Raw genomic sequence first — 210934 nt, 5'->3', positions numbered from 1 at the left:
GAGCGGGAAGGCAGGCAGAGCAGGAAGGACTCAGGAAAGTTTGGTTGAAGTAGCCCCAGACCTCCTCTCGCTGCCGGCCCCCGGCCAAGCCGAGCGCGGCGGCAGCAGGGAGCCTTGGCAGCCTCGCCCGGGGGACGGCGCGGAGCACGCTGACGTCAGCCTGCAGATGTGCCCTGGCCCGGCGGCGCGGCCGCGCATGCGCCCCACGTCACGTGGCGGCGGGGGGGCAGGGGTACAGTCGGGGTAACGAAAAACGGCGGGGGGGCGGGGAGGCCGCGCGCACCTCGCGGCGGAGGGGGCGGGGGGGGGATGGGGGTAACGTCCCCTGCGCCGCCCACCGCCCGGTGCGGCGGGGCGAGGCGAGGCGGGAGCCGCGCCACCGGCGGGGAGCCCGGCTCGGCCGCAGGGAGGTGCCGGGACGGCTGGGCCACCGCTGCCGCAGCCCCGGTGTGCGGACGGCTGGCGGCCGGCAGGGACGCTGCCGGTGGGCGGTGGGCCGGGGCGGCCCCCTGCTCCCATACCCCTGCCCCTCCCTTCCCCGCCGGCGGGGCCCGGGTCGCGCCCCATAACGGGCCTTAATAAAAGAAAAAAATTGAAATAACGCCATTTCCAGCAGAGGGGAGGCGGTGCCTGAAGCCCTCGCAGCGAGCGGCAGCTGGGCGACCACCGCAGCGGGGCCTGGGCCCGGCCCTGCCGCCGCAGCAGCCCCGCGCAAAGCGCCTTCGCTTATATCTGCGGCGGGGAACCGGGTGGCACCGGGCGGGGGCGGCGGGGCCGCTCGGGGGCGGTGGCCGCCCCGCGGCATCGCCAGCCCCGTCTGGAAGCGGGAGGAAGGTGGCCACGGCGGAGGGCGGCTGGCGGTCTGCGGGATCGCTTGTCTTCCGTGAGGCTGGCGGTGGCGGGGGGAGGATGGAATCTGAGACTTGCTCTCCTAACCGCCAAGTTAATTTCCGATAGCCAAAAAAAGCGGAAAAAAAGAAGCCCTTCCTGAATCTGGGTTCTAAGGTTTCGAGCTTCTGCTAACAGTATTTCCCGAATGGTGCGCGTTCTCCTGCTGAGCCGGAGGTGGTAGGTGTAATTCTCCTGGTGAATCTGTAATAGCCGGCTGGCCTGTGGAAGGATTCGCCGGGAAGGGTCCGAGGGCGCAGCCAGTGCGGGACTTCCCCGGGGACCGGCCTGCCGACCCGGCAGTCCACGCGGTCACCCTCGGGGTGGCCGGGGGCTGGCTGCGAGCCCTGTGAGGTGGAGTGGTCAGACCTGTGGCTGGCATTCGCCGTTTCAAATAAACGCTGCACACTTGTCCTTGAAGACGAAGCGGTGCTACAGTGGAATTAGAGTCTACGTATAAGTATGTGAAATTTCTTTTAACAGTAGCTCTGGCGAAGTAGGCGCAAACCCCTAAAAAGGTAGTCGCGTTTGCCATCACGCGCACTGAAACTTCGCACCGAATACAATAAACGCTTATTTGTGAGATCCTTTTACAGTCGCTGGGCAAAATGAACGTTGCAGCGGTTGGGGCAGTAGCGGGACAGACCAGCGCGTTGAAAACGGCAGCTGTGAAAACAAGGCTCCCTCGGAACGCGGGCGCTGGGCGAGAGGAGCGCTCTGCCCCGGCCCCGCGTCGCCAGCCCGCTCCCCCCGCCGGATTGCTCCCCCGCCGGATTGCTCCCCCGCCGCACTGCTCCCCCGCCGCATTGCTCCCCCGCCGGATTGCTCGTGCCGAGGGCGCCATCCTGCGTCGGCGAGCGGTGCGGGAGCGCGGGGTGCGCCCGGGGCTGCGGGCTGCCCGGGGGTGCCCGCCTTCCCCCGCTTCACCCTGTGCGTGCGTGGGTGATCGCTGCCTTGGTGGGTATGTCTGTCTACTTAGTTAAAACAGGTATTTCTGCGGTTGAGATGAGTATTCTTTGTTAATATTCCAAAGTTCCTGCTTCTGCAGAAAATCAATGTATAAGATGATCGCATGGATAAACCACGCTCACCGAGCAAGCTCTGCGACAGATGCAGCCAGGTGTGCCTTAGCCGCATCGTCTGTCTCCATGGTCAGACATTGTGACAGGTTCTGCTCAGCGTTCTCTGCATACTCAGTGGTATATAGGGAGAACTGGGGGACTCTATCCTTTTGAAAGGACAGATTGCGAAGAGAGAGTTTTTTCCTCATTCTGCATCAGGACCAAAAATAACCTTTTGAACAGACAGACACATATCACAGCCAATTGCCTCATGCTTGTGGTATCCTCATGGGATTTGGGAGATCCTGCCCAAATCAGACTCGGGAATGCTCACGTTGCTGTCTGACGGCTATGCTGGGGACTATTCTGTTGTGGAAGACTGGCCTCTCCGTGGCTGGAGCTGCTCTGCTGTGTATAACTGATTAAATACTCGTCAAGCTAAAAAGAAAGACAGCTTATCACTGTCTGGTTAGGGCCCTCACATGGGTTCAATTCCCTGCTCTAAATCAAGCAAAGCAAAGCAAAGATACGGGCTCTCTAAAACCCAGCTGCTTGCTCAGACCAACAAGTTACTTATTCCCTGTCCCAGACAACTACATTTTCTTGCCTACACCCACTGCTGGCGCTGAGAAAATGTTTCCAATAGCAATTTTCAAAATTGGTCAAAACTGGTATATTACCAGGAAAAGCTTTGGCTCCAGTTAAAAAATTCCTGACCATCTGTGATTAGAATTTTTAATAGGATTCCCAACACAGTTTGACTTACCTGTTTTGCTTTGTTGCATAAAATCATTTTTCAGAGTCAACCTCATTCAGCTAAAAATAGTGACCTTATTTGATGACTTTTATTTTTGTTTCATCAGCCCAAATAATATCTATACACATTTTCATGTGATCTGCAGCTTTTTAGAAAAGAAACTTGCATGGAAAGTAGATTCTCAGCATAAATTTTTCTTTGCTGCAAGTAGAAGTCTTTGTAGCAGGGGTAGGAATTCTGCTGTGAATTCTTATATGTGTATAAACCATTTGGGCAAGCATGTCTCAGAAGCTGTGGACAGGATTACACATTTATTGAGCACAGAGCATATTACTCCATGTCTTAACCAGTTTGTTAGTCTTTGCTGACTATGGAAGTAGTTAGCTAAAGCACTCCTGACTTTACTTTAGGCCTTTGAATCCTTTAGCATGTCAGTCAACAACTGATAAGATTGGCAAAGCACACTTGTTTAAATAAATATTTATATTAAACTTCAGTTTAACGTTGCTAGATATATTTGGAGGTATTTGGGATTGATTCCAGGAATCTTGCTTTTAACTGAAGAAAACATAGAAGAGAAAGCTTTGGTGAGCAGTGTATTTCTGTAAGATGAGATTCTTGATACCTGTACATTTGGATGGACATGCTTGAAAGTATGGGGTTTTCCCAGGATATATTTTTACCTGGTCAGTGAAGACCTGAGGTTAATAACCTGTCATATTTAGAAATATCCCAGCAGTGTCTGGGGAGAGAATAATCATTTTTAAAAGTTAAATATAAAATTATGTTATAAATTACATTATATATGCTAAAATACTTTGGTTGACCATATTGTTGGAAAAAAAACCCCGTGATAACCTTGCATTTATATGTGCTATAGGTTCTATGCTTATGGAGAGAAAAGCTCTTGATGTGTGTAAGGGCTTCATTTGTAGTCCCCTGATCTAAAAGATTCCAGGGGTGCTTGAAGGTAACGGTGCTATTGGGATCCAGTGTCGTTCACTGACACTGTTTCCTTGTAAATAGCCTGAATTCAGATTGCTTGCAAATCTCATCTCTTTCAGGAACAGATCTAAAAACATCTATAGAAATGTCCCTGGGCCACGTGTTCAGCCTAACACCAACCACTTGCCATCAGAAGTAGAAGCTATTGTGCCAGGCACATTGTATTTCAGAGAAAGAATGCATATCAAAGTATACTTTCAATTGGAAAATGCACTCCTTTTGAGTTGAGCTGTCCTTGATGGCCCTCTAAAACAAATTCACAGTGATGCATTTGGCTTCAGGTATGGCTTTGAAGCTACTTTTCCCCAGCAATGCGGATATTGCCAAGAATGTCTTCATTTAAATACGAAGAGCCTTATCAAAGGCAGGATGGTAGACTATCCTTTTCTAGGATGCTCCCTGCAAGCAGCTGTGTGTGTTATGCTGATGCGGGGCTTATCATCACCCAAGCCTCCTTGTTTCTGCAAGACCCTGTGAACCTGACCAACCCGATTATTTTAGTATAAGATTTGGAAATAAAACTGGAAAACTTCATGTAAGCTTGGCATCCTCCACCATGTCCTGGCCAGTTTCCTCCCTGGTGGAACACAGATGAGGCAGGGCAGAGAGAAGATCAGAGAATATGAATGTGGTGAGAATAACACTCACGAGCTTGCTCAAAACGAGGGAGGGGTGGACAGTGGGAGGGGTAAGATTAAATATGCGCCTAGTGAACCTGAGATGGGCAATCTTAGACTACTGAAGCTAATTAGGGAATCCCTATAGCAGAATGGATGTTGGCCTCAAATTTTGCAGGCGAGTAAGATGGAACTGATCCTATCCTCATTAATATTAAAGTAGAAAGTATAGAAAAAAACAATACAGTTCCACACAAAACCAAGAATAGTAGTAAGCAGAAAAGAAGAGGTAACTCAGATGAGGGAGTTGTTTTTTTTCAGAGTATTTTTTCCCGCTTTGTCTATTTCCAGCTTTCCAAGTCAGGAGATAGATACCAGAAAGAAGATTAGGTCAGTAAGCATAACAACTTCTTTAAAGGGAGCATTTTCCAGCTATATGTACTATAGTTTTTCTGTGTATTCCTGTTTTGTTATTTTCCTATTTTCAGAGTAAGTTGTTCATAAGATCTCAACAATCTGTAAGACTTACGGAGAATAAAGCTGAGACAAATTGCACAATATGTGGAAAATGTGTATGGAAAATCTCTATGGAAAAATCTGGCAAATGCTATTCCTCAAAGATTAGTGTACACAGAAGCATATAAAAGCTATGCAGAAAATCTTAGCAAATACATAAGAATTCAGTTATTTTGATTTTAGAATAAAAAATCTGGAATTAACTCACAGGAAGACTTGGCTATTACCATGCAGAGCACTGCAGCATTTTGCAGTCTGGCACTCAGCTCTAGGAATGACACTCCCAGTGCAGAATTAGGCACCTCGGTCTCAGGTGCCTGAGTGACTTGTTTAGTTTCTGAATTGAAGGAGAATTACGGGAGTCATACTGATGAGCATCACAGACTGCTCATTTAGCATCTGCTGAACTATGTGGTGATTCCCCTTTTCTTGGTGTGCTTTATATAAAAGCATGAGCACATACACTAATGTCAGAGATTGTAAAATTGGATCATGAAATGAGCACAGATTTATTTTGAATGGAAAGAATTGGACTTTCCTTTACATATTCCTGGACTGTATAGCTGGAAAAGATTTATTAAAGACTCTAGAGCATATGGTGCATACTGCTTTGGACACAGATTACAACTGTGTCTAATTTAGATGGTTTTCTGGCATTCTTTCTACCACAGTGCCTTGCAACAGTTTATAAATGGAACTATCTTTAATTAAGCCAATGGTTTGAAGAAGTAAAAAAAATTATAATGCTCACCTCTCCCTTTGTAACTTTTGGGTATGCCTCTGAAATGCAAAGACTTATTGTGAATGCAGTAAGGTGTTATGTGAATGTGGTTAGTAAATACATTTCTTTCCTCTTCTCTCACAAGTAACTTCATTCTTCATTTTCTTAGAGGATTATCACAGCATTAACACTTCCTTGTTTAGGGAAGACAGTGTTCTGCTTTGAAGGTATTTATTAAGGCCCCTTTAAAAAGTCCAGCATTTCCCTTTTCCAACTTATTTAGGATTGGCTGGTTTGGGTGTACTGCTGTTTGTACAGCAGTAAGGGCTCTGACCCTCACGTATGTCCCTAACCTGGAACTGGTTAGGCGCTGGAGACTGGAGAGTAGAAAGGGCAACTGCCATATATGCTTGCCCTGTTCTTTGCCCAGTTAACCCTGGTTATCCTCCTGTAGCCACTCTTGCAGACAAAATCCAGGGCCAGATGAATCTTGCAGCTGTTTTTATGTTAAGAGCAATCTTCTTCAGCTTCTTCAGTACAAATTTTAAGTGGCTTAACTTAAAAGCACTTCCCACTTCCCACTAATTCCCACTGTAATCCACTGGCATCCACATGAGTCCACTACGCTGTTGGATTTCACACTGAGGCAGCTCAGGAGCATCCATATATTGCATTTAGCTGCTCTGCTGTGAGAGCAGTGATCTCCCATGAAAGAACAGTAATAAAAAGAAGTCTCAAAAAAGAACAGTTACTGTTCCCCTAGTAATGATTGCAGCTATTTGTCAAATGAACCTCTCAAAGCCCTCTGCCGCTTACACAAAGCCTGGGAGCAAAAGCAAATACCATGACGGTTGAAATTTATATAACTCTTTCATAGGACTTAGTCCTATGAATCTTCTGTTACTCCACTAAATATTCTTGAAATACATTCAGTCTTGCATATATTTTTGTTTATTGTTTGTTAAAAGGGTACTGTTATAGTCTAAAGATAAAACTAAAATAAAGAACTTCCAATAAAAGATCAAAGGTCACAACATAAGTTTTCCAGCATTGAAAATGTCTTTTTCACATTTTGCTGAAAAGTCAGCTGTGCATTAAAATCACAACAACTTTTTGTTTCTAAGGAGTCAAGAGATTACATTTCTTAGTTACAGGCCTATATTCTGGGCACAATCTGTGAATTGAAATATGAACTGGGTTTAGCATACTTCTGTTCCTGCTATAGCCATTAAGTGATTATTTGCATCAATAGGCAAGTTATACTGGAAAAGGATAAGATTCCATTTTTCTCAAAAACTTTCAGCTTAATATTATGGTTCAACAGACTTGTACAGTATATGCCATCAGTTCTGCATTCTAACATGAAATAACCATAAAACCATCCAGGGATAGGAAGATGATGGTGTGTGGCTGTTCACAGATGTTTGAGGGAAAAAGAGGAGGGAAAAGCAACTTGTTCCTGTGTTTGTACTTACGCGATGAGCCAAGATCAAAAGAGGCCTCATCCTCCATGTGGTCATCGCTGGAAACTCTGATACAGATTCAAGCTGATTCTAGCAGCAACCTTCTGAGCTTCTGAAAGACTAACTTCTTCTAATTTCAGTTTTTCTTTTTTTTTTTTTAAATAAAACTGCTCTCTGTATTCCCACCATGCCTGAAACTCAACTAGTGGTAATAACTTCTATTTATCCTTTTTGTAAACTTCATAATTAATAGTATATCAAGAGATTTGTCAGCCAAAATAAAAGTACTCAAAGCAAATGGAGTAACAGCTAAAGAAATCTACAGGCTTGCAGAAAATGCTGGACATCATTGATTTTTAGGTCATTGCATCCACAATTGCAGCCACCTATAAATCTAGATGAGATTTCATCCACAGATTAGGTTATCCGGCAATAAATAGACTAAGCTCCTATATAAATTATTGCATGAACAATTTTCTGCATAGATTTAATTATAAACATCACACAATTCTTTCAGTACTGCCACTCTGTATAAAGTTTAGCTAACAGTAAGTACCTACAGCCATCTTGATTTAACAGTGTAAGAAGTACAAACACAGACGGAGTTATCCCACCTGCAAGTCTGTACCTACAGTGAATTTTTTCTGCTGTCTTTAAAAGAAGGACTTAAAGGCTTGCCTGTTTCCTACGCCAGTTAATGCTCATCCTGAGTAGTGCAGAAGTTGAAAGTTTAGGTTTGCATTTTACCAGATATGGTTGGTATTTGCTAAGAAATCAAATGGGACTACAAGGGACCTAGGTGTAATTAAGTATTAATTACTTCCTAATTCAAGGATCTGCATAACTCAAATAGTTTAAATTTGTGCAACGTCACACCTTCAGTTCAGCTGGTACAAATTTTAAATTAGGCCCAAGTACATTTTAGTAATTACAAAAATGAGGTATTTTACAGCTACTTCCACCACTGCAAGACTGCTTATTCCCCTAGCCTAGGGTCATACCTCTTCTAAAGTATCATTAATTTTATGCGTCACCTGTGGATATAGCCTGTCATTTCTATTTAAAGTCTAGACACAGAGCATTTTTATTTCTCATTTTCGAATAGCTGTCCCTGGGCCATTCTCTTTCTCTGTCCCCAGATACAATGTCTGACTTTCAGAGGTGAGAAACAGAATTGGGATTCTCTCTGAATAGGCTTGGGGGAGGGTGCAGGGGTAACCTTTGCTCTTGTTCTGCCCCAGATTTTCGGCTTTGCACATGAATGGATACTCTTCTATTGGAGGCTTTCTTTTGGGGGATGAAACGCATTAACTGCAACAGAATACCAGGGAATTCACTTTGTGCACCATCTCTGCAAGTTTTTTTCTGAGACTCCATGGAAAAAGGAAATTCAGAAGCTTGAAATGCCTGATGCAAAACTTTCAGAATAGGCAGGGCAGCCCAGCGTTCCTCACGCACTGCTCTACAGTAAAACTACATGCAAGTCTCTTACCGCCTACATGGTTTCTTACCAAAGATGGAATGTAAAATACATTACTATAATTGCTCTGAAGTCCAACTGTAGTTTTGAAGATAAAAAGTTTTGTGGTTGGTTGTTTAATCGCCGCTCTCTAACTGAAAGGACAGAGGCTAGGTGCTTTTTTTTATCTTTAGTTCAAATATTTGCGGAATTTGATGAAATAGATGTGCAGAAAAGTATTTTTTCATCTTGAGAACAGAACTCTGGGTGACAAAATGCCCACACTCTCTATAAAGTATGGTTAGATATTACAACTGTTTTTCTCAAAAAAACCTCATTATGCTTGTGCTATTAAACATGACTTTTGTCCTAATAAATGTGCCCGGGTGGATGCATTGCTACCAAAGTGTCTTCTGCCCCTTGCTAACATTTAGGTCTTTAAGTATCTCAGAAGTTCTTCCAGTTGTATTTTATGTACGCATTTTACGTGGAACACAGGAACGAATCTTGTATGACTCAATATGAAAAAGTTGTAGAAAAAGATGACCATCGCTACTTTTTGTGTTTTCTCAATTATGAAGCACTTAAGTATGTAATATACATTTATTGAATCTTACGATGTTTTCAGGTGAGACAATGGCACTGTTATCAACAATAATGAATGCTGTGCTTTGTCCATCAACAACAAACTACCATCAGCAGTGGGATCAACCATGTATCAGGGCTATCCTAATTCTGTCTCCCTGTTTGACCCTCTTCAGGGAGAAAGTGAATTCTGCCCCTGGCCTCTGAGATGCATTAAGAATATGAACAGTAAGTATGCGCAGTATTAATGACAAGTGTGTGCAATCCAGTGGTCATTACCTCTTAGCTTATTAAACAACTTTTCACAAATGAGAAACAGTTTACTGTAAATTAGTTGGCAAGGTCACACAGGCTTAGTGACTTCAAAGCATATTTAAAAATTTAAACTATTTTATTCAGGTTTATTTATATAGATTTAAATATAGATCTGTTTCATAAAATAGTATGTAAAATGTGCATATGCTGGTATTGGGAGGGTGAGCAGGGCTACTATTTAAATTAATTCTTTATCATTTCCATAAAATAATGCTTTGCTATTAAAAAAAAAACAAACTGGTCTTGTCTTATGGTTAGAGTACTGTGTTTAAACTCAGATTCCTAGCTTTTCTCATCTTTGTTTTTGAATAAGCATTTTCTGAAATATTCAGATAGTTCGATAGTTGCGAACTTATAAGCACCACAGATTTACAATCAAGAAGCTTTTATAGCTGAGAATGGGGAAAGGGCTTTCCTGTTGCTGATTATCATCTGGTTTAGATTCAGCTTTTCAGACAGGTGTACAGGCCCTCGCAGCAAGTAGTTCCGCTTTTGAGGCTGAATAAAAGTAGCCTAGATTACCCAAATGATTTTTTTTAAACACAGTCAAATTTAACTTGGACTAATTAACTGTACAGTTAGAAGGTAATTTGCTTGATTAACAAACACTGCTTTTTACCCTTTGGGAAAAAATAAAAGTAATTAAAAGGAATTCCAATTTTAAAATACAGTTTATTTTGGATATACTTCTTATCCATCTTTCTTCCTGTTATTTTACTAAAATAAACATATTTAACTGGTTTTTCCTAATACTGGTAACAAGATCAGAATCTCCCTACAAATATTACGGCTCTGTCAGAGTAGGTAATTTGCATTTCCCAACTTCACACTTGGTCATCAGGCAATCGTCCCACATCAGGCAGCATAATACTTTACACCTCTGAGCTATAGAGTCATAGACTGGCCAGCTGGAAGCAAAATAGGTTTCCCCTTACCCATTGCCAATGTGCTGGACTCAACCAATTCCCTGAAGAAAAATGACTATATACTTGGCACACAGCAGCTACTAAATTTAAATTCCTCCTGCCCCTATATACTAAGCTTTCTATCTGGTTCAACACTGAACTCCTATGATTTGGCCAGCTTGGATTCAAAAAGGGATTTAAGCCATCAATAAATTTACTGAAAATGATGCTTTGCTTTCCTTTCCTTCATGGTACTAAAAGGAAGGTCCAGTGAGATGGAAAAAGTGGCAGATACAGCCAGCCTAACATGCCATCAACAATCATTTTGGCTCTATTACCTGCGCCAGTCCACATCCGATTGCACTACTTCATTTCTCTCATGAATTACTGTCATCTGTAGCAATGTGCATGTCTAACCAGCAAATCTGAACTGAATGCAGATTTTCTAGAAAGGAATGGAAGAGGAAAATAATCTGAATAGTCACTTTCACTTAATGAAAACAAATTTTAGTTAGGGTTCTCAACTGTTCCTGGGACTACATAAGATTCATCCAACATCGTATGGAAGAATCATTGTATCCCTCTCTTGTGATTGTTTAAAGTAAGTGCCGCTAAAATGAACAAATGTTGGCTGTGTGACTCAGCAGACATTTATTTAACCCACATGTTTATGAGTTCTCTGATGTCCATTTATTGAGAAAACTTAACTGCAGAATTTGTATCTTCGTCTCAAATTAGATTATGTTATAAACTAGCCATGTGTGTTATAATCCTGATGGATACTGGATAGGAGATGAATAAATACCTACAACTTTGGCTTAAGAGATCAATACTAAAATGCAAATATTACACAAGCAGACGCATGATTCCCTGATTTTGTAAACAATGAACTCAAGGTAATTTTGTTTGGTTTCAATGAAAGCAGGATTGGCTTCTTTATTTTTACTAATCTAATTTTGCAACTCTTTGCAACAGTTTTTTAAAAACAAGTAAGGATAGATAACAGTAATAAATAAACAGCAAATGGAAATGTAGTACCCAGCATGCGCTTGATCTTTGATCCACAGTTTTTCTGGTATACAAAGTGTCATGGAAGCTCTAGACATTCAACATGCTTAAAAATCTGGTCACTTAGGCTAAAGACTAAATTCAGAGCTAAGTGTGCAGCACCAATTTATAAATGCTGTTTGTCAACCTCTTCCAACAAAATGTTATTTGGTTTTGCAATTCCAATTCTTTTTTCCACCTTCCCAGTTTTGTGTGTGGCAGAGTTTGCCTCATACCAAAATCTATTGTTGAGAAAATTTTCCTTTTCTGACAGAAATAAATTCTTATGTTCTGGGAACAAAGGACTGGAAGGTCCAATAAAAACTATGACCTGGATCCCTATGGCCTGTTTGCACAACCTTTTTTTAAAATACTTTCACTCCCAGTGGCTTGGCATCAAGCAGTAGCCTAGTAGGAAGGAAAGCATAACAGAGTCCGAGGCCACCTGGAAGAGAGATCCACAGCTTTCTTCTGTGGGAATAATTTTTGTAGTACTTTAGCGTTTTCCAGCTGGACCTGGCATGCAGGTTCACTCACACCACTTTCAGACTTCCCTCTTAGGGTCCAGATTCCTGTACGCTGTGCAGGTACACAATATCCACGGTCAGTTGTCCCTCATCTTTTTTGATTTTGATATAGGAACTCAGGGCAGATTTTCTGTGTAATACTAAATATCTTCTGGGCTATCAGTTTTATGTGCTAATCTTCTGACAACTGTTCCACTGAAGATGGGAGAGGGACAGCTGTATGATTCACAGAGCTAACCAAAGTATTTGCATCTCATCTCCATCCACAACTCCTCTTTGTCACTTTAACAGCTCAGATGTGTATCCCTCACAGGAAGTTTGATATCTGTGATGATGACTTGCTTATCTGGAGTTAGCACCAAGTGACAGGTGAATAGCCTTACGAATTACCTCCCCAGGAGATATTGGTATGGTGTCCGGATCAAAAATTTTACGGACTTTGTAGCTGCAACTGTTTTTTCCTCCATAAGGGGACTTACCAGGTCCTCTGGGTTTCCTGGAAGCTGGAAATGGAAGGGGGGGGGGGTGCATCTACCCTTCTCTGAAAGTATTTGTCTCCTTGTTTTTTGCAGCAGCATACTGATCAGGTAAAGGTTGGCTGCCCAGGATGAGAAGGCACCTGAAGGATAATTCCCAGTAGCTGATGGTCTGTTACAAGGCTGACACCTTTCTCACTGGTTAAGACATGACAATGAGCTGCTGGAGGACAATCCTCTTCCCATATACCTTCTAATGTGTTGGGAAGGACCTAGACTTTTGTGTTTTTATTTTTCATACCAGGGCTTTTCCTTCTAACATGATTCAGTGTGATTCTGCAAATTTTCTTTCACAGTTTTATAACATAATGGGTTACTCACACTTTTATTACTGAGAAATAGTATATGCACTAATAATCCCATGTTTATAGGGAAGTTCTTGGAAAAGTCTAAAAAGGAAAAACATGTCCTGAACTGAGAATTTTTCATTAATTTGAATGAAGAACAACTGCAGGCAGTGTCCTGCTCACAAAGCAGCTAAAACTCTGCATCTGGTAACCTTCTTGATGGGAAGGGGACCATTTTTTGCCCCTTAGCTTCCTCTGGACACTTTTGTAAGAAAAAAGAGCTGCACCCCTCAGAATTGCCTCAGAAGCCAAATGAAAACATTTTTTGAATGTATTAGCTTTGAAGGGAAAATCTTCAGGGAAAGCTGTGCCACAAAGAAAGCAACTGGATAGAAGCTCAGAGCCAAAGATAGGTCTGTGTTGAGTTACAATACGGTTAGGGAACACCTTGTTGTCAATACTGCTTGACCTAGAAGGTACTGATTTTGGAAGGAGAAATGGGAGAAGAAAGGAAACAGAAAACATAAAAGAGAAAGTTGAGAACAAAATATAAAGAAAGTGTCCCGGTTTCGGCTGGGATAGGGTTAAATTTCTTCCTAGTGCTGTGTTTTGGATTCAGTATGAGGAGAATGTTGATAACGCACTGATGTTTTCAGTTGTTGCTAAGTGCCCTCCTAGTCCAAGGACAGCTCCCGCGCCTACTGACTGAGCTAGGTACACAAGATGGGAGGGAACATAATCAGGACAGCCAGCCCAGCTGGCCAATGGGGTATTCCATACCATGTGATGTCATGCTCAGTATATGAAGGGTAGGCGTGATCCAGGAAGTGCCGATCGCTACTTGGTTATCGGTCAGCGCGGGTGGTGAGCAACTGCGTTGTGCATCACTCATTTTGTATATTCTATCATTATTTATTATCATTATTTTCCCTTTTCTGTTCTATTAAACTGTCTTTATCTCAACCCACGAGTTTTTCTCACTCTTACCCTTCCGATTCTCTCCCCGTCCCGCTGGGAGGGGCGGGGAGAGTGAGTGAGCGGCTGCGTAGTATTTGGCTGCCTGCCAGGTTAAACCACGACAGAAAGAAAACTTAAAATGTCTATGGAGGAAGATGGAAAAGAAATAGACACAAAATCTCTCAAGAAAATCTATTGTATGATCTTTTTTAATGGTATGAACTAATGGTGTGAAAATGATAGAAGCAAAAAAAGAAATGTCACTTTTTTCCAAAATAAAATAGTAATTCTTACTCTAGAATTACTCTATGTGCAATACATGTACTGAGATTTTAACATCATAGCATATAACTTAACAACTTTTTTTTTTTACTTTAGGCTCCTAAAGGATACATAAGTGCTTCATATATTGAGTAGTATGTAAAACAATAGCATGCTATTTGTACTTCATTATGTATCACTATGCCAGAATGGGAAATCAACTTTCTAAAACTGATCACATCTTGTCTTATCCTTTAATTATCAAATGTTTTGAAAAGAATAGTGATTATAAACAAAAAAAATTCTATTTTAATATCTAGCTGCCATATAGAGTATTAATAAACCATTGCAATGATTACTGCTTAAGTTTAGTTGAAACATACTGTTAATCAACAATGACATTTTGAACACTATTACTATTGTCTGTAGATTTATGCAAAGGATTTCCTTAACCATGCAAAAAGCAGGCATAAATCTTTGAAATAAAACATTTTCATGGGAAAATATAACACTCTAATTAATATATTCCATTTGGTCTGATTCAGACTGATTTGCTGCTTACGGGCAATTGTGTAGTTTGCTAATAATTTGCTAAACACCCATATCTGATAATGTTTTTTCACATAAGCCTGATCCCTGCCATACATATGCATGTTTATTGGAAAACCACATACTAATATTACTTGGATATTATTTACTTGTTAAATTGAGTTCTGAACTGCTACCACAAATGAGATGTTTGAAAATGAAACACGGTTTGATTATTTCAGTCTCTGATTTTTTCTAGGTACTCCTGCTTTTTAAAATTGGCACTGGGTTTGCGTCCCCCTGCAGAATTACGTGAATGTTGACTACCTTCCAGATTGCATTTTTTAATAATAGCAGCTTGAAAACAACCTTGCTAAAATGTTGCAAAGACAACTTTATTCAACAATCATGACAATGCTTCTTTGCAAATATTGATGCTGCAGTAATCCAGTGGGACAGTTTCATCCTTGGTGTAGCCCCACGGACAGTCCTATCTCTAGTGGAAAAGAACTGCAGCAGGAATAAATTTGGCTGAGTGAAATAACTCTCTCTTGATTTAAAGTGAAGGTTTACATCTGACTCCTTATAGGTCTATATAGAGTTAGCTGGTTTGTTTTAGGATGTTTCTGGCATGGTATGGGAGACTTCTCATTGTAAGTACTATTCCTATCATACATCCTACTGGGGTTCCGTCTGTCCTCTCCCAATTTCATTTGGTTTACGTGACTCTTGGCTCTCTAAAAAGTGCTGCTTCTCTTGCAGTAATTCACAGTTGATGTAGAGATGTAATATTTCATAAAATTAGTATCTGTGTTACATTATAAAACTTGAACGCTGCTGCAGCTACACTTTTCTTGAGGTACAACAGTCACTGTTTGACTAACTCAGTCAAGACACAGCTGTTATTCTCAGCTTCAGTGTTCCTGAACTGTAACCCATATGTAAGAGCTTGCTTTCTGAGTTAATCATCTCAAAGTTAGCGTCCAGAGACTTGGAAATGTTTTTTAAATTCAGTTTTGTTGTTACTGCCCACGTCAGTCCTAGCTGTAGGAGGAAAGTTACATTCGAATTTGTGTGTTGTTCTTAGCAGAATTCTGCTGAGACCCTCACGTGTACAGTTATGGTATTTTTATACTTTTGCCAGTTCTTCAATATTTCATCTTCCCAAATAATAGACTACATGCAGTGTTGCCAGAATCCTGTCATATACAAGGGACTTTGATCAGGTTACACTATTTTTGTCAAGCTTGCGCACAGTCAGTCTGTGCTGCTGCTGATTGAGAAGCCTTAGCCTTCATATGCAAAGAGCATCAAAACTAAGCTCCTGTTTGCAGTCAGGGGTTGCCCTGCAAAGTTAGAGCCATCTGGGAACTACCTGATAAAGTCTCGTTGGATTTTTAATTTGCAAAACAGGCAGGAGGACTATTCTGAACAGACTGACTAACTTTAAATTCAGCTCAGTTGAACAGTTTCACCTTTCCATGATGAAACACAGATCTGCTCCCTTTCTATTAAACAACTTCATTCGCATTGACCTCGGACTTTGGATTCTTCACTTAAATACAACAAATTAATTACCTAGTTTTCTAGTGTTGCAGTTCAGTATTGCAGGACTATAACGAACATGTTCCTGGATCTAATCAAAATACAACTTTCAATGCAATGACTTTCATAAAACAAAACCCTCTAATAGTGAAATAGACACAAGTCCAAAAAGGAATGATGCTGAAATAAAACCATGCTACACATTAAAATAAAAACCTAGATGCAACCGCATCAGGTTATGCATACACAGTAGTGTTGTAAGCTAACACTTGCTCTTTGGCAACATTTATTAATATAGATTAATAATTTAACCATAAGAGCTTTACAGTCAGTGCAAATAGACATAAAATTGAACAGTTCTGTTAGATAAAAGCAGAAGAAGTATCAAAGATGAACTGTTACAAAAGATACCGATTTTAAGCACTGTAATTTGTTTCTGTGGATAATTTAATGTTCTGGCAAAGGTGTCTCTAGATCATAACACCAAGATTGACTTGTCACCAATCAAAATTCCGCAGTGTTAAACAAAATAAAAGCACTTTATAATCTTAAGGAAATTTGAGCAACTGATTGTCCTGGAAATGTTTTATCATGTATAGTAAAGTACTGGTTATTTATCAAGTAAACGGCAAGATTAATCTAGTTTAATTTATATTTTAAGTCTTTCTGCCTGAAGCAGTCTCTCGCAACTCATTTAAATGCAACCTAAATTACAATTAGAATAGGAATACCACCAAAATTACATTTGTCTTGGCTAACTATAACCCAAAAGCTCATTTGGAAGCACCTGCAAGCAGCATTTGTTGCCAAATAGAGAAGGCAAGATTATGTTTCATTTGACACAATAAATTTTCTGAAGTACAGAATTTAAAATGTTTGCAGAACAAAGAACTTCTTGTAACCGTGGCTGATTATAATTATGAGTAGTTCAGCACTGCTGAGGTACTTTGGAATGCTCATTGTTTAACCTGGAAACAATCTGAACTAAAACATAGTGTTAGTATTGCCTGAGAATATGCACAAAAAAGAGAGTCCCTCTGGCGTAATCACTAGAATTTCACCTCTGGGAATAAGTAAAAGTATTGTGATCACAAAGTTGTTATACTAAAACCGTTTGAAGCAAAATAAATAAATAAGCAAAATAAATAAAATAAAAATCCAACAAGAAAAAAAAACAGTAGATCAAATCCAGTAAACCAAACCAAAACATTGAAAAAAACACTTTTGCTCAGAAAGTACATGGATTGGCTATCTTTTGTGAATAAATAACTCATGAAGGATGAATTGCAGACTTAAAGTAAACAGGCACAAGGTGGCAATACCTTCCCAGACTGTTCTATATGCTGTTTATTGGACTTTTCTTTTTTTTAAAGCTTCAAATACAGGATCCCACCAAATCTGAATGGCAAGTAGCGCTCCCTCAGGTTGAGATTTTCTACTGAATCAGTTACAACTGAAAGCATCGTTCTCCCAGATTTGGCCTCTGATTCAGCAGGTGATTGTTTATCCACGAATTATGCCCTGGATGGTGACAGAGTTGTGACTGACATCTTTTTCTTGACCATATTAAAGCCTCACAGCTCAATACTGGGAGAATATGATATGGGTTAGATGGAGAAGCCTCCTGCTTATCTGATGCTTAGCAGAGTCAGAGCTGTGAGGGGTTTTAAGCAGCATCAATACTCCAGACATACGGGCCTAATCAAATAAGCCCAGCCAAGTACCATACTACCTTATTCAGTAATGATCAAAGTCAAAGAAATCTGTCCTTACTGCTTGTTGCTATCATGGTATCTATCTTGATCACCACTGGTTATTATAGAAAACACAAAGATTAATTGAGGTTTACCAAGAAGCCTGATTGACACTTCTCAATATTGTCTTGTTATGATCAGCCAATTGTCTATATATTAATTTACAGACAAGGTTTCAATTAACAACTCAAGAGTCCAAGGGCAGTTATGTGTGTTAGTAAGGTTGTCTCAGCTGTGAATCTCAGTACAGTTCTCATAGCTCAGACGGATAGCAATACGATGTAAACAACCTCTAATTCAAAAACGTGACTCTCAAATGATAGAAACGAGTATTGCCATTCAGAAGTATTCAGAGTATTGCCATGGTAACATAGGGAGTGTTCAGTTTCCTTTGATCTAGGGTATTATGAAGTTTCCTCTTCTTCAGAAAAAGGAAATAAGAATTTCTGTTTACACTTCTGCTTGATCACTTGTACAGCTCCAAAGTAAATCAAAGCAACTACTTCTTTTTATAAGAGTTACTGAAGGGTGAGGTGCAAAAACTGCCATACGAGCATAAAATGAGCTATTTGCCATTGCTGACAATGTCTACTGTTCAACTGTAGTCTCTGATCATGTCCAGTGGAACCCGGGTTTCAAAAAGTCGAGTTTTAATGTGATTCATGCTCATGTCATGAAACTGCAGACTAGGCAATCAATTCTTTTAAGAATAGACAGATAAGATACTGTCCTCAGTTGGAATCCCAGACACCTTTAAATAGGTGTTTGAATTGTGACTCCTGTGGCCATGGATCAAGCATGCTAAAAATTCTTTCATTACACAGATGATCCATATGAACACTAAAGAGCTGACAATAACGGTATCAATAACCTGGATACATTCTCTTGGATCACTGTTGCCTTAATTTTAAGCTCTAAATTATTTTCAAGAGCCGCTTTTAGAAGATCTGTAGGTTATCAGCAGCCAGAGAGATTAAATTTCCCAAAAAGATGGGAAGGAATGAATATTTTCCTGAGCCACACTTCTCTCTAGCAAGACATTCCTCTAAATACAGTAAAAACTATCTGAATAAACATCACTTGTAGGTGGTGGGAAATGCTTTGGTTTTTTCCAAGATGTGTGTCAGAGCTTCAGTTCAGGACTTCAAAAAAGTGAAATCTCAAGGATTACAATGGTTACAGCAATCCACAGGTGGTTTGTTTGCCATCACTCATGTATTGGACCTCACTATAGGATGCTTTCTGGATTTTAGTTTTGTGATTACTACTGCCGTATCTGTTATGTCTAGATGGACAGAGTTTTCAAAGGCATATTTTGGTACCAGAAAGAACTTGCTTGTCTAGGCTGTTATACTTGGTTTCAGCAGTGAACCCTTTTTTGTTACTATCCCTGCCTTTTGATATTTTTCCACAATGTTTTAATGAATTGGCTTTGCTTGACTTAAGGTGTATGCATTTGTACTAATTATAATTATGGCACTAAGCATGTGAAACTGAAAATGTAATTTCTTGGTCACAGAGCTGATGCTGATGAAATTAATGTCAAAGTCAGAGACTTCAATGTGCAGCTAATTATAAACATGCTCATATCAATGGTCACAATGTTTCTTACATTTCTTCCCCTTGGAATTACAGATGTCTTATTTTGAAGTTAGGATAACTGTTAAACCTTCTTAAATTTTGGCTGAAGGACAGTAACAAATAAGAATAGCTCAAGTGCTGTATCTAACTATTCAGGTGCGGGATGAAAGAGAGCAAGAGCAATGGCTGTAGCATTTGTCAGGGATGTGTACTTTTTTGGGGCAGAAGATTTCGCTGCTATATTTGTTGATTAATGATGTAAAACAATCACGACAGACTAATTTCAGTCATTATCAATAGCCAAAGACGGGGGCAAGGAATATCTGTGTCTATACTTGCGTGGCCTCCAATTTGTTTGGGGTAGCAAGGCTCTAGAAAAAAATGTTTATGAAAGAAACAGTACTTTCTTTCTTCAAAGGTAGGATTTGAACTTATACTGATCCAGACTGAGTCTTCTTGCCATGAGCAATAAGAGGGAAAGTTTCAATGCCATCCTGACCTTTCGCTTGCACTAACGTACGAGGTGTGTATATATAGCTCTAAGAAAGGTCTATTCAAGAGTTTATGAACCTGCATACTTAAGATACAAAGGTATGTACAATGGAATCTACACCGAACGACATGCAAAATAGAATTTTTTTCCATGAATCATAGGATCATAGAATCATTGATGTTGGAAAAGACCTCTAAGATCATCGAGTCCAACCGTCAACCCAACACCACCATGCCCATTACACCATGTCCCTAAGCGCCTCATCTACACGTCTTTTGAATACTTCCAGGGATGGTGACTCCACCACTTCCCTGGGCAGCCTGTTCCAAGGCCTCACCACTCTTTCAGTAAAGAAATTTCTCCTAATGTCCAATCTAAACCCCCCTTGGCACAACTTGAGGCCATTTCCTCTCGTCCTATCGCCAGTTACTTGGGAGAACAGACCAACACCCACCTCGCTACAACCTCCCTTCAGGTAGTTGTAGAGCGCGATGAGGTCTCCCCTCAGCCTCTTCTTCTCCAGACTAAACAGTCCCAGTTCCCTCAGGCGCTCCTCATAAGGCTTGTGCTCCAGGCCCTTCACCAGCTTTGTTGCCCTTCTCTGGACACGCTCCAGCACCTCCATGTCCTTCTTGGAGTGAGGGGCCCAAAACTGAACACAGTATTCGAGGTGCGGCCTCACCAGTGCCGAGTACAGGGGCACGATCACCTCCCTGCTCCTGCTGGCCACACTATTTCTAATACAGGCCAGGATGCCGTTGGCCTTTTTGGCCACCTGGGCACACTGCCGGCTCATGTTCAGCCGGCTGTCAGCCAGCACCCCCAGGTCCTTTTCCTCCGGGCAGCTTTCCAGCCACTCTTCCCCAAGCCTGTAGCGTTGCCTGGGGTTGTTGTGCCCGAAGTGCAGGACCCGGCACTTGGCCTTGTTGAACCTCATACAGTTGGCCTCAGCCCATCGATCCAGCCTGTCCAGGTCCCTCTGCAGAGCCTTCCTACCCTCCAGCACATCAACACTCCCGCCCAACTTGGTGTCGTCTGCAAACTTACTGAGGGAGCACTCGATCCCCTCGTCCAGATTGTTGATAAAGATATTGAACAAGACCGGCCCCAGTACTGAGCCCTGGGGAACACCGCTCGTGACCGGCCGCCAACTGGATTTAACTCCCTTCACCACAACTCTCTGGGCTCGGCCATCCAGCCAGTTTTTTACCCAGCGCAGAGTGCACCTGTCTAGGCCGTGAGCCGCCAGCTTCTCTAGGAGAATGCTGTGGGAGACAGTGTCAAAGGCTTTACTGAAGTCCAGGTAGACCACATCCACAGCCTTTCCCTCATCCACCAGGCGGGTCACCTGGTCATAGAAGGAGATCAGGTTGGTCAGGCAGGACCTGCCTTCCATGAACCCGTGCTGGCTGGGCCTGATCCCCTGGTTGTCCCGGATATGGCTCGTGAGCGCACTCAAAACCAACCGCTCCATAATCTTCCCTGGCACCGAGGTCAGGCTGACCGGCCTGTAGTTCCCCGGATCCTCCTTCCGGCCCTTCTTGTAGATGGGCGTCACATTGGCAAGCCTCCAGTCGTCTGGGACCTCCCCAGTTAACCAGGGCTGCTGGTAAATGATGGAGCGCGGCTCGTCAAGCTCCTCCACCAGCTCCCTCAGCACCCTCGGGTGGATCCCATCCGGCCCCATAGACTTGTGAACGTCCAGGTGGCGTAGCAGGTCATTAACTCTTCCTCTTGGATTATGGGGGTTCACCCTGCTTGCCGTCCCTGTCTTCCAGCTCAGGGGGCTGAGTACCCTGAGGATAACTGCTCTGACTATTAAAGACTGAGGCAAAGAAGGTGTTAAGTACCTCAGCCTTCTCCTCGTCCTTGGTGGCAACGTTCCCCCCCGCATCCAACAGGGGATGGAGATTCTCCTTGGCTCTCCTTTTGTCATTAATATACTTGTAAAAGCATTTTTTGTTGTCTCTCACGAGAGCGGCCAGGTTGAATTCTAGCTGGGCTTTTGCCTTTCTAATTCCTACTCTGCACGACCTAACGAGAACCCTGTACTCTTCTTGAGTTGCCTGACCCTTCTTCCAAAGGTGATAAACTCTCCTTTTTTTTCTGAGTCCCAGCCAGAGCTCCCCGTTCAGCCAGGCCGGTCGTCTTCCCCGCCCGTTCTTCTTACAGCACATGGGGACAGCCCGCTCCTGCACGTTTAAGACTTCCTTCTTGAAGAACGTCCAGCCTTCCTGGACCCCTTTGCCCTTCAGGACTGTCTCCCAAGGGACCCTCTTGACCAGTGTCCTGAGCAGGCCAAAGTCCGCCCGCTGGAAGTCCATGGTAGCAGTTTTGCTGGTCCCCCTCCTTACTTCACTAAGTATCGAGTATTCTATCGTTTCATGGTTGCTGAGCCCAAGCCGGCCTCCGACCACCACATCTCCCACCAGTCCTTCTCTGTTTGTGAACAGCAGGTCAAGCGAGGCACCTCCCCTCATGGGCTCGCTTACCAGCTGCGTCAGGAAGTTATCTTCCACACACTCCAGCAACCTCCTGAACTGTTTCCTCTCTGCCGTGTTGTATTTCCAGCAGACCGGAAAGTTGAAGTCCCCCACGAGAACAATGGCTAGTGACTATGAGACTTCTGCCATCCGCTGGTAGAATATTTCGTCTGCCTCCTCATCCTGGCTAGGTGGTCTATAACAGACTCCCAGCAGGGTATCTGCCTTGTTGGCCTTCCCCCTCATTCTTACCCACAAGCACTCGACCTTGTCATCACTACCATTGAGCTCTAGACAGTCGAAGCACTCCCTAACATACAGGGCTACCCCACCGCCTCTCCTTCCTCGCCTGTCCCTTCTGAAGAGCTTATAGCCATCCATTGCAGCACTCCAATCGTGAGACTCATCCCACCATGTTTCCGTGATGGCGACTAAGTCATAGCTACCCCGCTGCACAATGGCTTGCAGCTCCTCCTGTTTGCTGCCCATGCTGCGTGCATTGGTGTAGATGCACTTGAGCTGGGCTGCCAATTTCTCCCCCGACATTGGCGTGCGGTCCCTAGGCTCTTCTCTAGTGAGCCTGGTTTTATCCCCTTCCCCCTTCGAACCTAGTTTAAAGCCCTCTCGATGAGCCCTGTCAACTCATACGCGAGAATCCTTTTCCCCCTGTGAGACAGCTGAACTCCGTCCGTCGCCAGCAGGCCCGGTGCCGTGTAAACCTCCCCGCGGTCAAAGCAGCCAAAATTTTGCCGATGGCACCAGCCCCTAAGCCACGTGTTGATCCGATGAGTTTTCCTGTTCCCTTCAGTATTCCCCCCTGCCACTGAAGGGATCGAGGAAAACACTGCCTGTGCTCCCCATCCTCCCACCAGTCGCCCCAGTGCCCTGAAGTCCCTTTTGATCCCTTCGGGACTTCTCCCTGCAACCTCCTCACTGCCAGCCTGTATAACCAGTAGCGGGCAGTAATCGGAGGCCTGCACGAGACTAGGGAGCTTCCTAGTAATGTCCTTCACCTGGGCCCCAGGGAGGCAGCAGACTTCCCTGTGGGATGTGTCTGGCCGGCAAATTGGGCCCTCCGTCCCCCTCAGAAGGGAATCGCCTATGACAATTACCCTCCTTTTTTTCTTAGCGGAGGCAGTCGTAATGCGTGGGGCTGGCTGCCTCGCCTCGGGCAACCCCCTTCATCTGCGTCCTCGGGGCCTTCATCTGCGTCCTCGTTTGTCTGGCCCTCAAGTTTCAGAGCCCCGTATCTGTTCTGTAAGGGCAACGGGGAAGGTTGAGGTGAGGGAGGCCGGGCGGGGGTTCGCCTGGCGCCCTGAGCAGGGACCTGTGTCCATTCCCCTCCGTCTCCTGGGTCCCCTCCTTCTGCCTGGTGGCAGGAGGGCAGGGGATCCTCCACTTCTTGTGGAGCCTCCATGTGCTGCCCTTGCCTCAGGGATGGTAGGGTGCGGCTCCACCAATCCATCTCCCTCTCACACTCCCTGATGCTCCTTAACCTCTCCACTTCCTCCTTCAGCTCTGCCACCAGGCTGAGCAGATCATCCACCTGGTCGCAGCGCACACAGGCGTTGTCCCTGCTGCCCTCCGGTACAAGGGACAGGCTCAGGCCCTCCCTGCCGCCGGAGGCCTGGACAGACGTACGTTTGCGTAGGGGCTCCCTCTGGGTCGCCACGTTTCTTCTGGCGATGGCTTTCAGCCGAGTGGGTACCATGGCCAGGTCCTCTCCTGGGAGGGCGATGACCACGAGTTGAGCGAGCCTCCGGAGCCTGGAGGGGGGCTGCGCCCTGCCCGCGCACACCGCCGCGCACACCGCCGCGCCACGCCCCTCTGGCGCGCCACGCCCTGTTTGCCCGCCCTGTTCGCCGCGCTCCGGGCCACTCGCGCTCCCTGGGAGCTCCTCTTGTACCTGAGGGGGTTTGGCCACCGTCCCTCCTGTCCCCGCCCGCGCTGAGTCAGAGCTGCCGCTCGTCAGGAGCTCGCTCCTCCGGCTCGGGGGAGGGGGGGCTGGGGCACCCTCTCGCTCCCTGCGCTTTTGCCTTCGCGGTTTTTGCCGCCGTTTTGCCGCTTCAGGAAGGGTCCCCCGGCAAATGTACTTGACATACTTATCTAAAGAAAGTAAATGCAGGTTGCTTATTGTTGGCCCTTGACTGGGACCAGGCATGAAACGATTATTGTGAAGTGACAGAGGGGTCCAGCTAATTGAACCTGCCAATATCTCTCCTCTTAAGAAAATTCATAACTATCCATGCTCACACTATCCACTAAAAGGTCACAATCAAAGAATGGATGACTGGGGGTTAGATCAAATTTTCATCTTACTGAGGCTGGTAGCTCTGAATGTTCATTGAGCTTCCCAGATTCTTTTAATGTTAGCTTTGTAGAGTTAAAAATTGACATTAAGCTAAACAAATCTTTATTTCATAGAATGCACATAGGTAGAGTCCCAATATTAGCATTTACGGAAGTGTTAATTGCAATTAAACAACTGTCAGTTGGATATGCATGGAGAAAAAAAATGGAGAAGTTACCCTACTCTGTCTTTAGATGTACTCCCCAACCTTCCTGATTGTTGATGCTACTGATGGAAAATCCTATTCCAGGCTTTTCTCATACGGAAGATCTGTTCTTCATTACTGCCTTGTACTTCTTCCATTTACTTGCCAGGATTTTTCTAGGCGCTACAGCTTCCAGCTAGCTGTTTCAGTCTGAACTAGTTTCCCTTAAAAACTGATAATGCAATTTAGGCCACAAGAGAAAATAGATTACCTCTTTCTACAGCTTTTCTTTTGCTGTAGAAAGTGACTTAATCAAGCCTAAGGAAAAAGCTCTACACTGAAGTTTTGGGTTCTGAGCATGTTCCAAGCCTAAACAGCAAGGCTTTCTGGAATGCAATAAGATACTGTGGAGCTGCAGGAGGGTCTCAAGGAATATCTATGTATATCTTCTCAGAGTCCAACAATTAGCAGGATAGGGATTTCTGAAACAGCTGACTGCCAGTTTTCTTTAGTAACCACTCATGAATCTGAATTCTATAAACTTGCATTTTTTGAAAATTTGTACTTAACCTTTACAACACATTTTATGGCAGTGAGTTCCATAATTTGATATAAAGCTTTATAAGAAGTGCTTTCTTTTAAATCTATTCTGATAATTTTCTTGGATAAGATTTGATTTTGTCTTGTGAAAAATAATGAATATTGCATCTTCTCTAGAGCACTCATTTATAGATTATCCTATCTCCTTCTCAGTGGTTTTTTTTTGGGGGGGTGGGTGGGTGGAGTTTTTTTCTTTTTAAGAGAAGCTACTTAGTGTTTAACATTTTTTCTTCAACTTACCAATGTCACCACAGAAGCAGGCATCGCGGGTCAATGAAGTATTTGAGCTTTATAGTATTACTAATAAGGTGAAAGGATAGCAGAATACGAAGTATTTAGAAACAAATGAAGAAAAAAAATCTAATGACTCTATGCTAGAAAGCAGAGCCAAGAAACTTAGCTATTTGAATAATTAATTAAAAATACTGTAAGGTAAATATGTATAGATTAGTCAGTCATTAGAGCTAGACTTTGAATAATAGAGGGCAGTTGAGCAGGCAGTATCAAACAAAAAATGTCAATGTTCATGCACAACAGCACACACTGGGATCTATACTCATGCCTAATCATCATGTGTGTAAAATGAACAGCATTCACTCAAAACCACACAAGAAGTAATGATTTTTTTGCTTAACATTTAGTAGGGCTAAAAAAGGCAGTTATGCTAGAACTTATATTGGATTGGTCCCCTCTTTCTCCCCCATGCATCCTTATATCATCTTGTAAAGTTGTCACGTGCAATACTCTGTTGAGTCCTGTACAGGTCTTCCATAGTAATTTTTAGTAGCTGCAAGACCTAACTGCAAAAAATAGCCTGATTTCAGTCATTGCGTTTAGTTTCTTTATCTAAAGATGGAGGTCATGGAGAGCCTGCCCAAAGGAGAGGCACTGCTGGACCTGTTGCTCACTAATGCAGAAGAACTTATTGGAGAGGTCAAGACTGGAGGTAGCCTGGGCTGCAGTGGTTATGCCCTGGTGGAATTCTCAATCTCGAGAGGTACAGGTTGGGTAAAAAGTAGAGTCGGGACCCCAACCCTCAGAAACACAAACTTTCAGATATTTAGGGTTCTAGTGCGTGGGATCCCTTGGGAAACTGTCCTCAGAGGCAAAGGAGCGAACAAGAGCTGGAGAGGGAGATGTTTAAAGACATTTTTCTTCAGGCACAAGAGCTCTCAATCCCAACGTGCAAGAAGTTGGGCAGGGGAGGCGGGAGGCCAGCTAAGGGAGGCTAACTCAAGACCTCTTAGCCAAACTAAAACACAAAACTAAAATGCATAGGCAGTGGAGGCAGGGATATACATCCTGGGGAGATTATAGGGATATGGCCTGGGAATCCAGGGAGGGGATCAGGAAAGCCAAGGCACAGCTGGGGCTGAACTTGGCTAGGGACGTGAAAAATAACAAGGGTTTCTTCAGGTACACAGGACAACAAAGGAAGATGAAAGAAACTGTACCCCTCCGGCTGATGAGCGAAAATGGAGACCTGGCTACAACTGACATGGAGAAAGCTGAGGTACTCAACAGCTTTTTGTCTCAGTCTTCACCAGCAAGTGCTCTAGCCATGCCGCCCAATTCACAGAAACCAAAAGCAGGGACCAGGAGAATGAAGTACTGCCCACTGTAGGAGAAGATCAGGTTTGAGACCATCTAAGGAACCTGAATGTGCACAAGTCCATGGGACCTGATGAGATGCATCTGAGCATCCTGAGGGAACTGGCAGATGACGTTGCCAAGCCACTCTCCGTCATACTTGAAAAGCTGTGGCAGACTGGTGAAGTTCCTAGTGACAGGAAAAGGGGAAACATAACCCCCATTTTTAAAAAGGAAAAAGGAAGACCCGAGGAACTACAGGCTGATCAGTCTCACCTCTATGCCCAGCAAGATCATGGAGCAGATCCTCCTGGAAACAATGCTAAGGCATATAGAAAACAGGTGATTGGTGACAGCAACATGGCTTCACTAAGGGCAAATTGTGCCTGACAAATCTGGTGGCCTTCTATGATGGGGTTACAGAGTTGATGGATAAGGGAAGAGCAACTGATGTAATCTACCTGGACTTGTGCAAAGCATGTGATACTGTCCCGCACGACATCCTTGTCTCTAAACTGGAGAGACGTGGATTTGATGGGTGGACCACTCAGTGGATAAGGAATTGGGTGGATGGTCGCACTCAATGAGTTGCGGTCAATGGCTCGATGTCCAAGTGGAGCCCAGTGATGAGTGGTGTCCCTCAGGGGTCCGTATTGGGACCAGTATTGTTTAGTATCTTCATCAATGACATAGACAGTGGGATCGAGTACACCCTCAGCAAGTTTGCAGATGACATCAAGCTGAGTGGTACAGTTGATACTCTAGAGGGAAGGGATGCCATCCAGAGGGACCTTTACAGGCTAGAAAAGTGGGCCCATGCGAACCTCATGAAGTTCAACAAGGCCAAGTGCAAGGTCTTGCACCTGGGCTGGGGCAATCCCAAACATGGATACAGGCTGGGGGATGAGTGGATTGAGAGCAGCCCTGTGGAGAACTTGGGGGTACTGCTGGATGAAAAGCTGGACTTGAGTGAGCAATGTGCGCTCGCAGCCCACAAAGCCAACCATATCCTGGGCTGCATCAAAAGCAGCGTGGCCAACTGGTCGAGGGAGGTGATTCTGCCCCTCTTCTCTGCTCTGGTGACACCCCACCTGGAGTACTGCGTCCAGCTCTGGGCCCCCCAGCATAAGAAAGAGGAGGGCCACAAAGATGATCAGGGGGCGGAAGAACCTACCCTATGAGGACAGGCTGAGGGAGTCGGGGTTGTTCAGCCTGGAGAAGAGAAGGCTCCGGGCCTTCCAGTACTTAAATGGGGCTACAGGAAAGATGGGAAGGGACTCTTTATCAGGGAGTGTAGTGATAGGACGAGCGGTAATGGTTTTAAACTGGAAGAGGGTAGATTTAAATACATATAAGGAAAAAATTCTTTACTGTGAGGGTGGTGAGGCACTGGAACAGGTTGCCCAGAGTTGTGGATGCCCCCTCCCTGGAGTGTTCAAGGCCAGGTTGGATGGGGCTTTGAGCAACCTGATCTAGTGGAAGGTGTCCCAGCCCGTAGCAGGGAGGTTGGAACTAGATGATCTATAAGGTCCTTTCCAATCCATTCTATGATTCTATACAACCCTTTATTTTCCTGTGAACTGAAAAATCATTAAAGTTCCTACCTCAATAAACTGAAATCTGGTTAATAAAAGGTGTATTTTATTTCCCAAGGTTATAGTCACTATAGATATGCAAAAGTAGCATTTCCAGCTTCAATTCTGGGGTTAATTTCAGACTATTTGTGTAAAATTGGGCAAGTTACCATTTGTGTATCCATGGACTAAAATAACAAGGGCTATAGAAAAGCAGATTAGGATGACACAATGCCAGCATTTGTTCAGATGGTAACTGTCAATTGACATAACCTAGAAACTGTAGAAATCAACAGAACAGAGATCTGTTATAAGCCTTGATGAACTAGATCTGAAAAAGCAAAGACAGATACTGTTAGGCAATATAGCATAACACAATATGAGCTGTTTAGGAAGCATGCAGTTGTAGAGTTGCACACTTAATATCTGCAGCCCTTTGCATAGAAAGATATGTCAGCTTTCCTAAGTGCTTATCTTAAAGCCAATAAATCTGTTTGCAAAAGCTCTGGAAAAAAAACCAAACACATTCTTGAGATGATACTTCACTGTTAGTTCCTGTCACGGTTTAACCCCAACTGGCAAAGAAGCTCCACACAGCCGCTCGCTCACCGCCCCCCCCGGTGGGATGGGGGAGAGAATCAGAAGGGTAAAAGTAAGAAAACTCGTGGGTTGAGATAAAGACAGTTTAACAGGTAAAGCAAAAGCCTTGCATGCAAGCAAAGCAAAACAAGGAATTGATTCACTGCCTCCCACCGGGAGGCAGGTGTTCAGTTACCTCCAGGAAAGCAGGGCTCCATCACGTGTTAACGGTTACTTGGGAAGACAAACGCCATCACTCCTAACATCCCCCCCTCCCTTCTTCCCCCAGCTTTATATACTGAGCATGATGTCATACGGTATGGAATACCCTGTTGGTCAGTTGGGTTACTGTCCTGGCTATGCTCCCTCCCAGCTTCTTGCTCACCTGGCAGAGCATAGGAAGCTGAAAAGTCCTTCAGTAGCGTAAGCACTGCTCAGCAACAACTAAAACATCAGTGTGTTATCAACATTCTTCTCGTACTAAATCCAAAACACAGCACCACACCAGCTACTAGGAAGAAAATTAACTCTATCGCAGCCGAAACCAGGACAGTTCCAAATGTCTGCAAGGTCATGTACAAGACGAGCTGAGTTGCTTCTACAGAGTGCAACAAAATACTAAAGGAAAATGAGAAGAGTTAAAGCAATCTAAGAAATTAACATAAAACAGAAAAGTAATGTATAAAGTATGATTTTTAAAGTAAAAAGGACTCTTAAACATCTTTGTTTTGTCTATTACCTGAATTTGCATCTTACTAAAGCAGCTGAAAAAACTCTCCACAACACAAATCTTGGTATCAATTGCCATAAAACTGAAAGCCAACTGTAACTGTGAGCAGTTAAAGTAGAAATTTTTGTCTGTTTTTGTGTGAAAACACTCTGACCAAATACACACTTCATTAAACAAGAAAAAGAATAATCAAATCATCCAACAAGAAGAGGTTGCTGACACAAAAAAAGTTTATCATAACACATAAGTATATCTTAGCCCGCAAGAAAGAGTAGTGGTGCTTTTGTTTTAAAGTAAACATGTAGGTCACACTACATGTGAAAGGCTTCCAGGCGTATTCTGTTTGGATCTTCTGGATGTCTCAGGGCAATTCCATATCGCAGCAGCAGCTCAATATAAGGTGGCCAAAATGAGTCAGTGATTGTTACATAGGGTTCATGTGGTGTGCTCATTAATTTGTTTACAAAAATCTGGAAGATCAAAAGGATAAGATTTAGAAAATGAACAAACCAGCTAGATTTTATCTCCTTTAACCAAATTTATACAAATGATTGTAATGAGACACTTATGTAGGCAGTATAAGAAATACAAGACTACAGGAGAAATACAAGACCTGTTCAAGGTAGAAGTAAAACAAAGAACTTCCAATTTACTTCATTACATCTTTTTTGATGTAAAAATTAGAACCAGAATTCTCCTTTTATCCAGACTAAGCTTTTCATCATCTGTCAAAAATTCTTAGTGGATTTTAGATAGTGTAATTGTAAATGCCTAACAAGTCTGAACATAAAGGTGGTAAATCCTTATATAATTAATCTTTAAATCAGTATCTGTTAATTTAACATTAAAAGCATTAAAGGAGAGGGAAAGCTAGATTTTTGAGAATCACTTGCCTCAAAATCATAAAGACTTACTGTCAACAAATCACTGTCCTTCCCTCTTTCAGTTTTTAGCAGAGAAGAATATCCGTCTTACAATTTTTCTAAATTTCATCTCACTAATATGCTAAAAAAAAAATCTGACTTCTTAAATTGGGAAGAATTCTTTTTCCTCTATTTTGTGTCTTTTTTAGGTAGTGTTAGAAATAAATAAGTTTTTACCTGTGAAAAGTTAAACATCATAGTCCTAGTTTAACTTCACTACGCTTACACATCAAATCTTTTTGCTCGTCTCATAAATGGACTATCCAAATTCTTAATATCACTTCTTGGTTGGGCATGACAAGCACCTTACAACAATTCACCTCCTCTTGATACTTCCTTACTTCTCCTTTATTCCTTATCTAAATATAGAATTAGTTATTGGATTTAAAAACAAAGAATAGTTTTGACATTTTTTTTCTGTTCTTGGAGACCACGTTTATGCTCTCATAATATTGCTCATGGGGAATATTGCAGATATTACAGATTAAATAATCTTACCCAACCCATGGTGCTTTCTCTATTCATCCCAGATATTTCATCTTTCTACCCAGAGCTTCTAAATGTTATAGCTTTCCTAATTTCAGTAGGTACAAAATATTCTGTCTGCATCTTTACTGCTAAAGAAAAACTCAAAATGCTCACTACCAGACTTTACTGTTTTTTCACCCATTGCTATTAAAAAAAAAAAACAAAACTGCTCTTCTTTTTCAGAACATTCTGAAGAATTAGTCCAGTTTATGTCTTTCATACTTATCTGCCCCAATTCTGAATATTTACTCCAAATACATTATTTCAGATGATTGTTACTTAGTCTTTTCTGACATCTGATATTCCAAAATAGCCTTTATGGCTGTAACTTTACATACATTTGTATTGTAAACAGCCTTTCAAATCTTAAATGAGTTCACTAAATTCTCCTTCAGAAAGGAATAATCCTCAAACTGTTTAAAATGAAAAGAATTACCACATTTGTAAAAAATTACAGCTCATTACTGGAATAAAAAGTAGTACAATAAAAATTCTGAGGTTTGCATGAAAAAAGAGTTTACTGCTTGCTTACTACTTACACTAATTTAATGAAGTAGGTACTGATATACCTAAATAATATAAATCTATACACTTAGCTTGTCAAAGTGAATTTATTAAAAATGTACACTTTCATTATTTAACAAAACACACAGAGATTGAGGAGAAATGGTTAGGAACACATGCACTGATTGTAACATTCTTACAACAGCAAATCCTAAATCTGTAATTATAATACAAAGATGACTTTGCATTTGTCTCTTTAAGAAACTATTATCTGTATCTAAGAAAACACTTTTGAAATTTAACAGGCACTTGAAGCTAGGACCAAGTTGCTCAACAAAAAAAAACCCCATAAAACAAAGCAAAGGGACGTTGACAGTTTATGCCAAGATAGTTAAAATTAAAAATAAGTCTGAATTTTTGGAAGTAGTATGTTCTTCCAAATGGAAATCAGACATTACTTGGATGTGTTCACATTTTGAGGAGATTAACAATGTCAGAAAAATATGAAGGGCAATTTTAAAGCATTAAAAGAGTTTTAAAATTTTAATTCCATAGGGAACGTGGCTATTTTAAATTCTGATCTGTTTTCAAGCTCTGCCTAATTTGGCATTAAAAGGCATGCTGAGATACTTGAAGCATGTAAAATGATTTTGATGATGTAAGCCCAAAGTCTGGGCTTCAAACTAAAGTACAACAATGTCATAGTGACCAGATCATAGCATCTTAATACCAGAAAGTTGTTATTCATCAAGTTTTCTCCCATGAAAAAACTCTCCCCCCGTCCCCAGGGAGGTCTTACACATAGATGCTTACAACTGCCTGAACAGTGAGGATGGAGGAGGAATAGGAAATTTCGCTTCAAATGCTACATTTAAGACAAGAAGGAACAATGCTAGTAAAAAGATTTTTAATGCTTCTTCAAAATTATGCTTAGCAATTCAAAATCATAAATTGCACTGTGATTAAAAATACACACTAAGCAATGCTGGCATACTTACAAAATTGATTAGAAATCAATTCATTGAATTGATTCAGATTCATTGATTTCTTCATGAGAAGATAATCCAGTTAATACATGAGATTACACATTAATTGGTCCTTCTATCACTGTTATTCTATTATATTGCAGAAATACTTTCATTGAAACAGTACAAAATATAGCATGAAATGGAACAATTGATATTTTTGTTAAGCATAGCATTTGTCTCCCCTAATATGAGCCATTAAGGCTCATAAAACTTCTTTAAAATAATCATTATAAAATTAAGAAATAAGGGATAATCATTCTCCAGCTCAAACTGAAGATTTAGTTATCTAAATTATTGCCACATCTCTTGTAAAAAATTGGGGTTTTAATTTGATAGGAATTAAAATATAAATCTGACATAACATTCTTAAACATTCTACTTTTCAATTAACGATCTTAACCATATGTCATATATTGTTATTTATCTTACTAATATATTATGATCAGATCTGAGTATTGGAAAATCCCCCAAATCTCTACATAACAAAACCATCTTACCTCTAAAATTTCATGCAGTGTTAACAGTTCTACAGCTGGCTCTTCAGAAGAATTCTGCAAAGATAACCACCCCCCCAGCCAAATTAACAGAAACCAAAACTAAATAGTCAGGAAAAAATATTAATTGACAAAGGAAAATAATCATACAGTTATTTGATTGCATAGTACACAACATCTAAGTAAAAGATTTAGTCATGACAAAAATACAAGGTAGTATTTAAATAATTCATCTACCGGTTCAATATTATACACTTTAAATGTAGTATTTTTAGAATTAAGTGATCATAGTATACCTACCTGGGTTTACATTTAAATAAAACAAAGTACATCATATTTATAAATGTAGCACAGTGCAAAACATTCTATGAATATGATCCGTTAGGAAAAAAAAATGTTTTTCTTGAACTTTAGAAAAGTATTTACAATGCAAATTTGACAGAGCTCAAGACTTGAGTTCATAGTGCCTTAATATTTTTTCATTATTTGTCGATGAATATTTGTTTACTTTTACTCAATTAAAAAAATTGGCCAAGCTTAAGAAATAAATCATTAAAAATATGAAGAAAAAAAAAAGTCCTTGTGAAAATATTTGTACAGCAATCCATTAGAAAATTACTTGTTTTCATTTGTAGCAAGCAAATAAGCCCATTTGCCTATAAATTGATATGGATTCCCTAGGCAGGAATGCCAACAAAACTGCTTGTCCTGTTGCACGGTGAACCTGATTCTTTTATTTTTCAATTTTACCATTTTTCCTCTTCCACTTCACATTCAACAAATTAAAGGAGATAATGTAGCACTGGTGGCTGCTTACTCAGCAATGCTGAGTCAACTTAAGTCCTAAGACATTAATGGACGTGCAGCACCTTATACAAACTCCACTTCTGGAACAGAAGAACACTACAAGCAATAAAGAAGAATTTGTGAAGGGCAAGTTCTGGCTCCTTTTTTCCAGTCACAGTTTTTAATATTCTCACCTTCAGAAAGCCACAAGGGGGACATACTGCCTGCTCCATGGAAATCTTGGAAACCATGGAGCTAGGGCTCAATAATGCCTATCTTTGTGCCTTTATCTTGACACTAGGCTGAGGAAATAAAATCTACATAAGAAGCTGCAAAAGCTTCCTTGGAGCAATCATGAAGATACTTCGTAGCCTCGGCTGTTGTATTTCCCTGGCCAAAAACATTACTTCGTAACTTAGGTAGTGGGTTCAATATTTATGTTTCAAAGTTGAAGTTAGGTTATGACTTCAGTAATTACTAAAACCGATATACAAAGAATAAAATCCTAAGAATATAGTGTAAAGAGGTTTGCACTCTCACAGAACTAGCAAACTTATTTTATTAGGGTTATAATATACATTGTGTGTATTGTTTTGTAAAATTACATTACTTACATATTTTAAGTGTCACCAATATAATAAGTACCTCTAATTAATGCTTATAAAGTCATTTTTAAGCACGATGGTCAGCATTTGTTTATTTAACCTGAAAGCACACCTTCTTCTGCCTTCCATGAGATAGATTGGCATAAAGAATATTCCTCAACATATGACTTTTCATATCTCTTATCTTGGATAAAAATGTGGTTTTTTTATCCGAGATTTAAAATGCAAGATAATTCTTACCCCAGTCACTACCTATACTAAAGGTACTGGGCCATGGCAAAAGAAGCTAACCTGGGCTGCTGTGATTCAGTCTTCCCTCCCATTCCTAATCCCAGAGGCAGGTGCCTGGTGAAAGGAGGGTGGAACCAGAACAGCGAGGCTTGGAGCAGTTCACACTACTCAGGAGCCGTACCCTACAGGTGTCAGCCCCGCACATTTGACGTCAAGCAGAACTAGTGAGAACACAATAAGCTTCCATGACATGAAGCAAAATCACTGATGCACAGAGTTAAGAATTCAGTGCTTCCAGAGTGTTGAACCAAGCTGATAATAGACGTTAATAATGTGTGCCCTTGAATCAGTGTAGCAGCAAATTTCATTGCTAATGCTGCCAATATGTATTTCTGACACAATAAAGAAAACAAAATAGGTGAAAACTGCTGTCTCTCTTGCCTTCACAGTTAATCACTTAGATGCAGATTACAGGGGACCTGCAGTTGAGCCATTGAGATTCAACTGAGTAAAAAGGTATAGAAGCAGCTATGAATTCATGAGGAGTAAAAAGAAAGGAAAAGACTTGTCAGAAAACAAACTGTGTTTAAGAGTTCTGAAAATGCATGAATAAAATTAAAACTAAGACAAGACCAGACCTTGCTTGGAAGTTTATCAAAATAAATTTTATGTTTAAGTAAAATTAAAAAAAAAGGTAGAAGGTGAGCTTCTGTGAGCAGGGGGAGGGTTGACTAATCCCAAACATCTTAGGTGATTGTTTTTTTCTTTAGATTTTAATAAGGAAAATTGCATGGAAGAAAGATGAAGGCAGGGTAGTTAATAGAAATTTCTGACAGTCAGTATTACAGAGGCTGAGAAACTTCAAGCAGTTGATTTTGCTCTGGGGCGGGAGATTTTACATTAAAATTTCCTCAGAATTCTGAAACACACACATGAATTCACTGTTCTTTATATTTAGAATACAGCTGGACAGGACCCTGAGCAACTTGAACCAACTTTGACATTGGCACTACCTTTATGATGGTGTTGGAATGGAAGATCTCCAGAGGTCACTTCCAGCCTATATTTTTCTACGACAACACATAAATGGGAGCAAATAAATTGGTGTCTCTCATTATAGGAAATAGATTTTTAAGGAAATAATGATATAGACGGGAAAAATGGACAATCACTTAAAATGCATCTGGGAAAGTCATTGGTATTTGAAGAGGCATGTCCTAGAACAATTGTAAGATGCGTAAGAACCAGCAAATAGGGAGATGACATATCAGGTTGAAATCAGGAAATATATGATTGAAAGATGACTGTTAATTAAATCCCTGAAGCTTTAATTTCTTAATGTTGGAACAAAATGTATTGTATTTAGTAATAGCAGGAAACTGGAAGGCATTGATATGCAAAAGAACTAAGATATGATAGAAGAAGATGTTTGAAGATGGTTGAATAAGACTTTGAAAATGGACACCAGTGCCTTGAAGGCTCCATTTGGTATTTTTATGTGCAAAATATGTACTTCTGTGCAAAAACAAGATATTTTTTCAGGGTTCATCAGTTAGAAATAACAGGAAGAAAAAGACAAGGGTGTAATCAGTTGCTTTTGTGGTGACTGTGAGCTAGTAGGTTTGTTTATAATATTGGTTTTTATCGGGTTCCAAAAAAGATTAATCCCAGTGGAAGCAAATATAGAAAATGGGTATTATTAGGAAAAGCCAGGGAATTGAAAAAAATTATCTTACAGGAGAAGAGCAAGAAAGCTTTGCTAGTTCAATTAGCAAAACAAAGAAAGAGAGGGTATAAGATTGCTGTCTATAAATGTATCAGGAGGAATACACACAAGAAAGAAAAAGAGCTATTCTAAGGACAATACTGGCGTGAGAGTATGTGGATCTGTGTTAGACATGAATAAATTTAGACTGGAAGTTAGGAGACAGTTTCTAAACAGAGTACTGAGGTACTAGAACAAACCCCAATAAAAACAGTAGTAACAAAAATAATTAGTTTTAAAATGGAGCTCAATGATAATATTAAAGAAATTATATTATGTGGTTGTCTGAAATAACAGGGAACTGGATTAAAGAAATCCTTCCATTTCTGTATTCTTAAGTGTGTTTGAAATCAAAATCAACCCCCGCTTTTTTGTAGATTTTTTGTAACTGTTCTTTCAAATAGTAATGGTAAAAGGTTTATTTTTACTGCAGACTTTGAATTTATTATGCAAAATACTCCCTGACTGCCTGTTTTCCCTAAAGTTTTAAGATAATTTTTGGCCTAGCTTGCCTGAACAGAAACTGATGGTTAACATTCCAAACTACATTGTAATTATAAACACTTGTCCTTATTACTGTTCCAAAAACATTACTAGACAATTAAAATTTGCTTTGCCAAGGAAAATATGAATCCACTTGCCTAGTCCAGTAAAAAAGAAAATGGAACAATTTGGAATGAACCCCTCACCATTTCCAAATTTGGCACAGCTTGTAGTTCAGTAAGAAATACAATACATTGCTATGCATCTCATTGGGTAAAGGATATATGCATTAAAAAAGAAAATATCCAGCCAGGAACAGCGTTAAATAATATAAACCAACTTGAAAAATATCAATTAAACCTAAAGGATCCGCTGTAAGAACTATACTGATTGCAAAATAAAACTGCAGATTCTATGCTAGTGACTTTAAAAAGATATTGCATTTTATTAAATAGAAATTGAACATTCCAAATTTAATAGTTATTAAGAAAATCTTACCTTCTTTTTAGCACTTCCACCATTCTCTGGAAGGGGAAAATGTTCTTCTAGGAATTCACCCAGAGCATTCAAGATTTCTTCCTTATATATCTTTATTTTCAACATTTTATTTTGCAGTTCATAAAATGCTCTAGCATTCGGACTAATAGTAAAAACATAGCAATAGAATATGAAATTCAATAAAATAAATAAAAAAGTTGTTCTTAAGTAAAAAAATCCCTTATTTTCTATTGTTATAAGTTCAACATCTTGAATCCCAGGATATAAGCAGATAGTAGCAATATTTTCCATGTTTCAAATATGGATTACTGAGTTATTATTTGATCTATTTAACAAAACAAGGAGTATGTTTTAAGAGTTTTTTTGCTCATTTGCTCTTGTTGATATTTAAATTCTTCAATATAAAAACTCAACACTGTAGAAATACCTTTGTTTGGAAAGTTGTTCAACTTGGATTTTTGTCTCTTCTTCAATTCCATTAAAAGCATCTAGTATCTGCTCCTGTTCCTCAAGCCACTGCTGTTCTCTTTGAAATATGGAAAGTAGGAAATGGCACAACAGATAAATAGTTTTCCTGGACAGTCAAAAAAAAATGTATGGTAAAAAAGCTTACAGCGTTCATAAGTCCAAATTATTATATTACCTTTTCAGATCTTCTTCCAGTTGTTTATTCTTCGACTGAACTGTTGACAGCATGACTTCAAGATCATTCTTTACTTTCTGCAACTATAAAAAAGTAAAAATAAACCTACAATTTGCAGATAGCCCAGTCTGTAGTATTTGTTCTATGTAAGGTTACATCTGTAAATCTGGTAAAGAGGGCCAAAATTATCTGTAATTTCTTAAGAAATGTGGCTATAGAGTGACACTACTTTTAAATCCAGTTGGAGCTATTTAAAATGTTACTGTCACCAGTTGCTCAGTGTCTTATTGAAGCTCTGTAAAACAACACAATCGATTTTACCTGAAGCAGATTATGGAGCACACATATGAACTGCTCATCTGATGAAAGACTGAGGAAAAAACATCTACAGCACCAGGGCTGCATTGTCTAAATCATTGCAGCTGTTTGCAAGAATGAATTCTTGCTTATTGCACCAACATAAAATGTATAGCACTCAGAAAACAAAGATGCTGCAAAGAAAGACTAATTGCATCCATGAATTAAATGGTCCTCAGTAATATGGACATATTTGGAAGAGGAAAGAGGGAGAAATAAAACTACTGCAGCCAGAGGTTATATGCGCTCCTGAAGATAGGGAACATTGGACTCTTAGTGGACTGGATCTTTCATTAGTGCATTATGTTCTAGAAAGTAGTATTTCTAACAGTTTATGTTTTTTTAATATAATAGGTTAATAAACCTATGATTTGGATGTATTTTGTCTCCTTCCATACAAACTATGAGAACTTTTATATTTAGCTCAAAGAAATAAAAATTGTGAAAATATTCTACAAAAGCAAATATGCTCTATATATGCAACATCTGAAAAAAAAATCGGAATCCTCAACAAAATAGGCCACAAAATGGGATATCAGCTCAAACATGGCATAGCAATACAGTCAAATGAAAGTGCGTAACCAAACAACTTGTTAATAGTGATTCTTAACAGCAGTTGGGTTCCCTGTTGTGAGTGATACTAGAGGGAAGGAAGCTGCTAGGAAGAAGAGGTTTTTTTTTTTTTCCTTAAAGCTATAGCCACAGGAATATTCTCAGGTTGCATACCAATGTTCAATCAATATAGTATAATGCTACCCCTAAGACATTCTTGATTTGCTCTTTCTTCCAAGGCTGGAAGAACTCAAAATATTTGTAAATTATTGCCACAGAACTCTAGATCTAAGAATACTGACTCTTTTATGTAACACATAAAGTTACATTTTTTATATCAATTATGAAATGCAATATATAAGAACTTTTTGTTGAAAGGATCATTCATTACAACTAGGAAGTTTTAGTGGCTATAATACAGGGGAAGAAACAACATTAGAACAACAACAACAACGTCTGAAGAAACATACACAATATCTTAGCAGTAGTCCACCACAGGAGTAGTCATAGGAAAATGCAGCAATTGTATATACTTTTTTTCTTTTTTTCCAATGAAATTGTATTATCTCTTAATAAACAAAAAGACTTACCTCTTCTTTTCCTAATGCTAACAGTACCTCTGGATTGGTAGAAATTACTGAAAGATAAAATGAATTGGTTTTTTTGCATTGGATGATATAGACTTGTTTATACTGAAAAGCAGCCTGGAAAGAAATTTGTGTAGCCTCTAAAAAACTAGCTTGGCTGTCAGCAGCAGTTTAACCACATTTTGTGGTGTCCTCTGGGCTAACCTACTGTCACTTTTCAGCAAGTTAAATTAGACTGAAAAAAGTGTGGTGTTAATGCTTCTGTGTTATTTTTTATACCTGAACTAGCTCAGGTACCTAATATTGAAATATGAAGTACAGTCATACTTCAAGATAAGTTAACCTGATTTTTTCAGTGGAAGTGATTCCATCAACATTACCAACGTGGGCAATCAAATTCTTCCAGTTTTCCAATTCCTTGTTAAACAGCCTCCCAAATGCTTGATCAGGACTGTAAAACCTACCAGATTTAAATAAACTTAAAAAGCATGTCACCATCCTTACTGTTCACAAGAACAGCTACATGCAGAGACATGAAAGGCCCAGCACGGCCAATATCCTAACTCCAACCCTGAGCAACAGCAGTCAGTACTGAAGGGAAAGTATGGTACTATTCAAGAATGTGGTAACGTTTCCCCAGAATGCTTCTGCAAAATGCAGTGATTTAAGGCTCATGGATTTTCTGAATAAAAAGTGAATTGTTATACTTGGTAGCCTTCAATGGACTCCAATCAATTCTCAGTTCCATGTCAACTTGCAGCCTGTGCATAAAGATATGACTTTTGAAAAAGTGAAGCATTTAAATCTATTATCAGAAGAAATGAAAGCTACTCTAACAGATTTAAATTTAATATGACGGGGATATTTTTTGTCCAAGCTTGGTCTCTATATCTCTAATCTTCAATAAAAGCTTTTCCTTTAACAAAAAGGAAACATGTTTTCTTCCACTTCCTTATTTTGCAAAGGTAAAAGTTAAATTCTATTTTTATGAGTCAAACGCTTGTTAAAAAGTTTTAATTCAGCTGATTTAGTAGCTCTAGAGCTACATAAATAGTACCAGAAACTGAGAAAGAACAAGAGACTAAAGTAAAAGCTTTGCAAAAATAAAATTTGCATTGTAGATTCAAGTCTGTTTGCCAATATTGTGCCCAAAGAAATGTAGAACTGCCAAGTTATAATCTCTGAAAATAAGGTTTAAAATTGAAATGCTGACAGGCCCTCATTTACAAGAAATGAACTGGCCATTATTAAAAGCAGAAACCAAAGTAACAAGACAGCCTGACATTCATGCTCTATTAGTAAATTGTATGAAATTAGTATTTCTGCTATTCCTATTTAGATAAATTCAGACAATGTTCTCAATTAAGTAATTCCTCCTTCAAAATAAACAGTAGGTAGAAAGGAGCCAAGATGGACAGAGAAGATGTAAGCACAGTAGACTCTTCATTTTCATACAAGCACTATAACTCTTTGCACTATAACTCTTTGCACTATAACACTTTGCACTATAACACTTTGCACTATAACACTTTGCACTATAACACTTTGCACTATAACACTTTGCACTATAACACTTTGCACTATAACACTTTGCACTATAACACTTTGCACTATAACGCAAATTCTTAGCGGCAACTTCTTTTTTCTTCCCTCAGAAAGGTAGCCAAAAAGGCAAAGCTTTGGCTGCAAAATATTAATTGCATTATAATATGCATAAATCATTTCTCCAGTACAAAATTAAGATTTCTAATAATAAATCTTATCACCTGGGAAAAAGCAAGAATGGTTGAGCAAAGGAAGTCAGCAAGCCAATAAAAATAGGTCAAGTCCCAAAAATATTTTTAAGCAAATAGCTTAAAGTTTAAAATAATTACATATTTTAGTAAAGAGACCTAACATTTCCAGGTTTTTTATCCAGATAAAAACTGTAAGTGCTTTCAATTCATTTTCTTTAAGCCAGCAGCTTATTCATGAGCAGCAGCCAAGAACCTTTATTTCCCAAATTCATTCAATATCATATTTTTGGTCTACGTACCTCTAAGAAGCATTTGAGGCTGACCATTATTAGAGACAGGCTTACAAACCACATGAACTATGAATTTATTCTAATAGAGCAACAATATCTATTTATAAGAAAGAAGAAATACTTTTTTTTTTCCAGTTCCTATTATTTGATCATAATATGCAGCAGTACATGAACTTTGAAAGAAGCTGGAGAAGTGACTTTAATGTTCATCTGAAAATGCATTCCAATTTGGCCAAATGACAAAATATTGGAAATCACCATTTGCTGTCTAAAACACATTCCTATCATTTTGTAAACACTAAAAAAGCCAAACCTCTTCTGGCATAAAAATATTCAAATGATTCAAAGTATCCATTTAAAGATTAACTAACAAGTTTTACTGGGTTGAAAGTTGCTAACGGTTCCTTGACAGGAGACATAACAGTGAGTGCTACCAGAATACTAATGATAGTGTAGTGTGAACTGTTTTACGAGTCTCCAAATGGGACATCTGAAAAACCAGATTACTCTACTCACACTTAGATTCTGAGTAGTTTTATTTTCAGTGTCTGGCCACATCAGCCTTGCAACAGAGTGAAAGCAGTCAGCACTGATGCTTATGTACAAAAAGAATTCTGAAGAACTGAGGAATTTATACCTTTTGACTAATAATGCCTAACAAATATAAGGGCTACCACTTGCCTCAGTGGTTTATGCTTCTCAGGATCAGTAAGTGATCTGGATTCCTGTGTTGTTAAAATAAACTGAAGTGTCTTTTACCACCTTTTCTTGACCTGAAATCTCTGACCCCTGTTAAATCCAAGGATTTATTACAGTGTAATGGACTTACTGCTAAAGGCTTACTTCAAAGTTTCAGCTAGTACATCATCATACAACACACTTTTGTGAAGTAGTAATAATAAAAAAAAAAATCAAAGGAGGTATGGTTAAAAATAGGTCTGGGTAAATTATTGTTAGTTTATTAGCAACACTTGCAAAGATAAAAAACATATTGGCTTCTTAAAAGACAAAATGAAAACAAAAATCTTTGCCAAAATAGTTCTGTCCTAAAAAGGAAATACAAGTGAAAGATGGAGAAGAAACAATCACAGAAAGGAGAAACCTGAAGGAGAGTAACAGCATAATGAACTTTTGTTATTCTGTTAGGAGACCTGCTAACACTTATTTTTCCATTTAACTGACTGATGAATGGTGATACGAATCATGCATTTATTTGTCCAGAATCATAAGATTATGTTATAGTAGAATTCACTTTGAATTCTAAGTTCACTTAGAACGAAAGTGCAAAAAGAATATAGAAATGAAACATACATGCTATTGTGAGAAGTATTTAATTTAATTTTTAAGTAGTCATGGTATGAAAATACAATCAACAGACATTTGATATATACACAGTTTAAGATGCCTAGATGAAAGAGGCTTTGCAGAATTTTATATAAGTATGCCTTACATGGAAGCAGTTACTTACTTTCAGGACTTCTGTTTTGCCATTGATTATATTCCGCTGTTAAAGCTTTCACTCGCATCATTAACAAGGAAATCTGTAAAACAAGAAAAGAAGCATCTCTTGAAGTGTGTTGAGTTGCACTGGAGTAAAATGAGACAGGACAAGATAGAAATTCAATTATTAAGTTTATACAGCAGAAAACAAAAGAGCATCTATGACAATAGACCACTTATTCCTTCAAAAGATTTAAAAAGCCACTTGCAGGGATCAAGAAATATTTTTATTCTGCTTTCAAAAGGGGGAAATCGGAAGTAGTAAGAGTTGGAATTTTTCCCCTAATTTCCCCTGTAATATCAGACAATGACCACAACTGAAGATGAGCCACTAGAAGTAATGACAATACTTCACATCCCCATTCCTCCTTAGGCGCATGGTTGATACACATTTAAGGTTAAATGGACTGTGCTTAATATGTGTGATGACTAAACAAAAGATTGGCTTCTTAAAAAAACGGTAGTCAAATGAATCTTCTATCAAAACCACATCTGTAGACTCCACAAAAAATGCTTTAGAACTTGTGCTCTAGCTCACTGTAATCACTAAAAATATAGGAGCAATAAGAAAAAACACCAGTTCAGAAAAGTTTATTAAAAACCCCAAACTAAAAAACCATAGATTTTAAAAAATGTACTTATTTTAATATCTTACTATGTTCTGGAAAAAGAATATATTCATTATTACTATTCCACTTCCTGAAACTGAGGACTACACCTATAATTTTTCTACGAATACACTGTAAATTACATATAGATATCATATTACAAGTAAGCTGATAAATTAAGCAGACATTTATAGAATCATAAAATCATTAAGGTTGGAAAAGACCTCTAAGATCGAGTCCAACCGTCAACCCAACACCACCATGCCCATTACACCATGTCCCTAAGCGCCACATCTGCACGTCTTTTAAATACCTCCAGGGATGGTGACTCCACCACTTCCCTGGGCAGCCTGTTCCAAGGCCTGACCACTCTTTCAGTGAAGAAATTTTTCCTCATGTCCAATCTAAACCTCCCTTGGCGCAACTTGAGGCCATTTCCTCTCGTCCTATCGCCAGTTACTTGGGAGAACAGACCAACACCCACCTCGCTACAACCTCCTTCCAGGTAGTTGTAGAGCGCGATGAGGTCTCCCCTCAGCCTCCTCTTCTCCAGACTAAACAGTCCCAGTTCCTCATAAGACTTGTTCTCCAGATCCTTCACCAGCTTCGCTGCCCTTCTCTGGACACGCTCCAGCACCTCCATGTCCTTCTTGGAGTGAGGGGCCCAAAACTGAACACAGTATTCGAGGTGCGGCCTCACCAGTGCCGAGTACAGGGGCACGATCACCTCCCTACTCCTGCTGGCCACACTATTTCTGATACAGGCCAGGATGCCGTTGGCCTTCTTGGCCACCTGGGCACACTGCCAGCTCATGTTCAGCCGGCTGTCAACCAGCACCCTCAGGTCCTTTTCCTCTGGGCAGCTTTCCAGCCACTCTTCCCCAAGCCTGTAACGTCGCATGGGGTTGTTGTGGCCTAAGTGCAGGACCCAACACTTGGCCTTGTTGAACCTCATACAGTTGGCCTCAGCCCATCGATCCAGCCTGTCCAGGTCCCTCTGCAGAGCCTTCCTACCCTCCAGCAGATCAACACTCCCGCCCAACTTGGTGTCATCTGCAAACTTACTAGGGCAGCACTCAATCCCCTCATCCAGATCATTGATAAAGATATTAAACAAGACTGGCCCCAAAACTGAGCCCTGGGGAACACCACTTGTGACCGGCCACCAACTGGATTTAACTCCATTCACCACAACTCTCTGGGCTCGGCCGTCCAGCCAGTTTTTTACCCAGCGAAGAGTGTACCTGTCTAAGCCGTGAGCTGCCAGCTTCTCTAGGAGAATGCTGTGGGAGACAGTGTCAAAGGCTTTACTGAAGTCCAGGTAGACCACATCCACAGCCTTTCCCTCATTCACTAGGCAGGTCACCTGGTCATAGAAGGAGATCAGGTTGGTCAAGCAGGACCTGCCTTTAATGAACCCTGGTGACTAGGCCTGATCCCCTGGTTGTCCTGCACATGCCTTGTGAGCGCCCTCAAGATGAACCGCTCCATAACCTTCCGCGGTACCGAGGTCAGGCTGACAGGCCTGTAGTTAGATCCTCCTTCTGGCCCTTCTTGTAGATGAGCATCACATTGGCAAGCCTCCAGTCATCTGGGACCTCCAGTCATCAGTGACCTCCAGTCATCATAACAACCTGTTAACCAGGACTGCTGACAAATGATGGAGAGTGGCTTGGCAAGCTCCTCCACCAGCTCCCTCAGTACTCTCAGGCAGATCCCATCTTGTGAATGTCCAGGTGGCGTAACAGGTCGTTAACTGCTTCCTCTTGGATTATGAGGGGTTTATCCTGCTCGCTGTCCCTGTCTTCCAGCTCAGGGGGCTGAGTACCCTAGGGATAACTGGCCTGACTATTAAAGACTAAGGCAAAGACAGCATTACGTACCTCAGCCTTTTCCTCAACCTTGGTGGCAATGTTCCCGCCCGCATCCAATAAAGATGGAGATTCTTCTTAGCCCTCTTTTTGCCATTAATATATTTGTAAAAACATTATTTGTTATGTCTTATGACAGTGGCCAGATTGAGTTCTAGCTGGATTTTTGCCTTTCTAATTTTCTCTCTGCATGACCTAACGAGATCCTTGTACTCTTCTTGAGTTGCCAATACAAAAGCTACTGCTGATATGGTCAAGGATTCCATAAAAAGCACTGCAGACTGCATTTGGCTTCACATCAACTAAAAAGAGAAAAATATGCTAAGAATCATCAGCCAAGTTCTTATAGTAAAAATATAAAGAATTGGCAAGTTAAGCTTAGCTTTTCTCTACCCAAAATAACTTTGTAAAGTGCATCTTCAAAAGACAACCTTTTAAAATAAAGGAAAAATAAAGGAAAAATAAACACAGAACAAAAGAAATTATCACCATACAAACATTTCTTATTTTGTAGATCAGGTGGTGTCATCTCTTTTGTAATGGAGCACTACTCTTGACAATACTACCTGTTTATTCTTCGTTCATTTAAACTTGACAAAAAAGGATGAAGGAAACGTTCTGGATACTCCAGTAACTGGACAAATTCAAATAAATTAACACCACCATTCAGCAACCTTAATTCAAGGACCATCTTTTCAACAGACAAATACATACAGCAAATATGTACAACATGCCCTCTCTCATGCCCTATATACATTCCTAGCAAAATATGCTGCTCAGTAAGTAATCTATTACATCATAGACCAGAATCAGTCCCTAAACTTAAAGGATAAAACAACAAAGCGTACATTTCAAGATTACAGTCTTGAGGTAATTAAGGAATGAACATTAGTGACAAGGTCAACAGCAAGGAAAAAAACCCATAGCTTCTTTGCCAGCTACAATGAAAATAGAATAGAATAGTTCCAGTCGGAAGGGACCTACAATGATCATCTAGTCCAACTGTCTGACAAATTAAGGGCTGATCAAAAGTTAAAGCGTATTATTGAGGGCATTGTTCAAACGCCTCTTGAACACTGACAAGCATGGGGCCTTGACCACCTCTCTAGAAGTCTGCTCCAATGTTTGACCACGCTCTCAGTGAAGAAATGCTTCCTAACGTCCAGCCTAAACCTCCCCTGCTGCAGCTTTGAACCATTCCCATGTGTCCCGCCACTGGATACTAGGGAGAAGAGCTCAGCACCTCCCTCTCCACTTCCCCTCTTCAGGAAGCTGTAGAGAGCAATGAGATCGCCCCTCAGACTGCTTCTCTCCAAACTAGGCAAGCCCAAAGTCCTTAGCTGCTCCTCATAGGACGTGCCTTCCAGCCTTTTCACCAGCTTTGTTGACCTCCTCTGGATGCATCTGAGTACCTTAACATCCTTCTTAAACTGTGGGGCCCAGAACTGCCCAACCACTCAAGGTGAGGCCGCACCAATGCTGAATACAGCAGGATAACCACCTCTTTTGACCAGCTGGTTATGCTGTGTTTGATGCACCCCAGGATGCGGTTTGCCCTCTCGGCTGCCAGGGCACGCTGCTGACTCATACTGAGCCTGCTGTCAACCAGCACCCCCAGATCCCTTTCTGTCGGGCTGCTCTCCAGCCACTCCTCTCCCAGTTTATACATGTGCTCAGCATTACTCTGTCCCAGATGCAGAATCCAACATTTGTTCTTGTTAAATGTCATGCCACTGATGATTGCTCAATGCTGCAATCTATCTAGCTCCCTCTGCAAGGCCTCTTGTCCCTTGAGAGTCAACAGCACCTCCCAGTTTGGTATCATTAGCAAACTTGCTAATGGCGCGTTCAATTCCTTCATCCAGATCGTTGATAAATATATTGAACAGAACTGGCTCTAGAACTGAGCCTTGTGATGGTGTGCTCCCCCTGCCCCCCACCTGACTTTTTGGCTTGCATACAAGCCATGCACCAACGAGGGCCCCATGATGTCCCACTATCTGCTACAGTAGATTTTGCAATGTTAAAACCACTGATAAGAGGAGGCCCGGCAATTCTTAAACCCTACATAGTTGCAAAACGGGATGAGATCAAAAGCGATACTGAATATAATAAAAGACAGGGCAGTAATGCTCCTAAACAACTCCCTAAATGTGCGGAATTAATGCACGGCGTTGTTAACTACAGCCATGAAATGGGCTGGGACTATGCACTGGATGAAAAACAGAACCTAAAGTCCCGGGGAGGAAATCACAAAGTAAGACCCGTGAAACATGGAAACAAATTTAAAAACCCGCAAATGGAATCTTGAGAATGGAGAAATGAATTACAGAGGAATGCATTAGCCCTAGGCATTCCCAGAGCTGCCATTCAAGGTCAGCCTACTAGCATTATCTTGAGTCTGATTAAAGCATTCCAGAAATGAGGTAACAGTGAAAGAAAGGAGCGTATTTCAACTCTTCCGCCTCCAGAGAGAAAGACAACCCCTTCCTCCCCCTTAAGGAGGAACTGCAGGGTATGAAGTCAAAAAATGAGTAGTGTCCGGAAGGCAGTTGGGCCTGCCTGTTTGAAAAGTGGAGGCTTATTAGTGGTTAAGTCATAATGGCCCATACATTTTAATTCCAGTTGGTTCTCGAGGACAATTGGTGAAGTTTTTAATGGATACCGGAGCACAAATTTCAATACTAACACAACAAGATGCCGAGAAGCTGGGTGTGCGATCTGGACAACAAAGAGTTAAAATTACTGGTGTGAAGGGAGGGAGTGTTGACTGCCAAACTGCCAAGGTCAATTTATGGCTCCCGGGGTGAGAAGTGCATGTTGACTACTCGCTTTGCAATTAAAGATCATCATGAAAATATTTTGGGTTTTGATGTTTTAAACGGATAGACCTGGTGCCTGCCGAATGGCAGTGTGTGGTCTTTCAGCTCAAACATCGATCCCGACCCCAGTAGAAGCAGGGAGGCTCCAGTGCATGCACTTCGCGCAGCCCCTGCCCTCCCCCAGTCAAAAATCACCAACGTACCGCAATACCCGATTTCTGCTGTGGCACGAAATGGAATTTCTGAAGTCATAGCTGATTTGGAGAAACGACAAATTACCTCCAGAACCCACTCCCCATATGACTCACCTATCTGGCCAGTTCGGAAACCAGACAGGAGGTGGCATTTAACAATTGATTATCAGCACCTGAATGCCAATACAGCCCTGCTAACAGCTCCTGTACCAAACATTGCAAACTTACCAGCTACTTTGCAAGCAGCTGCACACCCATGGATGGCAGCACTAGATGTAAAGGATATGTTCTTTATGGTTCCCTTGAAGGAGGAGGATAAAGAGAAGTTTGCTTTCACCTGGGCAGGAACACAACATACCTTTAACAGACTCCCACATGGGTATAAACATTCACCCACAATTGCTCATGCCGGACTTGCTGAATTTTTGCAGACAGTTTCACTCTCCCGAGATGTGAAACTGTACCAATATATAGATAATATTCTGATTGGAGGAACATCCCCTGAAAAGATGGGAGAAGCAGCAGCAGCAGTATGGCAAGCACTAAATAAAGCAGAAATTGAGATTCCACCTGGAAAATGTCAGGGACCAAGTAAAGAAGTAAAGTTTTTAGGTACTTGGTGGATAGCAGGCAGTGCAGTGATTCCTCCAGATACCTTAAGAAAAATCAAAGAGCTGCAAATGCCCCAGTCAAGGAGGGAGTTACAACAATTAACGGGAACTTTAGGATTTTGGAGGAAGCATGTACCTGGATTGTCTATCATTTCCCATCCATTATACTCACTCTTACGGAAGGGCAAACCCTGGGAGTGGAAATTAGAGCATAAAGCTGCAGTCAAAACTCTAACTGAAGAATTAAAAACATATCAGTCACTGGGACTAGTACACCCCCATGACCCTATTATAGCTGAATGGGGTTTTGCGGAACACCCTACTTACTGTAACCTGTTCCAAACTAGCCCTGATGGGCCAAAAAGACCTTTATTGTTTAGCTCAACCGCACTTAAAGGAACAGAACAACAATACTCTCAATGGGAAAAGTCCGAGCAGTTAAACAAGTTGAGAAAATACATCAGGAACAACCTGTGCAAACTAGAGGGGCATTTAATTTACTAGTAGCAATTCTAAAGGGGACTGCTCCCCCGAAGAAGTTGCACAAAAACCCACTATCAGAAAATCCTATGCCTACCTAACAGGAGTTGCAGAAAATATGCAATTAACTGAGGGACACACTAAGGTCTCCAAACTGCAGATGCCCATAAATGCCCTTTAGCACTACAACAACCTTTTAAACCTTCACCCATTCTGGATGCACCGCCCCTCACTGAGAGTACACCAACAGAAAACATATGGTTTACGTATGCTTCAGCAAAAAGGGTAAACGGTAAATGGCAATGTAAGACTGTTGCATTAGATATTACCACTGGCAAATAAGTAATAGAGGAGGGTCAAGGCAGTGCACAAGTAGGAGAAATAAGAGTAGTTGTTCTGGCAGCACAGAATGGAGCAAAAATCATATATGTAGACTCTTACGCTGTGTGGGCCGGTGCCACACAGTGGCTCTGTCAATGGGAAACCTTGAATTGGGAGAAATAAATAGATCCCCAATTTGGAGAAAAAAAAGATTGGCAATTATTACTAGATAGAGCCAGGAAAATACCTTTCAAAATGCCATGGGTAAAAGCTCATGCTAAGGATAATCAACCAGCCACCAAGTGGAATCAAAAGGTAGATTGGCTAACTAAAATTGGGAAAATCACCTTAAATCCTGAGTGGTATCGATTGAGAGAATGGTTACATCAAAACCTAGGCCACACAGGTAAAGAAGCACTTTACTTTGCTGCACAGAGTAAAAGCTGGCCTATAAACAGAAAAACTTGTGAAACTATTCTTACAGAATGTCCCCAGTCTAGATTGAAATTACAAGCAGATCATCCTGCTAAAGCACCACCTCGACATATCAATGAAGGGAAAACTTTATGGTCTACATGGCAAATTGATTATATTGGATCACTCAAATCCTCTGCAGAATATTGATACATCCTCACAGGAGTGGAAGTATTCTCAGGCTTGCTTATGGTAACTAAGTGTCGGAAAGCTAATAGTGGCGAAATAGAGGATGAGGGCTATTGTCTTGGTTCTCGAATCTACCTACTCCTGATGTTATCCAAAGTGATGATGTCTCACATTTTTTATGTAAGGAAGTACAAGATTGGGCAAAACAAGAGGGAATTAAATGGGTATTCCACACCCTATACTACCTTCAATCAAATGGCATGGTAGAAAGAGCTAATGGCTTATTGAAAAGGAATCTCAAACCACATGAGGCTCAATGTGATATGAGACTTCCCAAAGTGCTCCCCACCAATTAAATAATCGATACGGGCCTACTGGAAGCCCTGTAAGCTGAGCATTCTTTGAAAATAACTGAGCTTAGCATTCCACCTACTGGGAAAAGAGAATATCTGACAACATTACAGCCAGGACAGCCTGTGATGGTCAATCCACCGTCCACTGGCACTGTGCCTATGACTTTAACTAAACCCTGTGGCCCGCTTGCCTGGGAAGCTACCGATAGCAGTGGAGCAAAACATAGAATTAGTGCACAATGGATTTTTCCTTCTTTTTAATGGGGTAACCTGTTCGGACTCTCCCCACTGAAACAAGTCTGTATTTTTCTCTTACAGCACCCTGCAAGATGACAAACAGAAATGCTGTGTTCATGTTACTATTCCAAACCCTAACAATGCTACTTCTCCTAACCTGTGGTCAAAGAACCCTAGAGCGGCCATGCTCTCAAACTTGTCTTAAGTACACCAGGAGTATGGGAACACACTCTAGTAAAGGAGATCTAAATCTTTCCACTGGTCATGCACGGAACTAAAGTATACTTAGAAAATGAATGGAGCCGGGGTAAAGATGAAGATGATAATAAAGTTTCCCAACTTCAGGGAATGGCAAGGAAAGAAATTAAAATAAGATGCCAGATGATCAATGGGTCTACCCGTGAGAAGGCATCTCAGATTTCTGTGTACAACATTACATCAAACCCAATAGCCAAAGATAGGAAACTTTGCGCCCCTGAAAGATTGGATTGTTGGTACAATTTCACTTTAGTACAACCTGTTTTTGTAGTCTGCCTCTGGGCTTGCCATAGTGTTGGACTATCATTTTTTAAAATAGACATTACTGAGCCTAGTACAACATCCACCCCAACTGTAAAGGATAAGAAAACTCTACCTCCACAAATTTCTGAAATTGGACTGTATGTGACCAAAAATACAGGCCAACAATGAGTGTTACCTCATCCATCATGGTCTCTTAAATGAGTAGAACTACAAATGTAGATGCAAATTAATATTGCTACAATCAAACTGGCCCGTTCACCATTCCCAAGTACATCCTATGCAGGATGGTTGGCATGGTTACATGGGTGAACCCTCACCTCTCCAAGATGAACAAGGAGATAGGTGGACGGTATTATGGGGACAGAATTGGGAGTCTTATAGTGTAGATGTCAAAGTATTCGTAAATAAACTGAGCACAACAACAAGTGATTTAAACAAATTAGAACACCCATTGCAATCTTCTCTATTAGCATTGGGAACTAACCAATTGGTCTCATCTGCCAGTAGGAAAGAATTAATGAAAGGGACCATCAATTGATTGTGATTGCACTTGCTGCAGCCCAAAAAAACATTTCTCTAGCTCTCAGCTGTATCCAAGCTCAACTGTGGATGCAATCTATGGCAGCAGCAATTATAAAGGAAGGTGAAGAGGGCACCTTACCCACTGAAATTCAAAAGGTAATTTGGGATAATGCAACTAAATTTGAGAAAGAATTCCAATCCTGGTTGTATTTAGTCAATTTCACTTACGACTCCATCAATAATAAGGTAACAGCTTTTGTCTTAACCATACGCAATGCTTCACTAAATGCCACATACCAAATTATTGCGTTAGGATTAAATTGCAATGGAGCTATACTCTATCCATTAGAACATAGAGTGTGGGCCCAACAAAACGGAAACAAACGGCAAACTGTTGATGTTAATGCAGGCATTGTACGGGAACAACAAGGATTTATTTGTGAGAGTAACACCATCAAAGCCCAAGACATTTGTCTTGACACTGAATTAAATATTTGCCATTTTGAAATATACCCCAATGAAACCCCTGAAACTGTACTTGTATATATTGGAAAAGGACGTGTTTGTATGAGAACGCTTTGTGATTTTATATTTGTAGATAACATTACTGTAGATACAAGCAACTTCTCAAATATTTGTGTTTGTAACTTTACTAAAATTATGGGATGCGACTTTAATTATTCAGCTCCAGTTACACCTTATCAATAGTTACAATCTAATTTTATGTTGAGTCAAGATTTATTGCCTACCTCCATCAGAATGAATCTTACATTAGTGAAGAAACTACTACAACATGATGACCTGTGCCAACTGCTAGAACATATCCGAAACAATCGACACAAAACTCTAATCACCGTTCACCATGATACAGCGTGTCTTGGAAAGAGTGAAGAAGGACAGAGAGTACCATTGGTGCGAAACTCTTCTTGGATGGTCACCAACAGCAATGGCAGTGTTTAATCTTCTGCTTCACCCAGTTGTGATTTTACTAGTTCTAACTTTAATGTGTCTATTGCTTATAATTATATTGTATATAAAAGTTTGGTGCATGATAAAACAAATAACACAACTCCAACCACCCAAAACATACAAACTAATACATAGCACATAGCAATGTTTCACTATCTACTTGCCGTGGATCTGTAAGCGCATAAATTATCAATATACTATCTATGGCACAAAGGCAAGAGGTGACTGTACCACCACTCTGTGAGAAGGCGCATTCACCTAACCACAGTGCTGATCAATGTGTGACTCCAGCCAAGCTTGGAAGAAACTAATGTCTGCAGTTGGTTTATAAATATGACTCTGAGTCAATCATCTTACCCCCATAAATAGTGGGCAGCCCAAGAGCCCCTGGAGCTCTCCTGCACGACAGCAGGCTGTATGCCAGGATCTCCCCCTAAAGTAGGGACGCCTCTCAAGGTTACTCCTAGAGGTTGAGAGATTCCTCGCCGCAACAGATCCTCTGTAAGTGACTAATGGCATGCTAAACTTTGAAATCTTAGCTAAGTGACATAAAGGATTGATTGCACATATATAATGCTTTAGACATAAACCGTTGACCAAGTCTGGGACTAGGATTGGATCCAGCCGCACCTAGACTCCTCTCTGAGAAGGAGTTTATACAGCAAGGGGGTGCTTTCTGAACCTCATGGCTCAACGGGAGGGTCTCCCTGACAGTTTTAGAATCATTAAGGTTGGAAAAGACCTCTAAGATTATTTGTCTGACCGTGTCCTCTGTGCAATAAATAATGAAGTGTACCTTGCCATCGAATCTTGTTAACTCACTCTCTTACATCAATAAGCGCATTGCTGCTTCTCTCTTATGAGTGAAGTGCATCTCCTCTCTCACTCCATCCGCGACAGCCCTGAGGAACACTGCTGGTCGCCAGCCAGAGGTAGCCCCCTCTACACCCCCTTTGAGTCCTGACCTTCAGCCTTTGCCCAGCGCACCATGTACCTGCTCCTCACAGTGGGACAACATGTCCAGAAGGATGCTGTGAGGGACAGTATCAAAAGCCTTACTAAAATCCAGAAAAACTACATCTACCGCCCTCCCTTCATCCACTAGGCAGGTGACCTTATCGTAGAAGGATATCAAAATAGTTAGACAGGACTTTCCCCTTGTGAACCCATGTTGGCTGTGCCTGATGATTGTATTGTTCTTTAAATGTTCTTCAATAGCAGCCAGTATGATCTCCTCCATAGTTTTTCCAGGTACTGAGATTAGACTAACAAGTCTGTAGTTTCCTGGGTCAATACAAGTGCCTATGTCAGGGCTACAATAAGATCCCATGAAAGTTGCTGACAGAGGTTCTAACATGACCTTTTCCACTCCTCCCTGTTTTCTACCATGAAGTGCAATCCTAATTGAATCTTCATTTTGCAACTCTGTTTAATCATTGTTTTGCTATGACAGTTTTCAAGAAAAGTGTATCTCGAAAGTTTAAGTATTAATTACAAGGGTATGACGTGCTTCAGTAAAGCTGCAAAGAAACATAAAAACCTCAGTCTAAGGTTAAAATTATACAAAATTTATTTCTACTTATAGGATTTTATCCAGAGTCCTAAAAGGAGAAAAAGATTGTATTTTATGCATTTGAATATGCATCTTCATTTATTTATTCAGATTAAATAATAGTTTAGAACATTGTTTATTACTAGCAAGCGATTGTTAGTAATTACACAGTGATTAAACATCTGAATGTATTCAACAGATACATCTCTGAAGAAAAGTGCTCTTTTTCTTAATTATTCAGTCAAGTGTATTGAATTAACCATCTGAATACTCTTACTAAAGTCACACAAGATGGAGATTTATCAGACCTACATATTTCACCCAACCAGCCCAATGTTTAACTATTGATACTTCCCAAATTTGGGGTCCTCATATAAATTCTATTTAAAGGTTCCTATTTAGAATTTACAAACAACTAAACAGTAAGCCAGCATTGCCTTTTTGCATGTTCCCCAAAATTTGAGGGATACAGGAGCTCACGTTCACGCACTCAGCATCACTCAGTTCATTTCTAATTCAAGCACATCAGTTTCCTAATGATATCCACAAATGGGGAACAACTGTAATTTGCAAATATAAAATTCCAGGGTAAAACTAAAGGGTGTTGGGAACTAAAACTAAAGGGTGTTGGGTGCTGGCGTGTTGGGTTGACGGTTGGACACGACAATCTTAGAGGTCTCTTCCAACCTGTATGATTCTATGATTCTATGAGTCATATAGAGTTTCACAAACTACATATACACTGCTTAAGAAATAGTCCAAATGGGTATTGAAGTTACACACTCCTCCATTTTGCTGTCTATGTTAGTCATTTATCAGTTGTGTGGCAGGACTGCATGTAACCTTTTTGCTATACATAAATGCAACTTTTCAGTATTTGCTAGACACATACTTCAGAATACAGCTTCAAAGATAATAACAATAAAACTGTCAGCTTTAGCGAATAAGTGAAGATAATTTAGATTCCTCCTTTTGCAAACACACCATATCTTTACAGAAAGATAAATATAAATATTTTGTGAAGAATAAAAAAAAAAACACTCTTACCTTGACATCTGATTTTAACAGTGTTTCCGTTCCTAGAAGCGCTATCTCGCTCTGACACTTGGTAGAAGACAAAACACAAACAATGTTTTCTTACTCTTCCCTTTTGTAAGAAACACGATACTTAGAAATTCCAACAAAAGTTGTTTAATATAGAAAAAAAAGTTTTGACTTGGCTCCTACCACATCCCTCAGAGCCTGACCCAGAACAGCAAATTAAGAAATATTTCTAAATCATACCACAATAAAAAAGTAGAACTTCAATTAATTGAAAAACAGAAAAGTAGCAGCTAACAAAAGATGTATGATTTCAGGAAAAAGGCAAGTCATGAGGGAAAAGCTGATATGGGGAAAGACACTGAACAGATGAACAACATGAGAAACTTGGAAGAGAGAGTCATGGGCAAGGCTGAATAGGGAAGCTGCTGAGAAGTTAACACACTTGTTGCTACTATTCTGGCTCTCCGAACAGAGCAATCGCATTATAATACACATTTTCAGTTTTAACTCATTTAGGGCTATATACTGTACGGTTCAGAAATGGTCTAATTTTTAGAATTGCACTACATCAGCTCCAATGACTGCAATGGGATCTATATCAAGTCTGAAATTCAGGCCACCACAGATATCCAAAGCTTCAGCAGGAGACACTTGCTAAACTCTTTCTTGTTTTATAACTGTCAGCAATTTAACCCGCCCCATAACAGGGCAGGATGTATTCCACTAAGCAGTAAAACTACTAAGCAGTACTTTCGAAACTTTGCTGTTAACGTTTTGGAACCAAAACACAATACAGGATTTCTCCAATAAAAACTGTTAATGCTGACACACAATCATTGGAACATTACATCATAAACCATATAACCTAGAAGCTAATTCAATGACAATTAGTTGTTTAAACTTTTTGCTGAAACGTGTGCATCCAGGATGCCACAAAAACAAAGTAATAAAAATCCTACCGTTTTTATTAACTTCCAAAAATAACGCACATTATCACTTCCTGTATTGTTTTGGGGATGCTGGGAATGAGATACAAGATATCAAAGATTTTCAATTAAATTCTAGTTTCCTTTCTAATCTGAAAATTTCAAAGAAAGTTCACATCCTCTGAAGTGGTGCAAACAAAACTTATGTTGATAACCTATTACAGTACTTCAGAAACCTAGACACAGGATTCCCTGTCACTTTTTCAATATTAAGATACGTTTACATGTAACAACAAATAAAATCACATTAATCTTTTTAAATCTAATTCTGTAAAATTATTGCACTGTGGGTTGTCTATACTTTGTTTGACTTTAAGTTTGGAAATATTTTAACTTCAGTTTCAGATACTTTCAGTGCTTTGAATCTACCACTCGGAGCTCAAGCAAATAGCATATAAATACCACATCAAAATGAGTGAAGCAATTAAGACTCAAAATATAATCTAGAACATGACTTTTCATCAAACTCAGCAGAATCTTATAGGATGCACAGCATTCTCTCAGAACTGTTAAAAGTTTATCTTTCCTGGGATTCCAGGAAAGTAAATAAAAATAACTCGCTCTAAAATGTTATTATTAGCATATTGCACCATATATCAAGAGAGATAAGTTTTATTCTTGAGGATGTAACTGTCAGTTTGCATGAGCATACACGAACATCACCGTTCTAAGCCTCTTTCTCCTCCCATTCTCTCTCTCTTGTGAACAGCAGTTGAATCCCATCTTGTATGAGGCTAAAGAGAGAGGAATCTCAAGTCTCAGTGCGCTGATAGTACCACAACACAAGTAAATTGTTGAATTTTCCTAGTTTTAATATATAATTCCATTCTATTTAACTAAATCATAACATCAGCACTCTGTAAACAAAGTTTGACACTGCAAGGCATTCTTCACCCCTGCCACCACTTCTACCTTTGGCCTTTCTGAAGATCTTTTCTTCTTCCCCCCACTTTTTTTTCTTCTTGTTTTGTTGCGGTGGTTTCTTTGGAGCGGGTGAGGTAAGCATGCAGTGAAGGATGGGGAGATGAACAAAAAAACGCTGAGGAAAGTTTACAACAAATCTAGTCTATCACTTGTGATTTGCATACCTCTTCCATCTGCTTCCAAATACTCTCACATTCATCCAAGAGTTCTTCCTTGACATCCACAGGACAAACTGAGTCACTGGTGATTTCTGGTAAATATTCAGCCTATTAACAGACAAATAGAACAGTTATCATGTTAATCTACAATAATTATTAACAGGTTACTGAATCATACCTGTTACTTCAGGTCAAATATGTAACAGAGCAATCCCTCTGAATACAAAGCTTTCGGTTAACTCCCCTATATTTCTAGACAGCACCCAATCATTCAGTAAAATCAGCTACTATATTACTACACTAAAATTTGAAGACACTAATAATGTTTTTTAAAATTGAATCACAAGGTCCTAAATTTTCAAAACTGCTTCAATTATCTGCAATGGCGTTTTTTATTTTCTGACAACTTTAATACAGAAACAATAAGAGAATCTCACATCTACAAAGCCATGCTTTTCTTCCATATATCTGCAAAGTTCTTAAGCATAGTTACTTCTGCTCTGTCTTCCAATAAGTGTCCTAATCTATTTCTCCTTATGACAACTTGAATTCAGAATCTTTTTGATTAACAAATTAAAGTGTCCTGGAGGTTACCAGAAAAACAGACAAAAGAACCTGAAAGATACGAAGGCAACCAAGGAAAGAGGGCACCAGGACAGCCAAAACAAAAATCAATCCAAGTTAAATTAAAAAGTTTGAGAAACTGTTGGGTCAGATAGAAAACGCACAAATTCAGAAACTTAATGCTAGTTAAATCTATAAAGAGATACATGAACGACAACAGCAATTAAGAGGGAAAAACAAGAAGGGCCAAAATGGCACTCAAAGGGATTTTTTTTTTAAGGTAAAACAACCAACAGGAATTTCCTAGACCTACAAGATGCAGGAAGCCTTTAAAAATACTTAAACGGATCACTAAGACCACCAAATACTTAGAGAGTAAAAAGAGACATTAAAAAAGATAAAGATCTAAAGAAGAAATAAACATCTCTATCTTCTTAATGATGCACAAATTCCTAACTCAACCTTTTGTTCATTTTCAGAAAAAAAAAGCAGCGTCAGAGAAAATTATGTTGGAAACCCAAATAATTTAAAATGAGTGAAATATTCAACTAGTACCTCAAAGTATGCCATAGCAGAGTGGCTAAGAAAAAAATCAGAATGTCTCACTGAACACTGGAAGTATTCTAGAAAACCGAAAGGTAGCAATACTTCTATTAAGCCTTCCTAGAAAATTTGTTGCATCAATAATTAAAAACAGAACACTGGAAAATCTGGATTGCCGTGTGATCTGATAAGATCTAATAAGCACAATGTTTGCAAAGGAAAATCATTATCTTCTTAAGTCTTGAAATGTCTCCATAAAGGAGAACTAGTTCACATAATTTATTAAGACTTCTGAAATGCCTCCAGCGAAGTTGCCCACAGAAGGCTAATAAAGAAACTAAGTAGTCGTGAGATGCAATGTACTTTTCTTCTCAGACCAAAAATTGTCAAGAAGACAAAGAAACTAACAAAAAAAGCCCGAACGGATAATTTTCATCATGGCAAAAAGGCTCAGCAGCAGAGCTAAGAGGACCTGAATGAAAACGAAAAAAAAGGGGGGGGGGAGGAGAAAAAACAAAAACAAAAAGATATAACCTTTGGAAATTTGGAAGGAGTCTTGGGATGTAATAAAAAGTTCTATCCCCATGTCCCCCACAATAATACAATCCATAAATTATATGAAATACATCTGAGTACGTAGCTAAAAAAAACCCCAAATGTTTAAATAATTATAATGGTTTTATTATTGTTGACCTTCAAAATTTCCATGATTGATTTTACACAAATTTTCAAAATGTACATATTATGAGGAGATACTACAGGTCTCCGCAGTGCAAACCAAACTGACTTGTGGTCCCTAATACTGTGCTGTTAATTACCTTGTAAAGCATAACCATCAAAGTGTCATGTTCAGATATTTTTCCTTGTAGCTTGCGGTTTTCCCTATTTCTGTATGATAAAATTAGGTTTCTATTTGTACACCATACCTGAAAACTGAAGACTTGTTTTTGCGTGTCATTAATATTAATGCATTCCAGTTTCAACATGTTATTCCTTCTTACCTCATTTTAGAACTACATAATTAGGTAAAAAATACACGTAGGGATAAGAGGGCATTGTAGGCTCTAAGCGAGCCAAGCGAATAGGCAAGCTTTATGGGAAATGTTTCACGTCAACAAAAAAAACCCGACCAAATACCGAAAGAAATTCAGATATGAGAAAGGAAAGTAACAGCAGCCCTAGGAAAACTGATAGGGGGAAAAAAAAAAAACAAACCAGAAAGCCAGGAGTACACCCGAGGAAGGAGAAGAACAAAAGCAGGATACAAATAACGTCACAGAAGAGGTTAGACAGGGAGCTCCCATTCTGCCAGACATAAACCCCAGGACTACACCAGCGACAGGAAAACCGGGGAGAGGAGGTTACTCCTCTCAGGCTAGGGCTGAACGCAGCCGTTTGCCAGGCGGGCAAGGCCGCAGGGGCCAGCCCGCTCCCTGCACAGCAGCCTCGCGGTCCTAACGGCCGCGAGCCTCCGCGGCTGCTCCGCCTCACGGCCGAGGAGCGGCTCCGCTCGGTCGCCGGGATCCGGGAGCGCCCCTCGGGCCGGCGGCGGCGCTCGGGGCAGCCGGGTAGGCAGCCGGGTAGCCCGCGGGGCAGCGGCCGACAGCCGCCCCCTTCCCGCCCGTTACCATGGCGGCTCCGTGCTCCGCTCGCCTCTACCCGGCCCGCGTCCTCCTTTGCGCGCGCTCCGCGCTCACTGGCTGCGCCCCGCGGCGTCACTTCCGAAGCGCCCGGCACGGGGAGCGCCGCGGAGAAGTGACGTTGGGCAGCATGGCGTCGTCCGAGTCGGAGCGTAAGCGAAAGCAGCCCGAGGCGGCGGGCGGCAGCGAGGAGGCGGCGGCGGCGGCGGCAGACGAGGAGGATGAGGAGGAGCGCTGGGTCGGGCCGCTCCCGGGGGAGGCCGCGCAGGCGAAAAAGAGGAGAGGTAACGGGAGGAGCGGAGCTTTCGCCCGCCTGCCTCTTCTCTGGGGAGCGGCCCGGGAGGCGTCCGTGGCGCTGCCTCGGCCTGGGCCCGGAGCGGTGGGATCACCTCCGGGCCGCAGGCCTCGCCGGGAGCGGGAGCAGCCCCAGCCACGGGGTGGGGGCGCCTGGCAGCGGGGCCGCCCTCGGGCGGCTGCCCTGCGCCCTGAGGCGGGGAGGGGGCGACGGGCGGAAGCCCGTTGTCTGGAGCGGCGTCTTGTACGGGGAATAACCGGGCTGTGGAGGGGTGCAGAATTACAGACCGGGGACACCATATTTCTGCTGCTTCTGGAAGACGCCCTCAGGCTACAAGGCCCCGCTTTGCAGCGTCTGCATTGCGCTTACAGCTGAGGAGTCAGCTGTCCTCTGGGTCTGAGCTGGAGGAGCAGGAGAAGCCTCTAGGCTGTGCTTCGGCGTATGGTGTTGATGTGTCTGGCAGCTCACAGCTCTCTGGGTGTCGTTGTAAAGTAAATGTGAGTTTAACAATGTTCAACAGATGCAAACCTGCTGGTTTAGTAACAAATGCCATTGTGGGTGTTAACGGTTAGGATGTAAAAATCAGCGACAAAAGCAGAAAATCAGATTATTTTCGGTGGGTCAGTTGAACAATTAAATAGGTAGGTGCTAGCACTTAGAATTTAAGTTATGATACGTGCGTGGGACCTTGAATCTCTTAACAACAATAGGTTTGGTTTTGGAAGAAAATGAGGTGCGGATGACCTTCTGTTTTCTGGCAGTAGCTTAAAAATTGTTGTATTGATATATTTTTTTTTGGTATACATTCAGACAGCCAAGGTTGCTTTAAAGGGGGCATCTGTATGGGTTAAAGCAGAGTTTAAGTGGCTTTAGTCTACCAAGAATCCTGAGTACAAAACCATAGCAGAAACCCCTTTTATTATATTTGCACAAAATCCTACCATATTCTTGACTAAAACGGGAGTAAGCTATTCAAGGGTAAGTAAGGGAGACCAGAAGCTAGATGTACCTTTATGAAAAAAAAAATTTCCTGATTTCTCTTTTATTTTGTTTAGTTCTTGAATTTGAACACGTTTATCTTGAAAATCTGCCATGTGCTTCCATGTATGAACGCAGTTACATGCACAGAGATGTCATTACACATGTAGCATGTACTAAGTAAGTGTCTTTTTTTTCTACTGTATCTCATTGTCAGAGTTGTATTTTTGTATATGCTAGGAAGTTTTCATTGTAGAAGTTTTAATAATGGAAAGTTACTGTGTCCAGAGGTGGTATTTTAAGGTTTTTTTTGAAAACTAAGTGCAAAGGAAAGGATTTACTGAGCAGCAAGATAAAAATTGTTTAAATAGACTAAAAGAGGGTATTAAAATTCTTATTGCCATGTGCAGTATATACAGGAATAAGAGCAACTGACTGCATCTGAACAAAATACGATTCAGCAGAACTGCACAGATTGAGGAGATAGCTTTCTTCTCTTTTTTTTTTTATATATATATATATATATATGACACTTACATTAGTAAATAGTAACTACTGTGAAACCAGACCTAAAATAGGAGTAAAATTTACCTACTCAAAAGGGATAGTATTATGTATTTCAGGCCGTTGACTTTTCGTAGATTAATCCAGAGTGCATTAAATACAAGCATTAAAATACTTGTTTGCTTTTCCGGGAGTGGTAGTACCCATTCAGACAGACTGTCACAGTAATTTGTTTAAAGTTCATTCTCTACACGGTGTTAATTATAGTGCAAATTACTGCCCCAGAGTGGTGTGAAAGTGCATAATATGTGTATCCTTTTGTTTCGTTGTTTTTCTTTTGTGATTGTAGGACAGATTTTATTATAACAGCCAGTCATGATGGACATGTAAAATTCTGGAAAAAAATAGAGGAAGGGATTGAGTTTGTTAAACACTTCCGGAGTCACCTGGGTGAGAATTTGCTTTTTCTTCTCTAAAGGACCTCACTTTTTCCTCCCCCTTGCTCTTAGTGTTTGAAGAGGGAGTGCAAATAAAGACGAGAGGGGTTCTGGGATTCATTTACTGCAGTCAGGGATTAAATGATATCTGCCTGTCTTCCTTCATTCCCCTGTCCTGTTATGTTTTGCTCCCAAACTGCAGGAGGGATTGGGTGAGAATAAAACATGTGGGACTCCTCCTGCAGAGATCCCCTACATCCTTTGCATTGCCTTGTGCCCTGCCTATGGGGAGAATGCCTAGGACATGAAGAAACTATCTGTTTAAAAATAAGTGAACAAGGTACATACCAGGGTTCATAAAATCCAGAGAACTTTAAAAAGATGTTACTTTAAGTAGGGTTACCTTCATCCCGTATCCTTTTTTGTTTTTTTTTCCTCTGTAGTATGGAAAAAAATGGTTATTATAATACGGAATTATTGCAACTGTAGAGTAAATTTTGCATCATTGTCATGATTATCAACTGAATCGCAATTACGAATTAATAATTTTAACCCAATTTTCTGAGTTAGTAAGTACACATGGCTCTTCTGTACTATACTAAGCATTAAATAGGCTGGACAGAAAATGAGGTTCTCCTTGCTATTAGAAATGATGATATGCCTGATGGAAAAAACCAGTTTGATATGTAGACTGTTACAATAAGAAAAATATTTAATAATAGATATTAAAAGTACTGTTTCTTTTCAGAGTTGGAAAAAAATGTTATGATGGGTTCTTGATCTTAACTATCAGCTTCTCATTATATACAGAAACAAAATGTGAGAACGAAGGCTACCAAGCAAAAATAAGGATTGTGAAAAAATTATGGAAGACTCAATTGCAGAGTAATTTTGAGTATTATGTGTGTTAATAGCAGGACTGTAATAGTCTAATAGAGTTCTGCTGTTTTTTCTTTTTTGAGGTGCAAGCTGAAGAGCACATAACTATTTACCATAGCATAATAATGTTCTCAATTTTTTTTAAATGAACATTTTAAATGAAAGTAATTGCCATTATAATCTTTCGTTTAGGTGTATGGTAACTAATTTAGGTGTGTGGTGACTAGTTCATTATCACGTACCAATTCTAAACAGTGATGGGGTACAAAGTGTTGTTTTGTGGATTTTTTTGTTTTTGTTAAAGCCAGGTAGTTTTTTAAGTGAAAAAGGTGGAGAAACAGCTGAGAAACAGGTTTAAAGCTCTGTAGGTTTTTTTTCCTGTGGAATATTGAAATGAAGGATGTCCCTTTCCTGTGTATTAATAGTATGTTAACTTTTTAAATAGGTGTTATTGAGAGTATTGCTGTTAGTTCGGAGGGGGCATTATTCTGTTCAGTTGGAGATGACAAAGCAATGAAGGTGTTTGATGTAGTCAACTTTGATATGATCAACATGCTGAAACTTGGGTAAGTTACTCAGTTCTTGAAAATGTTTGTTTGGGATTATAAGTGGGGGTTATTTTGCGAAGAGGTAAGTCAATAATTTGGGTTTTTTGAGTTTTTTTTTCCCCTCGATCAGATGAAGTTGATGCATTATCCGAAATGCATCCAGTGGCTGGAGACTGCCTGACTGAATAGAAACGTTTATGACTCTGTATGCAACAATACATGAGTGAAGTAGGTCTGTGCCTTTCCTCACTGTGAAATATTATGCGCAAAGCTGTCGTGTTTCTCAAAATACTTAGCTAGGCATAACTTTTTTTTCTGTTGATTGGCACTGAATTTAAAAATTATAGCCAACTAATAGTTCCAGTAAAGAAGGAATTTGGCCTGTATGTATTGTCTTATTTGTTGTCATAGGGATAGAAATTTCCTTCTTCTGTTACAATGTTGTTGTTTTCCTTAGTCTTGCTATTGTAGGATTTTTGTAGTAATACAGTATCTAGCTAAAGAATCTGGGAGAAATAGGAATGGATGTTATTGGAATTATAACAGTACCAGAGAAAAACAAGCCCCACACTGTTACAAGGGTGCATTTGGAGGGTTGGAGGATCAGTGAATGCTGTGCCAAGAATGGCAGAAATACTGATTTTTCCACAAGCCTTTTAAAATTAGAAAACTTCTTCCTCATATTCTACTATTTGTTCGTTAACTGTGAAACTGACTAGAAGTATAAACTCAGGGAAAAAAAAAAAGCTTTTCAGAATGCCTTATATTATCTGTTTTTCTGGTTATAGTTTTAGTATTGTACCCCAGATAACGTACTTAGCCTATAGGAATTGATTCCCTCTTGGCTGTCTGCTGTGGCAAAATTCGAGTTAGCCTTAGTCTTTTGGTTTTGCTCGTCTTTTCTACTTAGCAGCCTTGTATTGTCACTACAAAATTGGTAAAATTATAGGGTGAAGTAAAATTAATTTAGTATTAAGAAAAACTTAATTTGATATTACAATAGAAGGTGCTTTTTTCTGTTTGAGGATTCAGGGAAAACTGGCGTAGAATTTAAATCAATTTTGCTTCAGGGATACCCTGAGAATGCTACCTATAACATTTTTCTATAGTATGTTCCCTGATTTATCTTTAAATAGTTTTTTTTCAACCTCGGTAATCAAGACCCTCCTCTCCCGTATATATTTTTTTCAGAGGTAATTGGGTTTTACCTGAAGTGAATTCTTTAAAGAAGAAGAGAACAGTATACAGCTGTAGTATAAGCATTGTCCTGAATAGCCTTTTAAAAATTGTTTGTTGCTCTATCTTCTGCATTACTGTTTATTGAGCAGATAGTTTCTGTTGACCTGCCTGAGAATTTTTTCATGGCTGTTTGCTCAGGCTTGCAATGGTTAATGTGGAATCATAAGTTCTGTGTGGTCTTTTCAGCTCACATTATGTTGCGTTGCCTGCTTTGATAGGTATATGCGGGTACTTTGGTAGGGTTGATTAGCTTTGCCTCAAATTCTTCAGATCCTTTCAGTTCTAACTAATCTATACAGTGTGGCTATCTGCAAATCCCCATGCCTTATGCTTCCATCAATGATCTGGAGAAGAGTGGCTGTTTCTACAGGAACTTTGGGTAATGATGCATAGATCAATGGGACATCATATTTATTTATTTATGTATTTTATTTGATCCTGTTCTTTCTAGTGAACCTGAGACAAATTTCCGATTATGTTTCTCTTTATGAGAATCTTTACCAGACAGGCATCGAAAATCCAAATTATTAGTTCTGTCATTTGTCAGTCTTTCAGTATCTGTTAGTTTGATTTGTGAAAGGATACTAAATATGAGTTTCCTATGGAGACTGTATAATTTCTTTGTGGTTTGTCATTTAGTTTCTGAGTTCTGGTTCTCAAAATCTTTGCTTACAGACTTTTTTAAAAACAGACATAACTTTTATTAGTGGCCATACCTCTGGCTTTTATTTGTAGAGTATGTTTTTGCTAGTAGTAAATGAGTTCCTTCCTAAATGGATTCAGAATGCTTATTGAATATAGGGTGATTGTCTTAATTTTACTTATATTGCTTTTTGGTTTTGGTTTTGGGTGTTGGGTTTTTTTTTTTTGGCAAGACGTAGTTGAACTTTTCTGTTAAGCCTATGGCAAAGATGCAGTTGTCTTCATTTCCACTGAAGCGTTAATCACTTAACAGATGGAAGAAAAATGCTATTGAGTTGCAATAGAAAAATGCAATAGAAGTTCAGTGGTAATCATTAATGCCACTTGTGCTATTTAGCTGGATTTCCATCCTTATTCTTCTTTTATACCCACCTACGTTTGCTTTCTATCACAGCCTGTTGACAAAACAATATGGGAGCAACAGAAATTGGCTGAGCCATCCACTGAACTGTGTTGCTTGCAAAAGCCTGGTTATAACACTGTTGAATTTTAGCAAGACAAATATTAGCAAGACTAGTAAATAAAGTTCAAAATTTGCTTCTGATATTTGATTTCAAGTTTATAGCATAACGATTCTTATCTAAGTAACACTAGTCCTTATTTCTTGTTTGTTTTTGTTTGTTTGTTTGTGTTTTTTGTTCTCTTCTTCCACTCTTTGTTGCAGCTACTACCCTGGCCAATGTGAGTGGGTATATTGCCCTGGAGATGCCATATCTTCTGTTGCAACATCTGAGAAGAGCACAGGAAAAATATTCATATATGATGGACGAGGAAATAACCAGCCACTTCATGTTTTTGATAAACTCCATTCATCCTCTCTTACTCAGATACGGTTGAACCCTGTCTACAAAGTAGTAGTGTCTTCTGACAAATCTGGAATGATCGAGTACTGGACTGGTACTCCTCACGAATATAAATTTCCCAAGAATGTGAACTGGGAGTATAAAACAGATACTGATCTGTATGAATTTGCTAAATGCAAGGCTTACCCATCCAGTATAAGTTTTTCACCTGATGGCAAGAAAATGGCCACTCTTGGGTCTGACAGAAAAGTTAGAATTTTCCGGTTTTTGACGGGGAAGCTCATGAGAGTCTTTGATGAATCTCTGAGTGTGAGTTTGGTCTTGCTTCTCTTTTTTTGAGGCTTTTTCTCTACTTACTTGAATTTATTATCAGCACATTCACCTAAGTTATCATCTGTTTCTAAAGCTGAGCTTCCTTGCTATGTTTTTCTTGCACAAAAGGTTTTCCGTGTTCTCTTCCTTGCCTCTTGTATTGCTTTGCCCCAAAATAAATTCTTACGGATTTATTTTAGTTACATGGTGAAACTGAGTTGTTGATTTTCATCTGTGTTTTCATACTGCTAGATTACTTTTTACTAGAAAGCTATTACGGAAAATGCCCATTTCAAATAACATCATAATAATGAATTAAATTTGTCATCTTGTAAGAAATTTGTTAGACAGCTACACACTTGTCTTTCTTTGCCTAAGCCTAGTACTACAACATGCCTATTGGGTCATTCACATAAAGAGAGTATTACTTGTATTTATTTTAATTCTTCAGTTAAGTTTGAGTGGAGTAGTCTCACTTGAATTCCGTATTTTTTAAGCATGTGGATCAGTGTTTTGCTGGATCAAAAGTTTAAAGTATGTTCATATAATAGTGATTTTTTTTTTCCTTTTTTTCTGTAGATGTTTACTGAACTTCAACAGATGAGACAGCAACTACCAGACATGGAGTTTGGCCGACGTATGGCAGTTGAGCGTGAGCTGGAGAAAGTGGATGCAGTACGATTAATTAATATAATTTTTGATGAAACTGGACACTTCGTTCTCTATGGAACAATGTTGGGCATTAAGGTCATAAATGTAGAGACTAACAGGTAAGTTCCAATGACACACATTGAGATAAATATGTTTGTTTCAAAGTCTATATTCAGTCAAATTTATAGTATATTTAAAATTGATATGACTGTGGGGATCTTTAATCTTTTGCTGTTGTTGTTATTTGGGAGCCTTACATTAGACTGTAGATGAGATAATCCCATGCTTCGTAATGAGTCATTGCAGTTTAAAGCTTAGTAAAATGAGTAGAAAACATGGCAAGCATATTTGTATGAAAAAGGTGTAATCAATTCATCTCTGGCTAACTGGATGTGATAAAATGAAGTAAATGTGGATCATTCATTGGGAATTTATTATGTAAGGAGGCTGACTTGTAAATCATGTAGCAAGTTTGGATAGGGAGCATCATAAAAACAATTAGTAAAAAATTATTTTGAGATGTTTTAGAATTTTGCTTTGAGCCTTGCAATCAGAAAGGAGACATTCTCTGACTGTGAGCTGCTAACAGTAGTTACACCTTTTTACATCTTGTACTTCAGGTGTATTCGTATCTTGGGAAAACAAGAGAACATCAGAATGATGCAACTAGCCTTGTTCCAAGGAGTAGCAAAGAAACATCGTGCTGCAATTACTATAGAGATGAAGGCGTCTGAAAATCCTGTTCTCCAGAATATCCAGGCAGATCCGACAGTAATCTGCACAGCTTTTAAAAAAAATAGGTTTTACATGGTGTGTGTGGTTTCTCTTTAAATAACTGCATTCCTATATTGATGTTTTCTCTGCATTATTTTTTATTTTTCTCCTTGCACTTTTCCAGTGTTTTTTTGTCTTGAGTATTTGTGAACACAGCTTTTCCAGAGGAGTCCCTTTAATATTGCAAGTATATTCTAGAATTTTTAGCTTGAACTAGCTATAAATTGACTAGAAACAGCTTTAATTTCTTCATTATTGTTCAAGCAGTTAAATAAACTTGGATGGTTTTGGCTGTCTAAATTATAGTTCTCAGAGAACGTTACACGCTTTTGTTCTAGTTGAAAAAAAAAATTAAATAAGAACATTTAAAAAACCTAACCAGATCGTATAGTGATAAAAAAACAATAATTAACTGTATGTATAAAATATGTAATAAAAAATAACTAAATTCAGAGCAGCATCAGGACTTGGTAGCACCAAGGACATTATGGGCAACTAAGACAGGAGTTATCTTCCTGTTTAGAATTTAGATTTTAGGTAAGACATAATGAATAAGCCAAACAGACAAACAATTCCAGAGTAGTTAGTAATTGATTTGGGATGTGATCACCATAGAGGTTAGAGATCGATCTGTCTGTTGTTACTTGTGCTTGAATTTGATCGTGTTTTCCATTGGAGCAAGACAGAATACTTTCTAAAGCTTTGTGTGGTTAATGTGTAGTATATAATGGAATATACTACTCTGAACGATTTGACAAGTGAGGAGGAAAAGTTAGACAAAATCTGGAAACATTACTCACTGTTAGAGAAAACATGACTGTATGCATGCAGAAAGATCAGTGATTGTCGTTTGTTATGTAAGTGTACTAAGGCGGATGCTTGTGTACTCGTATATTTATTCTGTGTTTTCCTGTAAGTACTATAAAAATTACATTTCTGAGATTTCTCCTGTTTTGAGTTAAATTTGCTGTTTGTCTATAGTTTTGTATTAATGCAGTATTGGAATAAGAGGATTTAGTTTGACTTTGTAGTGAAACTAAAAGTTTTGTGATTAAACCTGCCAGTTTTGTCTGAATATAACAGAACAACTTGATATTCTCCACTCTTTTTTTTTTTTTTAAAGAAAAGATGCTGAACTACTGTGGGCTTTCTGTTGAAAAGGGGAAGAAGTTTAAAGAGAACAGACTGTAAAAAGTTATTTGGATTTGCATGTAGTTTTACTGGCATTTGTGACTGTGGAAATGCTGGTAACGCACAACACTGAAATGCAAGGATATACTGTCTATGGATTCTCTTCCTACATTTCAAATCTAGTTCGGTTTTCAGCAGCTTGAATAATCACATTAACAACTTAGATGCAGAGCAGTGTGTCAGGTAATGGCAAAAAAGAGAAAACCAGTTAACCTTCTGTTCTTTTGTTCTTCAGTTTACTAAACGTGAACCAGAAGATACGAAGAGTGCAGATTCTGACAGAGATGTATTTAATGAGAAACCTTCTAAAGAAGAGGTCATGGCAGCCACTCAGGCAGAAGGTCCCAAAAGAGTTTCAGACAGTGCCATCATCCACACAAGCATGGGAGATATTCATATCAAGCTTTTTCCTGTTGAGTATGTATTTGGTAGTTTTTCTGTTATTTCGTTTTTCCTTCCTTCTGTGCTTTTTGGTGGCAGTATCCAAGACTTAGATTTCAAGCTAGGAATAATTCGTTTCTTCCCCTTTTTCTACTGTCCTTGTTTCCTGACAGTTTCTTAATGCATTAAGCTAGGAATGTGACTCTTGACAAACACAAATAAAGTAGGGTAAAAATAGGTCTAAATAACAGTTGGGGGCACAGGGGTTTTTTTTTGTGGTTTTTGCTTTTATTTAATTATTGGTTCAGGGGGTTTATTCCTTTCTTTTGTTCCTTCTCTAAACCACAGACGTGGATAGGTCATGATGCTCTTCTGTGTAAGCTACATACTATTGTAAGGCAGTGCTGTTTGATTCCGTCTTGAAAAAGAATGATGATGTTGGCAGCAGCAGCAGATTTGGCAGTAGATCTGTGTAAACCAGAGGAATAGTAGTTTGCAACTTCCAAATGTGGCCATTGTACTACATTTTATAGTACTGCAGCTTCTTCAAGAGCAACATATAATTTATACCAGCATATAATATTAATGCTGTGTATATCCAAAACCAGGCACATAACATAGTACTGCTAGGTGCTTCACTGCAATGTTTTGTATGCAATTTTAAATTAAATTAAACAGTATTGCCAGGCTTGGTTATTTTTAGGTTTGTGCTTTCTTGTTCTGGTATTTCCTCCCAGCTGAGCTTTGAATTAAAAATCTCTTTAAAATAAATGGCATTAAAAATTTAAAGAAGAGCATAGAGGATGTGGCTGTGTATGCCCTTTAAATCTTTGGCCATGTGCTCGTGGAATAAAGTTGTGAATGACAATGTACTGCTCAGCAGGAACTGGGACTATAATCTTGTCTGTTCCATTAGTTATGCGAGTTAAACGAGAGGGTTTAGAGTATCCCTAATGTTCCTTGTCACAGCTAAAGTAACTCTACAGCTATGGACTCAACTTGGCTATCTTCTCATTTGCTGGGAAAATGTGTCTGACTGTCAATGTAGATCTACCCTGGCTACTAATCCATTTCATAAAACTAGTGGAAGAGCTATCGCAAAGAATTTTCACTTTGGTAGAAAATCCCTCCGAAGTAAAAAAATCAAGTCACAAAGGTGAAGGGGTTGGTTGTTTGGTTTTTTTCCCTTTTTATTCCACCTCTTCACCTTGCTTCCAAACAATGTTTGTGAGTAGTTTCAGAGGAGGATAACTGACGCTGCTGACTGCAAGTTCTAGAATATTAAAAAATTGTATTTGTAGATTTTACTTCTCGTATGCACACTGGACACCCTAGATATATAGCTTAATAGAATTATAGAGGTAAAAGAGTGAACAACTTTCTGCTTATGGAGCATACACTCCGTAATTGATTTTGTAAATAAACTATGTAAGTAGAAAGCTGGGGAAGGAACATCTAATCAGTAGTGTCTTGGACTAGGCTGTGAGGAAATAGATTTGGTTCTGGTCTGTCATGGTTTAGCCCCAGCTGGCAACGAAGCCCCACATAGCCACTTGTGCACTCCCCCTCGGTGGGATGTAGGAGAGAATCGTAAAAGTGAGAAAATTCATGGGTTGAGATAAAGACAGTTCAATAGAGACAGCAAAAGCCGCGCACGCAAGCAAAGCAAAACAAGGAATTCATTCACTGCTTCCCATCGGCAGGCAGGTGTTCAGCCATCGCCAGGAAAGCAGGGCTCCATCACACGTAACTTGGGATGACAAACATCATAACTCTGAACATCCCCCCTTCCTTCTTCTTCCCCCAGCTTCATATGCTGAGCATGACATCATATGGTATGGAATATCCCTTTGGTCAGTTGGGGTCAGCTTTGTCCCCTCCCAACTTCTTATGCACCCCCAGCCTGCTCGCCGGTGGGGTGGGGTGAGGTGAGGAGCAGAAAAGGTCTTGACCCCGTGTAAGCACTGCTCAGTCATAACGAAAACATCCCTGTGTTATCATCATTGCTGCTGCCTTCTTGTGTAATCATACAACTTCGTACTCCTCTCAAGTTTTTTTCCTTCCAGGTTTGAGGAGGTGGGGATTTGTTTTTTTCCTTGTTTGATGAAAGCCCCTTGTGCGCTAAAACACTGTTCAGTATAACAATATCTCAGCTGAAATCTTCACAGCCTTGCCATCATACAATTAAATATTTACTGTAGCCTGTATTTTCTGTTACGCGATCTTAGGTGCCCCAAAACAGTGGAAAACTTCTGTGTGCACAGCCGAAATGGTTATTACAATGGACACATATTTCACCGTATCATCAAGGTAACTTATAAAAAGTTAATTTTTTGTTGGTTTAGATAATGTATCTTTGTGGTCAGTCCTCTCTGTTAACGCTTTCATCTCCCTTTTGCACAAAGGGTTTCTGGAATGGCTTCAGAGTTCCCTGTAAAGTCTGAACAACTCTGAGGATCTAAACAGCTTTATCACTTACTGAAGTTGTTTAATAGTTGTTCTGCAACTGACAAGGTGGAAGAAATCTGGACATTGAGAGAAAGATCAATTCAGCAATCGTGCTTGAATTAAGACTTTGTTTCATGTCAGAAGGCATTTCTTGTAAGGCTTCTTATTTCTGTTGCGCCAGAATCAAGCTGATACAGCCAGGTGCTTGCAGAAGGTACAGATAGTCAGGTTTCTGTCCTTCACTAGCAGGAACAGTGATAGGCTTTTTTCACAAGTACTCAGTTATCACTTAAGGAAACCCTGAATGCTTCGTCCCTTATCTGCAGGATTTTAACACTTACATTTTGTTGAAAGGTTTGAAGCAAGTTTGAAAAAAATGTCACCTGGCATAAACTGCTTTTGCTTATTTATTCTGTGCAATGATGTAGTAACATTTAATTTCTATGCAGGGTTTCATGATTCAGACTGGTGACCCAACTGGTACAGGAATGGGAGGTGAAAGTATTTGGGGAGGAGAATTCGAAGATGAGTTTCATTCAACTTTACGACATGACAGACCATACACGCTCAGCATGGCTAATGCAGGACCAAATACCAATGGGTCTCAGTTTTTTATAACAGTAGTGCCAACTGTAAGTAATACTAAAAGCTCAATTTAAGGCCTGAGATGCTAACCAGATAGTAAAAATATTTTTTTTCTGATGGAAAAAGGAACACACTAGTACTGTCTAAATAATATTTTCTTGTTATTTTGCAAATAAATGCTGCAGCACACAATGAAAACCGTCTGTTAAGAAATAGAAAAGCATTTTTGTCAGCTGTGATCAAGAGGCCTTTTGCCTTTAATTGGAGTAGGGGCGATACCAAATTCGTAGTAAATCAGACATGTTTGCAATTGTGTATTACTAGAGTATTTTAGTAACTTGATGGAAATCTAGCTATTGCTTAGATTGTTTGAAGTCTTTGGATATGGTGCCAGGATGACTCCTTAATATTGCCTAATTATAGCTATACAAAGAAGCCAGTATTCAGGTTTGAAGACTTCCTTTCATTTGTGTACAATTTCAGAGCCAAAAAAAAAAAATTTTGGTATATGAATCGTAACAGATACAAACCAAATCCTTAAAGGTAACACTTACAGAAACTGCATTCTTATAAGCACTTACTTCAGAGTCATGTGTCTTTTTTTAAAACGCACCCATCTACCATAATTTTGAGGTTTATTAAGTTATATTAATGCCTATATTCAGATTGCTGATTGGGCATACTGTATGACTATGACTTTGACTTAAGTAGTATTCTGGACTGACACAATTCAGCTGTGAAAATACCATGAGATAGAGAGACTGAAACAGCATTTCTGTGAACTGAGAACACGCTTTAAAATAAGTGATGAAATGCAACTGCATTGCTAGAACTTGACCTCTTTATACTAAGAAAACAATTGAAAAGGCGAGTTTAAATGCATATGAATATGTATTACCTGCACTACAATATTTACTTACATGCTAATATTTACATGGTGTTAAGTTTCATAGTCTGAACATATAAAATGTATATCCCTGTTCATTTAGAAATTCTAAGTCAGTCTCCTCCTGGTTTGGTACCTAACCTACATGCTGCTTTCTATCTTAATATGCTTTTTCTTTCTCCTCCTGTGCCCTCAAACAGCCATGGCTAGACAACAAGCACAGCGTGTTTGGACGGGTGACGAAAGGAATGGAAGTTGTTCAGAGAATCTCAAATGTAAAAGTCAATCCCAAAACTGACAAACCCTATGAGGATATCAGCATCATTAATATCACAGTGAAGTAAGCTAGCAGTTGAAGGTTTCAGCTTAAGCAGAAAAAACTCAGCACCGTGGGACCCAGAAAGGGACCTGTAAAGAACAGAAACATTTTTGATAATTCCAAGGTATAAGAAGTGCCAGGACAGAGCAATCACCAGTTCTACTATTTTTAATGTACCTAAAGTGCCCTAAGTCTGTATTTCTGGTAACGTTGTATTTTACAGTAAAAACATGTGCATGTTTCTTACAAAGTCTACTGTTTTTCTTGCATCTCTTCTATGCAAAACTGAAGATAAAAACCCGTGATGATAGTGTTTATAAAATAGGATCAGGGTATACTTTGTAACTTTTTCATGTTTATTTGCATCTTTCATATCTAGTTAATCCTTTTCACAGTATTGAAATTTTTGACAGAGGAAAATGTCAGTACTTCTAAGCTGAGTAACCTCTTCAATCGTATGTAAGTACATCGCAAATTAGATTAAGTTATACCGTGACAAGGTGTGTAATCTACCTCTGTCCTTTAAAAATGGTTATGTATGTGTCTTCTGTATCCAAGAACAATGACCAACTCTTAGAATGCCAGTGTATAAAGTCCTGGGCAACTTTTTTGGCATTGCCAATAATGTTTTTTTCTTTCAATGTTTGCTTTCTCATTATTTTAGCCTGGCTTCATTTTTACCCGAAGTACTATAAACACTACTACTTCTACTGAAATATTTAGTTTAAAATAAATGATGGCAATCATCTGAACTAAGCTCACATCAGGTGTTTCTGATACAGCCCTCAATGAAAGCTCAGACAACTACTCAGGCTGTTGTGAACCTGTTCTCTGATACAGTCCTGTTACTCTGTTGGATAGTTAAGTCTGCTGTAAATAGAGAACATTACCTTTGACTGTTTCTGTTCACATAACACCACTGCACTCATACAAGGCTCAGGAGTTTACAGTTCTGGTAACTTCATGAAATGAGATGTGATGCATGCTAATCAAATTCAGACCTTCAAAAGCTGCTACCATTAGGAAGCTTTTCTTCAGTAAGATAAATATCTTCAGGGATCAATAAAAAAAATTCTACAGTAAGTTAAATGTAGCACACCTTTATTCTGAGATGACCTTAACACAAAAAAAAGGATGGCCTTAACACAAAAAAAGGCAAGTTTATTAAAATTCACTCTCAAAGTTTCAGATACTTTTATTGAAAAGAATTCATTTTCTGGGCAACTCAAATTGCAGCAGCTCATGAATTGTTTCCACTAAAAGAGCCCTTTCTTTCAAGAAATCTTTACGTAACGTCCACACCTACTCCCAACAGTTCAGAATAAGAACTATCTCAGAATAAAACCCTCATGTACCATATAGTCCACAATAAATTTGAGGGTAGCATACAATAAGACCATGTAAAGTGATAAAACATTATTTTTCAGTTAGCCTAGACATACTGGTTTTGAATTGAGATTCTTTAAAGAAAGCCACAACACAGTCACTGGATGTTGTATTTACTCAATTTCACAATTAAGTCAAAATCCTATGAAAAGTTACTCAGTCTTTTCAAATAATCCTCACAGTTAGTAATGCTTGCGTGAGTTCTATTTGAGGAAATAGTCCAATTACGTATTGCATAAGTCTACACTAAAAACTAAAGTTCAGTAAAACTGGTGAAACAAGCTTAAATTTATAACTGAAGCAGTTTATATGTAGTATTTATAATACAAATAAACCTCTTGGTGTACCTGTTTACACTGAAGAGTTCACAGACTAATGCAACACTTTCACAGTTACTTCAAGTCATCTTAAATAAATTCCATTTAAAAACACTTTTATGGTAGCACTCCATGTGTCACAAGGAATCCTTTGTACTCAAAAATATGCATGAGTGACAATTTTTCCTCTGCCCTCAAATGTAATGTTACAAAAAATCCAAACTGGTCACCTTGAACATTTTAAAGTAGAACTAGAACTATACTGAGAGGCATGTATAACTGAAGCATAAGTCAGCTAAAATTACAGAATCAGGATTTTTCTAAAGCATGCATGCCTTCTCTGTTAAAAATATTCCAGGAAAAGGTATCTACCATGCTTAGCAGAACTTGTTCCGATTTTGAAAAGAGCAATGGAGGGACAGTCAGCCCCAACTAGGTCTGGGATTGCGCTGCAGTATGAGCTAAGCAGATGTTCAAGTCAGAGCAGCCAACTGTATATTGTGCAAGAAGTTACAGGCTAGGAAGGATGAACAATTTTTCGTTCAGTAGGTGCCAGAAAACACCTTTCACTCCGTTGTAAACCAAATTTATCAGTTTATCCGAAGAAAGAGTAAATACCCCTTCTCAGTACCTATGTACATACGTAGGCATTGAAGCTCATTTCTCAAACATTTAACTAAAGCTTAGTGTTCTTTCAGCTACTATTCAAGTCATTAGACTTGCTGAATCTGAAACTGCATTTAACACCATTTACATGAAATTTAAGTAACAAGAGAAAACTACAAATAAGTGTCATTATGAGGAAGTAGTTATCTTAACTGCTTCCTCTTAAAGAAAAGTGCAAATGTACTAAATTATTTGTTTATACATTCTTGGCTTTACCTAAGGTATGTAGTGGGAAAACATCATAAAATTGGTAATATTACAATAAAAGCCATAGCCACAGATAATGGCATACATTTTCTTTGCCAGGTGCGGTTCAGAGCTCTCACAGGTAAACATGCTTTTCAGTGTGGCAAAAATATCTACCCTCTGTGAAACAACACTGCTCACTCCCACTCTCTGGTTCTCCCGATTCACCTCTACTCCAGTAAGAAAAGTGATGATACGCAGTTTTGATCTACTGGCCATGCTCTTCATAGCTCCTCTACCACCATGAAGAGGTCCATGGCATGGCTTTTTCAACTGGCAATGGCTGTGCACTTAAAGAGGAGGGCAGAAGATTCTGGTGTGCGTACCAGACAGATAAAATTGTTAGCAGAGCTGCATGTGCAGCAGAAAAAGAGGCATCACCAAGTCGTCGCAACCTTCTCCAAATTTAAACAGCACTACCCCCATATTTCATGGGTTTGTGAATGAGTAATCTTCGAAAATAGGGGCATTGTTGACAGTTCCATGTAGAAGATACAGAAAGAATTGAAAATCTAATTATGGAAGGTTTATATCACATTTTACCATCTGTTCTTCTAAGTAAGAGTTATAATTAGTGTACACTGCTTTTACATTGTGTTATTTAATATTTTAAGGCCACTACCTTAATCTGGAAGCATGACTTCTACATAAGAGTACATAGCTGGATTGACATGACTTCTTTAAGAAGGTTTTTTTTTTTAAACTTCATTTGACTTCTCAAGGAGTAAATTTAATCTCTAAAGGCAGATGATGTCCTCAAGCACGCACAAAACACTTTCACCTCAGTATCACTATAGTCTGTCCATAAATAATTTAGCAGGTGTACAATTAACAAAAAACCCCAACTAGCCTCTCCCCCCCAACTAGAAAACGACTAGCTCAACAATGTCAGAGCCCCCTGGCCCAGCAACACTGTTCCCCATTCTCAGTTTTCTTTGCCCAGTTATGTTGCCTTCTGGTAACAAACAGGGAAGCTAATACATAATGGGGGAAACATTTTCTTTTTGTGGTGTATTTGCCTGTAATTTTCAATGTCACCTTTAGATGAATGCATTCTTTAGATATTAAAGAGTAGCAACATTTATTTCTGATTAATAGACAGAGCTAGCTAATCTAATAACTTGAGATGGATTTTGAAATAGTTTCCTGGGAAAGTATTTCTAAACCACTCAAAATTTTTCTGACACTAATTAACTACTGTAACCTTCTTATAATTATTAAATGAACTCCAATGCATGTTTTATTAGGGAAGAATTTTAAATTGTAGCAACCTAATTTCACCAAAAAGAATTTTCAGGCACCCTTGTAACGAGCCCATTCCATTACCTGTAAATGTATCAAATTTCAAAAACACTATAATAGCACAAGTTTACTGAACCAATTATCCAACCTAGGATAAAGGCTTATATTTTTCTGTAACCACCAAGTTAAAAGTCCCCTCTTCAGACAGCAGACCTGGCTACAACATCCTAAATCGTGCAAACAAAACCAAACAGTAAACTACAACCTTAAATTGCAGCTGCTGTAAAGTTAAGCCACATCCAGGACACCAGCAGCCACTAACTGCCTCGAAAGCCAGTCCAATCCTTCGTAAAGTCCCGTACCACTTCGGGCATCACAACCCTGAATATACCAGCTACGGCCACAGCAGAGTTTGTGGAGACTCAGCAGTTCTGTGATTTCTTCCACTGAAAGCGCACCTGCTACATCCTGCAACAGAATCAGATACAAAGACTCAATTATTCTTCTGTATTATGTTTGTATTTTATTTTTAACCAATGGCTTCAACTGACGCTACAGATCACATAAAAGCTTCCCAAACACAAAAGCCAGATAAAACAGTTACGCGTTTACTACTTCTTACCGTAAAACAAAAACTGGTCGCTGAATCTACTAAGCACTCTAGCACCACTTATTTTACCAGCATTAAACATAAGGAAAACAGCTCCATTTTATGCTTTCCACATTACCATTCCCTACCCATAGCAGAGACTTCAGAAAGTTGGAATTTGATACACAAACTGAGGAAAAGAGTAACAGTGAAAATAATCACAAGTACCTGTTTATTAGCAAAGATCAAGAGCAAGGCATCCCGCAATTCCTTCTCTGTTAATAATTTTGCAAGTTCACTGTGTGCTTCACTGACCCTGTCTCTGTGACTGCTATCAACAACAAACACCACCGCTATGAAAGAGAGAGAGAAATGTTTTACACACATTCAAATATAAACTCTGTAAAATTAGCTTTCAATTTACACAATTCTTTTTTTCCAGCAGTCTTCCATGTGAAGTTTATCAGCAGAATGCACCTTCAATTTCAAATCCAGGAGGACTGAGAAATGCCTTACAGACCTCCACACTTTTAACAAAACCTAAATTCATCCTAAAACAGGGAAAAAAAGTCTGAAGTTTTTTGCCTAGTCTAACATAAAGGCTGTGATTATTTTAACTAGTTAGGTCTAAAACCAGATTTACTATGTGTAGATTGAGTATCTCAGTTTAAACCATTTCTTAATCCATTTATACTCAATCAACTCCCATACAACTGTTCTAGTTTCCCTTAACTGGCTGTAAAATCTACAGGTTCAGCCAAATCGGCACAGCTTCCTTCAGCTACAGACTACACAATCCAGAGAAGATTGACATGGTCCCGACACAGCAGCAGTAGATTTTACTATCCACTACAGAGAGTAACCAAGATGCCAGAAAGATAGGACAGAATTTAAACCCATGGTTTTTGCAATGAAAAAAACCCCCAACACCAAAACTAAACAAAACTTACTGCCGGGATGCACCAGGTTAACTGCTTAGACTTTCTCTCCAACGTAAAATTCTTCAAGGCAGACATGATCCCATACTACTGGTGTTTACTTACAGTAAAACTGTAAGTTTTAAGAGGACAACAGAAATCCCAAAATAAAATTTTTGGAAGTTTGAAAAGATGAACAACGTAAAATGTTAAAGTTGGCAATGAAGGCTGAAATAATGCACAAAGTGGAACACATAAGCTGATGTTTGTCATTCCTAAGTATTTCAGATAATTCTGAATAAATGAATGAAACCCCTGTCTAAATTGGAACACAGCTATGGATGATTTACAGAAGGACAGCATGAATTTCTAAGTTGGCACCATTTAGATCAATATTTTCAGAATCAGTAAGCTAGTCTATGACCAGATATTACACTGCAATACCAAGTCAGAAGTTACAGAACTTTGTAGAATTTTTTAAATTGCCAACTAAAGGCTCCTAAAGGCTGAGTATTTTCATTTCAAGTGCTATTTAAATTTCATATCTGGCAAGTACTGCTTCTCACTATGCAAACTTTGGAACGCTGCACCTTGTCTGTTGTCAACTAGAACCAGTTTAACAGATTCTAATTTTATTTGGCTCCATTAACTGTCTGATGGATTTATGGAGAATGAACCTTTATCATGCAGCAGACACTATGACCACCTGGATTAAAATTTCTTAGCTCATGAATCTAGCAGCTGTACTTTGCATTAGATGAACAATTTTCTGCAGTTATAAATTATTCCTATTAATAGTCTTTTTCGCTTTGAAATACAAGCTAGAAGACAAAATACAGTTTAAAAGTTGTATTCGTCTCACCTTGTGTATTGAGATAATAATGTTTCCACAAGGGCCTCAATTTGTGCTTCCCTCCTACATCCCAAATAGTAAACTTCAAATTCTTGTATTCTACTGTTTCAACATTAAAACCTAGAATAAAAATATTAAAGTTTTATAGTCTTGTTCTGTATGAATATAAAATAATCAAATTCTACAGATGAGTAAGTCAACATTCAGAAAAATCATTACATTTAAATTGTTGCTACTAACCTATTGTTGGAATTGGCTGCATGAACTCATCTTGCTTTAACTTAAACAAAATAGTTGTTTTGCCAGCTCCATCTAATCCTAAAGTGACAACCCGAATTTCCATTTTTGGTCCAATATGTACCCTGTTGTCCTGGAAGAAAGAGCATACACAAAACAAGAGCAAGTTTAGGAAACTCAAATTAGAAAACCCTTATGTTTAAGATACTTACCTTGTCACTATTTGTAAAGTGATTAAATGGATGGACTCCAAAAATAGAAAGCACAATCACCTCCAGCAATAATATAAACCAAAACATCCAATAATCTCTGTAGTGAACCTGTAACTTCTGCCTGAGTTATCACATACCTTTTAGAGAGACAGCCAATCTCATGCTAGTATGTCTTACTTGATAAAATTTCAAATTCTTTCATCATTCTTGGCTCAAACCACATGAGGAGTTGTTTGTAGCAGTTACTTAGAATTCTCTGACCAGAGAACTCTCTGTTAGTTTTGTAGCTTTTCCACTATGTTTTGTAACATTATTAATGCCCCCACATACAGAACTATTTTGTTGCTGGAGGCTCCATAGCTATGCCTCTTGACCTCAAGCCACTTCCAATCCTTTCCCACATTACAACAGCAACATTATTAGCATTAAGAAGTAATCTGAAATAGTGAAGAAAAATAAACAAAAAACCCTGCAAATCTTGCTTGGAGGCGAGGAAAGAGAATCAACTTCCTATTTGTAGTTTAGACCAAGCTACCGTGAGTATTGAACGAGCTGACGCTAACAATGCGATCAAGCGGTATTACTAATATAAAGCAGAAAACTGTAAATTGCAAAATAAATAACAAAAGCTAAGATTACTACGTATCCCTGAAATATATTTTGAAGTACTTAGAAATGCTACCTTGATGAAATACCAGAGTTTCAATCATCAGAACTATGCGGCAATAGATTTGTTTTCTTGCAAAATCCAGACAGCACTGTTCTGGGCAAGCAATACACAAAAACCTGTGTCTACCCCACACAGCTTTTTATTTCTTCTTGCATTAGAAATACTATTTATTGAGTGCAAAAATGCTACAACCTTTCCTGGTACAAGACCAACATCCACTAGTGTGACCAGAGGTATAAACATCTACATCATGTGACTTGAAAGACACATACATATATACATACACACACAGAGAGGATCCATTATGTAGCTGGATATATGTCACCATGACATGCAACTCCATTCTCCTCTCTGTCACAGATGAAGTATCATACTGCCAGAATAATCAACACAGATTAATTCAATGATCTTATGCTATTGCAATCTCCAAAGAAAGTAAAAACACCTCGAGACATTGGTTCAAAAAAAAACAAAAAAAAGAAAAATTATGCAAATACCACAATGCAAAAGTCAGCAACATCACAGTTGTAAGCATAAGAGTCGGATCAAAGGTCCACCTAATCTAGCACATTGTCTGAAACTAGGTAGAGATGGATACATGTGAAAGCAAGGAACAGGGAAAGCACATAGTGATAACTCCCCTAAATACCCTCCCTGTGTCCACCAGCTTGCAGCTCGTGGACTTACTGAGCCAAAGTGTGGTTTCTGCGACTAACAGATCTTGACATATTATTCATCTATGAATCTGTCTGTTTGCTTCTTGAAACCACAGACATTTAGGGCCCAGAAGATCTTTGGCATAGAACTCCACAGGGTAACTATTTGTTGTGAAAAAATGACTTTATCTGAATCTGTACAAGCTGAGCAGTTTCAGTGCTACAGCTTTGATCCTACACAAGGCAGGTGCTCCAACACCAAAAGACTAACTGAATATTTGAGATTTGGAAAATAAAACATTGAGACTTATTTGCTTTTTAATACATTTGCTCTAAGTTCTAGATTTTTTGATTCAGAGCTGAAGTTGCCAAATTCAGTGACAACATTGCAACACAGCATGTTATCAGAAAGGATTATCTCCTGGAGAAGAAAAACCTGTGGGCAGATTCTTGACAAGCACATCAGCAGGAAAGATGCAGGCAAAGAGAAAGAACACAAAGAATTATGCAAAAGGCACTGAAGAGTCTAAAAAATGCCATGCCTCCAGCACCCTGTTCACACTCAAGCCTCAGTCCTGATTTTGTCTAAAATTTCTGGGGATGAATCTCCCCAGTTCTTCTCTGTGCCTGAAAGGAAGAAGGAACGAAAAGAGGCAGCTCTGGATAGAGCCGCTAAGTTTATAGGTTTCTTGCTGGAGGCAGCACCCTGGCTATGGCCAGACCTTGCTGACCGTGAGCCGTCGTGGCCATCCATCCTCTCAGGGCTCCACCAGAAGCACCAGTCACCTCTACAGCTCCCACAGCTGGAGGGCAGAGGCAGCGCTGGCCTGTGCAACTTAAAGCACCAGGGAAGTGGAGGACATGAATGATTCTCAAATTTAGCCATCCTGTTGCAGTTTGCTTTCTGTAAGGTTTAGAGTGAAACCAGATTGTTCTCAGTATGTTTGTACTCTCTCAGAAGAAATCAAAATGCAATCTGTGACAGACACTAAACTTCCACTTCTTGTGTGAGTAGATCTGTCACTTCAGGAAGAACCTTGCAAGAAAAGTTCCTACTCAAAAAACAAGGTGTAGCACCTGTAATATGAGTCAGAAATAATTGACTATTGATGATCACTGCTAGAAATTGACAGATAAAAAAAAAATTTGCATCAAGTATATTAGAACCTTTAATCAAAAATGTTATTTAAAATATCTGGCCAGTAAAACCCCTTAGTGTCTGCATGCCTGGCAGGTGCATAACTTGATAGCATACTTAAAAACAGGTAACCTGTGACTTCTGTTCAAGTAAAACTTGGTGTTTTCTTAAATCTCAGTATAGAAAGTGCAGAAGAAAAACCCATACAACAACTGTGATCTCTTGGTTTTTGTCCTCGTCCTTTGTCTTTGTTAAGAAATTTGTTGACGTGACAAGAGCTGTATATAGGTTTACTCAAAGTGTTAAGTGCTTTCCCTCTGATAGATTACTGTCTTCTTGGGTACTCTTGGTGTTGGTAAGGGTTAGCAGTTTCCAATACTTGCTTCAACATTGATGGATAAGTGCTCTTTACTATCCCAGGTACTGTTTTCTTAATATTTTTCCCTCTCCCCAGTACGTACAAGCAAATATTTAGGATGACCAATTGCTATTCCGGTATATAACACTCCACAGCCACTGCTTTCATTTGACCAGGACAAAAAAGCAATCTCTCTCATCAAATAACGATCACACTGCTGGATGAGGAGCCATTTCCTTGCCCACAAGCTAAATACATGAAGACATCTCAACCCTACTTGGTCAAAATCCTCATAAATACGTAGGTAAAGACGGATCCATTGGAAACAATATATTAACAAAATTTGGGAAAAAAATTATTATATACTAACATGTTTCTTGAAAGATTTTCAGCATCTTGTCCTGGAATTCTCCAAATCCTCCCTTCAGAGCTTTATATGTGGCAACCCTTGATGGTTTAGGAGGACGAAATAGCACTATATCCATGTTTTTCATGTCATCAGTGAAACAAAAAATGTGAATAAAACGTACTCACTTTCAATAGTGAAAAGGACTTCTCCCTCCCCTCCTTAAATCTCCACAACCTTCACTGGATATGGAATGTTCCTCTGATCTGTTTGAAATGCTTTTTTACTATTATAATGGATGCAGCCTTCAGCGCATGAGAGTTCCTGGGAAAGACCTTTTCAGTGATACAATAACAGTTTACAGTTTTTGATCTGAAGATTTTATTTCTTTCTAAAATCTGTTGCTAGGCACAGACCTTTCGGGTACAACAAGCCTCACTACAAGTCACAACAGCGTCCATCAGCACGGCAGTATTCTAGAAAATCATTATGTAGAAAGAGAGCTTTAAACTTTGTCAGAAGTGAAGAAACATAGAAAGTAAGAGACTGAAGTAATTATTTTCATCTTACTTTTTCACAGCTGCTGCTGTTTTTGTGAAAAATGACATTTGCTTTGGCACCTTTGAAATTCAGAATCTAAGTTTCACAAGATTTCACAAAAATACCAGTTTGTCACAGGAGAAAAACAATAGAAGCTCCATTTCTTTCTAAAGAAAGGTGGGGTATAGAGAGACACTGGAAGACTTCTGGGTCCCCCAAGCCGAGACGTATTTCAGACCTCCTATTACAGCTTAGCTGGCTGCAACCATTTTCTTTCCAAATGCTCAGAAATTCGCAATAAAAATTTTCTGAGTTCAGATTAACAGCTCCTAAAGGCAAAACCAGACATCCAAAAATGCCTCTCTGACTCAGCCCTGTGAGATGGCAGCATCAATCAACTCTGAACACACAGAATGCAACTCATCATCTGTGAAATGTGAATGCTGCTTCATTCATGGAACAATGGGGGTTTGCAGAAGAGGTCTCCCTGACCCTACTAACCCTGCTGAATAGGGAAGGGAGGGGCAGAAGTGAAAATGTTGCAGTTATTGATTTGACAAAGCAATTATTACATGGAAATTCAAATGTACTGAAGTTACAAAACAAATTATTTGGAAGAAATTGAATTTCTGACATCAACAACGACTGGGATAGAATCCCTATGGAAGCATGCATTTCCTTAGATTAAAAGCTTTAACAGCAACAGTTAAATCCTCAGTTTCATCTCAGCAACAATAGATCCTATTCCTCTTTCACCCATTCAGAACCAAAAAAAACCCATAAATCAAAGTACTTCTTGTTCTTTAGAGTTTCAAACTTATTTACTCCCTTATGTGAAAAGTATCACCATTATCAAACTCCAAATAATTTCATCTCTTTTAAAGAATAGGTGGTATTGAAATCATATTAAAGCAATAAAAAAACTACTTAGAAGATGAATTGTGGCTAAACTATCAGTGTATAAAGCAACTATAAGACAAATTATCGTTTAACGAATTGAAAGAAATACACTACTTTTAATATTATGAACTGAAAGTTGTAATAGCATTATTGCATTTAAAAATAGGTGTGCAATTTTCAGGAAATAAAATAATAAACATTCTGCAGAAGGTATGCTGTCCTCACGAAAAAGCCAAAAATACATGGAAAAACAAAGGGTAGATTCCTGGTCTGATTTGAATGTACAACAAATCAGGGATGTTTCCAAAGAAAGATGTTTCTAGAATTCACAAATACAGTCTTACATATTTAAAAGAAAGCAGCTAATGTTCAAACAAGCTACTGATGTAGTTTCTCACACTGATTATAACAGCACAGCAGTTTTGTTGCTCAAATACCGGATGGCACTCATTACATGATAAGACACTGTGGCTCTAACTGATACTGAACTGCCTAAATTTGCTGCAACAAATACAGCATCATAATGAACATATATTATTCCTGCTTTCTTTTAAATTACATTTGGGACTTCATAAAGCAGATAACTGTACTTCCATGAGATTAAGAATACCTTTGTAAAAGTGACAGGTATGCTAGCATCCAGCTGTACGTGATCTGCAAGTTCTGTAAACTGCTGCTGCTGTTTCTGTAACGTCTCTAGCAATCTTGTAATTTCCTGTTTGGCCAACACTACTCTGCAATCATCCTAAACAGACAAAGAAAACAAAAGCATGCCTTTCCTTTAGTAACTTACTTAAAATAACCAAACACAAGGTAAATATCATGGCTGGAGATAAAAGTATTTTACATAGAAATACTCTAGTTAAAGAAACTCGCATTTACAAAACAAAGATTTAAAATTGCAATACAAATGTGAAGGCCTTGTCAGTTTTCCTTAATACTAATAGATAGTAAATAGTTATGCAGTTACAAAAAACTTTTTTTTTGACCTCTCTTAGTCCTGTAGGAATAAGAATATAAATTATAAGAGAAAGTAATGTAATATATAAAGAATATTTATATCATTCATATATGATTCCAGCAGCTGGAATAGAGCAGCTGCTTTGCAGCATACAGCAACACACAACACAAAAACATTAATATCCACCCATTAATGATGGAAACATTTGCATAGTTAAAAGTACATCTGACTAAGCAACCAGACACTAGCTCTAAACAAATTAAAAAAAAAAAGTACAAATAACACATTAATGAAGTAATTTCTCACACTGTTTACTGTTTGCTACATATACTATTTACATCTTGCTATCACTAAATTAAGCGAATAATGGACCAACCAGATATTCTCATATAGCCACTTTCTTCACACGTTTAATATGTTGAATTACCTGTATTACAAGTGCTACCGAAAGTTATTTAGTCCTAAAACATTTTCTCCTACTATCTTCAAACATCTATACTGGTAATTGCAACTGTAAAATCCTTCCTATGAATCTTCTAGGTTTTTTGCTTCAGTTTCATCTCTTCTTCCCACTAACCTCACAACCAACCAGAAATTACTCCAGACAAAAGAATCATGCCACAGCATTTCCAGCAACTGGAGGACTTGATGCTTTTGTACCGATTATCCTTGTTTAACATCCCCTTGTAATGAATACTTCAATCTCATGTTATATCATTATTGTTTTAACACTGTAAAGGAAATAAAGATGCAGAGTACCATCTAACCTTTTAGTTTGCAGCCTAAACTTGATTTGCAGTTCCGCATATCTTGCCATATGTGACAGCTCACTTGCCAACATACCTGTTGTAAAGTCTTTTCACAATGAAGACAAGCTGTTGAAACCTGTGACAAGAGGATGGTCATGTCTTCTTGCTGTTGCCTAAGCCAAATCAACTTCTCTCTCACGTGAGCATCAACAACACTAAGAGCCATTTCCTCCTGACGACAAAGGGTTTCATGAAGATCAGAAAAATAGGCTCGGACACATGAGCGAGCGTTCTCTGCAGTCCCTGGTACCTACAGTGTTGCAGTCAGGAGATCCAGAGGATTAAAGACACCAGTTGATTCCAGAAGTACATTTTTCATTTTATTCCAGTTTCTAACTTATGTTCACATCTGCTTGGCTACATCTCAGTTCAAGTCCCAGTTATACAGAAAGTCTTATCAGCCCTAAGACCAAGATCCTCCAAGAAGTTACTCCAATAACAAAGTAGCTTAGTTGTATGTATACACACCTTACTAAAAATGACCAGGAAAAAAGCCTCAATTATCACAGCACTTGAGAACAGATGCAATCTGTCACAGTACTTCAAAACTGTATTAGCAGTTAGACGGCTTTCCCTACTGCCTCCCTATTTTCATGTAGCCTAAAAAAATTGTAACGGTCTACAAGTTCCCCTCTGTTTGCTTGCTTAAGCCTTAATATTGACTTGGTAGAGATAAGAACTTAAGGTCTTGTCTTATAAAACCTATGTATAATTTTCAAAGAAATTCCTCATCTTGGTTATTACAAAAAGCAAATATTCGGTGCAGGGCGGGGGGGGAGGGAAGGAAAAACAGCATACATGTTCAGTATGGGCCATTCCAACTCCATCTTCAACTATTTGTTCTCCTCCTTCTATGTGCTGAACAATTCCAACTAATTTTCTGGAATAATCTGAGATTTCTTCTGTGAAAGTTCTTATACAGTGGGCCATGTCCAAAATGGATGCACGAATCTGGTTTGCTTCTGGTTCCAAGACAGAATGCTATTAATTAAAAGCAACATATCAAAGATCCATCATAAATATCTTCCTTAATAATCTTTTTTATTTTATTACATATTCTTTATATATATATTTGTGTATATGTATATACATATACATATGTATAGGAAAGGCAAGTAAGAATTTAAAACCATCTTGCAATTTAAAATGCAATCAGGAGTTACAGATTACGCTGACATTAAGATAGGCATCTAGCAGTTACACAAGTAAACATAAAAATTTGCCTGTTTACCATAATCAATTATAAAAAAAGAAGGGTGGTTAGACTGCACCAGGTTGGGTGAACCCAAGTGTTTGCATCATGAAAACAACTTTCAGAACTGGTGACTTAACACTGTGAGAAGTTCAGAAAAGCATCAGATAAAGGGACTGTCCATCTTAATATATAAATAGCTTATTGTGGTCCTAGAAATAATGTTTTTTTGCTTGTAATTTTACCATGGCAGTTATCTGAAATGAAGGGAAAATGAAAGAACAGTATTAAGTTACTTCTATAAAGACATACCAAGAATCTACCCTCCTTTCTTGATAATCTTTTGTACTTCCATTGGATAAATAATTATGCAAGCCACCCCATGCCATGACTAGAAACGGATTATTAGCAGTACCTTATGACCTTGATGCTTCCCATATTCTTTGCAGACACAACACATAAGAGGACTCGCCTGACAGCCCTCTTCTAAACAAACAAACTCAATAGCATGTACTTGGTGTTGGGAGCACATGGTCTTCTCATGAGGCTTATCAGCAAGAGGTACACGCCTGTGTTTTGCTAGTGTCTTTGTAGAATGAGTAAGCTGGGAACAATCTGCACACAGGTGAGTGGCACAAACCGTGCAATATACAGATGCAACATGGGCTTCATCTTCATCGCAACGAATGATACTCTAACAAAGAAAAAAAAAAAGACAAAACTGAAGTTGTTAACATTTAATCCCAATAACCGAGGAAAATCGGAAGACCTGCCACCAATATAAGTCTGAAAACAGACTTTCTTTAAAAGTTACACACTAACAAGTATTTGGAGTATTTTGAAAACTTGATTTTAAGTTATCAACGAATTTTAAAAAAATAAAAGTCAGTTTCCTTTACAGTCAACTCCAATAAATTATTCTAAAGGTGTTCAGTGGTTTTATAAATCCGGACTTCAGTGAAGTTGTAAAGGTTTGGAAGATAAAATAATTCAGGCTCCAGTAATTTTCTCCAAAGCAGTTATTACAGAACAAAGAATTACAAAGTTACAGACACAGACAAAACACCAATGGACAAACAGGCACTTTGGGACAGTTACCTATTCCTAGAATGGCACTGCATGATACTTCTTGCATACCAGTTGTTAATACTGAAACAATTAAAGTAGCTAGTTTTGATAATGAAGTACTATCACATGATGTAGTAATACCAAATGACTATAAAAGGCAACTACTCGAGAAGAAGAGTTGAAGTCTTCAGGAAGAGTTTCTAAGAAGTTTTAGAAAACTCTCCTTAAATCATTATAACTAAAGAATCCAAATGAGTAAGCTTTTCTAAAAATCTTAAAAGCCTAAAAAAGGGGAAAAGAGTATGCGTGCTTGGAAATACCTTTTTATTTTCTGCTTTAGTCAGTACAGATTAGCATTTAATTATGAAGCAATTAATTGAAGCCTTAATACTGGATAGTGAAAGAAAACAACAGCATTATTAGTGAAATTATATTTGGCACAGAACTGATTTTCTTTTTTTTCTATCTAGAGATAACATTAAGCAAATGTAACAAACTTTTTGCTTTTTTAAAAACTCAGTACCTCTCCAGATAGACCAATGGCTTCTTCTGCCGTCCCACACTGCCCAGCAGGTCCATTCTGCAACCGTTCCAAGAGTTCCAACAAAGCAAAATTCTTTTTCAAGCCCCAGACACCAGAATCTCCTATTTTTGAGGAAGAGTTAAATGAAGGGGAGGAGAGGAAGAAAAACCTCAAGCAAATACCATCATGAGAAGTTCTATAAACCACAGTTGAGATTCTGACAAATATTAAGAACACATTAACTACAGCGATATTAACTAGGCTGAGATACAACTACCACTTTTTCTATGTAAGCTCACACCACCTTTCCATCCTCTTCCTTCCTTCCTTCCATCATGGAACTATTTAATATTTATGCAGATTTTCCCTACTTAAATGATGCCAAGATTATTAAAAATTTACAAAAACTCAGTAAAAACACTTGTAAAATAATCTGCAATAGCTAACAACTAAAGACTACAAGGAACACACAAACTCTAGTGTATCATAAAAATTAATATTTTGCATAACTACGTACAGCGAACATTTCTACTGTACTAACAGAAGCTGTGAAGAAGTCACACTGACAAACCTCATATTCCCTGAATCACAAGATGCAACACCTACTGCAGATCTCAGTCCAGTAAAAACCTGAATAAGAGTTAAAACAATATTCAGAAAGACAGACCCACATACACCACTATTTGATATAGCAAAAAAGAAGTATCTCACACTCCCTAAAGCAAAGCAGAAGTCCATGCCTACTCCTGTATCATCCTGATTTTTTAGAGGCTAACATGAAGCAACATGATGAGAAGCAAAACCAGAACTGCATCCCCATAACTGCTGCTAAATGCTACCTGCATAGGCCATGTAGCATATGAGAACCCTAGTGATTTCTTCTCCAAGAAAGTATCATCCCTTGACTTTTTTTCAGCACCACTGTCATAAATTTAAAGACGTTTTCTCTGTTGCAAGGTAAAGGTGCCTCAAGAGATGAAGCATCATCTTTGAGCACTGGATCATTACTTTTAAATCACTACAGAATCACATAATGATTGAGGTTGGAAGGAACCTCTGGACATCACCTTGTCCAGTCCACCTGCTCAAGCAGGGGCACCTAGAGCTGGCTGCCCAGGATCACATCCAGCAGAGATTCCACCACCTCTCTGGGCAACTTGTGCCAGAGCTTGGTTATCCTCATAGTCAAATTTGTTTCCTTATGTGCAGACAGAACCTCCTATGTTTCAGTTTGTGCACATCGCCTCTAGTTCTGTCACTAGACACACTGAAAAAACCCTGGCTCTGTTTTCTTTACACCCTCCCTTCAGATACTTGTAAAATATCTCTCAGCCTTTCCTCATACGAGAGATGCTCCAGTCCCTTCATTATCTTACTGGCCTTTTGCTCCAGTAGCTCCACATCTCTTTTGCACCGGGGAGCCCAAAACTGGACACAGTACTCCAGCCGTGGCCTCACCAGTGCTGAGGACAGGGGTAGGATCACCAGCCTGGACTTGCTGGCAACACTCCTTCTACTGTAGCCCAGGATACCATTAGCCTCCTTTGCCACAACAGCACACCAGGTAAACCAGGACCCCCAGGTACTTTTCTGCAAAGCTGACCTTCACTGGTTGGGCCCATTCTCTTCGCTCATTCTCTTCCCAAATGAGAGAATTAAAATCATTGAGTATCTCAAGTTGGAAGGGACCCATAAGGATCATCGAGTCCAACTCCCTGCTCCTCACAGGGCTACCTAAAACTGAACCATATGACTAAGAGTGTTGTCCAGATGCTCCTTGAACTCTTGACAGGCTTGGTGCCGTGACCATTTCCCTGGGAAGCCTGTCCAGTGACCGACTACCCTCTCAGTGAAGAACCTTTTCCTAATGCCCAGTCCGAACTTCCCCTGATGCAGCTTCATTCCATTTCCTTGTGTCCTATTGCTGGTCACCAGAGAGAGGAGATCAGCACCTCCCTCTCCGCTGCCTGCCATGAGGAAGTTGTAGGCTCCAATGAGGTCACCCCTCAGCCTTCTCTTCTCCAAGCTGAACAAAGCAAGTGACCTCAGCCACTCCTCCTAAGTCTTGCCCTCGAGACCTTTCACCACCTTGGTTGCCCTCCTCTGGACACACTCTAATAGTCTGATGTCCTTCTTATATTGAGGTGCACAAAACTGCACTCACTACTCGAGGTGGGGCTGCACCAGTGCAGTGTAGAGTGGGACAATCACTTCCCTCAACCGGCCAGCTATGATGTGCTCGATGCACCCCAGGACACGGCTGGCCCTTTTGGCTGCCAGGGCACACTATTGACTCTCATTCAACTTGCCATCAACCCAAACCTCCAGATCTCTTTCCACAGGACTGCCCTCCAGCCTCTCATCCCCCAATTTGTATGTACAGCCAGGATTACCCCAGGATTAAACTTCTCCGCTTTGTCTACATCCTTATTTGTGAGGTGACCAACCACATCAAGCAACGGACCAAGGTTATTTCTGATCCTCCTTTTGCTGTTAACATATTTAAAAAAGGCCTTTTGTTGTTCTTCACAGTGGTGGCCAGCCTGAAGTCTAATCAAGCGTTGGCCACACAAATTTTCTCCCTACAGCGGCGAACAGCAAGCCTGTCCTTGCTTCCAATGTCTGTACACTTTCCTTTACCGCCTAACTCCTAGAAGAAGATCCCTGCTCAACCAAGCCAGTCTTCCGCCCCGTTGCTTGACCTCCAACACTTTGGAATTGCCTGCTCCTGCGCTCTTAAGAGATGGCTCATTTACATCTAACGCAGAAAGGACCTAGCAAGTTCCTCTCAGTGAAGCTGTTACATGTAAAAGAAAAAACCCATAATTTAGTATGGTTTCCTCAAACAGGATGTTTGCCATTTTCAAGGACTGAGTACACAAAATCTGAGGTTCTCCTCAATATACAACATCTAGAAAGTTATATTTGATTAACTGCAATAGCTGACTACCATTGCTGAATCACAGTTACATACTTTTGGAAATCAGGAACAACCAATTACAGATGGACAATCTGAGAATAGAAAGGTGTTTTTCATGGAGCTTAGTGTTGAATTCACTATGACTTTCCAGACTGAGTGTCACTTCTGTGTGTAGGTTTGGGTTTTTTTCTTTTCTTCTTTAAAATCAGGGGCAGATCAACTTTTGAAGTTGTTTACTGCCCTTACTACTGCACAGTTCAGAATCAGTTTAATTCCTAACTGGCATAAACAAGGCTGTTCATATATAGTACCACTCCAGGTAGAGGGTGTAATTACTTGCTAACAATTCCTAATATGGAAAGGACAACTACAGAAATGCATGTGCTCTTCCTCCAGCCTCAATGCTATGATGAGCTCTTCTGCTGTTGTCTCAAGAATTTTATTATGATCAGTTCACCAAAATTGATAGAACACAGATATATAAACCAATCCTCATTAAAAGCTCCAAACATCCTGTTTTCCTGACAAATATCACAGAGTTAACTCTTGAATTTATTTTTACCAGCTCTTGAAACAACATATCTGAGAACAAAGACAAGCTCAAGAAATTACTTAATTATACACAACATTACTGCTGAATACTAACAGAGCACTTTGGTGGACTGAAAGGAAGGCAAGATGTGGACATTAGTTTCGTCACATAACATTGCCCTTACCCCTTTTCAGATATCTCCTATCAGATATTTACATAAGTGTACAGAAGCTACTAACTTCAGGAAAAGGAACTGGGGGGGGGCGCACATTGCAAGCTTTGAGTAGAATGATAGAAGGTACCAGTAGCACCCGGGGTAGTGACAGATGTACACTTATGTAGCTAAGAAGGTGCCTGGAAATCTCACCTTTCATTTAAACAGAATCCATAGGATCTGAAATTGACTCATCCATTATATGATGGAACTTTTGAACTGTGTTTTTAAGACAAGAAAAGGTTGCTGCAGTTACTTTTTAGAGTGTGGGACACCACTATCTGGACAAAACTGCATATGCATGCTGCTTTTGTAATTCAAATATTTGTTTCGTACTTCATGCAAACATACCCAAGTAAGAATATGAGCCAAACTTTTCTCATAGTTAAGAGAGAGAAAGTTGAGTTGAGTTGTTGGGTTCTCCTGAGTGTCATTTCGTAACTCCTAAATTATGCTGCCCTGTGGTGGTCTGGTACACGTATGCCCTTTGCATCCTTCTGGCATTCAGATTCACTGATCCTATACAGACATTAAGTCTTCCTTCTTCAATACTGAGATTTATCAAACACTCCATAGATTTTGATGTATCGTTAGAGTGTAAATGCTGTTCCATAGTGCTACTATGAGTACCAGGCAGTTATGAGAACCAGCAAAACAAAGTACCCATCCCAAATACTCATGTTTCACTGCTCCTCTGCTTGATACACATAGCCAGAGAATAATGGTCATTTTCATGGTTCTAAGAATATGGATCTTCAGCTCCCACAGGAGTCTGGATTTGCAGCAGACTGGTTTTGACTGGGATTGAGTTAATTTTCTCATAATAGCGGGTACGGGGCTGTATTTTGGACTTGTGACCAAAACAGTGGTGATAACACACCCATATTTTCGCAGTTGCTGAGTAGTGCTCACACAACATCGAGGCCTTTTTCTGTTTCTCATGCTGCCCCACCAGCGAGTAGCCTGGGGGTGCACAAGAAGCTGGGAGGGGACACAGCTGGGACAGCTGACCCCAACTGACCAAAGGGATATTCCATTCCATATGATGTCGTACTCAGCAATAAAAGCTGGGGCGAAGAAGGAGTAAGGGAAGGGATGTTCGGAGTGATGGGGTATGTCTTCCCAAGTAACCACTATGGGTGATGGAGCCCTGGTTTCCTGGAAATGGCTGAATGCCTGCCTGTCAGTGGATGAGTAAACGAGTTCCTTATTTTGCTTTGCTTGTGTGCACAGCTTTTGTTTTATCTATTAAACTGTCTTCATCTTGACCCACTTTTGCCCTTCCTATTCTCTACCCTGTCCCACTGCAGCGGAGTGAGCAAGCGTCCGTGTGGGGCTGAGCTGCCCACCGGAGTTAAACCACAACATTCTCTTTTACTTCAAGAGCTATGAAACAAGAAAAACGAGACTGGCTTTCAATAATACTTCAAAACTTGTTTGAAATACATGCAAGTGCTTTTACTACCTGAAAACATTTTTCCTGCAGTACTGTTTCAAAGAGCAGAGCCGCATTACACATGGAAGACTGGAATGTTCACATGTCAACTGTTTTCCCATCAAGGGAAGAAGAACAAGTAGTTTTATGAGGTGCATGCTACATTTGGCCAAAGACAGCAACAATGCTATGATACATCTGAAGAGAGATGTGAACAGGAACCAACATATCCACACTGTATACGTTATTGTTTTGTGTAGCTTCCAGTTTTGCTACACGAAACTTTCTTTCCCAGGCATTTTTCTCCACAGTTTAAACCACTGACCGTAATATTCTCAGTAGCCGAACTCAAAATAGAAGTTATGTGCCTCACAGATAAAAGGCAGAGTTCAGAGAACAGATAAATGGATAAATACTGTTTTCTTAGAGCCATAAATAGGACATATATAAGCTATTCTCCCCTCCAACACCCTCAACTGATACAAAACAAACATTGACTATCTGTTTAAAAAAACATGCTTATCAGTAAAAGATCATTCATTTTAGCACATCTGCTGTTTCTGGAAATGGGCCTATCAAGGTACTGGTTAGTAACTTTGAATTAGGTATAAAGCAAAGGCATGTCAGTGCTCTGTGCAGTTATCAGTTCCATAGTGAAGGCCTCCTCTGGTACAGATAGCGTTACAAACACCCAGTCTAAGCTCAGGGCACTCCTCAAAACAAATTATGAACAAAAGAAGAACTATTTTAACTTTTGTTTACCACAGATCTTGAAGGAGTTTACAGAAGTTAGTTCCGGTCCTCCACAATTACAGTTACCACCAGCACAGTCATCTACCTTGATATATTCTGACTTCAGAGCTTAGTTATTTTTTAGCTCTAGCACTCCTAGCAGGATCACAGTGTTTTTCATAACACAGAGCAAGGAAGAGTCACCACTTATTACAAGTTGAGGAAATACAGAGCGCAATAACTACTTTTAGAATCTAAATTATGTCAAACCAGTTTGTAAACTGAGTCTGGATTTGCTGACACTATATCTAGACAGATTTCTAGACACTAACTTCCAGAAAGCACAGAAAAGTAGCTAGACTGTTCTCTTTTACAGGGTTTAGAACAGTACTGTCCCGTAGCAAACTGACTGTGCATACCCTTCAGTTACTACAGTATATAAAATACTGTACATTAACAACACACGAATATAATGGCTGCTGATACTAACGTGGACCTCGTATCTCCAGATTAGCCACTAATCTATATAGCCATTAATAGTAGAGTATATAGGGATGTACACACACCAAAAGGATAAACCTACTTTATGAAATAGATTATAGCAAATTAGCCTTTCAGCAAACATTGTCTTAGCCTTTAAGCAAACATTGGATAAGGCTGAGCGAGGAAGAAGCTGTTCAATCATTATAGAGTTTCTTACAAAAGCATTTTCTTTCACAGGTTTTAATATGTTTGTTTAAAAAAAAAAACAAACTAAGAAGTACTCTCCTCAGTTTACATTCTCATATCTGTTTTTAATCATGTTAGTTCTGTTCCACGTCTGGCACGAAGAGAAAGCCAAGCCAGAAGAGCCAAAGCAGAACTAATTTACTGAAATGTAACCAACAGAAAAGATCATAAAAAATACATCTGTAGCTATTCTGTGTTTATTTTCTAGTTCATAACTTAAAGCTGTCAGGAGAAACAAAGTTACACTGCTTTTACATTCTTTCTTTAACTTTTTATTATATATCCTGGCATTTGCTAATACACGTTATACATTGTCAGTGCACTGTTGATCTTGGACACAGATGGAAAAACAGGCAAAGCTCACATATCAACTATTAATCTACTAAAACAGAATTTATAACCAGTAAGCACCCTATAAAACATGCATTATCATACAGAAAGTCATGTGTCATTTCACTGGTATCTACCATAAAGTTTATGTATTTGAGAAAAAGCTGCTTTGCTTTTTTTTTTTTTTTTTTTTTACACTAAACCTACTATAAAATTATTACCTACTCAACATATACATTTTCAACACATCTGATTAACTGTTTGTTTTATATTAAAAAACACTAGAAGACGAGTCATGTAAATACATCTATTTAATCTCATGGACTTTAGTTCAAATTCTGGTTTGGTCACAAATGTAAAAGAGTCTAGTGATCTCATCCCTGTGCCTACAAGGGATGTTTGTGCCCGTTACAAAACCACTACACAATCTGACTGTCTCTTCTCAAAAGAAGAATAAGACATGAATAGCAGGAAGTGTGTCAGCCAGGAATGAGATAGTGACGGTGAAGATATTAAGACTGACTCCAGCCAACAATACAAATATCATTTTCAAAAGCATGAAGCTTGTCTGCAAAAGGATTATAAATAATGCAAGGAATAAAGGAGCAGCTTTTGTCTAAATGTCTGAACAAAGCTGAGAGAATGTTATGTTATAGCTATATTTTCTTGCACAACGTTTTGAAGTTTTATCTTAGCATTCAAACACTAGCAAAAGAACATGTAAATGTAAACAATACCAATGGGATGGATTCCATGAAGGATGCCAATACCTGCATACATCAGTTCAACAACTTCTAATCATAGAAAATAGTTTCAGCCCTGTAATGTGATGATCAGGCAGAGTCCACCTGAGCCATAAACTGTTAAAGGCTTCCTTAGCAGAGTTGCTCAGCTAAAGTCAAAAGCCAGAGTCTCTAAAGCTGTTACATAAGCACATCCTTCCCAACAGTTCCCTGGTCCATGTATTTTAAAAAAAACCAACGTACTAATCCAACGCAGGAAGAAGAGAGAAAGCAGTATGCAAGAAATTATTCACCTCTTCTCCCAAATCAAGATACTTTAAGGAAAAGGCTTTAAGAGGAGCCTCTTCTTCTACAAAAGACCATTTTATACATTTTTGCCTAAATATATTGCCTGAGCCAACATAATATCCACAATACATGGCCTCAAAATTTTGAAAATTGAAAAAGCTTTTCCATTACATCTTTTTGGTTAAAGTATGTTAATCCAGTTGGAGATAACCCCTAGACAGCTCACATACCTTCAACGTGTACATACTCAATTAAAATTCTCCACTAGAAGATTAATCACAGGCAACTTCATTAAAGAATCCTCAAAAAAACCCAAAAAATCTATGTTTAGTCTACTCTGCAAAGTAATATGGTTTGGGCAGGCTTTAGTCCTACCAGTTCATTACTAAATATTTTCTCTCATAGCAAGATTTTATGAGCTATTAGAGTATTTTGCTAAGCATGCAAATGATGTGTTGTCAATTTTCACTTGCAGACTCCATATTTCCAGAAATCCTGATTGACAAAGTACTTCTAACCCTGCCTTCCCATACAGTTATATATATATAGAAGAGACAGGCCAGTAAATTTAAATCAAGTGCCCACTTCAGAATGGAGAAAATACAGCTATATCTATGTATCTATATACATATATAGATCCCTGAATATTTCTTTCAAAAAATTTGCAAGATTCCTTGGAAAATGTGGACAAACATAGGATTAAGTGATTTAGTAATAAGAGTAAGGGAATACAAGCAAGCCTGTCTGCTCCACTGTATAGGTTAAATGACCAACTAAAAGCATCTGTAAAATCCAGTTACTGATTAAGTAACTTCGTTCAACACAGGTAGCTTTACGCCCTGATTATACAGCTTTTCTTTCAAGAGAACTTTCTCTTGGCAGCGATCCTATAATCTAGATTTAGATACTAAACAGCTTCCTGAGACTACTTCATCAAATGGCAGAATGGCAATTGCAGAAATGGGTGAAAATGGAGCGTGCTTTCTCACATGCCCTGAAATGGAGGGGAGGAAAGGATGAGAAGTTCCCAGAATCGCCATGCCTCCCTCCTAGCTCCACTCCTGAGCTCTCAGAAGGAAACAGAACTACAAGCACAGCAGATTTAACCAACTAGTAGGTGATTAGAGCAAGACAACAAATGCAGAGACGCCTCAAAGAGGGGCCATGATTAGCTGCACTCCACAAAACACCCCATATTCACAGGCTGGAGGCAGTATTTCTTAAGACAGTTCTTATGGAAGACTAAAACTGGCTACAACACTCTTCTGCCCCAATTCACCATTTCTGTTCACAGAAGTATTTTTACTTTCAAGCTGTTTTGCTAAAATTTTCTACCTAGCAGTTTTTTGAGTAACTGCTGGTCACAGCATATCATCCTTCTTTCTAGTAGTAGCCAGTAGGATGCAAGTCTACTATCCTAGACACAAAAGCTGAAGCTTTTCTTCCCTCTTCCTATCTGTAGGAGCCTTTTAAGTTTAATAACATTTCACTGTGTTTTCTCAGAAGCTCCTCAGTATTACATAAGATGAAAAAACTTTCAATGTTTTTATAAAGCTTCATTTTTGTTAAACCTGAAACCCACAGAAAATTATGATAGGATATTTACAGATGCCTCAGAAAAAATGCACAATAAAAACTAAGTGACAAGTTCCCTATATAATAAAAATGCTACTTTTGCTCTACATGAGACAACCAGTGGTCTTGAACAGAAATGTTTCACAACAGCAGGACTGAGTCTTGTGCTCTAACATTCCCCCCTAAAAATCTTGTGCAGCTGTATAGCGATAGATAAGAAATAAAACAAATCATGACTCTTTTAACCACGTCTTCTAGATTGGCAATTATTCATGACACGCATACTTACCACTTCCCTCCCTCTAGAAAACAAACCCCTCTTTCATACGAGACTGATATTTCTTTTCCTGACTCCTATTTGCATGAAAGCATTCCATAGAGTGCCTTAATATTCCTCTCAGTTTGGTCTATCATCTAGCAGATTCTCTTACTGCAAAGTAAATTCTTATTTGAGCAAATTTGCTATTTAAGCATTTCTTTCATGGATTACTAGTTTAGAGATCTCCTTCTCTCATGATTCTCCTCCTTCCAACAGCTTTTTTCCCCTGTGCTATTCAAAACTGCTGGAGCTAGTTCTGTTAGCAAGTTCTTCTCAGTACAAATTCTTCTGATAACTCATCTTCTCTGTAATCCTGTAATCTCTGTAATCTCTATGTTGAATGGCAATTCCTATTCTGAAGGAATTACAAGCATGTGTCATCTTTTGCCTAAAATAAACTTCCACTGTTGGATAAAAGCTGTATCTTATCCTTTCAAATACTGTCCGCAGACACTCCTACAGCAGGGGAAGTCCTGTTGATAGCCTGCCACTATCAGTTATTGCATATATAGAATCACTTTACATTTTAAAAAACAGGTTTGTTATCACTGATACTTCCTTCTACATCACTTCACCATGAGTCCAGACAAATCTGTTTGTCAGAAAAACTACCTATTTAATTGCATGATTTATTTAGGGTTAGGACAACAGGAAACTAATACCCATTCAGGAACCCTCAGACACCAATTTAAAATAAAGTAGTTCCTTTGTAAATACAGGTGTACAAAAAGACTTTAAGGTATAAAGCTTACAAGCCTAGGTTCAAGAAGATAAAATCTTGACTTTCTTTTTTTAAGATACCTACTTTACTAGGGCTTAACAGTGCTATGAGCTTCTCTGAATGAAAAGGAACACTGCACATTCATTACTTGGAAATATGACCACTAAGTGAAGCATTAAGAATCTGTATCTAGCATTATCTTCTAGATATCCTTGGCTGACATGTTTTAAGAACTTTAGACTTACATTTTCTTACCTAGTTCAGTAACTTGTCGATCAAAAGGACAACGAACTGCTCTGCCATGAAGGGGAAGCCGCGTAAGACAGTCATGGCAGACAGTATGGCCACACAAAAGCAGCCGGGGAACTTTGTCACCTTGCAAAGAAAATACATCTTCACAGACTCCACACTCAAGAACCTGTAATTTTAAAAGAGACCATATTTGGTTTTCAGCTGATAAAAAAGCAGAACTTCATACAGTAAGCCATATGACTCAGTTTATTTTACAGAGTTTCCTGCAATTGCAGCAGATAGTCATTAATTTTGCTTTGTATGCACCAATAATGATCATACGAATGATACTTTAAAAATGAATAGACATGAACAGAACATTTTAACTCTTCAGCGTCCCACCTGATCACCACTAGTTCTTGTCTACTTCGTTTAATGCACTGCCACAAGAAAAGCCCACTGGTCAAGCAGCACACCTACGTAAGCAGAAACGTCCTTGCAGGAAAAGGAAACGGAGGGCAAGACCCTGCCAAAGCAGACTATCAGCCGGTGAAGAAAGTTTCCATTCATAGCTGATGCACAGAAAAAGGACCGTCATACCAAGTTAGGGGATCGGAACATCTTAAACGGCTAATAAAAAGCAAAATTGATCTTCATTTAGAAGAAAAAAAAAACCCACCCGACAATCCGTAAGACAATAGCGTCAGCTAACCACCTTAGGGAGTCCAGGCGTCACGTTTCCTCCGAGCCGGCTCCCCGCTTTGAGGCAGTCACCATTCCCCTCACTCAGAGGCCTCACGCCTCGCAGCCCGCTCCGAGGCACCCCACGGCAGCGCGGCTCTGCGCGAACAAGGCGGGGAAAGGGCCTCCGAAGCGGCCCGCCTCAGGGGACGCCTTCTGTCGCGGAGACCCCACTGCCGCGCTATCCCCTCCCCCAGGTGGGGCAGCGACGGCGCAACCCCGGCCGCCACAGCCTGCCGCAGGAGGCGGCCAAGACGGACGCCGCGAAGGGCCGAGCAGCCCGTCTCACCTTCACCGCGGCGCCACCCGGGCCGCGGCCGCTGCCACCGGACCCCCGGCTACCGTCCAGCCCGGCACCAGCCCCGATCTTGTTTACACCTAAGGCCGCCATCTTGGGGAGGGCGGAGCTGAGCGGCCACCGGCAGGAAGGAGCCGGGAGCCGGGAGCCGGCAGCCTCCCCCACCTCAAGCACCGCCTGAGGCGCATGCGCTTCTCCGCCGCCGAACCGGGCTGGTCTGCGCCCGCCTCCTTTGACTCCCAGCAGAGAACTACGGTTCCCGTCGTGCCGCGCCGCACAGCTGCCCCTGTGGCTTCTGGAGGACTACATATCCCAGCATGCAAAGGAGGAGGCGGTGGTCCCCTCAGAACGCCCAGGGAGCGCTCGTCCGCCCCGTGCGCCAGCGGGGGAGCGGGAGGCAGTGCGTTCTGGGGGCTGTAGTTTCGCCTGCCGTGCTGGTGCCGTGCCTTGACGGTGACGAGTTGCATCCTGGGACAGCTGTTTCCGGGTTCGGCGCTATTGGCGCACAGGTTCATCCTGTCTCTCCCGGCCGAGCGTCTTCCGCCACCGCCAGCGTTGCGACCCGTCCGCCCTCCTGTAGGGGTGAAGGCTGGCGCCATGGACGTTAACCAGCCCAAGCAGGAGCACTTGCTGGCTCTGAAAGGTACCGACAGCGCGGCCTGCCGCTACCCACTCGCCCTCCCAGGCCGCTTTTGCTGCGGCAGCAGCGCCTCCGCCGGCCCTGCCCTCGCCCCGCTCCCTGTCCCGGGGCCAGCCCTGAGGGGCGAGGCGGGGCCCTGCGGCTGGGCCGGTCGCCGCGGTCAGGGAGGGCGCCGAGGCAGCGCGGGCTCCGGGTTGCGAACCGGTCGTGAAACACCGTGTCCGTTCCGGAGGCGAGGCCGTTTCTTTCCTCCGTTTTAGAAGAAGGTCGAGTAGGGAGCGGCCCGGCAGGAGCGCCTGGCGGGCAGGCGCAAGGCGGGAGGTGCCCGAGGGTAAAAGGAGGCCGGGGCGGGGGGCGAGCGGTAAGTGACTGTGTGAGTGACAGGCACTTGCACACGGGCGTGCACCTTGCTTGGTGGGGCCTGGTCGATGTATTTGCATTTTGCACAAGGCTTTCAGCAGTTACAAGAAAACCTTTTTTTAAAATTTCCTTTCTAGTTCCTTGCTGTCTCTTTTGTTTGTTTCTTTGTTTTCCCCTTTTAATGGTGTTTGCCCCTTTAAGCTCATGCTTAATGCACAGTTGTTGGGCTTACATCCTTGATTCAGGAATGACGAAGAGTGAAAATAGAAATGTGTATGTCTCTCGCATACCTTGCAGAATTAATAGAGAAATCAAGAGAGCCCTGTAAAGAATTTGATCACTTCTGCTGGCAGTTGGGTACCAGTAAGTCAGCAATTGAAACACTGAAAAGCTTGAATTTACTTTCACCTTATTTCAGTCAACAGACGTAATATTTACTTTCTTCTTTTCTAACCGTGCTTGTTTGATAAAATAAATGCAGCTAGTTAATAGGAGTAATAAATAGTTGGTTAAAATCTCAATTCTGCAAGCATGCTAAATCACGGAGGCTGCTCAGATGGATGAAGTAGTGCAGATGTGTAGATGGTTTCAGAGCCCATCTTCTACCCATTTACCAGTTTTACAACACTCCTGGAGAGAGTTTTTAATGGTGCCTGCATGTCACAGTAAAATCTGTTAACCATGATTCAAAGATCAACAAGCCGTTTTTCATATATGTGTACACACACACACACACAAAAAAATAAAGCCAAAAACCTGAGAACACAAAACATCATCAGTTGACATTACAAATGCATTTTGGTAGTAACTAATTCAAAGCAAAAAGTTTTATGATTTGCTTTTGTAAGAAACCAGTATAATCCTTGGGCTTGTATTGAATTTGGTGCAGTGTCCAGACTGTAGATTTTGCAAAAGAAGTGAGAAAGATGTCAGGGTTTCTTTGCATTGTGACTATTTTAAACAAAATCTTGACAGTGTAGTGATTAAGTAATCCTAGATTTTATTGATTTTAGTATCATTGTGTATGGCTGACCTCTGGCAGGGAACCTGAAATGATTGCAAACTTGTTAGGGGGGAGAAACAGGAGAGCAAGAGAGTGCACATTATGTTATGTTTCATAGCAGTATTTTGTAGTTCTCTTCCCACCCCACCCCCCTGCATTTAGTATAATCTTTGTATGAAAGAAAGCAATGATGTATGAAAGTATAAAATCTTTAGAGACTTAATGAGTCTTTTAGTTATTCTAAAAGCCCAATAAATTAAGGAATTATCAGGTCCTTAAGTTAAGACTGAAAGGGATGGCTGCATGTATTGCTCGGAAGCTCTGAGACTAAAACTAAATGTGTAGTTCTGATATGAAATGGAAGCAGACAACTTTATCTATAGCACTTCCCTTTTAACCTGTGAGTTTAAAAACTGCTATATCAGTCAGTACTATTTCAGGAAGGGTTTTTGTAATACACATGTTTTCTAGTTGCTTTATATGCCCTGGCTTACAATGTTGAAGTGTAGGAGGAAAACACTTTTTAAAATAATAGATTTGTCTGATAAATTTGAGAAAATAGGCAGTAGTAATTGTTTGTCTTTTAATATGCATCACAACAATATAGCAAGAATAATGACGGATGGCAAGTACGAGATGGTAACAGTAAAAGAATACTCTTGGGAGGGACAGTGTTGAGTAAACTGCCTGCATATGGATAATGTTCAGCATACTGGTAACGATGGAATACAGTCACTAATGTTCAGCCTGGGTAAAGTAGAATGTTCTGATATAGATCTCGCTTATTTTTGCTACATGTTACTTTTTGTAAAATATCCTAGCAATGTTTTTCTTAAGATGGTAGTGTCTTATTTTTTTTATAATGCTTCTGCTTTAGGTCCTGTTTTCCACTGATCTTTGCAGCACGGGGCAAGGAAATTCTTGTAAATAAGATGTTTCAGTCTAGATTTGAGAATCCTAATCAAGAGACTGTTCCTTTTCTTAAGAATAACTGGATTCCTACATGTACAACCATGGAAGTGGTCTTGCATTATCGACCACATCAGAGAGATCTAATAAAACTGCAGGAATTTGCAGAAGCAGCAGTGAAGGCGTTTCCCATTCGTCAGTTACCAAGATTTACACCCTGGTTTCCAAATGATTTATACAGACTTCCCCTCAAACCAAAAAAGCCGCCACCTGTTATTTCTTGTGAGGAAGCAGAAGAATTGAAACAACTTTCTACACCTTCAGAATATGTTACAAGATCTCCTGATTATGACTGCACAAAAAATCTCCTTGAGTTTCAGTCTAACGTGAAACACAGGCAGACTTTAATCCAAGCACAAACTGTTCACAGACCAATTAACTTGGAGAATCAAGGAGAACCACCACCTAATGGAAAACAAAAATTGAAAAGGTCTTGGAGTGTCTCTCTCCCTAGCCCTAAGCTTAAAGAAAAGATTCTTCCTTTATCTCAAGAACTGCAAAATAATTTGGAAAGACTAAAACTGCATGCATTTTATAGAGCAAAGTGGACAATTGAACAGTCTATTTGTAATAATCAGAATTTGGAGGACATCTGGATAAAATTGAATAGACTCATCAAGCAGAATGAATTGCCATCTTGCAATGCTACTATCCAAAGATCTGTGGGACAGATATGGATTTTCTGTGATATATTATACTGCGAATATGTTAGAAACATTCTTAGGGAAAAGCTAAGCCTTACTGATAAAATGAATTTGCTTGTACATAAATTTGGAATTATATTTAGTTTATAATTCTAAGATAGAGTTTCATAATAAAATCGCTCTCTGAAGTACTAGAGTTTTTAAGCAACTTAGAATATACCAACTTTAGAACAACTGATGAATTAATGAGCAGAAAACTACTTAATATTACTTTGCTACAGTCTTTTAACTGTAATAATATATTTATTTAACTTTGTTTTTCCAGGAGACTTATGAATGCTTCTATTAAGATTAGTAAGTTTCTGTTTGGCTTAGTACTTCATTTTGTAGCTTTTCTCTACCTCGGTGATCTAGAGGAAAAAAATTAAAATTAAAATTCCAGACTATGATGATAATAAAATTTATGCTTTCAGTCAAGCAAAGTACATCCTCACTGTGCTTCTTTGAAATTAGGAGAAGGAAAAATATTTTTAAGTGAGTTGTTATAATCGCTATAAGGATCTGTAATTATTTTTGACACTGTGACTTTCAAGATCTCATTATTTCCTGAAAGTAGTGGGGGGGGAGGGGGGGTTTAATGAAGGCATAGCCCTTGCATGAAATACAAACTTACTTTCTAATGCATGTATACGCTGTCTTAGTAACGTTACCCATGTTTTCCCTGAAATACTAATGAAAGTTTCAGTGGAAGTTGTGTGCTGAAAAATAATGAACAACTTAGCATTTGCTGTTTTGTGACTTTGATAATAAGATTTTTTTTTTCCCTGATGTTTCTGGTCTTTTGTCTCTAATTATATTGCGGAACAAGAAGGCACTAACTTCCAGCTACAGGTCAGGGTATTAAGAAATCAGACTTCTATCTGTAAACCTCTGTTTTTCGTCATTATGGAAGGTAAAGGTCTTTGAGGATTTGAATGCGTTTTATGGTGATAAAAGGATGAGTTCAGCATGACTTTTTGTCACCTGAAATAATAGAGTGATTCAAGGTCATTCTGTCCCTCCTTAATTCAATGTTTGGAGGGTCAGTAGAGCAGTTAAAATGGGATCGATAGGACTGAAAGGGTATGTATTTCTCTTAGGTACCCCTACTAACTCCAGATAATCTTGCTGTAGCTGGAGGTAAACGTCTGTGGCATCTGGAAAAGGGGGAAAGTAAGTGAATGGTGTTTGTAGACTGTTAGATTATCATTAACAAATGATCAAATAAAAGTGCACATAAGCATAACGGAGATACCTCTGGGTAAAAACTAAGTAAAATCCCCTTGGACTTTTACTTACTTTTTTCTTTCTATGACATCCTTATGTTGGAATAATTATATTTTATTATAGGCATTACATATCTTTTTGTAGTTTAAAATTAAGGATATCGCTCAGTTTGGATCATTGATATGTATTTCTAAACTTTGAATGAATTAAGGGGGTTGTATATTGACATTTGGGCTGTTTGTGACATTTAATATTACCACTTAGCAAAATTGTGTAAAATGATGTCTAGAGTAACTGAGAGTCGTTATTAGTTTTAAAGCTTATATAGCCAAGTTATTTCATTGAAATACTTTTTTCTGAGCTTAACTAATAGTAACAAAGTTTCCTCGTGCGTCAGCATTTTTAAAGATATAATGGAGTAGAATGCAGAATTATTTGGATTTTATTTAATGTTGTATTTTGTGTCTAGGATCTTAGAAGAAAAGAGATGAAAGGTCATCCTGCAAAGATACAATATTTTCTAATATTAATTTAGTAGATCTATTAAATATGATAATCTACATATCTTAATTTACTTGTGTTTTTACTTCATTCTGTTATCTATTTATTTATTTATCATCTTAAATGTGACTAAACTTGATCTGTAGCTGTTCCTTAGAAACAGTCAGCAAGTACTAGTTTATATGGGCTTACTGTAGATTTGAATAAAATTAGGTAATCGCCAATAATACCGTCCCACTATATTTATTTAATATACCAACAAAAGACCTAAACAAACATCTTACAACAGAAGAAGAGATTGGTGTCACTCTTCAGTAGTAACTGTCAGCTTTCTGCCACTTTGCGTTGGTTTGAATGCAAATAATGATACATGCACTGCCAGCTGTGAGCACCTCAGCTGGATAACTGTCATGTAATAAAAAGTGAAGACCACATTTGGTTTCTCTACAGAATTATTACATTTCTCTACAGAATTATTACAATGTACAAGCTGAAATCCAGACTTTCATTTTGAACTGTTCCAAAAATGCTTAGTTCATATTCATGTATAATTCAGTATTTATCTTTTTCATTTTCCATGTTGAATCTGGTTGTCCATTTACTCTGTTTTGTATATTTTGGGGCTTTTTGTTTACCTCACGGTTCTAAGCCTTCAGAGGTCATGCTTTTCAACTTTTCACCATAAGAAAGAGAATGTATTACGTTTTTTAAGGTAAAATTTCAATCTCAAAACTGAGGTTTGTGTCGATGCTAACTTGCATAGGTCTGCTGTATGGTAGTGTAAGTTCTTGTGAACTAATACAGCACACTACACCCAAATGTATACCGAAATAATTGAATATTTTACACAACTGGAAATAATGGACCGGACATGTAAGCGGTACAAAAGTACAATAAAGATAAAAGCACAATACATGTATCAGTGCAAGGATGTTGATTAACTTGTTGCAGTCAAGAGAAATTCTTTTATTTTATTTTTTAGTTTTAGGGTTTTTTAGAAATTATATGGTTTTATGTCTGTTAAGTTTCAATGAGAAAACAAATCAGTGATTTTTACATATTCAGATCAATTCCTAAGGTTACAAATGCTCAACTTTGTTTCTTGTGAATGCTTTCATGGGAAGCTATATGCAAGATTAGACCATTGGTTTATATGAATAGGGAGGAATTCTTTTAAGAAGTAACATCTTAAATCTGTAAAACAACTAAAAATCATGTAATTTTGAGTATTCTGAGTTAAAATAGGCTTTGAAAATCCCACTTTTTTGAAGTAGAGCTTTTTTAATAGCAAGATCTCAATGGTTTTGATTTTGTCAGTAGCAATAAAATAGTTTTTTTGTCTGTTCCTGTGATGGTTTTGCTGGTTTGAGTTTAAAGTTTGTGACTAAAAGAAAAAGTGGTTGTAGGCTTTTAGATTTGTAACTCTTACTTGCCTATGTTTTGGAGATTAGGGTGTAAATGCAATTCCTTATAGACTGGAGTTTGACTGAAAGGTCCCGTATTAGTCATTATGTCCCATTGTAGAGCAACCAGGATCGCAGAACAGGTGCTTAGCCTAGAAGAGTCCACAAAAAAATGAAACTGGTATACTTCTCCTGAAGTTCACAAAGCATTTAACACTGTGACAGGTATAATAAGGCCTTTAGCACATAAGATTGAAAGCAGATGTTAGTGCACCAGGGGAATAAAGCAAGAGGGAGCAATGGCATCACCAGTGCTCTTGGATCTTCAGAGGAGCAGGGAGTTTCTTATATTGAGAAAGGCCAGGTGATCCAAAAAGGTGTTACCCTTTTTCAGGCTAAGATTTGGTGGTAGTGGGCTTTTTTGATGGAAGGAGACAAAATTATACTTTAAAAAAAAATAAATTAAATAAATTTTAAAATACTTGTTTCATTGACCTATGGTTTATTTTCTGATTTTTGCAGTGATGAGGCTAACAAAACCTACTTTATTCACTAATATTCCAGTGACTTGTGAAGAAAGAGATTTGCCAGGTATGTCTTTTCTATGCCTGATTATTATGTACATTTTACCAGGTTTAAGCAATGTGAGCATTTGAGACTTAGATGGCAGAGGAGTCTTACGACCTCCCATAGACTGTAATCTGAAACAGCAATGTATTTTATGTTTGGTAATGGGTATAGGAAATTACCAAGGTGCACTGTACAACTTTGAAAGCTTGGTGATGATATTGCAAACATGTGACCTCGAGGTCTGAGCAATTAACATACAAGATGGAAGGCAGTTGTCAGAGCGAAGTGTGTAATTGTAGAAAGTTTGGCGTTACTATCTTCTTTATCTGGAGAAAATGCCCTAATAATTAGAACCAACACATGAATGTTCTATGGAAAATTATTTTGCAAGAATCACTGTTTTGAATTGTGTTATGCTTGGTGTACAGTCATAAATTGGAAATCCCTGGGTTGTCTCCCAGTAGTAGTTGCAGTCTAGGAGTCAAGTATAAGAAAGAGGCAAAGGAAAGACTCAAGAAAAGAGGATTGTGTGGAAATAAAAAGCAAGCAGGGTAAGAAAGTAAGTGGGGTTGATTAGTTTTGTTATGTAATGTGCTTTAACTGGGACAGAATTTCCCTTAAAGTTTAATGTTAATTTGAGCAATGCCTTTGGGATTGTGCCCTTCGGTATGTATACTGAATGATTTATTGGACACAAGTGCCTGGAAGTAAGTTATAATTTATAGGCAGGCCTATAGATGTGTGTTTCATCCCTAAACAAGTCGTCTGTAAAATAAGTATGTCTAAAATAAATGACATCTAAAAAAGTGATTGTCATAACTTAAATGTAGTCAAAGCTTTAGACTTAGCAAATATTTAGATACTAGCAGTTTGATGTTTCTACAGGTAATCTATTTAACCAGCTCATGAAAGATGATCCTTCTACTGTAAAGGGAGCAGAAACTTTGATGCTAGGAGAAATGCTGACTTTGCCTCAAAATTTTGGGTAAGAATGGATTATTGTAACTAACATGCAGATTTAGGATTCGTTTAATGATAATGTGTTTATTACTTTTCTTTCTTTTTGAACAGCATTGTTATGCAATGAGGTGTTGAATGATTTTAAAAATAATCTGTGGCTTGATTTATTATGTGACATAATATATAAATATGTGCTGCCTGCTGTTCGTTGTCTGTAGCCTGACAATGTAATAAGGATTGAAAGTTGAAAGAAATTTGCAGCTGTAGGTGAATTTCTAACGTAATGCACTACTATAAACCACATCTTATACTAATAGAGTTTACTACATTGATTTTTGTGGGTACTGTAAGCTATCTTCTTATTCTTCTCAGATTTTTATCTAGAAAAACATTCTGATTGTTTGTTCTCTTTTAAATTTGTTTGTCTTAGAAGGATGACATTTAGAAGCATGGGTGTGAAAATGCCAACATACTTTTAGGATTTGATCTGGCAAACACGTGTGTGTGTGTGTGTGTATTTTAATTAGAACTTAAAGAGGTTTCAGTGAAATGTTCTGTATTTTTTTAAATAACTGCTACTAAACTTTTTTTTTTTTAACCACAGAAATATATTTCTGGGAGAGACATTTTCCAGTTACATTAGTGTACACAATGATAGTAATCAAGTTGTCAAGGACATACTGGTGAAGGTATGTGAAGATAAATCTACTTACTGGATTTATAAAAAAATAAAATATGTTGAGTATGTTTTCTGACAATATCTTGTATGTTTAATGCTAACATACAGACTTCAGGAATTATCTGTCACTTTTTCCAATCCAGAAAATATACCTGGAAATTGGAAACAATAAGGCATAAAAATAGAAATTATGATAAAATATTTAAAGATTAAAATGAAAAACTAGGATTGTATCAAAAAAATGGATATGTTACAAAGCTTCTCTGGAGAATTGGTGTAGCAGAACTTCCACAGCTAAAAAATTGGAGCTATATTAGCTTACTTGTGCTTTCAATGAGGTCATCAAAGCAAGTCTCTGTAAAGCATGCATTGACTTGTATTTTGCTTATATTTTAAATGAGTTCTTTTCTAGTGCATTATTTTTTTGGGCTTTTTCTGCTGAACAAATAATACGTTGAGAATAGAAATTCCAGAAGTCATTGTGGAACTCAATGTAAAAAGTAAATAGACATTTTTTAAGCTTCATGTTAAAGGATTGTACCGTTTATGTGTATTTTAGAACTTGTCTTTAGCTTTGACAAGTATTTCATCATCTTAACATATCTTAATTATATTATATGTATAAAAGCATATGGGGTACAAAATGCTCAGTGAAACCTAGTACTTCATAACATAAATTATTTTTCTTTATATTGCTTTAAGCAGCTGCAGTTCTAACCAATGCTTTGTTTTTCTGTCCTCAGGCTGACCTTCAGACAAGTTCTCAGCGCTTGAACCTTTCAGCTTCTAGTGCTGCAGTCGCAGAACTTAAACCTGACTGTTGCATTGATGATGTGATCCATCATGAAGTAAAGGAGATAGGAACACACATGTAAGGTTTTAAATTTTTCTGTGATGAAATGAGCTTAAATGAAACTGCAGCACATGCACGCTATTCTCTTGCTGCTTTAATATAGGTACAAAATTTTAAGTAATTCAAAATTATTTTTTAAAAAATTGTTTCTTTCAGCTTAGTTTGTGCAGTAAGCTACACTACACAGACAGGAGAGAAGATGTACTTCAGAAAGTTCTTCAAATTTCAGGTATTGCACAAAGTATTCTATTTTTAATAAGTGGGTGAATCTGGAAAAAACATTTTAAAACATTTGATACTTCAAAAGCATTTCTACATAATAAAAATCTGTTTAACTTTTAAAAGTGAACTGATAAAACCCGTCGCTTCAAACTTCACATGAGCTCATGGTTTCTAATTAGTAACAGTTAAACAATTCAGAAATAATAAATTTAATTAGCAGTTAAACAATTCAGAAATAATAAATATAAAATCTTATAATTTTTATTCATTTATTGAGAAAGAAAAATCTACTCTTTTAAAAAAAATTTTTTTATAGCAGCCAGCTTTATGATTATTTTTAAACAGAACAAATATTGTTCATTCTGGCTTTGACACATCTAACCCTTGAGTTTGTAAAATTGTAAAATTCTGAGTTTTCTTTTAGTGTGTGTAACCTTTTTTAAATTGGAACTTAATGGTTTGTTTTTTAAAGGAAACTAAGCAAAGAAGTCTAATGTGTTATATCTGACTAATATCCACAGATGTAATTGATTGAGTTGAAACCTTTTGTTCCATCACACAAATTTCAAGACTTGAGATTAGAGAAACTGAGGAAAGCAGGAAATTACTGTTCTCTGTGAACTGGTTCTGGCAGGAAAGAGTCTGTTTTAGCTGTGTATTTAAAGGATGTTTATTTTTTAGAGAAATATGCTGAGACTTGGATAATTGTGGGCTCTTTCCCATAGAATGTAGGATTAGGCAACATGCTTTACTGAATACATTTTTAGATGCTCTCACAGAGTGTCTGGCAATACAGGAGCATTATATAATTGAGACCTGTATCTTTTGCAAGTTGCAGGTGATTTCATTTTGCTCTTTTCTAGTGTTCTAGCTAGATACTTCAGAAAAAAGCATTTCAGTCTTTAGAAGGCTAAATTGCCATGCGCTACAGACAAGGAACACCCGAGTGCTATTAGTATGGCCTTGAAATGGCAGGTGTTGATTAGTCAAGGGTGTTTCCAGACAAACCTAGGGAAAATCATTCCATATCAATTTCCATGTTATATTCTCCTCTGAAGCCAGAAACTCTGCAGTGTTTCTTCATCTTTATTGAAGCTGATTTTCATCTTTGTGTGTTTTGTCTTGCTCTCCTTGTGAAACTGTTTCCCTTTCAGTTTCTCCATTCTTTGTCCCCCAGGAGTTCAGTATTCTGTCCCACTGTCCTGCTATCTCCCCTAGGCTTTCTCTGATCACTAACGTATGCATCTGCAGGTTTCCAGTTCTCATCTTCTCTCCCTTCCCTACCCTTGTTCTTGCCACAGCCTTGTTCAAGATATCAATTTGTCTCCTTTAGATTTGACGTGGAAGCTTATTTGTGCACATTTTTCAGGGGTCTATATGCATATTGTAATTTCTGTGGTTTTTAACTGAATCCAACACATGCAAATTTAATGTCAAAATAGCTAAGGCCAACTATCTGTCTTTGTATCCTTCAAAGAAGGAAGCATGAAAGCTTCTCAAAAAGTATATATACACTTTAACACCATTCTATAAATACTCTCTGATTCATTATGAGAAAAACACTTCACTGAGCAATTTTGGTTCTTATTTTTTAAATTTGACATGGAGACACCAGCTAGAAAATCTGAGAACAAACAAAAAGAAATGTTACAGAAAACTGAACAATGTCTTTACAATGGGAATCGATGGCTGCTAGTGATCGAGGTGCCACCAACTATTTTATAATTAAAAAAAAAAAAACATTTTCTCTTCGACAGATTGTCAACTTTTTCCGTTATGTTTTCTACAATTTTTTAAGTGGAACTGGTGTTACAGTTGGTTTTAAACAGCTTCTTTTTCAACCATTATATGTAGCTTAATACTAATCAATAGTACCTTATTTTTCCAAAGCTTTCAAAACCATTATGTTTATATGGAGAAGGAATGATTCTTTCTAAGATTTGGTTGTGTTTGGTTTGGGGGGGGGAGGTTTTGTGAACCTCGCAATAATGATATGATTTTTACTGGAATGCCACTTGAAATTTACTGGAATGAATGGAAAGACTTTGTTTATCAGAGAGAGAAAACATCACCATTTAGGGAAATTAATAAGAAGCTCACTGAAGCAAAACATTTTGTGGAAAAAAACACTCAACCTACAAACACCTAAATTAAAATTTTGGCTTTTTTTTCCTGATGAGAGAGAGAGAGAGTTATGATTACTTGAAAGATTTGAACATTATGCTTGTTATAATGCAAAAATCTCTGTGAAGACTACTTTTTAATCTTGAATTCTTCAGGGCTAAAAAATTTTGTTCACAACTTAGAACTTTAGGGGCCTCTCAGGATGCAGTACACTTATATGTAAACAAAAGAAAAGTTTCCCTGTATAAAGGGAAATAAGTGTCTTCAGCAAGATAATTTAAATTTGTTTCCTTGCAAGTATAATAGAAGATTATTTCTTTCAGTTACATCAGTGTACATCCATTTCATATTTGAATGTGTTAACTGTAGTGGCTTTATGCACAAAATTCAAGCACTTAAGAACCTACACTTCATTATCACCTTTTACATCATAAAATTGTTTTCTCTTGCTGATTTAATCTTATGGGATTAAAATTATTTATTGGCTTTTTTATTTCTTGTAAGAGTTGCATTTTCAAGAAGGAAGCGCAACCTAGTAATGGTTTGTTGCTTAAGCTAATCACATGAATAGTTCTCTATTTCATTTATTTTTAGAGAAGCCCTCAGAAACTTTTGTTTGCTGCAGAACACTGAAGGACTTGTAAATATTACATGGTTCTTACTCACTCTTGAAAGCAAGTGCAGACCTCTTCAGGATACAAGCTGGGTGTAATGTTATTTTAAAGACATAGATCTACTTAGTACACTGGATTTGTCTGATTTCATAAGAGGCCAGTGGTGGGGAGAAGTATTTGTTTTTGATCTGAGAAAACTGCTTAGTAGCAAACCAGTCAAGTATGCAAATAAGAAGCAGCAAGTATGTACTCTGAATTGTGAGGTTTTAGCTGAGCTGATTGTATCATATATTCCATTATGCACCTGTTCTGTGTAAGATCAAAAAGAAAAATAACACTTTAGTGAAGATCCTAGCACTTATAAACAGTTTATGCTGAAGTTGTCTGAGAAACCAATTGTCCATCTGTCTTTTTTCCGTTTCATTCAGGTTCTTAAACCGCTAGATGTGAAAACCAAATTCTACAATGCTGAGGTAAGTGAGAGCTGTGTGTATTTGGGTTTGTTTTGGTGTGCTGGGTTTATTACTTCATATTAGGGGGTTAGATTAATTTTGAAGAGCTTCTTAAGTACACAGGTTTCTGAGAAAGATGATCAGTTCTAAAGGGAAAAAATTAGGTGGTGGGTTTATATCATTTAGTTTAAAAATAGATATACTTTTGATGAAGGGGGGAAAGAGATGGTAACTAAGGCAGACATGTCAGGACCTTAATGCAACTGACTGACAATTTTGCATATTTTCTGCTTTCCCATGAGCTCAAATACTTTCAATTATTGCTTGCATATTTAGGCTAAGTACTTATTGTAAGGGTGATTGATTGTTCACAAAGCAGATAATAATTTACCAGATTGGGGAAATTTAAATTATTGAACAGAGGGGTCATATTTACATTGGGGACATTTAAATTTAAATTGCACATTTAAATGTAAATATGAGCCCTCTGCTCAATAATTTAGTTTTTAGGTTTGTGGCAGTTTACACACAGTGCTTCAAAACTAAATGACCTTACATGTGCCTTTTATATTTATTTGGACATACTTAGGCATCTGTTTTTAGGAAGAATTGTAACTGAAGGTTAAATAACATATAGCATTCTTTTTACTTGTAGACATTCCCTGTGGATATGTGTATTATATAGGTCTGTTGTAGGGTATAAACTTTTACGATATCTCATTACATAGGAAGTTAGGACGTTTGTTTCCATCATTACCACTTACCTGCTTTGTAATAGTGAGCAAGTAGCTTAATTTTGTGACCATCGTATTCTGTATTGTTTTTACAAAGTTCAGACTGATACTTGCAAAGTACTTTGAGAGCTTCCATTATGAGTATTAAACTTTTTCCATAACATCTGAAATATGGTCAACTATTACACTGCTAGTCATTTGGTTGAAAACCTTCATTAGTATTCTTAAACAGTTTGTTTGAAATAGTTTAAAAGACAAAGCAAAGTTATAAGTGTTTTGTGTTGCAGTGAATAGTAGATGGGAGAAAAAAGACCACAGTGTCAGTGAGAGGAGAAGAAAATATATGGAATTTTGGTGATTTGAAAAATAACTTACGTTAAGCTAAGTAGAAAACACTTTGCTCTCCTCATTGTTTGTAACGATAGGATATATGTGCTATGAATTTGCATGTAGAAAAGCAGAGAATCTGCAAATCTATTGTTCTATTTATCTCCATCGTAGTCACACCTGGGGTTCATCATGCAAGTTTATGGCTATAGAGGTGTGAAAGGTGTATTTCTTTCCCTTCCTGACAGTATCAATAGAGAAAACAGAAAGGAAAAGTAACACAGAAGAATTTCTGGTCTACCAATGAGGATTCCAGATGCAAAGATCTGTCTTGTTCAGAGTTGTGCAGGAAACTTTCCATAAAGATTTTCTCTCTGCTGTGAATGAATAGCATGTAAATTATGAGACATTTGATATATAGCCTGTAATTTATTTAGAGGGAGGATAAATCAAGGCATAGGTCATAAGCAATATAAATATCATAGTACACAGGAAAAGAGAAAAACATTTTCCTAAAAATATCTTGGTACATGTATCTAGGCCACAGGCTTCAGTCCTTAGGTTGAACAGGTGTGAGATACCTGAGTAGGGTCGGAACATAAGCACATACCACTGGTCGAGTGCTTAATAGAACTGGTGTTATCTGTAACTGCGAATGTCTGGAAATGTCTGCTGCTGTGATTTAAGAACAAAAATAATCCTAAGAAACTAGGTAGTTCCTCTAATTGGGAACAAAATAAACTTCCATTTTGTGCGTGGATTATATTATTGTTTCAGACAGAAAATATGTGATAGGGGAAAGAGAGACAAATTAAATGTTGCTGTCTCTAGTGTATATTTCACGTGTAAATTTTGTTTTGTGCTGAAACACTTCATAATGAATAGAAGTAAAAACTTCTTCAAGATAAATTGTTGGCAAACTTTTTACATAGGTCAAAAGTATTCTTTTCTTACAATATTGTTTTACTGACTGGCCTTGATAAGGGACTTAAACTTCATTCCTCAATTAGCCACCAATTCCTTATGATAAAGATCTATGAGAAGCTTTGGTGTCTGGGCTGGTATTTATGTTTTTTTGGTTTTGGTTGCGCTCTCCCCCCCCTCCGCCCCGTAAATGTTTTAAAAGGCTTTTGTTCTTCCTGTTCAGGAATTTATGCAAATCCCATTACCATAGTATCCATATGATTGACTGAAAAAAAAATTTTTTTTAAGATTTTGGATTATATTAACTGAGCAATTTTCATTTGCCTAGCAAACTGATACAGTACCATTCATATTTCGTTTCTGTGCTGCTATGTGTTGTGACCAGAGAAGTCAAATAAAATTAAAAAACCTAGAAATAAGTCTTTGGTTAGATATTGTATGTGATACTACATTGCTGTCAAAGCACCAAGACCTTCATCCTGAATATTAAGAAAGACTGTTATCCTTGGGAGCAGGGGAGAAAAAGAAATTGGTATGTGTCAGTTATTAGTTAACTAAAGGTCTTTAAAAGTTGACTAACCAGTTAAACTGTTACCAGTAATATTACAGATGTGATGCTATCTATTCATAAAGTCTGTCACTAAAATTATTTCTACTAGAAATTGTAATTCATAATTTCATTTTTTCTAAGGCAGGGAATGATGCTGAACCTTAATTTTCTTGCTTGTTGCTCGTATTGATCCAAATCAAATTGATCACTGAAACTCGTGCATAGAATGCATGCCCTATCACCCTAACCTGCTGCAGTCCTGAGATTGAATAACCTGCCCTGGTCTATAGAAAGTCTCTCACTGACTTTGGTGTGCCTTGGAAAAGGATCTGTAAAAGGTTTTGTTCCTGCAAACATGTGTAGGGAGAGAAATATGCAGACACTTAAGAAAAGAAAATTTGCGATTAAAGTTGGGGGTTTGGAATGATGGATATTCAAAAAAGAGTTTTTCCTGATTATATTATGCCAAATTTTGTTATAAGCTGCAGTATTGTAGCTTTGCTAGAACGCATTAACACGTTACTTTTATTTTGAGAGCTTATATATGTGGATACTTCAAATTATCTGTAAAATGTCAGGGACTGTTTTTCCATTTCATATACAACCCATTGCATGGATTTAAGTTCAGGACAAGCTTTAAACTTGCTCAAAAACTAACTCTTTTTTGGGGGTCAGTTTGTTCTACCATATCTTATCTGTGACTTAGGCTCTACTTTGGATTGGTTTTGAAGCAAAGCTAGTAAACCATGTAACCATACTAGCTATAACTTATTAGAAATGTAGTTGTCATCCTTGTTTGCATCCATTTTTATTTACGTTTCTGTCTTACTAATGCTATCTTGTTTAGATGGTGCAAAAAAATGCAGAAATGCATTTTGTTTGAAAGTTAGCCTCCTTTTTCTTTAACATTTAACCCTAATTTCTCTAATGTGTTCTTTTTTTATTTTCCCATTAGAGTGACCTCAGTTCTGTGGTAATTTTTATTTATTTTTTTATGAATATGTATGCTTTTTTAATTGCCTCTATCTGTCTCTGTGCTTGTTGTTGACATTCTTTTAAAAACATAATGGAAAAGCAATGTTTGTTCTGCATATCATGAACTGATGTTTTCTCATCTTTATACGTTCAGCTAATCATTTAAATGGTTAGCTCTTTCTTTAATACCCATTGTTGAAACTAAAAGTTGATGATTACAGACTCTTGCTTCTGGGGTTCCCCCTATAAAATACCTCACCAAAATTCGACTAGATTAATTATTTGAAAATAATCCCTCTAAAATTTTCCTGCTTTTGACCCATAGAAATGTAGGTTTTACTACAGCACTGCTTGTGTAAGCTGTGACAGAACTTTTCACGTCTGGTTGGTGGAGACAGTGGGTTTGAGGAGAGAGCAGCAGTTGGATGTTCTTCCTTCCTTTTGCTAGCTGGAACTGCACTTTCCAACTCTTAACTGCATGTAACAGTTGATGAGTTAGTATAATACTTCGGCAGTCTGATTTCACTTTAAGGTGTGCCTTGTATTAAAATAAACTGCATTCTTCTGCAGTACTTAAGGTTTTTTTTTTTTATTTTAAAACCATGTGATATTAAACCAACTTAGGAATAACACAAAACTAACTTGCTTTTTCATTATGCTGCTTGTTTTTTCTTTTCACTTTCAAATTGGCTTTTTCTAAATTTCTGCCTATGGTTGCTGCATTGAAAACAACTAAAATTTGGGCAAGTGGACACTTTGAGCAATGGATTTATGGGATATAAACAGTATCAATTTAAGTGACAGTCAGGTGGTAGTAGTAATGATTACTGAGAGCCATGTTTTAGTTGGGGTTATTTCCAGCTCCTTCTGCAAGTGTGAGGGCTGTCCATAACCCATGGACCTTGCACAGTTTTCATTACTCTACAGAAGCTGTCATCTGGTTTGTATTTAACATGTTTATAAGGCACAACAAATAGTTCCAGTACCATTCTGTATTTCTCCTTCTAACACGATGCCTTTTGAGACTAAAAATATTTTGACTATTTTGTCCCATTTTTATTTTGTAATTTACAAGCAGGACTGCATTTGTATAATGAAGTCATTTATTTACACTGATTAAAAAGAAACTGTAAGCTTCCTTCCACCTTCCCCATAAAAATACTTTTATTTATCATAACAAAATATTTAAACTGCTTCATACTGAATTTATAGAATAGAATATTTCAGTTGGAAGGGATCTACAACGATCATCTAGTCCAACTGCCTGAATCAATAACTCTTGTAAATGCAGATTTGGTACCCCTCCTTTTTTTTAATTGGCACTTCTTTGGTTTTGTTTTTCACTTCACCAGGGGCTCATATCTCTAGTAGACTGAGCCTTCTGTAATTATCCTATCCTGAGATTTTAGAGCTGCAAAGTGACTTCACTGGTCTGCACTTCCACAGAAGCAGTGAGGCAAAACCACCTCTAGTTCCATGGTTTTTCAGTATCTGAAGTTTAACAGTCTGTAGCTTTCATTCCTGTACTAGAATTGTCCTTATATACCATCTTCAGGCATTAGCTTTGTTTAACACGTATGTCTTACAGGATATTTAGGAGGTAAAACACCAGTTAAATTGTTGGATGCATATTATATTGGTAACCATTGGCAGGATGCAGCTGACTCGGAGAGGAGGCTGGTTTTTGCTTTCAGCCAGTACATCAATGTTTCACAATAATAATAAAGTCTCAGAGCATGTACCTGAACTGTTTTACTTCAGTTAAACACACACACTTATTTTAATTTTTTTTATACAGCTTGATGCACTAGTAATCTGGCATGGCATGTCGTTGTGCACTGCAATTCCCTACCATTTATTCTATTTTTTCTTTTCTAATAATACGGATTAAGACTTGAGTTGCTATTGAGTTGAAGAAAGTCTTGGGAAGTGGAGATCTGATGCATTACAAATAAGCAATAGCTAGAACATAGAAATTATCCCACATCCATTGTTTGGCAAGATACCTATTGACTAACACTTTTGCTCCTATTGTTACTGGGATTAAGGTTTTTTCTTGCATTAATTAATTTGATTTGCAGGCATGAACTAAACACATGTGACTTTATTTTTTTTTTTAACAATAGGACTGTCTACTCTTTTTAATAACACTAATCACCTTTTCATGAACTTGCACTTTTGTTTTTTTTTTCAGACAGATGAAGTATTTCTGGAAGCTCAGATTCAGAATATCACTACCTCTCCAATGTTTATGGAGAAGGTTTCTTTAGAGCCGTCTATGATGTACAATGTTGCAGAACTGAACACAGTTGACACGGCAGGGGAAAGGTATGTTCAGATTCAGGATGTTTGACTTGGAAACTCTTTGCATTATGATTTCATGAGATATAAGCATTACAGTGAGTGAGTTTTCTGTCACGGAAGGATTGTACTTCTTTGCTTGATTAAAAAGATCGAATTCCTGTTATGTGTTCAGCTGGAAAAGCTGTTACAGTTTTCTTTTTATAGAAACTATTCTTAAAACTTCATAATTCTACCTAGTAGAGAAATCCCAAGCTTAGTCCTCAAACAATTGATAACTTGGATGACATGGTAACATGAAAACATACTATTACTTCAGTATCTCCTGTATAAAATTTAGCCCACATCTGCTTCTGACTTGATCTGTGCATATGTAGTTAGCCTTACAGGAGCCATCTGACTTGTCCTTGCTTCCTTCTAGTAGACTGGTCTGTTTTCAATTTTTCTAATCAAGATCTAGCAAGGCAGCAGTCAAGGTGAATCGGTGGAACACCCTTTTAGGATCTCAGAATATAAAAATTTGTCATGCTGAAATAAATTAAATGTCATGTAGTGTCACTTAGTAAAACATCAAATACCAGAAGAGTTTTCTACTGTGTTCGGTAAACTGTTATGGATGCAAAAGCTTGTGATATCTGGGTAGAAGTTAACTTTGACTGTTTGTGCTTTGCAGAGCTTTTGCAGTTGCTTGGGTTTTTGGAGGAGGTGATGTTTGGATGCTTCTGCAGTGGGGGCTGAAGTGCAAATTCTGTCTTCTGCTTGCCTGTCGAAGGGTTCACCTGCAGCGTAGGGGAGCATTGTTCTTACAAAGTGTTTGCATCCACTGTAATGATTCTTGTCCTGAACTAATAGGCTCATAACACTGAGATTTACTGGGAGGGAACTAAATAGCAGAAGTAAAATTACCAGCGTTGTTTAAATGCTAAGATGCCAGATAATAAATTATAATGTAGCAAAGTGGATTTCCACCTCAGTTCTCTCTGGCTCAGATGAATTGTTTTTTTTCCACTTGGTCCTTGATGTTACATAAATTCTAGAATTGTTTTCTGTTGTGAAAACACAAAAAAAAATCTATGTGTTTTGCCATGAACAAAATACACACACACACACAGAGTAAGACTGGTGAGGGATAGGAAAAAAGGTTGGGTTCTTAAGTCTTCTTGAAAATAACTGTTTAAATTAAGACCCAATGTTTTTTTCTTTTAGTGAGTCTACTTTTGGCTCACGGACTTACTTACAACCTATGGATACACGTCAATACTTATACTGCCTAAAACCAAAGCAAGAATTTGCAGAGAAAGCTGGAGTAATAAAAGGTGTAACAGTGATTGGTAAACTAGACATTGTGTGGAAAACTAATCTGGGTGAACGAGGAAGGCTGCAAACTAGCCAGCTCCAAAGAATGGTAAGTTTAATTTAAGCATCAATTTAACTTAGCATCCATTTTTAAGGCAACTCAATGAAAAATTTAATAATGACTTGAAGGAAAAGTTCAAGCTGCTTACTTTCTGGACCTCATTCTGAATTCACATGTTTCTATACGTATTTGAGAAAGTTATTTAATACATTTGGTCAGTGAAGTGTGGAAGAAACACTATTCAGAGGGACTGTAGCTGAACAAAAGCATTCTTGTTCCTTTTGGAAGTGTGAATGGCAATATTTTTTGTTTTCTTGAGGATTTGTTTTCTGGCACATAACATGCTTCTTTCTTTTTTCACAGCACTGAACAACCTAACTTAATGGATTGTGCACTTGAATTGCCAGAATCAAGTAACCTATGTAGCAAAATACATTGGTTAGAATAAAATTAACTTCTTGGATGCCATTTGGCAACAAACTGAAAAGCACTGACAAAAGAACTCCTTTAAGTGTGCTAGCTGTTGACACAGAAGTCTGCTCCTAATTCATACAGATGTTTTAGCTTTGAGTAACAATTTTTATGTGTAGGATAATACTATTTATCTTTCATGTCCACAGTTTGGATTGAATCTATTCTATTCTGGTTGATTTAGAAATTGTTTATGAATTCGAAGTTGTAATTACTAGCTTGCTTAAGTCAGCTGCACAGCCTGTCTACTCTAATGCCTAAACCTGACTTGCATCTTTTGAATTTAGGGTGGTGTAATATGGAAGAGAAGTAAAAAAGCTGACAATTGAATGTTACAACAAAGCTTGTAATTGGGTTTCTGCCTCTGTCTCTCCCCCCATCCCCCTGCCCCCATCTTCAAGTAAATCAAGCAATTCTGTAGGGAAATCACATTGATTTGGAACTAGGCAAGCAAACTTGGATCCTGGAAGTTCACAGCTAAGTCACTAAAACTTCTCTTTGTTTTCAGTTGAGGTGTTAAGTATCTGTATAACCCCATCAAATTAGAAACTGCCCTTTTTTCTAAACTTAGTTACTCCTGTTACTTTGAAACTTCTTGCTTGTTTTTTAACTAATAAACTGTCCATTTTCAACTGACCTTTCCTATCATTTCTCTTTAAAGACAGATTTTTTCTTCCCTCCCTAAATCAGCATTCTCTCACTCTGCATCCCTTCTTGTTGAACCTTTGAGAATTGCACTTGAAACACAGTGGTGATTAACACACTTCCACACTCCAGGATTAGTTTTAGTCATCCATCGTTGTTTTGTGCTAGTGGTTAACAGAGAAGCGTGAGCTATTTTGTGTACTTTGAGCAACATCTGTCTTTGGAAAAGCAGCAAACAGTTTTGGGTTTTATTTCCCCCTTGAGTTGCAGGGCAACTCCCTCTCATCTTCTCCTCATCTTTTAAGTGCCCTCAGGTTATTTCATTTCTAGGCTGCTTTCACATTCCGTCATTTTCCTCCTAATCCATTTACTAGCCCTATAACCATTGTTTACTGCACAGGCCCAGAATTTTACCTGCACTGTGCCCCTCTGTTAATGTTTTGGTTCAGATCAGGAACGCACTTTTGAAACAAGTATCCGGGCTCACCCCCACATACCGTAATTTGGGGTTTTTTGTGGAGTGGCTTTGGAATTCACAACTGCATTCTCTTTGGGTGACATTAAACCAGACAGATGCATGTCCACAGTAGGCATTCAATCCAGGAGTAGACTAGAACCAGTCCAAAGTTAAAGAACATTATTCTTGAGTAGTACAAGCAAGGAATTGCGTAGTTGATTCCATACTCTGAGCAATTATCTCATTTTTGGATGAAAACTACGTTCCTCATTTTGGTGTTACTGTAAGGTCTTTACCTCTAGCCATCAATTCTTGCAGGTATCTCATTGTTAAGGCCAACACATATGTACTGGTTTAGACCTTCTCTTCTGCTCTGATCCTATCTTGATTTGGTCAGTTGCCACTAAGTTTACTCTATAAAAATAAAAGAATACTGCTTTTATTGTTGGGTTTTTTCCTTAATATTTTTCTCTTAAAAGAAGAGTCTAATGTTATGGCAAACTACCCATTGTTTAGGGAACTGGGTATAATTTTTCCAGTAGATTCCTTCCTGTCACCTAATACAGCTGAAAATGTGTGCGTTTTTCCAGGCACACATCCTTTTGCTGGATAATTACTTCTCTTTCTTGAAAGGTTCCAAACTTATGTTGCTGGACTGGTCTGAAGTCTCCGTTGGTTTACATCCCTTTGCTCTGGACCCTAATGTCCAATTTAATATGCTTTCTAAAATGTCATCTGTCTTCAGTCTGTAATGAACTGTGCATGACTAAAACCTGTTCCCAACCTGTCAGTCACGGGCTTTCTGGACCTCTTTGGGAATATCTTTTAACCAAGCTGTAAATGTAACTTTTACTAGAGCGTCCTTCTATCAGCAGAATTGGAACATATGTCACAACTAAGCCTTGTCAAGCAGTACAAGTTTTTCCCTTGTTTTTTCCTTACAATCTATCATTTGTGGGGATTGAAAATCTAAAACTTTTCAGCTGCAGGTTACCATCTTGAATCAGCCCCAGTTGGTAGTAACTAGGGTATTTATCATAGGTTTGTTAGCAGACCTTATGAAATGTGTTCGGCTCTTGACAGAATTGGCTAGTTGACAAGTGTTCATATCATGTACCCTTCTAACGGGTGGCAATTAATTATTTTGGCAGAGGCTTGGAAGACTGAAATGGTGAGAATGGACAATCTCTTATTTCTTAGAATGTGGAATAGTGGTGGGTTTATGCAGGAAAACTGTACTTACATTGTCCATGCTATATCTGTTATCTGCCTAACAGGGAGGTCTTAGAATAAATGTGATCTTCTCAGGAACTGTATATGGATATTCAAACTTCAAGGATGTGAACTATCTGAAAAACTTAGTAGTAAAGATCATCCTTGTCTAATGAATTGTTAAACCTATCAAGAAGGTGGTCATCGGTAGTGGATGGAGCACTGCTGTGATTTGGGTACAGATCAAAAGCACAAAGAGTCAATCTGCTTTCTTCAAATTCCTCTTATTCCAAGTTTGTTGCAGTAAATGAAAACTTGAGTGGGTGAAAACTTCAGCTTTACTATCCAGCATCTGAGAACATACATTCTTGTACCTTCTCAGGCTCCTGGTTATGGCGATGTAAGGCTTTCTTTGGAGACAATACCAGACACCGTGAATTTGGAAGAACCTTTTGACATTACATGTAAAATAACAAATTGCAGGTAATGACATTATGTAATTCTTGTGCTTTTTCCTGAGTGGGTAAGTTATGGCTGTCTTTGTTTCATTTTTCAGTACTTTCTCCTGAAACAACTCAAACCTGGTCTTTACTATGAGTTGTAGCAACATGAAACTACTTGAAACACATCTTTTGGATTACAATGATTTTAAAAAACCCAAAGAAACAAAAAAAACTTCCATCATGATCTGTTAATACTATTTGAACTAGGAGACTGCCAAAAATCTGTAGTGGAATTCCATGGAACTGGCTGCAATATCATTTAAGATTAAGATACTTAAATCACAAACTATCTTAGTTCTTTTTAGTTAATCTAATAACAAAATGAGTGTGTATATAGGATTTTTTTTAACTACAAGTAAGTTTATCAGAATAATCAATGCCATTTGTATCCAGTCTGATTTTACCGCTAGTTCTGCACCACTGCACAATGCCTGCCTAATATTATCACCGTAGTCTTTGTCCATGTTTTGACTTGATTTGTGTTAGGAGCTACCGTTGCCCTTTATAAAAGGGTTGCAAGAGTGACAGTTAAATAAAGTAATTCTAAACAGAAGTTGAAGCCAGGGACTAAAGCATGTATCTGGCCTACAGATACTTCTCATGAAAATCTTGAAAAATGCAAGCAGTATGATGCTATCCAGTATTGCTAAACCCATGACAGGACACACGTGTCAGACAAAGCTATATGCAACTGAATTACTGCGCATCACAGTAAATCTTGCGTGCTGCCTTGTAATTATTTATAAACGCTCGATTAATAGTAACCTGAATAATAAAGTAATCAAGCTTTTACGTGTGTGCAGCCCTTGAATGCTTAAAAAAAGCCCACAGGTTTATTCTTGTTTTTTCAATTTCCTCTAGCAGTGAAAGGACTATGGACCTGGTTTTAGAAATGTGCAATACCAATTCCATCCACTGGTGTGGAGTTTCAGGAAGGCAACTTGGAAAGCTGCACCCAAGTTCATCCCTCCATCTTGCACTTACATTGTTGTCTTCCGTGCAGGGATTGCAAGTAAGTTGTTATAGCAGTTTTGTTATAAAATAACTATTTTATAAGCTTGGTGATTCCTTCTAATAACAACTCTTACAAATATTTTCCCTTTCTAGAGTGTCTCTGGCTTAAGACTTACAGACACGTTTTTGAAGAGAACATACGAGTATGATGATATTGCACAAGTCTGTGTAGTTTCTTCAGAAGTCAAACAAAGCTAAAGGAAAAAAATCTGTATTTCTGCTGGGCTTTTTTTTTTTTTTTGGACCAACTTCTTGATGTTTTTGCAGCCGAATCACATTAAAATGTGTACAAACAAAACCAAATCCCTATATACCTATAAATGTAACTATGCTTATTTAATTTTTCTGAACATTTGTTGAATGTTTTAAAATCTTTTAAAAACATGCATATGCGTTTTACTTACTGAAAATAAAGCGTTTGAAAAAATTGTAGCTCTAGCAAATTATATTGCATTAACACCACCTTGGGACAGGGGCGTGAGATTGATATGAAATAGTAGCATTTTGTACTTACTCTTATTTTAAATGATTTTTTAAAAATATTTAAACAGTTTTTAAATTGTGGTTCTGACAAAACTGCTTCAGTGTGAAGGAACTGGCTTTTTACAGACAAGTTCCTGGAATCCACACCCCTAAAAGAAATAAAATACTTCTGGGTACCTGGCGTGGCAGTATATTTGCATGGTACATGCACAGCCACAAGAAGTAGAGCCTGATAAAGGCATGAGATGGGAGAGTGCAGCTGGCACTGTTGAGGCACCAGCAGCTGGGAAGCAGAGTATCAGCCAAGGAATGTGCTGGTTGTGGCTCAGTCTTTGGAAAGGAGTAATACAGCAAATCTGTCCCAATTAACTACAGTCTCGTGCAGAGCTGTGTGTCCCTGCAATACAGGGCATGCTGTGAACAGGCATGGTACCTCCCAATTAGTAGGGAACTGAAAACTAAAATAGCAGAACTCAGGCAATTTTTATTATTAAACTGAGGTGGTGCAAATTATTCTTCCCATCCCAGAGGCATTTAAGTAGATTTTTAGGAAAATGAAGAGAAAAGCCCTGCATCGCTGCCCTAGATCAAGTTCTCCAAAGCATATGCAGGAAGGAATTCAGGACTTGGTGTTAAGCACTGAAATGTACTTTTCCCTAGCTTCGTTTTGACAAAAGATGGAAATATTTTTGGCTGAAATATCTAAGGTCACCCAAAGGTAGCCTTTTAATACAGAAAATGGTGACTGGCTTTCCTCGTTTAACACTAGTTAAACTAGCTACCATATTGGCACTTAGCAACCTCAGTTAGTTTTGATGGTATTTTACTTCAGACTTTCCTGTGTATAAAATCTTTAAGTGTAGAATTCAATTTTAAAATATTGGATAAATTTAGGACCAGCTTACTAAATTGAGGGAATGAGTCCATACAGGGAAAAAAAAAAATTAAAACTATATCCTGCATGTCTAATAAAATGCAGAGCAACCAACATAAACAGGTATTTTGAAGAACGCAATTTACCTGTTACTCTAGATACATCACAACTAAAATAGTAAAACCACAACCATCCAGACAACAAATGTAAATAACTTTATTTATAATCTATTTTCAAATTAAATTGACATAAGTTGAAGGAGGTGTAACTATATGGTAATAAGAGGTAGGAGAGATACAGAAATGGTAGACAAGTTGCATTTTGCCAGCGTGACTTTCTGTAGCCCTGAAACAGTGTATGAATCCAAAGCTGCAGACTTCGTTCTTTCTCAGTATGCATGAGTGATTTTACTTTGTACTTGTTACAAAACCAAAAGTGCAACTGAAACAAGCTGAATATTTCATTAGGTGTCTTTATGATCAGGCATAGTTAGAAGAAAATACTTCCATGCAAGCAGGTTACAGGAGTTTACAATTTGAGTGCAAACATTTTCTTCTCTAACAATTATCACGCTTCTATGCTGATGGAACAGTAATGATACAAAACCAATTAGGTGTTAAATGCATATTTGCTCAGTTGAATGATAAACTGCAACTGACCTTAAATTAAAGCAGTATTTACAGGGATTGTGGTTTACCACTTGATCTAGCAGGATGAAAAATTCTAGTGCAAAATAAAGTGCAGTTATTACACAGGAAAAGATTCCTTCCTCACCCTGTGATTAAGACATACTGCATGACTCTGTGAAACAATCTAGCCTATTCAAGGCAAAATAGACTTTAGCATAAATGATCCCCCTGTTTCTGGTTTCAATGGAAAAGCATGTAATGACAGCTCCTGTTATTGGTTTCACTGGTTTTTATTTAGGCTATAAAGCCCTTTCTGTTAATATACAAGAAACAAAGAATGTTTACAAGTTAAGTAAGTATTGTGCCAGTTGTAGCGCAGTCCTAAAGGATTAGCTAATGCCATCAACCTTTTAATAAATACTCTGGTTACATATTATCTATACTGGAGTAAACGCTAAACATGACAACATTGTAGTACGTGAAATGAAAGTTACCACTTTATAAAGATGATTTCAAGAGTAGTTTTCAGATACCTAACCAATGCTTCGTTCCATTTAACCTTGGGGATAGTTCTCCCATAAATCCCATAAGCTATAGGGCTTGTACTTGACAGCACAATTTCTACAGCCAGTCTTTGAATACTATCGTATTTTGTAGTTCTTAAGGAACTCTCAAGAGGTTCTTGACACTCTTTCTGTCTTCAAGTAGAAGGGTAACTGACCGCATGAAGATTGCTGTCACAAAGTAAGGATAAATTTAGTGTGAGAGAGATTGGAGTGCTGTCCAGTCCACTCTGGATTTATTGGTTTCTCTTATCAAAGTTAGTAAAACTCACTGTGAACAGTTGAAAATATAAAACAGAGAAGTAAGTGGAACTGTGAAGTTTAAAGAAGATATGCTAGGAGCAATGCTTTTCTCCTGACACAACACACGACTCCAAGCAATGTTTGTATAGTAGTTGTAGCCCGCCTACAGCCTCCACCCATCTTTCTTGTAAATGGTATCCTGTCCTATTAAATGTAACGGAACTTAAGTAGCAGTTTTCTTGAATGAATTAGATTCAGGATCTGAACTAACTCTGAAAAAAGATCCTGTTATGGATTTTCTTCTCTGTCATCAGAATGTTAAGTCAGAAGCTGTTACTTGGAAATGTATTTATTGTAAAGTTAAGTATCCCTACAGCCTCAAAAAGACAGCTACAGCAACTTATATAGAGAATTTTTAAAAGCATTTTAATTCTGTGTATAGGCAAGGTCTATTGAATAAAGTATGAAATGTCTTTAAGTTGTTTAAGTTGCTCTGTTAAACTTTACCTTTTTATTCAACAGATGGTAATACGGATTTCCTATTTTTGTGTTTTCTCCAATTCTTTTCATTTCTCCTTGGATCCAGCTGCATTTCCCCCCCTGTTTTAGTAGGGGAAGACTCATACAATAGATGTACAACTAGCATTTCTTAGAGTTAAGTACATGACTTAGCTCCAAATTTTGCTTGTGCTTCTACTTGAGGTACTCTTTTTTTGACCACAAGATGAATCAGATACAATGTCTGAGGTCCAGGAGTTCCCATGTATTTCTCCATTTGGGAGTCTCCTGTTACTCCTTCACATACGTTCTCCAGGATAACTGGCCAGCAGAGATCACTTTGTCTTGGGAATCAAAGCAGGCTCCTCAAATTAGTTTTGATATACAGAGGAAAGCGTGAGTGTTGAGAACCTCCCTGGAGTAAAAACAGGTGTATCTTCTACCAGAAAGCAGTGTGAACAATAAGCAGAATAAAAATACAGAAAAGCAGTGGTCTCTGAAAGAGTAAGATTAACTGAGCAAGAAAAGCCAGGGTAGGAACAGAAATACTATAGAGTGGAAAAATCTTTTAACTTGGCCATATAACCATCACTTAAGATAGATCTGTGTAATTAAACTTAAAAAAAAATCCTTAATTGTAGAAGCCACAAGAATAGAAAGAGAATCCTTCTTTAAGGCAGTTATTTTTTGATAAATTTTCAGTACTAGTTATTTGTACAGTCACTGGATCAGTTTTAACTTATTACAGTTAAGAATTTTAAGCTTATGTTAAGTACTGCATACATACGGAATGTAATACAGTTTGCCATGCCTAGGAAAACAGTGCCATAATGCTGACCTCCAGGGCTACCATCATGATTTGAGGGCATACATGGCAGTAGAAAAGCCTAAAACTTCTTAATACTCTTTCCTTTCCCAAGCCAAGTTCCACTTTGGTTTCTGTGTATTATCCTACTCAGGATTAGTGTCTTCTCTTTCTCTACAATTTGTGGTACCCCTTTGTAGGCAATCATCTCGCTCTCTCCTGCCCAATGAAGTTGAAAAATATTTCATGTTACTAATGATGGCCTCTCCACAGGCTTAAAGAAACAGACTTTTCAAGCATTAGTTTTACGTACACTCTATATCCAACACTGATTTATGCTCATTATAAAAGGGCACATCAGATGGGCCTATTGTTTCGATATTTGACAGGGAGTACAGCCGTAATGATTTTCACCATAAGAATAACGTGCCTTTTGCACTAGGATTTTAGAATTAAGCTGTTATGCAAGATCAGCCCACTACAAAACTCCTCCCCACTCAATAGCCCTGGAGATCAATCTAATGCACATACTGAAAATTACTTGTACTTAGGGATTTTAATAAACCACCTATTTGGTGTATTAATTTTCAGAGGAGTAACTATACATAAACGATATGTTCCAAGTTATGTGCAATAGATCTGTTTAACAGATTTATTCTTGTTTGCAAACACACACAAAGAATTTTCTGTCTTCTATTCAAGCAGAAGAGTTACAATGGTGCTTTTGCTACTAACTATGGTATGTATTTTGGGGTTATATACCATTCTGATTCACATGCCTCCTTTAAGTCAGGAATGCTCTTCAGTGCTGCCACTGAAAGATCTGCTCCGGACATGATTTCTCAGTTGCTCTATGAGCTCTGGATTCTGCTGCTGTATCTGTTGTGCAAACTGCTGCCCCCTGTGTTGAACAGTTTTAAGTAAAATCAGCGAGTGAAAAAACTGAGAAGCAGCATTTGTAAGAAAACAGGATATCCCAATACAACTGAAAGGTGCATTATATGAAAGTTAAGACTAAAGATAACTTGCTGTATAGTCTTAATCAAGATATTTGTAGTATTATGACTTTATCTAGTTAAAGTCTCTCCAACAGGATTATCATCAGATCTTCATTCTTTAGGACTATTACTTCTACTTGATAACATGGAGGAAGAAGTATTACCTTACTTGGTAAAACTAAAATTTAGCAACAAATCTGCTCCAGTGGTTTGCTCCTTTCTTTTTGAGAGGATCCATTCTAGTTGTTTAAGATAACTACTCTTGTTGAAGTAAGTTGAAGTGCAACCTTGTATTAAGTTTTCCAGAAATACAGCGTACGGCTGCCAACTTTTACTTGTGAGCAAGATGTCATTAGTAGAAAGCAAGCCTATAATTACATCTTTATGTCTTGTATGACTGAAGTAATGACAGATCCATCTCCATAACAGTTGTAACTTAAGAGTTAAATCAATACGTGAGATTAATTCCATGTAAAAGATAAGCATAACACTGGTTTACCAGAAAAAGCAAGTAAGTAAAACATACTACTTCATGAATAGCCTGGCATGGCTTCTCTGTAACTTCTGCATTTTGACCGAGTGGCAAATTATCAAGACTCCTTTAAACCACAGTGCAAGTTGAACAAAAGCCACCATTTTTGTAGATCTAGCTGTTTGAACCTGTTTTCATAGGTTTTGTGAAAACAACCCTTGATTTTGTGGGGGCACATTCCTGTCTGTGATGTGAATTATAAATTACTTTTGCCCCCTGAAGGGACAAAACTTAAAAATAGTTTGAAACAGGTTAGAATGCTGAAATAAAGTAAAATTGTATGCCCTTTAAGAGGTCTTGCCAAATAAGAAAATGGCATGCTTTTGTGCACTCTTCCAGATGGATTATCATTATTATACTGTGAAAGACCTGGGTCCTGGTTTTTGTAAAAGCTACTCCTCATTATACTGAGTTTCCTGAAGCCTTCCTAGACTAAATGGAGGGAAGCCAGAGCAGAATTTGTTGCAACCTGTGCTAAGTAAATCTTTAGCTTTTCTAGCTAGTGTCTGGGATATCACAATTTGAAAGCACATGTAGCAGTACTTAAAGATTTAAAGGAGCATTTTTAGTAAGTGGCATTTAGAAAGTAAACAGTGTATGAGAACCAGAAAGTGAAACTGAGCACACAGTTTAGTCATTCCAATTGATGGAAATCTACCAAGCAAACAAACAAGATAGTGGAAAATAAGACTTGAAGTTCTCAGTTTTAATAATAATCAGGCATACAGTGGGGACATGCCACAGTATAATTGGCTTGACACTATCCCTTTTAAATAGATGTTGCACAACAACGCTGTAACAGTTAAAACTACGCAATTCTTACTTACGCGTGGATCAGGCTGGACAAATCCGACAGGCCACCAACACCCGCAGCAGGGCCACCGATGGCGTTTGACATCATCCCTGACATCCTGGAACAGTTAGCACAGTGTTGGCATTGGGGCATGCAGGGACCTTCACAGTAAGCAATAAACTGTAGTTTTTTGAATTGCTGGGAGAAAATAAGCTGCAAGAGGAAGAAACTGCAGTAGTTTTATTTACAGTAAGCAGAAATAAAATTACATTTTCAGGAATACAGTATTATCTACCCTTTCTCATATTAATTCAAACCACTAAAGACATTTTAATACTTACAGTTGTTGAACTTGAGGATTCTGCATTAAGCTTGCTGCCTAGAATACACAATATATAGCTGAAATTATAACACGTTTACTACTTAGGTATCACTGAATAAAATGTGGAAAAACCCAAAAAACTCACATGCTGTATTCTATGTTTTATTACAAAATTAAGGTAAGTTTATGTGCACAGAGACATATAATCCCCAGCAAAAAGAATCATTACTGGAACGTATTTCAAGGATATGAAGCGGAGACAATTTGTTACATGTTAGATTAGATAAAAAAAAGTGATTACAGATTCAGACATGAAAAATGTGACAAGGAGACATTAAACATAAAAAGCCAGTACCAGAAAACCAGAAGGAAAAAAAAAAATCAACTTAAGAATTGCAAGGACAAAGGTTTTCTATTGGGCTTTTTGGAGAAAGGTCTGTATTTTGTTGATTCCCAGCCTGGATAAATCAGTTTTGCAATTACTATTACTACTGGATATAAACTGTTAAGATTATGGCCACAAAATATCACAGAGGAAACCAGAGTGTGGGCTTACTTTGTAGCATGGTTTTGTGGTAAGATATATCTTCTGTGGTAATTGCATATCTTCTTACTTTGTAGTAAGCATGAAGTTATTTAAATTTCTCATTCATAAGACGCCTCAAAAATTATATTGTGTTTACTATAGTGTAAGTGTATATATGGACAGATACTATAGAATAAGCCAGGTGATGCTTTAAAGTTAGTAACAAAATTCCTGCAGAAATCAGTGTCTGTATGAATACAAGACCAGTTGGCACAACGCAGTATCTCGTTATTCACACTCTTATTAAAGGTATTACAAAACCCAGATATATACAATATTCATTTTATTGATCAATGTATCTCCACATATGTATCTCAAAAGTAAATCAGCTGTTTTCTCTAGTCTACAGTTAGATATAAAATGCCAAATTCAGGTCAATTCTATGGGTTCTATAGGTAGGATTTTTTTCTTTCTTCCATCAGTAACAAGCCTGTTCTAGGTTAGGGGCCCAAGATGGATGCTAGAAGTAACTTTCCCAAGGTCAGACAGTGAGTCAATTTTTTTCCTTAAAAACAAAACAAAAAACTACACCACAGGAAAATAATTCATTCATTCCTGGCTGAATACCCTGTGATCTACCCAGTTGACCAGGCATCTTCTGGAGATGATGCAAAAAATCCTTTCCCCATAGTTAGCTCCATATTGAAGAGTACATCTTTGACTCTAAACAGACGCAGACTGTCTGAGTAAGTCATGTGGCCAATGAAGTGGTACATGGAGTTCCAGTGCTATTTAATCACTAATGCCATCCGCGAACTTGCTCACTTTTTCCTTGCCTACCGTCTCTGTTATTTGGACCATAGTATCAGAGATGTATTGATCTCTCTTACATGCAGTGCATTTTCACACAGAAGCACTGGTTGAAATGTCCTGTCCTAATGAAGCTACCAGAAAGGCAGTAAGTTTTAACTGAGTTGTAAAAGGACGTAAGTATTTTCATTTTTTTCTCCAAATTCCATTATTCGAAGTTAATTAATACCATTTAGCTAAGAAAGCCATGCATGGAGAAAAGGTACTGAGGGACAAAACCACAATTTGCCATTGTACTGGAAGTAAAGGAATGCACTATATGTTATTTATATTCATTGTTTGCACATCTCATGAAGTTTTGCATACTTAAGGATGTCAGGGATAATCTGAAAGAGTAAGAACAGAAAGGTCTTTTGGGTAGTTCTCCCCAAGCAGAGTTACTTTAGTCTTGCATCTGAATCAACTGATATTCACTTAAGAGGTGATTTCTCTATACTCATTGTTAACTGCTATGTGGAGAATAGAAAAGAAATTTTCACCATGCTGTTGACAAGTGTTTTACTATCATGCCATCTATAAAAGCAGCATAGCTAATCTATGCATGTTGTTGTTCATAAGTAAGATAGAATCAATTGGAAATAAGACAGGCATTATAGATTTATGCTTTGCTTCTTGTTTTGAGTGTAAAATGACTTAGAAAAGCTTACATTCAGTATAATGAAACCATTGCCATTATAATAAGCATTAAAATTGCTTGTGTTACTAAATAAGAGTTGTTCTTAAAACTTCAGTTTTAAAAACAATATAATGTAAAGCTTGAAATATACTCACCATACTAATGAAGGCAGGATTGTTTATCAAGCTTGCCATGTCAAAACTCAGTCCAGTTCCAGTCTACAAACAAATTGCAATTGAAGATAAGTTTATCTACAAAATCCCAGTTAAAATTATTGTAAATAAATAGATACAGAGCTAACTTACAGGACTGGACATGTCTCTCAGTTTCTGTTCTGCTATTTTCAAATTTGACTTATAAGAGTCATTCTCTGGATCAAGATCCAATGCTTTTTGGTAACTGGTAACTGCTTCTTCATATTTATTCACTGAGGTCAGAGCCAACCTAATGTGAAATAAAGAAATCCTGGGTAGAACATAAATGACCATCAAAAGATAATGATATATTTTCTGTTCTAAGTAAAACAGTATCTCACAACTAACTTTTGGCTTAAGCACTAAGTTAAAGCAAGTTTCGCGACTACTGCTTAGTGTAAGCACTTGTTTTTGCAGAAGAGATGTTCCCTCAAGAACTGATCTTGCGTTGTCTGTTCCACCTATATGCAAGTTTCATTAAAAACTCCTTGGCATCATCAAGTGATTTAGTCTGTATTTGAGACCACAAGCTGGATCCAGCATCCTTGACTTTTTGCATAAGCTCAGGAATTCCTCTAAGTATTTCCTCCAGTCCTTTTGATCCAAGAGATTATTCAGAAGGGTATACGGGTAAGTAGGGCAAAGATACTCTTAAGGTGAGTTCTGCAGCTTCAAGAAACCAAATACTGGAACCACAAGTTTCAGCATAATAGATTTTTGTCTTAGGATCAGTGCAAGGTGCTCCTTTCAGATCTTTTACTTCAACAGCTTGACAAATGGGTTATACAGGATAGTAGTAACATCTGTAAGATGCTGTAAGAAACCCTGGTATCAGGGAAGTCTGCTTAATGTTTTGAAAAAGATTCTTCTCCGGCAGCTCAGGAGAGCACAAGACAGATCTACTACTTTTGAAACAGTATTTGTTTTCAAATTCTATTAGCTACTACATTTAAAACATCATCTTTCTTTGAGCTATTCCAGAAGTCCATCTGGTTGCAGTTTCACTTCTGTCTTCTACTGTATTTTCAGTTGATACTGACCACAAAACTAAACTGATCTTTTCCATATTTTGTGAAAGATCTGTGTAACCCACATTCAGCTATTTAATACCCCAGTCCCCCTTTGGTATGTGCTGAGGTACACAGACTGGGTTGATAAGCCTGTGCTAATGCCCACTAACAGACCTTAGTCTTTTATCTCAGGCAAGAGAGCTCAGTGTGTTAGATACATCAGTCACAGCCATTACTCTCAGTGATGATGAACTCAATAACAATATGAAAATCCAGGAGTTTACAGTAATACTTCTGGAGGAACCCAAGCAATATTAATGTTTTCTCTCTTAACACAGTTACTCCCATAAAAAACATTCTCCCTTTTGGCCCACTGACTTGCCAAAATAGTTTCTGACCAGACAAGAAATGCAATCTGGTATTTCTGTGATGCAATCGTGTTTTTTTACAGAGAAAGTCTGTAAAATTCTGCTTCTTGGAACACAGTACAAGTCAGAACAGTGAGCGACAGTTTCTTTGCTCACAATTCCTACCCAGACAAGCGCTGTCTCAGGGTCATGCTGGAAGTATCACTTTAATTGACAGCATGGCTCCCATCTCTGCATCTTTCTGTGACATACAAAGAGTTTCTGTCAAATCCTGAGAAAAACTGATATGCCTGCATAATGCAGTCAGAAAACACAGCTTTCTCCTAAGGACTTCTTGTTGAGAAGGTGGTTTCTGCACTTGTTTTTTTCAGTCATTACTAAACATGCACTGTTTCCTCATTCAGCCTATGTACTACTATGTCTGTCTGCTAAGTTAAGCAATGGCTTGTAGCATAAAACATATCCTCTATCAAAACAACCAGACAATCAAAAAAAGAGAAGCTTGATTGCCCAAGAATGATCCCACTTACATTGTGCATCAAGAGGCACACTGGTCTTACACCCAAAACTCTAAAATAACCTCCAATTTCCAATTAAATCAGCCTGTAGCTTCCCTCCATCTCACAGAAATTGGGGGATCTCAGGTTATGCTATATGTAGAAACGATCTAAACAGAGTTAAATAGGACAAAACCAATTCAACAGTCCATAAAATTTCAAAGTGACTTAATCATCTCAAAAGCCAGTCAGGCTACATTTGTATTAGTAAAATAAACTGTATTGTGGCAAGTTTTCAAGTACTAGAATTCCATCATCTTTGATCTTAAATAAATGCCTGCTGGCATGGGTTTGTCCCAGGCCAACAAGCATTATTCCAGACAATTTTGGGGCATGGTTCAGAATTTAACACAGGCCAACGCAATTTAGCAATAGGCAGTTTGCACACTGCAAACTAGATTTTAACCACAAGGACTTGGGCCATTTTGTGCTAGCTGACCCAAAGAACAATCCCAAGCACTTTTTAATTTACTAGTATAGATATAACCTCAAAAGCCTTATGCAGCATTCAGCCCACATCCACATGTTCAATTATTGAAAATGCAAAGCTACACATCTTGGAAGAATAGCCCTTCACTGAAGTAAGTATCCCATTCAGAACATTCCTGATACTTTTTTCAGATAGCACTTAATCAGATCCACCACCTAAAGAGACTATACTGTTCATCTCTCACACATGACTGAGAAAAACTACCAAAGGGACATAGGTTAGACTTGCTAAAATATCTGCTTCCAAAGAGCTATTGAACAGAAAAACTAAGCCTCTATTCCTGCTAGTGTGAAGGCCCAATACATTTCGGATTCTGTTCTCTAACAGCATCATTAGCAGATTCACTGTTCCAACTGCAGAACTTTGATTACTCATAACTAGGTGGGAGAGAAAAACTAGGTGGGGAGAAAAAACACATCATGACTTTCTAAACTGAATTTGTAAAGTTGATAAACTGAAAGAAAAAAGAATTGCAAACTGGTGAAATCTGATACGAAAATGCTGAGATCACCCACATATATAAAACTTAGAGCTGACAGCCTGAGAGGGTCATCTTCAGAAAATTGCTACACGTTCAGAACAAGAACGTCAGCTAAGTAAAACAACCTAGCTCCACTTATTTCAGAAAATCTATGGTGATTTACACTTGCGTCTTCAGTGTTAACTCAGATTTGTATTAGCTTACCCCATTCTCCCATATGCTTTGCTGTACTTTGGATCTATTGCTATGGCTCTCTCACAGTCCTTTATGGCTTCACTGTAGTTGTTGAGCTTGCTTTGAGCAGCAGCCCTAAGAGGAAGACAGGAGGGAAGGGAGAGAGCTTTGTCAAAAAAACAATAAATGAAAAAAAACCCAGCTTAGATATTCACATGTCCATGACTAACTTTAGACTAGTTTAATCTTACAGACTTTTCATTCACTATTTAGGCAATGTCTCAGCTTTCCTCAGTTTCTGAATTAAGTATGTACTTAAGCGCGTTGCTAGACTAGGGCCTTAGAGAACATGCACTCACCTTTGAGGACAGAAAGGATAAATAATTCTAAGGAATTGGTTTAGAACCAGCATATGACTAGGCACAGAATACATCATAACACCTGTTACAAGAAGTGAAACTCTTAAGTAGTAGTTTACAGAAAATTATTGTTTAAGCAGAAGTATTTTATACAATTGGTGTTTTCCAGCAAGAAGTATAGTTTTACTGCTGTTCAAAGGAATGCTGAGATTTTTCCCTGCTCAATTTTTAGCAGGCAACTCATGCTTGCAGGTAAATCAGGATAATATTTCTCAATAATCTGTGAATTACTAAATTACAATTGCATCTCAATACCAGAGAAATACTAAACATTGCAGACATTTATACAATAAGATTAAAGACACTCCCAAATTAAAAAGGACATTGCAACAGATTAATAATCAAAACTTTCCCCGTTTGAAAGGTCTCAAAACACTCTAATTTGTTCTTCCTTGATTAAAAAACTATAGTGGAAATGACAATATTTCTATTGCATAAAGCATTCTTCTTTTTTTTTTTTTTCATTTTATTCTTCATTATTTTATGCTACAATCATCACTATATTCAATCCTTTCTCCTGTGATAATCTCCAAATTGTATGTTTTTTCTGACTCTGAATGGGAGTACTTGTATATTCTAAATATTTAGGCTGCTTAACAGTTGTCCAACTCCACAGATGTATGGATAAAAGCTGGGGACAATGCTTATGTTCTCATGTGTTTGAACAGAAAATGTTTTTTCCATGTTTACAAAAAATGTATACGGCCAGTTAAAACTTTAAGGGCATCTCAGCTCTCTCTTTTTCTCACTCCTGTGAGTAAAAAGCAATACTGTTGAAGGCAATACATCTCCATTGCTCCCAAACTAGCTTAAGAAAGATAAGAATAAGGCCTATATTTATTCAAATACTGCATCACCCACAAAACTCCAAGCAACTGCCTGTCTTCTTTTAAATAACTTCATACAATGCTGTCCTTACTGCCATCAGGATTCATTTTGGTCCTCACAAATGTGATATGTGATGATGTAACACACAAAGTGAAGTATTTCTACTCTGGCCAATAACAGATTTGGTGCTTAAGCGTATTCTAGTGAGGAAACTTTCAGTGATTTTGGGAGGCTTTTGAATGTGGTCTTATATTTCCATTTTATATGTAAAATCACTTACGTGATCAGTTTTCTCAAGGAAAATAGATGCTTTACATTTTCACTGCTGACTTAAAGATGTAAAATACTAGCAAATTGCGCATTTCCTTTCTCTTTATGCTTGCCGCGAAACACTGAATCTTTCACTTGTATTTATCACAAATTAAACTCTGGAATAATGGAAGCATAGCTCCAAAAATAGAAAAATCCACTGGGTATAGTGCCACAAGGCCAGATTGACAGCACTTAAGTTCATATATCCTTCTGGTAATGGAGGCACAGAAGAGTGTAGAGCAGAGTGGCTCTAGAGTCAGGCTAGTTCCAGTAGGGCTCATAGACTATACTGCCTCTGCTCTTACACTGGTCTTCTGGGCAGTGTACTGAAAGAGCATACTTCTGCTACTGGGTTAACATGCACTTCCAGACTTTATCGGTTCCCATGTCACTATGTCTTTACTATGGCAAAGAATAGATTATACAATGAAACCACAATGACAGCCTTGTTATTTTTCAACAGGTCATGCATAAAAATGCTGAGTATTTATACGATGCTTGAAATCTCCAAAATGGTATTCCCACATTGATGATATTTTTTCCAGGGAAAGTCAATACTAGTGGAGATAGCGATGGCAGCTGAGTCACTAGAACACCAGAAAAAAGGCTCTTACTACTCTCAACAGATTGGGAATCACAGACTACATTATGATTTAATATAGACAACCTAACTCACAAAAACCTGATCTCAAGTGTTACAAGTAATTTAAAGATGTTACATCTTTAACTGATACAGATATGCTGAATGAGCTCACTTTTGCTTTAGATCTTCCATAAATTTAACGTGATAAATTTCTGAATAACGCGATTTTCTAGCCTCATGTTGGTTTGATCTACTTCACAATTTATCTTTAAAATAACGTTAATGAAGTTTGGGAATGAAAAGTATGTATTATTTTGGTTTTACCTGTTGCAGTAATAGACCGCATTTTTTGGATCCAGTTCTATAGCCCTAGTATAACAATCCACTGCAGCACCATAATTTTCTTCTTTCATATGATTATTACCTGAAATAAATTACAAAAAGCTGTTAAGTAGTTAAAAGATACAGTGCTATGTATGAAAGAAATAAAGCAGCCACATTATAGCATCTATTATAAGGTAGTTATGACTGCACTTTTTTAAGATACATTCTTTTAAATAGAACTGGCATGAATAATGCAAATAAAAATACCTACTATGTCTGTAAAGTTTATTATGTACATTGTAGTCCACCACATCAACCTTCCCCTTCTCATCTTGCTCTTTCACACTTTCCAGCTAATTTCTGCTGTCAAGCAAAGATCACTTTGTTGAGAAGTGTAATTGTAATTGCAGTTCCACTCTAATATAGATTTATCAATCTTAACTACCTTTGTAAGCCTCATAATCCAATAGGCTATATGTTAATTCCTTTTTGGTCTCATTTTCTCACATGTCCCAACAACTTTCCATATAACATGGAAAATCAAACAAAAGCAAAACTAAGCACACAAGCCCCACTTTTGTGATGCCACATAATTCATTCATTAAGATAATGAAAAGCATGTATAGCACAGGCAATCTAAAATGATTGAGAGGTAACATTTCTCACCAATAAAGTCCAGAACTTCTACTCTACAACCAAGTTTCATATTTCATATTTTTTAAGTCCAGTGAAAAAAATAGAATAATATAACTTTTCTGTGGAAAGAAAATTCTGAACTAAGGTCTTTCAAAACAAAAGATACCTTACACATTCTTTTCTCCCCAACACAGGGCTTCCCGGTAGTTTCTTTCTTTCCTGATGACAGAATAGTAGAGAAAAAGTCTAGTTCAGAGTGCCCAAGCTTAAGGTTGTCCCTGGTCCTGCAACTACAGATCTTTGGCCTGCTAGGTCTTACAGAAGCCTTGGTTTCCCAGCAATGTCAAGAAATTGTCAGGAAAATTATAGACTTCCACTGACTTCCCTGTATTTTGGCAAAATATTTCAACCCTCTCCCAAAATGAGCAAGAGAAGGGATAGATCAACTAGTTACTACAGATGTAGATAACTTCATAAGCAAAGGCTGGAAAAGTTCAGTCACTGCAACATTTTGGCTCTGATAGAAAGCAAAAGACTGCGGAGCACGCAGTCCTAGGTGCCTAGGTACTAACTGAAAACAACTACACTTGCATTTATTTGTGAACATGGAGAGCTTAATAAACAAAACCAGATTTAAGTAACTAAGTATCATCAGAGTAGTATAAAATCACCTCTTCCCAATAGTGATATACTAAACTGTAATTATAGTCAGCAATCCCTGCCAGTGAGAAGGCAAACTGAAACTGTAAATGCATGTATACCTTCAAAATATACACAGAATGTAATAGTATCTGTCTCATTTCTGCAGGCCCACCATCTACACATCTCTCCTTTGATCAAAGGTAGAGGTCTGTACACTAAATCCTGTTGTCAGATAAAAGACTTGCAAGTTAGCTGCACTCCACAAGGTTGCAGCAGTTAACATTCCTCTAAAACAAAACTGCCATCAATGACTATCAAAGTTGGAATTTCTGATACTGCTCTGAACTAAAGATGACAGGGGTACAGGGCTAAGTTGGAGCTAGTATCAGTGGGTACCTTTCTTTCTCTCTCTCTCCAGCTCAAAATTGGCTAAAGGAAAAAAAAATAGCTAGACCTGCTATTTCTGTTGAGATTAAGCAATTCAGGACAAAAGGAAAAGCAACTGTAATATTTTATTTTAACACCAGACAAAAATTCTTAAGACAAAAAAACCCCACAAATGGTTATACTTTTGAATGTGTGTCCTTTATAATGAAAATACTACCTAGTGTTATAACTTATACTGTGGTAATACCCAGATCTTTTTAGGATCAAGCCACTGTTACACTATACAAACCTACACATAATCTGTGCTCTTACATAGCTTACATTAAGCCAAAGTGTCAAGTGATATATAAGGGTAGGCAAGTAAATTCAAGTATTTACAAGTCTGGAGGGTATATTACTTCCTGGTTTTATGACAACCAAGATAGAAATCTCAGGTATCTGATTTTGTTTTGCCATTCATTAGCCACTTCTGCAAGTACTAGGGCTGGTTTGAGAGCAGAGGAGGACCAGGCTGGTGGCCACAAAGTTGAGGGAAGTTATTCCATTGGTAAGGACATACTGATAGAAATGAGAAAATGACAGAGTTATAGAATTAGAAGTACAGTATTATAGAAGATATGGGTCAAATGGACTTCCCCAAGTTACCTAATTCATCTCCCTAACTCAGGGTAGAAAATACTCATAACTGAAAAGCATGATAGTGGTGATAGATAGATACACGTGTGAAAACAAGGAGGATTAATACGACAGAGGAGCATTAGAAAACAGGACAGGAAGTTTTAATTTTATTATGGGAAATTAACTAGAGGCAGTTCCAAACTGCTTGCTAATGCCCCTGATAGATAACCCTTTAAATGGTCTTTGTTGAAGTTTAGACCCTTTCAATTTTTTCAGTAGAGACATGGAATTGCTTTAGTAACACCACACAAAGACTAACACATAGCACACATTAATTTCATTTCCTCAGTCTATTTCACAAAACCCTGTGGGCTGACAGATGACAAGACCGAAGTCACAGATTTAAAACAGGCGTTGCTGTAACACCCACACCTGGAAAGTGCTGAATATCCCTACAGTCCAATAACCATACTGAGTCCTACAGGTATTCTTCACTTTCTATGAGCTGGCAGTAACAGACAGCAAAATGAAAAGCCAGCATGCACAGCAGGTATGTTACAACTTACAAAGTAATTTTCACTTGTGACCTAACCTTGATTGAGCTCTTATCCTTAGAATTAAAGAGCTAATGAGCAACTTCAACAATTAAGAAAACTTACTTTCAGAGCTAGTAATGGACTGCATTCATGACTACAGATGACCAGTATTAAGATAAAACAGGCACGGAACTAATTCTCAAAAATAGTAGAACTTTTTCCACATAATTAATGAAATTTTTGAGAGGATTACATCTGCCTTGCAATTAGAAAGTTACTTATTTTTTCTATGAAACTCAAATATCTGAAAATCCAACAGGTCATAAAAAATGTGATTTATAAAGCATCGATCCCCCTGGTAACAATTCATATCAGTTAGCAGTGCTACATGCCTTTTTTTTCCCTCTTATTTTTGGAGGGAGTTAAAATAGATTCCTTCTTGGGTAGCATTAGTGAAGACTTCTATGGTACAGCTGCTTTTCCTCACATAACAGCAATAACGTCTATCAAGGGGGAAATAAACAACTGGCTTTTCTGCAGTTTTTTGAGAGCACACAAATTACTTCACATATGTGAAATACTAACCCCTCACAAGAATTTTTCTGTTGGCTTCAGCTGGGTCAGGCTTTTACCAATGTTTTAATATTAAGCTAGCACATAATCCTTGACATCACATAACCTTTTCAATATAAAGTAGAAACTTGTATAGCAATTCCATGGACAATCAGCAAAATCTGTAACATATCGAACAATAACTGTTCATTCTTCAAAGCTTCTGCTACTCAGGAATGTTGCCCAGGACTTCACATGTTATCCCTTTGTTTTTAAGCAACCTCCTGAGCAAGGAAGAAAATAGACTATATTTTCTTAAACCCCAGATGGAGCAAATCACTTAGCCCTCTTACAACATAAAAATCACCAGAGAATATAAGCTTGAATTTTTGTGCGGGGTGTGTGTTGCCCAGCTGCTATACTATCACTATCCATGATAACCCAAAAATCTTAACAAAAGCATAAGATGTTTATTTCTGTGTTTATTACAAACCTTCATCCTTCAGTTGGTCAGCCTTTTCAACATCCTCTGGTAAAGAATCTGAGAGAGGCAGCATGTCATTCTGTATGTAAACAAACCAAGATTTTTTTCATTAAAATATAAGCCCTGATTTTATTAAAAACGTCTTTCATCGTGGGCAGCACTGTATCAACAAGCAACCAGATCTTCTATAGTGCACAGGAAATATGAAAGAACTTAATGTCACTAAAATCCTTAGAAGAGAAAGATAGCTTGCTTTCTACTACTAAAAAAACCTTATGCCTCACCACACATTTTAAGGAAGTCAATGGGAAGAGAGCTGATATGTCCCTACAGTTTTGGTTTTCTTACTTTTGACTCTCCTATTTGCCATCATGTTCATTCCTGTGCTTCCTGTATTGGGAATCGCAGATAACACATGTTATTAGCACACATTTTTGAAGTTCCCATTTTAAGGTTAGTGTTCATGGAGATTTTTTTAAAACTGAACAACTAAATTATTTCCAGAAGGGAGTGAGAAGCATCAGCAAACTACGAATGACCTCAAGCACTTTGCAGACATTTATCTCTGGGAACTGCAAAATGCTTAACTGAAGGATAAAATCCTTCAAGTGAGAATGAGATATCCACTGTTTTGTAATTTTCTATATGGAATTGTCTTTGTCTAGCTGAAATTAATTCCTTCCACTGCCCCAAACGATTCTCATTCTGCTAGCTTTTATGGAAATTTCACTTTTTCCATGTTTTACTTAAGTTTCCACATCGTTTTGAGCTATACAGCACTTCAAGGTTGTGTATACAACATGAAATCTTAGCACATATTGGCAGAGCAACTCTAGAATCTAAATTAAATTCTTACCTTGTGAAAAGAATTTGTGAACATTTCTATCAAATGCTGTGGAGGTGCAAGCTGAGTATCTTCCAGATTAATCTTAAATACAGTCTCCAGACACTGAATTGCAACTTAGAAGAAAAAAATTTTAAAAATAAGTCACCAGTTTCTCAATAGAAGTGTAATTTCACTAATTTATTTATAAAGCTGTGATTCACTTCCTTATTCAGCTAGTAAAAGCAGCTCTTTGGAACATATCATAAAATAAAGAGAAGCTACCTGATTCCCATAGAATTGACTTGCTGAAAAATAGTATAAGCTATACAGAATCCATACATAGTTCGACCATTATTGTTAAACCAATTTGAAACTGTTTTTTCAATTCTTTCAATCATTTAATGTCTTTTTTTTTTTAAACATAAAAATATGAGGATTTAACAAAAGCACCACAATTCATAATACAATTATGTATGTGTCACACACCCCACCTCAAAACACCACAACTGCCATATATTTGTGTGGCATAACACTTGGAAGAAAATGGCTCATCTTTACTGTAAAGAATAAATGCAAGATACTTATTACTCTTATCTTTTTTTGGAACAAAATATATTACTTCGAAGACTCTGTTTATTAATAAAATGCTTCATTAATCACAAGCCTTTAACCTATAAAAAATATATCTGTAGTATCCTTTCACATGTTCTATTGTGTAAGGATGAAATGGCCCTCCCAAACCTGCAATAAAGCAAATACACTCACAATAAGCAATTCTAAAAAAAAGTAGAGCCAAATACCTAACTGAAGTTTTAAAGGTGCTCACATATTTTTAGGTAAAAGAAGATCAATGGCAATTATTATATACAATTCTGTATATATATGTATTCTGTTAATTATAGTGTCTCAAATTATATAGTTATTTTCCCTATCATCTTGAGAATCTAGTAGAATGTTTTTATTAAGGTATATAATCTAAATGTTTTAGACTGAAAATTGAAGAGTAACAAAGAATAGTCTTTGTAAAGCCTAGTTTGAACAGAAAAATGACTTTTTAAAGTCAAACTACAGATAATCAGGAGTAGCTGAATTCAAATTAAGTATCAGTAAAAACTGAATCTTAGAATTCAAATTGAATTTCAGTCCAATGTTAATATAATAAATATAATTTGAACTCTTATTTGCATTATAATTAGTCTGAACACTGACCCAAAATTAAAAAAGTAAAATTACTGAAAGCTAACAACAGTAAGGCCAGTTTGAGGAACTACTTTCTACATCACAGCTAGGAGAAAGGGGGAAAAAGTAGACTTGTAAAACGAATAGTAAAACCTGGAAGATGTAATTTTTTTAAAAACTCTGATAACATACAATAGAAATTATTCAGAAAAAGTCAAGTATGACACAGAATTAATGTTGATAACATGTAGGAATTGAATACATTGCTAAATATGCATACAACTTGCTCCTGTAACTTATAAATGCTAAAAATGTGTCAATTTGCTGGGTTCTAAATTACCCAGTAAGAAAGCTGAAGGATTTGGGTTAAACTCATTTGTCTCCTGCTATGTAGAAAAACTTAATTCTTGTAAAGTAAGCACTGATTATGCTGAATTCTGAATTATATATTAATAGTACTTATTACCAGGCCTATCATAAAATCATTAGAATTACATATCTCATTTTTGCTTATATGACTTAATAGGAAGCCACTTGCCAGTTGCTAAGTATACTTAGCAATTCTCCCCTCAAACTCACTTTCACCTATAGGCATTCCCTTTCCTGAATGCCTCACCTCATTTGTAGCTTTGCATAAATTTAAAATACAACCCCCTCCTTTATCTTTCTCAAGGCATTAAGCCTGTGACACCTGTGACACCAACTCTCTATCATACAGGAGATTGTTGCAACATGCAGCAGTGCAAATTATGCTTAAACAAAATAATCCTGAGTATAGTATTATTACTAGTAAGCATTCCATGAAATAATCAGTTGTTACAGTGAACTCCCACATTTCTCCTTTAACTGAAAAATGGAATTTATAATCCTTATAATCTATCACAGTTATAACAGAATTAGGAGCTCTTATGGGATGAATCCATAGGTTAGAATAATAACCACTGGTTAACATGCAAGCCAACAACAGAAACCTGTGTAAAAATAAACACAGCCAAACCAGAAACTTTTCCAAATCAGAAGATGTATTAAGTTGTGACAAGATCAATAGCTACCCTGTTTTAATGTGATGTAAAAGCCTGACCCCAGTAAAGTCAAAGGAGTGAAGACTTGCTTTTGTCTGAAAAGTATCTCAAGAGACTAGACTGCCAGCATCTCACTATCCCATTATCAAAGGCAGTGTCAACTGCCTCAAGCTCGGTATCATCAGTAAATTGGCAAAGACTTGCTGCACCACGTGAGCTATTAATCTAAGATTTCTCCCGTGTCTGATTTCAAAGGCCAAAGCTATCTGGTCTCCCTATTATCCCCATCATCACACACACTTTCAGAGGCCTAGGCAGTTGCTGAAGCTTGTACTGACCACCTTGCAAACCAGTACAGATACCTACGTCCCTGCTGAACAGCTGGGGCTCACGTGGACACCTACTACCTGACAACAGGAGCACGTGGGCTATGCTGGAGCCCAGCTCAGCATCCCCAGTGTCACATAGCTCCAGGCTTTTTGGCTGTCCAAGCACAAACTGCAAGCAACATCAAGGCATCACAGCAGACATGCAGGCTGTTGATCACTGAATAATGAATATTAATTGGGCTGCTGAGGCCCCTTTAGTACTCAGTGTGCTCTTACTTCATCTTACACATAACCTTCCCCATCTCAAGTATTACATGCATCCCTCTCCTTAAGGGGTGCATTCCACTGTTTTGGAAACACTGCCTTAAGAGAAATTTATTGCCGTACATTGACCTTAGAAGTAAGAGAAAAAAATCACAGCCTTGTGCACATTGTAGAGAGTTATAGCACCCACAGAAACAGGTGCTATAGACAAGAAAAAAAACCAGAAACTGTAAACAGGAAAGAGAAATAACTGCCATTTAAACACACTGCCTAAAATATAACTTGGAAGAAGTGAAGTTTGTAGTTCATACAATAGGATTGAGCATTAACCTGCAGAGATCTCTATCGCTGCTCTAGATCTTAGGTTGTAGGGGAGTATATTTCTCCGGTCTACCTTCCGACTACTCTACTTTTTTATTCATCATGCAAGTACATGATGAATTTTTATTTTATTTAAAAGCATTTTTATTCATCATGCAAGTACAAAATTCTCAGAGGAAATTTACACTATCATTGACATCACTATAATTCAAACATGCAGAATGCAGGTTATCAATATAAATGGAGTTTGAATACATGCTAGACTTCTATTTTGATAAAGTCTTAATTTTATTTGTAATGTTCTAGCTCTTCTTGTTGTTTTGTGGGGAATGGGAACCGTTTAAATTACTCCCTGGCACAGACACTTAATCATGCAGTGTTTTATCTTTTCATAGACACCAAGTAGGTACATAAGGTACCAATGAAAAACATGAGTCAAATTTTGTCATCCCTGATGTCTCCACCTAACATTAAATACTTCAGGGGATGGGACTTAGGCTATTGCTACTCTACATGCACTAAAGATATCTTGCACAACTAAAATGAGTCAATTATTCAGAATGCCCGCCTCTTATCCTCTAACACAGAGCATATGGTACCATGCTTCTGGCAGGGTACAGCTCTAAAATTAGGATTTCATATCCGTATTAAAATGGTAAATTTTACAGCAGCATTTAAGCACAACTGAGGTTTTATAATATTTTTTGTTAAGAAAACAGAATCTTAAAATTGATTTCTTCATACAGACATTGGCTAAGGCTGCTCTAAGACATGTTATCGGGTAAATTTTCAGACATAACCCAATGTTTATCAGTTTTATTACAAAAACAAAAGGAATATACTCTTCATGTCTCGTTATATGATTTCCAAAACCATTGCTTCCTTTCATCAGCTGAGCATCATCGTAACCTGATACAGGTTAAATTCATAGATGACTACCACTTTTCAAATGTACAAAATGCTCCAGATTCTGATGTAAAACCAAATCTTTTGGCTTTTATTCTTTTGGGAGTATCCTTCGAATATCATGGCTCTTTCTTGCTTACATCGGTGAACAACTACACTGTAAAACCAATAGACATTGGAAGGAAGCACACTCCAGGTTTATCTTTTTAAGTTTATGCCTGTGGGAAGCAGGACTTGCTTTGCACCTCAGAAAAGTCTACTCTCCACACCTCAGATTTCAGGGACCTCAGTGATCAACTGCCTGGATGTTGGTTATCGCACTGCTGGTCCTAGACTTCCCCCTCTCACATCCAAATTCCTCCTCCGTTGGAGTGATACAACCAAAGACTGCTTGAAACAGTGCAAAGGTCTTTTAAATAGATGCGATGAAAAGCTCATTGCAGACTTAAGACTTTTTGTTCTTCTCTTACTTAACTCCATATTATGATACCACCTGCCATGAAGTCTCCAGGAATTAGGAAAAAGGAGTAAGAGCAGTATGAAGGAGAAAGACAGATACTATGAAGTTACAAATACTTAATCAATGTCTGTCAACAGAGGAATACACACAATACACTTGGATGTATAATAGAAACTATACCATACTGAAAATATTCACCACCATATGCTCTTTGGCATCACTATTCAAGTGAAAAAGAAATGCAAAGCATGTACTTTATTTTCCGTATTCTTAGGATCTCTTAGCCTTCCCTCATAAATTACATGGAATTCTTGCAAGTATGAAACAGGAGTTCTTCCCATATACCAAAACCAATATATGGTAATTGCTTTACTTCCTCCATGGCCAGCACAGTTACTATCAGACATAAAATGCAGTAAGAAAGCAAACATAAAAGTAAAAAGAAAAAGAATCAGCAGGCAAAAATCTGTGGGACACATACACAATCATTACCATAGTCTGCGTTATAGCACTGCTTATGTGATTCAAAGTATCTGTTGCTCAAAATTAAGGTAGTGCATGTTTTGTAACTTTAGCACATTTTTTAAATGAAACATGTTTTAAAATTAATAATCTTAGAAACATTAAGATCATGATCTAATTCACAGATAATATTCGGTGGCAGTTTCAGTTAGGTCAGTCCAGTTACTTTCTATGATAATATACATCAAGCAATTTAACACATGGGTAAGTATTATACATTTATATGTATATTAGCACCTTTATCACTTACCTTCCAAGCTTTCTTGTTCATCTGGAGTGAAAGTATCCATCTGACTCTGCTCTCTCAAGAAATGGATGACTGCATAAACCAGGCGTTTGACTGATGACATTTTGAAATTGATGAGTTTCTCCTGTGTCTTAAAAACAACAGGATCTCTTATTTCAGAAAAAAGAATTCCTAGAGTATTCCAACCTCCCACTGACCTCGGTAAGAAGTACACACTATACACAAGAACTTAGCCTTCACCAGAAAGCCCAATAAAGCGATGCCTTGAAACAAGTGGTTACATTGGACTAGGGAGAACTTCTACAATCATTTAGTCTAACTACCGACAAAAGAGCACAGATTTCCTCGGATTCACTTCTGCAGGAGAGTTCACCAAGGCTAAAATAATTTAGCAACTAATTTTCTTTTTTTTTTTTTATAATTTGGATTTTATTTCTAAGATGTATGCACTTGGATGCTGAAGTCAAAATCAATTAAAAAGCCACATTGATAAATATAATGACTCTTTTTAATAAAAGGCATTCTATTCTCTGACATTGTGCTGCTGAGTGGTTTATATTCACTTTGGACAAAAAACTGGAACACTGTGACCTCAGTGCACACTTGTGATTAGTGACACTCCTGGCTCAGTTTGATTTGCGTTCAGCATCAGCTGGGAGTTACATAACTTTGAGGAAAATTTTAGTTCCAACTTTCCAACTTATTTTTCCTTAAACCATTTCGATTTAAAAGGGCACAACCTCACCCAGTCGCCGGGGGAAGCAGGTTAAAAAAGTGAATGGCGAGACCAGAGCCAACCCTCGCGAAATTATTTTCTCTCTACAACCCCCGAGCAAACCGATGTGCAGCCAAACCCACGCCGAGCAACCGCCGCCGTGGGGACGGGGGAAAGGCGGCTCCTTGCCAGCGGGGCGGCTGCCGGGGGTGCGCAGCGGCGGCGTCCGCTACATTCGGGCTCCCCGCACGGAAGGGCGGAGGAAGCGGCCGCCGCCGTGCCCCGCTCCTCGGCCGCCGACACACCCCACCGGACGGGCAGCACGGGTTCCCGCTGGCTGGGGCGCGCCCCCACGGCCACGGGCACGGCCGGGGGCCGCGATCCCTCTTCCCCCCGCCCACCTCGCGGTTCCGCGGCAGGCCCGGGGCCGCTCACTCAGGCCCGGAGGATAGGTCCGCTCCGCACAAGCGGGGCGCCACACCGCCCGCGGGCCTCCCTCGGCACCGCGGGGACAGTGGCCGCGCCGCCCGGCCCCTCCCGCCGCCTCGGGCCCACCGAACGCCCGGACGGGGCCCGATCCGCCCCACCACCCCCGAGCTCCGGGGACGAGGGACTCCGGGGAGGCGGCGCGCAGCCTCCCCGCCCCCGCAGAGCTGTGCTCGCCACGGAGACAGGGCATGGCCTTTACCGTGCGAGACGCGGCGAGCCCAGCGACTAACGCCGTCCCCGTCCCTGTCAGCGCCGCTGCCGGGTGGGAGAGACAAGGGGAGCGAGGGCGGGCGCGCGCGCCGCCGCGGCGGGAAGAAGACAGCGGAGGGGGGAGGCGCGTGCGATGGTTGCGCGCGCTCGCTCGGTAGCGGCGGGAAGGGCGTGAGGAGGCGGCGACGGAAGCGGATGCGCAGGTCGGCGGCGCGGGGCTGAGGGCTGTGCCCGCGGCCGGCAACAGGGCGGGGCGGCAGCCGGAGTGAAGCCGGCCTTTCCTCCCTCTTCTCCTTCTCCTTCTCCTCTTCTTCCTCCTGCTCCTCCTCCTCTCCTCCCCTCCCCTCCCCTCGCGCCGCCCTCCCCATGCTGGCCCTGTGCGCGGGCGCGGCTCGCAGGTAGGCGCGGAGGGGAAGGTCGCGCTGCGGAGCCCGGGAGGGGGGCGCCTGACGGCCAGGCGCGGCGGGCCGTCTCCGGTGTGGGGGCCACCTGACTGGTGAGAGCCCCGAGCTGCCCGCGGCTGACGGGGAGGTCCGCGTCCCTTGGGGAGCCGGGCCTGGCTGTGGCCGAGCGTCCTGGCGTGGCGCCGGCCGTGGGGCCTGGCTGACCCCCGGCTGCCGGCCCGAGGGGGGAGCTGCCGGGCGGCTCTGAGGAGAGAAACGCCCGCTCGCCTGCGGGGTAGGGCAGGCGGTGAGCTGCAGGTGTGCGGGGCGTGCTCCGAGGGGCCAGGTAGACAATAGGGCAGGAACCTTTACTGCCAGTGAGGTTTATTGCCTCAGCTCCTGGCGTGTTTCCCGCAGTCCGCCTTCCCTGAAATAACCTTCGTTATGTACAACTTTCAGGTGGGCAGGGTGGGTGAGGAGAGGTCTCCGCCTTGTGGTCTTTGCACCGAGTATCAGACGTACCGCAGGAGACATGGGCAGGAAAACAATAAAGTGAGGGCTAAGGTGTAGCAGTGGGGCTCTTCAGCCAGGTGTATGTGAAGCGAGACGGGGCAATGTGGTTTTAATAGCTTTATAAAAAGGTGTGTCACTATTTCACGTTATATGGGGATTCAAATGGGATGGGTGTAAATATATTATCGAAGGGTTTTAAAATAAGGGATTAATTCTTTTCTCTGCAATGAATACTAGCTCTAAATGGACCCAGAAAACCAGTGTGGAAGAAGGCTTGTAGGCGGTTCTAGATGGGGACTAGACAAATGAGCATCATTGGAGAAATTGAGAGGGCAGAAGAATATAAGCAAAGGACCAGATTTAATAGGAAACATGGAAATAGTAGGAGGGTCACAACATAAATACGTTGTGGTAATGAGAATGGAGCTGAATTTGAGTGTAAAATGAAGAAGATGGTTACCTCTTGTGGACTTTTGAGAAATGACAGTTGTGAGCTTACTGTATAAAGCATACCGTTTTTGTCCTATTTCACAGCCTTTGTTCAGATCGAATTAGGTTTGAGGGGTACTAGCAGTTAGAAAATAAGATCCAGAATCTTTTCTTTTCATAAGGCTCCTGCTGTTGTAAATTAATTGACCAATTTACTGTTGTCGAATAAAGCACACAACTATTTTCTTTTCCTAATATATGTTTACATTCTTTTTGTATAGTCATTTTCACGGTTCTCCATATTTTGTGTTGACTGTCCTTGTTTGACCTACAGATTTTTCCAACAAAAAGAAGGAAAGGAAAGAAAGGAAAAGAAGGATGGAAGTTTTTTTCTTTAGAAAAAAATAAAAGGTCTATCTTTGTTTGCAATTTGCATTTGGAAACTAAAGATACCTTCTTCTTAAGTAATAATAAAATATTGGGTATTGATTTAATTTTTTTTTTTCACCACTTGTTGTACGTACAGGAGGGAATGATCACTGCACTTTGTTAACTGTGATTTTTTTTTTTCTCCCCAGTAGTCATTTGAGTGTGCCCAAATAATTGTTTCATAAAAGAGAGTGATCTTGAATAGTGACCTCTGACTTTCAAAAGTTAATCAATTGGTCACAGAAATGTTGAATAGCAAAGATTCTCAGGTTCTGTTTTTCCCAAGGGCATCTTAACATGAGATAAAAATGACAGTTCTTAGCAAGTTTCAAGTATCATGCCTTTTGTTGAATAAAACTACAGTAAGGGTTTGATTCTTTTGGTTAAAATAGGCAGCTTTTGGGAGGGAGGCTATTTCCAATTAAATGCTTTTTCTATTGGAATGCAAAAGACTCAAAGATTAAAATAGAGTTCAATAAAATGCATGGAAAAAGGCAGGCTAAGATGTAGATTAGTTAAGTAAGCACAGTAGTCTGTTTACTTTTTGAGGATATTCTTAGAAATGGAAAAAAAATCTGAATAAAAGTAGACACACTGATTTAAATAATTTCAGTGTCCTAAAATAATTCCCTAGGATTCTTGAATTCTGGAGTCTTTCTTTGAAAATCTCCAAAATCAGTTTTTTAATAGGAAAATATATGTACATGAACTCTGGAAAAACTAGAATTTATATTTAAGATCTAATTTTAGATTTCCATCACTGGAAACAAACTCTGAACACTGGCTTTTCTCTTGATGAGGAAGTAAACCAGCAAGAAACTGCGGCTGGGGGACAGAGGCAGGAGGAGGAATGACGTTGGAAGGCAAAGAAACAGGAAGAACTTTCATAGTCACTTTCTTATTTCATACTCATCATCATAGTATGTGCGTAATCTGTCATTACACTGTCAGGTCAACACCTCAGGGCCAGACAGGACACTTGGAACATTTTTCCCTTCCCCTGTGCTCCATGAACTGCACAACCTCCTCTGTGTACTGCAGCAGCAATTTTTTCCTGTGGTCAAAACAACAGCTGCCACCTTTCTAACCACAGCAGGCTCCAGAAGAACAATTTGCTTATTAGACAGTTTGCAGAACAAAATTATTCCCTGGACTGGCTGAGACAAAGATGGTGGGCTCAGAAGCATTTTGTGGACTGAGTTTGACCCATGGAGCACCAGTTGGACCACACTATAATGCAATTAATGTCTTTTGAGGACATACCTATTCTGTCATTCTCTCTATAAAGGAAGAAATGCCTGGCTTGGAAAGATTCCTTTAAATGGTTTGGATTAGTTCAAAAGTCTGTCTTTTCTTCTAGAGGAGCCAGGGTCAGGTACCTTGGAAAGCATGTAAGATAAGATGAACATTTAGTACTATCTTTCAGAACAGTCTAGGAATTGGGGACTTCGCAACACAAAAACAGTTGTCTCACATGATCTCGTACAAAAATTTGTCAAGTATAGAATCATAGAATCATTAAGGTTGGAAAAGACCTCTAAGATCATCGTGTCCAACCGTCAACCCAACACCACCATGCCCACTACACCATGTCCCTAAGGGCCTCATCTGCACGTCTTTTAAATACTTCCAGGGATGGTGACTCAACCACTTCCCTGGGCAGCCTGTTCCAAGGCCTGACCACTCTTTCAGTAAAGAAATTTCTCCTAATGTCCAATCTAAACCTCCCTTGGCGCAACTTGAGGCCATTTCCTCTTGTCCTATGGCTAGTTACTTGGCAGAAGAGACCAACACCCACTTCACTACAACCTCCTTTCACTTAGTTGTAGAGCGTGATGAGGTCTCCCCTCAGCCTCCTCCAGGCTAAACAACCCCAGTTCCCTCAGCCGCTCCTCATAAGGCTTGTGCTCCAGGCCCTTCACCAGCTTCGTTGCCCTCCTCTGGACACGCTCCAGCACCTCCATGTCCTTCTTGTAGTGAGGGGCCCAAAACTGAACACAGTATTCGAGGTGCGGCCTCACCAGTGCCGAGTACAGGGGCACGATCACCTCCCTACTCCTGCTGGCCACACTATTTCTGATACAGGCCAGGATGCTGTTGGCCTTCTTGGCCACCTGAGCACACTGCCGGCTCATGTTCAGCCGGCTGTCAACCAGCACCCCCAGGTCCTTTTCCTCTGGGCAGCTTTCCAGCCACTCTTCCCCAAGCCTGTAGCGTTGCCTGGGGTTGTTGTGGCCGAAGTGCAGGACCCGGCCCTTGGCCTTGTTGAACCTCATACAGTCGGCCTCGGCCCATTGATCCAGCCTGTCCAGGTCCCTCTGCAGAGCCTTCCTACCCTCGAGCAGATCAACACTCCCACCCAACTTCGTGTCATCTGTAAACTTACTGTAATACCTTTTTACATTGAAACTGCTTCCTAAAACTGTGTTTGATCTCTTCCTGAGTTATGTCTTTTCCAGTATATGTTATATGTATTTAGATTAGGGAAGGCAAGGTGAGGATGGGGGGGATTACTTGTCTCTGAGCAAAATGCCATCTCTAAGAGAGTACGGTCTTTAATAGGGACCCTTTTTATTTCTACTGTAGAGTGTTAAATGAGTGAAGTTCTTGGCCGTACTTATCATGCTGGAATGATCTTTCATGTAGCCTGGAACCAGCCTGGGAAGCATTCAGTGTTTTTAAGTCACTGTTCACTCAAAAGCCAGAGCAGAAAGCAGGTTTCATTTGCTTGCCTGTTTTGTGGTGTTGAGCAGGCACATTGTAGCACAGAGTGCTGTCTGGGATTTTGCAAGCATTGAAACAATCATGGCATGCTATAATGCACTGTCTTCCCAAGAAGAACAGTGACTTAAAATGGTGCAAGTAAGTGAGATTAGGTCATCATCTGCTATGAAGGCATAGAGTTTTCCAACTAAGTAGTGATGGCAAAGAACATTTCTCATAGCTTTGACTGTATGAGACTCAAGATCAATGGGAAATTAAAGGGTATTTCCATGGTACAGGCTGAACTGATTAACTGCATGTAAATCAAAGAAACGTTTTGCATTTACAAACCCTCCTCAATAGTTTTCTCTGTCCTGCAGCACCACTTCTTTTTTAGTTGGAGTAAATAAGCTCTGATTTATGCATTAGCTGATTGCATTCAAGTACTGAACTATCCTGGCAGTAATAGTGTGTGGTGTTTGCACAAAATAGCATGTACTTTACCTGCTGTTTATATTGCTGGCATGATAGATATATGATAGACGCTTATGCAGCAGCACCCGAGAGAGCTGTAGGGCCTTAAAAGCAGTATTTCTTCCCCACTGTGTTTCCATGGTTCACCTGATGGTAGAACCAAACAATAAGATAACCCTAATGAGCACCTTCTGCATCAAATTCAGTGTAGTACACTTACTGTCTGCCTGCAAGTGTTGAAAAGTCTCTCACCTTCCTTCCTAAAATCTTCCAAGCAAGTTGTGCTATGATGGAGGTTTGCTGTGACACAGAATGGATTCAGTTCACAGAATGGGTTTGAAGCCTAGTTTAGCAGTCCTAGTAATTTTGGGGTTTGGTTTGGGTTTCCTTGGTTGTTTGGGTTTTTTTTTCCCTAGAACCACAGATACCGTAATTTTAGAGATCAGACACTGCAGAAACAGTACCCTGACATTTCTATGTGTTCCACTCCAGACTACTGTGTGGAAATCACTTCCTCTTATGAAAGTCAATCAGACCAGTTTCCAAATTCCTTTTGTTTAAAGACTGTTGGAGGGGGCTGGGGGGAAAGGGAGAGGATGTCAGTGAATCGTAACATGTTATGCACATGTATGAGTTCCCTCTTAAGGTCTGGATTTTCTGTTAGTTGCCATATAGTGCTTTTTTCAATTACTCTGCTGTTGATTTTAATTCTATCAGAGAACTGGTAAACATTTGTTGCCAGATAGTAAGGTCATAAAAGCAACACTGAGGGTAATGTATGTATCAATAAAGATTTTAAAATGTTTGTGTAACTTGCAGCTTTTTTGACTCGCTCACATTGATCTGAAGAGCTAGAAGTATATCTATTACAGGAGTACAATCAATGTATTCACTTAAGTGAATTAAGTTGCAGAGAATCCTTTTTTTCTGAAAGGTCGAGTGACAAAATTAATGGTTTAGTGTTCAAAGGTGCTAGATTTTCTTCTATTCCTTCAAATGCAGCTTAAGAAAAAAAACAGTTTCTAACGGCAGTTAATGGAGTTTTAAATCAGGAAGTACTATCCTCTTGCTATAATGAGATCTCTCTGTGCCAAACGCAGTCATGACCCAGAGCCAAGTACTTTTCTAAGGAAAATGGCTCAGGAATTCAACGCATGTATTCACTGTTCTGTACACTTTCAAGAGCCAAACAGATGAAAGGACTCAGAAGCGAAGTGTAACAAGGACTTCAAATGTGTTTGTCCAGCTGGAAAAAGTGATGACTTATATTGTGGAGCTGTAGTCTCATTCCTTTGGCTCAGTTGAAATAATGTTGCCTGGTGATTAGCTTTTGAACTATTTAACTGTGCTTTGCTTGTCCTGTCTTGGACTTTTTTTTTCCCCCCATTCTTGTTTTTGCCTTGGGTTACGCAGTCCTCTGCTTACTTTGCTTGATTTTGTCCTTGCTTTACTGTAAAATATACAATTACTTCTTGTCTGAAACTGTGAGTCAAAACAGTATGGAGATATATTTAAAATTCAAGCAAGAATTAAGGATCTCTAACTAATACAAAGATTTTAGCCTATTAAATTTCTGTCTTAAAATCCATCCTGAGAACACAGACCAACTGCAATGTATCTTACATTATATTAAATGCTGCTGAATACTCGTTGTGGTTTGTTTCTGAAATGCTTTTTAACTTCTTTGTATTAAAAAAAAAAAGGCATTCCATTCCATAGGAGGCGTGACTGTTATAAAGCTTTTCTTAAACCATGCCTGTCTGCTATCATTTATATTTGTTTGTTAGTACTTGAGTCTTACTTTCAGGGAAATGCCAACATGTGGCATATTATCCGAGTATTAAATAATTTGTCCTGAGGCAAACTGTCAGTTTTTATATTGCCTTAGTGTCTGTTTTTTTGCTTTGCCTTTTTTGTGACAAGGGCGCTAGGTGGAGTCAAAGCACTGAGCCCCTGCGAGTGTTATGGCAGGTACCCGGGGAACATGGTCCTCACAGGCACAGTGCTGGCATCCGGCACGCAGCGCTGCTTCTCCTGCAGCCTGTAAGACTAGGAAGTGTTGTTTAGCTAAGATCTGCTGTTTCAAAAGATAGAAGGACCAAAATGGTCTTACTGTTGTTCTTAATTGGAAAGTGGCAGCTTCTACAAAGCTTCATACAGTAAATTACTGATTGAGAAAGTTGTTCATTGTGTTCACTGTGATTTGCAAATCTGCTCTTACTTATATCTGTAGGAATGTCCCCTGAAGTATACATAAGGTGCAGCAGTATTTATTTGCCATTAGAGTATTTAGAAACTAGAAGATGACTCAGTTACCTGAATTTGAGATATCTCTCTCTGTCTTTCTCTCTCTCTTCTTTTTAAAATCTTGGCTTCCACTTTACCCCTGAAGCTGTTATCCCAGATCTTTTGTCAGCAGATAATACAGTTTTCCATCCTATGTGAAGCTGATATACTCTGGTTTTTGTGTGGCTACATGGAACTGTCAGATCTGTTAGCAAGTTCAATGAACTGGTCTGTATATATGTTTCCCAGAAATACATTTGTTAATACACTTTATTCTGTAAAATTACACTTGTCATTGTAACTAATACTGTTTAGGTGAAGATTAATTTGAAAACTGGAAGTACCCTACCAACAGTTACGCTGCTGTCATTGATGTGTACAGGGACAGAAATGAGCAGCAGAGGGAGGAATGGGAAAGAAGAGGAATATCTTGAGGCAATATTGCTGCTGGACACAAACCTTATCCTTAACCCAGGCTTGTTTAGATATGTCTACCATTCTACACTGCACTGCAGAAAATTGAGTGTAATATCCAAAACAGTTTGAACTAGTCAGTTCAGGTATTAGCAATAGTCTACCCATGGCCACACGGCATAATTGCAGTATACATGTAGTATTATTTACAGACCTACATTTTTTTATCCTTCCATCTAATTTAAACTGAATCAACTTCTGATTGCTCAGTCGAAGCAATGGTTGGCTCTTCTATAACGTTGCTGCCATTTACCAAAAGCAAGCCTAAAATAACAATTGCATCTTGTTGGTTCAGTTGCTATTTGAAGGAAGCTGTTTGCTGTTGCATCTGGTTCCTACCATTATTAATAGAATTTATTTTCCAGTTTATATCTGGGAAATTAAAGTTTCCCTCAGTGATACAATTTACTGTAGTATTTTCACTCTAATAACATGACGAGTGTAGTTGCAGAGCATTTTTGAAACAGTCATACTATTTTAGCTATACTCTTCTTTCTTGTTTCTTTATAGTCCATTTAATCTTTAATTTTGTCATTGTTTCTTTGCTTCTTTCTTGAACAAATAAGATAAAGTTAGTAAATTATCATTTTATGGCAGTATGATACATGGAGTTTGGGGAATTTATTTATTTATAGTTTTATGTAGACAAAGAATATGAAATACTAAGCCATGAAAGAAATGGCCAAGATTTCACCTGTGCATGTATTTTTACTCACACATTGCTTTTTATTGTTCAGGCTGTTTTCCTTTGATTCTATTTTACTTTTATTTTGATCTTAATTTGGCACATTTCGTATTCTTTCTGATGTTCTCAGGGGGGGAGGGGAGGGGTGGAGTTCAGAGCCTTGAACTTACTTTTGAGGAGGTTCCCCTTCAGCTCCCATGAGGTTGTACTAGAGCTGCACTAGCAATGTGTGAAAAACTAGACATAGGACAGTCCAGTGGGAAGCCGTTCATGACTTAATGAAGTACTGTTCTTTAATGGATTTGTAGATTCAGGGTAGAGTTCAGTGGTTTTGGGGGATGGGAAACTAATGCATTCTGAGAATGCTAATACTTAACCTTTTGCTTTCATGGAAGTAGCTTCATTTATCATAAACTTCTAACTGAGATTCAAAGTTTCCGCTACTAATGCATTAATGTCAGAACTGAGTTGGTATCAGAGAGGTAGAACGGAGGTGGAATGAATATTCTTTATTCAGGCTTCATTTTCAGAGTTAAATCATGAATGTGCTGGACATTGATGTTTCTATACACCAGTAGAAGGGAAAAGTAAACATCTTGCCTACACTGATATGGCAGGATTTGAAGAAACTGGTAACAAGGAAAAAAAAAATTCTCAACATAAAGTGTAGATAGAAATGTTGTCTTTCATTTTTGTTTTGCATAAAAATAATTTTGGCTAGCCTATTTCTAGAGAATTCCTGTTATGGACGAGTGAGACTTTTAACAGAAGTCTTGCCTTCAAACAGAAGCCCTGCGTGCGGCTCTTTTAAGATTGTTGGCATTTCACTCGTCTGCTTTGTTTTTCCTTCAGGCTAAAATTGCCTATCCTTTTATGCGTGTTCCCTGCATTGTATGCCAAAAACCTATCTGAGCACTTATGCACATACCAGACTGGTTTTGCAATAAAATTAATACAGGTACAGTGGCTTTTAAGAGAAAAAGGTATTTAACTAATAAAATAGTGTTAAGTAAACATCCCTTTTCGTAGCAAGGTCTTTGTGAGTATTCTTGTATTTTTTTAGTTATGGTTGAAAATTTTAAGTTGTCATTATTACCATAACAACATGATTTTTTTTTTTTTAAATTATGCGACTGAAATAGGGAGACAGATAGTATGTCTCTGCCAGCCAAGATCCTCCTGTGATACTCCTATGATCCTCCTATGATACTAAACACTGCAGCAAGTTTTGCTCCTTGAATGCAAGCTGTCTTTTAATTACCATCAAATTATCACCTTCCTCAGCAATTACTTCATATATAACTGAGCTATTAATGTAGTTGCCAGGTGGACATCTTGTTGACTGTGTGGGTTTCTATTAGCCCCACTCAATCAGTTGCCTGAGTCTGTATCCTTCTCCTTTATACAACCCAATTGAGTGTTGGTTTGTTGGGGTGGGAGGGTAGAAGCCTGTATTTCTGAAGCCAGTATCTTCTTAACTTATATTTGGATTTGTTGCTCCAAGTCACGTTTTTTCTTTTTTAAATATTGTCAAAAAGATTAGTGAAAAGGCAACCATTGATTGCACAGCACACTAAGATCTGTTACATATGTAAACTTTTCTGCTAGCTAAAGCTGAAATATAGTTGATTTATATAATCAGGATTAACAGCACATAAATTACACTAAACTTATGTTCTTCTTCTGGCAATTGAGTCTATTTAAAATCCACAACAATTAAAGGAGTAAATTTTCAAGTGAGTAAGAACTAAAAGTTTTCCTCCCACGGCTGATTCTGTAGCAGACATCTTGTATAAATATAAAATTATTTGTTATAATGAACATGACTAAATTACTTTTTTTTGTGCCTTGCTTTGTGCATCTTTGCAGTTCTTGGCCTTTATAATCTACAAATCACTATGTGGGTTTTATTCCTTATTTCAAAAATGCAAATACTATCTGTTTTTGTAGAGTTTCAGTAACCGTAATTCTGTTTTTCTTAAAAGATTGAATAGTAACTTACTCTGTCTGGTTTTGTCAATTCCAAAGTTTTTATCCCTATCCGCACTTACTCATCCTCTCTATGGAAAAGGTAGAAGTTAGACCTCTGATTTATTTAAAATTAGACGTAATTGATAAGAGTAATGGCTGTGTATGGTCCTGCTGGACAAGCTATGGCTGTAAAAAGGACTTTGTTCTTGCTTTTAAAAATATTCTGTAATTGTTAAAGGTCTGTTGCTTTTTTTTAACATTTACTAAAAACTACCTCTTGAACTAGAATCTTGCTACACTAAGATAATTTTTATACTTTCAGGTCCATTGGACCACGGCTTGTTTTGAGAATGACATTAGGAGCAGAAATCGCTAGCCAGCTCAAAGCTTCTTCATACATAGCATCAGGCCGAAACCTTTTGAGATGGGACCTGTCACCAGAGCAAATTAGAACAAGAACAGAAGAACTAATCAGGAAGACAAAGTATGTATATGACAGTGTTGGGATGCTTGATATTGGAGAAGTAACACATGAAAATACTGTACGGGCCTTGGCAGATATAGAAGTGGAATACGCAGGTTAGTATACTTTTTCTGTGATTCTTTCCATAGGGCGTTCCATCTGCACATAAAGAAACATTGAGAAGAGATACAATTCTGATCCATGCTGTTCTTACGTAGAATGTGTAGAGGCCTCTCAAGGGTCCTCTGGTCATAATAATCTTTCAGGACCTCTCAGCAATATGTAACACAATCAGCTACAAAGTTCTGCTGCTTTATTCTAGAGACAAAAATAAGGATTAGCAAAACTCTGCTGTTGATCTCTTTGATGGATCCAGAGAACTGCATTGGTCACTGTTTTCTTTTTGCATGTGAGGCTCCACAGAGTTATATTTTCTTTTCCAACTGCGTACAACCACTAGAGGACGATGTGCAACAGTGTAGACTACAGCATTTGTGGTATGCGTAGTACACTCAAACCTGATCAGCAGTGCTTTTCTCAGACACTGCAGAATCTGAGACAAGCAAGTTAAATGGAACAATGGAAATGTTGATAAGCTCCTAGAGGAGAAAATGTGATCATTGAGAATGGGGGAATTTTTGAACGCTTTTTTGAAAGAAGACTGCCTTACTTGCTCACTTTTATATTATGGCCTACAAGGCCTTGAAGAATCCAGGGAGAGGTGTTGGTCATGCAGTCACATCTAGATTGTTCTGAATGAATTACCAAGACATGCCAATACATGGATGGAGTTTAATCATCAAACACAGGTCATTCATTTAATTTGTTAGTAATTGTCAGTCAGAGGAGATGGGAAGAATAAAAATGTGTCTTGGGTAGCTTTGTTTTGAAAAACCTATCAAATGGTGGCTGCATGACTCTCAAAAAGTAGTCAGTGTAATAAAACGTCAAATTCTCTTAAATCCTCCAAAAAAATCTGCACGAGCAACAGAAGTGCTGAAAACAGCCACCTTGGCTTGGAGCAAAATCTTCACTTAGCAAAAAAAAGCAGCCCGCAGCTCATATGATTGTACTGTAATATTAGTCTGGCTTTCACATTACTTAGAATTACAGTTTAGGCACATCCAGTGAATTGCCTGGAATTGATGCTGGCAGAAAGACTGAGTAATCTTCATCCAAACAGCTTCCTGTCAGATCCAGTGTTAATTGTACCAATCTATTTGGTATAATTATTGTAAGCCTTTTCACCAAGGTATAAAACTCTCTGCTTTAAAATAAATTAGAAGGAAAATCTATGTTTGATTCAAAAAACAGTGGCCATCAACTTCTCAGCATAGCCACCAAGACTTGCATCTTCCAAGATGTACTTTTTTCTCTACATACTATTGCAGTAGTGGGTCATATTTAAACTTTTAATGCTAATCTTCAAAGCTGTATGTGAAATTGCATGATTACCTGTGAAACAGCCCATGGCGTATGGTAAGGATGTATTACCTCAGCAAGACTTCCATTAGAACCTTGGATTTTTAAGGCCTGTGTATCCTTTTCACATGTACGTGAAAGACCTACCCAGTAACTGGAACTTGTTATCTGAAAAGACACAGATGACAACAGGCCTTACAATTCACTTGGAAGCTCCCAAAACTCACTTCATCATTTTGAAACATCTTGGCATGAGGACGGGGGCGGGGGGAGGGGAGGGGGGGGGAGTTTCCAGCAGAGTTCAAGAAGGACCGTATGCCCATATTTGCATTCCAAAGGTTTCTAAAGGGCTGAGAGTATCTCAGGATTTGATAAAACAACCTCAGATTACATAAAATTACAAAGCTTTAAATGATCCTAAAATGTTGTTACTCTAAAATGTGCTTTTGGGGAGGTGAAGGGCAGTGAAATTATAATTGATTTTGAATTAAGTTAATTCAGATGGTCATAATGATTAATTTCTATTTTAGCATTTCTATTCAATGTCATTATAAAATGCAATACTCCTTTAATAAGCAAGGATTTACTTAATGTCAGAAGTGTATTCTAAAAAAGTAGTATTACTCAGCTTCTCATTTCTAGAAGTTCAGAATACATAGACAGCATCTTCTATGTTTGCCTTATTGTTTCTCCTTAAACACAGAAGAGAAGATGGGGATTTGACACTGTTCTCATAATAGTTTAAAAATAACTTCAGGACAGATGGTCCTTTTTGAAAGATTCAGAGCTTTTCACTTTAAATGCTAACATGGAAGCATCTGTGCCAGCTATGAAACAATGTCAGTCTTCATTTACAAATGGTTGGTCTTTCAAAAATCATGTATCATATTTATACACCTTTCAGTCGATTTTGTAGAAGTAAGAAGATGAGATAATTAGGCTTGGATAGTAGATAGTTTCTGTAAAATGTTTATTTGTTATAATGGTGTGCAGTTTTGTCCTTTCACCTATTCATTTTTACATTATCTATAATGACTTTACTTGCTTCAAACCTGATCTGAAGTGTCACGTTGCTTTGGGTACTTGTTTCTTATCAGTTCTATAAATATCAGAAGGGGGGAAGTTCCTTATCCTTTAAACATTTCTAGCCTTCTGTGTAAGTGTTCATTGTCTTTTATTTAAACAGTGGAAAGAAGCATGTTGGATTTTCCCCAGCATGTCTCACCTGACAAAGAGGTACGCTTAGCCAGTACAGAAGCTGACAAAAAGCTTTCAAATTTTGATGTGGAGATGAGCATGAGAGAAGATGTGTTTCAGAAGATTGTTTATTTGCAGGTAAATCACAATGATAGCTGCATAACTTGTGGAAATGTAGATAAAATTCTAGCACTGAAAAAATCCTCTCTAAAGCAGTTAGAATCCACAGCGCTTTTCAAGATCCCCATCACTGTGTGTGTTTCCCCTGTGCCTGTACCAGTCAAATCTTTCCAGTGGGACACTGCTATACAAAACGGCTGTGGTTCCACAAAAACTTAAGCCAGTGTAACTTGGTGCTCCCACTCTTTGCCTCTCATGTCGACGTGTGTATCCTTCCCTCTCCATTGCAATGACTTTGACTTTTGTCTAATCTTCCAATGAGCTGGTACAAGGAAGCTAAACTAGCATAAGGACACCCACCAGGAAAAAGAAATGTTACTGTTTTCTGCTGGCTGAGCTCCCTGAACTCGTTTGCTCAGAGCATCAACAAGGAACAGGGGGGAGAAGAGAGGCAATATAGCAATGTGTTTAGGTTGGCTTATACTGCTTTTGAATTTGTGTCCAAAATTGCTGTTTATTGAAGTTGTTGAGAATTTTAAATTTTAAAGTTGAGTTTTAAGTTATGAAAGTAATGAGAACATACAACTGGGAGTGACCTCTGAAATTACCTCATTTGATCTGCTAATTATAGGCAGCTACATTGTATAGTCCTCCTCCTATGTTGCTTAAACCTCAAAATAAAACTAAGTCAAAAGATAGGTTTACTGCTGAACTAGTTTCTATCCCTTTTGTGTTTCTGTTTAGCTTGCCTTCTAATTGAGCACCTACAGGTATCTTGTGTTCTTCATTTGTTCTATTTATTTTGTAGCTCAAACAGGAAGAACATTTGTTTTTATTCAAATGCATCTAGTGACATTTAGTAATAATTTTCCAAAAGTGTAATTTAAAGATAATGCAAGGAAGCTATCTAATGTGAAAACTAAAGTGCATACATTTGTCCATGCTTCAGACATGAGTCTTCCCTTTCAACCCCACCGATTTTTAACCTTGCTAATATATTGGAGCCCTATTTCTTGGAATTGTTCTTTGTGCTCTTTGCAGCATTGGCTGGGAACCAGAATAATATTTGCAGCACCTTACAACAGCGCCTTCCAATACCATTGTCTTCTATTGCTGTGTTTTCTAGGCACATTTTCAGATGTTCTCCTTTAGCTGGGTATTCTTGTTTATGTGTTTGTGGAGGTATTTAATAGCCCCATTTTGAGGACCTTCTGTTGTGTGTTGGCAGATAATGCCTTATGTTGATTTTTTTTTTCCCCTCTGTGCTTTATGTTGATTTTTTTCCCTGTTCTGTTGCTATTAATTAAATGGTTTGATATGTATTATTAATTGCTGTGATTTTCCCCACTCTTCAGTATAATATACACAGATACACTTAGGGCTAATATGCCATATCTGTGTATCTATCTATTTTTAATTTACAGGAATTTCTGATAGTAGTTAGTAAAACTGATTGCTGTTATTTGCTAGCATTACTTTCTTATAATCTTTTTTTAAAAATCTTTTTCATTTCATGCTTTCCTACTTCATTTTCCTTTGCAGCAATACTTGGCTTTTATAACAGTTATAATTTTTGCTTAAATCTCCATTTAATTTTTTGAGAGATTTTTCTTGGCTTAATTCCAGCATGCAAGCATGTTTTAGTATTAGTTTTCCAGAGATGCAACCTCTAAGTATTTGTTGACTTCATAATAACTACGAAAGTAGTAGCAGCTTTTTGCTGTAGAACAGATGTGAAATTGCCAATAGTGCCAGACTGACCAAGTCTTGCTACTTCCAAATCACAAAGTTCGTGTTAATTTTTGTTAAATTTCTAATGCATTCTCCTGTTAGAAACTCTTAGTTGAAAAATCAGGTTCCAGGAGCATCTGAAAAAAAGGACTTCCACAAACAGAAATGTTTTGCTAAAATAATTTTATCGGTTTAAATGAGCCAGTAAAACATTTTTATTAAATCAGGTTTTTCATGGCCTCACTGAGGACTTAATTGTTCAGGTATATGAATTCAGTTTCATGACCCTGCCCAGGGACCAGATTAAAATGCAATGGGGAGAATGAGGGCCCTCGCACTCCCATGTTATTTATAAAAGTCAGTCCACTAAAAGATGAGTAAATGTGCTTGATCTCAGTGACATCCTGAATGTTTTTGCTCCCTTTAACGAGGACTAAACTTCTCTAAGTTAACAACTGTTTAGTATTCTTTCTAAATTCTGCTTTATTTAAGAACTGTTGATGGTGGAAGATGTGTGAGGTTTTTGAATTTAATTAAAAAAAAAACAAAACCTGAAAATAATCTAGTCTCTTTCTTTTCCCCACACGTTAGGGGGAAAAATTCCTGCATAAATTTATGTTGTTGAATATGCTCCAGATCTTATTCTTTAGAAAACTTTTATTTTCGGGTCTGAAACTTGGAATAAAGGTGAATTTGTTAGTGAAACTATCATTTTAAATGTTATTACTCCTAACATCTGCACATGTTGGCTAGCAGAGGCATGCTTAAGAATGTTGCCAATCTTCTCCACCCACATGCCTGCAGGAAACTCAGCCTGATGTAAACAGCTGCTACAGTTCTTATTCATGGTATTCTAAGTAGGTTTTGTTTCTTATTCTGCCTGAAGATTTCTTCATGGAATAAGGTAGCATGGTTGTCCAAAATAAGTATGGCATGGTATATAAAATCATCAACCATGACCATTTTAAAACTTCTGGAAAGTTCCAAAATTTCATGTGTGTAGTATATTCGAAATTAGCACTTCTGTTGTGGAAGTTGTTCATCAAAGAAACACAGGATGACATAGACCATCCTGACCAGACCCAAGTTCAGAGATGACCACAGAGCACGCGTGGTGCCTGTGCCTGTGAGGGTTTATACGCTTGCTTATCCTTAAAGACCTGACAGGTCTTTTTGAACGTGTATCATCCTTATCTTAAGCACGTTTGTGATGCAGATAAACTTCACAAAGGCTAATGTTAAGACTAGAAGCTATTTAACATTCATTTCTTTTGAAGTGTATGGAGAGGTGTATAGTCATCAAGAGAAGGATGAAGAACACTAACTTAGTTTTCTCATACTTTTTCCCAAAAGAATCTTTCTCTTTCTTAGCTTTAGAAGGAGCCAATATTCGCTGGCTTTAAGGGCTTAAAATTAGTGTTTGTGAATTTGCTTCTTCTGCCTAAAATCGTTGCTGGGTTTGCGCCCAGGAGATTTTCAGGATATGCCCATATGCTGGCAGATCCCTCACAATGCTTAAATAACTCAGTGACACTTTTCACAATCCTCTGCTCTTAGTGTTACTGTAATAAAAGCAGTGTCTTTTTACAGGGATTAGAGTACTCCAATTTTTTTCTCAGCCTTTCTATTTTTGAGTCTTGCAGCACAGTTAGCACAATATAAATGTTAATGTAGTGACAGTATCTGCATTTTCATCTCTGTCATTTTGAAGTCGTGCTTTTTCTATCACACTAGTCTTAGATCAGAAAAAAGAACCCTGGAATTGTGGGTTGATCAGTAGAAAAACAGTATGTGAAAACTGTGATTGATACAAATATTTTTGTACTCAGTATTACAGCATTGACAGTCGCAGATGTAGTGCTTGGTAGCATAAAGATCTTCATGAAAATGCAGAATTTCAGGGAGTATTCTTTGCCAGAAGCACAGCAGGAAGCCTGAGTGTCGCAGGGAGTAGTGTAATGGCATTCTTTTTATCTTTGTGTTGGGAAATATTCTGTGTGGCTTGCCTTATGCATTTATCACAAATGACGATGGAGATGTGAGGTTTGACTTGGAGAGGACAGATGGCGTAATTTTCTTCACTTACTTTCCACCATTTACATCCTTTTATTTTTTAAAAAAAAAAAAAGCGATGGCCGAGTGGTGCAAAAAAAATCATAGCCATGGTGAAGGGTACGTCATGCAATCACATGGCTCAATTATCATTGACTTTAGCTGTGTGGTGACCTATAGTAGTTAGATCATCCTTTCACGAGACTATAGATTCTTTTAAAAATTACCTGTAAACAGATAATATTAAAAAGAAAAAATATTCACCCTTCATCATATGACAGTATTGGTAAACTAAGTTAAATCTGCCTATTGCTTTAGAAAAATTAGTTTATCATAAAGTGAAGTGATTGTTGTCATTTTTTTCACTGGACTTAGAAATTCTTGCATATCGACTATTGGTATATGTATAAGAGTTTTAGGCACAATTGTACTAACTCTTAGCAGTCCTGCTGTAGCATAATGCTACTGGGACTTGTGACACTTTGCAGAGTAGAAACAAAGCTAAACTGTTCTAAGCTTTTTCATGGTCCTAAAAACCAATTTCCACTAATTTTTTAATCTTATATGTAGGGCACTGGTGGGAGTAGACATTATTTATGTGTTGTTGTGTGGATTATTTTTAAATGGCAGTTGGAAAAATATCTGTTTCAGAGTTTTTATTCTTATTTATTTTCTCTTGGAATACAACTAGCTTCCTGTGTCTTATTTTTTCTGTTTGAGAGGTAATTTGCACTGGCAGGTCATTATTTGACAGCTGTACACCGTTGTGTAACTCTTTCATAAAATTTGCATGTTTCAACATCCTTACTTTTCAGAGGTGCTAGTCAAGAATTAATTGTATGTAGGTAAGCCGATGAGAGGGTTGTTAAGACAAGTCAGAGCTAATTCCAACAGCTTTATATTTGAAGCTGAACTTAAATAAGATATGTCCTTTTTAAGAAGGACTGTAAGTTAGTATCTCTTTTTAAATGTTCATTTTTAGATGAGGCAAGATAAAATTAGAATGCATACAGAATTATTTTCAATTTAGGACAAAATGGCAAATTTCTGAATTAAGCAGTTATGCTGTAGTCAGTTTGAAGGAAGACCCCCACAGGACTGATCCATGTTCTATTACAACCAGTATCTTGTCTCTTAATGTTGGTTGCTTTAGAAAATGACCATTCAAGAATCTTCATAATGGCATAACCAGACATAGAAATACTGTTTTATTTGTTGTCACTGATTGATTTGTTCTGAAAGAGAAGATGTATATGCTCAAATTTTATGCCATCTGATAACCTTCAGTGACATATCTAATCTTTTGGGGTTTTTTTAATCCCTCCAAGTTTTAACGTGCAATGTTACCTTATAGCACTGATTTTCTTTAAGTATGTGTAGGAAAGCTCTCTCTACAGGAAAAGCTTAAGCGCACTGTACTATAAACTAAAAGGGCTTGCCTTATGACAGCATGTAAATGTGCAGAGATACTCGAGTAAAAGAAAATTATTTTAAAACCATGCTACGTCAATATAAGAATACTATTGTATAAAGTAACTGGTTTTGGAAAATCCTTCACACTAAAATCCAGGATGTTCTTTTTTCACTATGGTGGTATTCTAAAGAACAGCTCTGTTCAGATGCTTGTAATACTTGGTATGTTTCTTACACCATGTTGTAAATTCAACTATTCTATACTGTCATTTCAGCAAACCTGTGATCTTGAAAATGTAAAGCCTGAAACAAAGCGGTATCTACAGAAATCGGTTCAAGTGGGAAAAAGAAATGGACTCCATCTTCCTAAAGAAGTGCAGAATGTAAATATGGACTATTAGTTTATAAAGCAAAGGTGACAAACTGTTGAAGGGTTGTATAGCTGTACTAAGCATATATTTGAACTTTGTGCTTTTGGACCTGCTTAATTAATGCTCTAATCTTAACTGTTCTTAGTTCCAGATCCATCCTTTAACCTTCAATCACCTTCAGGTTTTTAAATTAATCTGTTAGACACCCATGGTACTCAGTGGATAGAGGTGTTATGCATCACCTCTCCTAGCCTTCCAGAGTAAAAGAAGCCTATCTGGAAGAGTGTTGTTGTATATTCTGATTACAATGAGTGCCTAAATTAGATAGATTCCTAGCCAAGAGACCTCTCAAAAATGTTATTTGTGAGTCCAAGCTTCAGAAGTATGTGTAATTGTTACAAAGGCTCAGCTATTTTAATTTCAGTTATTAACCAATGTTGTAAAGTGTGTCCAAGATTTTACCATTTTGACTAAAAAAACTTGAGGTAGCTTAAAGGGAGCACAAGCCGCGCTGAGAATTTTGGCTCCATTAAGGGAGGATTTACTCAAGCATATAAAAGCACTTCTCACTTCTGAAAATCATGAAGTAAAATTGACAGTATCTGAGATGCTGACATAATTCCCTTCAAATTCTGAGTGATGTTGTATAACAATCTGGATTTATGACTCTTGAATAGACTATACTCTTTGTAGAAAATAGTAAGTCTTCATCCACGTCCTTCAGTTAGTGGAAACAGTTTCACGTGTATTTGCATTGCTTAAGGGCAACTGATGCCTCTGTAGGAATTTTGAAATACTTTATAAGGAGGCAATAGTTGAATTACATTTAAGTAAAAACTTGACGAATTATAGTCTCTGCCAAGTTTTTTATTTGGTGTGTATTCTTCTACTGGTAACTACTGTGTTTATGTGAACTTGACAGTAAGGGGCAGAAACATGCTATGAGATATATTAGAACATGTTTCAGATGCGTGAATATCAGGATTTGAAAACAGGTTTTGGAATGGTCTTGTCTTGTGTGGGCATTCTCTTCTTTTTGTCATACCGGTACAATTCCAAAGGAGTGTTTTTCAATAGATTGCATGCATTTTTACTCCCTTGATTCTCATTTATTTTAGTGGATATTTTTACACTTAAAATTGTAATTTAGGCTTTTCAAATAAAAGAAAATAATTGAATGTTAGCACATAATGCTGGTCAGAGAACGTGTTTGTGTCTTCAGTCCCCTCTGAGCTGAGAAATGTTGTCAGAGCAATAGCCCCAACCCAGGGTTCATTGGCAACAATATTGCTCAGGACCAAAAGAAAGATAAAAGGGAGGCTGAGGGAGAGCGAAGTATGATGCTACATGCAGTGTGTTACTTGCTGATCTGTATTCACTGTCGGCTAATAGAAAGCCTGGCTGGAAAAAGTGAAATACCATTTATGTGGAGGATAGTAATTGCCAAGTTTGATTTTTGTTTTTCCACTAAGTTTAGTTTATACCCCATACAGGAAATAAAGACGATGAAGAAAAGATTGAGTGAGCTGTGTATAGACTTTAACAAAAACCTGAATGAGGAAAACACATTTCTTGTATTTTCCAAGGAAGAACTGGGTGAGTAGTATGCTTCCTCTTTCCATTTCTTCAACCTTCCAGTTTTACTGGAGTTATCGTTTTTGGCCTAGTGAATGATGGTTAGATCAAGTGAAATTCTGACTGTTTTCCAGTCTTCTCCGTTTCCTTTTTAATCCTTCCCCAAAGTCAGTTTAGAATGCAGATGTTTACGATCTCTTCATAGACTTGTGCTTCCTGAAGTGTTTACCTTGCATCAAGTTAGCATATCTGTCCTACTTTTTTTTTTTTCATAACTTTACTCTTCTCTGCTTCTTTTCTCAGTTCTCCACCATCAGGCAGCCCCCTGTGTATTATATTCATTGCAATTATTGGAAAAACTTTTCTGTCCTGCAATATATTTTAGCTACTTCAATCATTTAAACTGATCTAGAGATTTCATGTGACAGAGAATTTGGGGATTCATTATCTTGAAGGGCATGGCATAAAATGTGTTTTAGTAACATCAGAGATTTTTTAATGTCATATTCAGTTTTATCTGGTAGCCTTACATATATTTCTCTTTTGCTCACAAGCATTTCCAGTTTTTATTTTGCTTGGTTGTGATTTGAAAAAGTTTTAGCAAATAGTTGTAAAAAGAGGGGTTATATTTCCATGGAGATTTCTGATGTCAAATTAGATTGCAGCAAAACAAATGCAACAATCTCACGAAAAAGAGAGGGGAGTAGGTAATTCTGGTAAACATTGTTTATTAAATTTTTTTCTATAGAAGGCCTTCCTGATGACTTAATTAAGAGTTTAGAGAAGACTGAGGAAGACAAATATAAAATTACTTTAAAGTATCCACATTATTTTCCTGTCATGAAGAAGTGCTACATTTCGGAAACCAGGAGAAAAATGGAATTTGCCTTTAACTCGAGATGCAAAGAGGTATGTCATATATTGACTGTTCTACAGGGTAATGACAGAGTTGAAAAGTGGAGCTGGACGTTCAAATGTTAGATTTGAGTTCTACATATTGTCTAATACTATGAAATCAAAACTTATCAGTATGATCTTTAACAGTTCCTTGCTCCAGTTTATTCTGATGTCTAAAGACCTTAGAAGTTGATGATCCGCCTCTGTGTATACATATCTTAAAGTTTCAGTGGTGCTGTAAATAGAAGTAGGATTTTGATCTTTTGCCAAATTTCCTTACAGTGTTCTGGCACTTTCCTCCCAGAGAAGGACATCTGATTGTAGCTTCTGTAGTACTTTGGGATTCTTCAGAATGAGAGGGGTTATTTAAGCACGTGTTTTAATTATGAAATACAGGTGATTAAATGTTAAATTAATGCATTGCATATTGATAAGAATTTTAATCAGATGTTAAAAAAACCCTAATTTTTATAAAAGATTCATTTAATTAGCTGAAAAATAGCTGGAAACATGCCTTATAAAAAGAAGAAATAATTTCACAAATAATTTGTTTGATACTGATGAGATCAGGCACCTAGATATGTACAAAAATGGTGAAAAGGGTAGAAGAGATGTCATTCAGGCAATGGTACTGACCATTCATTAGAGAACAACTGCAGAGTTGAGCTTTTGTACTTGAAGTGCTGGGAAATGTGAAGAGTACAAGATAAGATAAAATGGCACCAAGAACTGAACATTCTGCAAGATGTCAGCTGTCAGCATACTTAAAGAGATTTGCTGTTAAAACCGTGGGACAATCTTCAAACCTAGTGCTTGGAAAAAAGGTTTTTCCCTGAGAAATCTCACTTTTCCAGAACTGGAGGTTAACACAGTTACATTTTCAGCTTCTCAAGGATCCTCCACCACTTTTAGGTCAGGGCCTGGGGGTTTTGTGTTTCAGATCTCTTTCTCTGACTCTTGTCAGGGTGGCAAAAGAGGGAAATTTGCAAACAGGCTTTGAATGTTGGCACAATAGCTCTGCAGTCTGTCTTCACCACTAACAAGCAATTAAGCCTGCTGTCAGCCATTTCCTTGTTATATTTCACATTTAAATAGTTGATAAAGGAAATAAAGTCTTCGCAACAGTCAAAAGATTTTTTATTATCCTAAAAGGAAATTATATATGATTTGATTAATTAAGACGGATAAATTATAATAGGGAGAGTAATGACTCAGTTTGACTAGAAGACTAGCTACCTGCAATCAAATGCTATGACAAAAAAATTACAAGAATCTAGCTAAACTTACATTATTATATATTTATATCTTGAGGTGTTTCATTTTAAGTGTTTACTGTTTCTTATGATTACAGGTACTATTCAGATAATTGTTTCGATAACATGCGTTTTCTGGTTTCACTTACAAATTTGCCTCCTTTATTTTTTAGGAGAACACAAAAATTCTTCAGCAATTGCTTCCACTAAGGGCAAAAGTAGCAGAGCTTCTTGGTTATAATACCCATGCCAACTTTGTCCTGGAGGTAAACACTGCAAAGAGCACGGATAACGTAACAGCCTTCTTAGGTTTGTTCTTATTTATAAACAATACTTTTATATTTGGTGTGGCAACATGACTCCTCAGCCAAGGTAAATTTAAATACATAATTGGGTCATAGTGTCCATCATGTTCAGATAGAAAAGGTACTCTCAGTTGCCTGTGTTCTGGCATGTATTTTTTTAGACCATAGCTGTACAAATGCAATTGCTCCAAAACAAGGAAGCGCAAGACAAAAATTTGAAAATAACTGCTTTGTGACAGCCAATATAGGCAAGTGGTTATATTCTCTCTGCCCCAAAATGAAGTTATCCTGATTTAGAACCAGAAAAACATGTGCAGCCTAAGCAATTTTATCAGTTCAAGAGGCTGCATCACAGTTGCAGCTTTTCATTCCCTTAGGTTAGCTGCAATTTTTTGTGCGTCTGTAGCCTTAGTGTCTGTTTCTGATACAACTGCATTAAATATAATGAAAGATTACAGTATGTGATGATGCAACTTCCATAAGCTGAATTAAAAAATATCTGGAATGATAGACTAAAACTGGAATTCAAAAGCCCTCTAATGGAATTTGATTTGAAAACAAAGCTATCTTGAAAATTTTAAACTGAACAGTTTACAAATTTATAGTTGTCCTATTGGCCTCAATGGGCCTACTCTTGTGCATAGAGTTAACATCTGCTTTCTGGAATTATGTAGTTCCACAAAATAGTATGTGTTCCTTTATTAATGTGTCCTAACACCACTTAGGATTGTATATTGATATATTGTAGAAATAAACCCCCCAAAATAATTTAGTGCAGCAATAAAGTCTGTTTGGTGGTAGTGGGTTTTTTGTGTTTATACATCAGTAAAGAGGTTCAAACGCGCCTCTTCCTTCACCTGTAATTCTGTCGCATTTCTTCTGTTATAGTGTGAGCTCAGCTCCATATTTGGCAATACAAATAATTTGTCAATGAACTTACACTTAATTTTGATTTATAATTAAATGTTAGAATTACCTGATTTTTTTAGGTCTACTTAAAGTATTTTGGACTCTTTTGTATCAATTATATTTTTGTAATTCTAAATGGGCTTTATAATACTGTGTTTTTTCATTTGTTTTGAAGCCGACACACCTCATAATTTAGCAGTTATTGTTGTGAATTTAATTTTTTACAGCATGAGATCATATACTTTTCTATTCATAAATATCATGTTTCATGGTAATTCTCGTAGAGGGAGAATGTTCATCAAATTAATTGTCAGCTTGAATTTAGTTATTTTGATACATCCTTGGCTACAAGCATGACAGTATGATTTGCTCTGCTTTGTTCATATATATTCATGTTTTAAATCAATGTTCATAAGCCGATCTTGTGGCTAGGAAGAAAAGCATTCTGTCCTATGACATATTCTGAATTTAGCATAATACAAGCTGCAAACAGTATTTCAGTTATGTAAATGCATAAAGTGCCTTACAGCCTACCTAGAAACAGGAGTGGCAATTCCTGAATTTTACACTCTAGATACCAATAGTGAACATTAACCTGAATTCTTAAGGAAGAAAAAAGTGTCTGGTAGACCAGAAATACTTAGAAGAGCATAAGTACAGTATGTACTTTATGGGAAATTCAGTAAGCTTAAGTATTTTATATTCAATATATTGGATTCATAGTGTTATGACCCTTTCTTGTCCAAGAAAAGCTATATTGGAAAAAAATTGGGATTACAGAGATTAATATCCCGTGGCTTTAGTAGTCTAGAAGCTAGCCATCGTATAGGTAAGAACTCTTTAGTCTCTTGTTCTTTTACAGGACTTTAGCTAGAAGTAGGTCATATTATGCTTTGAAAAGAAAAAGTAGTGTTTGAATTTTGTGTTGCACTTCCAGTAACTAATAGTTGTAGTCTTTGGCTGTTTCTGCAGAAACACATCAAGAGAACTGAGATTACATGAGGTAAAATCAAAGGCTTCAAGCAAAAGTGTCTAGTGTTACTTTCCATCTCTGATGTCTTTGAAAAAGTCTAAATTTACCAAAACCCTTCACAGTACTGCTAGGCCTATGTGGACTCCTGTATTACTTATAGCATGCCTGCAATTAAAACTCATTAAGACAACAAAGCAGACAGTTTACTTGCTGTTAGTCAACAAACGGAAAACTCTAGCATCCATTCCTGGGGCGTGTGCTTGAAGTTATGAGTGTATTTTACAGGAATACACATTATAGTAAGGAACACAGAAGTTGATTTCAAGGTAATCTTTGTTTCAGATGATTTGAGTAAGAAACTAAAGCCATTGGTTGAGGAAGAAAGAGAATTCATTCTAGATTTGAAGAAAAAGGAGTGTAAAGAAAGAAACTTTGATTATGATGGAAGAATCAATGCATGGGATCTTCATTATTATATGAACAAAACAGAAGAGCTGAAGTATTCTATAGATCAAGAAAAGCTGAAGGAATACTTCCCAATTGAGGCTGTTACAGAAGGCTTACTGAATATTTACCAGAAGCTGCTGGGACTTGTATTTGAGCAAGTAGAAAATGCTCATGTTTGGCACGACAGCGTTACTCTTTATACAGTAAAGGATAATTCAACAGGAGAAATGTTGGGGCAGTTCTATTTGGACCTTTACCCCAGGTAATTATGACTTAGTGTTTTACTTACGTGTTTAAAATGGAATTGGTCTTGGTGGGTTGCTGGTGTGGTTGAAATTAAATGCATTTGGAAGTAAGTATTTGTCCCACTGACAAGAATATTACTGCCTTCATTAAGTTATCCTCTGGACTGTTTTCAGATTGTTTACACTTTTTCTTTTTTTGCAGTACTACTGCGTTTCTTGCTTATATGCAGTTTATGAAGCATGACTACTTTGTTCATTTTCTGTAGTAGTGCTGTCTAGTCAGTTGTCCATAATTTTTTGCCAATATGAACTTTTCTCCTTCCTAACTGTAATACAGCGTTTTACTTTTCATTTATGTTGAAGTGTTACTCCAGTGTGTTCAGATCAATTGTATTCCTATCTGCCAAGTGTTCCTAGTTTCTCCCAGTTCCTCTTTACACTTTATATGTGTATTTTGTACCCTGTTGTCCAGACTGCTAAAGAAAATATCAAATAAATTAGGACCCAGAATGGATTCCTATTGAGCACACCTTGAAATGTACTTCCAGACATCTCTGTAGCTCTCTAGTTCTCTTTGTAGCTCTTTACAGCATCATCTGTGTTCTGTCAGAGATTTGGAGACTAGACTGATTTGATGTGATTTATTCTTAGCTAGTCCTTTTTGACTGTTTCTTACTGTTTGGGGTTTTTTTTTTAAATATTCTTTAGCAATTTATAAATTGGCTGATATCCTCTTTTAATATAAATTGATTTAAGGCTTCTCTGGGTTAAGAAGATTAGGTTAGTCAATACAATAGTACATAAATTCTTCTTTTTAAGACAGGCACATGTTATCTCCTTCACCTGTTTGCCTGCTCTGCCCTTTCTGCATATCATGTGAATTGCTGAAGCTATTTGTTAGTAAGACTCTTCTGACTTAACTACCTAGGTTTAGGTAATTTCAAAATCATTTTTCTTTAAACTTCTGGATCACACTGAAAATGCAATAAACTGTATTCTTTTGTCTCCTGTAATGAAAGAAAAAATACTGCTTCTGAGGACAGAACCTAGTCCTTCCTGTTACAGTAGCAGTTTAAAATAGAATTGACATCTCAAGTATATACACTTTCAGTATTTGAGTGAAAATCAGGTTCTTGTAAATGCTGCTGTGAATCTTAAACTGATGCAATTTAAGTACTGGGTTTTTTGCCCCTTGTGCTCTTAACAGGATCTTAAACGTCGTCAGTCTTAGAAGTCATGAAAAGATGTAATTTCTTTGTGTAATGCTTTAAAGAGACACTGATTGATTGTCCCTGTTCTTGAATAGGCTTCGCCATTCTGGTGAGCAGGCTTGTGGTTTGAAGATAGTGTCTGATATATTTTCTTATACAGAGAGGGAAAGTATGGACATGCAGCATGCTTTGGTCTCCAACCCGGCTGTCTTCTCTCTGATGGCAGCAGAATGATGTCTGTAGCTGCTCTAGTAACCAACTTCACAAAACGAGCATCAGATCGCCCATCATTGCTGCGACATGATGAAGTAAAGACTTACTTCCATGAATTTGGTCATGTAATGCATCAGATATGTGCACAGGTTAGTGATGTTTCAATTCCAGTGTAAGACTTATTTCTTTCTCCACTATCTCAAAGCAAGGTATAAGTCTATTCTGGTGGTTTCTAATTTTAGTAAAGTATATATCAAATTTTTTGGTTGTTTTTTAAAGTGGCAAGTTGGGGAGTTTTTTTGTTTGTTTTTAATTTTTATTTAAAACTACAGCAATGAATACACCTTCTTATAAAAAACATTTTCATAGGAACTTTTGCATTTTCATATACTTTTGCATTTGCACCACGCAGGTACCTGTGATCAGTGAATAGATCCATGTGTAAGGTAAAGAAGGTACTCAGTGGTGGCTTCTGTTACAGCTGTCAGAGGGCTTTTCATTACTTCTAGTAGCATGCTAGATATTAGAAGCAAAAAAGGGTTGCTGTACCTAGGAATGCAAATGATTTGTGAATCCAGATCACCTTCCGCGTTTTGATGTTTAGTACTCTTGAGAGCTATCACTCTTGACATCAACAGCATAAAACAGGTCTTGCCTGAGCTATTGTATTTTCTGCTCTCCTATCTGACAGTCAGAGTTCTCACAGTGACCAGAAAGAACTGAAGCTAGTCTGCAGATTTTGCATCAAGATGTCAATAAAGTTGTAAAATTGCTGTTTTCATTTTCACTTACATGTAAAATTGATTCTGCCAGATGATAAATTTATTATTGGCCTAATGAAAATTTTATGTTTCCGAGAGAAACAAGTCTCAGTATTCATTCACCAAAAACTTTGCATAATTATATACAAATCCAGACTTTGTGTAGCACTGCTTTCATCTGCTTTATAAACAAGTACCAAATAATAAAATCAGAGAAATATGACACACATTAGGTTTTCATTCTTGACCTTGATCCTAGAGACTGGGACTACAGAATAAAGAAACAAAGTCATAGAAATCCGTATACTAAATCCAGAATTAAACAAATGACGTTCAAGCAAACTTCAGAACAAGTATCTAGATTTGCTTGGATATTTTTGCATCATGTTGAAGGTAAAAATATAATGATTATTTGATCATCTACACCCTAAGACAGGTGTTTCTGAGCTCAAAAATTGAGAAATAAAACCTGTTCTTTCTTTTAAACTGCCTAGAAGGTGTTTATAAATGAGACATATTCAGCATTGGTACAAAATTGACCACAATTTTGATAACCAATGAGGATGTGCCTGGATGTTGCAGAGCCCCTTCTCAGCAGCCCAAGCCAACAATTCCAATGCATGTATACTTCACTCGCTGCAGAACTGCACACAGGTCAGGGAGGCCTGCTTTTCGGTTGTCTTTCCCACTGCTGAGGTGGTTTCTGTGTGCATAGCTACCGTGCTTACTGCTATTGTATTTTATGTAAATTGTTATTTGCACATCTGCAAATAACTTGCTAGTCCCACATAAGAACATCCTGTCCTCTGGCATTTGTGTGTGCAAAGCACTATCTTGTTTCATACAATGATTTGTTTAAGCATGTTAAAACTTGACATTTAAAGAGTATGCAGGGATCGGACTGGGTGGGAATCTGTGAGCTTCTGGTAAAGGTCAGCTTTTGGAGACTGATACTTCTTGTAATGTACCAGGGGTCTGCCGTAAAGTGAGATATCAGGGCAGGGAGGGGACCTGTTTATGCTGTTAGGGAAGGAGAGCTTTAACCAAATGTCTTAATATTTTTTGTTAGCGTGGTGCACTTGTGTGTGGGTAAATGAGGATATCTGGAGGACAACAAACTCTTGCACTCCTCATGCCTTTTGCTCTAGCCACTGCTGTCACCATTTCTTCCCAGCTGATGCCTCCTAGCTTTTCTTCATAGCTGCTATTCAGCAATTACAGTAAGAAGGGCCAGCCTGTTACAATTATGGATTTGAGTAACCCACAAGTCTAAATGAAGGCAAATGTTTTTCTCCTTTTCTGCTGTTCTTCTGAAGACACGAGAGGAAGATATATGTATGTGACACAGCTGTCAGTTCAATGTTATGTCCTATATTATACATGCTTTTTTTTGTAATCCTGCAAGAAAGTAAGTTCAAAAGTCAGTACTCCTGTGGGCATCTATTCACTGATGGAGGATGGAAGCTAAGAATATCTACAGCTCTTAGAGAGGTCGTTTGGGAAACTGAGAATTCTCTTTTTCTTTTAGCACTTGAAATGTTTTGTTAGAATGTTGCTGAGAAGGGAAGAACAATAAAATTGGGTTGGCAAGAGGAAGTAGACTTATTAGAGGACAAGTGTGGAGTAAGACCAAATAATTTCTGTTGGCACTTGAACAACTGTCTTTAAAAAGTGACTGTTTCTTTTCAGAAATATTTTGGCTTTGGAATATATTTTAATGAAGATTTTTAACTGTTCAAAACTTTTCTTCAAAATTAGTGTCAGGGGGGCTTTTTAAACATGAAATGGTTGACGATACAAAAGTAAAAAATAAGTTCTAATATGCTTGGCTTTCAGAAGGAAGATTCTTTTATCAGTGATTGAGTGTCAGATTTGGAGACCTTTCATGGATAAAGTTGCTAGGATTGATTTATTTCAGGCCGTGGATTACTGGCTCAAAAAATTGTGCTATATATTAACCATATGCCTCATGAATGAAGGCAGTTAGATCAAATCTTAACAGGATAAGTTGGTCAAGTAAAATCTTTGAATCAGTGCGGTAGACTGTAATACAATAAACTATTTTATAAGTGTATAATTGGAGTTTATTATTTTACTTTGGGGTAATATAACAAAATTTAATAACAATTTACAAAGTATATCATCATCATTGTCATAAGGCGGAAACATTTGTATTGCTGTCATAACCTAAAAGGTAAAAATCAATAATATTAAGAAAACTGAACTACTGTTTCACACTGGTAGAGGATGCAGTAAATAACTACCGAGTAATCTATTTTGTTGCTTGGTAATAGTCTTATGCTCTGAATTTTTGCCCTCCTTTATTTAAAATAATAATAATAATAATAACAACAACAACAACAACAATAATAATAATATTTATTTATTATTGTTATTATTGTTATTATTGTTATTATTATTATTAACCTGTTCAAATTATTCCTTTTGCTGTGATTAACGCTGAAATTTTGGCATCTGAAAGTTTATATTCTGCTAGAAATCCTGGCTTCTGTTTTCATTTAATACAATGCCTTTTCCTTTTAGACTGATTTTGCTAGGTTTAGTGGAACTAATGTGGAAACAGACTTTGTAGAGGTACCTTCACAAATGTTCGAGAACTGGGTGTGGGAAAAAGAACCACTACAACAAATGTCAAGACATTACAAAGATGAGAGCCATGTTGGAGACACTCTCCTTGAGAAACTTGCTGCCTCTAGACTGGCTAATACAGGTATCTCTCTGCCCTCTCTCCCCACAGTGTATGTATAAAAATATATCATTCAAAAAATTGGTGTGAAATATTAAAGACAAACATAACAAGCCCATTACGTTTTCTTCTGTGCATATGCTTATCATTGTCTTTCTGGGTTTATTTGCGTGGGTACCACCATTAATAAAGGCTATGATGACAGATACCACTGTTTGCAGGAACAGTAGCAGCTCTGATTTTCCAGGCTACCTACAGGACTAAAATACCTTTGCATTCCTCTCCATGTGACTTTTTTACCTATCAACTTTGCTCATTTAAAATTGGGGGTGGGCGGGAAGGTCCTGGGTTTTCTGTTGTCTTTTTTTCTGGTAGCCCAGGGCAGGCGCTGTGCATGAATACAGTATCAGATTTTCTACATGTATTGTCTGCATGTGATTTGCACGTGACACTTGACGGACATGAAAGCTGTTGCAAATTTACTGAACATACATAGCATATCCCAGACAGAAGTGTTGTAGCCCTGCATTGCTCAAACAGCCTCTTAACTTCTCAATCCAGAACCTTAAGTCCTCTTAAGTTCTCTACCTTCCCAGCAGATATACTGCCATCTCAAATTAAGGTCCCAATTCTCTTCTCCTTCTACGTCTTATACCACCTTCCATGTAGCTCCAAACCGAGATTGTAATCTCATGTCATTACCTATCATCTCATTGTTATTCTGTCACTCTCACCCCTCTGTCCCTGTAATCAGGACTCCCCCAATATAATAGTCTTACCCATTTATGGTACAATTTTTCATTAAGCCACTGCTGTCTATTTCATACTGTTTCCCTATCCTGAACAAGAAGTCCTAGTCCTTCTGGTTTGTACAGGCACTGTAGCTACATAAGGATTTTGTCTTGAGTGAAGTTTCATATCTTGTAGCTTCTTCAAAAAAGCTTACAGCAGCAGCAGTTCTTGCTGTTCTTTGAAGTATCTTAGGGTAGATACACTTACTATCATCTGCACAAGCCCTGAATGAAATTGTACACTGGAATCGAAGACAGCGGAAAACATAATTTTAAATACTGGAATTTGCTTTTAAAATATCTGTTTTATTTTGGTTTAATCTGTCAGGAAAATAACATTTGAAAAAATGGAGCTTATAATGACAATTCCTTTATTAAAAATATAGAATCATAGAATCATTAAGGCTGGAAAAGACCTCTAAGATCATCGAGTCCAACCATCAAATGCCTCTCAACTTTTTTGTAACTGAAGATGGAAATGACTTAACTCCAAGTTTTTTCTATAGTTAAAATTCTAATCATTTAGGATGCATGTTGAGATCCTTGACTGAAAGGTGCTAAAGAAACTCCAGCTACTTTGATGCTAGTTAATTAAATGTTATTACCCAATTAGGCCTTTTAACCCTCCGTCAGATTGTTTTGAGCAAAGTTGACCAGGCATTGCATACAAAGCCATCAGTTGACCCAGCAGATGAATATGCTAAATACTGTGTGGAGATTCTAGGAATTCCTGCCACCCCAGGTATGAAGCTTTTATACAGCATGTCCAGATGGTTTGATTAAACATGCCTTTCTTTCTCAGTAATGCTTGGCATACAAAAAAACCCGAGTTGTTTATAAAAGAATCTACTTTATGAAGCTGAAATAATTACTTTGAAACTTGGGATGACTTTAATGATCTCTTCTGAGGGAATATTAAGGTAAATATAAAACTTAACCCTTGCAGATTATATTTTAGAGTGACGTGATGTGAATACCACTTTAGATGTTCTGTCACACCTTGTTGGACGTGCAACTGGCCTAAAATGGGAAATTGAGTTTCCTTAGTAGTCAACGGAATACGGCCAATACTTTGAGGCACACTCAGACCCTTTATGTTAAAAGTTTCAAAGTAGTTGATATAAATTCCTTATTATTTATTTTTAAAGTTGAAGTACTGTATACATAAAAGAAATAACTGCATTTGATCTAAATGAATTAATGTTAATCTACTTTTCAAGGAACAAACATGCCAGCTACTTTTGGACATCTAGCAGGTGGTTATGATGGTCAGTACTATGGATACCTGTGGAGTGAAGTGTTTTCCATGGACATTTTTTATAGCTGCTTTAAGCAAGAAGGAATAATGAATCCAAAGGTAGGTGGTGAATACTTTTTACTAAAGACTTTTGTTGCACTTTGTCTCTGAAACCACATTTATTGCAATCATGATCCATAGGTATAATATCTTCAGTACTTCTTTTGTACCTATCAAGTTCAGATCAACAAAAAAAGAGGTGTATAATAACTTAATTACTTCAGAAAATAATCTTAAAATTTCCAAGAGCATTTGGATTTTAATACAGTCCTTACATAGGCATATATTTAATATTATATGACACTTTTAAGACATTGTGTCACATTGACTGCCTTCCTCTTTAATTTTAGACTGAAAAAACATACTCCTCCATTGCAAGAACAGATGCATATTCTTCTGCTGTGAAAGCTGTATGATAATGGTGCTCTGTTTCCATTAATAGTACCTCAAGTGTGTGGTACTTTTATGTAGTTATTATTTAGAAAACTGAGTCTATTTTGAGCTTTCTCTTTCACAGTACAGTATAACTTGCAAATTTTTTCTTCTTTAGTTTTTCTCCCAAGTGGCTTTTGAAGTTCAAATCATTGACAGGTTCTAAATTTACTGGGCTTTTTTTCCCTTGTGTAATTCTCCAGCCTCTTCTGCCTCCAGCAGAAAGAAAGGATAGTGAGTGATGTGGTTAGTAGTTCTGCCAATTCTGGCAACCTTTTTTATTTTTCAGAGATTATAGTATTAGACTTGTGAGTTGAGATGCTGCAGTTCTATCACAGGAAGGACCTTTCGGTTTTCCTGATCCTCTTCTCTGTCTCCTGGATTCAGCAGCCAGCTCTAGCTATTTCCTTCAGTAAATGTATACAAGGGAGAAGTAAAGGAGAGAGTAGCAAGTGCCTGACTTCCCTGTTCCTCTCCTGGAATTTGCCTTCATTCCTCCCTTTCCTTATCACAGCAACCACAACTTCTAGAACTGTCCCTCTCTCTAGAGGGTGGAGAAGGTAAACAAGATTGGATTTTGACCTGGACAAAGAGAGGAATCCAAAGAGAAGATGGGGTAGGGGCTAGAAAACTGAGGCAGTGGTTAGGCCAATAAAATGCAAAAGGGGTTTTATGAAGAAAAGCAGCAAACTGAATAGTTTGAGAGGAGATGTGATGAAAAGTTTGGGGGTCAAGATTGATTTTGAAGTGCTAGTGGTTCATGATAGGTACATGTGAGAATAAGCATGCCTGCTTATTCAATGGGAATGTCACTCATAAATAAGAGCAGGAGAGAAGAAATGGCAAGTTAAACGAGAGAATAAAATAACTTTTTAATAAAATACTGTTCATACGGATCTTAAAAATGGCATTTGGGGAGGGGTCAGACTTGCTGGGTTTTTTCAACTATTAGGAGCTGGGAGAGATGGATAAGAGTGCTGGTGCCAGACTTGTGGGACTTTGTGTCAGTTCTCTGTTCTGACACACACACACCCCTCCGTGTCATCACAGACCTTTTTTCTCTTAGCTTTACTCCCTACTCTCAAAAGTCTTTTCTGAGTGATTGTAGAGTCAAAACCCTAAGCTATAGTTTGCCAGAATTGCTCTGTGACTTTCACTTGTCCTGAGGGATGAAAGTGTCTTTTATTCTGATTTTTTTGTGGGGATTTTGTTTTCTTTGTGAATGGGAGGCTTTGAGAATAAATTAATTATGCTAGGAGTGAATATTTGCTATGGTTCAGCTAAAAGGCAATTAGTGCCTCTTTTAATGTGAAGCCTGCTATCCCGGCTAAGAAGTGAGGAAGAAAAATTATTATTTGTGTGTGTGTGTGACTCATTCTCTAGCATATGTGTGCGCGCACACACTTTGCTTGAATGCTGATACAACTTCAGGGGTAACTGTGGAGATTTTCCCTCCCTCTTCCGAGCAATGCTATCTTCTCAAATTGGTTCTCTTACAACTTGTTTTCCTTATTTACTTTACATGTAAGTGTAGCAGAGTTCCACAGAATGGGACAAAAAATCTTTTATAAACAAATACTAGATACCAGTATGATTTTTGTAGTTACTCATATCTCATTATATCGAGATTTAAATTAGTCTTCAGAACAGCAGGAAAGGAAAACAGTTATGGTATTATGACTGGGGCTTTTAGAAATTCGGTTTACCTCTTCCTGTTACAATAAAACCTCTCTTCCTGTTTTGAGCAACAGTTATAGAAACTAGTTTCAGAGACTGTATCTATAAAAATTCTTCAGCAAATACTTAACCCTAACTTAATTGTTGTCATACGCCTCAATTCTTGCACATTATCTGAAATAACCTCTGGTCTCCCTAGAACTGAGCAATGTGCTGGAGGGGCAACAGCAAAGAGTCAAGTCTACTCAAATAACACTTTTAAACTACAAGGAACAATATCTTCATAGTTCAGGAAACTAACACAAATAGTGAAGTATAAGCAATGCTTCAGTGAATTTTTTTTTTTTTTGCATTTTAGTTTTTTCCAGCTGTAATGCAGACAATGCGATTGATAATGCTGTTAAGTCATGGAAGTCCACCAGTTAAAAAGACCTATGCTTGTTTTTGCAGTACAGCTGTCAGGAAGTGGTGTGGTCCTGTAATCTCATAGCTTTGACATGTAGAGGAAGTATATGTGTGTATATACAGTGACTAAAAGGAAGAACATTGTTTTCTTCAATATCAGAAGCATCTGGGACATCTGCATGCAAAATACTATTTTCTCATTGATAGTCATGTCTCAGAAGCCCAAAATTCTCCAGATACGTTCTTTAAAATATGACCTTTTGTTAAGAAAGTCCTCATTACTTACTGTTGTCTCAGAAGCTTGGTTCATTCTTTTTAAAGGAATCCATTCCTTCCGAAGTAATAATGTTTCTTCCTGAAAATAAAACCAGAGTTAAGTCTCTTTTACTTTAAGATACTTTAATAGGGGAGATAGATGTGTTTGTATATATTATATATACTACTATGTATATAATATGTGTATATTGTCATGTCATTCCTCAATGCTATATCTATCTATCTCTGAACTGGCATCTCTATTCTCCAAACAGAGATTAAAGAAAAAGAAATCATCAGTTAAGAAAGAATGGATGTTAGGTTCCTGTTTCCTGCCAGTCAGTCACGGGGATAATCCATCGCTGAAGATTGTGTGGAGATTGTGCATGTGTTATGCGTTATAGAATGTCTTCTAGACAAGTTGTGATTGTAGCTTCCAAAACAATGTAAAATCACAAGAAAAATTATTTCTTCAAGAATAGGTTAAATTTCTACTCTCTTGAGTTCTTCCAGCAAATCTAAATTATACTTGTGGTGTATCCTGATTTGGTATTAAGAAAATCTAGAAGGAGGGAAGGTGTTTAATCATGAGTAGATTTTTAAATACGCAACAAATACAGAAAAGAGGCAGTTCACAAGATAAGAAATACTAACATTGTGCTTTACCTTTTATCAGGCTGGGATGAAATACAGAAACCTCATTTTGAAACCTGGAGGATCTTTGGATGGGATGGATATGCTACAAAATTTCTTGGAGCGTAAACCAAGCCAGAGAGCTTTCCTATTGAGTAAGGGATTATGTGTTTAGTAAAATTATGGTTCCTTTGTAATGGCATGTAAGTATGGAATGAGCTGGAAATGTCAGTGTATTTCACATCTTAGCTATGTATCACTCTAGGGAAATTGGATCACTTTTTGATGATTTTTTTAATTGTATAAATAAAAATGTGGTTTTTTTAAATTGAATAGGACTACAAAATTCAACACATCAGGGAAAAAAAATCTGAAATGTGCAGAAGCTGAGGAATTTGGATGGTAATTTTTTCTAATTGTTATGAAATAATACTAATCAGTATGGGGAGATGATGCCTTGTTTGTCTTTTAATAGATGCACTTAAACTATGTCTTGTGAACGAATTTTAAAACTGGAGGGGGAAAAAAGGACACTACCGGCAATAAAAGAAACAGATTCATTCTTATTCTGTATTCTTCTATTATATTGATGGCTCACCAGTGTCTTTGATGGAGAGGAAGTATGTTTGATTTCATTATGGTTTGGGTTCAGTCAAGCTTCCTGGCAAATTTCAAGACTGAGAACCTGCCCCAGACAGCTTTACAGCAGGGATACTTGTGTGATACTTTTAGACTTCATTCTGATGTATGTTAAATTCTTGTATCATTCATAAACTTATACAGTATAACTAAAAAGAAAAAAAAACCTACCATTTGAGCTACCATTTTCTTCACTTCATTGAGGAAAACCAGCCAAAATCTATGACCTTGGCAGTTCTTCCACCACTTTTTCTTTTTTGTTAATGTTTAGATCAGGTCTTTGTTTTCCAAATTATATCAACACCAGCTCTGAGAAGTTATACTTGAGCAATTATAATGGTTTCAGTTGGTTTGTGAAGTATTTTGAGATACATATAAGGAAGAAAGGAAAAAAGATGGCTCTGGTGTGAATGGTAAAAGTCAATCCAAGATTTTCCTATTGCTTTCCCATGTGGCATGCGGGGGCTACAAAAAAGCTTCATAGATTTAATGATTTCAGCTGTGGGACTGTGAACGTAATCGAGGAATTACTTTGCAGTTTTTCTGTAAGATGAGGAAAAATGAGTCTTACAAGCCAGCTCTACACCACCCAAATAAAACTGCTAATCCAAGTGCACTTTTCCTGTCTTTAGATATCACACCTTACTTTGGTTTTGGTGTTACAACTTGTATATGAAAAAGTTTAATTTTGGTTACTAGCTAATATATTTTAGACATTTGAACCATAGCTGTAAACATGGTTGGTATTTTTATTTGTTTGTTCAACTGCAAAGTAAGAAAATGTGCCTGGTCAATTCAAAAGACTTCCTTTCTAGCAAAAGAAAACCAAAAGCATTCACTTTGGGTCAAATCTATCTGTTTCAGGGGGAAAAAGACCACAATTTTGAACGTTCAGTTGAAACTTTATTTCTGTGTGGTTTTCTTTTAAAGCATTTAAACTGGGTGGGAAAAAGAGCTTAATTAATTTCTGAAATGGAAGATTTGACAGGACTTATTTTTGAACCACACTAGTTATTACGAATGTGAGGAAACGTAAATATTTGTAGCCAAAACATATTAACTATGTAGTCTTACCTGACCACATAATTAAGTCAATTCTAATTCTCATAGTCAATTACAGTTTTAGACCCCAGTTCTGCTGGATCATGAAAAGGCAATACATGAAAATCACATATATGAGAACATCTTGAACAGTATTCAGAACAGCTATAAAGGAAAGCTGAGGAAACTGATGGATGCAAGATTATCTTAAAACCTGTGAATTTTGCCTAGATTAATTTCCCTTACATTCTGACTGGATTTGGAAGTATTTTACTTACTTTTTAAATATGTTTAAATTCTTGCTATCTTACCTTATCAAAGGTTTTTTCCTTTCACACTATAATGATAGCTCCAATGAAATAAAATGTTGTACAAAATATACTAAGTGATACTTTCAAAAAATGAATCTGCAAATCTAAGCAATGGAACCTTTATTGAAAAGCAAAATGCAGTTTTATTTTACAGCTGGAAGGCAGATTTCCACATGAGGGAGACCTTTCTCTGCATAAACCAGCAGTCTCAGATCAAGGTAGATAATTGCAAATGTAGTAATTATAAACAAAAATATGTGATGATAAAAAGTTATGTGATGATTTAAAAGTTAGATTTAGGATGGTACTGATGTTAATGATAATAATTTAATTGGCTTGTTTGTTTTCCTGTTCTGTAGGATGTGTGTGTTATACAGTATATAGTAACTAAGATACTGAAGTGCGGGAGAATGTCTGCTATTACATTTATGTGAGAATGCCTACATGATTGTACAGTTATGTTAGCATCAGCTGGATATCCATGTGTGTAGGGGAGAAAAAAACCTAAACCACATTGTGATCACAAATGAAAGTGTTATGTTCTATATCTGTCCGAAAGAATAGGATTTTTTGTAATTTGTTTTTGTAGAAGCCAGTTCCCTCAGTCTGCATCAGGCAATAATTAAGGCAGATCATCTTATGGCTAAAACTGCACTCAACACAGAAGACTAATGGGTATGTTCTGAAGTACTTCTGAAACATCTTAATGTGATAACATATCAAACTTATCTGCTAATTTTTATATTGGCTTCATAGAGCCTTCTGAATCAAATTGGGGTTGGACTAAATGACCTTTAAAGGTTCCTTCCAACCCAAACTATTCCATGACTCTGTGAAATTCATGTTCACATTTCTTATTGTAAAGACCTGATCTTGGAATGGAAAAGATAACCTGGAGAAAGATCTCTTTTCTGCAGCTCTCCATCATAGACATGAAACTTTGTCTGTATGGGAAACAATTTATTCGGACACTATTCCAAGGCTGTGGCATAAAGGCCCCAAGAAAACAGGGAATGCTTCTTCTGTTTTGGAAATATGACTTAATTGTCTTGACACTGTACAGAAACAATCACATACATTCAAATGTGCCAAGAGGTAGGTATCTGGCAAAACCCAGCCTATTCTAGAGTTGCTAGACCCATGCATCCACTGAATTATATTTCAAAACACAGCAAAAGCCTGTGTTTATTCCAACCCAACTTTAAGCATTCACTGTAATAAATAAAAAAGTAACTTGCAATCTTAGTCTGTAACAAACAGCTGCCTTTTCAAGTTAGTAATGTAGGTTTTTAGAATTTCATTGCATTTAGAATTAATTTTTTTCCTCTGTCAGAAATTCAAATTGGACTTTGGCTGGCTTCACAACAAAAGCGTCAAATGAAAGGGAAGGGGTAAAATGGGAGACTCGGGAGGTTGGTTGGTTTTCCTATATAAATAGTTCTCTGTTGTATGTTATTATTAATATAACAACAATGCAGAAAAAACAATTCCTCATTTTGATCAGTAATCAGGGTCAGTCAACTACTGACCTTGTTTGACAAACAACTTTGTTAAATCCTGTTTTAACAGATAATCAGGCAGGAGCTAATTCTAACGGCTGTATCATTTGGTATGGGAGAAGTAAAATTACTGCAACAAGAAGTGAATCACAAGGTCAGGATCTCAGCTTTCTCTCTGAAAAATGAAACAATTTCAAAATACCTTCAGAAGTAGTGGGGGTAGTTGAGTTAAATGGAGACTCCTGGAGGGGTTTTCCAGAAGTGTAGAGCTGTTTGCGTGGCGAGTGGTTACTGACAGGGATTAGAGAGGCTAGACATCAGGAGGTTATGTGGTAGCACAAGTCAATGGAAAAGGAAGAAAACCAGTAGTAACTGGAAGGATGAAATGGGAGAAGGGTGTTTTGACAATAGTTGTAGAAGGGTTGGAGTGGATGTCAGAGGCAGATAGCAGGAAAAAGACAGTAGCTTAATGCATACTGATTTATGGAAGGCTACTGAATGCTTTTCACTGTTTTATGAAACAAGACATGCTTTTCTATGGATAGATTTCTTATCTTTTTATTTGCATGCCAAAGAACATAAGATTATGCATCAGCTTGTTACTTCAATACTTGCGCTTCTTCCTGACATCTGGAGATTAATTTTTGTTTCACCACTATTTTCTTCATGAATGTATTTTAACTAATAGTTTCCCATGGTGGAAGGAAAAAAGTGCGATGTTATGGGGGAAGCTCAGTTTGTGGGGCCTATGCTGGAAATCCTGTATAGCTAATCATTATTAGCGATTGTAAAAAGTGTAGATAGTACAAAAGACATGGTACCAAACAACAATCAATCTATGTTAGACCTAATTAGAATAGATAAAGAAAAATCAATTAAATGAATGGGAAGTTAGTGGTTGCCTAGAAACCAATAATCATGACCTAATTTTGTTCAGTATTGATTCACAGAGGATAGACTCAATCAATACTTGCTTGCACTGTACTTCTGATGAATTAAAAAGGCTAAAGATACCAGTGCTAAGAGAACCAATGAGTAAAATCATTGCAAGAAAAATTGTGAATGAGAAGTGGTATGTCTTTACAATTCAATTGGCCAAAATCCCACAATTTCACAACTTAAAAATTTTTGAGAACAATTCTGACTAAGAACCAATCTGTTCACCAGTAAAACAGCAATTAAAAATAAACAAAACAGAAGTGGGGTTCCAGAGTAGGAAATAGTTATAAAATGAGGTGTTGTAAAGTGTTAAAAATTATAAAGAAGGCTAAGACTGTCAAGAAAAAAAAATGGATGAAAGGATTATAGCCGATAAGATGTATAACTTAATGTATTAAGAAATAATAAATCCCATTTGTGTTACAGACCCTTTAGTAGATGGAAATGCTAATATTGCAAATGACAAAAAAAGATCATTTTTAGTTACTGTTTCTCTTCTGCATTTAGAAAGAAGCAACATGATGTAATCATATCATATGAGAACAATGGGATACTTTCCAGTCCATTATTAAGTGAGGAGGATATTAAGCAACACCTACTAAGAGTAAACATTTTTACATGAGTAGGATTGAATAACTTGCACTCTACGAATCTACAAGAATTGGTGGTGCGGGATTTTTTCCCAGTGCTGTTAATCTTGGGATACCAGGAATATGCCATTGTACTAGAACAGTGCTAATGAGTTCTAGTGTTCAAAGAGCAAATAGGTGACTATTGGTCACATAGATTGAAATCTGTCTTCAAGCAAAACAGTGGGAAAGAATAAATATGGTTCTGTTAAACAATGAGTGTAATTCATACAGTGCAAGTGATTTTATGAAAAACAAGTTTTGTCAGAGAAGCCTGATGTAATAATTTGTGGCCATTACAAGCCTGATGAAACTGATTGTAGAGGGATTTATGTGAGGGGTATTTGACTTAGTGCTGTATATTTTCATTCGAAATAACACTATGTGGTATCAATAGACAATATGTAAAATGGATTAAGAACAGCTAACTGTTCTCAGAGAGTACTTGTTCATGTAGAATTACCATTGAACAGGTACAGTGATTTAAGTGCTTCAGGGATCAGTAGAGGCCAGTAATATAAAATTGCTGGTGATAGAATTTGTGAGCAAGTCACCAAAAAAAGCAGTCACACAGAATTCTTTGGATTGTTTGAAAGCTTTGGGCGTTCAGCCTAAAAATTTCTGTAGCATGGGCAAAGTAACATGTAACATGCCTGTGGTAACTAAAAATGTAGGTTAATGTACTGACGTACTAGAACATACTGACTTCTGAAAGTATCTAGGGGCTGGTTATAGTAGTCAGTTCAGTCTGAATTGTTATGACTATAGCAAAAATGGTTAAGCAATCTCGTGATGGATGAGGGCAAGAATATTGCATAAGAGCGGCTTACTGGCGCTATGTCTGTATAACGTAGCAGCAAAATGGGCACAGCAATTGCATGCAATTTTGGTGTCCTGATTTTTAACTGGGGCTAGTAGGACTTGTTATTCCAAATAAACACAGGTGGTTCTGTATGTAGAGTAGAGTTAAGCTGTGGAACTTCTTGCCAAGGATATTGTAGAGGTGATAGGTTTACATGGGTTCAAAATAGGACTCAACAAGTTCCAGTCTTAGAAGAGAAGCCAATGGAGGGTATTTAAATACATAAAACCCTTTTCATCCTCAGGAAGTCCCTGCAAAGTAGAGGGTGGAGATCAGAATAATACTGAAGAAAATATCATATATGGCGGCCCTATTCATACTTCTTGTAGGCATCTGCTTTTAGCCACTGCTAGAGATGGGATACTGTATCAGATCAATGTGCTGTTTGATCCAGTATGGAAAGTGGAGAAAGAGCAGAAGAGAGCTGCCACAGAACTTACCCGAGAGCTGGAGAACTTTAAAAGGAAGACTTTTAAAAGCTTTATCTTTTCATCTTAGCAAAAAAAGAAAAAGATTCTGTGATGACTTAATTATAGTCTGTAGGTATTGCCATTACATATTAAAGGCTCTTTAGTAGGAGAATGTCAGCTGGAAGCTGAGGCCAGTCATTTCAAAGAGAAAATAACAGCATTTTTTATAGTGAAGGAGACTAACTATTGGGCCAAACTGCTCAGAAAATTGGTAGACTTGTTAGTTCTTAATGTCTTCAAACCAAGACAACTGAAAGCTCTTCTAGGAGATATGCTTTCACCAAACACAACGTATTAGACTTCATTCAGAGTAACTAAGTGAAATGGAATGGCTGGTGATATACAAATCAGATTGATTTCATGGCCCTTTTTTCCTTTAAAACTCTACAATTCCATAAATCTTTTCTTAGCAAAAAAGTTCACTGCAAGTTTGTTGCAGGGCAGAGGTGTAAAACTACCCAATGTAATTCACTGCTGAGGGCTTCTTGCCTTCTAAACTGCTAATGGAAAGCAAAAGCAAATGGAGAAAGAACATTTTAACCTGAAATAGTTTTCTTTAACTGCATAATTGTGAGATTTACAAGCTTTTATACAAAAACTAAGCTGACAAATGTTTTTCCACATGACAGAGGATAAACTTATCCTTTGATTTCTGGTTGAAAAAGGCAGTATTTTTTCTGTAGAAAACAGAAGTAGTGTTCCCAAGTTATTGTTACAAATAGGATTTTTAACTAGGCAAAGTTAGTTGCCTTTTCTTCATTGAGTTGTCCCCTTTGAATTTCCAGATTTCAGTTAGGCTTTAGCAGATGACTTCTTTTTGCAGAGCTGATATTTTCTGACTGGACTGACTATCAGGCCAAAAACTTATCCTCTCCCCCTCCCTCTCCCTTGCCTCTCAATTAAAGTGTTGCTCTCTTCAGGAATTTAGTCAACCCATTAGCTGACATGTATGCTTTGAACTTGGGAGAAGCACTTGGCAAAGAACTGAGCAATTTGTATTTCTCCTTATTCTTTTATTAAACTCTTTATTTGCTAAGCACCAGTTGTGGCTCAACATCCAAGATAGGTTACAACCAAAATCTGGCAAAGGATCAGAAATCTAATCAGATTTATAAAACCATATGATGTAAAAAAATGTTATTAATATTGTCAGTAATAGAAGGTATCTACAAGGACTGATTGATTCTATACTCTAAACATGAAAGAGTTTTGGCCTAAAAGATTAATGAGAAATGTCTCAAAGCACACGTTTATGGCACATTGTGCTCTGAGAGGATGCACTGAGAGGTACGCATTTTAGTCATCTTGATAATTTTTTAAAAGTGTATTTTTATATTTCAAGCCTAGTCAAGAAGTAAGAGAATTTTACCCTATGAAAAATTCAGAATTAACACCCATAGAGATTACAGGGTTTAAATCAGCTATCTATAAAATATTAATGAATATAGTGCAATTAAACTTCATAGCATTAATAGCATTTGCCCCTTAGAAGGAAATTTTATTTTTTTACAAATAAGCTCACATTCTCTACAGGAAAGGAAAATCATCAGAAGTTGAAAGTTGTTGTAGATACATGTCTGTATACATATTCACATTATGAATGTGCTTGTGCCCAGGTGTGCTTATGCCTTATCTATTACTACAGGGACATGCTCGTTCTCTTTCCCATCAAACATGGTAAACCTTGGGTAAGCCCAGCCATAGGCCCCTCCACCAGTTCTAGTGGAACTTAGTGAGCAAGCGAAAGATTGAGCAAGTGTGAATTGCATATAGACAAAAAACACAACTGAAGATCTTCTGATTTACTGGCAAATCACCGTCTTTTTTCCTTCAGGTTGTTTTCTGTAAGCATGTTTACTCTGGTGGAGACATTCAACAGTATTCCTTAACTTGAAGGAGGAACTTCTGGTCTGGGATGGCTCTCAAGAACTGAACCACATTTTTTTTGGTGACATAGTACTTGGTAGAAGCATGGATTAAGTCTAAGGTGGTGGGCTTTCATCTCTCTCATTCCCTAGGGATGACATTGGGTTTACTTGAGTTCTGATGGAAATTGCTTAAATCACAAACTGGTTTCATTTTAGCACTCCTGTCGTACCATCTGCTACCCAGTGTGATAAGTTCTCAGTAGAGCCGTACCTAGGCACCTGTCTGCCATGAAGACAAAAACGGAAGAGGTCTCCCTAAATGATCTGTTCAGTCGGAGTAGAAAGATAACGTGATATCTGAGTTGGAATGCAATGGGTCAGGTTTTTTTGGAGAAAACTTAAGGGGGGTCATGCTCTTGCTTAGGTAAAAAATAAATTTGGTGTACAAGGGTAAGCTTGCTGTGGTGAAGGAATGACATCTTACTAAAGTGGTTGTTCCCCCAGAGGTATGTTGAAACAAAATTCAGAACCCCTTACGATATAGGATCTGTGAAGAAAAAAAAAACAACCAAGCAGAACCCACCCTCAAACAGTCTTTACAGAAAACTAATGGTGATCACTGAGAAAACACAGAGAACTGGGTAATGAATTCCAAGACATGATCTAGAATCACAGGGAAAGAGGCCTTCATTACAGGGAAAGATTTATCTGCACACCAGAGAAAAATCTAGTCAGTTTAGCCACATAACTGTATCTCATGGACTTTCTCCTGGACTGAAGCAGATACACTATAACCCATCCATAGGTTTCAAGGCAAAAAAGTCAGTCTTAAGTGGAAAATCCTACCCGGGTTCTGCAAAAGCATATTTAAAGCCTGGGACAGGATTTGGCCATTATAAATTCTCAAATGGTAACCATTGCCCAGGCTGGAATGGCGAGACTTTCGTTTGCTATATCACGTATTATCTTCTTAAGCAGCTTGAAACTAGAAAATAACTAACAAGGATCCAAGAGACGGGTTGATTCTGCAGCAGAAAGGGTGCCATTTCTTTTTGGTGTCCAAAGGTGATAGGGTCCCCTGGTCTTCAAAAGGTGACAAAGTAGCTTTGTGTTTTCAAATTTTTTTGGTTTGGAAAGTCCACAGCCAAAGCAGAGACTGAGACTGACTATCTCAAAACAAAAAAATGAAGAGAGATGATTCAAGCCTCTTTAAGTGCTTTCTGGGCTGGAGAAGCCTTGAAGAGTATAAATCCTACTTGCCTGATACACATATTTGATTAATATGGGCTCAGTTCTGTAACTTAGTATATTGTTTGGAAAGCTGCAGTGGTGTGACTTCTTATGCCACTGTAGAATGATTTGCCAAATAAATCCCTAATATGTTTATTAAAGTAGCATTTAGTTATCAACAAAGTTCCTAAAATATTAAAAATGGGTATTGAAGCTTTTTTATTATTATTGCTGGCCAACATCTGTAGCAAAAATGATGCCTGTCTAGATTAATTCCTCATGATAATTGTATCAGTTGCTGATACAATTTTCCTGATATTTAATTATGTACAACATTAATTAAAATGGAAAATTCCATTAAAGGTGTAAAGATATTGCTGATTTCATTAAAAAGAAGGCAGTTTTGGTTTTGTGCAGAAGCATTATGATAAGAAGGTAGAATTTAACATAAAAATAAAGGATAATAAATTTAGGCATCAGCAGAGATGGAACTTTCAGAAGCAAAATTTTAGATATAAGAGAATAAATCTCTCGATCATTTCTAACATTGAGTGTCTCACTCAGCATTTTATCCCAGAGTTTAGCATCTAACTGGTATGATGATACCTAATTTTGAGGCATTACACATTTCATATTGGCTTTTTCTTGTCTAATTTAGCCTAGTTATCCTCAAAGGAGAAATTTTGGCTGAGGAAGTTTTTTGAGTTTGTTATATAAACCAAATAATGACTTTATTTGTAAAATATTGCTGTATGTCATACAAATAAAAATCAACAAGGTGTCTAAGAAAGTAACAGAGACTTAATTTTCTTTAATAGACTTAATGAAAAAGAATTGCCTTAGTTTGAAAGAACGTATAAAAGAGTATCATTTTGGTCTTGATGTTTAATTAGATTTGGCTGTTGCACAGTTTTATCAATAATTGAATAATATCATGAGTTCAGGCTAGTGAATTCTGAAATGGTTCTGCCAATGATTGAAAACTTTCTATATGTGACTTGCAAATTGATACGTCAGTGTAAGCAGCAGCACACCTTTCAATAATATATGATTCTTTTGATACATCTTTAATACATCTAAAAGAGCCTTCAGAATGGAGAGTAGTTTAAAGTAACATTTCTGTACTCACTTTTAATCAGATTGTCATTAGAGAACCTCAATCTTCTTAAATTGCAAATACAGGTTGAGCATGCAGGTTGCAAGTTCCCCTCGTGTCTTTTCATAAGGACTGTCTATGCCTTGTCTTCTGGTCACAGTTATGCCTCTGTGAAGCCTCTTTACCTGTGTTGCAGCTACTTCCACCTTGAAATGTTTTATGTTTGTAAGTACTTTGTTCATTCTGCTGGCAGAAAAGGAGGGAGTGAATCTAAATAACCGCTTGACTTTTCGCCAAGCACAAAGTATAACTCCTATATGTGTAACCTGTATTTATTAACAGCATTTTATGGCTACCATTTTACATGTTAAAATACAGAGCCCAAGGTTAGTTATTTAGGTTAAGGTGATTTTCAGAGAATGAGGAACTGTTGAGCTCAATGAAAGCCATTGTTAAAGGAGCTGAAAAATCATACTATGGTAATTTGCCTATCATCTGAAAATTTTTATTTTCCTCTTACTGACCATTTTTTGTCTAAAGCATTTTATAGAATGGATAACAAGGATAAGAATATCCTTCTCTACGTGTAAAAAAGTTAGGCCTAGAGAAGGTGAGTATTTTGGCAACTGTCAAACAATGAGTCTCTCAGATTTGAAAACGTATGCAAGGATGCCTGTCTCCATATGCCGTACTCATTGGGAATGATGGCATCTCCATTTTCTTTAGAGAACTTGTATTCAAGTTCTGTAAATGATTTAATTTTGGAAAAAAAAAAAAAGAGGAATAATGTTTAGCCAGAAAAGCAGAAGATACTTGGTATGACTGCAGGAGATGTGAATTTGTATAGGCAGAGATCAGTAATGTGATGATAAAATTTCCCTTCACTGGAAAAACTGTATAGCTATAACTTTTCACCAGAAAACACAAATACGAATACATCATTTATTATATACACAAAAATATAAAATTAAGGGTCAGTATTTAGTATCTATTATAAAAAGAGGCATATAAAGTACTGGAGTAATTTTCGTATTGGGGAAGTGGCAATATTTCAGATTCTTTTATGCTGACTAGTACAATTTCAGTGACCAAAATGCCCAAAAGGAATTACTATGAAAAGAATTATTTACTTTGCATGCTCTCTGTCAACACGCACACCAACATGTGTTCAAGTCCACCCCTACTTTGAGAACACTTGAGCAAATGCTCTGCTGATTAAAGAGCCTTAAATTCTAAGCCTTGTAATTCATTGCTTTTGGCACGGAATTTTTTTATAACAAAGAAGCTGATGAGCTTGGGTGGAGAGAGTTGGGGCCCTTTATGCTGGGCATTATAGACACTAATGCTATTAGTTTCACAGATCTTAGGTGCTGGTGCTATTGTGGTTGCTGGTGAGGGACTAGATCATCAGTTTTGGAAAAAAAAAAAGGTCCCTGACATGGAGAGAAATAATATCTGTTTCAAATACATTTCACAAGGACACAATGATTAAGTTACACTAGGAAATACAAGGCACAAAGTACATTTTGTTTTTAATTATATATGTACAGTCCACTGAGAACATAAAGGAAATAATGAGATACTATCTAGATAATCTTTTTTACAACACTGATATATGTGCAACAATTTACTGTAGCTCCCAATCTACAGTTTGTGTCTTAGATTTAAGATCTAGAAAAATTGTTCAGTCAGTCCCCTTGCAGATTGTTCTTTCTGCATTAGCATCAGGGAGCTCCCTCCCACCTTCTTGCCTGCTGCCAGGAAATTGGTCACTGAGGGCACATGAGGGACAAGCCTCACTTCCACAGTTCTGCTGGTTTGTCTTGCTGTAGCCTGAGCTGGTTAGCAGCTGTTATTATAGTCTGCCCAACTTCAGCCCTGTGGTTGTGGCCTGGAGGGAACTCTTGCATGGGATAAAATGGCTCATTTGCAGTTGAGCCTACTCTAAGCTGTGGGAGATTCAAGCATTTCAAGGGATTTCAGAGATTTTTAGGTATATAACCGCAGCAAGTTTTTACTGAACTGCATATTCTTAGAGGTATATAACCTGGGTAAATGTAGGTGTATCTTCATGAGACTGGCAAAAAGGACATTTCAAAACAAAATTTTTCTCTGCCAAATTTTAAATCTTACTCTAAAGGATGGATACCAGATGTTTTTAATTATTGAAATAATACGTATAATACCTTGCTTTGATTTCAGAAGCAGCCAAAATAATTCAGCTGAAATTTTCCTCACCAAAAGCAGCCTGGGGCCTATATTCAGCATGGAGAGTTTCAGCTCAAACAGTTATAGTTTGGGGAATTTAAAAGCAATTGAAAACAGGTTATTTTAATAGGAAGTGTTGGGCAACCTAAATTGCAGGCAGGTCTACAAGCCCAAACTATAATTTACCACATGTAGAAAGTAACTTGTAAGTGTAAAATGATAATTTATAAAAGTAGGTGGGGAAAGACTTTCTTGGTATGGTTTGTCAACGTTGTTACTGGTTAAAATGTTTTAATATTTCTGATGTTGACATATATTTCTAATTGGACCTCTGGATTTCAATAACATGATTTTTTTCCCCAACATTTATTTCATCAGATGTTTATTTCAGATGTTTTTGTATCATTTAGATTTTGGTCAGTGGCAGGACTTGTTGAAAAATTCCCTAAGACTTTTCACTGAAATGTTAGTGGATAAAATTATCAAATTTTTAATTAAGATGCTTACAGAAATACTGCTTTCCATAAAAAGCAGAGTTTTCATAGAATGGTCAGGTTTAGACTTAAGTTTTACTCTTAAGATGCGTAAGATGTGTTTTCAGGTGGCTGTTGTATGGAAATGAACCTTCAGCAGGGATTCACTGATAATGATCTGCTAAAAGTTAGTGGAGCTATGTTAAGCGAGCTGTCTAGTCAGCTTGCATTAACAGAATAATTAATATTAACAGAATAAATGGACTGTGAGGATCATTAAATATTTAAATGTCTGCTAACTGGTTAACTTTAAAAAGAGAAAATACTATGTTTTGTCTAAGGGATAAATTTACTTCAGCCATCCTATTATTTAATTGATATGTATTAGTACTACCTCTAGGTTCTCAGTTAGACCTGAACTCTCACAGTGGAAAGAGCTGTAAAGCAAAAGAGTGAAAAACATAGAGATACTCTGTCTCAGCTGAGGAAACTATCAAGGCACTTATTTCAAACAATGGTATGCTCAAAGGTTGAATGAAGAAGTTAGAATGAGTTTCCAGAAGTGAACTCACAACACAAGATGTCAAAGCCAGAATTGGCAGTTACTGGTGAGAACAACTATTGACAAGGCTGCTGCTGCAAGTAAAATGGGCTAGATATCCATGTGGCTTCTCAAGTATGCCTAACACTTGGAGATGTAGGTAAAAGGATGTCGGGCTGACAGATGCAAATGTAGATGTCACACACTAAGAAAGGAGCCAAAGGCAGGAAAAAAACTTGCCAAATGACAACAACGTGTACTTCATTGGAAGATGTGTTGAAACTAAAAGCGGTATGACACTTGAGTGAGAAGTAATTATAGGAGTAAACAGGAAGGTAACTGTAATCTTCAACTTCAGAGTTAATCCTTCCTTGATAGTGAAATCTGATATCATGATGTTTTAACTTTTAAAAGTGGAAACATGAAAAGATATCACCAGGAGTACGAATTAGAGTAAATGAGATACTGGTAAGAAAACTATGTGTTTGTAAACAGGATATAAATAAGAGATTGAGGTTAAAAATATTTATTGATGTGGGATGATAGCGGAAGGGAATACAACTTTATTGAAACACTTGTTTTGTTTCCAGGTATATAATAAGATCTTTAATCTTATTTATCCTAGTGTAATGTAATATATCTGATAACCTTCTCCAGTTGTTCCAGGGGCACTGAATTATAACAGCTCTGGGTTGTCCAGTGTGATTAAAGGAAGGTAGAAATAGTTCTGTTCCTGCTGCCAAAAATCTTGCTGAGAATTTATTGATGGAATTTTTGGTGCTGAACAAGAATGCCAGGCCAAGTGGTCTGCTGCAGAAAGGTAAGTACCCTCACTGAGTTATTTCATAGACTGGTTTCTCAAGTTGGTCACAGCAAATTAAAAATAAATAAATTCTGAAATCTGTGGTCTCTTCTTCTTTGGGCTCACTTAGTAAGTTTGTACCTCTTTTGCATATTTGTCTGATAGATGCATATTTTGAATTTCTTTTTCAATTTTTCCTATTTCAGAGGTTAAATGGTTATACTGCTAATTAAATCAAAACAAGGTCTTCATCCAGTGCATGTAATCCTCTTGAATTTTCACGTACACTTGTATTATAGCTCTGTGATTTAGTTGTCTAGTTTTACATTATAAGGTGATACATAGTTTAATGTATGTAATTTAATCTTTTTAAAAATCAGATTTAGGTTAGCCTGTTGTTTGGGGCTGTGTTTTAGTACAACCAATTGCTATAATTGCTATATAGATTATTTACACTCATTTCAGACAGGCAGCCTAAGATTGTGAATAGTTAAATTTCGGTATTGCCATTGCATTATTTATTTCAAAAGTATCACTGAAACTATGATTCCACCATGCTTGCAAAGTATGGAGATGTTAATAAATAGCAGTTATGAAAGATTGCTATTAGTTGCTCACAATGTAAGTATTTCTTCATGATGCTGACATGTGAGTGCCTGTAAAAGATGAGTGCTCCATTCTGCTTTTCAGCATGCACACAAAGATTTACCAGGTATATCTGAAAATCCAGCTTGCTTTTTCAGTGTAAACAAAGTAATAGCCTTGCAGTCTGTCATGTTATGTGCATATATTTGTGCTATGAATTGAGAAATGACTCTGGCAGAGTTTTTCTTGTTGGTTTGGCTGAACTGAACAATGCTTTGTTGGGAGCAGGGCAGGATAGCAGGTACCAGAGGCATGATCCTGCTCCCATTTTAGTCAGTAAGAATTTTACCACAGAAACAGAGGCTGGATAAGAACTTTTGTGTGAAAAAGTTCAGTCCTGGTAAGTAGCTTCATATCCTATAGTTAAGAAAGCAGCTCATAAAGATGCTGCATATGAGCAGAGATTTATAAATACAGGTTTTAATAATATGCAAGCCAGACATGCAAATCTGTAAATTTTTGCAAATCTGCATGAAAACATTTTAAGTTGTGAGCTCAGACTTCTTATGCCTCAGGCATCTCTATCGCGAGCCTAACTTCACACAAAGGCTGATTGTCCTGGACAGAGTGCAGTGCAAATGCTACTGCACTTTCCAGTGTCCTAAATGGCATGTTTAATGGCAATTTGAGCAATCCTGCAGCGCTGGTTCATGGAGACGATCCTGTCACAGGCAAAGATCCCATAGGGAAAAGAAGAAAGGAGGTGGTCATGTAATTGAAGACTATATTGTAAAGCACAGTCACCAGTGGGTGTAATTATGGTTGAACGTAATTATGCACCTCCTAACCTTATGTACCTTAATTATAGCACCTCCTAACTCTTTGAGTGCTTGCCTTGGAACTCAGTCTGGTGTAGCTCTGCTGGCCTACTAAACACACCATGGTTGTATCAGCTGTGACCCTCTTATTGCTGAAGTCAGTTACTTGGTTAATACAAGCATCAGTGGGTTTTCTGTATGTGTTTATCTTTTTTAAGCTAGTTAGTGAAGAAATTTGGCAGTAGACTTTGAAGAAAGTAAAGCTGTTACTGAGGGCTTTGGCCGTCTGGTTTTTCTGGGGAATGAGAGCTGTTCAGGAGGGCTCAGGGTAGCAGCCAGGGAGCCCAGGAATCTTGGAAGCTTCTCAGAGCATCTGGAGCAGATAGTGTGATTTTGGAAATAGTCCAGACTGAGTGTTGGAGCAAAACACAGTGCCTAGCAGCCACAGTACCTCCTGCCGGAGTCATGTGGCATGACAATTCACTCCAGCATTCTCCACCTGGATGATCTTCCCCGCTCTTGCCCCTACTTACCTTTCTTTGTGGGAAAAACCCTCAGTCTTCTCTGAAACGAGCCATGATAAAATGTGTGTGTCTCACATGCACAAATGTCTCAAGGGCTCTTTATTGGAAGGAAGCTGTCCAGCCAGTTAGGTCTATGTCGTCATGGTGAAAGCAGAGAAGTGTTCCACCCACAACGATGTTTTACTCTTAATGGAAGAACTTAGCCTAACCCTCACACTCATTTGAAAACACTTAACAGCGGTAGGCAGGGAGACAGACTATGACAAATGCATGTGGATGATATAATCTTTCGTCTCAACAGTATTTTGATGAAGAATAACAGCAGCTTTGGATTTCAGTGTCTTTAAGAAAAATTCCTGCACTCAGTAAGTAAGAGAAAATCACTGGTCATCTTAAAGGGTCCTGAAAATCCAGATGCATGAGAAACAGCTGTACAACAATATATAGCTTAAAGCAAAAAAAACCAGTATTTAGCTAACAAAGTGAAAGATCACCTAGTGCTGTTGAATCTTGCTACCTTTTGATGAGGGTGGGACGTACAAAGAAGCTTTATTTGCTCTACTGTGCAGTGACTAGGCTGTGTGACAACACTTAAGTAATAAGACACTCCAAAGGGAACAGATTGGGGGGGGATGGATGCATTAGCGAGTAAGACTTGCACAAAAGACATCCCTAGGGACACCGCTTCAATTCAGATGGCTCTACCTGGAGTTTGGCTCTACTGGCCAGCCCTGCCCATGGGCAGCCCACAGTCTCTTGAGGCCCTGAAAGAATAGTATGAGATGAACAAAGGTAATTAGTATCGATTTTTTTTAATTACAATATGTGTTTAGAGATTGTCAAAATCTACTAGTAAACCAAGAAATCTACTACAAAATTTTACCTACTATCTTGCCCTAACTTTCTTCAGAGCATTCATCAGTTTCTTCTGAAAGCGCATCTCTTTCTGCTAAATAACCGTAGCCAAAATCTTTCAGGCTGTATCCAACCAAATGTTAGTGTTGCTAGAGGCAGTAATAATTACGCAAGCAGTCATTTCACTGGTCACCGAAGGTGAGTTCTGTATTCAACCTGAATACAAGCAGGCTATTGTGTTTTTAGTGAAGAAATGTGAAATTATACATCAGAAACCAAAATTCCCATCTGATTCTGTAGGTAAAGGAGATGTTGCTGGGAAAGCTGAGAGACCTTTGATGGCTTTTGCAGCGTTGTAGAAACTGTTGCAGATCACCATGTACTAACTGATGCACTTGCTGCCTGGATGAAAGATTTGTGGTGTGCGCAGTGGCTGGGTAGTGCCGCTCTGACGAGCATTTCATTGTCTGATGCTTTTCATTCAGACAGTTGCAGTGCAATAAGAAAAACCCTGGTACTTAGATTTCCCAGTATGCCTGCTGTACAGTATGTCTGTTGAAGTTTCTTCCTCTCTATTATCTCGAGATTTTTTGTTACTATAAAGACTTCTTTGCCCTCCTCCTCTTCTGCAAACTTTGTTGAGCCATCACTGGGAGATTCTCTTCACATTAGTGCCCTTTCTCTTGACTCTGAATTAATTAAGGGTGAAACTGGAACAGTGACTCATAGCAAAGGAGGAGAGTTTCTTATTAGTAATAAGCAAAGAAGGCCACAGGAAGCCACTGTTTCCCGGCTCCAACAATGCCTTCCTTTCGTGTGTCATTCCCACATTGATCATGTTAACTGATGCCTCTTTAGACACTAATTGCTGTATTGATGAGTCTGAATTGGATAGTTTCACAATTTGGGGGCTTTGGGGGACCCAATCTCCATAATTATTTTGGTAATTACTTTAAAGCTCTTATCCTACTTTTGCCAGTTTCCATTTCCATGGTAACAGGAGCAGGTACAGCAGCATTCAGCCGAGCGGCTCAGAGCTCTTGGCTACGTCAGCGGTGGCTGAGGTTGGAAAGATACTATACAAACTGCGCGTACAGATTTTTCCAAGATTCCAGAGGTTTCTTTGACGCAGATCTGACTTAAAATATCAAAAAGCTATCCTAAAAATGAGATTCCCTCTTTGTGAGCTGTACAGGCTTTTTAAAAGCTTTGATTTTACCCTTAGGTGAGCTGGCAGGTCTTCTGAAGTCTGGGCTGCAGCCAGAGTCCTCAGGGGAAATTCTTTCTGACTCAGCAACTAGTTTTTTTCTGCAGCCTCCTGGGCTGAGAACAACAGCTTTGCCACTTCCTGACTCTCCGACCTTGTCTGCTAGGCAAATTTCAAAAAAGAAATTCCCACCGGCGCTTCAAGCGTGTCTGAAATTGTAAACAGACTGTATTTGGAGTGGTTTATGTCACTGATTTACAGTCAGCATTAAACTTAGGCTGCCATCAGCTGCAGCAACTTCCTAGATATTTAGGCTTTTAGCGCCTAACTGTGGTATTTCCCCACTTCTTGTAACTGTCAATCGTTCACGTTTTCTTTATGAAGCAGCAACAATTCCAGGCCGTTGTGACTGGTTATTCACGCACCCAGCAAAGATGAGCAAGAGAAAATCATAAGGTATCGTACCTTCTGCCTGGGTGAGCTTCAGAGCTCAAAACAAGCTCCAACAAGAGCACTTCAACAGGGAGAACAAAATGTTTGGCTTTACACGTGCCTCCATAGGGCGTTTTAAAAAAATGACATCATAATGCAATAAGGATCATAAGGATTCTGTAGTATTGATTCCTTTCCCATGCTTCTGGAATTATTAACATCTAGAAATATTTTTTTTTTCTGTGATTAGCCCTGATGCATTTTAAAAGAAAATTCTTTGTTAGCTAATACATTTCTTTTTATTTAATCTAAATAAAGTTTATTCAATCCTGCAATTGATACTAAATTTCACTCTTGAGCAAGTCTGCTGTCTACAGTGAGATTATACCTATCCTGTTTATTTAAAAGAAACAAATAAGAACAATAGATAAATCATAGATAAATAATACATGGTGCCCTAGAATTTAAGGAGGAACTGGATGATCATCAATTTTGAAGATCGGGGCACTCACTTTAATTACTTACGTCACAATGTAGGACCTTAAGTATTTGCATTTGTTTTATTTATTTCCTTTTATTCTTGGCATTTCTTTTATGACACAGGATTAGTTTTCTAATTTTACATATCTAAAATAAGTGACAGTTAATATTTAGGCATGGTTTGTCTTCCCTAATTTCAAGCAAAGAAAGATTGATTTAAGTTCATAGGGCTTTTCCATGCTAAGAGATACCTGACAACTTTATAAGCTATACTGTCTTCTACCCAGCAAAACCCTTCATGTACTAGCAAGGGATAAAACTCAAAGTGATGGGTCTACCTTTTCTACAAATGAAAATAAAAAGTGGTTTTGATGGCTAGCAAACTTGAGGGCAGGAGAAGGAGACAGAAGAGTTGATAATAATATTCATACAGTGCTGCTGTTATTTTACTGACAAGTGATATGGTTACTAACCACAACTAGTTCCTGCATTGGGAAAGGGAAAGACGTACTCTATTCTCAGGATGTTTATGCTGTAAAGCCCACCTGCTTTCCTTGGATCCTTCCACTTACTGAAACAGACCGTGTTATTGACTATCAGAGTTTGGTAACATGTTTACTCGGAGACAACAGTATGAGGCTAAGACATGACATCTTGTGCCATCCTCTTGTCCTCATTCAGCTTCTTATTACTTTACTAATGGCCTTACACCCGGGGTTAAAGGTCCATCGTGTTACTCCTGTGTTTTCTGTGTGGTTGCACATTAGCTACAGATTTGTCACGTGGCATGTGTCTGTCTGACAAATGTTCCAGCCCCGTAGGAGTTGGACTAAAGCAGAGGAAGTATCATCTCGCTCGCTTGCATGTGTCATAATACTTTAAAGAAATCTTCTGGGAAGAGAAACATGGGAAAACCAATTATTTATAAATCTCCACAGCTCCAAAGACAAAAAGGCTCTGCTGCATCCAAGCAGACCAGCTATAGAGCCTGATGTCCCATCTCCCAAAAACTCAAGAGAGTTCTCCAAAGTTGGAAAACAAGCAGACTAAATGAGAGCGTATGATATTATTTTATATCCTGGCAGAGAGATGGCTGTCATGCAAATTTCTCTCACGGAGAAATTTAGCAGAACTTTTGGACCCAGCGTCTAGGGTAAATGGGCGATAGCATACTTACAAATGTCTACGTAAAGAAATAGCAGAGTTAAGGATGTTTACCCTAATTGGGTTACACAGAAACAACAATGATCTGAAAGTGAAAAACTGAAAGAAAAGCTGTTCTGAATATACAACAACATACTCTGCTCATCTTCAGTTGCATTCTGCAGAGCGGGCAAACAACTGGCATCTGGAGATGGCAAATCTAACACAGCAAGCCTGCAGACTGCTGGGTCGGAGAAATGGATGGTTGATCTGGTTCGTCTGACTCTTAAAATTTATGTGCAGAATATTTAATAATTTGGCTGACTTAATTGTAAGTCTCTGTATTTGGAAGCAGAACCCTTATGAAGGAGAAGTAGAGGAGACTGAAGGAAAAAAGTGGTAAAGCAGCAGGGAGAGAGGAGAGGATCGTGTGAAAAGCAAATATGGATGTGCTTTAGTGAAGAGGAAAAGCTTACGGGACAGGGCATGGGAGAAGGTAGGACCTATTCCTAGCACATGATGCACATGCCTCAAATCGGCACTTTGAAGAACCGTTTCCATAAATTGGCACTCATGTTTAAGTCCACTTTGTGGAAACAAACTGATAAATGCTATTATGACTGATCCCAGATGAGAGAGATCACGCTCTGCCCACACTACAGCTCGTATCCCACTGAAATGCGTTTCCCATGTTTGGATTTGCCTTCATTTGTACCTTCAGTAATGAGGCCCTAGAGCTGTGTTGTGCTGATGAGAAAGCCATTCACCTGGGCTGCTTCTGCCCTTGAGTTTGTCCCCACATAATTTTATTTATTCCCTTCGTACTTCCTTGGCTCTGTGGCGTTTTGCACCTTTTAGAGGAAGCTATGCAACCACCTGTTCTTATTGGCAGGCTAAATTGGCAAAATATTTGTTTCTCATAGGCCTGAGGCTGGCTTACAGGGAAGAAAACAGCAAAACACGACCATATTGTGCCCTTCACCACCCCTGAGCAATGAAGCGCAGCATCGCAGGCTTTTGTAAGGCAGGTGGCATGCCAAAGTCCACACGAGCGCTGTGCCAGCCCTGGGGGTTTTGAATGGCTAAAGAAAACACATATGATCATTTTTTTGCCATTCTGCTGGTAAGCTATTATCATAATGTTTAGATGTCAT

At 38.2% G+C, this 210934-nt stretch overlaps 7 protein-coding genes, 1 long non-coding RNA gene and 1 pseudogene across 28 annotated transcripts in view; 6 read left to right on the top strand and 3 right to left on the bottom strand.

The window, feature by feature from the left end:
- Window positions 1–30009: 30009 nt before the first annotated feature.
- On the bottom strand, window positions 30010–61070 carry CENPK (centromere protein K). Of its 2 annotated transcripts, XM_075138323.1 has the most exons (10): window positions 60882–61070; window positions 58153–58254; window positions 56082–56138; window positions 43338–43410; window positions 39847–39893; window positions 38348–38430; window positions 38132–38230; window positions 37705–37846; window positions 33340–33393; window positions 30010–30329 (listed from the first exon to the last, which is right to left on the bottom strand). In XM_075138323.1, exons 1-10 carry the CDS (start codon window positions 60882–60884, stop codon window positions 30171–30173), a joined length of 819 nt encoding a protein of 272 aa, XP_074994424.1. In that variant the 5' UTR covers window positions 60885–61070; the 3' UTR covers window positions 30010–30170. The 2 variants fall into 2 exon arrangements, with proteins under 2 accessions (XP_074994424.1, XP_074994425.1); XM_075138324.1 differs by lacking the exon at window positions 56082–56138.
- LOC142075492 (uncharacterized) lies at window positions 52178–53624 on the top strand (annotated as a pseudogene).
- Window positions 61021–75075, top strand: PPWD1 (peptidylprolyl isomerase domain and WD repeat containing 1). 4 transcript variants are annotated; one of them, XM_075138303.1, is made up of 12 exons: window positions 61050–61177; window positions 62244–62346; window positions 63020–63120; window positions 63310–63447; window positions 64432–64552; window positions 67140–67587; window positions 68170–68360; window positions 68862–69051; window positions 70442–70623; window positions 72816–72897; window positions 73485–73667; window positions 74707–75075. In XM_075138303.1, exons 4-12 carry the CDS (start codon window positions 63333–63335, stop codon window positions 74848–74850), a joined length of 1656 nt encoding a protein of 551 aa, XP_074994404.1. In that variant the 5' UTR covers window positions 61050–61177; window positions 62244–62346; window positions 63020–63120; window positions 63310–63332; the 3' UTR covers window positions 74851–75075. The 4 variants fall into 4 exon arrangements, 3 of the variants coding, with proteins under 3 accessions (XP_074994402.1, XP_074994404.1, XP_074994403.1); XR_012671076.1 differs by lacking the exons at window positions 63310–63447; window positions 74707–75075 and adding an exon at window positions 72993–73188 and having other exon boundaries at window positions 61021–61177; window positions 73485–73575; XM_075138301.1 differs by lacking the exon at window positions 63310–63447 and having other exon boundaries at window positions 61024–61177.
- Window positions 75076–75909: 834 nt separating this feature from the next.
- On the bottom strand, window positions 75910–102574 carry TRIM23 (tripartite motif containing 23). 4 transcript variants are annotated; one of them, XM_075138304.1, is made up of 11 exons: window positions 102451–102573; window positions 101445–101607; window positions 90652–90773; window positions 89476–89754; window positions 88667–88849; window positions 87903–88118; window positions 86709–86843; window positions 81282–81411; window positions 81051–81161; window positions 79500–79624; window positions 75910–79150 (listed from the first exon to the last, which is right to left on the bottom strand). In XM_075138304.1, the coding sequence occupies exons 1-11, from the start codon at window positions 102550–102552 to the stop codon at window positions 78971–78973; spliced, it is 1746 nt and encodes a 581-aa protein (XP_074994405.1). In that variant the 5' UTR covers window positions 102553–102573; the 3' UTR covers window positions 75910–78970. The 4 variants fall into 4 exon arrangements, with proteins under 4 accessions (XP_074994405.1, XP_074994408.1, XP_074994406.1 ...); XM_075138307.1 differs by lacking the exon at window positions 75910–79150 and having other exon boundaries at window positions 79500–79822; XM_075138305.1 differs by lacking the exons at window positions 75910–79150; window positions 79500–79624 and adding an exon at window positions 80232–80299 and having other exon boundaries at window positions 102451–102574.
- Window positions 102575–102843: 269 nt separating this feature from the next.
- On the top strand, window positions 102844–106335 carry SHLD3 (shieldin complex subunit 3). Of its 2 annotated transcripts, none has more exons than XM_075138322.1 (2): window positions 102844–103102; window positions 105340–106333. In XM_075138322.1, the coding sequence occupies exon 2, from the start codon at window positions 105395–105397 to the stop codon at window positions 106223–106225; it is 831 nt and encodes a 276-aa protein (XP_074994423.1). In that variant the 5' UTR covers window positions 102844–103102; window positions 105340–105394; the 3' UTR covers window positions 106226–106333. The 2 variants fall into 2 exon arrangements, with proteins under 2 accessions (XP_074994423.1, XP_074994422.1); XM_075138321.1 differs by lacking the exon at window positions 102844–103102 and adding an exon at window positions 103373–103460 and having other exon boundaries at window positions 105340–106335.
- Window positions 102908–134209, top strand: TRAPPC13 (trafficking protein particle complex subunit 13). 10 transcript variants are annotated; one of them, XM_075138309.1, is made up of 14 exons: window positions 103028–103102; window positions 103332–103460; window positions 109768–109836; window positions 110701–110800; window positions 111380–111464; window positions 112198–112325; window positions 112464–112536; window positions 115696–115740; window positions 119210–119227; window positions 121424–121557; window positions 122737–122935; window positions 126055–126155; window positions 127040–127187; window positions 127283–134209. In XM_075138309.1, exons 1-14 carry the CDS (start codon window positions 103057–103059, stop codon window positions 127385–127387), a joined length of 1380 nt encoding a protein of 459 aa, XP_074994410.1. In that variant the 5' UTR covers window positions 103028–103056; the 3' UTR covers window positions 127388–134209. The 10 variants fall into 10 exon arrangements, with proteins under 10 accessions (XP_074994415.1, XP_074994414.1, XP_074994417.1 ...); XM_075138308.1 differs by having other exon boundaries at window positions 127037–127187; XM_075138314.1 differs by lacking the exon at window positions 103332–103460 and having other exon boundaries at window positions 102908–103102.
- On the bottom strand, window positions 128739–153179 carry SGTB (small glutamine rich tetratricopeptide repeat co-chaperone beta). Its single transcript, XM_075138319.1, has 11 exons — window positions 153016–153179; window positions 151616–151742; window positions 146393–146496; window positions 145546–145615; window positions 141682–141781; window positions 139246–139350; window positions 136247–136385; window positions 136097–136159; window positions 133949–133986; window positions 133642–133725; window positions 128739–132185 (listed from the first exon to the last, which is right to left on the bottom strand). The coding sequence occupies exons 2-11, from the start codon at window positions 151713–151715 to the stop codon at window positions 132074–132076; spliced, it is 915 nt and encodes a 304-aa protein (XP_074994420.1). The 5' UTR covers window positions 151716–151742; window positions 153016–153179; the 3' UTR covers window positions 128739–132073.
- Window positions 153126–190378, top strand: NLN (neurolysin). 4 transcript variants are annotated; one of them, XM_075138298.1, is made up of 13 exons: window positions 153126–153229; window positions 163696–163952; window positions 166445–166593; window positions 172047–172154; window positions 173636–173738; window positions 174466–174626; window positions 176041–176176; window positions 178397–178763; window positions 180118–180319; window positions 183476–183662; window positions 185043–185171; window positions 185650–185786; window positions 189172–190378. In XM_075138298.1, exons 1-13 carry the CDS (start codon window positions 153222–153224, stop codon window positions 189301–189303), a joined length of 2076 nt encoding a protein of 691 aa, XP_074994399.1. In that variant the 5' UTR covers window positions 153126–153221; the 3' UTR covers window positions 189304–190378. The 4 variants fall into 4 exon arrangements, with proteins under 4 accessions (XP_074994399.1, XP_074994401.1, XP_074994398.1 ...); XM_075138297.1 differs by having other exon boundaries at window positions 153220–153424; window positions 189172–190371; XM_075138300.1 differs by lacking the exon at window positions 185043–185171 and having other exon boundaries at window positions 153167–153229; window positions 189172–190376.
- A 20330-nt stretch (window positions 190379–210708) lies between these two features.
- LOC142075261 (uncharacterized) overlaps window positions 210709–210934 on the top strand; it is a 1139-nt gene continuing 913 nt past the window's right edge. The window contains exon 1 of the long non-coding RNA XR_012670829.1: window positions 210709–210903. This is a non-coding gene — a long non-coding RNA (uncharacterized LOC142075261). The remainder of the gene's footprint in view (window positions 210904–210934) is intronic.

Source organism: Calonectris borealis, chromosome Z, assembly GCF_964195595.1.
Source record: "Calonectris borealis chromosome Z, bCalBor7.hap1.2, whole genome shotgun sequence".
Taxonomy (NCBI): domain Eukaryota; kingdom Metazoa; phylum Chordata; class Aves; order Procellariiformes; family Procellariidae; genus Calonectris; species Calonectris borealis.
This window is presented reverse-complemented; position numbering and strand designations above follow the sequence as displayed.

Coding starts and splice junctions, on each gene's coding strand:
- PPWD1 (XM_075138301.1), top strand. CDS start 61,024: ATGGCGTCGTCCGAGTCGGAGCGTAAGCGAAAGCAGCCCGAGGCGGCG. Junction 61,178..62,243: donor GCAGGCGAAAAAGAGGAGAG/GTAACGGGAGGA, acceptor TATTTTGTTTAG/TTCTTGAATTTGAACACGTT. Junction 69,052..70,441: donor AAAAAAATAGGTTTTACATG/GTGTGTGTGGTT, acceptor TTTGTTCTTCAG/TTTACTAAACGTGAACCAGA.
- SHLD3 (XM_075138321.1), top strand. CDS start 105,395: ATGTTTCAGTCTAGATTTGAGAATCCTAATCAAGAGACTGTTCCTTTT.
- CENPK (XM_075138323.1), bottom strand. Junction 56,139..58,152: donor TTTGGAAGCAGATGGAAGAG/GTATGCAAATCA, acceptor TCTTCTACCAAG/TGTCAGAGCGAGATAGCGCT. Junction 30,330..33,339: donor CACTGCATGAAATTTTAGAG/GTAAGATGGTTT, acceptor TTGATCTTCCAG/ATTTTTGTAAACAAATTAAT.
- TRAPPC13 (XM_075138308.1), top strand. CDS start 103,057: ATGGACGTTAACCAGCCCAAGCAGGAGCACTTGCTGGCTCTGAAAG. Junction 103,103..103,331: donor GCACTTGCTGGCTCTGAAAG/GTACCGACAGCG, acceptor TCCGTTCCGGAG/GCGAGGCCGTTTCTTTCCTC. Junction 110,801..111,379: donor ACTTTGCCTCAAAATTTTGG/GTAAGAATGGAT, acceptor TTTTAACCACAG/AAATATATTTCTGGGAGAGA.
- SGTB (XM_075138319.1), bottom strand. CDS start 151,715: ATGTCATCAGTCAAACGCCTGGTTTATGCAGTCATCCATTTCTTGAGA. Junction 136,386..139,245: donor AAAGCATATGGGAGAATGGG/GTAAGCTAATAC, acceptor ATTTCACATTAG/GTTGGCTCTGACCTCAGTGA. Junction 133,726..133,948: donor AATCCTCAAGTTCAACAACT/GTAAGTATTAAA, acceptor TAACTGTTCCAG/GATGTCAGGGATGATGTCAA.
- TRIM23 (XM_075138304.1), bottom strand. CDS start 102,552: ATGGCGGCCTTAGGTGTAAACAAGATCGGGGCTGGTGCCGGGCTGGAC. Junction 90,774..101,444: donor TCGACAAGTTACTGAACTAG/GTAAGAAAATGT, acceptor CCTCAAAAATAG/GAGATTCTGGTGTCTGGGGC. Junction 88,119..88,666: donor GAATGGCCCATACTGAACAT/GTATGCTGTTTT, acceptor GCAACACTGTAG/GTACCAGGGACTGCAGAGAA.
- NLN (XM_075138297.1), top strand. CDS start 153,393: ATGCTGGCCCTGTGCGCGGGCGCGGCTCGCAG. Junction 166,594..172,046: donor AGAAGATTGTTTATTTGCAG/GTAAATCACAAT, acceptor CTGTCATTTCAG/CAAACCTGTGATCTTGAAAA. Junction 178,764..180,117: donor TATTTGGACCTTTACCCCAG/GTAATTATGACT, acceptor TTTCTTATACAG/AGAGGGAAAGTATGGACATG.